Source organism: Girardinichthys multiradiatus, chromosome 22 (genome assembly GCF_021462225.1).
Source record: "Girardinichthys multiradiatus isolate DD_20200921_A chromosome 22, DD_fGirMul_XY1, whole genome shotgun sequence".
Classification (NCBI taxonomy): domain Eukaryota; kingdom Metazoa; phylum Chordata; class Actinopteri; order Cyprinodontiformes; family Goodeidae; genus Girardinichthys; species Girardinichthys multiradiatus.
In genome coordinates this window covers 18513169-18753095 of record NC_061814.1, presented here as the reverse complement: position 1 = coordinate 18753095, position 239927 = coordinate 18513169, and the positions used below count along the sequence as shown (strand labels likewise).

The window sequence follows — 239927 nt, the reverse complement described above, 5'->3', positions numbered from 1 at the left end:
TTCATTGTCCCTGCTTTTATTGTCTTTGGTGGCAAAGATGTAAGGGAGGATGGAAAGGTTATACAGACATGGTGAGATAAATAGACAGATGTTATTTTTATATACATAAACATCTGAAAAGTGTGTCATGCATTTATTTTGATTCAATACTTAGTAGAAACACCTTTTGCTCTTCTTCCTCACTCAACTCAGACTAGCTTCCCTGTTTGTGCTGTAAAGCATCCCTATACTGCATGATGCTGCCTCAGTCATGTTTCACAGTGGGCATAGTGTGTTCAAGGAGTAAAGTGTTTTCCTCTACACATTTCGCACATAGGCTAAAAAGCCTAATTTTTTGTCCCATCTAAGCAGAACACCTTCTTTCACATGTTTCCAACTTGCAAACAGGACTTCCTAATGCTTTCTTTTTGCCACTCTTCTATAAAGGCTAGATTTTTGTAATGCATAACTTGTAGTATTTGTGTAAAAAAAAATTTCCACCAGAACTGTAAATTGCTGCTGCTCCCCTTTAGCTGAGAAACACCTTCTGGCTGTTTCTCTGATTAATGCTCCCCTAGCCCTGGCTTTGAATTAAGGGGCACGGCCCTGTTTTTGTAGATTTGAATAGATTTTGGACAGAACAGTGCTCCATGACATATTCAAAGGTTGAATAAATAGTTTCATAATCTAATTCTGCTTCAAACTTCACCACAACTTTATATCAGCCCTGTCTCTTGTGTTCCTTGGTCCTTCTGACACTAATGTCTTCTAACAAACCTCTGAGGCCTTAATAACACAGCTGTATTGGTACTTGAGATAATTACACACTGACGTTTTTATGAATAGGGTGGCCTTTAAATTCAAATGGTTTCCACTTATTTTTATTTTAGGTTAACAAACTAATATTCTTATTTTGTGAATGTGGAAACTATGTATCGTTTTTCTTTCCCTGAACACTGATGTTTTTTCCTAAAATCCCAATAAAATACATTAAAGTTTGAGTTTGTAACATGAAAAAGGTTGCAAAAGCTTCTGCATAGCAAGATATCCATAGATATTTTTCTTTTTGGTAAAATCATTATTCTTAGCCAAGATGTCTGTTCTGCATAGACATATTTCATGTCTCACTTGACTTGAGACATGAAGCTCTTGATGGATTAATTAGTCAGCCCGAAGTGGTTTAACAAACAATAAACATTTTCCTCTGAAAACTGACTGGACTGTACTGACTAAGATAGAGCAATATTCAAGAAAGCAGTGAAATTTGGTTTGACTCCCACAATGAACATGGCCAGTAGGAAATAACCCTCCCTGTTTTGAAAAAGGAGGTGGGGTGCAAGGGATTCAAACTAAGGCAGGCTTTACAGTGACTCAAACTCTCCCAAAGACAGAGTGCAGACAGTCTCCACAGCACTAAGAAGTGGGCTTACTGTGACTGAACTGCAGCTTTTCTCATCAAAACCAAAAACAGTCAGAAGAAACCCTTAGACTTACTAAAGAAGACAGATGAGGTGCTGCATACCCTGGACAACTGAAAACTGAACACTTTGTGCTGCATTTAGTGTGAAAGAAAAAGAAGCGAGTACAAGCTGGAGGATACTAAAGATTATATTACCATGGAAACCAAAAGCTGGAAGCGGACACAGGGACCAGTGGAGGTGGACAATCTTCCTTGAATGCATCAACACATCGCGATCCTGCTGCACACTGTGGAGAGGTATATGGATTGTTTGTCATATTTTACTGTGGAGAACACATCTGTAAATGTAAGGGTTAGGGGTTAAAGCATGGTTACAACTAAGCATGCTGAAATGCCCCCTCCAAGGTAGTAAATATTACTAATTAAATTTCAAACTAAATAAAATTTGTATGGAATTGTTTTTAATTAAATACGTCACTGAAATTTTATTTTCCCATGAGTTGGCAACATTTCAACTATAAGCCATTTTACTAAGCATAAGAGGAAACAGCTACACCCCCCTTTAGATTAATTGAGAAAAAGGGTTCTTCAGGGAGCTCTGCTTTGACAATTCCCACATGAATGTGAGACGAGTGACTCACTGAGCCTCTGGGTGACTAAGCACAGAACCATGTAATTGGAACAGCACACATTCGGCAGTTATTCCATATTTCTGTTTTGACTCCCTCCAGAGCCACTCAGTGTAAAGAAAAAAAAGTACACCACTAAGGCACTGTAAGGTGTCCCTTGGATAAAACTGTCAACTGAATTACAATAATTAGTGGCTGGAGGTTGCAGATAATTAGTGTTATGAGTAAGAGAATTAGAGAATGATGACATCAAGTTGCTGCGTCTCTTAAAGAGATTAAAAGTATTTTCTAGTGAGCAGAATAGATGAGAATGAGATGTGATGGACATAGCAAACTTGAGTTTAGCATGTCAACCGCCCCTTCATTTTATTGCTCGTTTGAACAGGTGTATATTTACAATATGTCTGGGTCCATGTTTAACAGTCTGTGCGCTTACATGTACCCAAGCATGTGTGTGAAAATATTTCTGGGAGAATGTGTGGGTTTCTGCATGCAGTGAACAGTAGGGAGTTTGCTTTCTGATCCTGCTTACAGCTCCGGTGACTGCACCACCTTGTACAACTAGCTCTGATGTCAAAGAGGATTTAACATGCAGGCACAATGCCGTTTCTTGAGCGACAGAAAGCTTATTTTGCAAGCCTGTTTTAAATGTATGTTTGACAGAGACACCTGGATAAGGTATGAAGTTTGTGCTTAGCAAGTCAAGAGGCTCCTTCAAAACAAAAGCTAAGGCAATACATCTAAATTATCAGAGTAAATCCTAATGTCATCCACTTGTGGCAATATTTACAACATGGAGCAAATTTGGTTTTGAAGAACTAGCATAAAACTCTGGCATGCAGTGGCTTGTCGGTTCATTAGTCACTGCAAACTCATGCCTTAAGGACAAGTGTTGGTTTAAGCCGGAGGAATTTTATTTAAAATTCTGTTTGACATTTAAAAAAACTGAGATAAAAAAAGCACAGAGATTAACTGATGGTATGAAGTGATATTTCATATATGGAGGATTGCTGAGGATTCTTGACTGAAAGTTTTTATTTATTTATTTAACATTAAAAGCACAAAACAGGAAACAATAGCTAAAGGGTATATATTATTTTTACAAGTATTCCAGCTTGTGGCTAGTTGTAGTATGCTGCCTTTGTTTTGTCTTAGAAGTCATAGCTCGGACCTTGGAATGACACTGCACCGAAAACTGAGTTTTTGTAGCACTAAAACAGACAGCAAGTGTCTCATCAAAAAATAGTTGATAATGACAACTTTCCCTACATTCTATATGCACGACATCCATATTGGAGTTTTGACTTCAGGGGCATTTCATTGCTTCTATTCATTGCTTCATTTCAGCTTGGAAGTCAGAAATCTAACCTTTCTAGTACAGAAAAAAAAAAAACACACACACACAGGTATATTTATTTCCTTGTCTAAAACCAAGACATGTAAAAACAGTGAAAGAGAAAAACGCACATGGCCGCTGAGAACACAGCCAACACTTGCTAAGAGTAATGACATTATGTTTCTAGCATAAGCATTTCCATTTCTCCAAACTACTGTTGTCACAATACTTTGCTTTACAGAGCAGTGATTGTGCGAGTCTCACTTTTCTCCACATAATTAGTCTGTGCTTTACTTGTGTTGGTTTACCTGCACTGCAGTACATTTAACATTTTCTCATTAAAAAAGGTCTCTTCCTTTGTCAGAAAACCACTTATTCTATTGTTTCCATGAAAGATTTATTAGACTGTAAAGTAATAAATGCTACATCATAACCCATGGTAGTGGCTTCTTGTTTTAGTGGCTCAAAAAGCTAGGTTTTTAAAAAAGTGCATTTTAAAATTCATTATCTGTTTTGAAAACCAACAGAAAGGCCAATTCTGATTAACCTCTTGTTTCATATATCCAATACTTTTTTCTTTGTTTTTCTGGCTCTAATATTTGACAAACAAATTCCATTTAAAAGCAAATTTTCCTCATTGACTATGGGAATACCTGTACCATCATTTTCTCTCCAATTGCCTTTACTCTCCACTAAAGTATTTTATATTGCTGAGGTGAAGCAGCCAGCTTTTATACTTGCCACTACTTAACTTTGTAAACATTAGACCTGGGCTAATAGTCATTATTAAGACGGATTGTGATGACAAATGCCATCCCAGAGTGCCGCAAGCAGCCTTCTGGCAATGTTGGAATTTCACACATTTACATAGCAAGGCCCCCCAAAGGAGGCTCCAACCACCAACTGTCAAGGAGCCAACAGCCAAGTGTAGTTTGGGAAAATACAATCCGCAAACACAGATAATGACATGGTTCCCTTTTCTGTAATTGGTTCAGGGTGAAAACATTTCATTTACCTCTCTATCCTGCGTTTTCTATATTGTACATCCTGTGTAAGTGTTTAAGACTGTGTGTGAGATAGCAAGCATGTGGTTAAACATTGGTGTGTGGACCTTCGTGCATGTGTATGTGTGGCTAGCCGTGAGTGATTGAGGTTTGTGCTTCACGGTGAATTAAATGCAGTTCTACTGTAATTAACTGCACTTACCAGTCTGTGTGAGACTTTCTGACGCACCAGTAATTGAGGCATCATGTTTTGTTTGTTTTAACCTGCCTTTGAAGAAATGCTGGGAAGACGTTACACATGGTTTAGAGGAAATACATCTGTGTGTACAAATTTGAAAGAAAGCCTTTGAAAAGCTTCTCTTTACTCTATAATAAACCATTCCAATATTTAGGATATTCATACGTTAGGAGTCAAGCTGAAGTCTGCAGTACACAATTAGAAAAAAAGGAACCCATTGTTTTCCAGACAGAAACCTTCACCATGGCATTATCATGCCATTCTGAAAAATAAAAAAAACAGTGTTCCCACTCACTGAAATAGTTGTTTTCTAAAAAGGTTTGTGTGGGGCTCAACAGCCTCTCTGGTATTTGTAATTTCATTAGAGGTTAAAATTTTGGAACCAAGGTCTGTCACAGTTCAGTGAAGCAAATCCAAAGAATTTGTGGTTCTGGTAAAAGCCATGTTTGTGCACAATATTAGCATTTAGCAGACGGAAAAGGTCCAGCTCAGTTTTGTCTAAAGATTAACACTCGAAACCACAGTCTCCTTCCGTCTGAAGCACTCAAGAATGATTAGTGTCAAGGCAAAATATAATGGCAGGCCGCTTATGGCTTATGGAGAGGTGGGTTTTGCAGACAGAGAATTGTCTACCCCCCTCAATCATCTCGTCCCTCCAGTTTTTAACACTACCTCCTGCACCCCACAAAACCGCTAAACGCCTACCCATCTACCTCTGGCCTGCCAGGGATTATTGTACTCTAAATGAGTTTGGGGTAGAAAGGAAGCTGAGCTGCAAACGTCTTGTCCATCATGGTCCTTGTAGACAGTGCTGTCAACCCTCATCAGCCTTTGCTGAAATAGAATTTGGATAGTCCCAGAGTAACAGGGTACCCTTTAAGAGGACAGGAAGAGAGAAAACAGAATGCATGCAGATGCTGGTCCCTGGGCAAGGAGTTCCTGTATTTAATCTGTCATCACTTTAAAGGTTGATGGAGCTTTTGTCAAATGAGATTACAACACGGAAGGTAAATCACTGCAGGAGAAATGGAGGTCAGGACTACTTGATGTAGTAGGTGATGAAAGTTGCCAACGGTAGACCTTCCCCCTAATTATTTGAACTTCTTGACTGGTGTGATATTCTTAGAAGAAAAAAACAAAACACTGGATTCATGTAACATTTCTACAAAATGGATAAATATCTACTGTTTAGCTTATGGAATATACTACTGGGACTGTCATAGACTTCCATGCTCAGGCTGCTATTACCTGAAGATCAAGGGCAAAACAAACAGAAAATACTTAAAAACCAAAGTGGATTGTAATTTGTTCCATGTCAGACTGAGGTGCAAGTCTGACAAAGGAAGTAAGCAAGCAGGCAAATTTGCACAGCAAAGAAGAGTCTGAGTCCTTGAGGCAGTTTGGTTCCACATCAGAATTTCTGACTTGATGTCATGCAATGCTTGTCAAGAGCAACATCTGTTGAAAAGATGCTTGAGTGATGGTCAAAAATGTGCTGGCAAAAATACTGACAGCGCGCACTGAGGCATTTAGTCCATCTCGAATGGCAGAGAGATAATTTCTCCAGATCTGGCCCTAGCATGATACATAATGGCATTTATGGACACAGTGGGTCACTCTCAGTTCAGGTTTCTCCACAGTATATCACCAAAGGGTAAAAAAGTGGACTCCCATAGGGGAACTGTACAGTTCCTGAACTCTTCCCCTAATAACATGCAGATGGGCCTCTCTAATGCCTGTTTACATATCTGCGGCATAGTTCATGAGTAAAGTAAGCAAAGGCCTAATTATTTTACTCAGCAACGGGACCAATAAAATCCACTTCCCCTTCTCATTATGGGTGTTTAAGTGTATTCTTTGATGGCCGTTTTTTGTTTATTTTTGTAAGAGTTGCAGAGCCGAGAGGAAAGCAAATAGATGTAATGACACAGAGATGCCGACAAATGGGGGCCCTGGTGATGGATTCATTTTCTGATTGATGCCTGCAGGGTAGGGCTGCAAAAAGTGGTTTAACTTCAATAGGCCTCATACACATGCAAACATGTTTGGAAATGTGTGACTGCTTTATCTCATACTGTTTTAGAAAGTTAAATTACAGCTTTTAAGAAAAGTTCAGAATTTTTGATGTGAAGCTTTGTTCTAAAGTTCATAGCGGTAATATCTTACCTTGAGAAGATAACTCTTGGTTTCTTCATTTAGTATAATATCAAATTAGTCTCAGAGCCAGAAGCTAATGTTGAATGATCTAAACTTCTATAGAGCACATTTCTATAGTGCAGACTTCTAAGAGGGACATTTACTTCGTCGCACTTACAACCGTGCATCCATTCATAGACTGATGCTCAGTTTGGTGGGAAAGATAAGGGTTTAGTGACTTATCCTTGGGCACATGAACCTGTTGAGGGGAATAGGCTAGAATCAGACCACACCCTTCCTTTTGCAAGGGGTGACATCCTGCTGAGCACCACTGCTGAATAAGAGAGGGGCCAAGACTAAAGCAGAGTAATACCATCTGCCAATCTCAAAAACGTCATAGCTCTTTATGCAAACACTGTTTTATGTACCAATAAGTAGTCTTTATAATTGAACAATTATTTACACAGAACCCAATTTTTATTGACAGTAAGTGAAGGTCGGAGATGGTGCACCACCAATGATCATCTTGTGTGAAACAAGTACTCAGACTGACCATAGAAAATGTTTGCAGTTAGAGTAACTTCCTCAGACAATAGTAAGTTGTAAAAATACAATAACTTACAGGTTCATAAAACAGCATTTGTATAAACTCTGACAGTTTTAAATATTAGAGTTGTTTTAAGAAGTCCGCTTTGGTCTCGGTCCCTCCAGGATACAGGTGGTAAACATAGTTTATTTTATGGATTCTTACTCTGAGCCACTTGAGACAATTGTGATCATCACCAACCCCGCCCCTAAAAACAGGCATCACTGTTTCCTCTTCTGATTTTTCTTGGGACTCCTGTTTTTTCTTATGTGCTGTGGGGACGGCTCCTGTCTACAGGCCTATATGTGGAGTGTTTAATTTTTGTTTTGGTTTGATCACAAATAAATCAGACATAGTAACATTTGCAATAGTGCTTCAACTTGAAAAATATTCTTTTATGTCTTACCTTTAAACAGGTACCAAAGGTTTTCATGTAGACCTTATAACTGTGGAGCTATACTGGATTTATTTCAGGTATGTAATTTCAGGTGTAAATTGCTGCTAAAACCCTTAGGGCTTAACGGGTTAACACATTATTTACTGCAATATTTAACTTTTGACTTTTAATTTACTGATTGGAGTTCATTAGAACTCATATCATCAAGGTTAAAAAAAGACAAACTCATAATTCCTGATTTAGTATGAATATTTGAAAACATTAACCTGGGTAATTCAGGAATCTACCAGCACTACTCTCAGACTAGGCGTTAGCTTCAGTGTCCAAGACCAACTAAACTAGATTTATACTAAAAGACTCCAAAAGAGATTAGCATTTTATTGTCTTCAAAGTGCACTGCAAATTGCATCTTTTTCTGTTACATTCCATTGTAAAATGTCTCTCTTTTTGCAGAATGCTGTGGAGAGTCACCATCCCCATCCTCCTTGCCGGGTTCTTCTGCATCATTGCAGAGGCCAAAAAGCTTCGTCCCCAAGGCTCAATACCATCCCCACACAAGACTAAAGGAAACCTGTCTGCAGATCACCCCCACAAACTTTTGCAGCAGAAACCAGAGGTCCTGTCCTCAAGCCGAGAGGCACTAGTTGTGACTGAGCGGCGTTATCTCAGAAGAGATTGGTGCAAGACCCAACCCCTTCGTCAGACAATCAGTGAAGAGGGTTGCCGCAGTCGCACTGTGGTAAACCGCTTCTGCTATGGCCAGTGCAACTCCTTCTACATCCCGCGGCATTTGGGTCCCAGTTTGGGACATGGACAGAATCGAGGTCAAGCTTTGGGCTCTGGAAGAAAGGCCCATAATAAAGCCCAGGAGCCCTTCCAGTCCTGCTCCTTTTGCAGACCCCATCGCATTACACAGCTAACAGTGCAGTTAGACTGCCCAGATCTGCAGCCCCCCTTCCGACACCGAAAGGTGCAGAGAGTCAAACAGTGTCGCTGCATGTCTGTGGATGTAAGCGGTCATGGAAAACTGTGAAGGAATGCCATAAAATATATTTTTTTTAATGTCAGATTACTTGCCATAGTAAAGGCAGGGAACGGTTTATCATCATACTAAAAACTGGCTTTTCCAACAACTGAACATAGAAAACCTGTGTGATTAAGGCTCAACATTGAACTAATCAGAGACTTGCAGCCAAGAGGTCTCGTCATTTCAGTTCAGAAACAATTTTTGTGCAACTGTGCAAGTGATGGTAATAATACAGCAGTCTCTGTGTAGTGATGAGCATCATTCCTCTCTCAGATGTAACATATTTTAAACAAAGGAGCTATCTTTTGGAATTAAACAAACCTAAAGGACAAAGGATGATCATGCTGATCATTTTATCTTAAAATTTATATTTTCTGAACAGTGCAACTACTTCAAGTCTTTACCTTAATATGGACAATTATATTACAAATTAATTGACAGTTACTCACCTTGCCAGTTTTTCCTTGTGTTTTTCCATTATGTTTCATCATTTTGATTAAGTTGAAGCTGCCTTCAGTTGATATAGAGAAACATGAAGTGAAACAGCCCGTGGCTTCAACTTGTTCGGAGTCAAAACTTGGCTGTAGGTTGAGCAAAATATATTGCAGTATGTGTAATGGTGGTGCAATGAAATATATACAATATAATATTATGATTGTGTGTAAGTATATTTGTTTAAAATATATTAAATCTATTTCATATAAAACAAGTCACTTTAAAGTGCATGTAGTAGACCATGTTAAATAATCAGTGGCTTCAATGCAAATTTATATAATTGGTTTTATTGAATAAGTTTTATATTTTATGTTCAATGTTATTTAAAACAGTTTTGGCATTGCCCATGTAAAAAATCTTAACGTGATCCAATTGCTTGTCTAATGTAAAGGAATTCACACTTTGACACGGCAGGATAGGTAAATTACATGCATAGGATTTTGCTCAAAATAAAGCATATTAATAAAAAATACTGCTTAACAGGAAAATAGTACAACTCATCAGATCACACCATGTTGATATGTGAGTTTGTGTAAGAAAAAGGTAGTAGAAGAGGTGCTCTTTATAAAACAATTAAACCATCACCCATTTCTGACACTTGTGTGAACTAAATCCAAACCACTTTTAAAACTGATTTTTCTCTTTAACAGGCATGTTATTTACACGAAAATGTGGAAAAAAAGACATGTTCTGCATTATGCATTTGCTACCTAAGCCCTTTAATAAGGCACCATTTTTCCCATATAAAAATCGAAGATTTTGTGCTTTTCACCAAACCTAAATAAGAAAATGTTTTCCTTATAAACATATAGAATTCTTACACAGAACAGTGGAAAAACAATTATACTTAGGGTAAAAAAAAATAGATAAAATTTGGGCATAATGCTAAAAGCCCATGTTTTGTTGACATTTTCTGGCTAAAATGACTATTTAAAGACTTTAGTTTGGTTGCAGACCAACATCTTGTTTTAAGTCGACCTAGATTCAGAAACATACCAACCAGCAGTTAGGACAATCTATTTTGAAACTACTGAATTATGTCAGATTGTTCTTGTGCAACAAGAAGTTCAGATGATTATCCATTTTCCGCTTCAGATCTTCTTACCCAGCTTTGCTTTCTGTGAAATACAAAAATAGGTCTAGGTTGTTTACACTAAATAACCTTCAAATTTTATATACAGATGGAGATTTATAAGCAATGAAGTCTGTCAAGTGAGAAAATGGAAAGAAAGAGGAGAAAGGTGGAAAAAAGAAAATAGCGTACTATTCCAGTTGCGTTTTTGGTTGTCACGTTATATGTAGCTTTCTGCCTGGCCTGTTTGAAGCTCTCCTCTGCCTTTTTCACCCTGAAAGAGACAGCAGATGACTGATTTACAAAAACATCAAGGGCAGATAATTATGAGGACACACATTCACAGAGCTGATTATTCCTAGAAAACTCAGCCTCTAGTCATGTGAGATTTTAAAGTAATAAATGTGTTTTGTGAAGAGGTCATTCCTAGTCTGTTTTGATTTACTGTATTTTGTTGCATGGAGGGGGAATACAATACGTTTTGAACTGAGATTTTTAGCATGTTGGCATTGAGAAAGTACAACAGGTTTACCATCGGATATCTGGTCTTCCCTTGAGTATGTGCTGGCACTACAAACCAGCACAACACAGGTAAGGATATGTTATTCTTTGGGAATGTGAAAGGACCAGCAGAATGAGAGCTGACGAGCAAAAAGTTAATGCTTTCAATATTTTTTTACTCTTTCCTTCTGAACAAGCAGCGCCCCATGTCATTCGACTCCTTTTTCAAACATATTATCACAATTCAATCTTTATTGGAAATAATGGACCAATTTACCGTTTGTTGACATAAATAACAACATCTTTATTTTCGTCAAACCACTGGAGGCAAAATTGAATTTGCATGAGTGAATTTGTTTTGGAGTGATGACAATGATTTGGGTCATTTAAGCTCTTTTCTCCTCATGCATTTTAATGAATCTGATATGATCTTCAGTCAGCACGAGATGGGCTGCAAGTTATTGTTACCATAAAGTGAAATTAGGTAAAAAAAATTGTTGAATCTATAATGACTGTGCAAGGCCAAAAAAAAATTTTAGGATTTAAACCATTCTATTGTAGCTCTAGCTGTATGTTTAGTCAAGTCAAGTCAAGTTTATTTATATAGCACTTTTCAGCAACAAGGTACTCAAAGCCCTGTACATGAGGAAAAACATTACAATGATACAGCAAACACAGAAAAACAAATCAAATGACATTAATAATCCTTGGGGGATTGCTGGTAAGAGCTGGTTCTAATCCAATCTTTCTAAAAGAGGTAATTAGCTAATTAAGTCCTCTGTGGTAAGGAATTCATCCTGTGCTAGAAGAAAAAAGATAATATTAATCCTTGAGGTCACTGGTATGAGGCAGCTGTGGTTCCATCATTCAAATAGTAACAGTCATGGGCACTCACTGAAGTCTAAGTAGAGAAGCTGGGTCACTGGTAGGTCCAAACCTTTTAAATACTAATAATGTTTGGCTTTCACTGGTATGAAATTGTTGTAATTCAATCCTAAGAAATCTAAAATCTATGAATCCTTCTAAGAAATAAAAAATCTCTGGTCATTGGTGTACATACTAATAATAATTGGCTTTTGCTGGTAATCCTTCTGAGAAATCTGAAAATCTATGGAAAGTAATGAAATCACACATTTAGGTAAAGTAAGATAGAAGGGGAAAAAAATTCATATTTCAGACTCTATTCTTAACAGAATAGAGTCAGAATTAGTACAAAAAACCTCAGCAGGGGTAAACAACACACACATAAGTAAAGATTTATCAAGGGTACGGTGGAATCTTGAGGGTGCGAATATATATAAGTCGGAGTGTTTGCAAGAATTAGACTTTAAACACTGATAGACGCGCCATTGTTCTTGAGAAGAGAGGTGGAAGTTTTATCAATCGGCCGCATAGTCCTATCAGCACACAGCTGGTAGGGGAGTGCTGGGGAAGAGCGTCATGTTTATATAACATCCAGGAGAGATTTTGTCGATAGCCAGTTAGTAGAAGTTGCCAAGGTCACATTGGAGCGCTGGATTTATGTTGTGGTTCAGGCAGTTGTGAATTGTGAATCCAAATAGCCAAATTTCTGGTACTTTCCGCAGATCTCAAGTGTACAACTTCTCCAAGATTATATCCTTTAACCTCTGAGTCTAACCGCTGCCAAGAATCGAGTCCAGCTTGCGATTCTGCTCTCTTAACATTTCAGTCTGAGTGTTGATCGCTCTACAGACTCCATCCAACATCGCAGGCAGCTTTGGAATGCTTTGAACAGCCGCCCACGTTTTGCGAATCACTCGATAAGCCAGGTAATCACCAACTCCAAAAAGTAGAAATCCTGTTATCAAAAGTCCAAATATGTACACATTTTCTATGTCCTCGACCGACATCGTAGTCAGGCACACAGTCTTCCACTGCTGCCAAGAATCCATTGTGTATCCAGAGACAAACATCCCGTCTGGACAAGAGGGTCTCCTTTACCCTGTCTTCCCGTCTAAAAAAAATTTTGATCAATTACGTTGAGAGTCCAGCTGACCACGTCCATAATTTACAAGTTTGGAGGATATGCAAAGTGAGGCTCTCAGAAAAATACAGACAAAAAGCAGAAGCAGGGATCAGCAGTGAGGGAGGGAGAGAAAACGCGTGTGTCTTCCACCGAGAGCAAGAGAAATGTTTAAGCTTAGTTTAGGGATGCTGTCCTGTTTGAAGGTAAATCAGCCCAGTCTTAGGTCTTCTTTAGGCTCTAAATGTGTTTCTTCCAGGAATGCCAAGTATTTAGCTCCATCAGCTCTTACCAACTTTCCCGTCCCTTGCAAATTAATGCATCCTCACAGCAGGAAAGCGGCCACTACAATGTTTCACTGTGGGGATGGTGTGTTCAAGGCTATGTGACAAGTATTACTTTTCTGGCACACGCATCATTTTGTACGTAGGCCAAACATTTTGTTATGGTCTCATCTGACCAGAGCAACTTCTTCCACACATTTGCGGTGCCCCTAACAGGGATTGTAGCAAGCAGAACTTCTAATGGCTTTTTCTCAGCAAAAGGTTTTTTTGTTGCTCTTCCATTGAGGCTAGATCTGTTGATTGCATGACCAGCAATCGTACTGTCAGAAGATTTTCCCGCCTCAGCTGTAAAACTTTGCAGCTGATCCAGTGTTACCATGGGCCTCTTAGCTGCTTGTGTGACTAATGTTCCCATTGCTTGGCCAATAAGCTTAGGTGGATAGCCATGTCTTAATAGGTTTAAAGTTGGAAATATTTAGATGAACCAAAGGGCTTCCACACTGCAGGAATCTAATGGCATTGCTCAAAATGTTTGCTTGGTTCTGAAGTAGAATGTAAAGTAAATGAGCCAACATTTAAAGCCTGCAGTGTGCAAGCATTTTTCTTCATTTGGAAATTTTTCACTTCATCATGGCAGAGCACCTGCCACCTTTGTTCAAGGTGTGGATGTGCGTGTGTGCATCAGGACAATGTGTGCTCTTGGGGAACTCTTTCAAGTTTCAAATGAATTCAACATAGCTTTGTAAGATGTTGAAAACTTGGGATATTGTTTAATAACCTAGTCCAACTTCAAATCGCCTCATAATTTTAACCTTGACTTGTCAGGTTTGTTCCTTGGTCTGTCATGGGCTGTTTATTCACCAATGATCTCTAACAAAATGGCGACACCTTCATATAACTATTTACAGTAAGAAAAGTTGCATAGAGGTGTACATTTACTAATTAGATGATCTCTGAAGGCACTATGTTGAACAAGATTATATGTAGGGGCTTCAGACTAAAGGGGCTAAATACAAAACGTCACCAGACATTTCAGATTTTTTATTAGTAAATATATATTAAAAATCTGCTTCTCAAGTACGTGCTACTTTTTGTCTATCATAAAAAACAATACTTGAGGAAACAAAATATGAAAAACTTCAATTGATATGAATACTTTTGCAAGGCACTGTGCCAGCTAAAAGGTAACATTCTGAAATATTCTCACCGTTCCTGTAATAAAAGCTTATTCTGCTTCTTCCACTGTTCCTTAAAATCTGAAGAAAACTCGTGCCAAATGGAGAAGAATGTGTTTGGAGAGACTTCTTTCTCTCCCGCCTTGGGTTTTACCGAGAAGGATAGACTCAACTCCAAAAAGCTGAGGACAAAAGAGCAAAAATATCACTTCATGCCACACTATTAGAACAGCTGATTACAGGAACTTGTACTGTCTTGTGAAATCTGCCAGAGCAGCACAAATATGCAAAGCATAAAAGTTGATCTTGGAATAATGCAGTTTAACACACATTTGACATCAGAATGAGGAGAAGGTTAAAACTGATGACTGTGGATTTCATACAACAGTGAAAAGCCAATTTTTGCCAAGAAAGCCATGTGAAACACATTGACCATAACTGAAACAGAACGTGTTTACAACTGTAACAGAATTTACCTGCCTTCTGCACCAAAACCTGTTCATACGATAACTGGAAAAGTGAAAACGTATGACAAGGAGAGAAAAAAGACACATCTACCAAAAGAAAACATGTATATACAAGTGGATGACACATGTTCAAGTGTTAAATGTAGCAGCCATTTACAGCGGATCAATATAACAGACAGGTTGGTCTGTCTTTGTTTGGAGTGTGCTATAGGAACGCATTCCTCGCCAGCACAAACAGAAGCCTGGAGCCATGGCTGTCTACTCTTGCTCTGCTTAGATAAACAACGTAGACACCGCACAGGGGGGCCTCATGTCTGCTGAAGGCCCGGCGCGATGGCCTGCACCTTCTATGTAACTGAAGGAACCAGGAAGCATAAATACAGACAAAGCAGAAAGATTATATTTCTCTGATGTATTGAAGAAATTTGCATTTAAAACTGTACTGAATTGCTTTACCATTTAGTTTAGTAATTTACAGCTGTTTGACAGTTGAGAAAACAACAAATGTAAACCAATGAAATTAAAGAAGGACCTTTCTTTAAAGTTACCGTAGAAAAATGTTGAAAAAAGTGAGTCTTACATCTTCTGGGTGTCTGCTAGCTGCTTTTCCTGCATTTCCAGCTCAGTCTTGGCTGTAGAGTTTAAAAACAAGTACATTAGATATACTCAAGTCTAAAAATTAAAACAAACCGTTCAATCTTTATTCGAATTATACATAAGGAAGAATTCAAGATGTCAGCTTTCACGTTCAGGTTCAACGGGTTGCCACCAGATTGTGTAAGTGTAAGAATGTCATGACAATCGCACAACGGATGAATGGCAGATGAGAGAACAAGAGCTTCTTTGTGGAGCATTACTTCAAACGGAGACAGGTGACTGCATGTACATGCTAGGGAATGTTACAGATAATGATAAAACAGCAGCAGCTGTTAACTAATTCTTTTATAATTCAATGGTGAAGAAAATTCATGTATAACTCTTGGATCCACAGCTAAAGATCTTCTTGATGGAAATCTAGAGGTAGAGATACAAGGAATTTATTATCCTAGGAGCTAGGTTTTTGTGATGTATGAACAAGGTTTTTGGTCCTGGTCTACGGGCCAGTCTGAACAATCGTACTAGGGCCAGGCTTGGGAAAGATGCTTGCTGGAAAGCATGTGGTCAGACAGGGAACAAACCAAACAGACTGTATGGGACCACCCTCCTGTAGACACAACATCTGAAGGAGGTGTTGTAAGGATCTGTGGTTTTGTGGATTCACCAAGGGGGCCTAGAATCTGTCTGCACCAAGTGGGCTTGCTTGAAACACTGAAATGCCCGACGACGATATTTCCATAGTTTCAGAGAGGATAGTTATTCTTCTTTGAGTTGGGAAGGAATTCAACTGTTGCCTGCTCCTGAGCACCTTGTGGAATTCCAGAGTATCTCCACTTCTTACAGTCTTCCAAGGGTCTTGTAGCTGAAATACTTTTGTGTTCATCACTGACGGTACTACAATGTACATGACCTCAACTGAACTGTCAGTTGGTGGTATGTCAGATCAGATGGTCTGGTTCTACTCTAAGTACACACAGAGCATCTGAGAGTCCAATGGTAGTGTGCTTCAAATGCCTGGCAGAGCCCCCACTCCAAGAGATCTTTAACTCCCAACTCTGGCAGACCTTTTATGGTTTACTAAAGGAGACTGAGACAATAGTTCCAAGTGGGTCATGTTTATTGTTGTGGCTGTACAGTGGTTGGTGGCAGCTGCAGGCATTACCTCTGAAACCAGTGGTGGGAAGCTAGGGTGTAGAGTTCTGCTATATTTGATGAATAAAAAATGCAACCTTGTGGACCAGAAATGCAACTGACACAAAAGTGAAAAGCAAATTCATCTTTTTAACATCAATTAGAAAGTCTATGCTAGGTCTCACCAATTAATAGCTTAACTTCAGATTTCAGATGAGCAATGTGGTTTCAATTCTTATTGAAATGTTGACTGAAATGTATGCTGGAGATTTTACCAGTGTTTGTGTTTTGTGGCCTTCTAAAAGGCTTACAATTATGGCTTTGTTGGTGGCAGTGTGCTTAGGGAGTAGAGGTCTTAGGGCCACCTTGCTCTGGGATATTTGTTGCCTGATCAACAAGAATCAGAGCTTGATTTACATTTGTAACAAGGCAGATTTAAATTCTGGGCTTACACCAGGACAGCCCTTGGTTGCCATATATGTTCATACATTTCCAAACCTATATACAAGGCTAGAACAAGGGGTGGAGGGTTAAGAAAATGCCTCTGAGCAGACTTGGGACTTGCTGAAGAAAATATTTCTCACAAGAACTGACATAAGAAGCCAGGTAGAGGGAGATGGTGGCATTACTCTCAAGATTACTGCTACTCCAAGCTGGATAACTGTTGAAAACAGATGGGTTCTTAATCCCTCTATAGTTTACAATCATGTCCATGGTTCCAACCTAAGTAATAGATTCTAAGATACTGATGTAAATAAATAAATGCAGCAGGAATTTGGGTCCCTAGAACAAACATGTTTAAAAGGTTTATTAACATTGCTTGAAAGGGTATTTGCAGCCATTGAACTATTCCACATTTTGTCATCTGACAAAGATTTTGTTGGGATTTTATTTCATAGAGACCAACCAAAAAATTGTGGATTCTTGTGAAACAGAAGAAAATGATAAAGTTCTCACAACCTTTCACAGAAACAAATCCATAAAGTGCCTCAGAGGATTGTTAAAGAACATTAGTAAACAAACAGCATCATGGATACAAAGGAATACATCAGACAGGTCAGGTTATAAAACAATAGTTTGTGGTTTTGAACATTTATTTAGCAATTTTCAATCCCCACTGTAAAAATTGAAGTTTTGGCACAACTTGAAAACCACTAAGAGACCTTCCACCTAAACTGATAGGCGAGGCAAGGAGAACATTTATCAGCGAAGCAGCCAAGAGGCCATTAGTAACTCTAGAGGAGTTGCAAAGATCAACTACTCTGGTGAAATCATCTGTGGACAGGAGATGATTTATTAGTCCTCCACTCCACAAATCTGGACCTCATTGAGCAGTAGCAAGAAGAACATGATTGTTGAAATAGAGTCATTAGATGGCCTGTCTGCAGTTTTCAAAAAGCCATGCAAGAGACAGCAAACATGTGGGAGAGAGTGCCCTGATTAGATCCGCCAAAAAATAGTAGGATGGATGGAGATAAATACAGTGCTATCCTGTAAAAGGCTGTGAAAGACTGGAGACTGGGTGTAGATTCACCTGCCAGCAGGACAAGACGGCTAAAGACACAGAAACATATTTACGTGTTAGAGTGTCCCAATCAAAGACCAGATCTAAATCCAATTGGGAATTAACATAACTTACTTCTCTAGTAAACATGCTCTGCTTTTTGTCTATCACGTAAAATATCATTAAAAGATTTTGAAGTTGGTAATTGCAACATGAAAAAATGTGGAAAGGTGAGGCATGAAAACTTTTGCAAGGCACCACATACTGTAAGTCTTATATGTAGATATTATAAATTGATCAACCTTACTGTCCCCTTATATGGAATGATTCTTTGAATAATACACTCATCTACAAATCTTTTTGGATTGACAAATATTAGAATGTCTGCTACACATTTGACAGTGATAAGGTGTGAAACATTACAGTTTTGGTGTCAATTTAGGTCTACTAATCTAGTTTAAAACTGGATGAAACAGAGTGAAAGCTTTACGTCAGTCAAACTACCAGTCTTTACACTCATCAGAAACAAATTAACACATGGCTGGCACTCTCGTGCTGGTCATATTGACTCCATCAAAGACCAGCATGCATGAGAATTTGTGAAGTGAGCGGAGAAAATCATGCTAGACCAAACAACCGAGCTCCATGTCCACTCCCACTGTTATTGTGCGGTTAGTTTCATGGTCAGAAAATAAACAAAAGTGGTTTAAACTATGGAGCCAGAAACAGTTTAACCACAGGCTCTTTAGAAATTATAGAAATAACAAAAATAAGACATTTAGCCAATGTTTTTTCCCCTTCCACCACTGCAATGGAGGAACTCAAAGAATCCCGTTTGGAGGCCTCTGATACACATATCCGTGCTGTAGTGCTTACTTTCTGCTCTCAGGGAACAAAACCTCATCATTTGAATCAAAGAGATGGCTCCCATATTTGTCTCAAACATACAGCGGAGAAACACAAAAACAGACAGAATGGAGGTGAAAAAAGTGAGGGGCTTTCATTCGTAGACATCCTTTAAAAACGGACATTGAACATTACTGCCGAATAACATATGTTATGTATTATTCTCTCATTTAAATACAAAAGAAGTGGAAGAGCAGATTGTGACTTGGGGCCTTCAGGAAGACTAGCCACAGTAAGCTGATTATATGCAGGGTCAACGCGAGGACTACGTAAAGAATGTCAATTGGCCTGTTAAGTTAAATCAAGCATTAAATGTTAGGCCTTACCCATTTGATGTAGATTAAAATACCCTGACATTGTTTTACGTGTCTAATTTTTAGGATAAAAGGCTCATTCTGTCTGCTTGGCATCTAAAAGACATGACATGCAAACACTAAGGGTAAATTTCTTCTATAATATTTAGACACATAATGTACTTGTAGTCCTTGACTGTCAGTCATATCTACATCTGCTTATTAAGTTATCACAAAGCTATTTATTCCATGTTAATGCCATGTTACAATTTGGCTTTTGGGTGGAATGTCTGGATGACTGTGGCGTAGATTAAAGAGGTTTAACAGTACATCTGCTTATGAGATAAAATAACATTTTGGGTTTATGAGAACAAGAGACAAGATTTTTACAAATAATCCTTTGGGAAAACTGAAAATCCATATTTTATTGTTTTACAAAAACAGTAATGGTGTCACAGATTACAAACAGTGTTTTAAAGAATCTCTAACCAGTGTAGAATAATTAAGTCCAAGTTAACAGTAATGTGTTGTGGACAACCAAAGGTGGAACCAAAAAAGGGCTGTTTTTTGTATTATGACCACCAAATTCAAAACGTTTCCTAAATCTCAAACTGTTTTTTAAAGAAGCTATATTTAATTCAGAATTATCCAGTTCAGGTTTTATCAGTGTATATATTTTAGAGTTTGAACAACACACAATGAAATGCAATCCAGACTTTGTGAAACTGCCCTTTAGTAAAGTGTCGATAGGAAGATATGAACCACTGGTGGTTCTACCATGAGTTCTGGCCTGAGGAAACCCCTTTTTCTGTTGTACAGTACACAATAATGGGTTCAAAAGAATGTGATGAGAATAATAGAATAAAATAGAATAAAGGTTCCAATAGTCTTAAAACAAGTTTTAGTGAATATATGTCCAGTGTAGAGTTGTTAATTTTACTTTTGATCAGTCTAGGTATTTTTGATTTTGAGCTACAGCTGATCAAACAGTTATGTTTTAATCTAGCGTTGAACAGAAATCCAGAATTATATACATACATACACACATACATACATATACATATATATATATATATATATATATATATATATATATATATATATATATATATATATATACAGGGGTTGGACAATGAAACTGAAACACCTGGTTTTAGACCACAATAATTTATTAGTATGGTGTAGGGCCTCCTTTTGCGGCCAATACAGCATCAATTTGTCTTGGGAATGACATATACAAGTCCTGCACAGTGGTCAGAGGGATTTTAAGCCATTCTTCTTGCAGGATAGTGGCCAGGTCACTACGTGATACTGGTGGAGGAAAACGTTTCCTGACTCGCTCCTCCAAAACACCCCAAAGTGGCTCAATAATATTTCGATCTGGTGACTGTGCAGGCCATGGGAGATGTTCATGTTCATCAAACCAATCTTTCACCAGTCTTGCTGTGTGTATTGTTGCATTGTCATCCTGATACACGGCACCGCCTTCAGGATACAATGTTTGAACCATTGGATGCAGATGGTCCTCAAGAATGGTTCGGTAGTCCTTGGCAGTGACGCGCCCGTCTAGCACAAGTATTGGGCCAAGGGAATGCCATGATATGGCAGCCCAAACCATCACTGATCCACCCCCATGCTTCACTCTGGGCATGCAACAATCTGGGTGGTACGCTTCTTTGGGGCTTCTCCACACCGTAACTCTCCAGGATGTGGGGAAAACAGTAAAGGTGGACTCATCAGAGAACAATACATGTTTCACATTGTCCACAGCCCAAGATTTGTGCTCCTTGCACCATTGAAACCGACGTTTGGCATTGGCATGAGTGACCAAAGGTTTGGCTATAGCAGCCCGGCCGTGTATATTGACCCTGTGGAGCTCCTGACGGACAGTTCTGGTGGAAACAGGAGAGTTGAGGTGCACATTTAATTCTGCCGTGATTTGGGCAGCCGTAGTTTTATGTTTTTTGGATTCAATCCGGGTTAGCACCCGAACATCCCTTTCAGACAGCTTCCTCTTGCGTCCACAGTTAATCCTGTTGGATGTGGTTCGTCCTTCTTGGTGGTATGCTGACATTACCCTGGATACCGTGGCTCTTGATACATCACAAAGACTTGCTGTCTTGGTCACAGATGCGCCAGCAAGACGTGCACCAACAATTTGTCCTCTTTTGAACTCTGGTATGTCACCCATAATGTTGTGTGCATTTCAATATTTTGAGCTAAACTGTGCTCTTACCCTGCTAATTGAACCTTCACACTCTGCTCTTACTGGTGCAATGTGCAATCAATGAAGACTGGCTACCAGGCTGGTCCAATTTAGCCATGAAACCTCCCACACTAAAATGACAGGTGTTTCAGTTTCATTGTCCAACCCCTGTATATACATACACATGTGTGTATATATATATATATATATATATATGTGTCTATATATACATACTACCTCTATTGGTCAGGGGTGTTTTGGCTGGAAAAGGGGGACCAACACACCATTATGCAGGTGCTTATAATGGTATGCCCATTGGTGCATGTCCTCTCAGCTCAAAGGACAACACATTGTTAGATACAAATTTACTCTAAATTGATTTCAAACCTGTTTCATTTAGTTCTCTGGTTGTTGTAAATGCTCAAAGTGTCTGGAATAATTGTTCCAAAGTTAGATCTGTTTACATCTAGACCTGCAAGCATGTTATTTTTCCACATGGATCTTTTTAACACAGCTTTCTAGTTGATGTACATCTTCAAAGGTTCAATGTTTAGGTTCAGAGACGTGTTTATTTCAGGATTAATTGAATATCTTTTTTCTAAGGATTTTGGTTTACCCTTCGATTTTGACTAAACATATTAAGTTGCTTGTTTTTCTTATGTCATTTGTAGGAATGTGTATTAATGAGTATTTATATCAATCACTTATAAAAGGTTAAGGTTTTGAAACACACATGTTAGCATATTAGCCATGTTAATATTTAAAATACTACATACAGCCCCAACCTTTTTTTTATTTTAGCCAATAATGCTACATATAACATCACCAAATGTCAATTGAAGTCATCATGAGGTGGACATTTCTTGTGTTATTTCAATATAAGATTCCTATATACTGGCACTCACCCATATATTTGGGTCTCATAATGATAATAGCTTAAACAAAAACTACCAAAAAAACCAAAAAACAAACAAAACAAAACAAAACAAAAAAATATATATATATATATACATATATATATATATATGTATATACAGTAGAGACCAAAGGTTTGGACACACCTTCCCATTCAAAGAGATTTCTTTATTTTCATGACAATGAAAATTGTAGATTCACACTGAAGGCATCAAAACTATGAATTAACACATGTGGAATTATATACTGAACAAAAAAGTGTGAAACAACTGAAAATATGTCTTATATTCTAGGCTCTTCAAAGTATCCACCTTTTGCTTTGATTACTGCTCTGCACACTCTTAGCATTCTGTTGATGAGCTTCAAGAGGTAGTCGCCTGAAATGGTTTTCACTTCACAGGTGTGCCCTGTCAGGTGCCCTGGGATTTCGAGCCTTAAAAATGGGGTTGGGACCATCAGTTGAGTTGTGCAGGAGGTGGATACAGTACACAGCTGATAGTCCTACTGAAAAGACTGCTAGATAGAAAAAAGCAGCTAAGTAAAGAAAAACAAGTGGCCATCATTACTTTAAGAAATGAAGGTCAGTCAGTCCGAAGAATTAGGAAAACTTTGAAAGTGTCCCCAAGTGCAGTCGCAAAAACCATCAAGCACTACAAAGAAACTGGCTCACATGAGGACCGCTCCAGGAAAGGAAGACCAAGAGTCACCTCTGCTGCGGACGATAAGTTCATCCGAGTCACCAGCCTCAGAAATCGCAGGATAACAGCAGCTCAGATTAGAGAACAGGTCAATGCCACACAGAGTTCTAGCAGCAGATGCATCTCTAGAACAACTGTTAAGAGGAGACTGTGTGAATCAGGCCTTCATGGTAAAATAGCTGCTAGGAAACCACTGCTGAGTACAGGCAACAAGCAGAAGAGACTTGTTTGGGCTAAAGAACACAAGCAATGGACATTAGACCAGTGGAAATCTGTGCTTTGGTCTGATGAGTCCAAGTTTGAGATCTTTGGTTCCAGGATGGACTCTACATACCTGGTTCCCACCGTGAAGCATAGAGGATTAGGTGTGATGGTGTGGGGGTGCTTTGCTGGTGACACTGTTGGGGATTTAGTCAAAACTGAAGGCAAACTGAACCAGCATGGCTACCACAGCATCTTGCAATGGCATGCTATTCCATCCGGTTTGCATTTAGTTGGACCATCATTTATTTTTCAACAGGACAATGACCCCAAACACACCTCCAGGCTGTGTATGGGCTATTTGACCAAGAAGGAGAGTGATGGGGTGCCACGCCAGATGACCTGGCCTCCACAGTCACCGGACCTGAACCCAATTGAGATGGTTTGGGGTGAGCTGGACTGCAGAGTGAAGGCAAAAGGGCCAACAAGTGCTAAGCATCTCTGGGAACTCCTTCAAGACTGTTGGAAAACCATTTCAGGTGACTACCTCTTGAAGCTCATCAACAGAATGCCAAGAGTGTGCAGAGCAGTAATCAAAGCAAAAGGTGGCTACTTTGAAGAACCTAGAATATAAGGCATATTTTCAGTTGTTTCACACTTTTTTGTTCAGTATATAATTCCAAATGTACAGTGGTCAGAGGGATTTTAAGCCATTCTTCTTGCAGGATAGTGGCCAGGTCACTACGTGATACTGGTGGAGGAAAACGTTTCCTGACTCGCTCCTCCAAAACGTGACTGTGCAGGCCATGGGAGATGTTCAACTTCACTTTCATGTTCATCAAACCAATCTTTCACCAGTCTTGTGTGTATTGGTGCATTGTCATCCTGATACACGGCACTGCCTTCAGAATGCAATGTTTGAACCATTGGATGCACATGATCCTCAGGAATGGTTTGGTAGTCCTTGGCAGTGACGCGCCCATCTAGCACAAGTATTGGGCCAAGGGAATGCCATGATATAGCAGCCCAAACCATCAATGTTCCTCCCCCATGCTTCACTCTGGGCATGCAACAGTCTGGGTGGTATGCTTCTTTGGGGCTTCTCCACACCGTAACTCTCCCGGATGTGGGGAAAACAGTAATGGTGGACTCATCAGAGAACAATAAATGTTTCACATTGTCCACAGCCCAAGATTTGCCCTCCTTGCACCATTGAAACCGACGTTTGGCATTGGCATGAGTGACCAAAGGTTTGGCTATAGCAGCCCGGCCGTGTATATTGACCCTGTGGAGCTCCCAACGGACAGTTCTGGTGGAAACAGGAGAGTTGAGGTGCACATTTAATTCTGCCGTGATTTGGGCAGCCGTGGTTTTATATTTTTTGGATACAATCCGGGTCAGCACCCGAACATCCCTTTCAGACAGCTTCCTCTTGCGTCCACAGTTAATCCTGTTGGATGTGGTTCGTCCTTCTTGGTGGTATGCTGACATTACCCTGGATACCGTGGCTCTTGATACATCACAAAGACTTGCTGTCTTGGTCACAGATGCGCCAGCAAGACGTGCACCAACAATTTGTCCTCTTTTGAACTCTGGTATGTCACCCATAATGTGTGCATTTCAATATTTTGAGCAAAACTGTGCTCTTACCCTGCTAATTGAACCTTCACACTCTGCTCTTACTGGTGCAATGTGCAATCAATGAAGACTGGCTACCAGGCTGGTCCAATTTAGCCATGAAACCTCCCACACTAAAATGACAGGTGTTTCAGTTTCATTGTCCAACCCCTGTATGTACTCTGCTCAACCCCTGAAAGTATGCGGCTGTGTCTGGCCCTAAGATGTTAGCAGCATCCAAGTCCTGCAAATTGTAAAATGCAGCCATCATGAAGTCTGCCAGTCTGCTTGTTTGGCACCTTCTTTCAGACCAGGCCACCTGAGTTTTTTGCTTTGTGGTCCTGATCCACTGCTCAGGGGGCCTATGGTGTATCTTGACAGTGATCATCAGGCATCTTGACTGGTCTGTGGCTATGCAGACCCACACACAGCAAACAGGGATGCACGGTAGGTTCGGACATGTATCTTTAAGAATCAGCATTAGGTTTATTACTTTCTTTCTTGAAGGGTTTTTAATAGATCATGAGTGACCACTGCAGCCCACAAACTCACTTTTATCCTTTTCCCTTTTTTCCTGCTTCTAACGAATCATTTTAAAAAGACAACATTTTTACTTATTGCCTAATATATCCCACAGTGTCACTGTTCTAATTTGACTATGAAAGACTGACAAGTGAAAGACTCCATTATTTGGTCATAATGCCTGATTAGTGTAAACATGTAAAATATTACTCTATTTATATTTACTGACACATTATCTCAACAATCAGTACCCAGATCCTAAGGAAACAAATAGTTCCATGATTTTTTAACAAACTGTTAGCATGTCTGAAAGAAACAAAAACTCTTTGAGGTTGAAAGCATTCTTTGTTTAGCTGGTATGCCGTTGTGAAAACCAGACTTTTTCTGAACGTCTAATGTGATCCATACCCAGGTTTTATCTGCAAATGTCTGGATGTTTTTTTTAACACCCTTGAAAACACGACATTTCCATCAAACTGGATTGTTCTTGAGGCTGAAGACTTCGTCCTTTTGCCAAGTGAATCCCACATCTTTGAGTTCAAACAATTCATCTGGCCAGAAAACTGTTTACCAAAAAGCATTTTACCGCTCATGCAATCTTTTTATGAAGGGTGATTTAGTTCTTGTTTGTTTGTCCTTGTCACATAGCCCTTTCTGCTTACAAAGGAAACAATATTTTTGATGCAACATCTTCAATGCAATGTCTTCACCCTACTGTTTTTGGTCAATAATGGATAAAATGTGGTAAAATTGAGCTTCGGATTACCACATTTTTACCAATGACATGACTGTCTTGGTCTCCTTTTAATTGTTTTAAATTACAAATTAAAATACTTTTTGGTATTTGTCAACTGATGTAAAAATAGACTCACCTTGTGTCAGAAAGGCAGCCATTTTGTCTTTGAAGGGTTGCAGGTTTTCTTCAGAGGAAAGTTTGCAAACTTTCTCTGTTTCAGCCAAACATGCTGAAACAAAAAGTCATGGATGCAATAAGAAATAAATAATTATTCTGGAAAAAACACTTTCTTATCAAGCACTGGTAAGGTAACTGCAAGGTTGTATTTCAGCCCAACTGAGTTTTTCTAAATAAATCTCTGCTGAATCACTGTCCTGAAAAATCACAGTGACCCAGAATGGCTATTAGGAAACCTTTAGTAACTAGGTAGGCCTGAAACCCGCAGGGAAAGCTATTGTCACACTCCATCTGCAACAATGACAGATACTCAAATTTAGCTCTGCACTTAAGAGTCCACAAGGCAAGGGAACTGGGAAGCTGGGATTGGGAAATTTATACACCATATGTTAACTCATCCAAAAAGAACAGTGCTTTCTCTCTAGTGGATCATTTGAGAATGTCCCCAAGTCCTTCCAGATCCAATCAAAACTCCCCAATTGAAGCAGAATTTAAAGCCAATGTCTGTTTGACTACTCATCTGATTATGCTGTCTTATAAAGAAGTATACGGGTATAGTATAACATGATGTACTTTTGGATGGTCAGCATGTGCCACTGGGGTTGAAAGTCAACCTCCCCTAAGAGGAACTCCATCTATATATACTGCTGGTACTTAAACAGGTCAGAGGATCTTTATGGCAGAGGAAAAACAATATTTGGAGAAACCCTTCTAAGAAATAATTGGTATAGCAGCAAAGATATATAAAAGAGTAATAATGAAAAAGGCCAAATTTGGGGAATTGTTGATTAGACTGCAAGCAAAAAAGTACAAACTCATTCTTATAGACAAAAAAGCAGCTTTTATCACCTGCAAACTGTTTAGGCCTTGGAAATTGTTGAGCATACAGAGTTTTTTTTTCAAGCATTAAACCATTAACTTACTGTGATCTAACATGGAACACTTGGTTTGTTAGGGTTGGTATTTATGAATATCTAAGTTTCCCATAAACCTCTACCACCATTGCTTTAATTACAGAGATAGATACAAGTTTAGAATTTTATAAAAAAATATATATATACACATTACTTTTTGTTCTTTTTAAATACTTTAGTCTGTAGGTTTATTTTAAAATAATGCCAACATGTCCGAGAGTAAAAATATTGCTAATGCAATTAGAAATACATTTATATTAGTACGGGTTGAGTTACATACAAACATATTTTTGTGAAATTTGGCATTAACCTATTAAATGAAACAAATCGTTTTGGATTTTCTTTTATTCTCAGAGAAAACTGAAAACATTTCTGTGCCTAATTTAACTTTGCAAAACATCAGGTTTGTTAGACTATTTTCTCAAATTTTCCATTAAACTGCTGGAACACCAGTGTCACGTTTCACAGTTAAGAAAAGTGTGATGTTTGGATGAGGTATGTTTATATATATACCCAATATATTGGTTTTAAACCTAAGAATTCTGTCCCAACCTACTAGCATGGTAGTGCCATAATGCTTGGAGTATTGCACAAAATAGATTAAAAAATGAATCCTGAGTTGACTTTATATATTTGGTTAAAAATGGCTTTGGAATAGATAAAGCTGAGATTGAGGTTCTGAAATGACCTAAAAGTCCCAAGCTCAGTCCTGTTGAACATTTATGGACTGAAAAACAACCAACTTAGAAAAGTCAACCAATTCTGCTTAAAAAAGCAGTAAAATTTCTGGCCACAGTTATGCCAGAAGCTTGCTGATTGTACAAAAAGTGGTTTAAGAGCAACTTGTTAAAGGACATTTCACCAACTATTTGTGGGGTTGATACAGAAACCTGAGCCTACATGTATAATGTTCCCCTAATTTTGTTGTGTAAAGAAAATACACAACAAAATTAAATGTCCATCACAGTTGTATATTTGTGTAGCGTGTATTTATTGTACAATGAAAAATACCTTTTCAGATTTATAATTAAAAGTCGAAAACTAATATGAAAATCAGCCCGATGATAAGCATCTGAATTTCTCACTGGAGGGGTATTTTATATGAATAAATCATATCTTAATATCTGTCGTTTCAAAAAGTGATTTTTGATTGATAGACTGACATTCAACTGAAATAGAAGATCATCAGCATTTCTTGGTTAGTTGCTTTAGGTCTGCTGGGTTGTGACTTATGGGCTTTAATTTATTGGTCTCATTGTGGAGAATGTGGTGGATAACTATTCAGAATGGGGTCTAGAAAAATACTATAAACTATTTCAATTTTTAAACAGACTTTTATTTGTATGCCTTACATTTACCAAACAACAAGCACTAAAGGGGTAGGTGGTTGAGCCACATTCTAAAGGATTTCTAATGAGAATGCATGAGTCATCTATAAAATATACTTTTTATATATCTAGATTTGTTCATTTAGAGGACATCTAACTAATGTCACTTATGAGTGAAAGACAGACTACAGGCTTTGCTCCAAAACAACTTGGAAACTGAGTAAGACAGCCTTTGGAACAATGGTGATCACTTTCTCTTCAGAGCCACATTCAGCTCTTCTATCTCAGCTGATGAAAGAGGGTACACATGTATTGAAAGTGTCCTGGCCACAACTACAACCTTCATATATTTTCAACTTGGACTTCAGGAAGACAGTAAAGGCATGCCAGGTCTGACAGAGGTATATCTGACGAGTCACATCTGCTTCTGGTTACCTCGTCTGTACGACAAACAGATGCTATCTCTCTGTTGATCTGCCTCTTTAGTCCATGCATGACCATAGCTGGTTAAGTTTGGAAAATGATGATGTGTTTTGCAAGACATTTCCCAAATATGTGCCTCCGATGATTTAAAAAAAAAGATTTACAAGGTAATAAATCATGAGACCAATGCAATCACAACATAGGTTGATTGTTCAGTAAAACCCACGTTTGCAGTTTTGTAAACTTTCAGTAGATTTACAGTTTAAAATTGATGGATGTGTTTAAAAAAAAAGTGTAATGTAGGTTGATGCCAGTACCACTTAAGTCTTTCTTCAGCTTGCGTAGATCTCTTTCAAAATCCTCAAACTTCATTTGGGAGGCTTGAAAAAGATCCTGGGGCTCAGGCAGAGGGTAGAGGCATGTCTCTCTGCCAGCATCCTAATAAATGACAACAGACATACATGCACAAAAAACACATATGATGCAAAACACACACTACAGTGTCACAGTCAATATTCCTCAAGGTGGAGAGGGCCTCTCTATCCTGAACACGCAAAAGCAAGATTTAAATAAATGTAATCAGAGACTGACACAGACATATCAGCAGCTCAAAAATTTCAAAAAAATGGGCTAAAAGTGTTATGAAAAGTGAACATCATGCTTAATGTAGAAACTGACATGTCATTTCTCACCATCTGAGTTTCTAAAAGGCCATTATAAAAGCTACAACGATGTCACGCAGGTTGTTTTTGGCAACCTAAGTTACTGAGTTCATCTCATCTGGAGCGGCAAATTATTTATGCTAACACTTCTTTGGAAGCAGTGCCAGGGAGCCAACTGAAGATTGGAATGAAGCCAGAAGAAAGCAGAACATAAGCCAGAGATGAAAAGAGAAAAGCAAAAAAAGTTGTATGAGAATAACAAAAAGAGAGATTTGTCTCTGCTGCAAATGAGAAAAGGGAAAATAAATAATTTGATAAAGGATAAGCCATGGTATCCTCTGGCAAGAGAGGAAATGAAAAGAGAACTCTGGAAGGATTTCTAAGCAAATCAGACTAAAACACAGGAGTGATTCAAATAAACAGGAACCAAAACATACCTCATCAAAGTGCTTCAGATAGTAAGCAACAATGTAAGACAAAAGACTTGTGGAGTTATCCTAAAAAAGGAAAAAGAAAGAAAAACATCAAAATAAATAAACCAACATCTTTTATTTATTAATTCACCCATTTTGAATCAGCATGTTTTAAATTGTGTTGACATAAAAATGAACAGCGATCTAAGAAGGTGGTAATAAATTAGGACAGTGGAAGAGCAATGCAACAAAACACAATTGAGCCGGACTAGTCATCATAACTCAAGAGTTAGTGGAAAGTTTCAGGACTTGTTCGTTCCACCGCTACAAACACACACTGCACTCTTTCCTTTTATGGGATTTTTAAGGACACACTAAGCGTGTTGTGATACCGACTCAGAGTTGTAAACAGAAAGACATAAGGTCTCAATTCTTAACAGCTATTGCGCTTGTTTGGGACCTGAGGTTCTTCTGTTAAACTCAAATCTTACAATTAAAAATATGATCATACAGGCGACAAATCTAAGATTAGATTGTGGATAAATAAGAGAGCATTAAGTTAGAGTATCTTTGTGTGGATGTGAAGATTTAAAATCTGATCAATTCAATGTGCTTGTATATTTCAAATCTATACTTCGAAATTAATTTGCCTTTAGATCAGTGACACAAACACACACTCACACTGCTTTTAACATCCTTCAGTTTTGGCAGGATGTCCAAGATGAAGCCATCAGCCTGACCTCGAGACCGATTACCTCCATTCATGAAGTTGCCAAACGCCAGCACAAGGCCAAGTATCTGCAATACGACCTCACTACTCTGGAGAGTCTGTGATTATACAGAAGAAATGAGGCTCAGACAGATGAGCGATGTGTAAAACCTTCCACATTCTGTTTCATTACAGCCAGAAACTTCAATGGATTTAATTGGAATTTTATGTGATCAGCATAGTGGTGCATTATTCTAATATGATGGAAACTGATGCATGGTTTTCAATTGGTTTTTCAAAAAGTCTAAAAACTGTAGCATGCATTTGTATATCCCCTCCTGAGTCAGTGGTTAAATTTATGTGCTATAATTTTAGCCATCTTGCTGTATATCTCTATCATTGCTGCACATTTAGAGTTGTAAGATTCTGCCTTATGCTTTTCTCTAAATGGCTCCTCTAAATGTATCATTTTCCTTTAACCTTACAATTATGCAAGACTTTGTGTTGGTTTATCGCATATCATCCCAATAAAATGCATTAAAGCTTAGAGTTGTACTAGACAAAATATGAAAAAGTGCAATGGTGCAAATAGTTTTGAAATGCTCAGTGTATTAAATTAAAGAAATGAAACGGCCAACCTTGCATACTCTTTGCAGGATTACAATTTTACGCAAAATTGAGGTAATACACTCATGAAAAGATGATTGAAACAGGATGCAGAACAGCCGCTGGAAGAAATTGGGAATTTGTGATAGCTGGAATAGAAACCTAAAGAAAGGACAAAGTGAATTAAATTAACATTATGTTCAAGGACAATTAATGTGTTGAATTTCATTCCTAAAGTTTTTATTCTTACTGCTCTGGTTTGTCCAGTGGCTTTGCATCGTCCTTGTCTTGGCTGGATTTCATGTGCTTCCTAATGGAATCAATCTCATCATTCTGAGCCCTCTGTGAAGGAAAAGTAAAACTTTAGAAGCTGAATCCAAATCCAGGCAAAAATAAAGATGAAATGTAACAAGGTGTAAATGTCAAAAAAAAAAAAAAAACTGTGAAAGAATGTTTATTAAGAACACTTAACATGTTTTCAACAAAAGTCTGGATCAATCTCCTAAATGTGCTCTATTTGTTGACTGTTTTGAAGAAACTCCCCTTAGATTTAAGGATTTTATTACAAGCCTATTGTAAATCTGCCAACAACTTATCAAATCTATTCAGATTTTTTTTTCTTCTCTGTTTCACCCTCTAGCTTTTTCCTCTTGGGCCAGACAAACTAAATCTCAACCATAAAAGAAGTCTCAAACTGACTTTTTTAGATAAATCTTTCCATATATCAGTCTATGCAGTACGAGTTTCACAATTGCCAGAATTGGCTTCAGCTCAACGACATTCCTGACCATTATCATGCTGCCAGGTGGACCACAGTTTTATATAAGGTAGTCTTAAAAAAGCATCCAGAAGTGCTTCACAAGAAGCAAAGACCATAGATGTTAATGTTTTTGAAACGCATGAGCAAAACACTAAAACCATGCTGAGAAAGAAATGCAAACTTTAAGTCTCCTGAAGCTTATTGACCCCTGGTCTGAGACTCAGCACTTTGGTTTCTCCATCGCCCCTCCAGTTTTCTCCATTTTTCCCCTTCTCTGGAGTTTGGCCCCGACAGGAATCCTTGGAAAACATCAAACACCAGCATCAAACGCACTGAAAGCCTGATTAGTATTCTACACACCGCTGCCTTGTGTCGGTGAGGGCAGGCTCTTCTCGAGATGTTTTCAAGTGTAAATATATTTAACACAAAGCAGATCCTTTTCAAAGGGCAGCGGCAGAGCCCAGCAGTGTTTGGTATAATTGGGGACAAGTAGCCATTAGCGTGTGATCCTTGAATTGCTAGGGCATGTTGGAGCAGTTGTTAGCATGAGAAATACAGTCCCATGTGGAATATCCAATGCAAACTAGAGTAGTATGATATCTGTAATGCCAGAATCCGAGTGGTAGCCAACTGGTATTCATTAACTAGGTTGCTGGTGCAAGGCCTTAATCACTGTTCAAGTCACTCAATTTTCAAGATTGAGATTTATACAATTCATGAATAAGCCCTAAATGGCAAATTGCATCATGTCATAAAAACATGTTGCAGTGCTGTCATTAGAGATGGGCCCAATTCAATTTTACTCAATAATGGTGACAACTACCCAGAAAAATTGTTACAGTTATATAAAGTTTAAATATTTTTTGAACAGAGATAGAAACCTTATATTTTATTCTGCTGTTTATTACAATCTCTCTTTATTTAAACTATAATTACCTTCTGAAGTCCCTAGTTCATCCCTCCAGCTAGAAAGAATGTGAATATAGGCATCATGAGGATAGTGTGAAATGTATTCATTTTTGCTCATCCACCTTATCCGTAGGGGTTTGATTATATTAAGAACATCTGGTATGACAACAGCTGCATAGGGTTTGTCAATGTATATGGTAAGGTGTGGTTTTGAAGTATCTGGTTTGCAGTGTAGCTAAATGTCTCTTTTTTTGTCTGTCATGATGATCACACACTCAGGGACATGTCCATTCAAAGCTCAGACAAGCCCAAAAAAGCCTTCATGTTCCGTGGTTTGCGACTTCAACTTTATTCAGACAAAGCTTATATTGTGGCTTCAGCTGCTGTGTGTTTAATAGGGAGCCCACAGGAATATGGATTTGTCCTGCCATCAGTGGATTACCAACAGTTGGATCCCGCCAGACGAGGAATCAAGACAAATATAGCCGCAGAATCTAAATTTAAAGCGAGCACAGAAAACCCAGCAGGTGTGTTCCTTTTACTAGTAAACCAACTTCAACAGAAAAAACACCTCGTCACCCACATGTGTTCTACAAGAGAACATTTATTTACATGTAAATGAAAGCTGCTACTATAATTCATGCAAAACATCACATGATTGAGGAATAAGGTGGATCCAACAGAAGGACAAATAAAACATTAGATATAGGTTGAAGCGTTTTGGATACGTAGACATCAAATATTTTAATTTAGATATCTGAATTTTATGATGCTGGATCAAGCATCTCTATTACAATCATTTGTAGTCTTGTTTCATAGGATTCTAACTGTCCTGAGTGACATTTAACTTGTGTTGGCAAAATAAACTCTGAATCCACAATGATATAAGAGGAGAAACACCAGCATCCCACAGTCATTCACCTTTTTTGAACGGTGGTGGCCTTGTTCAGACAGCACAAGCGTCTATAATCAGTGGATGGCAGACTGGGCGACTCTACCCTGCCTTCGTGCATGTCTTTCTATGAGCGCAGAGTGTAATGTGTGCACATTTGTGTGGTTCAACTTGTTTGTTTGTGAGCATGTTTGTGAGAATGAGGGGAAAGAAAAGGAGTGAGGGAGAGTCGCTTGTGATCTAGCTCCTAGTGCAGCTAGTGAGGGTGTAACCATTAGGAGCCCCTCGCATTCCTCAAGACAGGCTGACTGTGCTGCCAACTGTGGTTTAGGGGGCTGGAGACCCACAGACAGGATGGAGTCTTGCAATACAAAAGAGAAACAATTTGGTTCCTCAACTCAATAACACAGCCTCAGGCCATACAGGGGGAAAGGAGAGAGGTGGTGGTGTGGGGGGGGGGGGGGGGGGGGGGGGGGTCTTGAAAGTCTCAGGGTGAACGGAGAGGTTGGAAGACTTTTGATCCTAAGTTATGACACATTGGTTCATGACTACAACTCGTCTCAAGCCACAGTCTCATTCCCATGATCAGCATTATTAATATGCCTCTGGCGGTCAAAGGTCCAGGCCTCTTCTGTGTAGTGGTGCCAAAAACTCCTTTGCAGGAATTTCACAACATCTTAAACATGCTTCTCCATTGAAATGTGGAAAATATGCTTATTTTCATGTTCCATAATTTACTGACCTGACTTTAAAGGGGTCCTGAACTATTTCATCTGGGCAGGAGAGATTGATGAATATGTACTTACTCTTTATAAAGAGACTTTTCATGTCCAATACAGAAATATATTGAGACGTACTGATGACAGCTCAGTAATTCATTGCTAATATTAGATAATCCAGAATGGTTCTCTTCGTTGCAAACTTGCTGCTTTTTTCTAACCCTTTCTTACTCTTTTCAAGCTGTGACACAAATTATTCTGCCTTAATCATTTTCCTTTCAAAGGGGTATTACAAAAGTTGAGTCATTTTTCTACAATGTGTGGAAAACATGTTTACTACGTAAAAGCACTGATTTTCTTCCAGAACAAACCTACACCTGAGTGACAGTCTAGCCAAACAGCTCACATACCAGTATGGCTTGTGGTTTGCCTGTTTGTTTTTCTGACTAATACACACTTCGTTTGTTCGCCCGTTTCAAGTTGAACATGGAGTAAGAGCTCCACTAGGGGAAATATGTTCATTGATGGGGCATCTCTGATGACGCAAATCTGATTTTATATCACAGATGTGCAATTATGAAATAAAATGTGATCTACTTCCTACATTCTAATGTTCCTGCCATCCATCCATCCATCCATGACTATTTTCTATGTGGAGGAGAAGTGAACTTGCTCCAAACGTCCCTCCATATGATGGAAATTCTTTTTCAAGGCTTATCCCTGCCACCCTACAGAGGAAGGTAATTGGAAGATGTTTGTAGGATCTGGTACTATGTTATGATCCATTTCTCTTGGTCCAAATAGGTTGTAAAAGCAACCCTGGCATTCAATGCCAACACAAAAATTCTTAAGATTCGTAAAACTTGAGGGTTGACTCAAGTCATATGTTTTGAAGTAAAAAAATGTTGAGATTTTGGACTTGACTTAATGAAATCACATAAATTTGGACTGGACTCTGACTTTTTCCAAGAGTGACTCGTGACTTGGCTCGTACCTGAGCCTGTTAATTTGAAAACACTTAAAGGGGTTCCCACTTACATTTTTGAATCAACCTACATTGAACAACTAACGACATTGAACTAATTTCCAGACATTTGACACCAACTACACAGAATCCCCGAATCTAACAAACCATACAGTGAAGTTGCAGGAGGGAAGCATGAAAACGTGAGGTCACAGATTGGGATTTCAAGAGAAGTTATATCTAAGGTAATTTTATTTGGTTTCATAAATTATAAGGTGAAAAGCAAAACCCTATTGATCTCATGTGGGTGAAAACAACATTTAATCGTACACGAAGAATGATAAATCAAGGTAAGTGATTAATGTGAGATGGTGTTAGCTTAAAGGCTATATAATTTGGGTTTTGCTTGGTATTTGAAACATGGATGCTGAAAAGTCATTTCCCATATATAATCAAGAGTGCTGCATGTTGAAAAATAAAAATAAAGTTACACATTCATTTGTTTTGTCTAACAAACACCACAAACATTGAAAATGTATTTACTGTGTTTTAGAACAAAAGGGCAATTTAAAGCAACTGTCAGAAGATGCTCTGTAATCTAATAATGAAACACACTTCAAAGAAAATTGGTCAAGAAGCCAATTATTTAAAATATGTACTTACAATCCTCCAGAAGTAACTATAAAGGTTCCTATATTCTAGACAGAATCATTTGTTTCTTTCATTTTTTTTTTCTTGCATTTAGACAACACACATGTCCACATACATTGTCATTTTAAATGAACAGTTTTACCAGATCATTTTCTTGATGAAAGCATCATCACAACCAAGAAGGGCAGGAACAAAAAGGCTTTTTATTGTTTAATCGGGTCAATCTTTTGTGAATTGCAATGTGGATTGTTCCACTTTCAGCTTGTTATACCAAAAATTAAGTTTGATAAGTTACATTCAAAGCTTAGGATTTCAAACCTGACTTGGGACTTTCATATATTTACTTGGAAGCTAAGTAGAGAGATTGAAAACTTTAATTGACAACAAAACTTCCTTGACCTTCTCATTAACTCCATGATGGTACAGACCTGATGTCTGCTTTGCCAAATCCTTTCTTATGGTTAGTGTTAGTTTTACAACAGAAAATGCTGAAACAATTCGTCATTTCATTAATATCAATCCTTTTTCTGCCTTTTAGGTTTCATTTCATAGCAAGGTGATTTATTTATCCTCTATGATATAAACGGTATAACAATATTTATTTTTGAAAACAAAAAAAAGTAGAAGATTTTCCTTTAAAGTTGTGAGAGGCGCTCACATTAGTGTGGTGTCATGTGGTTTTTTCTAGGGAGGAAAGTGCTAAACCCTATTTTTTAATCCTCTTGAGTTTTACTGAGACCATGGATCTCCCTTTAAAGAAGCTAATGTGCAGCATTGATATTTGCCATAGATCTTACCTGGATGATATTTGATAATGAAGCTCACTGAGTACTTACATTTTCATAAAGTGCTTGCAGAGTCTCCAGATCAACAACAGTGTTGTCCATATTTAGGACAGCTGTGGATAGAATGCAAGGGTGACATGGTTAGTGTTAATACTAACACTGAGGCATGTCTTGACATTTCTTTACCTTTAAAGAACACAATTAGCAAGTCAGAAATCACAGCAGCACAAACAGACCTCCTCTTTCATAAGCAGCAGATTACAACAGTATGACATAAACCACAAAAAAGACTGAATGGATCCTCAGATCTAAAATCCCTGCTTTGCTAAGGCCTTAAGGTAGCAGAGAACAAGGGTAAAATTACCCCATATCACATGCCATGCTCTGAGAGTTACCAAAGTTATCAGTTCTCATCCAGATAGCATGTGAGAAGCCACGTGCTGTACATACGAAGGACGTAGAAATCTGTCAGAGACACAAAGATCTGTTTGAACTTCTGTGTTTAAATTCCTCGTGTCGCCTTTTTGTCTCGGCGCGAGGACCTGGCGCCCACAAGCATTAATCCTTTGAAAGTAAATGTTTAAAGACAAACAGAGCTCAGAGGGTCTGTGGTGTCGAGGCTGAGGTGTTGCCATACACACAATCACCAAGTGCAGCAGTCAACACCTCGATGTGCATTTTTATCATGCGGTAGGTGTTGAAATTATTCGCATTGTTTTGACTTGTTGATATGCTGCTGAGGTACAGGAGAAGACTCGAGTGACTTGGAGTAAAAAAAAAATGATCATGACGGAGGAAACTTTTATGAGCATTTAAGCTTAGTTTTAAAAGAGAGGAAGAAAAAAAAAAGGATAAATTAGAAAATCAATAAACACAAACAATAAAAACATTGAACTGGCTGCACGACTCATTCAGTGTCCAAAAGTTTTATTCATTGTTGTTTTCTATCCTAACTCTGTTAGTTTCTTCACAAAGGCCGGATATAGGGCAATGTGGGGCCCAGGGATGGAGCCAGTTTTCTTGCTCTACCAATAGAATTTACAATAGATTAATAGTTAAATACAAATCAATTTCAAGGTTTTCAGGCCAAAACTGTGAAACAATATTTATGTTCTGTAAACAGAAAACTATACATCTGACACAGTGCTGATCCAGAATGTTTTAGTAACTGCCAGGCCTGTATGTGGCACTGTAACACAGGAAAAAAGGACAACAGAAACAAAGGACCTAAAGCAGCATGTGCTGAGCTATTAATGCAAGTTTCTTTTTCTACAGCAGAGTTATATGGAGTAGAGGACAAAAGTGCATTGTGGGAATTGTAAAGGAGCTACTCTCGGCTCGGTCTGGGTCATGTTTTTTTTTTTTTTTTAATAATTTTCAAGAGGTAAGCTTGGAGTAACTTGTTTTATCTGACAAATAACTGGCAGAAACACTAGTGTAATATTTGGATCAGAATAACTCAAATTAAAATAACCCACCAATCTGTGTTCTACTGGGATATAAGAGTTATAATTATTTTGAAATATTGATTATACGTAATAGATTTTTTTTTTTAAATCCTTGTTGATCTTGAGTTCAATGACATATTTTGTCCCACTATCCCCCTCAGACCACCGCATACTAGCCAGTCACGTAAAGGTAATGTGAATAAGATAAATTGAATCAGCCCTGTATCGCACTGTGCACCACTACTCCCCTTGTGCCTGTTCTCTGTCTCAGTGGAAGAACAAAAGACATTAGTGCATCTGTATGAAAAAAGCAAAAGAACAGCTCATAACAGTGACTCGGTTCACACTGTTTGTGTTAAAGACCCAATCCACAGATTTGATTTGCCAATTAACCTAGCAGGACAATTGAAACCCTGTTACACTGACCTGGGCTCATACATTTCCTCTAAAACGTAGTGTTTGAAAAATATTAATTTATATACCACCGATTGCCTCAGGGCCTTGTTAAGCCTTGGTGGACTCTGCCCTTCATACCAAAATGTACATATATTTTATAGACTCCTTACTTTTGCTCATTTTGACTTGTCTTATTCTTCAAAGGCAGCTACAAAAATAACATCCTCTTCTGTTACATTTACTTGTTTCTTTAAACCATTTGGTTCTCGTTACCATCTTGGTCAGAGTCTTTGTGGGTACTTTGATTTGAAGCCGTTTTTTAGAAGACGCAGGTGAAAGTCGTGCCATCGTGGTGACATGGAAGTCTTATCACCAAAAAAAAACAAAAAACAACCCAGACCCATCTGTCCACATCTATCCTATACTGCCGCATGTGACCCCAGCACAGCGCCGACAACCACAAAAAAACTGTGGCGCTCCAAAGCCTCACAGGAAGCAGACACTGCACGGAAGTGTCCTATGAAGCATGCAGCATGTCAGCCAAGTCTGAGAACAACCACCAACAGCTGTGAGGAAAGTAAGAGGAAAATGTGTTGATTCCCCACCTAGCAGCTGGGCTGCTATAAACCAACAAAACAAAAAATTTAATGATTCACAAGTTGTTTTTATTTAATTCAGGGCCGTACAAATGACAGCTTTGGTAGTCACTATTGTGGAATTCAGAGGAAATTAAACTGATTCATAATGCTGATTTGGAGCATTACAATAGTTTTATGAGTGAATCTTGTGCTTTAGTAAACAAATTGTGTCACAAAGGGACAAACAATAATTTCAGATAAATAGGATGTCTAATGTCTACAAAATGTTTAAAGACTCTTCTAATAATAAATGTTCTAGGAATTAAGCAAAAAACACTGAGAATTACACCACCAAACCACCAAGACACACACTGTGTTCTCAGACTGAGATAAACTGAAGTTTCCAATTAGTGCTAATTATAGAGTGTTTCAAAACTGTCCTAACATAGGAGATAAATGGCAGTGTTAATGGCAGTGGCCCTCTCCTGCACCTCCGGTTCTGACCAAAGATGGATGCATCAAAGACATAAAAGCTGGGATCTCAGCATTTACGCCTAGAATACTTGAAGATGCTGCACATTTAAAACTGTAATAAATGCCCTCCTGTTGGAGGATTTAAAAGAAAAAAGGGAAAATGAAGAATGTTTAGACACACGGATGAGCAAAGACTGGAGCGCAATCAGAGAGTAACTAAAACAGAAAGACTGTCTGTTCCCATCAACATCGCTGGGATGACTTCACCTCTACAAATCCGCCCAGACAAGATGGTGACAACCTCTGAGAGAGATAGAGAGCCGCAGAAAAACATGCCGTGGGTGTTAAATGCAAAGAGATTAGAAAAAATGAGAGCAGGGAAAACCATAGAAGAGGAGGGGAACAACCGGATGAATAACTTGGATGCCTTTTAGCATGATGCCATTTCAAAGTTAGTGGATACTTCACACTGTCTTCATTATGGCTTACAGACTATAAAAATCCAAAATTCAGTTTCTCGGAATATTCTAGTATTGCTCAGGATCATAATAAAAGCATTTTTGAACATAAATGTCCAGCCTCTAAATAGTATGTCCATTTCTATGCACTCAATACTTGGTTACTGAGGTGTGCTTTGACAGCTGCCTTCAGGTCATCTGCTTTGTTGGGTCTGGTGTGTTGTCTTCCTCTTGACAACAGTCCACGGATTACTATGGGGTTCAGGTCAGGCCAGCTTGTTGGCCAATCCAGTAACATCAAGGTCATTGAACTAACCTTTGGTACTTTTGACAATGTGGGCTTGTGCCGAGTCCTGTGGGAAAATGAAGTAAGCATCTCTATAAAGCTTGTCAGCAGAAGCATGAAGTGCTCTAATATTCCCTGGTAGATGGCCGTGTTGACTGTGGACTTCAGAAAACATAATGTACCAAAACCAGCAGACGACATCAGTTGTGCCTTGCCACTCTTCCTCGGGACTCTTGGACCCTTATTTTAAAATTAAATACAAACTTTACTTTCATCTAAAAAGAGGATTTTGGACCCCTGAGCAACAGTTCAGTTTTTTCTCTTTAGCCCAGGTAAGATACTTGCAGCCCATGTGTCGGATTTCTCTGTCTGTAGTGGCTCTTGATGTGCTGATTCAAGCCACAGTCCTCTCCTTGTGAAGCCCCACATAATTCCACAATGCATTATGTTTGACATTTCTCTCAAGGCTGAGCTGTCCCTGTTGTTGGTGCATCTTTTACTACCACATTTTTTCCTTTCTCTCATCATTCTATGGATATGTTTGGTTACACGACTCCAGGAACAACCACCTTCTTTAGTAAAGGCCTTTTTTGGCTTCCCCTCAGTATGGAGGGTGTAAGAAGTGGTCAAGTCAGCAGTCTTCCCCATGATTTTGTAGCCTACTGACCCAGATAGAGACCATTTAGAGGCTCACGAAACATTTGCAGGTGTTTTGAGGTAATTAGCTAATTAGGATGTGACACCATGAGTTTCCAACTTTTCACAATATTGTAACTTGGAGACACTGAATATTGGGCTTTCATTTTCTGCCAGCCATAATCATTAAAATCACTGGAAAATAAAGGACTTGTGTAATGAATCTATATAATATGAGTTTCACTTTCTGAAATGAGTGACAAGAAACATTGAACTTTTTCACCATATTCTAATTTTGGAGATGTACCTGAAAAGGTTCCAGATTCCAATTTCTATTGTTGACTTGTTTCGAGTACTTTTTATGATCAAATATTTCTTGTATTGTGTTATTTCCTTTTCTACATACATGACTATTTGTGATGAAACCATTTTGAAACTCAGATTACAACTTTTTCTGGAAGTTTTGAGCCAAACTTTGGCATTTTGTGTTTATAACATCATCATAGTTTACCACAATTGCCATTTCATTTTGTGTCCGAATGTTATGTTTGCTAATCAGCACTAAGGATTATGGGCCTTTACAAGTAAAACAAAAACTACAGCTTTAGGAGATCACAGTATTTAAGTTTATTCAGTATAACTATTTATTTCTAATGCTCCAATTTCCTTTTAAAAAAAACCCCAGCTGAATCGGTGAATAAATCATTTTGCAGGAATCCCGCCTCCTGAACAAGCATGTGGTGACAGTGAACAGTTGTTTGCATTGAGCTGCATGGTATTTACATAAAAAGTTAGATAATGTTTAATTCTTTCTATTAAAAAAGAAAGGACAATTATTCCTGCTGCTGCTTAAACAGTACAACATGTAGAATATTATAGTTTTAAATGGTATCTATACTTTAAATGTATAATTATTTAACCAAACCTTTAAAAAAAAAAGCACCTGTTGATTTAGGAGTAATTTTCAATTAAAGCTCCTTATTTGGCCAGGGTCTTTCTGCATGGAGTTTGCCTGTTCTCCCGGTGCATGCGTGGGTTCTTTCCGGGTACTCTGGCTTCTTCCCACAGACCAAAAACATGACTGTTAGGTTAATTGGTCTCTCTAAATTGCCCTTAGGTGTGACTGAGTGTGTGCATGGTTGTTTGTCTTGTGTGTGTCTGTGTTGACCTGCGATGGACTGGCAAATTGTCCAGGGTGTACACTGCTTCCTACCCATAGACTGCTGGAGATAGGCACCAGCTTCCCTGTGACCCAATTTGGAAGAAGAGGTAGAAAATGACTGAATGACTAACCAATTAGTCAGGCTATTTGCTAGGGCAGCCAGCCTGCTGTTGTGTGGTTAACAGACATGCAGCTTTTAGCTTACCAACTGAAGTTTTTAAACATAGTTAGCTTAATAAGAATACTGAGCTGCTTTCCATGACTGTGACTGTGGTTTTTGCAACCAGAAACATTTCTGTAGAGAGATTTGTCTATAGTGCGAGAAAGGGAATAGTACAGAAGCCTTCTTTTAACCAGCTGACAGGTAGTACATAGCAACAGGAGGGGGATGGGGAGCCATGTGTTACTCTATGCTCCATTCGGCTGGAGAAAACTTCGGTCACAATTCCTAAGGACTTTGAAACTTAGGAATGGTTCTGAAACTATATTTTTTTTTATAAAACTTTGCATTCCTTGATACTAGTTATTGGGATTATGGAACCTTCTGGAATCAGTTTAGAATTATGGGACAAAATTATTAGTAAAAAAATGCGAGCGGTTTAGATGGGCTATTTATTTAACCATGTACCAAATATTTAAGATAGTATCACCCATATCAATCTAAGGGATGCAAAACAGGTTTTGATCCTATATCTAGTCGAAACAAATAAGTTGCACATCAACGTACAACCTAAATGTCACGGTTAAATTTCTTTCTTAAAACCTGGAGAAAGCAAATACAGAGAAGTTTATGTACTGTGAGATTAGCCACAGATTACAGCTTTCTTCAAATGGTGAAACAGTAATCTGTCATTGACAGCTAAAGGCTTTACTGAATTAGACTGTCAAGAGTCTCGTACATGAAATGAGACTGCTTTTGTTAGGGAAGTATTAGTGGATTATTATGGGGTTTTGAAGCCTAAATAGCCATCTTGGTTCTTCTTTGGTTGATTGTACCTGCTGTCATGATAGTAATCATAATAATCTTAGTATTTCAATTTAAACTCTGTGCTCACCTATTCACAGCTATTAATTACATAGCAAAATTATTACTTACATGGCAAAATTGAGTTTATGGCGCTGAAGTGTTTAGCATTGGTGCGTTTGTTAGCACAAAAAAGATTTCACTTGGTAAATAATAGAGAAGTCAGGATTAACGTTGTTCTATAGAGCAAGACTAAAAGTGGAAACCTTGATGAATGAATGAAAATCACATCTATTCTTCTTTGTGCATTTTAAGAAAATAGCACAAAGTTCTTTTATCTTTTCCTAATAAATGTCCCTGACTTTATTTCCTGTGCTAAACAAATTCAGTAGTGGCTTATTACATTATGAGGTTTAAAATTTTCAACAACCACATGTCTAAGTTTGAGCCAAATAAAGTGAATATTCCACAGCGTCACAGTTTCGGCACAAATCCAAAATCAAGACCCGTGGAAAACACTTACCATTCTGGATGTCCTTCATGTCCAGGTGAATGCTGGACATCAGAATCCCAACAGCCTGCGAACGCTTGTTGCTCAACAATTTTACCACCTAAGAAATGACACAGAGGCAGCAGCAGAAGGGTTACAGCGTGTCAGAGAAAACATGTACACAAATAGCAAACATTTATTGTTTCAGTGTGTACAACGCTCAAGCCCATTACAATCTTTGTTTCTGTCTGTGGCTTCTGTGGCCAAGAATAATTTTTTTATGCAAGACTTTTATGAATTCAGTTACCAAAACTGATTACACCTAAAAAGTCTCATATAAAGTTTTGGATGAGGGTTTATGGAATTCTACAATGCAGTTAATAATTTTCCATGCAGAAACATGTAATTTAAAATTATATTAAGTATCTAAAAAAGTTACAATGCCCTAATTGTACACTGTGAATAACAAAAGTATACTTTTGCGATAAATCCGAGTATTTTATGAATTAATAACCACATACATAAATCATCACAGATTGCCTGAGTAAGCAAAAGTGTGAACAGGGTTAAACAGAATGAACATGAGAGGAAACCCGAAGCCCACTGTGATCCAGACAGAACCCTTTCACTAAAACCAGATCACACAGACCACAGACCTCTTAATCACACAGGATGTTGTATCACTAGGCCCCAAATGTCTGTTTTCCTGGAAATAACCACAGTTTCGATGGGCATAGACTGATGTTGACTGGGTGTCCTTTATTAGCCAATTTGGCCTACAAAGACTAGCAAAAGTATACACATCACTTAAGATTTTTCACATTTTATCATGTTATGACTAAAACCTTTAATGTAGTTTATTGGAATTTCATATAAAGAGGAAGGAAAACGATACATGGCTTTAACTTTTCTTTTTTCTTTCTAACAAAAAAATCTGAACAGTTTGGTATGCATTCAGATTTGGCCACACTCAATACTTTGTATAACCAACTTTCACTGCAATTTGACTTTTAAATTATTTGATGGAAGCCTTACCAGATTTCTGCTCAACCTCAATAATATTGGATTGAGAACATTTAAACTGCTATTGTCAAGTCTTGCCACAGATTCTTAATTGAATTTAGAGCTGAGAATGGACTTTGACTAGGCCATTCGAACACATGGATGTGGTTTGATCCAAACCATTGTATTGGAGATCTGGCTGTATGCTCTGCTGGAAGGAAAATATCCACCCCAGTTCAACGTTTCATCAACTCCAAACAGCTTTCCTTTCCCTTCTGAAAAAAAGCATTCCCACAGCATGATGCTGCCACCATGGGACTGACTTTGTCAAGGTAATGTGCAGTATTAGCTTTTTTTTTGTTTTGCCAGGTACTGTAAATACATTAACAAGTGTATCTCATATTAAAAAGCATGTATTGATTTTATCATAAATCTTAAAATCTAAATTTCCGTCAAGTCTTCCAGCAATACTTTGTTCTTCATAAAATATAGCTTGATGTAAGACTGAAGATGCTTATATATTTGTTTTTTTTAGCAGTCCCTGAAAGACTCATCTAATGCTTCAACAATCTCCAGGGAGTTGTCTGCCAGTATGGGTTGCTATAAATCCGATACAGCTCTAAATTAGTATCACAAAAAGCAACTGAAAGTCAAACATGAAACAATATAATAAGTTCAGAGGTTTGCAAAATGTAAGTATTATCCAAATATTAAAAAGTGGGAAGCACAGAACTGAACTAAATACTTTTAGCCGATTATCTGAAGCAGTGAAACCCGGAAAGGTTTTTTAAGCAGTAGAACACAATTCTGCTGTTGGACAACAGTCTCCCTTCGAACCAGATGTTCGCCATGATAATTTAAATTCATCCTGAACTCCTATTTTTTTTATATTTGATGAGAAAAAAATTAGGAAATATAATTTGTTTGGATCTATGGGGTGGAATAAAAGATCAGACTGGGAAACAGTGAGGTCATTTTTACCGTCTAACCACAGACTCGTTTAGGAGCAATGTCAAGCTTTCAGATTATGATCATTAATTGTTAGTCCTGCTGCATACCACTATTCAGACAAACTACTTTTTTCATAATACTTTCTGACTTGCTTAAAATTAAGTGATTGAGGCAAAACGTTTTGAGAGAATTAGTAATTTAATAAATGTACAGTTTGGTAAGAGTTTTAGTCCTTCTGTGAACTGAAAAACAAGCCTCTCATTTCTACTCATTTTACTGTGTACCTCAGAGTAGAAGATTACCAGCTGGACACATCTGCACTACAACACGTATTGTTTTTAAAAAAGAGGTAACCCTTGACTTTATGTGACTTTAGCAAACCTTGACATTTATTAACTATGTCAGCAGAGGCCCTTACGTTGGACAAGAAATGACTTGTGGCAGCTCAAAGGAAGATACCTATTTTTGCAAAAAACAACAACTTTAGAATTCACAGCACACATTCATAAAAGGGGAATCCTTGCATTAAAGTCACTGTCTAAATGTAACGATTGCTTGGGAGTGTCACACATTGGGAATGTCAAATATTGACCCATTTAAATTAACTTAACTGTTACCAAACAAGAGCATTCAGAATTATGTGGCAACCTGCTGAAGGCCACAAAAAACAAATGGTTTCTCTGCAACATGCTAAAGGACATTTATCCAGAAAATGCTGGTGTAGGTCTGTGTCCATAATTTTTAAATTGTGTCAATTAGAAAAAAATCTACAATAAATTCAGAAGTGTTGTTTTTAATTGTTTTTACTGAAGTTGCATGTTGTATCATTATTTAGCTCTGGAAAAAGAGGACTTCTAAGTCATCCATAAAAACCCTAAATTAAGGACAATCATGCTTATAATGTAAGTATGTAAACTTCTAATCTACACTGTATAGCTGGGTGAAAGAAAAAAGTCCACTATGAAAGAGAACAGCAATATGGGATGCTAGGTGATGGTCACTCTTCTCTGCACAGCAGAATGTCTGCAAGGCCTTCAAAATCTCAATTTCAGGCCTTGAAGTTGTTAGAATACAGCATGATTTCCAATGCTAGTTATTAATGTATATTTAATTTAAGTCTTTAACTAATAAGAAACATTAAAAAATAAGTAAAAAAATATCAATAAATTGTGCATTTAATAATTCATTTCTGGGAAAAAAACCTACAACCTCCAGGAAAGTAATGAGCCAAATAATAAGGGTGGGCATTCAGCTTTCTTCACAAAACTGCAAAATAATTCTGCCTCTAAAACTAGATTATATATTTAGGCAAACGTTCCTGACATGTTACTCAGTACTGACTTCTTCGTCAGGGGATAGTGAATATTTAACAAGATTAGGCTTGAAAACAAGGATATCAATACTTGGCTAAAGCCAGTCACTGTTTTGAAAGTTCCTGTATACTGTAGGTAAAGCATGCCAAAAACACAAATTTACATGGACAAAGTTATATTTAACTAGCTTATCTTAGAACACAAGTTACATTTAAGTGTTTTTCCCATAATATAAGTCTTATATTTAAAAGCTGGTTTTAAACAGGTCTTACGTTTTTGAACAGCAAATTGCAGAAACCCTGCGCAAACAAAGTCATATTTCTCCTTTTATTGAAGTACAGTGGAGTTAAGTTAAAGGTAAATTTCATCTGTTTGAGCTAAACTGTCATAAACTTGGCATGTTTCGAGAAAGTTTTATGTTAATTTCATGGTTCAGTTTAACGTCTCATAAACTAAAAGATTCCCTAAATGTTTATGCCTTAACACTAACATTTCATTTCAGCCATAAGTACAGAGTATCCCCCAGAGTGTCAATTAGATGGGTAACATTATTTGTGATTTAGACACATAAATTTGACCAACTGCACATCAATTTAAAGATGATGACAAGAGCAGCTTTAAACTGTAGATCAAAAGTTTGACTTGGAAATTGATGGCATAAATATAAAAGTGGCATAAAGTGTATTGGGGAGGGAAACAGTCCAACTATTAAACCAATTCATACAGAAAGCACAATGGAAGGAACCACACCATGAAATACAACTCCCAAGCTTCTCTTGCTCTCCCTTGCTAATTTCTCTTCCCGCTCTCTCTCAGCAGTCATCGTGGCCGTGAGGTTTCCTCACCGCACGCGAGTCTTTGGCTCGGTGCCACTGGATAGTCACAAGGGAGTCGGTTGGGAGCCAGAGCTCACACCACATAATAACTGTCTGGCTGCAGCAGTTCCTCCTGCCACTCAAAGTGACTCTGGGAGCGACAGCGAGGAGAAATGGAAAGAAACGACGCATGGATGGAAATGAAGATTGGGAAAGTTCCAAAGAAGGCCAGAAAAAGAAAAAAAGTAATAAAATCAGCATAGAGCGAGAGAGTACACTGTTAAACAGCCAGGAGGACACATACCTGTTTGGCCTTTGATTTGCTGATTGTGTCTGAAATTGGTTTCTTCTTCTCCTTAACAGCACTTTTGGAGAACAGATCCACAAATTCTTCAAAGTTAATAGTTGGCTCCTCAATTTTTTCCCACACCAGTGATCCAGGGTTTCTGGAGGTAGGATGACAGATTGACTATTCACTTTACAAACAGGAGAAGTTTAATCCAACATTCTGTGGTTGAAAAAGTACACTGAGTGCACTTTTGTCATCTTGAAAAATCCTAGTAATATACTTATCTAACCTATTAGTCAACAAAACCTTGTATCAAGTTTCTCACTTGTTCATTCAGCCCCATTTTTCAAGCCCTAATATGGGAAGAAAACCTGGTTAGAGTCAATTCTGCCCGGACCACAATGCCTGGACTGCATTGCTTTCATTTTCCACAAGGTTAGCATCTCCATTACCATCACAACATGTGGCTGATCTTTATCTTATGTGGACATGTTTCCTTTCAAAATCTCTACTGTTCAAATGTCTGTGTGCAAATGATCCATATCTGTTCTTACTTTTTAGCGTGCAACTGAATGCGGGTCCAGTAGAGCGGCTTCATTGGCTTGGGGGGCTCTATCATGGCTTTGGCAGGGGATGCTTCCTGAACCATCAGGGAAAGAATAGGACCTGGAGGTGGAGGGATGCAGCCTGGAGGAGGGGGTCCCATTCCTAGTGGTGGAGGTGGAGGAGGGGGTCCTATTCCTGGTAGGGGTGGTGGTCCCATTCCTGGTGGAGGAGGTGGAGGAGGGGGTCCCATTCCAGGCAGAGGAGGTGGGGGTGGAGGCCCAAAGCCTGGTGGTGGAGGCGGAGGAGGAGGAGGTGGTGGACAAGGTCCAACACCAGGGATCTGAGGAAGGGGAGGTGGTGGAGGTGGAGGGGGCATGCCTTCTGAGATTATAGGGGGAAGACAAAGACGTGGAGGTGGAGGACCTGGGATGGTGCAATTTTGCAGCCTTTCTTTGCAGGTGCACACAAAGCTTTCGGTAGACTTGAGGCTGGAAGATCTAACTGAAGATGACTTGCGGTCAATTCCTCCATTCAAAGATTCATCAAATTTAAACCCTTCATCTACAGGTGAAGTCTGAACAGACGCCTCCAGTTTTTCTTCTTTTTTCTGAAAAGCTTTGCAGCGGTCATTTCTAAGAACTCTGACATTATCCTCACTGCACTTCACCAAGGAGGGCCGATGATTCTGCAGTACAGCAATCTTACTCTGCAACTCCTCAATTTTCTTCTCCAGCTGAGGGATGAGGCAGCTTTCATCCTCTGAAGATGACTGACCTGACTTCAATCTGCTAGATTCCGTCTGTCAATGAACCACAAAAATGGGAAAGAAGAGGAAACAAATAAAAATTTTTTGTTGGTACAAAAATCCCAAATAGTAAATGACCTGTACTTATATAGCGGTTGATCAAATCTAAGGACTCCAAAGCGTTTTACACTGCAATCGGTCCTCCACCCTTTCATGTCTACATTCACACAGTGGTAGGCTGCATTGTAGCCACAGCTGCTCTGGGGCAGACTAACAGAAGTGGGGCTGCCAATTGGTGCCACTGGGCCTTCGGACCAGCAGACAAGGCGGATGAAGTGTCCTGCCCACCGACACATTGACTGAGACAGACGGAGCGGTGGTTCGAACCAGTGATCCACCTGATCCACCATTGCCCCCAAATTGAAAAACATAAAAAATAAGTATGTCTGTCAAATTTCTGTGTAAGTGCTTCTGGCTTAAGGTCAGTTTGGCTCTTTGTCACTTTGTATCCCCATTTTTCACTCAACCAGTACGATTTTGTCCCACCCTTCTTCCATATCATTTCATAGTCATGCATATAGCCATTGTATATCATCTTACTTCTTGTTAGTTATAAATTTGGTAAGTTATGGTTATATAAAAAAAAAGAAAAATGCTCAAAACTCACACATAATTTAATATTTGTTAATGAAAACATTATATTTTCTATTCAAAATAAAGCCAGCTTTTACTATTTTTACATTTATTTTCATATCTGGAAATCATCTAAAGACCCCTCATTTGGTGGCTTTAAATTTTAGATCCAATAACAATGCTGATATGAAGGTCTTTGTAAAATCTCAGAAATACCATCATAACGAACTACAGAAACAGTGAAACACCTAACTCAGAAAGCCTACAAACAAAGCTATGAGCGGAGGAAAAGTTATCAAGGTCAACATTGTCTAAACTCTGGCTCCAAAATAGTTACGGCAAGAATGAGGAGATACTGATATTTCTGACCACAGAGACAGGGAATCTTGGTGGGCCCCACATTCAAAGGACTTTGCCTATTTACAAGTCCACCAGTTGGCTCAAATTGTTGTGTCTTATAGAGACATTTTACTATTCTTGAAATCAGGGAGATTTTCTTTCATCATTTCTCTGAACAAGCCTGACCTCTGGTGGACAAAATACATTTTACAGGGCAAGGTATTAGGATGTTGCAAACAAACTAGTGATCTCAGTGAACCAAAAAAACAAAAACAAAATCAAGTTAAGTACATTCCTGAAGATTAAGATCAACACAGACAGCTAGCCTTCATATGTAAAGCCATTATAAAACGGGAACATTTACATTCCTTAATAATCTGTTATTAACTGAGAAAAAAAAGCCTTCATGGAATTTCATATGTTTTAACAACCAGTTAGGTCATCAACTGAAAACATATTTAACAGGGTGTTTCTTTTTCTCTAAAAGACGCAAAGCACTAACTTGGAGAAATTCTGTCTGTGACTATTGAGTCTGCGGAAAGTTGACATCTGTGCATGACTGGACTTATTGAATATGTGGCATCCTATCACAGCAACACTCTGGAATCCTGACAGCAATCCAGTCTTACAAATGTTTGTAGAAGCATTCTGCATGCCTAGTTGCTGGATTTTATTCTCTTATGGCCGTTTAACTTTTTAGGACATCTGATTTGAAGTATTTGAATGGGTGAGTGAATATTTTTGGCAATATAGTTTACAATTAACTTTATCTTGCAATGTGAGAAATTGTAAAAAAAAGTCTGAACACCTTTGCAAGGCTATAAATGCCCCCTAAAAGAAGCCACCTTATTTTGAAGGAAGATTCATTTAAAACTTATTTTGCTATTATTGTTACCACTCAGTTTCTTCTGAAATTCATTTTAAAAGCCAGAAATTTCTACTTGGTAGAGATGAGGACAGCATGCTGTTAAATATTGTGAAATGAACAGGGGCGGTGTAACCAACCTGAAAGTGCAGTGCACTAGATGGTTTAGATGATGAGCGATGCAAAGGGGATCTCAAACCTCTCCCATAGAGATCCCACAGGTGGGAGGACACTGGGAGGCCCACAGACGCCCAGGTATACAACTGCTCCACCTACACAGAGTTTAAAAAAGGAAAACAAAATGTATGACACTTCTACACCACATATAATTATACTCTGTGCTAGAGTTGTAGTTACTTTTCCCCCACTAATCAAAGTAACCCTAATAATTCAAATCACAATGGACCACCCTGCTAATGCAGGAGAATAATAAATCATTGAACTCTTCATATGTAGTCCAAATCTTTGTCGAAAGGTGACTACCCTGCCTGTAAGTTAATCTAGCCATCTTTTCTTTTCTATGATGAAACCCCTCCTGGCATTTGTAATGATATCACCATTACAATTTAATTAAAGATGCTACACTAGAAAGACACAAATATAAAAGCCCATAATTATAACCCATATTGTCAACTGATACAGTTCACAACTCAAAAGATGTTTGTATGCAAAGGTACCATTACATTGCAGTATATTATAGTTTGTTCAATTTTCATAGTTAGTCTTACAAAAACCTTAGGCAGATAGCAGAGGCCTGCCAGCATAAAATAATGCGTTTCCATCAAGAAGGCAGTTTTCAAAAAACTGGGAATAAAGGTATTAAACCAACTTGTAGATTATGCTGTTTTAGGGCTTGTCTGATTTTGTCAGATTTCTTTGTATTTCTTAATAAGACAAATTTAGATGATGTTTTCTGCTGTAGATGGCTTTTCAACGAGAGACCTTCTCCTGCGCTTGGGTGATTACAAGCAAGAAATAAGGAGTTATTATACTTTTGTAAAAAGTACTCCATAATCTCTTAATAAACAACTTTTTGGTCAATGTCTAAAAAAGTAAATGCATTTCTATCACTATCCATACCAAATATCAAAACTAAACTGGATGCTTTCTTGCAGGGCATAATGATTTTAAGGTTAAAACTGCTTCATCCTACACATATGCTTAAAATTCTTCATTTAGCCAATTAAAGAAAGAAAGAAATTTAATAACGCATTCAGTTGCAGGCATCTTCAGCAAAGGAAAGTTACCATTTGAAACCAGCAGCCTCAGTTTGTCTTAAATATCTCACAAGATTAAGGATTGCTACACATTTCTACGTTAAAAATGAAAAGCTCACTCTAAAACCAAATGGAAGGTATGTAAAGCAACACTCTGCACATGTGAAAGCAGAGGTAGCTGCCTTGTGTTATGGATTTGGAAAAAAACAAAACACTTTTCTTTTAAAAAGACTTTTTTGGGGTAATAGTGGTCTTCGTTTCTGTTATTTGAAATTAGGCAGACAAAAAATGGGTGAAAGAGATGGGGGAGACATGCAACACAGGTTGCCAGGATCAGGACTCGAACCAGGAACTGCTGTGTCAAAGACTGATGCCTCCATATATGGGTGGCGTGCTCTGCCTAAATGAAGTATTTTCAATTAATTTAATTAATTTTAAGTAATTACCTTTCTGTTTTCCCATCACTAACAAAAAATAGTTTGCAGATACTAACTTCGGCAGTCTGACTTGGTCTGAGAATAATAGGAAATGATGACAAATACCAGAGTTAGTTGATGCAGACTGGCACAAATTCTTTAACGTTTCTTGCATTCACATTCAAAAATAATGTAGTACATTGCTCCAAAAAATTAAAGGAACACTTTGTAAACACATCAGATCCCAATTGGCAAAATGGATATCCATTCTGATATGAAATGGTTAATGTGTTAGGAACAGAAGGATGCCACATCATTTGATTAAAATGAAAGCGATCTCTCCACAGAGGGCTTAATCCGAAGTCACAGGGAGATTTAAACTGAAAACCTGATGTGACAGGCTAGTCTTATGTCATTGTGGCCACTCAAAATGGTGCTCAGTAGTTTGTATGGCCCCCAGGTGCTTATATGTCTGACAATGTCAGAGGATGCTCCTTATAATATGACGGACACTGTCCTGGGGTATCTCCTCCAAGATCTTGACCAGGGCATCATCTGAGTTGGAAAGTCTCTGGTGCAACCTGGTACCAAAGGTGTTAAGGACCTTAAACGGCCCTGTTCAGCTCTCCTAGAGTAACTGCATGTCTCCTTGAATCTTCTCCATGCTCTTGAGACTGTGCTGGGAAACACAGCAAACCTTCTGACAACGGCACATATTAATGTGCCATTCTGGTGGAGATGGACAGTCTGTGCAACCTCTGCTGGGTCCAGGTATTGTTTAATGCTGCCCATAGTGACACTGATTCTGGTCAAATGCAAAACAACTGAAAGCAGTCAAACAAATAAGAGAAAAATGTGTGTGGACTCCACCTTTAAAATCATTCCTGTTTTTGGAGTTGTCTCATTGTTGCTCCTTTAGCGCACCTGTTGTTAATTTCATTAACACCAAAACAACTGACACTGATTAAAAACCCTCTCTACTACTTAACTGACCAGATCAACATTCCAGTCAGTTAATTGACCTGTTCTTATACAATTAAAATATATGATTAAAAATTGTTCCTTTCATCTTTTTGAGCAGTCTACTAATGTACTATGACCTCTATGATTCAAAGACACTGAGAATCCAACAATGAACTGACTTTTATGGAAAATTCTGTATTGAAAAATAAATTAAACATAGTTTTTCCCATTAAGAAAGCCGATTTAAACATTCGGTCTTAGATTTTAAACACAGGAAGAGCAAAAATATTTCCTGAATTTTGCAAATTACAATATTTTTTATTTTTATTTTTTTACAAAGTAAGCTAGCCATAATAACACAATTATCACTGATAGCTAAAATAACGATTTTTTGTTACGAGTACAATACTAGAAAATTGTGTTCTATTTATTATATATCACATAGATATTATTTTAACACAGCACATAAGCATTTTCTTCAAGATCAGTCATCATGTGGAAAAACCAGTGCTGTATTATAGAAACCCCAGTCCTACCTAAAAGATCAATAGCGGGTTCTGCAAAAAATTGTTAAGAAATGACTCTAAAGACACAATAAGGCATCAGAATGTCAACTCTCCAACACATCCGCCCAACTTACAATCAAAAGCTCACAGGGCTTACTTTGCCAGTACTCCAATTGACCCTGCACTGAGCGATCAGAATAAGTATATTTGGCAGGTGGTCATGGTCCAGTTTAGTCTGTACTTTTGATGGTAACAGTAAAGGTTATTCATGGTTGAGGTGAATAATGCAGAACTCCCAGACACAGCCAGAGCAGGGACAACTCTGTCCAATCTTGTCATGGTGAGCAATTTGTAGGGAAGAACAGCCTGAGCCCAAGGCACGTGGAGTCGTTACATAACGTGGTCAGCAGATGGTCTACGCAAGCACACATGTATGTTTGTGTGTGAGGGCGCGAGACTTCATGAGCATTAGAGGGAATCCGGTTAATCCGGTACTGCCAGGCGCTGCCACTATCAGTGTTTCAGGCCAGCCTTTTGTATTAGAATATCTCTAATGCACTCCCGCATGTACCCTCTGGCAGAATTTACAATAAAAAGCAGAGTTTAATAATGACAGTCCTAGATGCAACAACATACTGATGTATATAGGAGCTTTGAAAGAAAAACAACCTAAGAGACTGTACTGTTTGGAGAATAATCTGGAATGTCATTAACAATCCATGTAAGTAAACCTGCACTGGAAATTAATTAGTAGGGATATATATTAGGTCCTTGACTCAAACCTAGAACACACAAAAACAATGTTCAGTTAGATTAATCAGCTTCCTGAATGAAGTACCTTGACAAAAAAAAAAACACTGACAAACTCAATAAGTAAATTAGATGCCTCAGTGATAACATCTCTGCAGAGTATTGCTGGAACAGAAAAGGAAAACAAGATTCATGAAGTCAGCTCACATGACGGTCCATTCTGCATCCCTCTCTGCTCTTTTGCTAATAAAATTAAATCTGTCTGACAGGAGTCACAGTTATGCAAACCATATTATATCTGCACTACATGTTGCACCTAAAAAAGAAAAAGAAAACTGTTATATTGGTGAGGATGTTTCATCAGAATCATGTGCTCTTTTAGCCACATTACCTCACACTAATTTAGTTTTACATGCAAAAATTTTATTTCGATATGAATATAAAAGAAAGTACATGAAATCGTTGCCCTCTTACAAAGAAAATGTGAAGCAGATCTATCCATTTCTATTGTCAAACAGTCAAACATTTTAAATGGTTTAATTATACAGTTGCATGAATATGCATGGACTCTAAGAATGTCACCTGCTTTCTTAGTTTTATAACCTAAGCAGAATAGTTTCTGAAAAATAGCATGATGGCAGAACTTGAGAGTGGGCTCACACTGAAGACTGCAGAGACAGTCCCATCACTGCGGTGTTCTGTGTTGCTGTCACTAAAGGGTTGCAGCAGACCATGGACCAGCATTCGGTGACACAGTTCCTTCGCCTCATCATCTGCAGCCCCATCTCCATAGTGCATGCAAAGCTTTTCCAATAGAGTCTGACCTGACAACAAAAGAGAGGAGAATGAAACTGAACACAATCTGAACTGTCATCCTGAACTATGCAGTTTATTTTAGTATGGGATAGGGTAGGAATTGAGAAGAGAAGACAAGTTTTAGATTTAGATGTGATAATGAAACACCTTTATGTGCAAACCTTGCTCACACATTCTGATTCAAGGCACTAGAGATGTGAATTCTTACTGAACGTGTTAACTTCTATAAACAGATAATGAACAAAATATTTAAGACCTACTGCAACTGACATCTTTGTGGTTAAAATATTGGTTAACTTTAGCACATGGTTATGCAGCTTTTATTCAACATTTCAATAATGCAACAACCATGACTAGGATACTCTCCCTGTTCGTAAGCATAATGCATTTCTATGACAGGGTAAAAAAAAAAAAACTTGTATGTGATATAAATCTATTTTAGAATAAAATTATTGTTTAAGTTTCAATCAGATGAGAATTCACCCCTTTTCTTGTTGCAGGGGGGTAGAACGTTTTTAGGTATTGGAATAAATATTCACTATGACATTGTGAATATAAACAAAGTTATATGGTTGACACAGAAATCATGTTTAACCTTGCCTCAGTTTTTCCAACAATACAAGGTTGACATTTTTTGTCAACCATTTGGTGTAAAATCAGGGAAAAGCATAAACTTAAATCAACAAGGCAACTACTAATCTAGCCCAACAAGATTAAGAATAAATTGAGGAGAAACCTCAGAGCTATTACAACGAACTTGAAATTTTCTTTTCAGTTTTCAACCTTTAACTGCAATGACATGTAGGATTAAGACAAGTTGACAACTGTTGGAAAACTCTTAAGAAATACACAGTCTGGTTATGGATTGCAATTACTGCTGGCAATGTTAAAAAAGTGCTGCCATCATATGAATTATCACTTTTAAAAATGGTAAAACCCCTGTCAAAATGATCTCATCTTGCTTTCCTAAGCGGGCCCAGGTTGTATGAGATTCAAAGCAAAATTTTATTTTATGGAGTCATAAGCTGAGATTTTGCTGCCACTAACTTTATATTATCTTTGTATAGAGGATGCAGTTGCCCAAGTAACTGTGTCTTCAACCTTGCCTCATGGACTGGACACTGCTGTGGCTGTCTACACAAAAAGTTAGGAATATTCAGCTTTTGGGTGAAATTTCAGGAGAAACCTAAAATGCACTATGACCTTTACATATAATTTAATGTGACATTTTCTAAACTTTTGAATGCACATGTACAACTGTTTAATGTTTTTGCACAACTAGTAGTCCTCTAAAAATGAGCTTAACGCCAAAGTTTGTAACAGGTGTGTGATCCATAAATTGACCAACACAATTTCCCTAGTTCAATCAGAACTGGTATTTAAGTATTCCTCATCATCCTGCTGTTCACATCTTGACCTCATGAGCCAAAGACAACACCTAACAATTGATCAACAGTACCTCACCTATCGAGGCTTCAAACAGGATGTTCTCAGATGGAAGTGACCACTGAGCTAAGAGTGTCACAGAGTGTCATCAGCAAGTTGCAACAGAGATACAGAGAGACAAAAAGGCATAGAAGTTGACATCCTTTGGCGAAATCTCACACTGATGACCGCTTATTGTGAACACAGCCCTGTGTACATGTATAATGAATGCCATTCAACTCCTTGCACGTTTAAGGGTGGTGAGAGGCTGACCTCAGTGCTGTTCTCTAATGAAAGTCAATTCATTTTACGCAGGAATGATGTCCACTAATGATGTTGTGACGTCAAACAGGGCGATTTCCATTAGGCACTGTTGTCATCAAATAAGCCTTTGGTGGTAACAGCTCTGCAGTTTGTGAATGGGACAGTGAAAAGCCCATGCTACCTGAATAACAAGAATCCAGTCATTGTGTCCCTGCATAAATTACACAGGCTTTATTTCATTTTCATTAATGGATGACAAAACCTCAAGCGTATCAAGGTCGCATCATTCAAGAACGGCTGCTGGAGACTGGGGTACCTCGAATGGAGTTGCCTGCACTTTCTCCTGACCTGAATCTGCTGTGTCACTGTCTAGAGGTTAGTAACTCAATGATCTGAGGGCTGCCCATGAAGAAGAGTGGGATGCCATGCCTCAGCAGCCAATTAGTTCACTTGTTATCAGCATGAGACATTGTTGTCAAGCTGTAATTGATGCATGACAGTATGACACGTTGAGACATTGACAATTTTTGCTGTGGTATACGCACCAATGTTGTTGGCTTTTGTTTCAACAAATGGTTTGAGATGAGGAAATCATCATTACATGCTTCTACTTACAGGCGTTGGACAATGAAACTGAAACACCTGTCATTTTAGTGTGGGAGGTTTCAAGGCTAAATTGGACCAGCCTGGTAGCCAGTCTTCATTGATTGGACATTGCACCAGTAAGAGCAGAGTGTTAAGGTTCAATTAGCAGGGTAAGAGCACAGTTTTGCTCAAAATATTGAAATGCACACAACATTATGGGTGACATACCAGAGTTCAAAAGAGGACAAATTGTTGGTGCACGTCTTGCTGGCGCATCTGTGACCAAGACAGCAAGTCTTTGTGATGTATCAAGAGCCACGGTATTCAGGGTAATGTCAGCATACCACCAAGAAGGATGAACCACATCCAACAGGATTAACTGTGGACACAAGAAGAAGCTGTCTGAAAGGGATGTTCGGGTGCTAACCCGGATTGTATCCAAAAAACATAAAACCACGGCCGCCCAAATCACGGCAGAATTAAATGTGCACCTCAACTCTCCTGTTTCCACCAGAACTGTCCGTCGGGAGCTCCACAGGGTCAATATACACGGCCGGGCTGCTATAGCCAAACCTTTGGTCACTCATGCCAATGCCAAACGTCGGTTTCAATGGTGCAAGGAGCGCAAATCTTGGGCTGTGGACAATGTGAAACATGTATTGTTCTCTGATGAGTCCACCTTTACTGTTTTACCCACATCCAGGAGAGATACGGTGTGGAGAAGCCCCAAAGAAGCGTACCACCCAGACTGTTGCATGCCCAGAGTGAAGCATGGGGGTGGATCAGGGATGGTTTGGGCTGCCATATCATGGCATTCCCTTGGCCCAATACTTGTGCTAGATGGGCGCGTCACTGCCAAGGACTACCGAACCATTCTTGAGGACCATGTGCATCCAATGGTTCAAACATTGTATCCTGAAGGCGGTGCCGTGTATCAGGATGACAATGCACCAATACACACAGCAAGACTGGTGAAAGATTGGTTTGATGAACATGAAAGTGAAGTTGAACATCTCCCATGGCCTGCACAGTCACCAGATCTAAATATTATTGAGCCACTTTGGGGTGTTTTGGAGGAGCGAGTCAGGAAACGTTTTCCTCCACCAGTATCACGTAGTGACCTGGCCACTATCCTGCAAGAAGAATGGGTTAAAATCCCTCTGACCACTGTGCAGGACTTGTATATGTCATTCCCAAGACGAATTGATGCTGTATTGGCCGCACCATACTAATAAATTATTGTGGTCTAAAACCAGGTGTTTCAGTTTCATTGTCCAACCCCTGTATATGCCCTACTCTTATGATATATTACTGTAGTGTGAAATCTTTTAATTTTTCACCCGAAAAATGTAAAAATACACCCGAAAGCCAAATATTCCTAACCTTTCACAAGTAGTGTATGTGTTCTCACTTTTTTCATCAAGTAGATCTAGTGGCCAAGCAATTCTCTGTTCAACAGTTTGTCTTTCCTAGACAGGGCCACTAATTGCACAACAGCTATTGAAAACCAGATATTTGTATACCATAGAAAGTTTTTTTTCTTTTTATTCGCTCTCTGTCTTCTCAAACTCCCGGTGGGTCGTGGCAGATGCCCGCTCAGACTCACCTGGGTTCTGCTGGAGGTTTCTTCTTGTTATTTTTCAGTATTGGCACTTGCTTTCTCAGGAGGGATTTGGGCCAAATAAATGGCTCAAGGCTGTGCTTCCTTACATGGATATTGTTTAGTATGCCTGCATATATAAATTCAATTGGACTCTGTTATATTTTTTAATTTCAGATAGGATTGCATCCTCCTATGCAATTTGTATAAATTGTTGGATTGAATTTGTATAAATTTCATTTAGTTCTATAATTAGAAATGAAATGAATCTGAGATCCAAGGTTCTGGATTTATACAACCTATATACAATCCGCTTTGGTTGACTAAATCCTTCCATGTTGCCAAGCCCATCTAAACACTGTTATTTGTTAAACAAAATTTGTGTGACAATTTGTTACATGGGCCTGCCTGAGCGATATTTTCCTGTGGCATTTTGCGACCCGACATTGAAATGACTGATATTATGAATGGAGTATTGAACTATAGCTTTGTTGAGGGGTTTCTTTCATCAATCTTTTACATACACACATGGTATAATATTGCCACTGATCATAAATATTTAATATTCAAGTGCTGAATGTAGCTTTTCAGACCATTTTACCATGGTCCAACCTCCCAAACATCCATTGTATCTCTAACCCTATCATTTATATGTACATACGCTGTGTCCGATGTGGCAGCTGGGAAGTATCCACATATAGGTAGGATCATTATGATGTTTATTATCCATTCATCTTGTAAATATCAATATGACTAACGACGGGTGCAAAAATAACGGCATTAATATAGGTTCATTCAACATCATGACCAAGATGAACTATTGATTGGTTGGGTAAAAAAGTATTCTAGGGCATCTTAAAATACTGAAATCAACAGATTTTTAAATTAAGATGTGGAACCCAAAAACCTAGATGTTGGCATCTCTAGAACTCATATTGTTCAACTGCAAGTTCCACTGACAAACTACATATCAGTCTCCCACCAAGACTAGTTTTTGTCTTGCAGACAAACTGTCAAATGTGTTTAACATCCACAAGTGCACATTGATGAGTTCATGAGAGGCCATGCGTGTTCATGTCTAAGCCAGTAGAATCAGAGGATTTCATTGCCATAGGTGGGGAGGCTGCAGCTTTGCATGCCTAATGCATTAGGACAAAAACAGATAAACAGCTGAGCTACTGAAAGACCCCACAGCCCAGAGAAGGACTGGGTAACATGTATGTGGAATGAAACATTTACTCTGCCAATATGTTTCAATGAAGAAATGTACTTGGTTTACTGCACTTTTTATAAACTATTGCACATTATGAGTCAATTATAAGTAAATACAACTTCAAACAGAAGGCATTTTCCCAGGGTAAAGAACAATTTGACTCTAGATTATGTTATGGACAAGGTTGGTCCTTTGGTGCTTTTTAGCAAGTGTAGGAATAACTGAGTAAACATCTAAAATATTTTAACAATAGGTTCCTTAATAATAACCTGAAAATGAGAAGATAAATAAGGATGTCATAATACACCAAAGAAAATGTTTTATTGGCAGTAATGATTGTCAGCAAACAAAAGAAAATGTACACCTCAGAGCGATTATGAAGACTGTCTTTGTCTTGATGTCAAAAACCTTGCTCTCAAAGTAGTTCTAGTACCACTGTTGTTACTTGGGCTGCCTTCAGTAATAGAAGACATTTTTGTATTATATAAAGAAAATTTACCATTATAACCTGAACTGCAAAGTAAAGGTAATAGGCAGAAGCAAGGAAAAAGAAGCTACTTCAAAGAGAGTGCAAAATCTTTTAAGAAGTGAAGTGAATGGTGAACAGGAATAAGTACTGGTGGCCACTCATGCAATTTTCCATTTACCAAATAAACTATTACTGCATTTCTCACAATGTTTTATACCTGTGACAACCATATTTGATTTTGAGATGAGGGACTATGAGAAACCTGTAAATTTGCTATCAGAGTTCAGGTTGTCCCCCCACCCATCCCCGAACTTAAAAAAAAGACTTGTGAGTACAATGGAACACACAAACCACATCCTTCAACTTAATCTACAACGCCAATGAATAAGGATGGTCCTGTTGTACTGCTGATTAAAATGTTGGTTGTAATCGGGAAACTTGCCATTTAATGAAGTTGGAGAAAGTTAGAGAAACACTACTTTAAAAATGACAATAACTTGGTTTGCCAAGTTAACACACAAAGCGTATAGGAACTTTGTTGAATGATTCATTTGTAATAAATCTAGACATCCAATCTTTTAACAAATGATGATCAATTGAAACAATCCATTAAAACACAGAATGGTAACATTTTACTTTGAGTCTTAATGTGTTATGTTCTTGTTTTTAGTCACAAAACATTATTTCTACTGGTCATTGCACATTTGCTAATATTGAATGACTATTACAGCATGCGACTCACCAGAGAAGACATCTAGGTATGGTGTTGTGGAGGTTCTCTTTCCAAATTGTGCTCTCTTGGAGCCAAGGGTCCAATAAGTCCCTACTGTGTGACATTTCTCTGTGGTCTCCTGCTCTGGAGGTTTTGCCACACCAGTCTGACTTTCTACCAAGTCTAACTCTGCTGACCAGTCTCCAGAGACTCTATAAGGTCCAGTAATAGAGCTTGACCTCTGCTTGGGCTTTTCAAGCCCCTCAGGCCTACTGGATTCCAAAGAAGCATTGGTGGCCTCCCTTTTCCTTGGCACATTGGGACTAGTAAGGGGGGATCCAACTGGAGAGGTGAGCTGCCTGGTGGTGGTCTTGACATATGATGGGTGGACTGGAGGGTAGAGTTTTACAGTAGAGGGGGAGGTGGCGGATGTTCGTCTAGTCTGAGATACAGGGAGGCCATCAGCCATCAGGTGACTGATAGATATGCTGCTTTTCCTCCTTTCGAGTGGCAGAAAGTCTGGTCTAACCTTTTCCTCGTCATCCCTCACAAGCGAGAGATCCAGACTGCTTGCACTCTTGTGAGTCCCAGCTGGTCTTCTTCCAGGAGATACTGGATCTAAATGGATACATGGCACACATGTGTTTCTATTTTGTGTAGCATGATGACCTTGACTTTGCTGTGGAGGTACATCAGGGCTCTCTAGATCATCCTGGGGCTCCTCAGCACTCTCAAATGAAGTAGTTGCTGTAGTATCCTGGAAGCTGTAGTCGCTGTTAGTTTTTGGTAGGATGCTGCTGCTGCTACTTTTTTCTATGTCAACAACACAGGATGGGGCTCCACTTTCACTTGATGAGTTTGTACTTTTATTCTCAAGTTTTTTATGAAGTTCTTGAGCTACACTTTCAGATGAAGACAATTTGTCCTTTTCCAGAGTGAATAGTTTTGGAGATACATTTGTGTCTGAGACTTCACTCACCTTACAAGTTAATCCTTCAGATGTAGGTCTAGGCACTGTTTCTAAAACCCTGGAGCTAGCTATACATTTTTCTTGAATAGCCTGCTGGATATCCGAAAGAAGATCATCAGTTTCAGCTGCAGCTGAGTGAAAACTGTAAAGGTCACTGTCCGACTCCGAGCTCGTCTTGCGTCCAAAGTCCTCCACAGACTGGCAACTGTCTGCGATCAAATGGCTAAGATCTCCCTCGATATCTAACACCATTCCCATCTCATCAGGCAAGAAGCTTGCCTCTGTGCCAGGCTTGAGCTCATCTGCTGATTTCCCAGCTCCCAACACGTCATCCTTAGACAAACCTTTCACTTTGGATAAAGTTTTCCTAATCTTCATGCCAGAAAACACAGAACCTTTCGACTCTGGCTTTATTTTGTTCTTAGCACTGTGTTCTCCTCCTTTACATACCTTATTATTTGCCTTTTTAGATTGTTTGTCCACCTCTCTTTCATTAGCTTCACAATCACAGCTGACATCCCCTGCAGCTCCACCACTTCCTCCTCCTTTCTTCTGCTTTGTCTCCTGGTTTCCCATATTTCTAATTAAGCGAACACCCTTAGCTAGCAAGCCATGGTGCTGGGCCTGAGGTTGGGGATTCTGGGGTTCCCCTTGGACTACCACTGATGCCGGTCCTTTTTTGGTCCAAGTTCTTCCAGAGCCAGTAAATCCCTGCTGTCTGCCCACCACTGCTGACAGCAGATGTGAGGATGATGCTGGCTGCCCCAGCACTGCTGCTCCTGATGACGACGATGAAAGGAGGAGGAGACTGGCACTGTCAGTCACAGGCTCCCCCCTCCTCCTCCCATGCAAAGCCTCTTTTATTCTCTGACCCCTTCTCTCCTTTTGCCCCTCCTTCCTGTCCCCATCTGCTTGTGCAGGCTCGAGCATCTTGCATAACGGGTTGCTGATCGAGCGAGCAAGCCGCTGATGCTTGGGGGTCTGCTGCCCCGTTACATTTTCAACCGAACTGGGAGGAGGCTGCTTAGGAGTTTGCTGCTGGTGTTCTAAAATGCACTGCTGTTGATCTAAGAAGGACTGCTGTTTGTGGAGGATGTGGGTCACACTACTCTTCCTCCTGCCTTTAAAGGTGGAAGTAAAGAAACTCTCCTTAAGAAAGGGAACCTGGGTTTCCACTGTCTTAATAGTGTGCATTATGGCCACTTTGACTTCATCCAGAAGGAAGGAGATCTGCACACGTTGCTGTAAATGGAGAAGTAAAAGATAACATTGACTTAATGTAAATTAGCATATGTTCAGGCTGAGAGGAGAAAAAAAAGAGGCGGTGACATACTTGTTTATATTGAATGACTAAGTGTCCAAACTTTTGACTTGTACTGTCATCTTAGAATAGTATTGCATGGAACTCTTAACAATCCCTTACAATAGGTATGCATTTTCCTAAATAGTATTGGTAGGTAACATGAAATATTACCCTCTAAAATGTATTTTTTCTATAGCAAAATTTGGTCTTCAATGCAAAAGCAACATTAATGCAGAGATGTATGACACTCCTGGTGGCAAAAGAAACCAAGTGACGTTACATTTGTTTACACTATTGAACATTTTTGAAAACTGAACAAAATTCTGACAAATTCTGACTAAGTCTTTGGTGAATGTCACAAACCTTCAGAAATGTATGTTTAGCTGGTTTGTTTTTTAGTTTAACTCCTGAACTTATTTTTAAGTCCCAGTTGTACTATGCTGAATGCTGAGTTATGTTAGCATGACACACATGGGCTACTTACTTAGGCTCCAAGTTAATCTTCCCATTAGGAATAAATAGGGGGTGATAAAGAGTAGTATTAGCAGTAGACAGTAGTCAGAACAATCCCAGTTTAGAGAATCAAAGCAAATTTCAGAGAAGGGGGAGCAAAGCCACTTTAACAAGATGGTCAAGATACTTAAAGCTTGTTCAGATCTGGTGTTAAACATGCATCCTGTCTCACACCAGACATTAAATTCCATCTTGATTGATCTGATCTTTGTTACCCACTTTACATGCAAATAAACATGCAGTCACGTCAGAGTGGGCTGTCAGCTGAGCAAACATGTCTGTTAAAGTAATGTTAAAAATACTTTTAATCACTTGAACTAAATCATTATTCAGACACCAACACAGCTGAAATGCATCTGAAACACATTTCTTAAGTGGTTTTAACAGATGTGAAATGAGGAAGGAAACATAACAAATAATCCTCAAAGCTCATCATTGGCTCACAGATTTTTACCCAGTCAAACAGTTGTCAATTCATGACTCCAGGTTTATGGACACTGTGCTGCTTAGAAGTGACTAGGCATTAAAGATTATGGAATCTGCAAGACTTATTTGAGAATTTCAAAAACAGTGGGCTGCTTAAAAAATATGAGAATTTCATTCACCTTTACAAAATCCTGATATAAGCCAATCAAAATCCTTAAATCAAAATAAAAAATAAAAAAAACGTTTACACTTGTAGTTGTAACACCCTGAAAATATGTTCAGAATGTAATAATGCCTAAGTCATGGTGTATTGATGTCATGGGTCAAGCACTCATTTAATTTAGTAGTGGTCTGAACAGTTTGTTTAGTTTATGTTTAAATATACACTTAAGTTACCTTATTCTATTTCATATATTTTGATATATGGTACTATTTCTTTAAGAGCGACATGACGTAGAAAGTTCATGACCAGTTTTGTTGGATAATTAAAAAAAACTACACACGCTGTACGCTCGAACCGTGGGTTTTGTTCTAATAAAGTTGCACAAAAATGAAGATCTGCGTGGAATCTCCTTAAGTTGTTTTAAGGGTGCAACATAGTGCCAGGATGCATGTCAATGCCAGGTGTGAATGGGCCCAAAGAGCCGAGCCTGTATCAATATAGAAATGGCAGGGAAACCTTAGTAAGCTTCCTTAACGTATTAAGGAAGCTAAGAGGGGACAGAGCCTTTAATGTTGTCACTTCCAGTTAATGGAACGACCTCTCTATAATGTTCCATATCAGAAGTGCCCCTTTCTGTCAACTTTTAAAACACCTTTTTTTATTCCTCTGCTTTTGGCGCAACCTGACACCTTTTTTTTTTTACTCTGTCATTGATTTATTGTTGTCTTTAACTGGTTGTTCTTATTGTGCTTTCCTTGTTTTATGTTTTAAATGGTTCTTGATTTGAAATATGCAACACTTTGCTGCAGCTTTGGCTGTTTTACAGGACTTTATAAATTAATGAAGTAAATAAGTAATGGCCAGGTTACTAGATGTTCGGATGATTTTCTTAAAAGTCAGCTTTGGCTGGGTAGAACTAATCAAGTAGTAAGGCAGATGTTTTCTTGGAAGATGGATTTATTTGGGGATAACACGTCTGAGTCATCTGGATTTATTTTCAAAGCACAGACAATGTAAATCAGCAGTGTAAACATTTCAAGTATAACGGATCTCTTGTTCATTATATTCTGCAGATTTTGCCTGAGTTTATTCAGCACTGAAAGCAACATTTTCCTCTTGGTTTAAAGTAGTTTGGACACTAAAACACATCTATTTTTTTATGTCATTTGCATATTCTAATAGCGTTTTCAGCACACTTGCCAGTGTACCTGGATGGGCTACCTGGGTGGATGCCCAGGCTCATATGGAGTCTAAACCCCACCTACCCGCTGTGTCATTCTGCTCACCAGCTGCTAAATGAAACTAAATCTTTCAGGACAATGACCTTATATAAAAGCGGTTCCCAAACCAGCTCGAACAGAAGATGAGCAAAAAAACTTTCCAAACAATTTGACCCAAAACAATATTAGTCATTTCTGAATCTCATGACGTCCCAGCCTCCACCTGTCAGTGGATCAACAGCTTCCTGATGGATCAACAGCAACAGGTGAGACTAGGGAGCATCTTCTCCCGAACCAGATCAATAAGTACTGGTGCCCCCCAGGGGTGTGTTCTATACCCACTCCTCTTCTCTCTGTACACAAATGATTGCACCTCATCGGACTCGTCCGTGAAACTCCTGAAGTTTGCAGACGACACCACTGTCATTGGTCTGATCCAGGACGGTGATGAGTCTGCATACAGACAGGAGGTGGATCGGCTGGTACACTGGTGTGGTCAGAATTACCTTGAACTCAACCCACTCAAGACTGTGGAAATGGTGGTGGACTTTAGGAGAACACCACCCCCATACACCCCCCTCACCATCCTCAGCAACACTGTGTTGGCTGTGGACCACTTCAGGTTCTTAGGAACCACCACCCCTGAGGACCTGAGATGGTCTTCACACATAGACACTGTTCGGAAGAAGGCCCAGCAGAGACTGTACTTCCTGAGGCAACTCAAGAAGTTCAACCTTCCACAGGAGCTGCTGGTCATCTTCTACACTGCCATCATTCAGTCTGTCCTGTCTTCATCCATCTCAGTGTGGTTTGGCTCATCCACAAAACAGGACAGGTCCAGACTGCAACGAATAATCAGGTTTGCAGAGAGAATAATCAGGGCTGACCTTCCCTCCATCCAGGACTTATACAGGTCTAGGGTCAGGAAAAGAGCTGGTAAAATCTCTGCAGACCCCACACACCCTGCACATAAACTGTTCAGAGCTTTACCTTCAGGCCGTCACTACAGAGCACTGTTCACTAAAACCAGCCGCCACAGAGACAGTTTCTTCCCCCAGGCTGTTTCTCTGTTGGCTCTGTTCTGGGGACTCCTCTAGAACCTCTGGAGATCACCTCCTGCCATAAGACTTGAATTCCACAGCAAGTGGTCCACACCCATTAAAAATAATAAGCTATTGTAAAAAAGGAACAATATTCATATTTCTGGGGAACCTGTATTAATATTATTATTCAGATAAAATCTGCTGACTAAAGAAACAGAAAACAGTCTGTCTGAGCGATTGTATAGTGTAGCTGCATATCAGATATAGCGACATATTGTCCAGTTTTTAAAAATAAATTCTAGATGTAGAGGAAACGAGATTTAAAGAATGGTCAGAGTTTGTTCAAGCAGCAAATAAACTGAGTTTGTTTGCCCTTGTTTGGCTTCTTCCTGATTCTCTAAACCCATCGATACCAGCTGCTGCAGGTAGAAAGAAAGTAAACTGTATTTACTGGCCAATACATGAAGACGAAATCCTACTACTGTTTCCATGAGCCAGTGCATCTGCTGAATGTCTTGCACAAATTTATCAATGATAGCTGTGTATGTCTTTCTTTAAGCATATCACATCATATGGCTGAAAAAAAACCAAACAAACAAACATATATGCTTCAAAGCCTACACCAAAAAAAAAAATTTTATCATGTGAATTTTTTTAAAGAAATGTTTTTGTATCCAAAGGATTTCACCATTTCTACAAGCAAATCATTTTTTTTGTATTTTTTAAAATAATTTTTTTATTGCATGTTGCATCGCTGTAAACATTGATGACACTTTGTTTAAGCAGCCAGATCGTCATTGTTTCAAGAACAGCTCTCTTCTTAGTTTGAAAAATTCTCCCTCCATTTTCCAGATAAACTCCTCCTGTGTGATTTCACCATTCCTAACTGGGTAGTGTGCAATGGAACCACAAAGGACTGGACCCACCAACTCATCTCAACTCCCTAACACTAAGCAATTATACTTACAAACATAGCAAACTCTCGATTCAAATGTTTGACAACTAACATATGAACTAAAATCTCAATTTATGACAATGTAGTTTCTTTTTTGAAATTTTACACCTCTTTCATAAACAAAAAAAGGAAAAATTAAAAATAAATACAATAAAAACTTCTCAAACTGATGTTTAATAACAATTGCAACTTTTAAAACTTTATTTGTAAAAACCTTCAGCCATCTCAAGGGTTTGTTGACCCAAAACACAATATATTTAATCTTTATCTCTTGGAATACCATGAAGAATAATCCAGGTCCTTGATTAAGACAAAGACATACATAAATAATACTTCCCTTTTCAAACAAGTAAGGAAAACTATATAATTTAAGGTATAAAGTTTAAAAAAAATTACCTTTAAATTCAACAGTAAAGTATGATAAGATTTTCCAATATGAGAACTGTTGTATACTTGCCTGACTGCTGGATTCTTGTCGCTGGTTTAGTGCTGACTGAAGAAAATAACACAAATGGGTGTCTGTCTTCGTCTCTGGGCTGCTCCTTAGCAATGGGTCACATGAAGTTGGTATTTTGCTCATCACATGTTTAAACTCCATGGCCGTCTTCCATTTAGCAGTGTCTGACTCCCTTCACTAACTTGATCAGGGCTCAAAATGGAGCCATACAAGTGTATAAAAAGTCAAAGCCAACTGCAGTATTTATTCAGTGAACATTTAGCAGAGGAGCTAGGATGCTGAACAGTGACATAAAAAACATGTGAAAAAAGTGATTTCACCTTACAAAACTGTCAAAACTCAAGTTATTCTTTCCACTTTTGCCTTGTTGCCACTTTTAAGCCATTTGTTCAATCATCTAACAAGTTTCAGCTGTGCCCTCCCAGAAATAGCAACTTACAGACCTAAGTATCAAGATGACATGAGTATAGCTGATTCAATTTTAACAAAAATACACAAACACGTTTACTTTTGCCTGGAGAGAATACAAAAAAATAAAACATTAAATACCAGATTTTGTGCAGAACTAAAACTTTCAGCAATACAGACAGCATTTTATCTGAATTAACTGTATCTGTGTTACAATTAAAACTAGAATTAGTTGTTTTCTCCTGAAATCTTCATATTTTTTCTGGATTGATGTAGAATTCTGAGATTAAGTTTATGTTAAAATCCAAAATAAAATAAAAAAATTTACCTTGATGTGAAGTGAAAGGTGTCAGACATTAGTCAATCCCCTACAACGAACCAGTACAAGTCACAACAATTAAGAAACTGCTGATAGTCTCAATATCCTGATTACACCAATTAAATGACATTAGTTAGATGAGTACTAACAAATGTTCTGAGAAGCAAATGATAATACCTCACAAAAGCAAAAACAAATTTAAAAAAACAACAAAAAAAACAACAGACAGTAGATGCTATGCAGTTAGTGTAAAATTTAATGACATCAATTGGCTAGAGCTAAAGAACTAAAACTACTTTCATTTTTAATGGTCTATAGAATTGAACTCTATGTTTCAGAGCTAACCATGAAATCATAACAATCACAAACTCATGCTATATGTTTGAGGCCAAGGCATATTCAGTGGTAATTTAATGTGCATTGTGCAATTAAAGGTGAAAGCAAAATCAAAATATTAAGGAAAATCACACAAACATGAACACAAAAACATTTGTTTATTTACTTAATATATGACTGGCATACTTGAACATAAATAGATTTAAAAGAGTAAAAAATATGTTTGAATGATGACACATTCAAAGCAGGCTAAAATATCTACTGTTGGCAGAGGGATTTTTTTATTTGGACATCCAATTTGCACATAATTCAAAAACATAGGGATGAACACTACATTCACCATTTAAATTTTTCTTCATGTGACACCTGTTATATTACAGATCATCTCTTGCCTTCAGTTTTTTGCACATTATTAGAAATATTTTGCCAAACACATTTACTTAAGATGAAAAAAATGTAAAGGCCATTACAAAAACACCAAATTCCTTTTTCAAATACATGACTGCTTTTAGTTTTTGTGTTGCTTGTTAGTTCTCTGTATATTGTAAAGAGGTTTCAACTTTTTATTCAAATGTGGCATGACTTTATAATAATTTTAAGAAACTCCACACAAGAAAGTAGGATCACAGATATAATACTTATGTTTATGGCAAGTCTATTTGGATGCTGAAATTATTCAAGGTTTGGACATATGTTTTTCTTTATTCAGAATTTTGACATTAAAATGTGTAAATGTTAAAAAAGACACAGTTGGTAACATATTTTTTCTATGCCTCAAGAGGGCGCAATTGTTAATTTGATAAATTTGTAGAAATTTCAAAGGGAGAAACCAACCCAGAATAAACCTGTCTTGTAAAAATGTACATCTATGTGTGCAATTAGTCTCAGTATACTAGGTCAGAAATACACGCAAAACCTTTTCATCATTGTACAGTCATTGCTTTTGACAGGAAACTGCAAGCACAGAAAACACAACCAATGTACCTATTGTGTTCACCATAGAAAACCACAACAATCACATTGAACACAACAGCAGATCACTGACTGTGGTGCTGCACAGAATATTCACAACGCATTTCATCAAATGTATCATTTTCAAACTGGCTCGAAATCTCTGGAGTACCTAGAAAACCAAAGATGAAAATCACAGAAATAACAGTTCTCTGAGTGAGAGTAAGGACATGTTTTAAGAACGTTTTAGATTCCATAATACAGAGAAAAGCTATATAGATGAAGAAAGATAATCCACAGAAGTTCTGCTAAAAACACATGCCAGTCAAAAAGTCACTGCAAACTAGTAAAATGTAGAAGCCAGTGAACACAAGTCTCCTTTTTAGCTTGGCTCATTGGAACATATTACACATATACAGTTCTGTGTGAAATGCAAAACCACTTTGCACATTACCAATCTAGCTACCCACAGAGGGAAGGGGTAAGAAATGTAAACCCCCCACCGTGACATGGACATGCTTAGTATTTGTCAATTGCACTTCCATATTTCTCCTGCAATGCATTTTCAAAAGCCCTTTACAATTATTTCATCATCTTCTTCTCTCAGCAGCACTAGAGTGAAATGGTAAAGAATTCTTTCGGGAGAAAGACAAAGCCTTCATCTGGATTTCATCTTAGGCAAACCCTCCCATGTGTACTCACTTGCCAAAGTACATAGATGATCCGACATAAACACATATCACAAGACCACCATGAAGTGTTGCTGTGTTTTTACATAACAGCAGACATGGACAGTATGGATTTTTAGGCCAAGAAACCTTTATTTCCATTGTCCTGTGTTGAATGTTGAAAATCAGTCAACTGACTGAATATATAGTAATTTTACGTAGACTCTCTGGGAATGCCTCTGTGGAAGACCACTGATTGCCTTTGTTGAAACTGCTGCTTTCGTCTTTTCTTCTGGTCCCAGTGGCAAAGCAATATCATCTTAAAGGTTGTTCGGAAAGCCTTGTTGCACAGCGCGTAGCACATGGGGTTAACTGTGCTATTAACATAGCACAGCCAGTACCCCACCGCCCACAGGGTCTTTGGGATGCAAACTTCACAAAAGGTTGTGATCAGTACCATGATGTTATACGGTGTCCAGGTGATGATGAAAGCTAAGAGGATGGCACTGAGTGTTTGAGCAGCCTTCTTCTCCTTCACTAAAGACATTTGTTTCCTCTTAGTTATCTGAGTCCGAGTTCGGGTGGCAAAGCGCTTTGCCATTGCAGCTTCTTTAAATGACAGTGGGACAGAGGAGGACTTTGTGGCTGTGCATGTGGTAGAGACGTCAATGGCAGTGGTTGAAGAGGTGCCATCCAGAAGCCCTTGATTGGACTTTGCTTGAATGGTGGACATTGACTGTGTCTTGCGTGAGCTAAATCGTTGGTGGTAGCTATTTTCTGTATTGTTTGTTTCCTCAGGTGTAATTGGAGGAGTGGCGTTAGTAGTGAATGTTGACAGGCTGTCTCGGCTGAACTCAGCCCCCCTCAGTGGATCCTCTTCTGAGGCTACATCCAGATCCTCACATGAGGTGAGCTGAGAGTTGACAGCAGCCTTAATGCCAGGAAGGCTGAGGACAATAGAAAAAATAGCATGACTTTGAGAAATCATCTCTCTTCCCCCACAGTCCTCCTCCTCTGAGGACCCAGAATGGTCCAAAGAGGCAGCTGCATCATTGTTGTTCCAGCTGTCACTGCTGCTCTGATCCGGATCACCATCCCCCTGCCTGATACTACCAGGTCTCCAAGAACGAACCCCTGGCCAGCAGTGGAATCGTCCAACCAGTTCCTGACATGTGCTCCTTTTCTTAGGCATTCTGTTCAACTCATAGCTACCACAGCTCCTAGAACTTCCAGTCTGATGTACAAAACGAGCTCTCTTACCCCTCATATTATTTGCAACCCTTCCCCCTATCCCTCCACGGGGTTCTGAACCTTGAAGCCCAGCTAACTCTTTTGAACGGTTCTGGGTTTCCTTATAGATGCGCCAGTAGAGAATGCTCATTATTGTCACAGGCAGGTAGAAAGCTGCCATTGCTGTGCAGAAGGTTGTTATTGGCTCTGTTAGGAACTGAATCTGGCACTCATTGTGGGGTACTGTCCTTTTACCTACAAAATACTGCCACAGCAGTATGGCTGGGGCCCACAGAACAAGAGAAACAAGCCAGGCTAGGCCAATCATGATTCCAGCTCTTTTTGTGGTCCGTTTAGCCCGGTAGGTCAAAGGTCTGGTTATTGAAAAGTAGCGATCAAAGCTAATGACCAAAAGGTTCATAACTGAAGCATTGCTAGCAACATAGTCAATAGTCAACCAAAGGTCACAGGCCCATGTGCCCAGGGCCCAGTAGCCCATTATAAGGTAAGCTGTGTAGAGATTCATGGAAATTACTCCTATAATGAGGTCAGCTACAGCCAAGCTCAGTAGAAAATAATTGTTGACTGTCTTCAGCTGGCGATTAACCTTGAAAGACACCATTACCAGTATGTTGCCAACAATGGTGACCAATGACAGCGTGCCTGTCAGTAAAACAATGAGGACAACTTGCCACACAGGGTGGCCACCAAGCGGGTCAAGGGCTGCTGTTTCATTCCCAGGCTGAGGAGTTAAGTTAACGGGTTTGTTGGTGAAAGATGAATTCATCCATGAGACTACTTCAATCTCTCCTCGATGAAGTGCACTGGATTGAGAATAGGATCCGGCCACTCGTGGTGATGAGTTGGCTGTCAAGAGGAGACCAGGGTCTGTGATGTTGGAGCTCATTGTTATGTTCTGGCATATTCTGAATAAAGAGACAGAAAATGAGGCAAAAAAGGGAAGGAGAGGGAGGGAAGAAGATATGGGATATAATAATAAAGGAGAAAAGGATAGAGGACAAAGAGGGTAAAATGGAGAGTGCATGAGTATGAGACAATCCTATTAACGTCCAGCAGGTGAGGCTGTAGGCCTACTCTAAAAATCTGGGCAAAGTATGTTTGAAAAAGAAACTTTTCTCTAATTTATCTCTTTCTTTAAAGATTGATCTGCATTTTTTGACAAGCTGTATGCATGCTGTAAATGTATTTCTTTATATCATTGTCAAACTTGACATGTGAATCATCAAGATTTTACAGCAGTAAAAAGGACAGAGAGAGTGCATTCATCGCTTGTTTTTTTCATGACATCAGGCAAATTCACCTATTCACAAGTTTGATATACAAGTTTTCTATTTCAACAAAACCGTACCTCATATAACATTGAGTGTATGGACACCATAGGGATCTTTATTTACCACTGAAAAATGGCTCTGTCTGATGTCTTTCTAGAGAGCAAAAACAGTTTTCTAGTAAAAATACCATACTAACAGTTTTCCAAGAAAACTGTACCATCACAAGTTTTACAGCATTTTTCTTGCACAACTTAAAAGGCATTAGTTGTAACTTTAAAAGTACTTTAAGCCAAAACAAGATGTAAATTTGGTAGACTATACTTAGCAATGCAACAAAAACAGGCAAAAGAAGAGATGGAAACAAAACTGAACACTGAGGTCATACTAAGGATTGTTTTCCTTTTTTAAAATTCAGTTTCACTGCACAAATGCAGAACTAAAATGCAGAACCTGTTGTTATTTGTAAAAGCAAGTCTTGACAAATGGAAAACAAGATGAGAAACAATTTTTTTTTACCTGGTTACTTCGAGTTATGCATTGGAATAATTTATTACTACTTCTATTCGGATGAACAGGATCTGAAAAGGCTTGAAGTACTCTAATTATTGGCATACACTGATTAAACATACCATGATGAAACCCTGCCATTTATTGAGTGGGTCCTCTGTTACCACAGAAACAGCTCTAACTAGTAAGGCCTTGGAAAAATAAGAACTGTTGGTATGTGAGACTGTTTGGCACCAGCAACAGATACTTATTTGACCCCTTTAATTGTTAGGTATGGTCTCTGAGGATTAGGCTTCCCTCCCACAAATGGAGCTTGGAGGCAACAAGAAAACCTTATCATTTGTTTTAAGACTTTTTTTTAGCAGGCGTACTTCTGTCCAGAGAATGGCTAACAGAGGTGCGCGGCTATGGTTACAGTGATTTTCATGTGAAAGCATGTATTGCACATTTACTGGCACCCCTTGCAAAGATGTCAAAAAAGTGTTAATAAGAATAAATTAATTAAGAATTCATCTTTTACTGCTGTCATGTAATCTCACTCTGAATTATTATCTTTTTTCATCCAACCTTTGATCTGAATAAACGTATTAAATGTGCAAAAAACCTCACGAGGAAAAAAATTTATTTACAGTACCTAAAGGAACTACATCCATTAACATTTACTTTTCCTTCCCATAGAAAGGACTCCTGGATCAGTGTTTCTTTGTTCTTTTTGTGTCTCTGCTCTGTTCTCTCAAACCCCCAGTCGGTCGTGGCAGATGGCCGCTCACACTGTGCCTCGTTCTGCTGGAGGTTGCTTCCTGTTAAAAGGGAGTTTTTCCTCTCCACTGTCGCTACATGCATGCTCAGTATGAGGGATTGCTGCAAAGTCAACGCCAGTGACTGTCCACTGTCTCTACATGCTCATCCGGGAGGAGGGAATGCTGCAAATCACTGACTGGATGCAATCTGCTGGGTTTCCTTAGACAGAAAAACTTTTTATCCAATTTGAATAAATAACCGAATCTGAGTGCACTCTTCAATGGTTAGGATTAATTGGAATGTATGAACCTGACTTTGTGATGTGCCTTGAGATGACATGTGTTGTGAATTGGCGCTATATACATAAACTGAATTGAATTGAATTAATTATTGTAATTTATCTGTTTGCTATTATGCTTATTTTTTATTTAATTTCTTCTTATTATTTTGTTGCATTTAATGACATTCTAATTTATGTCTTGCTACTACTTGGCCCAGTACTTATTGCATGGAGTCATTTATGTTGTTCTGTATGTATTCTTAATAATGGCAGTCAACTTATCGTTGTTGCACCACATATCGAGGAGCATGGTAAGGGACACATTTACAAACTGTCTTGACATGTTAGTAAAGGACAAGAACTATACCCATGGAGATAACGCCAATCACTCTGGCATTCCATTTTGATTTAAATGAAAATGGCTCTCACAGAGGATTTCGTCCTACAGACAGGCATTTGAAGCTAAGGGCAGCACCTGTGCCTAAAGCCTCAGACCTCCCATGTATGTATTAGATAACCATAGTAGCCAGCAGCGTCTCAGAACCCTTTGGGACACGGAACGCACACTGCTACAATTATTATCAAGGGCCCCCCTGCTGGAAACACATACCACCTCATGATTCATACACAAATACAGACAGAATGCTCTGACATTTCAGATGTACCATTTACTGTACTGTACACCAGCAGGTTCAGAGGCATCCCGTATTGTTAGCAGCATATCTGCACAGAAAAACAAATGGCATGCATTCACCGAAGCACAGGACTAAATAAAAGCGTTAAAACCAAAAGAAAAATGGTTGAAGTGAGAAAAACAACGTAGATAAAAGAATGCAACATTAAGGACAGATGCCAAACTTAAAAGCCTCTTAATAGAACAAATGCTACTTTAAACTTCTACAAAGCAAATGTTGTGGAGGATATGATAAAGCAACATGCTATTAGTGAATGCTGAACATCTTCTAATTGGCTTAGATAGGCAAAATGTGCCTGTGTAAAGATAAGCTTAAAAAGCTCTAAACGTTTCAACTTGGTATGTTAAAGGAGTAGAGAAATTACAAATAAAGGAACATTTAATTAACAGCAAAACAAAATTTTAGATTGAACATTAACCCTGACATATTTATATTTTTTTCTGCATATTTAATACAAACGTCTTCCTACAGCAGAAGGTCAAATTGCAATGTCATTACAATTTGACTATACTGGCAAAGAAATAAGGAAATGTTCCTTGTATACATATTGACCTATCTTTGTGTAACTTTTTATTCTAACAGAAAATCGAACTAAAGCGATAAAAATTTCACATCTTCAGAGCTCAGGAAACGAAATAAAACTGACTGCTCAACAGAAATAAAATATGGAGAAGCATTTTCAGGAAAAAATAAATAAAGTGCCCAGTGGCAATCTACATTTCAATCATGTGGGTGACCAGCTACTAGCGATGTGACATCATTGTGGTGTCAGCATTGGCTGGACATTATACAGAAAGTTTAACTCCCAATCATGTGCAGGTGTAACACTCATTTACTGTGCTGCAACACAATGTAATCCCTTTTTTCAGGCACTATGTCCCAGCATGGTTGGACTGCACAGCCCAAGCCAGGTCCAAAGATCTATCTAAATTTGGTGACTAGGCCAGGTGGTGAGAGCTAGGCAGATTGGTATTCTATCAAGTTTCTATTTTCAGCAATCTAATTTAACAGAGCAGGGATACAAACATATGAGGTACAAAATTGACATGTTGGTCTCCATTTTCTCATTTATGTAATGTGCAACTTTTCAGCTGTATGCAAAAGGACATCTGCAAGACAAGAAGGACTTTGCAATTACCATAATCAGGCGTCTTAAAAACAACCTTAGCATAGTAGCTCGAACAGAAGCAATTGCACTGTCAAAGTAGGCTTAACTGCTCTAAACCACTGAAAGTCAAAACAAAACTGTTACCATACATGCAGGTGAAAAAAAGATCTTGTTTAGATTCAAATTTCACACATAGTAAAGTTTAACACTAGGCTGAATGTATGCACATTCAGACGACCCTTCAGCACTGGTTCTGTACAGACTGGCTAAGCAGGTCTGAGATAATAATGATGATTTGTGGCAATGAATGGCTTTTGTTTATCATTGTGCTTAGGACAAATAAAATGCATGTGTTATTTACACTCAGGCGTCAGAATTCATCACTTTTGATTTGAGTGTGAGACACACTCAAATTACACAGATCGTGTATTTATGTTTATGTCAATGTGGACTTGCAGTGGACCAGATAAACAAAGTCTATGTCAGGGAATCATTAGTCCATTCTACTGCGAGATTTTAGGTGATATTGTTGTTGGGGTTCATGTGTGATCAAAGATATTTCTTCAGGAAAGAGGCTGATCGCATAAATGTCTCATAGTTTATGCTAAATTGTGTCACTACAGTAGCCTTGAAATTATGGGAGGTTTAGACAGAAAATATGAAAATTGTACAATTGCTTACTGATGTGACAGAATGAAGGGGAAAAACTCCTTTAACTTCTGATATAGAAAATATCTAAAGACAGAAGTGACCGACCTTAGGATTTCTCAGGAAGACGGATATTGCACAGAGTTACTGTATGAATCTGGACTGCTTGTGTCTAATTGCTGGCCATTTTCAATAATTCAATAACACAACAGTTCTATTAAATTCAGTTTGTTATATGGCTCAAATTAGAAACAATCATCATCTCGAGGCACTTTATAAGGCAAACATAAGTCTGATACAGAAATAAATACTCAAAGCGCTTCAGTTCTATATAGACAGATCCACTTACCGGTACATACATTACAACATACCATCCCTAGTTATAAAAAAAGCAGTCAAATTTGGTTTATAAGGCCAACTGGTTAATTAAAAAATTTAGTACTAAAAGATCATGACCAGCAAGGGTTATCTGGATCTAACAAACAAGTTATGAGTGGCTGTTAATTTTATTTCGTCTTTGAAGGCAAGTGATGATGAAGTTATGCCAGAATATAGAAAGAGGAGGGAAATATGACTGTAAACCCTTAAGAGTGCGGGTGCTTTCTACACTGGGGCTTTGTGGCAGTAGGACCTTTAAGTGGAAGCTTGTGGATGTGCACATTTAAAAAAGGCCATGGTTGAGCCCAGGTTCTGGAGTATTAAGTACACGATGGGGTTCGCCTTGGGACAGCTGGATTACTTTCTTTGGCTTGGTTTGTACATGCTTGAGAAAGTGTGTGACATCATTTTAAACAGTGCATTTTAGCACAATATTACACTAGACATTTGATTTTAATTTTGTGTACTGCAGTGAAATGAAACAAAATGGATTGGACGGCAGTCAAATAGAGACAGGACTTCACCCAGTAGTTCTAAAACTTGGCAGTTAAGTACTTATGATACTAAGTACTGATCTTAATCGTAGGTTATAATGATACTTTTAATCTGAGAGGTTTTTTTTAATTATCTTTTGTTAATAAATTTAGAAAATCCTGAAAGCAAGGCCACTAAAAGTATACACACAGTATACACACAGTTTCATAAATCACGAGTGGAACTTGTCCTATGATCATTTCTGCACCAAGGTCTATGCTCCCTTCTAATATATGAAGCCAAGTGAGTTTGGGAGAGTAGAAGCACTGAAATAGTTTTATTGGCAAAACTGATTAATTGTTTTATTCCTTATTAATTGATGTTTTCTAAGTAAAACCTTTTGCTGTCTTTCAGAGTTCGATGATGTGCTGTTGCACATTATCAGACAGGCAATGAAATATATACCATTTCTACTACAGTTCATATTGGTTAAATGAGGCGACTGTGTAGGTTTAATAATGAAACATGATCAAGCAATGAGTGCCATATAACTGTAGAGGTATTGATTTTGTCCACACAGTATGAAGAAAAAGACTTGCTGGAAACACAAACTATAGTACTCTGAGCCAAGCATGTTACCTCAGATTTACAAACAGCAGATTGGCTAATGACGTAATGTAGAACGGCAATTGCTAAATTGTACTTAAGGAATGAGGTGGCCCTGAATTTATACCCCTTGGGATGAAGCAGCTGCCTGACATATACTGGATTTTGACCGCACATTCATTTTCATTCCACAGTTAATTAATAGATCGGGACAATGTAATCTATAAAACAAATCTATTTTGCTAAGGAAAGGAAACACGTACTGTGGTACTGTGCTTCTCTGCAGTTAGAAGTAGAATAATAATAATTATTAGTTGTATTGGTAATAGTGGTAGCAGTTATGCTAGTATTGGTAACAGGTAACAAATAGCAATAATAGTACTGGTAGTAGCACTAGTAGTAATGTTTTTCATCATTTCATTACATATCATTACTCACTATATTATATCTGTATAAAAAAATACAGTCAGCAGCTTAATTACACCCAACACTTAGACTTTTTTTTATGAGCAGAGAGGATGCTGAAAGCTGTTTAAAAAAACTTTAAAATATATTCTTTAAAGTTTAGAGTGGAGTATGTATGCTTAGGGTTCTTGTTGAAGGTTTGACGGAAGTTGTGTGATATTTGCTGTCTTGACACTGGTAGTTCAAGAAATCTAACAACAACTAAAAGAGACCTAGCAGAGACCTATTAAGACCTAAGTATAAAGTGGTTATTGGAGGAAGAGGACTACTTGAGTTGTATCCTTTTTCATGGTATAACAACAAAAATATCTTCAAGACTATTCCCTGCACAGGATACAGCTAGATTTGAGACTTGGTTCGTTTTGGTGGTTAAAACCTCCCTGCTTTACTTTCACTGCCTTCTGCTTCTATAGAGATGCTGTGTTTCATAAACAGAGTTTTAAAAGGTAATACTAGCTAAATACTAATGGTAAATATATAAACTACATATTTTTACTAAATGGTACAATGTTAATCATTAGCAACTAGTAACTGTTTAGTTCTTACCACACAATACCTAGCTTAGGTGGCTAAGCTAAAGGCAAAGGTGAAAATTAAAATAGATGCATCTGGAAAAGAGCATAGAATTGCAATGGACAGGATGTGCCTTACAGATATTCCCCTTTTCTGCTTCTATACGTTTTAATTCTTTATGATATAATATCTGTATGTCATCCACGGCAAATGTTGGCACAAGTTTTTGTATTGGTATCGATTTTTGAAAAAAGATCATGAGAATAAATATCCTTCAGTAATAAGAATACAATTATATATCCCCTCATCTTAAAACAAACCAGAAAGGAGCTAAAGTGAAAACAAAATCACTTTCTAATGCTACCAGTTGCCTCAGATTAGTGTGGATCTTCGTCCTATTTACTATGTAAATATATAACATTTTAGCCCTGTATCCTCACCACAAATATACATACTGTGTGTGAAAAGTGCATAGACTGAGAAAACTGCACCCTTGTCGTATTTAGTATAGTATACCACAATCATACAAACATATTATGAGACATTCTACAAACATTATTATAAGTGTTTAAAAGTACTGTGATGTTTTCATTATTATCAGGAATATTGCCAAAGTATATAATAACCATTAAACTCCTAAGAGCTATAATAGATTTATAATTGCATTGAATTTGTTTACCAGAGAAATACATATGGACCACATGCACATTTACTCAGATTACGTAACAAAATACAAAACAATCAGAAAACAGAATACCAGAGACCTTCATAATTGTTAACAGGACATATTTGGGATATTTCATGTGTTTTCTACAGAAAAGAACATGTTTTCTTCTTTTACAAAATTGCACCTAATACCTTACCAGAATGCAGCAAATGATGTGTTTACAACCCTGGTGGTGGATCACTGAGTTAAAGCAGAATGTTCACATTCACATAAAAAGGCTGAAGAAGGCCATTAACTAGCACATCTGGCAGCTTGCAGTATGAGAGAAATTACACATCCAAGCTTCTCACTCAGCTATATCCTCGTCAGTCGTAGCAAAACGTGTTCAGCTTACAATTTTATTTTGATACAAAGAATGCAAATACAAATAAACTTAATTAACTAAATATCAATGAATAATTGTACTGTTTAATTCAATGGGAAATGTGTTGAAGAGCAGAGGAAAGACATTCTTTGTAGTTGCTCAGGTTGAGTTTAATCTATCACAAGCTGGTGATGATGTGGTGTTGCTGCCAGATGATGGTAGAAAGGCTTGTGAAACAGCCTGAGGCCATCTGTCAGGTGCTCTGTGCTGACAAGAACAAGCATTTAGTGCTTTTTTTGGCAAGGGAATTGCCTGAGTACATGAGGGATGCGTTAAGTCAGCTTTTAAAGTTCACAGCTTCTCAGTTTAGCCAATTTTAATAGGAGAAAGTTTGATGTGAAGCCTCTGGAGCTCCTAATCTAAATAAGGTAGAAAAGTGTGTGTGATGGAGAGGAACTATCATACTCTGTAATCGTCAAAAGCAGTCACATAGTCTCACAGCTGAGAAGAAGAAAGAAGAATCTAACTATTTTGTTTCTATATTGTGAGTCAAGCGGTTTCTGCTTTTGTAAATATAAAACATGGTTCTCTTCAAATGCTCAGGACTGACCGAAAATACTTTTCCAGGTCTGACAAGGATGCTTTCAACTTTACATACAGCCCCTCCACCCTCTTTACTGGGGCCCTTGGTAAAGATGTTGTATAGCCTTAGAAAATGTCTTATCTTCTTCACTTTATATGGTTGTAAAATAAATTTCTCCTGATTCCTGAGTCCTGATTCAGCCATGTTTGACACATTCCCAGCTGCTTTACACTTTATTTGACTTTCAATATGTAAAAGGTTAGGAGAGTGAATCATTTCATGTTGCCATTTTCTGACTTATGACAGTCAACACACTGCGGATTGCCTACATGTTTTCTTGTCTTTCCCGTTTTCAGGGGAAATTACCATTTTTGTCACACCAATAATTTGTAAATTATGAATTACTAATTAAAAGTTCTGAAACATTCTGGTCAACTTAGAGAAATTCAAAGTTAGACTCCATTACAAAAGCTTTTTTGTGTGTGAGATTAGACTCCTGCAAAACCATCTTAATTTATGTTAAGGCTATTTACACAAGGGGTGCAAATTATGTCACTTTATCAAATTAGTAAGATTGCTGCCAGTCTTTGTCCGATTTTCTAAAAAAAGTAATTACCATTTGTGATTACTTAGTGTTCTCAAACACACCAGGGATGACCCATTACCTTCAAGGACTGCTTTTCTTCAAGTACCTTGACAATATTATTTTTATTAGTCATAACAACCTTGTATTTCATGCTGATAGTGTGCTGAATGTTCAGTGCATCATTGTTTTTATGACCCTTAAGTGGTGAGCTTAAATGAAAGCCTGTGTGTCACAGTATTTCTTTTATGAATCATCCTATTAAGTCAGTTTAGAAACCTTGAATGTGACCCAGCTATAACCAGTAGTTTTTGTCTATAATGATAGTTTGATTATGGGTCTTTGAATATTTGGTAGACAAAAATAATAGATTTCAATTTCTGGTAAGTGTGGTGTGGCCACATTTTGTCCACTTCTGATTGACTGATTAGGTCTTCAAGACAACTCCATTCCCCTTATTTTCTTCCAGCTACTATTAACCATAGGACAGCAGTGGATTTCTGAGACTTACACAGGAAGAGCTTAAATCCATCCAAGTCATAGCCAAGCCTGATCAATTACTAACATTCTCCAGAGTCCAGAGTGTAATAAAGTGGGAAACTATCCAAGATATAAAACAAGCTGAACCAGAACAGAAAGTTTCCATCCAAAGTGACCTCCCCAGGCAGACAGAACCTCTGTTGGAGTCGCAGCTGGCTATACCTCCAGCTGAGACCCAAAAAGTCAACACATTTACGTTTTATTCTATTGTGGTGGTTCTGACACGAGAAACTAATGTGTCTGGATGGCTCAATTATGGTGGCCGACAGCTGCAAATGCGCAGTAAATTGCTAAATGCACTGTAAACACATAAAGGAATGCGAACTCCAAAACACACTATTATATGATATAGAACAGCAAACAACAAATGAAAGATAGGAAAATGTTACTTAGCTGTCTGTTTGATTTTATTAGCATAATACTAAAGGATTTGAAATGTAAGGTAGGTTTTAAATTGAGCTACATGAAAGTGTGGTGAGTTATATTTATATTGGTAAGGTAATTATTAGTGTAATGTTTTAGCTCTGTCAGAAAACAGTCGAATAACACAGTGTTTTTCAAGCCTGGTCCTCAAGACACACACTGCCCTGCAGGTTTTAGATGTTTCCCTGCTTCAGCACACCTGATTTCAATTGATGGCTGATTAACAGGCTTTTGCTGAACTGCAATCATCTGAATCAGGTGCAGGGCAGTGTGCCTTGAGGATCAGGGTTGAAAAACACTGGAATAATGTATACTGTGTTCTCACCTGATTCAGTGGGTCTCTTCTGATAACAAATAGCAAAACACTGCTTTATTTCATTTACAAATTTTGCAGTAGAATGCCAAGAAAAGGCTATAAAAGCATAACTATATAATGCTTTTTTCATTTTCATTTTATAAATAAATTTGGCAATGGATGCCCTTATTTTGTTCTTGAGCACCTGCTTCCAAAAATGTCTGTGCACCAGCAGCATGTTCTTTAAAATCATGCTGTTGCTTTGAGATTTGTGTATTACAACGAGCTTTGGAGTCATCCTCTGAGAAAGGGGCAATCAACGATTTTAGCTTTCTGGATATTTTTTTGTATTCTCCCCCTTCAGCTTAATGCTGTCTCTCAACATCAAGACAAAGCTTAACAAAGTAAAGACCATACCTGAGTGTATATTAGATGAACTCTTAACAGCATTGTGGGTGTTTACAATTGACCAATATGATTTCACAGTGACAGTTGATTAACCATTGACCATCACTGATTGATGATGTTAAGTTCGACAGATTTAACAAACCCAAAGCTATTTGTTTCTAGCACAAGGAGTTCAAAAGAAGCCCAATTAGGGGGAAACCACTTCAGTCTGGCAAAGTGCACAGCACTAGTTTACCCAAATCCCATAAAGAAAACACTAATCAACAACAGCAATAAACATGCCAGAGCATAATGTGTACGTACGCATGTCGATGCCCCCTTCACATTTCTGATTGCCCCCCCATATGCATGCCTAGAACCGGCACTGAGCTCAACATGCAGTCAATGGCTAAATGCACTTGCCATAAATGATGCAAACTCCTGAAAAATACTGCAAAAGAAAATGAGAGAGAATCAAAAATCTATAAACAAACCAACAAAACAAATGCAAAGAAACAATGCTGCAAATAGAAAAAACAGCAGCAAGTTTGGAAAAGCTCCAAACTCCCTCCAAGAAATAGAAGTGCGCCAGATCACTAGGGAGAGTCGACTCCTAATATTATCAAAGTAAATATGCTTATAATAATGTAAAATATTATGTTCACTAGTTCCCTCTCTTCCCTTCAAGTTTCTTCTCTTCAAAACTGTGGAGTTTTAATGGTATCAGTTATTTAATCGAGATATTGTTGTGTGAAATGTGTTTGGACCGCAGAATTAAACTAGCTATCCTCTTCCATCCAAGAAACCGAGTTATTGTAGAAAAACAGATTCTCTGAAAAAGAAAGTGCAGCACAGAAACATATTTAAAGGTAGCTGCAATAATTCAAATCGACTCATATCTAGTATTTATAAATTCAAACAGGACTGATTTGCTCATTGTAAAGTGCAATTAGTACGTAAACAAAAATAGCAACATTTTATGTGACAAGTGTGCTAAACACTAAATGGGATCACTATAAACTCTTCCTCCTGGTGATTCAGAAAAACAGGAGTGCTTGCACAATGGAAGAAGTTCCGTCATTCACTTAATACCAGGAAGCAGCTCGGCATAATTATTCTGCCCTAACCTTGTTTATTCTCCTTTATGACTGTGGGCAGCCAGGAGATCTGCTTTTATTGAGGTGTCCTTTTTTACAGCTATCCAGATTACTGTGCTGCAGTCCTGACTCCTGCTTACACTGGCACCATGAGCCATAAACAGACTGTGGCCTGATAGGAGCTTAGTCTGATGATAAAATAAAATAAAATAAAAGGGAGGAAGTAAAATAATAATCAGAGTGAAAGGTTACACACAGTACCAAGGAGGCTGTGCTTGAACTCCAGCCAAAAACTGACAGTTGGAAAGACCACTGTTGAATTAAGACCAGGTAGGCAAAGTACATGAGCAACAAACTGCTGTCCTAGATTTAGTAGCACACTTCTGTTCAGTGTCCTCTTGTTTAATTTTTAAAGAACAGACAATTTTGATCTAACAGTCTGAAGCTATATTTTGTGACTCTGTTTTTAATATTTTCCGAAAAAACTCAATCTGTCATGATCTACAGTCTTCAGGATATTTTTTACAGTGTAGCAACGAAAAGATTGAAGGAGATAAATGGTTGTAAAAAGTTTAATTTTGCCAAAAAATGACAAGGTCATGCATGAATTGTTTTTGCTTTAGCAAACAATCTTTTTATACAAGGACTGGAACTTTAACACTTTCTTTGCTCCTGGCTCAGAAGCTGTTCTTTTTTGTTATATGGGAGGGAGCAATATAAGGTTCAAATAGGGTTTGGGTCAAAATTGTCATTAGAATGTGTATGTGTGAGTTTTGCAATATTTTGAAGCAGGAAAGTGGAACAAGATAAAAAGAAAATAAATAAGATGGGGTCACATGATTAGATTAGGTCCTATTTATTTATTAAGATGTTATATGTTTTAATGCAGGCATTGTTCTGACACCAAATTCAGTAACATATTCCATCACCTTTTCTATTCTCCTATTTAGGCTTTTTCACAATACAGGTGCTTTTCAATAAATTAGAATGTCATTCATTTATAAACATCACACAAAGAGTGACATTGTTACAGTTTATTTCTATTAATTTTGATTATAATAGCTTATGAATATTAGTAGCAATATTCTACTAATATTCAGAAGCTATTATAATAAAAAGTTCTATTTAATACAGAAATGTCATCCTACTGAAAAACAGGCTTTGCTTCACAATCCTCTGAAGACCTTTATTTATCAAACTTTTTCCTTTGACTCAACTTTCCATCAATATATGCTTGAATATAGCTGAGTAAGCAAAATATGCATTGCCTTTTTAAGAATGGAACCTGATATGTCTGCATGCTGAAATTTGTTGTAATAAAAAAAATACGGTTTTAAATCCAACAAATTCGAGCTCAACCGGAGTTTTGTTTCACTGCCTGTTACCCCCACCTGTAGCTGCACACCACCAGTAAGGTAGCTAACAAAACATTGTTACACATTTGCTTACAACAACTGCAGCTGTTTTCTGTAATAAATAACACATACAGCAACGGTGTGGAGATCACCGGAGGGCCACTCTGATAAAGGTAACACTGATGTTAAACTACAACTGACAAGCTACAAACAGCATGTCTGTTAAGCATCCAATGGCTGGCCCCTCAAGCAGAAAGCCCAAATTATTAATCAGCTATTATCAGTTATTTTGTTACTCTATAAATAGCAGAAGAACAAAAATAAAATAGAATAGAAATATCTTCTATTATCCCCCTGTGAGGAAATTCAAGTGTTACGGCAGCAAAATCCCAGGAAAGTAAAAGTAGACAGAGATAAACAATAATAATGAAAAAAATACAAAATAGACTGTATGGTAAGGTCATATATACAACCTAAGAAAAAAACTGTACAGTTATATTTGTTTAAACTGGGCTTTATATGTTTGTGCAAGTAAAACAAGAAAAACAATTGGCTATTTACAAGAATATGGAAAACTGCAAAATAATAGCAGGGATGTAAACAATTTGTAGTAGTATTAGTGGGGTTTCTAGACTCTTACAGCAACTGGGAGGAAGGACCTACGATAAGGCCCCTTTGGGCACCTAGGATGCAGCAGCGGGTCACTGAAGGAGGTCCTTAGTTCTGCACCAGTGTCATGCTTGGGGTTGAGAAACATTGTCCAAGAGTGATGTCATTTTTGCTAGAGGTCTTCTGTCTCCCACCACCTGTGCTAGATCAGTGAGGGTATCGTAAGACAGAGCTGGCCTTCCTGATGTACATATCCAACCGCTTCTGGTTGGTCAATGTTCTTTGCAATAAGTACCAGTTGGTTGTTGTATAATTTGGCTTAGGGTAATGTATTAAAATAAAAACAAATAAATGTTAAAGAAAACCTTATTACTTAACAATCAAGGTTCAAGGTTACTTTATTTATACCTGTAGGTAGATTTGTTTTCCAGTGGTTTAAAACACACGCATACCCACAAACACTGTAAAAAGTAAAAACATCAACATACCCAGAACCATTTGCACATAGGAATGCTCAAAGTGCTTGAGGCTCCACAAGTTAAAACACAGCAGGACACATAAGACAGCGAGACCTTAAAATTAAAAACTGGACTGTAAAAATGAATAAAAGAACAAATAAAAACACAACTGAAGTAAACACACTGGGTTGTGATTAACGTTTTCTTAAAAATAAATACAAAATCCATCAGAATCCATTGATATCCAAAAAAAAAACAAAAATCATAGAAGTCCATTAAAATCTTTTGAGAGTGTCAGCATCATTTCAGCTTGTTCACTGCAGTAACAGCAGTAGGAACAGAGCTGTTTTTAAAACGTCTTGTTTTCCATTTAGGGACCAAAAACCTCCGTCCGGAAGAAGCTGGAACTTCTTGTAAAGGGGATGAAAGTCATCTTTTAAAATAGAAGCGGCTATCCGTTGTACCTGCTTGATGTACAGTGATGCAACTGACTGTTGGGATTCTCCAATCAGTCTAGACGACAGTTTAACAATCTGCTGCAGGGAACTCCTGTCTTTCAAAGTTGCATGACACTAAAGAAAAAGATAAAACCGATTTGATAGAAGCACAGTAAAACATGGTCATTATGGTTCTGTCAATGTTAAAACAGCTGAGTTTCCTTAAGTAGAAAAGGCGCTCGTGGTCCTTTTACACACAGTTTCACAGTTAGCTTCAAAGTTTAATTTTTCATCTAAATTAGTTCCAAGATATTTATATGTCTCCACACACTTAATGACATGGCCTTTAATTAAAGTGACTTTGTGCTTGTGAGGTTTCCTCCTGAAATCAATGATTATATCTTTTGGTCTTACCAGTGTTAAGCTGGAGGTAAGACTCCTCACACCATGGTGAAAGCAGTCACCGGGCAGTGGCTGCTTTCACTCTCTTTAAGAAGGCTAACAATAACAGAATCGTCTGCATACTTTATGATGAACATATTGTCATGTCTGCTCTGACACCCATTTGTGTATGGAATAAAAAGTAGAGGTACGCAGCCTTGAGGTGACCCAGTGGAAGTATGTTTAATCTGAGAGACACTTGTTTACTCTCACTCTCTGTGTCCTGTTAATTAAAAAATCTGAAACCCAACAGCCATATTCTTACTTATTCTCATACATCTGCATCATTAAAAATGTACAAAGAAAATACATATTTGGCATTGAGGACATGACTCAAAAGGCTTTTTGTGTCAGAAAAATGCTTTTGAATTCACTTATCCACTTTGAAATCCAGTGGAATGGCAGATTCTAATTTATCAGCTTTATAATGTACTTGGAATATTTTGGGGTTTTTTGGCTATACAATTTATTATTTAGCCTCTACTGCTTGACTGGATGCTTACAATATGTTGACATTGTGAACATTATTTTGAGATACTTACAATATAATTGCATTGTTTTACACATACTTTGTAAAACAAATGTTTATTAGGGTTGTTCCTGCACTGAAAGTAATTTTAGATACTATATAGAAATTCATTGTTGTGTTAAAGCTGCACTGTGAAGAAACCGAAAATCTCCATGTGGAAACGGCAGCTAAAGGCTCACGGGATTTAACACACATCCTCACCTCTGCGGTGGGTCTCTGTGCTTTTTGACAGCCTCTGTAACAAGCTGCTGGAACTCTTTAGACATGGCACTCTGAGACACTTAGACATGCCTGTGTAGTATATGTGTACATGAAAGCAAGAGACAGGAAGAAAAACAGAGGCAAAATAGAGACGGTGGGAGAAGGCTCAGGAATATGTCAAGGTGAAAGTCTGTGGCCTCTTCGAGGTGACTACAGGGAGAAACACAGACCGTTAACGTTTCCTTCACTCCAGCAGTAAATCTAAATCTGGATAAGGTCCACTGCATACCTTTTGTGTGTTTTTTAAAACAAAAGCAAAAGGTGCTCTCATTGAAATTGGCCTGGGTTTTATGGTGAGTGTTGCCTAGGAGCACATAGCTGGAGAGAAGTAGTTTGAGCATTAAATTAAAACTGCAGTGACAGCTAGTTCCTAACAATTCCCACAATCCAAACTATGAAATACCACACTTTGAAAAACAATGTTGTTTTGTGCAAGTCTAATTCCAGCCCTGACCCTCTGTGTTCCTCTTCATGCCTGAGCTGGAATACAGCCCTGCACAGATGCTATACACATGTAATAGGCGCAATAGGCTATTGTGATCAATCCTTAAAAGGAAGCACAACCATCTGCCTATTGAACAGGCGCTCAAAAGAGAAGCAGAAAGAGAAAAAGCACACACTCTCTTCTATGTAAACATGCTTGAGCAGAAGAAGAGAGGTCTCTAAATGAAAAAAGTCAGGGGAGGAGGTGAAGGGATTCGGGACTTGAAATGTGTAAGAAGATGGAAGTGGTTACACCTGCTTGGTGAATGTAACTTGGGATATTATTTGTTTATTTGAAAAAACGAAAAAGGTGAAATAAAACAGATGTCTGAATTAAGGTCAAAAGACTGTGAGGTGATAAAGATCATGTCTGCCAACATTACATATTACACATGCACTTACATAAGGCTGACATGCACAAAAAATAACATCCTTTACCAATGTTGACTCAAATACTGTCTCTCTTTAACACACATCATCCGCTGTCAAAGCTCAAACTCTTGAAGGAGCAGTGAGTCAACAAGGTGATAACAATATAGTCTTGAAAATGATCCAAGTTCTGCATTGCCACAAAGAAAGGTGCTGCTGACAAGACTGGCAATAATGCAGTCCAAACACTTGTCCTGGTGGATGTAGACAGGCTTGCGCAGACGGCTAACAAACCACTAAATGTATTACAAACATGGGTGCTCACAGGCATGTGGAAACACACACAATCGTACGTCTCTGTCTGCCCTTCTACCTCATTCTCTCAAACAATGCTGACCCAGTCTCCTCTTCTCTTTCAATATCTGTACACACACACACACACATGCACACATGCACACATGCACACACACACAGCCTAAAACAAACTTGGCAATGAGAGTATCCTATTTCATCCAATAATATCAACCCAGGTGACGTGACTCCACCTTGCATTGGAGCTAAAAATAGCTTTTAAATTTGATTCCTTAAATTCTCTGGGGAAGTCATGGCGGTCTCATCTGTCTGTCTCAATACTACAAGCCTGTTTTCTATTTAGCAGCTGCACAGAAACCCAAACACGATGACCAGATCTGTCCAAGTAAGTTGGAATAAAGGCAAGAATGCAAAGTTAAAATTGACTGGTTTAATGTTAATGCATAATCATAAATGTTTACAAAATTACCCAAAAATATTACCCCTGCCAACATCAATGATAATAACAATAATTATTATAAGTTATTAGTATTACTATTTCTAGTAAGAAAAAACATGTTTGTTAAATGTAAAGATTATTTTTCACCTATATTTGCCAGAGGTATGAATGACCTGCAGCTGTAGAGAAATTGGTTACAGCGTCACATACAATGTTTTGTCAGAGCATAAACACCCCTTCAACGTTTGCACCAACTTCTGTCAAATTACACCCACAAGCATTAATGTATTTTATTGGCATTGTGTAATAGATTAACACAATGTAGCACATAATTGTGAGGTGAAAAGAACAGGAAACACGGTTTTCAAAAACATTTACAAAGTTGGTGTGAATTTGTATTCTGCCAACGTTACCCTGATGCCACTAAATAAAAAGTGTAAGCAACTGAAAATAAAGCAACACCCCAATATTTGAACATTTCATTAAGTGATGAAATGTTGCTTTTTGGCATAATTGCAAAATAATATGTGTGGCAGAAAACTCATTGCACGTCATGCTAAACAAACCATCCATGCTGTGAAACATGATGGCAGTAACATCATGTTGGGGAATGCTTTACTTCAGCAGGGACAGTGAAGACAGTCATAGTTCATTGGAAGATGGAGGAAGCTAAACAGATGAAAATCCAGGAAGAAATCCTGTTTGAGGCTAGAAGAGACCTGATCCTGGGGCAGATGTTCCCTTTCCAACCCTAAAAATATAAACCAACAAAACAATTGAATGGTCTAGATCAAAGCAAATGCATGTGTTAGAATGGCCTAGTTAAACTCCAGACCTAAATCCAATTGTGAATCTTGCACTTTGCTTTTCACAAAGACTCTCCAACAAATCTAATGGAGCTTGAGTTGGTATGCAAGATGCCAAACTTAGCATTACTGTAGCAAAAAGGGGTTCTACAAAATTTTTTACGTGGGAGCTGGTGTAGAGGTACAAAAACACATCCCACTTTTCAGATAAACAAATTTAAATATATATATTGAAAACTATGCATCCCTTTCATTTTACTTCAGATATTTGTTGCCCATTACATGGAAATACATGGTGGTTTGTGGTTGCAATATGACAAAATGTGAAGAGGGTTAAGGAATTGAATACAAATAGGAAAACAATAGATTTAACCTGATAAAATGTTTTAATTTGTCTGTCCTTAAACCCACAATCTTCAACTCATTAAGCTTCATGAACCTTTAGGCAAACCAAGTTAAGTGAAATCAAAATGAAAGTGTATTTTGATTACATGGAATAATGTCATTTCTTCTCTAGGGCTCAGGCTTTTTTAAAACATTTATTCAAAATTGGGACAAGCTGCAAGACAAGATTAAGAGGGAAATTTAATTCAAATAAGTACAAGTTTTGTACATTATGAGATTCCTTGCAGGTTTAACCCTAAAGCTCTAGACAGTGGGAGTAGATCAGTATGTTTTAAATGGACAGGACAGTGGACAGTTTTTACCGGCCCTAATGCCTTAAGACACTGGTTTACAAACATGCAACGTAACACAAAGGAAGGAGTGAAACAGTACAAAAACAACAAGTTGGAGTTATGATTTATGAAATGAATGTAACAGTGTATCAGTGTAAATGTACTTGAAAGCAATGCATGTTATATCAGGAAAGGTGTGTAAAACAAATCTTAATGACTGCATTTACATGTCCTTTTGGTACCAGGAGTATCTTACATTTTGAGGTATCTCTGTGTGTGTGTGCATGTAAACATCCCATTCACAAGGTCTTATCGTGGTTTGGAGGAACGCAGATATGCTACCAGGAGTGCTCTGAAAGAGACCAGGACACTGTGTCATGTAAACATGATTCTAATGTTCTCTGTGAACAAAGATTGTTTTAAATTAGATGGTTTGAAAATTGCCATCGCTGTGTAAGACTAGGTATGAGGCAGTTAAACATATATCAAAGTTTGAAACATTTATGGTTTCAAAACCCCAAAATTGTTCTGTCACTTTTTTCTAATGTTTAAAGTCATTTTAATGCCACATAAACTGATGGAGAGACTGGTGTTTACTCTGACTGCTTAGAGTAAGGCAGCGCTTCCCCTTCCCCACCTGTTGTGAAGCACTGCTGGTTGGCTGCCTGTTTGGAAATATTTTCTTGAAAACATGGCAGTAATCTCATGAATGATACTATCCTTATCACACTGTTGCACATCTGCCTTGAAATAAATGGTGTTGGATGATATGCAGTATTAGTTAAACAATACCTGACCATCTTCATTCAACGCATCTGATTTTGTAGCATACAAAATGTAATCATCCAACAGCCACATATTTTTGGGACACGTTGAAAAATGACTTGCCACGAGTGTCACCACTCACGTGAATAAAATGTACCACTGCAATAGAATTAACACAAGTATTACTCAAATGTCACATCAATGACCCAACAATAGAATTGCTTAATCTCATACTGTGCAATGCAGACACTCTTTCTGTGCTGATCATGATTCACTCTCCCTTACATGACAAAGGCTCAGAGTCCCTCCAAAACAGTGGTATATATTTTTGGTAAATACAGAGATAACATAAAACTGTAGGATTTTTACTCAAGGTACCCATTACATGAGAATCTAATACCAGGTTATTCCAATTCCTGTACCGGAAACCAGAATTTTTAAATAACCTTGTGTATAGAAAACATTCCTGACCAAGTATCTAATGGTACCTGTAAGGACCAACTTCCGAACATACTGTGACCACATCTGAAAAAGACACAAAATCCTTATAAATGTTCAGGCAAATGCATTCTGTCTAACATATTGGTTTTATTTTTGGTATGGATCCCTGGGGTCATCGTCCCAGTTCTTCTTGAATGCTCCAGCAACTAAATATAAACATCAGGGCGATCAGGCTTTCTCAGCAGCGGCGGCGGCAAGACTGTGGAACCAGCTCCCTCTGGATCTACGATCAATCCTGGCTTGGGCCTTTTTAATTACAAACTAAAGACCTTTTTATACAGGAAGGATTTTAATACTCAGTAGAACTGTGGCATTTTAAGCCAGATTTTTTACTTTTGTCTGTTTTGTTTGTTTTATCGGTGTTTGTTTTATCTGTTGAATTATTTTTATGATTTTATTGTAAAGCATATTGGCTGTCTGGTTGGCTATTTTAAATGGCTTTAGAAAAAACAAATAAATGAATGAATAAATTGGCCCAAGTGGCTGGGGAGAAGGACGTCTGGGTCTCTCTGCTTAGGCTGCTGCCCCCACAACCTGACCCAGGATAAGCAGAAGACAATGGATGGATGGATGGATGAATAATTTAGTAAATTAATTAATGTTTTAATGAGCTTATACACAACACTAAAAGCGATTTAATGACATCAATAATATAATATGAAAAATCATTAGCCCACATATTGTGAACAGAATTACACAGAAAGCCCAAGTAATAAAAAAATCCTCATTGGGAACTTATGGTTGAGTTCTACAACAAACGCTATGGCCTCCAATTAAAATTTTATATTAGGTACTTGATGGCTAATGGACCATAAATGCTAATGGTTGCAGATGAGTGATGACACACTGGCCTTTTGCCACAGAGATTGGCTGGGAGAAACATCAAGAATGAACCAAATCACAAGGGTTTAGATAAGCAAACTGTTGAGAAAACAAGACAATGATACACAATAACAAGTTATTTACATGTCACTCTTGTTGTTTTTTTGCCAACCTTAAATAAAAACATGAAAACCTGAGATAATCTCTGAAATTAGCCTAACGAGGCAAGCCCCTGTGCTAACACACCAACTGACTAATATGTTGTGCAATAAAACAGACAACATCCATGTGAGACCGCATCTTGTGAACGATGATCAGCGGAATGTAATGGTTCCCATCCGGCACACTGACAGAAACATTACGAGGATGGAGAGTGATGTGATCCTCATAAGCCTCTAACACTGCATGCTGTGGGCACTTGCACATGCAACAATGCTAATGTCAAAGAAAGCCCTCGATGAAAGAGAGATAACTGACCAAAACACAATATTAATGAGTGCTTCTGTAATAAATATATATATATAAAAGAATAACACAACTTAGGTATTTTCTGGAGCAAAATTGTTTCAGATTTACTGGTCTTTGTTTTACTTACTTACATCTTTCTCCCCAAAAGACTCGGAGAATACATTTAGTGTCTTGAAAAAGTATCCATTGTCTTTTAACTTTTTCACATTTTGTCACGTTACAAACATAAGTCACAAAGTGTTTCATTGGTATTTTATGTGACAGACCAACCTTAGTCAGATTACATAAAGAATATCTGAGAACATGCATTTTTTTAAGTCTTGTCACAGATTCTCTGTTGGATTTAGGTCTGGACTTTGACTAGGTCATTGTTGCACATGAACATGCTTTGATCTAAACCAATCCATGGTAGCTCTGGTTGTATGTTTAGTGTTGCCTTTAATCCAGTTCCACGTCTTTTGCAGCCTCTAAAAAATTGCCTCCAGGTATGCCTTGAATATAAGTCAATTCATCTTGGATTTGTCTTCGGGACCTGTTATCCCTGTGAGCCAATCTCAGATAAGTGAGCGGCAATTGCCGGATGGATCTTCCCATCAGCTTTGACCAGCTTCCCTGCTCCTGCTGTATCCCCACAGCATTGCTGTTGCCAACACCATGATTCCATGTGGGGATGAGCTCTTCAAAGGTATGTGCTGTGTTAGTTTTCCACTTCATGTAGTGTTTTGCATCTAGGCACAACAGTTGGGTTTTTGTCTTATCTGAGCAGGTAACCTTCTTCCACACATTTCCTATGTCCTCTACACAGCTTATGGCAAACTGAATAGGGGACTTCTAAAAATGTCTTTTCAACAAAGGCTTTCTTTTTGACACTCTTGTACTAAGACCAGATTTGTGGCATCTAAGACTAATGTTTTCAGCAGACCCTCCCACCTGAGCTGTGGAGCTCTATAGCTCCTCCAGAGTTACCGTAGGCCTCTTGTTTGCTTTTTGATTACAGCTCCTCTTGCCTAGCTTCTCAGTTAAGGTTTGACAGCCATGTCGTGTTAGTTTTGCAATTTAACTTTCAAATAAACTATTAAAAAAGGGGTCTTTCAAGCTTTGAATATTACTATTTAACCTAACCTGCTTTAAACGTCTTTACAACTTACTCCCTGACTTGATGTTTGTGATGTTGTTTTTTTCTCTAATGTTCTCTGAGATCTTCACAGAACAGCAGTATTTATACTGAAATTAAATCACACATAGGTGGATTTCTTTGCTAATTAGATGACTTCTTCAGACAACTGGTTGATTGTATTTATGGGTATCAGAGTAAAGAGGGCTGAGGACAGATACAAGCCACCTTCTCCGATTTTATAATTGTCTTTAATATGCAGTCAATTGAAACTATGCCACAGCTACAGAAAATCAGATTTTAAAACAAGTTATAACAGCTTTCTGTGCAGGGCAGCAAGAAACTTAATTGTTTAAACTTATAAAATTAAAATGGTATTACTTCTAAGAAGCAAAGCCCTTGTTTCCTGTTCATATCCTGCCAAAAATACTATTCATTATGTTATCACTTGTAGCAGTAGAAATTCATTTTTTGGAGTTTTATACTTGGAACTACCTCTTTTTTAATAAACTGGAACATTTTCTCCCTTCAGGCACTACTGGGTCTCCCTCTTCAGATGTCAGAATCATTGAAGGAGACTTTGAGCCTCTTCAACTTATTTAAACAGAGGCAAGCGTGAGTATGTAACTCATTGCTGAGGTTAACGGCTGAAGACAAATCACATAACCACTCAAGGGTCACAGTAATTCTTTAAGTCGATATGATAGAAATATTTTCAAATTTAGCATTAAAAACTCTACACACTCAACATAAGATATATCAGTCAGAAAAGCTTCTTACTTTATATCATCCAACATGCAGATGTTCCACCCCTTTGGGCTAATGGCTTTATTTCATGCATTTCAATGACTTCATTTACAACGAGAAATGGACGTGCTGGAGACTAAGGCAAGTGCCTGTCAGGCAGTGGAAAGTATAGCATAAGTTAAAATGCAAGCATGAAAATCCCAAAGTGTCCAGGATTTATTTAATAAATGTCCATTACTCATTCTTCTCTAAAATTTTAAACACAAGTTGTTGCAAGTCAAACAATAACTGGTATGATCCTTAGGTGTTTGGGTTACTTTTGTGTCTTTGTTTTCATCATTTCCCTTTTGTTTATGTTCTCTAGGGGTTGCCATATTAGTTCATTCTGTTGTGTTTTTCTTGTTCCTGGCTGTAAGTTTTTGTCTTTGTCATTAATAACCATTTACTTACCATGCTGCTCTTGAGTTCCTGTCTGCACTTGGTCCTACTGCAAACTCACAGTCCATGACAATAGCATAAATTAAGCATACATCACACTTCTATTCTTAGTTTGAGTGCTTGACTATCAAAGCTGGAAGTCGTGCTTTTCATGATGTTTTTCATGACAGTAACTTAAGGAAAAGGCTTCTGGTCTGGATCCCCGTCAAACAAAAGGTGAAATTCCATAAGGTTGGCCTGAAACTTTATACCCCTTAGCTTAATAACCCTGAACCCTAAATTGTTTTCTCAGTTGTTTGTGTTAATGCTGACAGGGTTGTCAGGTGCACTGCTCCAAAGTTTGCCAATTGTTTAAAAGTTATTGAGTGTGGATAAAAGAAAACTGGCTCCCATCACAAAGAAACAAACAAACTGATTTTCATTAATAAAATTTTAACCAATGGTTCTCTCTCAGCAGCTTCACTCTAAATCTTATGTAAATATAACTCCTAGAAAAAGATGAAGCTGCTGTCACATTGTTTCCTGTCTGGCCACATCTACTGGCATATTGAAAATCATGTTATGTGGGTCTAAAGTTTAGGAAATGAGAAGGCATTCTGTGGAACATCAGGTCACCTTTGGTCATAAAAGGCCATTGAAAGATAAGGCAGATGAGCAAAAAGTGTTACGGGGCTATCAGTGTACTTTAATATATAAAAACAGCTGTGTTTCTCAGTGTTTTTTCTTTGTGACTTCTTAACCCCCAGTGGATTTTGGCAGATGGCTGCTTGTACCGAGGATGATTTTGGTGGTGGTTTCTTCCTGTTAAAAGGCATGCCTGGTCATAAGAAGGGATTGCTGCAAAGTCAATGACTTGATGCAATTGGATGGCTACCTAAGGCTACGTTCACACTGTAGGTCTTGATGCTCAATTCCAATGTTTTGCTGAAATCCGATTGTTTTTAATGGTCACTCAAACTTCTAATTACGGTAAATGTGACCGGCATCACACGGTCACATCAAGATTTGGATCAAATGCAGTTTTAAAAAAAATTGTTTGTAAAATGCTTTCAGATGACATCCATTGTATTTAGGTGCTATATGAATGATTTCTATTGAATTAATCCAAAGCAGTTGATCTTTAATTTTTAATGCATCTTTACTGAGTAAACTTTGCTGCAGTAATTTGAACTGAGTTTTTGGCAGGTTACACATGTCAGGTTGAAATCCAAAGCAAAAAGAAAATGAATAGATAACCCTGTGGAAAAAAACTGAAAAACAAAGCAGACATGTCATTATAGGAGACTTCTAAACTCTGAGACACCAGCTGAGGAAGAGAGAATGCTTTTAAATAAACCTGAAATACCTGTGTGACTCTAAGCCACAGCCTCAGATACACACAGAAAGCAATAAATCTCACTTGGAAGATGCAACTGGTAAAATAAACATTGCTATTTTCTTTGATTATCGATTATTGTTATTGCGATAATGATGAATCATAGGAGCCCAAAGTAAAGAATTTAAAATCAATCTATGTTTGATTATGTTAATTTTAAATTTAAAGACAAACCTGCTTTACATGTTAATATATTTGTGGTGAATATTGATTTGTTTCAGAAAAATCTGGTTTATTCAAATTAAATTTATTTTAAAGGATTAGTCATGAAAAATTATTTTGTGATCTTCACATTATGCATGTTAACTTGTAAACAGTTGATGCATTCTTTGTATTCTTTTCTTGTTTGAAGTTTTTTCAACCTGAATTCGTCTTCAACAAAACTAAAGATAAGAAGGAAAGACATAGAGTCCATCCCATGCGTCCATCCAGGTTAAGCTTTTTTCTAGTTTGGGAAGGAGAGAGAGAGAACTTTACAGTGAAACTAACAACCATAAACAGTGTTTAGGGCTTACAGCATGAAAACCTAGAAATGATTACTGATGTGTAACCTACAATGGGTTAAACAAAGTATAAGATCAACATTTTGCCATTGTCATGGATTGCAAATTTCAAGAGTCCAAAAGATGTGTTTTTGAAGATAAAGTTATTTGCGCAGAGGGATAAAAGATAGTAGGAAAAGCACACATCTAGATGATGCAAGTGTTGTTTGCACATTTAGATGGGTTATTTTTTTATACGCTCACTCTCTGTCTCTTTCACCTTCGGTGATCCAATAGCAAAATGGGGGTCGGCAAAGTGAGCTGTTGGAATTTGTTGAGTAATGCGCTTAACACGCAGCATTAAGACCAAGCTAAAGTCTCTGGAGAAGAGAGGAATTAAAGGATTTAGTGTAAAACCATGTTTACTGCATCAGCTAACCTGTTAGCCTGGGTGGCAATCCGAAGATGATCCAGCAGGGGGCCTGAGTATTTACTTGTCTTTCACAGAATATAAAGACTATATTTAATTGTTTAGTGTAGTTTCTGAAGCAGTTGGGTATGTTGCACAGATTAAATGAAAATATCAGTAGCAACAGTTTATAGTTCTAACTTTAGTTTTTTTTTTTTTTTTTTTTTTTTTTTTTTTTTTACACAACTTTGCCTTTCAGTGCTACTGCTGCAATGGTTCTAGAACATCTACACCTATTTTATTATCAGCTTGAGCAGACAGCTTCCTTCCTTTGAATTCCATAATGTGATTCATGACTCATCTGACAAGCAGCTGCAAGGTGCACATGACTTAGTACATATCCTGCCTGAACAAACACAATGCTTCATTAGCTTGTTTTATCTATTCTTCTTTCAAGTCCCAAAATGGCAAGAAAAAAGTCATACATTTCCCAACTCAAAGTAACATTGAGGTGCTGATATCTACTCATGTGCTAAATCCCAGGGAAACACTGATATATGAAATACCTTCAACAAAGCCTGAGGTGAGGTGTGTGCCATTTTTGGTAAATAAATCCTCAGAGCAAGAAAGAAATTGCTGTTTTCTTCCCCGTTTGAGCAAAATGTGAAACTGGAGACCTTTTAAGAAACCTGACACTCCTATTTAGAACTGGAAAATATGACTTTTTTCATTGCTGTCTAATGAATGAATCACTAAGATCAATCAAAAGATCAGCTGCACATAAAGAGTTTGGACCAGGTAGCCTGGGAATAATCCACATCCGGGACCTGTCATTTTAATGGATTCATTGCAGCCTACAAAGTTTTTCTTTGAGGCCTGATGCTGGTCATACTGTGAGGGCAGGCTCCTCTGTAAACACCACTCAAATTCATGGATCATATTTCAAAATCTTACAATACAAATGATGCCTCTTCCTCCATTAGAAAACATGTTAAACTAGGCTCGCCTGGTCTGGAAAACAGAAGTAACCCTTCCTTTATTTCATCAGTTCTGGACTATTGCACCCCAATAATGTCTTTCTCCTGCTAAAGATCTGTCAGCAGGAGCCAAACCAGAACAAATAAATAACACTAGTTTCCCTGCACAGATTCCCCTTAAATATGGTGCTGAATATAAATTCTATCAGGTTTGTGTAGCTTAATGAAGCCTTTACTCAAGTTACATCATTGTCTTTGTGACCTCCCACTCACTTGTGTGGCAGTTATTTAATCTAAAATAAACTAAAAGTTCCCTGCAAAACAGTTTTTTGCGGGCAGAAATCTTGAGGCAGCATTTTAAATCATTCATCCACCACAAATACCAAAGAGTGCTCACAGGGTCTAGGCAATTAACTTGAAAAGAAGGTGACACATGGTGGAGTTATTGGGAAATTGAAGATGTATAAAATGACCACCTATCACCCTTGGTATGAAGCTCTTTGTAGGATATGGCTTTGAGAAGAAGCCCACAGGTACACAGCAGGAGCTTGTAAATAGCCCGAAGGCAGGACCACCATTGGAACCCCCACTGCACCATAAGGAATATAAATCTACAACATGGTCTCTGTGCTCAAGAAGACATGTATCAGTCTGTCTAGGGTTTGCCATTGATCATCATAATTCAGAGCAGGCCTGAGAGTCAGTCCGCTGGTTAAATGAGATTGTAATCAAACTTTGATGAAAATATGCAGCTGAAAGAAATAGGTTTAATAAAATGCTAAATGTAAAAAAAAAGCAAAACAACAAACAGAAGAAATTAATTTTACACATTTATTAATATATTAGTGTATTTATTAAGCAGTTGAATATTTTTTTTATTTATTTTTGACTTTGTCAATTTTTGCCTTCTATACCTTGTGATGGTTGAAACACAACACCAAAATGGGACGACAGTGAAGAGGCACAAAGAAAAACTGGGGGTTGAAATAAGTGAAGACATGCATCAAAGGTCAATGGGCTGGGACTATGACGGCTGCGCCAAGGACTCTAGCCTCCGTACATGGATCAGGCACCCCTGCGCCAGCGCCGGGCAGATAATTTATCTATTTAAGCAACTCTGGCACAAGAATTTTGTAACGTTTCTATCGTATCATATCTTATTTGCAAAAGAGGTGTCCAGTTATTTACACCTCATCTTTTTCTTTTCAGGTTCGTTACAAACTGATGTTTCTATATAATATTCAATACTATTATGTGTCGCTCAAAAGATCAGTTAAAGGATATGAAGTGTTTCTTTCATACCTGTCACTTTTCATTTGTCAAGTTACAATTCAGGATCTGTCAGTTCTGTAGTAGAGATGTGTCAAAACAAACCAGAACTTAGATGAAGCAAGTTGGCAAATTGGCTGAGACTTTAGATTTTTCTAAATGTCAGTATCATTTACTTAATTTAGTTGTCAACATGAGCACAGATGGGCGAACTCTGGGTGGAATACGATGACAGGCTGCCTTGGTGGACAACAAAAGAAACGTAGGCTGGTGTGAAATGACAGTAATGTTGTTTTTTTGCACTTTCTCACTTCTCCTCTTAACACGGACATACATATTGTTATTATTAGAGTTAGCATGGGTGCTTTGTTAAATCCATTTGTCTTGATATTTGACAAACATTTAAAATCTGTAATTATCTTCTAAATAGACGATCTGACCTTTTGTGGATTTTGTGCTGTTGGGGGTGTAAGTAAGCAGAAGTCAATGCAGTTAAGTTTTGTATAAATAATCTATGGAAAAGCTACAAAGGAAGTCGTAGCAGCCTTTCCTTACATAAATCCCTTTTTCTGGTTGTTTAAATCACAGCCTGGAATAGTTAATCACTACTGGTATTTCTTCATTTCACTTGGTTTTCACAAAACTATGGTCAATGATCACTAAAGACATAATTTTGACAATGCAGGCAGTAGCAGTTTTTGAAATGGGCAATATGGCTCCCCAAGCAGGGTGCCATTCTGTTAGGGGCACTATGAGCACTAAGGAAACAAAGCCTGCTGGTTGAGTATGGAGTTTTCTACTGCTTATCTGCTTTTGAAGTCAGTATAAAGTGGTCTCCCCTGTGTGCATATTAAAAGCACTGCCAGAAAAGATGGCAGTATATACCACAATTGCTTAATGACATTAAAGTTGGTATCTGCCAAGGTTTTTAGTGTAATAGAATCAAATACAGACAGACCAAAAGCAGCACAAACACAAGACATAAGTAAGAAACCACACACAAAAAATAACCAAATATGACAAGACCTAATATAAAATAAAGAACAACACAGGGATATTAACTGCATAAGGAAGGACATAAATAACAACAACCAATAACCAAAACACAAACACATGTGGATCATAAGTTTCTGATTGGCATATTTATATTTGGCACTAATTAAATTAAAAGACTATTACACAGTTCATTTAAGTAATATTTAGTGCATTTTAACATCTCTAGTTAAATCCTAATGTTGTTATTTGGATCTAGTCTAAACTGATTTTCTCTACACTGAACAAAGGTTTTTTAAAACACTGCTTGGGAAGTATGTTCAAAAATGGACAAATAACTGTTTTAAGACACTTTCGGTTTGAAACAAGTCTGAAAACTACATTATATTGATGGGTTGAACCTTGAGGTGAATTCTTTCTTTACTTGTAAAACTCAAAAAATAGAGGTTATAGGTTTACTTAAAACATAATTCCAACATATATGATATTTCCTTTATATGTTTACATTTAAAAAATAAATCTCAAATTGTTGCAGTCAATCAATTTTTGTGTAAAAGTAAATGTAATATATCTAATAGTTTTATAACTGAGCCTTGGACCTACTAGCAGATTTTGCTTTGAGGATCTGAGGGTTCAAGTTGGAGAATGTGGCTTCTCAGGAGCAAATGAAAAAGAGTATCCCTTTTATTTGCATTTAACAAAAAAAAATGACATGTCAAAATGAATCATACTCTTCACCCTTTTTCCACTGGTATTTTGACGATTTGTCTTTGGGGATGAGCTTGCAGTCTTTGAGTTTGGACAGCCTCCTTACCATCACCCTAATCTTAAGCTCCCTCCACAAATTCACTTTCAGATTCAAGTCAAGCATCTGGCGAGGCCACCTTTGATGATTATGGCACGAGCCTTTAAATTATTGAGTTTAAAGCGAAGAGGAAGGGTTTTGTGAAGTTTAAAGTAGGAGAGAGGCATACATTATCCATACCAATATCCATATTATTAACAGCAGTCACAAACCTCTCCCTTTGAGGATAGATTGCAGCTCTTTTCTACATAAACCAACCAAATTGCAGTTTGCATTTTTGAATTACCGCCAAATAGAGCGTAGCTTAATGATGCCAGGATGAACAATGCTCTATTCAAGTTTGGCATGTAAAAAACAGTATCATTTGAAGGTTCTCCACATAGTTAATGCCACTAATTTGGATGCATTTGTGCACAGCATTGTAATTTGCTGGGTTTGTTTTCTACTGTTGACCAAGCTTTGTGACAGAATCCCTATGAAACAGGGAAGACAATACAATTGTTAAAAAAATTGAGTTCAGTGTGTTGCCCCAAGCTTAATAAAGTATCTTGCAGAAGAAGCTGTTATCGAATCTGGAACCGCTTTACTGAGTCATCATCACAATGTATGGCCCCATACAACTTGTTGCCCCAGATAAACTCTTCTGTAGAAAATGGACAAAGCATTGTCTGAAAACTTTGTGTATAAAAAGTTTTGTCTGTAAAAGATATTTAAAATAAAATCTGCTTTGATCTGTGTGTCTATTAATCATTATTAACTATGTTAATAATAGTATGCAAGCTTTGTCAAATCATGTTTGTACACTTGATTTGGACATATTTTTAATCTAACTTTACAAATGTGAGTATTATTGTGCCCCTCTGCTCAACGATCTTCAGCTTATTGTTTCAGTGATAACTTACAAGCTCTTAGGTTAGAAAAGAGTTTAAATACCTTTAGTGTTGAATTTGGTTTAACAAATTCATCACCAGAGGTGGCAGCCAAGGGTCCTACTCTGGCTGCTACTCTGGAGGAGCAGCAGAGATCACGTGGGAGAATCGGTTGGAAAGGCCAATATTAGTTGTGCACTTTACAAATTTGGTCTTTATAGAAGAGTTACAAGAAAAGCACAAGAAGAACCACTAGAAGTATATTTTGCAGTTAGCCCCAAACCATGTAAAGGATACAGCATCCATATGAAAGAAGGTACTTTGGTCAAATGAGATTAAAATTAAGGAGAGGCTGCAAAAGACTGGGAGCCCTCACCTTCCACAAGGAAAATTACCCTATAAAGCAAGAGCTACAATGGGCTGGTTTAGACCAAAGCATACAGGGTCCTGTCAAAGTCCAGATTTAAATCCAATTGAGAATCTGCAGAAAGACTTGAAAATTGATATTGACAGAGGCTCTCTATCCAATCTGACTAAACTTGATCTACACTGCTCAAAAAAATAAAGGGAACACTCAAATAACATCCTAGATCTGAATGAATGAAATATTCTCACTGAATACATTGTTCTGTACAAAGTTGAATGTGCTGACAACAAAATCACACAAAAATCATCAATAGAAATAAAATTTATTCACCAATGGAGGCCTGGATTTAGAGTCACACACAAAATTAAAGTGGAAAAACACACTACAGGCTGATCCAACTTTGATGTAATGTCCTTAAAACAAGTCAAAATGAGGCTCAGTATTGTGTGTGGCTTCTACGTGCCTGTATGACCTCCCTACAATGCCTGGGCATGCTCCTGATGAGACGGCAGATGGTCTCCTGAGGGATCTCCTCCCAGACCTGGACTAAAGCATCCGCCAACTCCTGGACAGTCTGTGGTGCAATGTGACGTTGGTGGATGGAGCGAGACATGATGTCCCAGATGTGCTCAATCTAATTCATGTCTGGGGACAGGGCGTCATCTTGCAGGAACTGCAGACACACTCCAGCCACATGAGGTCTAGCATTGTCCTGCATTAGGAGGAACCCAGGGCAAACCGTACCAGCATATGGTCTCACAAGGGGTCTGAGGAGCTCATCTCGGTACCTAATGGCAGTCAGGCTGCCATGCGGCCCTCCAAAGAAATGCCATCCCACACCATTACTGACCCACTGCCAAACCGGTCGTGCTGAAGGATGTTGCAGGCAGCAGATCGCTCTCCACGGTGTCTCCAGACTCTGTCACGTCTGTCACATATGCTCAGTGTGAACCTGGTTTCATCTGTGAAGAGCACAGGGCGCCAGTGGCGAATTTGCCAATCCTGGTGCTCTGTGGCAAATGCCAAGCATCCTGCACGGTGTTGGGCTGTGAGCACAACCCCCCTTTGTGGACGTCGGGCCCTGATACCATCCTCATGGAGTCTGCTTCTAACCGTTTGTGCAGACACATGCACATTTGTGGCCTGCTGGAGGTTATTTTGCAGGGCTCTGGCAGTGCTCCTCCTGTTCCTCCTTGCACAAAGGTGGAGGTAGCGGTCCTGCTGCTGAGTTGTTGCCCTCCTATGGCCTCCACCACATCTGCTGGCGTACTGGCCTGTCTCCTGGTAGTGCCTCCAGGCTCTGGACACTACACTGACAGACACAGCAAACCTTCTTGCCACAGCTCGCATTGATGTGCCATCCTGGATGAGCTGCACTACCTGAGCCACTTGTGTGGGTTGTAGAGTCTGTCTCATGCTACCACCATTCAAAAGTGACCAAAACATCAGCCAGAAAGCATAGGTACTGAGAAGTGGTCTGTGGTCCCCACCTGCAGAACCACTCCTTTATTGAGTGTGTCTTGCTAATCTCCAAAAGATTTCCCCCTGTCTATTTCATTTGCACAAAATCATGTGAAATCAGTGTTGCTTCCTAAGTGGACAGTTTGATTTCACAGAAGTTTGATGTACTTGGAGTTATATTGTGTTGTTTAAGTGTTCCCTTCATTTTTTTGAGCAGTGTATTTTACAAAGAGAAATGGGCAAAGTCTCAGTGAGTAGATGTGCAAAGCAGATAAGAGACATAATCTAAAAGATCGAAATCTGTAATTGCAGAGAAAATTGATTCTGCAACGTATTGACTCTGTGAGAACTGAATACACCTGAATGCCACACTTTATAGATTTTTGTTTGAATAATTTTATAAGGCCCTATAAATGCCAGTTGTTTGGGTTAATGAAGTATTATTTTCAAGTGACTCGAACTCATTAAAAAGTCTGAGTTAAAAATGCATATCAGATTTAACTAATAAACGTTGAGATTTGACCCCGCGGATATTCTGTTTTGACACTAATGTGTCGATAAATGACACTGGATGGCATTAGAACCTGAAAAGGTATTATCTGCATAATCCACCTCTCAATGTGTCTGACTGGCAGTGATAATGTGAAGGGAAATTAATTAACGTTCACTGATAAAGTCTGAGCTTTGAGTGAGAAAAGTAAAGAAAAGCACAGTTCCCATGTTTGCTCTGAGCTCGATCACACTTATCATTATCTTGTTAATCTCGTCAATCTGTACATGTTGGTTTTATTGTAAAGGATTTTGCCATGGATGATGGAGCAGTTTTTAATGGACCTCACCCTTCCATCCTCCCCATTATCAGCTACTGGGTTAGTGTTGGACCACTTGTTTGCTGAATATTGGACCATTTGCACGTTGCTGGACGCCACTATGCCTTTCCAACGTCATCTGCCATTTTGTACCGCAGGATAGTCTGTCCTACAAAACCCAGCAGCCACTGCGGCTGATATGACGGGGCCGTCCCAGGTCTGATGTCACAGGAGGCAATATAGGAAGGAACATTTGAAAGAAGCTTTGCTTTTCACACTGGAAGCCGGACCAGCAACTGAAGCGCATCCATTTCTGGAGAACAGTCCCAAGTGGATTTCATTTATTCTCCTTCGTTGGCCAACAAAAAATTCATGAACGAGGTTTCTGGAAGGCCAGAAATTTCACTTTGCCGATCGAAGACGTGAGTTTGACACATAACCAAAACCACGGAGTTTCAAGGAGATGCAACTTTCCCTCCTTGATTGGTTCTAGTCGACTGCTGACGGTCAGATCATAATTTTCCTTTTTGCCAAGGAGGACAAAGGACGAAGATTTACTGCTCTTCCCGAAGTTAACTGTGGACGCACATTAACTTCCAACTTTCCCCGTCCTCCTCTCTCCTTCTGCTCAGAAGGAAGACTCCAACAAAGTAAAACCTATCTTTTTTTATTTTTTTATTTTTTAACCCTTTCGGAGACTGCCATGTCTCGCAAGTGTGTCTTTACCGTGCAAACACCTGCGCGCAGGTGTGCTGTAAAACTGAACTGTTATTATAACCTCATGGGAAAATTCACCATTTTCTTTGTCTTCAACTTTACTGCTCACTAGCTTGCCGCCAAAAGTTTTATAACTCTTTGTGTGCTCACCCCCGCCCAGAGTTGGGGGATGTTTTATGACTGTGCATTTCACTGAGCTACACGTTCTGGCGGGCTGTGCTCCCAAAGCTTCGTTCAACACCATATTCCCTTGTCATATTATCACTTTGGCCATAACTCCTGGTTGATTCCATACGCACTCACTGCTGTTTTGCTTTATTGTGTTTAGTTAGATATTTTACCCCCTTTTTGTGTAGAACTTTGCATGTTTGAGTAGGTGAAGATTATTAAATCGGAAAAGCGGATTGTATCAGGCTGTGATTTAATAAATATTCGCATAGATAAAGAGAAGGCGTTTTGTGTTTATTTTGTGCAAGAGTGATTCGTCAGTCAAAATAAGGTTAAACGTTCCCCACGTTTTGGTAGAAACGGTTGATTAAACAGTGACATCTCTGGTAATAGTTATCAATTATTACCGAGTATTTAACAGTTGTAATTATCAAAGGCGTTGAGTCACAATTACAACACCAGAAGACATCCCTGGTCTTCGATTCATAAATGAGGATTTTGGTTAAGAAATTAATTTAGCCAAATTATGATTGTTAATTATAATTCTTGATAAATATTAATTAATCGATACTCATAATTCCAACAGTTAGTATATGTGCTCTGTTGGAAACCAGATAATTGTAGCTCAAAATCCAATCCTATGTGCTTTGTTCACACTTGTCTGTACAAGAACAGATGCTGAAAGGAACATGTGAGGTTTTTGCATGCTTCTTGCCTAATTCTTCTTAAGAAAAGAAGTTGAAAGTCAGTCTTCTTATTTTTTTTAATAATACAAGTATTTTATGCAGACTAATGTCTGAGGGATACGCATTATTGATTTCATCAAGACCATAAAAATATTGTTACACAATAGGAGTAATTTGTTTTCCTCTATTTCCCTACAGTATGTCATAACTGCATTAGATGCTTTCCATTAGCCCTCAGGCATGAAGCCAAATCATCTTACAGCATTTGCAGTAACTCTAATGGATGGTGCACTTTATGCTTAAAGTAACATTTTCACTTAAAAAGACAGCATAAATGTGCCACTTTGGTTCTCTCCTCCATGCATTTGTCACATTTTAATACAGACACAAACATTTGCAGAAGTCCAACATTTGCAGATTAAATATGCTAAATGCAGAAGTACAGCAATGTATTAACCAGAAGCTAAATAACTGATCCAATTCTCTGATATTGATTTTGTTATTTACATAAGAATTGTATAGATAAAGAGAAAATGTTCTTTAAGCTTAATAAAAATATCTACCTGCAAACACATGCAAGCATTTTATGTGGTTATAATACAAAGAACTTTGTTTAACTATCTTTACCTTAATCTTAATGTAAAGCCTTAATGAGGCAGACGGCATGGCCACCAGTTAAAACAATGATTTCCAAAGTTAAAATAATTCTTCTTGGAGGGCAACATAAATGTGTGAACCAAATTGTCCAAATGGTCAATAATTTGTGTGGTTATACAGACTCACTTGGTCCCAACAAACCAGCCTTAGAGACCAATAGCCACTGCATTTTCACAAAATTTCAAAGATGTTAACTCGCCCTAATAAAGTCAATCTAGATAAAAGATGTTTGTAAAAATGGTCACGTGGTCCTGCTTAAACAATTTTGTTTCTTTATTGAACTTTGTTTCTTAAGAAGAAATTGAGTTGCTACTTTTGAAATCTGTTGAGTTGTAGAAGTAGGGAATGGCCTTGTGATTTCACACCACAACAAATGTACAAAAATAAATAAATAAATAATCTCATAACTTCACTGGCTTTCGCCAGTAATCTTCTCAGACAAATTGTCACAATATTTTGCTTTTCTTTTAGGTAAATAAACATTTTAAAACTAAAATATGTTGTGTCTTTGTGGATCATGTGCACAGAGATTAAGACTTTCTCTGCAAGTGTTGTAAAAATACAAAAAAGATGCAGTGATTGCTATAATACTGCCAAATGTTGCAATGATCATATTAATTGCAACATAACCCAACTTCCCTGACTTTCCATCACCACTTCTCTCCATAAGTCCTAGCTCCCAAGTCACTGAAAGCATACGTCAAGTATGTATGTTTCATTGTTATTGATATTTTCATATTCTTGTGGATTTAATATATGATGATCAATCATAATGAAGAAGCAGAAATGGCAAATGTGTGATTTATTAGGCTTATCAATTGTATAAGCTTACCATTAAAAATAAATTAGATCCTAACTTTAGCAATGATTTTAGCAACTCAAGTTTAAGTCAAGTGTAATGAATGTTGTAATTCAGAACAGGTAACTTTTTTATTTTTTTATTTTAATGGTACTCAGGTCACTGACTGGTTGAGAGGGGGTCATTTCACATGTGCTGGTTTACATCATGCCCAAGGCATAACTACCAGGCTATGTGCTACTACTATGAAAGATACAAGAATGCAGTACACTGCAGGAGTTCATCATTACCCGTTCAACCCTCGACACTGCTGATATTTATAGCACCGTTTTATTTTTTTGAAGATTTTTGTAGTTTGGTTTAGGATTGAATTCCTTGTTTTTTGGGTGGTTTCTGTCTGACTGTAGCATGCTGATTGTTTTCTTGTGTCAGTCCATGCCATTAGGGCCTCTCAGTAGTCCTAGTTTCCAGTACACCCATGAGTTAATCAAGCAATCAATATCCCCTGCACTTATACTTCCAGCTTTTCTTTTTTGTTCAGGGATTACTTTGCTCATTTTCATTTTAACTGACAATCCCCTTCTTTCCTCTGATAAGTTTGCTGACCTTAGGACTTTTATTGGTTTATATCCTAGGCTGCATGGTGGCAGAGTTTTTAGCTGAGTTGCCTTGCAGCAAGAAGGGCCTGGGTTAGGATCTCAGCCTGGAGTGTTTCTGCATAGAGTTTGTATGTTCTCCCTGAGTGGCATGTGCGGCTTCCTTTTACAGTCCAAACACATGTATGTTTGGGAAACTGTTCTAAATTGCCTTTAGGAGTGAGTGTGTGTCCATGGTTGCTCGTTCTATGTGTCTCTGTGCTGTCCTGCAATGAACTGGTGGTCTATCCAGGATTTACCCTGCCTTTTGCCAAATGGCCGTGATAGACATTACTATCAGCCTCCAACATAAAAACAATTGTTTACCATTTAGATAAATAGATTAATTAATTAGTTAAAAATAAATAACTGTAGCCATTTTGTTCAAACCCTCCAACAGGTCACAGCTTTATGCTGATAGCTGTCTGATACATGTAGACATGATATTTGGAAAACAACTTAGAAGGCTTATTTTCTACTTTCCACTGTTTTGAAGGTTTGTGTCAGGGAAAAAATTCTGCTGTTGACTAAACAAGAGTAAATAAGCAGCCCGTGTCAAATTTAAACCTTGAAAGACATTCAGAAAGCCTTGTGAAACCTTTTTTTTCTAAAAATTACAAGAATATTGACCTTCATGGAAGCAAAGGATTTGGAAATCAAGGAAGCGCACACTTGAATTATACCATCCCCACAAAACAAAAATGTCACAGTAATTATTATTAGTTATACCATTCGCAGACAGATCCATCCAAATCATTTTACATTTTCTCAAAATTTATGATAACCAAGCATTTCATGACAGGGGAGACAACTATTTTCAACAAAACAAAACCGTTCTTCTTCCAGTTCAGTATGGACTAAACTAATAGAAATGAAAGAAGATAAACTAATAGAAAAAACGTATAAAGAATAAAGTTCCAGGGCATTCACATATCCTATGACCTTTCCTGAGAACACCTCCAACCTGGTAAAAAAGGCTCAACAATGGCTCTTCTTTCTCAGAAAGCTGAAATGGACTGGACTCTCTAACAGGCTGCTCACAGACTTTTATAGGGCCACAACAGTGTAGTACAGGAGCTGCACGGCACAGGAGAGAAAGGACTTAGCACTATTGAGGACCGCACATGGGATTGTGTGATGTCGTCTGTCGGATCTGGACTCAATGCTGCATGAGTCCAGAAAAGTGCCAGACACATTGCTACAGACTACACCCACCCAGGACATGCACTGTTTGTCCCACTTTCAGGAACATCAGAAAAACGATTCAGGAACATCACATCAAAAGCAAATAGACTCAGAAACAGTTTCTTTCCCAAAGCAGTGAAGACAATTGTCCCCCTACAGGCAGACACTAAACATCGCTGCTGACAATCAAACAAACCACCAGCACATCTCAGACTGTTTCAGCACAAGCTGCACTTTATGTAATTACTAATTACTAAATACTACATGCCACAATCCATGTTCATATGTTCTATTTTTCTATAAGTGTTTTTACATTTTGTAAGTGTCTATAACCTACATGTGGATCTTCTGAGCCGGATCTCAGCTAAATTTCATTATGGTGACATAATGACAGTAAAAATCTTGAATTTTGAAAAGAAGATAAAGGGAGAAGACCAAGAATTATTGAGCCCACATTAATGGGAAATCCAAACCCTATTCTTTTCCTTCAGCATACATTGGTGAGTTTGTGTTTTAATGTCTGTCATACAATGCAGTGTACCATAACTAAACACTGCAAATGTGAATCTATTTACTTACAGACTTAGAAAGAAGGGACCAGTTTCGCCTTTAGTTGTTCTAACCTGCTCTAAACTATGACAGAATCTTAAGATGAAATTTCTTACTATTTGCACTCACTTGTAAATGTAGTGTCATTGCCTTGGAAATAAATGAAAATCTGAAATGGAAAAAATATGTGACTTTTCTGGGATTTTGCACTTTAGAACATGAGTTTCCCATCCTTTCACAACATATTTTAATTCTCACAACAGTGTAAGCTAACAAAAAATACCTGCTCAACCAAATGAAAACACAACAAATGTGATTTTAAACGTGATTGTGGATTGCATAATACGTTGCAAAAGTACTCCCACTCCTTAAACATTTTCACATTTGGTCACATTACAGCAACAAATGTCAATGTGTTTTATTGGGATTTTATGTGAAGAACCAGCAAAAAGTAGCAACCAACTGTCAAGTAGAACAAAAAGGATAGATGTTTTAAATTTTATTTTTTCCAAATACAAAATCTGAAAAGTGTGAAATCCATTTTTATTTAGACCCACAATGTCAGTGCTTTGTAGAGCATACTTTCTCTGCATTTAGAGCTACAAGTCATTTGGGTGTTGTCCTTACCAGTCAGTTTAGGTAGAGATTATATATGCACTTCTATTTTATTGGACTTTTAACACAAGAATATGTGATGAAAGTCTTTTGGAGCCTCAAACAGATTTTCTCCCAATTCTGACCAGCTTCCTTGTCCCTGCTAAAGACAAACATTCCCACAGTATGATGATGCAAAATTGTACCATGGAAAGTAAGTTCAGTGTGATGTGCGGTGTTAATTTTCCATGACAAATAGTATTTTACATGTAGGCCAAGAGTTCTACCAAAGTTCTCCCATTTGAGCTATGGATCTCTGCAGCTTTTCCAGGTCTCTATGAGATATTGAAACCTTGAGATAGTGTTTTTTTTGCAACCTAATCTAGGTTCTCCACAACTTTTTCCATTTTACTTTTTAGTATACTTTACTGTTTAGCTTTATATAATGTACTTTTATTGCTGAACCTCTAAAGTTGCAAATCAGGGATTTAGACACCCCTTAGTGAAGGGGTAAGGCGGTTAGCTGGTTACTGAGTGGAAATCCCATAGGCTGTCATTTTCAGTATTTAACTCCAAATAAATGTTAATTTTAAAGAAAGTATTACCATAAAGTTGCTGAAGTGGGTTTTCAGAACGTCATATGAAGAAAGAAATGGGATAACAATATATTAACACCTACAAGATGATGCAACTTCCATGCAATCCATAAAATCTACAAATGATACTAATGAGACAAAAGTAACATGCATATGTACAGGAAATTACCCAAGAGAAAGACCAGTGAAGCAGGCTATATTAAATACCAGCTTTAATCTGGCCAGAGTAGCGAAAAACATTGCTGGTCTCCATTTCTCTTCCCAGAATTTCCAAGTTAGGCTGTTTTCCTTTTAACCAAACAACAACATCCGCAAGGCAATTTCCAGTGGGATAATAAATCACCGGTACCTCCGAGACATTCAAACACACATTCATGATGGATAGCTGGGCTGTTAAAATTTGAAAAGGCAGAGTTAAGACAGGGAGAATTCAGCGTCATAGTGCCAATAGGCCTGTTGCCAAAATGAAAGTACTAACTATCTTGAAAAATAATCTTTAGTGTAATGGGTAATATAAAACTCTGTTGCTTAAGGTAACAACAATGATGGCATGAAGAGATCATAGACAAAAACTGTTTTTACAGAATGTAGCAAGGGAAAGAAAATGCAAAGCATAAACAGGCTGCTACAGCAGAGGACTGAAATATAAGGAAACAGAAAGATGCCGGAGAAAACAAAAGCAATGATGCATGACATTAGAACGTGAGCAGCAAGAAAAATGGCATGTCAAGAAGAGGGGTAAAATATAAGCACATAGAAAGTGGTTATGACCTATTATGGAGTGAGGTGATTATGTGGTTGTAACATCTGAGTGGGCTAGACGAGTATTGGGAGCTGCAGAGTAGGATGGGGAGGGGGTGTTGGACCGGAAAAGCAGGGAATGTATCTTCTCTTCTGGGGTAAATTGTCTGTGACCAGTTTGCATGTCCATCAACTCTCTCCGCGGTCTAATTACTGCCGGTTCCACCTGGCTACACAGCTCTCTCCTCCTCCGTGCACAGCAGCAGTGACATATGGCCACAATAAGATTCATAGAGAACAAGTTATAACTGGAAAGGCAATGGTGAAATATATATATATTTTTTTCATTTAATAAATTTAGACACATCATTTCGCAGCATCTCTTTGAAACAGAAGTCCTTGCCTTTGTTACCGGCTGGACTACTGCAAGGTTCTGTATGCCGGATTAAGTCATTCTGCTGTCGCTCGTTTGCAGATGGTGCAAAATGCTGCAGCACATCTGCTAACCGCCACATTACACCTGCTTTAAAATCTCTGCATTGGTTGCCAATCCATTTTAGAATCCGTTTTATAATTCTTCTTTTTTTAAATCTTTAAATAGTCTTGCCCCCCCTTACCTCTCTGGACCAGCTCCAGGACCAGTTCTAGGCTCTGAGAGGATCGGGGCTTTGCTGTGTTGGGGCCTAAGGTTTGGAATAACCTCCCGTTACACATCAAACAGGCCTCTTCATTAGTTGCTTTTAGAAATTCTCTCAAGACCCATTTATGCACTATGGCTTTTGCTACCTTTTAATTTGTTGACTTTATATTCTTCTTTCCATTTTATCTTAAAGCTGCAGTAGGAAGTTCTGAGAAAACCATGGACTTAGCCTGAAAATTTCAACAAGCACACCCTACAGATTTCTCCCCCTTGCTCTCTGCTGTGCTACCATATCCCTTCACTGCTCCAACCCCACAGCGGAGCCTGCCATGAACGTGCAGCTTGCTTTTCATCATAGGTCTTCTTCTGTTTGCCTGTCTTTGTTTTCTGAACAGGTGCCACTCGAGAAATTGGCAGTTTTCCTTTAGGTTAGGTTGTCTCTCCGTCATTGCATTGAATACGTGTTCCATATTAAACTTTTGTTTCACTTTATTTCTTTTTTACCTCCTACTGTTGTTTTTACTATTATATTTACTATTTATACTACTATTTTTATATTACTATTTTGTCTGGCTGATTGTTTTGGACTGAACAGCAAGTTGCTCCCTTTGACTTTTTTTTGATGGCTTTAAAAATAAAATTGGATTGGAATAACTGTTTCTTTGTAATGTATTTTTCTTATGTTAGATTCATGCTAAGATGCATATGGTAAATAAGTTACAATGCCAATATTCAGCTATTGTAAAATCCACCAGAGTTTTAGAGGTTTTAAGGTAACCTCAAAAGCAAGATTTTAAATTGGATCATAGGTCAGTGATAATTATAGCTAATGCTTTCAATCACATCACTGGGTATCTGCCTGGCTTTTAACTAATGTAGAAAGATGCACTGCTTAAGCTAAATAATGTTTCAAACCTGGCTTTCTATATCTGCTACTCTAGCATACATAACTGAATCTCCAGATAAGACAGACTACCACAGACTTACTTTGGACATGTTGAAAACATCCATGGCATGAGCATTGTACCATGGAGGTGTCATATTTGCTGAAGCACTGAACTGATGATGACTTTACTTTTGCTCATGCTACACTATGAAAAAAGTTAATGCCCCTCTTGGCATGCCGAGGTGAGTAAAACTTTATGACTGCAGACACAGTGTCTGTCGGCATGCCAAATGCCTGAAGTGGCTCCAACGGCAGGGATCATTCAGTTAATATTCATTTGACCACTTGACAGTTCTCATTGACTGAATACAAAGGTATTGAACCTTTCTCCGCAGAAGGAGAGGTAATCATAACAAATTTTTTTTATAATATGGTTACGTCGTGGCAAAAGTAACTTAATTGGTCTTGATGTAATGACAGCGTGTGCATTTTACACTCTTGCACATGTAGAATAAAAATGCACATGTATTATACAAAACAAGGGTGCATAATCAGCATGAATACTTCATGTACCCGACAGGACTTGAAAACTCAAAAAATGTACTTTATTTGTTTATTTTTAGAACTTCATAAAATGTTTGGCCTACTGTGCATATTACATAGTTCGACCCAACATTTTATTCTCAGAGGAAGATGGACAATTGACATAGGTTGTATTGTTATTCACGGACTAATAAGACAAAACAGAATGAAGAATGAAAAATAGATCTTAAAAGACAGAAGTAATAAAAAAAAAAAGGTCAAATAACACAGGAAACACACTGCAGGTGAGCAAAGAAACATACATACATTGATAACCAAAAAAGAACAAGGGAAAACTTTGAAAAAAAAATTATGAGGGTGAAAATAAGTAATGACAAGTTTGGTAATAACATATTTTGCCAATTAGCAACACTTGTTTTCTACAAAATTCTGCCATTTTACAATTTGACATGTTTTGAGGAAACCAAGTTATTTTTACAATTATTAGCTAAACGTTTTTTCCATTCTCATGCAGGTTTAATTATAAAAAATGACAGGCCATCAAGTTATTTGTTATAAAACAAGCCAGCCAGAAATATAAAGAATAATATCACAAATTCACTGCAACCTGGAAATATGTCTTGATTTTTGGAGGTACGTTTTTCAGCTGCAAATTTAAACCAATTGATGATGGAGTATCAAAACTGACACAATTTGAAAAATGTCTAAACAATTAAATCAATATTTAGAAATGTAAATGGTATATGGACTTAATTTATATAGTGCTTTTCTAGTCATACCGACCAATAAAAGCACTTTGCACTGGAGACATATTCACCCAATCGGACTCACTCAATTGTTCACCAATATGCAGATTGGCTGGCAACATGGGGTTAAGTGCCCTGCCCGAGTGGACATCAACATGTGTACGGAGGAAGCTAACATTTAGCTAAAATTAAATACATTATAAATATAATAAATAAAAAATCACTAATTTTTGACATGCGTTAATAATGTAATAATTAACTAGGCACTGTGATGTAGGTATCGCAGGATTAGCAATGCACCTTAGAAAACTGTCAATTCCACATCCTTTCACCACCTATTTCTTTTAACAATTTCTTTTAAAAAAATGGATTATCAGCTTGGGCGCAGAAACAGCCTCTCCATGCACATACTGTTTCGAACACTCAGAAAAAAAACACACTGAGATCTTGCAGTAATGCTCCTACGATATGTCATAATGAAAAGCCCTTGTCTTACTATCTAATAAAAGTGACACTCCCCTCTCCTGCTGCAGAAAACTAAATAATAGAAATGTGAGTCTCTCTTCATCAGGCAACACATTTCATCTCTTGCTTTGTGTTAGTTTCAACCCCGCAACTGATTTTAATGCTATCTGCCAGAATACTTCAAACTAAATTCTAAAAAGAAAATAAGGAGAAATATGATTGCTCTGACTTGCGAAGTCTTTGAAGTGCTGAGGCTAAGCATAAGAACAAAAAAGATAATTACAAATGCTGCTTTAATATGTTATGACCCATATGGTAACATATTCAGGAAGTTGGGGCAGATTCTCCCACATACCAACTTTCACCTACTCTCACATATAATTAAGATAATAAACAATAGGTCATTACAATAGCTTTTAAAACTTGAAGCCTAATTGCACAATACGGGATAATACTCAGAGTAACAGTGTCCTTAGTGAGCTCATTACTAAGGAGAAGGTAATCATGTTAGCAGTCTACCAAACCCCTGACACTTCAGATGAATGACAAGTGGTCCACATTGAAATGCACGCCGAGCCTTCACTTGACATTAGAGGATTTGGCACTTGCACTTCAAAATAATCACCTAATTACAAAAGCTGACAGCTTTGATTGAGTGTGTTTATTAAAACAGAATAAAAATCCTTGTAAAATTAGATGATAGCAATAATTTAATAAAATAAGAGCATGTGTGTTTTAAACTTCATTTGGTCAAAAAGCTTTTTCAGATAGGAAGATTCTTGAAATGATCTTAGGATTACTTAACAAAAGGCAGAAACTGAAGAAGTCTATCTTGGCATCAATCTGGAGAAGCAAAAGTAGATAAATTTAGTATCTGCTTTAAGTCACATCAGGTTAATGAATAAGCAGACAGGTTTCCCAACAGCTCGGAGTTACACCCATCGAACTGCAGAAACATCAGCGACAAGAACCTTTTCGGCTACTTTAACAATTGCTCATCCAGAGTCTCTCACAGGGAGCGACTCTCTACAGCATGGTGTCACTTCAAATACAAACTGAGACCATTCCAAAACAGAGGGGATTGAAAGCTGCTTTTAAGAGGAGGGAATCCATTAAGAAAGCTATAGCGATGACACAGCAGTCATTCTAGCCAAAGCTACTTAAAGTAAAGAGTTTATAAACATTGTGTTTAGAAGCATTGCATTTAATAGTGCTACTGTCAGGTTATGTGCTAGTAAGCACAGCTATTGCAATTCATTTTGTCAGATGATGACAGCTGCATTACAGAGCACTGCAAAAGTATTTACACGCCTTAAACCATTTCACATTTTGTGACATAAAAGCTAAACTTGCAACAGATTCTTATTTGGACTTAGGTCTGGACTTTGATTTGGCCAAACATTCCAAAACATGGACAAATTTTGAGCTACACAATTCATTTCTTTTCCTTTAGGTCATGTTGTCTGTTTACAGTTGATGCCAAGCTGGAAGGTAAACCCCTCCCCACTCTTAGGTGTACAAGAGCTCCCTAACCAGCTTGTCCTGCAGAAGCGTCCCCAAAGTATGAGGCTGCCACCACACCACCATGTCACTACACTGTAGGAATTGTGTATTCAGGTTGATGTAATGTACTGTTTTATAGTATAAATAGTAGAGTATGAATACTGTTTTATAGTGTAAATAATAGTAATAAAGTATTTTTGAATTTGAATTTTATACTACATATAGGGCTTTGCATGCAGAACAAGACTTTCAGTTTTGGACACAGCTGAGCACAGAAATTCCTTGTTTGTTATGTCCCTTTTATGGCTTCTGATAAACTGTAAAAAAAAAAGGACCCCTGCTTTCTTTCAAAAATTGTATTCTTCTTGTCATTCTTCCATAAAGCCCAGATTTGTAGAGTGCACAACTAATTGTTGTCTTGGTAACAGATTCTCCTAACTGAGATGTGGCTCTTTGCAGCTCCTCCAAATCTACCATAGATCTCTTGGCTACTTCTCTTATTAATGCTCTTGTTGCTTGGCTTGTCACTTTAGTAGGGTGGCCATGGTGTTCTGATATGTGCAAAGGTTGGGATATTTTTAAGGTTTTATAACCTTATCCTGCCTTAAATGTCTCCACAACCTTTTTTTTTTTTTTTTTGGTGTGTTATTTTGTCTTCTTTGTTCACTAATATTCTCTAACATACCTCTGCTGCCTTCACAGAAGAGTTGGAGTTATACTGTAATGAAATTACATCCAACTCTGAATTTTAAGTGACTGACTTCTGAAGACAATTAGCTGCACTGGATTCCATTTATGTGTAAATTTAGAAATTTTACTGATTTTTGTTTGTTAAAAATAACACACACCCAAATGACACTGAAGTGTATAGTTGTAAAGTAACAAAATGTGGAAAAACATAAATTTGCAGATCCCTTATAATAAAATCAGTGAGAGCTGGCTATGCATTTAAGACACCGAGGACAGGCCTAGATAATGTTTCATGTGAGGGATGAGATAGTTCCTAGAGTGGGAGGTGAGACAACAGCTATGTGAGGCATTTATTGCTTCTTACCTTAAATTATCTATGCAACCATTTTGAAATCAGGTTTTCGGCCTGTGCGAGTAGGAACATATTTTATGACCTTCAACTACTCACTTGAGGATTAGGTTTGATCATATTATACAATCCATGGAACTTGTATTAAGTCTCTGGGTAATCACATTATGTATAAAAACACTATTTTTAGTTACTAGGTTAGATGTCAATTATATTATTGTCCAGGTAATGTAATTGTACTACCACAGAGCGAATTTGCAATGCACCACATCAATGTACGCACAAGGCAACTGGCCACTGCTGATTATTACAAACCTCATTTTGTAATAAAACATGTTGTAGCCAAGGAATGTTTGAGTAACTCCACGTAGTGTTTAAGTACTGTTGCTTTTAAAAGCTAACTTAAAGTGTAGTCATCAGATTACATAGCATTCTAAAACCCTTTTTCCATTTTGACTTTTAAACCTCTAACCACAATTGAGTTAATTAAGTTTTTTTTAGATAGCCCAACACTAAAATGTACATAACAGTAACAGGGAAGAAACATTATATGCAATCAACTCTGGTCAGCTTCCTTGTCCCTGTTGAACAAAAACATCCCCACCACATGATTCTGCTTCCACAATGATTTATAGTGGGGTGGTTGATATGTAGTGTAAGGTTTCCTGCCACAAAAACACATAGTCTTTTGCATAAAGACAAAAGTGTTCAATTCTGGTGTCTGATTCTTTCACCTGAGCTGTGCATCTCTGCAACTCATCCAAAGTTAGCATGGTCCTCTTGGCTGCTTCTCTAACTATTGCTATCAGTTTAGGTTGATGGCCATATCCTAGTAGGTTTCTTCATTAATGTTCTCAAACAAGCTTATGAGACCTTCAGAGAACAGCTGTATTTATACTACAATTATATGACGCCCTGACAAACTCTGTTTGAGTTATTAGAAACAATTTGGTGCAATAAAAAAATGTACAAAACACTTGCCCAATTAATGTTTCTAAAAATTGTGAAAAGCCTGCATCATTCTCCTTCTACTTTGCAATAATGCACTACTTTGTGTTGGTCTATCACAAAAAATTCCAACAAAACACACTCAGGTTTGTGGTTGTAACATGACAAAATGTGGAAAAATTCAAAGGGTGTGAATAATTTTGAAGACACAGCACTACAGCCTGCTGGTTTTGAACAATCATAAATACCAAGCAAAATGACAGCATACACAATGGTCTTATTCCTGCCTGTCTCAATCCCATTTTAATACTATGTAAAATGTTGAAGAAAGGACCTCAGTGCAGTGGGGAGAAAACAAACCTGTCAGGCATGTCATGGTGCAGTTTTGTCAAGCTGTGACTCAAATTAATTTCAGCAGATGTGCATTGGTTAAGTAAGATTCTGTTGTTGGTGTCATCTACCATGCTCTGTCACAAAAAGACTAAAACTTGCAGACAAAAAGCTGTCCATTTTTACATGCATGCTTTCTAATTTAGTTTGCAACATAGAGCTTGATACAGCAGACATATTCTACAGCATGGCTCTGATTTCACACTTGTCCTCTTAGCTCTTTTCTTTTTAACCTTAAAACATTTCCCAAAGATTTTAATTCAGTATTTCCCTCACATGTAAAAAAAATTTTGAATTTGGAGAAAAAAAAAAAAAAACACCTGACTTTAGAGAGGAATTTTTGGTTGCAGTTATAATGAAAGATCTCTCAGCATCAGTAACTTAACAAATCTTCACTACCTCACTCCATCACAGAGAAATGTAGTTTTTTTTCCCATGCCCATCCCTCCTTTGTCTTCACAAGGACACTTTCATAAGCATGGTTTATTTAGTGCCCCGAGGTACAGTTTTTGCATTATTTCTTTTCAGAGGTGGTCATCAGAATCCACATCAGATCAAAGCTCAATGCTCATTGTCTCTGCTTTTTTCTCCTCCGGTAGCAGGTGCACCTGCAAAATCGACCAGACACCATTCACTGCAGCAGGTCACGATGAAAAAGTGATTTTCTATTTTGTGAAGGGGACCCTAAAGCAAAGAAGAGCTGAATGCAGCAACAGACATTTACAGCCTTAGCAGGGTATATCTAAAGAAAACAAAAGGAGGAATGAGTTGTTTCATTCACAGTAACCTGAAGGGAATGGAATGTGTGAGCGAATGTGTTTAGCTGCAGCAGGCTTTATTAGGGGGAACACGCGTTTGGAGGGAAAATTCATGGTTTGCAACCAATCACTGCAATGCCTATCACAGGCCTGATCATTAACAGAAAATTTCCAAGAGGTCAGAAATTACAAAAATGATGTCAAACTCTATCCTTTCAGCACAGAAAGCAACATGATTAAACACACATTTATTTTCTATGGTCTGGAAAAACATGCAGATGTTTCTGCAATGAAATGTGAATCATTACTCCTCTAATTAGCAGTGCAAACGTTTTTCTCTCTGAGTTTCTGAGTTTTACAGAACTTCTCTAATAATGTGTTCAATTTGCAATTGGAAGTAGAAACAGGACAAAACATCCGACTTTGAAACTTTGAGGTACCAAAGTCACCACGAGTTCAAATCCCAGTATGGCTGGCTCATAAAACAATAGTTAAAGTTGATTTTATAAACTTGCACAATCTACAAAAACACAGTATAACAAGATCTCATGGCACAAGGTTTTGAGATATTAAGACTGAGCTATGTTTCTTGTTATTAGTAAACATTTAGCTGCTAGTAACACTAAAATTAGCATCAGATGATGAATAGTGAACTGAATGTTTTTACACTGAGCAGAGTTTCTTTAACTTGAGATTCATAAAACCTTTATTCTATTTGTAAAAACACAAAAATAACTTTTTTGGCATTAGGGTCAAATTGAGACATGCATGAAAACCAGGTAAACTGGTCAAACCTGGGCTGAATAATTCAAAACTAATTGTTTTTAACATTTTTTAACGATTGTTTGAGACATTGTGTAAATCTTTTATTAAAGGCAACCCAGAGTAAGGGTAAAAAAATATCTGTACAGCCATACTGTTATCGTTTACTCCCTACTTTTTATAGCTGCATGAGATTTATAGAACCATATCTTCTCAGAGTAAGCACAGCTAAACAATCACAGAGGTTATGCAGTTGAGGAAAATGTATTTAGGGTTTATTCAGGACAAATCTTTTATGCCTCATGCCATAATTTCAGGAAGTTAGCTGTTTTTAAAATAAACCACAAGCCATTCACAAGTTCAATTTTCCTGCTGCTATGTCACCTGCTCTCTATCCAGATGGTTTACTTCCTATCAGTGGCATTCTCCTCTGCCTCGTATGGCTGGATTCTGTGTCCCTTATTACTGGATTGAGACCAGTAATACACTCCCTGGTCCTATAATGCTGATAGAAGGTTTTTTGTGCCATCTGCCAGACAAGAATATTGTAACGTATCTGTACATCTATTTCTTGCTGATCTGGGCATACAATATGTATATAAAGGGAGGAGGAAGACGGCCTGAGGAACAATAACTGGCAGAGGTAGGGAGACTGAGAACAGGTACAGGATAACAATCTTTCTACCTGCTGCCATTTCTCGAAGTAACAGACAGGGACAAATATCATAGAAATGTCAGAGACTGGTCTCAGTCTTCCTTTTGAAATCTACTGGGATAAGGAATAATCCACAGAATTGCAGTAATCTTGAATGTTAATTCAAGCCATAATCATACCAGTTGAATTTCCCTTTTTAAAACGATTTGTTTAAATCCCAAAAGTACCCTGAACTCATCATGAATATTCAGGCCTCAATAAACTTGAGCTGATCTCAGTCTCTTTGGGCAAAGAAAAAACTAAAAAGTAGATGTGTTTGACTAGGCATAGCAATCCACTTTAACACAACGTTAACTTTAGCAAATAAAGCAGACAGATGTTGCTCGAACATTAATGATCAGGTGGACTTGATTTGGAGTCTATTTAGTTTAATATACGGTGGACGCTCTAATGATTAAGACCCCTGAGAAAAGTTTTCACTAAAAGCATTAGCTTAAAAAAACATGACAAACAGAAGATCCTGAGGGAAGCACAACCCTGCAGAGAGGTCAGAGTGGAACACGCTGAATTGACAGAGAGACATTAATTGTAGGGCCGGGTGGTGTTCCTGGCACCAATATTTCACTGAGGGAATGACCGTGAGCATTATTGCACTCCACAAATCACTATGGCACAGACAAGTGGCAGCACTTGAAAATCCCCATGACATAAACAATGAATTAAACAGCACAAGAAAAGGTCCACTAAAAATTACATTATTGGAATCTGACCAAAATGCTAGCCATGCAAAGTACCAAAATAAAATAATTATAAGTAGCATGACCGAAACCAAATATTTGGGAACATGTAATGTTTGGAAAACAAACCTGATACTACAAATTTAGCCTTAATAAAAAAAAAACATTCAAAATGTACATTTGGTTAGTCTTATTTGCTCAGTCCTTACAACTTTTCAACCTTATTGTAGATGTTTTGTTTTTTTTTTTTTTCACTTCAGTCAACCACATTTTCATGTTGTTTAGACCTTAGGTAATGGTGTCTTTTCAATGAGATTTCCTGTATCTGTTGAATAACACTGCATTCAGCTTTTCCAAAAAATTTGTTTAATCAAAATTAATTCATGATTTTACAAAGGCACAGATTCATTTTTGACGTAGGGCCAGATTGGTTTGTATAGCATGTTTTCCCTTAATAAATGAAATCTTCATTTGAAAACTGCTTCTTGTTCTTATTCAATTTATATTTGTTTGACATCAAAATTCCCTTGAAAAGTTGAAATATTTAAGTGTGACAAAACAGCAGAAATAGAAGAAATCTGCACTCTAGCTGACAGTAACTATGGTTTATTCATATTAGCTTACACAACACAGAAAAAAACTAGGAAATTCTCCCCCTGTGCGCTTTATCAATGATTGGAAGTATGAGAGATCCTCAGCATGTAGCATCAGTCAAGCACCCACACTCATAGCAGGTACCTGAAAGCAGCAGAGCGAGCCTACAGTGTCACAGCCGACAGTCTCATGTAACATTTAGAAGAGACGCAAGCTGAATTACTTTGCCAAAAGAAGGAGCTCTTTTTTCTGCTAAATAACAGAATAATAGAATAATCTGTATAATTTCTAAAACTCCTTCTTCTTTTCTGGAAAGGAACAAAATTGCATCTGTGACACCCTTTTGCCATTAAGAAAATTTTTTATTATTGTGCTTATTAAAAGTTGCAATAAAGTGGTTTTAATCAAGTGTAATTTGGTGCTGCGCTTGAATTCAAACTGGAGGACCACCCCCAATATTTTACCCTTTAATCAATTCGCTGTTTAAAAGAGCTCTAAGTTTTGCTGTAAAATATGTGAAAAAGCCTCTTATCAAACAACAGTGACACACATACAGAATATAAATAATTCCTGTAGATTAAACCACTGGAATTAATGGAACACTAAACATGTAAAACAAACAAACAAACAAAAAAAAAACAGTGCAATGATTAATAGACAACACCAATTTACAGTACAGCAATCATAATCCAAAATAAATCATTAAAAAAACACAAGTGGGAACAATTTTTATTTAGGTACCATTTCCAGAAAAATCATTTTGAATTTATATTTTAAGAACAGCACTGTTTGGTAAGACTGCTTGAGAAAAGAATGTGAAATTCCTTTTACAGAACTGACAATTATGCAGAAAAATAGAACATCATTTCCTCTGATGAGACAATTGAGGAGACAAAAGATTGTCAGGGATAGAAGCCTGACTGTGGAACAGCTACTTGGTAGCAATAACTTTACAAGGTACAAGTTGATGCAAAGAGTAGTAATGTGATACTTGATTTTCTGTACAGTGGAAAGCTACATTAGTGTCTTAAACATAGTTAAACATAATGGATGGAATCTTAAACATCTAAGTTATAAGCTGTTAGACACATAGACAGGCTATTCATCAACATAAATGTAGATACAATGGCACAGTAGGCTACTGACTAATTTACTAAAATTAATCACCCAGATTCTTCAGCGCACAGCAGATTTCAGAGAGATGGAGAGACTGAAGAACCTAATCATTTTCCTTGCTAAACTCCATAATAACTAATGGCGAATTACTTAAAACATTAAGCTTTTTAGTTTGTACATTAGAGAAATTCTGAGGGGGATCATGTTAATGAGAGTGCATTTACTCCCCCAGCTGCTTCAAAGTGAAGCCCACACAGGTGGGTTGATATTCCTGCTCAAAGTCAAACAAAGCAAAGGGGGCTTGAGGGTTAGTGCAAGGCGAGTAGAAGTCTGGCTGTGTGTGTGTGTGTGTGTGTGTGTGTGTGTGTGTGTGTGTATGTGTGAGAATGAACGTGTGCCTGTGGGTGTGCACTTTTGCAGGGTCTGATCAGAGTGCCTCCAGATGCTGCCGCCATTTACTCCCCTGCCAATCACAGGCCGCAGCAGAATGGCAGTTCCTCAGCGCCCCCGTTTACAGCTGTTCTGCCCGCTTGTCAGTGTGGCTCGAATCCTCTGCCCTTTTGGCAGATGAAGCATGTTAGCCATAAAAAGAGCACTGAATAATGTCAAATCTGACGCTTTGAAAAAACTGTCTGTATTGGATAGGTGGTTTTACTGTAGTCAAAACAGATCCCGTGTCCCTTCGTACATTTTGGATTTTACACTTTGGATTACAGAATACTGACAATGGCCAGCTGCATAGTTCTTGATTTTTAAGATTGCAATTTAGCATTAAAATAACTGTATATATAAGTATATAGGTTTTTTCTACCAAACAGAAATATTCCGTGCAAAAACTCAAGTGCAATAATTGAATAAAATGTAGAGATTTGATTAATAACACATAAGTATGTGAAATTATATTTAACATCTGAAAGTAATTAAGCCATTATATCAAAATTGCCACAAATTATTCATTTCTAGAAGAGCAATGATGTTTTTATCTTACACTTCATTGTATTGGTACCTGATTTCAAGTTGCTGTTTATTTACACACTCAGGTTTTACTTTCACTTTGTATATTTGATTTGCTCGGTTTGACCACCTAATTCCATGGCACGACATTATACTGCCAGTTATTCTGAGGTGCTGCGGGGTAATTAGGGCCACGGGATAGGCTCACTGAATGAGGAAGTCAATATATCACCATTTATTCTACATTGTCTTTGTTTGACATGAGCTACATTGTTGGAGGGTATTAAATATTAGCAATGGCCTATTTATTTGCATCAAGCATACTGGTTTGTAAATCTCAAATTCAATAATGGCAAAATTCTAAGAGCATTAGCTACTGTTTCGGAAATCAATACTCTGCAAACATTTTGATTAGAATGTAAGGAAGATTGTTTCAATTTACAGTTATTCTGATTCTGTTGTGCATTGTCCAGCTTTGAACTGTAAGATTATCTGCTCTGATGGGTTGTGATATGAAAAAATATAACAACTTAGTGGCCTTTTAATAGATGCAAAACTAAAACAAAATACCTATTTGGAATAATAAATATTGAAACTAAAAAATCAATTATAAGAATATGATTAATACCAGATGTCCAACTATTAAACTTTGGTTTTATGTTGTGTATAGCATTTCTGTCATGGAAAGAATAACATTCTCACTGAGATTACAAGAAGTAAAACTTGAAGAAATTTGGAACCAAAATGGGAACATGACCTGGTTTTGTTATTTAAGTGCGCTATTCTCCAGTTTTGATTCAATGATTTATATTATTTATTTATTCACTTGTTTCTGTGGTTTGTTTTATTTTATTTTTATCATTCACTTGTCTTTCAAGTATTTCTTGTTCTTTATATAAACAAAAAATGGTAACAGAACTTTTTAATTATTTGTCAAAATTGTCAATACTGGACATGTGGTTCAAAACAGATACATTTAGCAAAAAAAAAAAAAAGTGAATGCAATTTGTCTTTTATATTCTTTAAGTAGCCATTTAATATACCTTACACAAATTCCTTGAATTGTGTATGAAACACATCAACCCTAGAGCAGGAGTCTCCATCTCCTGTCCTAGAAAGCACCTGTCCTGCAACTTTAAAGCCTTCCTGCTTCAACAAAGCCGGATGAAATGGCTGAATTACATCCTCAACATTTCAGCAAGTTCTGCAGAGGCCTGATAACAAACCATTTGCTTGATTCAAGTTTGTTGGAACACACATCCATCTAACAGGTCTAGAAAAATTGCTCTCCAGTACGGGAGTCGTAAGACTGTCCTCGTATGTAAAGATAAATAAATTAATTTAGAAAACACAAACAAACAAATAAACAAACAAACAAACAAACAAATAAATAAATAAATGTGACCATCCACAAAAAAAGATTTTCTTTTTGTGACTGTTTTATGTCTGGCACATAGACCATGTTGGCATTAATCATTTATTATTACATAGGTCAAATGAGCTACAGTAGCCTTTTCTTTTAAGGATTGGCACTCTTTAAATCAAGTGCCTTTCAGGTTATGACCTCTTACATACCGGGTTAATTGGAAAAGGTCCCATAAAAACATAATAGCTGCTAAGGATCCAGTGTTGTCTGTAATGTTTCAAACTGATGATCCATATTTCCAATGATGAATTTGAGATACTGACTTCATTACTAACATTTAAACTAAGAAAGTATTTGCAGAACAATCCCGGCAAAGGCCACCTAAATGGATCCCATAAAACATATAGGCCACCTGGTATTTTCCCATAATTACAGATTATTGTTTCAACAGCAGAAACACACCAGGACAAGGGGTCATTACTAGTAACCATCCATCTTTGTGTCTAATATATATTTATATATATATATATATCTATATATATATATATATAGAAATATATATCTATATATATATAGAAATATATATCTATATATATATATATATAGATACATATAGATGTATATATAGATACAGATATAAATGTCAAAGCTTTAACAAAGCATTGAATATTAAAAGGTGTTGGGTTTGGTTGGCTAGATGACAGCAGTGCCAGAAAACTGGCTCAGTTCACATCATGGAGAAATGTATCCATCCCAATTGCATTGCTGATTCTGGCACAGATTAGCATAGCCTGTAAAGAATTGCTGATATCACTAAAACAGGCTATACTAATTAAAGCCAGAATCATCAATTTAGATCTTCAGACAGCATGACTCCTAAAACAGAAAGGTTTGGTTCCAAGTGAGGTTAAAATTACAAACAAATCAACATTAGCAACAGAAGTAAAGTAGTAATGTTTAGAAGGTTAAAGAAAACATATGATGAAATGGCTGATTTCTGAAATTATGAGGACAAAAAAGCTAAAACCTTGAAAGCATTTTCATTTTAAGCACTGTAAAGGGGAATGCATGCTTCTACAGGTCCTTCTCAAAATATTAGCATATTGTGATAAAGTTCATTATTTTCCATAATGTCATGATGAAAATTTAACATTCATATATTTTAGATTCATTGCACACTAACTGAAATATTTCAGGTCTTTTATTGTCTTAATACGGATGATTTTGGCATACAGCTCATGAAAACCCAAAATTCCTATCTCACAAAATTAGCATATTTCATCCGACCAATAAAAGAAAAGTGTTTTTAATACAAAAAACGTCAACCTTCAAATGATCATGTACAGTTATGCACTCAATACTTGGTCAGGAATCCTTTTGCAGAAATGACTGCTTCAATGCAGCGTGGCATGGAGGCAATCAGCCTGTGGCACTGCTGAGGTCTTATGGAGGCCCAGGATGCTTCGATAGCGGCCTTTAGCTCATCCAGAGTGTTGGGTCTTGAGTCTCTCAACGTTCTCTTCACAATATCCCACAGATTCTCTATGGGGTTCAGGTCAGGAGAGTTGGCAGGCCAATTGAGCACAGTGATACCATGGTCAGTAAACCATTTACCAGTGGTTTTGGCACTGTGAGCAGGTGCCAGGTCGGGCTGAAAAATGAAATCTTCATCTCCATAAAGCTTTTCAGCAGATGGAAGCATGAAGTGCTCCAAAATCTCCTGATAGCTAGCTGCATTGACCCTGCCCTTGATAAAACACAGTGGACCAACACCAGCAGCTGACACGGCACCCCAGACCATCACTGACTGTGGGTACTTGACACTGGACTTCTGGCATTTTGGCATTTCCTTCTCCCCAGTCTTCCTCCAGACTCTGGCACCTTGATTTCCGAATGACATGCAGAATTTGCTTTCATCTGAAAAAAGTACTTTGGACCACTGAGCAACAGTCCAGTGCTGCTTCTCTGTAACCCAGGTCAGGCGCTTCTGCCGCTGTTTCTGGTTCAAAAGTGGCTTGACCTGGGGAATGTGGCAACTGTATCCCATTTCCTGCACACGCCTGTGCACGGTGGCTCTGGATGTTTCTACTCCAGACTCAGTCCACTGCTTCCGCAGGTCCCCCAAGGTCTGGAATCGGCCCTTCTCCACAATCTTCCTCAGGGTCCGGTCACCTCTTCTCGTTGTGCAGCGTTTTCTGCCACACTTTTTCCTTCCCACAGACTTCCCACTGAGGTGCCTTGATACAGCACTCTGGGAACAGCCTATTCGTTCAGAAATTTCTTTCTGTGTCTTACCCTCTTGCTTGAGGGTGTCAATAGTGGCCTTCTGGACAGCAATCAGGTCGGCAGTCTTACCCATGATTGGGGTTTTGAGTGATGAACCAGGCTGGGAGTTTTAAAGGCCTCAGGAATCTTTTGCAGGTGTTTAGAGTTAACTCGTTGATTCAGATGATTAGGTTCATAGCTCATTTAGAGACCCTTTTAATGATATGCTAATTTTGTGAGATAGGAATTTTGGGTTTTCATGAGCTGTATGCCAAAATCATCCATATTAAGACAATAAAAGACCTGAAATATTTCAGTTAGTGTGCAATGAATCTAAAATATATGAATATTAAATTTTCATCATTACATTATGGAAAATAATGAACTTTATCACAATATGCTAATATTTTGAGAAGGACCTGTATAATGTTTTAAATGAGGTAATAATTTGTGTTTGTTAAATTCATCTTTTAAATTAAACACATGGTTAATTTCAGCTCATAGAACACAGGGAAAGAAATAAAGCCTTGTAGGACAGATGCCGCCATGTTTCATACGTAGTCTTATCAAACAGAAACTAAATCTGGGAATTATGCTTTGTACAATGCATCACATCAGGATGGCTTCTCAATGACACCCTGCACACAATGAATGGCCTGGTGAAAGAGAAATGAAGCGAGCAGAACAGGGAAAGGGGTAGGATTAGAGCGGGTTTCCAGATAGGACAGAAAATGAACAGAGAATTAGAAATGTGCAGTGTGACAGAAAAAAATAAAAGTGTCATCTGTGTTTTGAGATAAAGAAAATATTCTCCATATTCTAATTCAGGCTCCCAGCTCAATAACAGTATCCTTGTTGGACAAACAAAGCACACCAGAATGTCCTATATTATTGACCTGAGCAAGGACTAAAAGTACAGGTGAGCTAAAAAGCATTATTATTAAGTTACTTTACTGACTTTGAGTCTCAGATTTAGATGTCAAACTGATGATGCTCCCTTTGTTTGGCTTGGCTGGCTCATTGAATAAAACACCTGAGAGCTTGCCTGCAGTTCGTCAGAGTTAAAAAACGTGACGCTTGACTCCCTTTCAGAGGTTTAGCAAATGTGGAAACTGTAATAATATATCATCATAATGGTTCACATCCCAGATACAACATTCAGGAGATACAGTTTGGTGATTCTTCACTGCGCCATTATGACGCATGCCTTGATCTCTATCACCGACTTAACGAAGGAAAATTCCTGTACAGTTGTGTAAACAAAATAACTAAACTGATTAGACAGAAGTTCAAAGGACAAAATGAAGAAGGTATGCCCATTAATTTTCAAGCTTCTGTTTCATTTAGTAACATGGTAGAAGGTGTAAGTTATGCTGCACAGTTTTACATAGTTTGGCACAACTGCAGAAGTAGACCGCTGTCTTTTACTCGAAAGACTCAGTGATATACAATTGTGACATTTCCTCAGAAAATACTAAGTGCCTACCAACATGCCGTCATGATTGAGGGGCTTTGTTGACCTTATCCTGACTCCTGAGGGGAACACAAATACTTGAAATGTTTTTGGCAAAACCAGATGGGATTTTACACCTATCTGGAGGACATGGACATCATGGTTCTTTACTTTCGCTAGCTTTTAGTTTTTGTTCTTGCTCATATGTGCCCCTCTCTCTCTCTCTAACATACCTTCAACATAGAAACAGGCCACAATGTGATTGGCTCATGCCATGGTAAGCTTTGATTGCTGCAATTCTTTCCTAGCTGCACTCAACAGCATCTATTGTAAAAATGTTTAGAAATGATCCCAATACTTCAACATGTTTGATGTTTGATCAGCAGAAAACAATCTTCATTGGTCATTGAACTCCACTGGCAAACCACAGCTGCCTGCCAGTCAGTTTAAACTCATACAGGCACATATTCCCTCTTGTTCTCATTTGTGATTCACCAAGAGTGGAAACCTTCACAGGTATTGTGAGAGATGGGGACTCCTCCTCTTTCAATCTATTGAAGATTGCTTTGAGATGTTTACAATGACTATTCCTTGATTAAATCTAATTTTAATAAGAAAAATATTCACAATAAAACAAAGATAATGTTAAGATTTTTTTCCTACAGTCCTTGTAAAATAATAATTTGGCATGTTACAATCATAAGAGTTAAATCATTTTAAATGACAGATCAATGTAAAGTAGGGCATAATTTTGGACTTAAAGGAAAATAATATAAGTAAAAATCTGAAAAGTGTGGCATGACTTTGTATTCATCTGCTCTGAGTCAATAGGTTGCAGGATCACCCTTCACTGTGATTAAAGCTGCAGATCATTAGGGAGATGTGTCTATCAGCTTTGCCAATCTACAGACTCACATTTTTTCCCATTATGTTTTGCAAAATAGCTCAGACTGAGGGTGATTGTCTGGAGGGGGAAGGTTTGTACCTACGTCACCACAGCATGATGCTGCCACCACCATGTTTCACAGTGTGAAGATGTGCTCATGTGTTTCGAAGTGTTGCTTTTTTTCTTTTGGTCTTCTTCAATTTGGCTGTGCAATTTTAACACATGAATATGTATATTTATGGTCATTCCTCTGGTCTAAGGTGAACCTCTACTGCTGTCTCAAGTTGTTTGCAGCCTCTGGAAAGTTTTCTTCCAGGATCACCCTGTTTTTAGGTCCAGCCATTTTCTGATCAGCTCTGATCAGTTTCCCTCTCATCGCACGTTCTTCCACATGTTTGCTGGGTCTAAGACATGGCTTTTTAAAAGCTTTGTATGACATATGCTTAGAGCTCTTAGCCCTACCCTGTAACTGAAAAGTACAACTTCTTTCTTTATGTTCAAAAAAGACTTCATAAACTCACAATATGTTGCCAAAGGTATTGTGTCACATCACCAAATCAATACATTCTGGTGTTCCAATCATTGTTATGGCTGCAGGTGTATAAAGTCTGGTGTGGAGAAACTTGACTGACCTGCACAGGGTCCTAACCTTCTTGAACACTTTTGGGTGTTAGAGTAGAGTAGTAATTAGGGTTAGTATAGGCTGTAATCCTAAACCTTGTGGAAGATGTTTACAGCATAGTTAAAGTTGCTATTGCTGGCAACGGTGAGTCCATTAACAAGTTGGACCTTATAGATTAAAAATAGGATGATGTACATGTAAAAGTAGGCACACCGAAAGTAGACAGACAAATACTTTAGAATATTGTATCTTAGTAAAGGCCTCAGCTAATGTCCCAAACAGAGGACAGACCAAACTGACAGATCAAAAAGGATTTCCCTCCTGGACCACTTTTGCTCATATATTGAAACCTGGCTACTTATGTTACTGCAGTACTTAAATGCACTTTTTTGTCAAATCCTCTAGCTCAAAACATGATGCCTGCATCAACTTCTTCTACAGGTATAGATTGTGTATGTAATCTCCCTCCTTTTATAGTGTCTTATCTTTTTTCTGAGCATCAGATCCAAAACTACATCCTGGTTGATCCTCAGCTTCTCAGTTTGCCACAACGCTCCACCGAACTTGTCACACTTTCACCCCTGCGGCATTCACCCACTCACTCTGCCTACCACTCCGTCCTCTCCATTGAACCGATGCAGCCCTCCTCCACGGCCATGCCTTCAAGCTATACCAAATCCAGTTCTTTCAATTTAAAATACTCATTGTACAACGTGAAACACGTGCTTTTTTTTTTGCTTTGCTAAATAATGCTTGTGTGATATCATTGTTCAACTCAAAGTGATTGTTTAGATATATAGTCCAAATCATGATTCACAATTTGCTGCTTATTACACTTACATTTTCTTAACAGTTTTGTGTATTTGGAATCAATGCAATTCTCAACAAGCTGTCTGTTATGCACTGTGCATGAATTAGAATGTAACAACCATCCCACACGAGGCTATATAAGTATACTGCCTCGTACTAAAAGTAAAAACTAAAATCACTGAATAAACTTTTTCTCAAGCTGGCAGTGTACAGTGACAACTTTTACCGCCTTATTGCATTTGATAACTTTTAGTGCTAAAATAACTCTAGTGTGACTGAGTCATCCACAGCTGATAAAATGAAAATGTCCAGATTATAATGGAGAACATAATTATGAATAATCCCTGAAACTGGTGGTTTACTGTTAAATTTCAAGTATGCTGTTGTGTATAAATCACCAGTATAGTAAGGGTAGTGTTGATACAGATTGTAATTGCAGCATATTTTGCCCCTTCCAGTTTCCATATTACAAAGCCAATAAATATTTATTGTTGTTCATGTATAACCTATAATAACTTTATTGTTTTTTTATTTTTTATTTTTTTATCGCAGCCCCATCCAACACAGTGTATAGTAGGTGTCCATTAAGATGCCTGAAGTGCCAAGACAAAGGTGAAGATCTATAGGATTTTCTTAGAAAGGAGCACAGGTTGGCATGTTGTTTTTGTTTTTCAACTAAACCTTTCTGTGCCACACAGGAACAAAAAAAAAAGATGGCAACAAGCTTACAGAAGAACTGCAAAAATCAAAAACACTCATAAAAATATATATTTATGCCACATGAGAAAAAATGGAAAGGTCCATATGGACAGTGTCTGTAGAAGGTACTGTGTGCTCTAGCAGCTGAAATGGAAAGAATAATAAAAGCAGGGAATTTTGTGGGTTGGAGGGAGAGAAAGAAAGAAGCAGAAATGCATTTTACTGAAAAACAAAAAAGGATTTTCTGACTAAAGTTAACAAGTTAACATCTCTGGGGAGCAAACACAGGGACACATAGCAGCACAAATATAAGCCAATGCTACTTTCAGATTAAGTGGTCAGAGGATGAACAGGTTAGATTGACTGAAGACTTTGACTGAAGAACAATTAAACCAACTACATACAACATACCACGTGCTATCAACCACTGAAATCTTAGATACTGAGTTATAATAAAACTGCATTACACTTACTTATGCTATTCATGCAGATTAAGAATAGCAAAAGAACACACTTCTAAAAATTCAATCCATTGGTTCTATATTACATATAACTAATAACTACTACTGTTAAGGGAAAGACCCAACATTAAAGTTTCAATAGCTTACATTCATGACAAAAAGAAAAAAACAACCTCAATTCTAATGAAGTTGAAAACAATGATTTGCAAATCCTATTTAACCTACATACAATAAAATACACTACAAAGGCAAGATATTTAATGGTAAAACTGATTAACTATATTGTTTTTTGGCAAATATTCACCAATTTGGAATTTGATGCTTGCAACACGTTCCATTAAAGCTGGGACAGGGTCATGTTTACCACTGTGCTGCCTCACCTTTTCATTTAACACTCAATAAGTGTTTGGGAACTGATGTCACTAAAGGTTGAAGCTTTGAAGGAGGAATTCTTTTCCATTCTTGCTTGATGCACAACTTCAGTTGCTCAACAGTCTGTGTCCCTGTTGTCATATTTGGCACTTCATAATATGCTGCACATTTTCAATAGGAGACAGGTCTGGACTTTACGCAGGCCAGTCTAGTACCTGCACTCTTTTACTACGAAGCCACACTGTTGTAACCAGTGCATAATGTGGCTTCATTGTCTTGCTGAAATAAGCAGAGATGCTCCTAAAAGATATTCCAGTTAACCTGTTCACCTGTGCAATGTTCTAAACAGGTGTTATTGAGCATTCATCATTTTCCCCAAGCCTTTCCCATCTGTCCCAGCCTTTTTGGACCATGTTGCAAGTATCACATTCAAAATTAGTGAATATTTGCAAATACAAACAAAAAAAAAAAACAATGAAGTTTATCAGTTTAATAATTAAATAACTTGTCTTTGTTGTGTATTTAATTGCATAACAGTTGAATAGGATTTGCAAATCACTGTATTCTGTTTTTATATACGGCCCAACTTCATTAGAATTGGGGTTATTGTTTCTTTTAGTCATGAGTTACAGTTTCATTGGAATTGGGCCTGTACATCCTTTTTAAATTCTAGTTTGTTCATATCTGGCTTTTGTGGCGTACTTAGATTTTCCAGAAATATATTAATGCTTCTTTAAAAAAAACTATTTAATAAATAGCTACAATGTTGAACTTGCACTTAAATTGAGGTTCAAGTATTTTACAAACCTGGTAAGGACCAAATAATTTGACCATTAAAACCCTACACTTGAAAGTGGGTGTACTTTCTTTTCACCACAGATGTTCATAGTGGGAGTGAGACAGCTTTCATTCTTTACATGACAACAGCTATGACTCCAGCATAAAAGTCATCAGACACAATGTCACGGCTGTGGTTCTGCACCATCCCAGCTGTGATACTTCTCCTTTCTTTAATATCCATGACTTCTTCAATCTGTGCACAGAGGCTTCACTTCATACCCGCAGGGCCGCATCTCGGCAACCATACTGTGTGGTTTTGAAGCTCACCAGCGTCCCCGAAAGCCGCAGACACACATGGCACAAAAACATTTATAAGCAAAAAAATATTGAATATGAGCATAGAGAATATTTAGTAATATGCTGTCGTCTTGTTTAACCTTTTCTGAGTACTTCTGAATACTAAGACTACTACATTGGATGTAACGTGATGTTTTTAGTATCTCTTGCAACATTAGTGGTGATGTAAGTTAGCGTAAGTAAATCCAGTTTACTTACTTCTCACTTTGGTCTGGTGATGCAACATTTTTAGATTTCGTCTTCTCCTGAGTTTTAAATCTATAGATTCTAAAGGTTGTCCAGGTTGGCTGAATTATTATTGACTAGACTTTTGGAAAATTTGTGAACTGAAGCTTTAGAAAACGTGGTCTGAGGTGTTAAAAAATTCTAGGCATAACAACACAAACTAAATTTTATTTTCCACATCATTGTTATCAGATATGATTTAAAACAAATAGAACATCCTTCATAGAACAGAGTTTTTTCTATAAAGCAATATAAATTTTACACTAAGCTGGGTTCCAACAACAAAACACACAATCACTCCTAATCCACAATCAACCGAACATGCAGCATCACACAGCAGCAAGAATAATAGGCATTTTCCAATAAATATTGAGAGCTAAACACAGCGTTCTGCAACACAGGACAAGGTAGTGAAATAAAGTACCGACAATTCTCTGCTCCTGTGTAGTGCGTTCAGTGTGACCTTCCGGGCTTGCAGTTGTAATATTATAAAAGCCAAAAATCCTAATAATTACACCTTATCTGCTCTGAGCAGTGCTGTTAATTCTTTACAGAGGCAAACATTTTTTCTCTGGGTATCTGATTTCAGCCCAAACACAACATGGATTTTTTGTCAAAAGTGAAGAGATAACTCCTAATCTGAGCAACAGTTTGACAGGATTAATAATAATGTAAAGCATTGTTTTGTTTAAAAAAAATCTAAACACAAGCTTAAAAACAGTTGAGGTCATGTCACTAAAAGGGTTAAAATTCTGACTATTTGCTTAAAGACTTAATTCATAATTTGTCATTCGTCTTGATAAGAAAGCCATTTCCTACAACCAATATCTAGTGCTGCAAGGACATGGATCAGTTAGCCTGTTTAATCTTAGATCTTAGATTGTTGAATATTAAAAGCATTTCATATTGTATTTTTAGTAAGTTGGAACATCCATTTGCAACTACAGTTAAATGGCTGCTGAGTGGACACTTAGCCCATGACTGTACCAATACTCAAGCAACTGTACCAATACTCTTGCAACATTTGGAGATTCATATGCATAATGAAGATATTCATTATGCACGTGTGTGTATATAAAAGTGTCTAAAAAGAGAGCAGAGCTCTAAAACAGTGATGGTGCAAGGCTTAGCAGAGGTGCAACACTTTGCAAGGGAGGAAGTCGTGTTTAATCTTCGGGGTAAAACGTTTTTACTAAATATTTCTGTCCTAACATAGTAAACTGCATTTAATGGTCATTTTGAAAATGGGAAAAATACAGGAAACTGACCATTAACACTAGTGAAGCTGAGCAGCAGTGCCATTGTGCTGCTGTGCTCCTGTACAAAGAAATGTCAAGTTACACAGAGTGCATTTCAAATGACATAAATCATGGTTTAGGCCATAAATTATGATTGATATGCCTCTAAAAAATGCTTTCAGAGGAATTCAAACTGAGATAGCAATTTGTTAAAATTTCTTTTGGTGGGAGGGATTGAGAAAAAACTGGCATGTTTTAAAAACACTTGAGCTTGTTATGTTTTTATTTGCATTAGGTTGACTCAGTGTAAACAACCGTGTTTATTTATGTGTTTATTAAAGGACTAAGATTAGTCATTAATTGTTAGTTTGAGTCTCTTTGAGAACTGCAGCTGAATACCAAATAGGGCTTTATAATGTCTTAAGTATTATAATACAGAGCCCCGACAAGCTAATGAAATCCCTGTGGACTGGATCCCTCACCATAATTCACCTTATATTCACACAATCCCTTCATTAAGTTCTTCTTAGACAGATTTCCAGCTTAAAATGGAGAGGAATGATGATAGAGACTTAGCGAGATTCTTTTAAGTTAATGCAAAAACTTTCTAAGTACTTGGACATATTTATTAACCTGTAGAAATTACTTTCCTTCCTGTGTCAAAATAATAATATGTTAAAAACATGAATTTATAAGTTCAGAATATTCAGTCATTAAGAAATAGACACAGCATCTGATGTTACATTAACGCTCAGCTTGGACTCCTGCTTTACTTGCACTGCCATACTTGCACACTGATCATCTGCACTGTTGTATTGCTCTTGCATCTTATACTGCTCTATACTTACTCTCACTCACTTAAAACTGTGCACATATATTTATATTATATTGTAGATATGTTTATACTGTTTAATTTGTATTGTATTGCACTGACTACGCCAAAACAAATTCCTTGTATGTCCGAAAACGTACTTGGCAATAAAGCTTTTCTGATTCTGATTCTGAATCTGATTCTTTTCAGAGCTTATGATTGGCTGGTCAAGTCAGGTGACTATTAACTCAGGGAGTTGCGCATTATTTTCTTTTTTTTGTTGTTGTGGGCTGCCAAGAGTGTGTGCTCAATAAAGCTGCAAAATGACAATTATCTAGTTTCCATCTTGCTTTTTCTTGCATTATGAGTGAGTCAAACCACCAGCTATCAAACCCTCACGTTACAGTAGTGCTGAACCAATGATTTAGCCTACAGACTTCAATTTTATTATTTTACATGAGATTGTCTTTCATAAAATGTAGCTCAGCGCAATTTATCCAAAAATGTGTTTATTAGTTTATGTGGAATAGTGGCTGGGTTGAATGGCACAGGGCTGATTTAGACAAACGGAGACCATCATGGAGTGGAAATAAAAGCAACAATATCACCAGTTTAAGGGTAACATTGGATTAAGATTACTTTGTCAGTCATGTAGCTGACTGCAGGCTCTTTTGGAGCAGACAGCCAACAGCCTAACTAACTGGCCAACGAATATCAGCTTGCTAGACACCCAGTGTTACTTTATAAATAGCACAAATACAAAATTGTATCACTTTCTGCAAAATAATAATTGAAAATCACACATCTTCACCATATACAGTGAATCTTAAATAAAATCCAATAATTATCCTAACCATAAGATAAAACAGCTCTGGAGAACCAGAAAGATGGTTAATGTGTCCTGTCACACTCACACACAGTTGTATTTGTTATTATCTCTTGTATAACCATGTCTGGGCCTCCTGCTACCACAAACCCAAATTAAATGTGCACTGAGGGAAGTCTGTCTGATGCTTGAGTGCTTTTAACTACTCTTGCTGGTCTACTCTCATTCAGGGAAAATGCTGGGTGACAAACCGTAAACCCACTGATATCAACAAAGTGGCAGCATTTACTGTGTACCCCTTACTTCAATAATAGATGATCTTCCCATTTTGTCTAGACTGATTTAACATGTCTGTATGTGTTTGACTGCAATGGTAATAACCTGACGTTCTCTGCTTTTAAAAATAATACCTGACATCAATCAATAGCTCAATACAAGACATATGGTGTTCTAAGAAAAGAAGCCCTCTCACCAGAGGAACTTTTATAATTTACTTTATGTAATGTTGGAGATATTATAATGTATCTCATTATATGATTATTGGATTTGGATTGTGTTAAGGGTTATTGTTTTAGGAATAATATCTTTAAAATAAATCTTTGACATACATATTTGATCAGTATCTTTTTTTTTCCCTGGGGTATATATTAAATGTGGCACAGAAGCCAGTGTCCTATTTCCAGTTTTAAAAATACGAAAAACATGAGAAGATATAATACCTTTCACATGCAACAGGCGTGTGTTAATCTTTTTACTCATACTCATGGTCTTATGCTTTATCCGGAACCGGGTCGCGGGGGCAGCATACTCAGAAAAGACGCCCAGACTTCCCTCTCTTCAGACCCCTCCTCCAAGTCCTATGGGGGGAGGCCAAGGTGTTCCCAGGTCAGCCAAGAGACATAGTCCCTCCAGCGTGTCCTGGGAGGTCCCCTGGGCCTCCTCCCGGTGGGACGTGGCTGGAACATGAACCGAGGGGGGGTGTCCAGGAGCCATCCGATACAGATGCCCGAGCCACCTCAAATGACTCCTCTCGATGTGGAGAAGCAGTGGCTCTACTCCAGGCTTCTCCCGGATGGCCGAGCTCCTCACCTTATCTTTAAGGGAGTCCCCGGACACCCTGCAGAGGAAGCTCATTTTAGCCGCTTGTATCCGGTTTTTGTTCTTTCGGTCATGACCCAAAGTTCATGCCCATAGGTGAGGGTAAGAATGTAGACCGAACGGTAAATCGAGAGCTTCGCTTTTCGGCTCATCTCTCTCTTCACCGCATACACAGCATACCCATTACTGCTGCAGCCACACCAATCCGTCTGATGATCTCCTCCCACTCGTGAACAAGACCCCGAGATACAGGAACTCCTCCATTTGAGGCAGGAACTCCCTTCCAACCTGAAGAGGGCAAGCCACTCTTTTCCGATCGAGAACCATGACCTCGGACTTGGAGGAGCTGATACTCATCCCATCCGCTTCACACTTAGCTGCAAACCGCTCCAGCGCATGCTGTAGGTCTTGGCTAGAGGGGCCCAGAGATGAAATCCTGAAATTAAATCCACTTGTCCCCAAACCAGACCCCCTCCGGCCCTTGGCAGTGCCTAAAACTCCTATCCATGAAAGTTATGAACTGGGCCGATGACAAAGGTCAATCTGGCCGGGTTACTCCTCGCAGGACCCGGCCGGGCCAAGTCCAAATGGGAAATGCGAGGCAATCCCCCAGTGGGCCCACCACCTGCAGGGAGAACCATGAGGGTCCAGTGCAAAGAGGACCCGATCTCTGGATGCCTAAACTGGCTCTAGGGACGTGGAATGTCACCTTGCAGGTGGGGAAGGATTGTGAGCTTGTGCGGGAGGTCAAGAGATATCGGCTAGAAATAGTCAGGCTCACCTCAACGCATAGCGTGGGTTCTGGAACCCAACTCCTCGAGAGAGGTTGGAGCAGTGTGGTTTTCGTCCCGGCTGTGGAAAACTGGACAAGCTCTACATCCTCTACAGGGTACTCGAAGGATCATGGGAGTTTGCCCAACCGTTCCATGTGTGTTTTGTGGACTTGGAGAAGGCATTTGACCTTGTCCCTCGGGGTGCCCTGTTGGGGGTCGCTCCAGGAGTACGGAGTCAGGGGCCCTTTATTAGGAGCCATCCGGTCTTTGTACAAGCAGAGTAGGAGTTTGTTCCGCATTGCTGGTACTCCGTCAGACCCGTTCCCCGTGCATTTTGGCTCTGGCAGGGCTGTCCTTTGTGTTGATATTTTTAAGCCAGGAAATGGCTTGAAGAAAATGGATGCTGACCTAAACCTGTTCATATCTACAGAGTAATAATTAAAGTTTAAACTAACTGGAACTTTAGTAGCAAGGCAGGGTGAAGACCCAAGTTTATCTTGCTGCTGTGTACACTGAGATGGACTGCAAGCAACGTAGAAAAAATCTCCAAAGTCCACTGTTAGACTGAACTGTTTTTTCAGTGTCAGACTGCATTAAAAGGTTTATTGAGTTTAAGTCTTCTGACACACTTTCTCAGATGTGCCAATAAATGTGAACAGTCGTATAGATGAGAGAAATGTTAGGTTAAAGAAATAAAATAAAGGTACCCTGCAAAACAAATTACAAAAAAGCTCTGGAATTACTACATAACAGTACAATTTCTTACATTCTGGTCCACACCGGCTCCAACTAGACAATGGGTGTTATTATCAACAATGTTACACCAGCTAATCAGTCACAGAAATAATTGAATACTTTTGTAAGTTTAATGTCCAAAACTTTGGCTTCTTCACTTTTGTTTTCAGCCCAAGTATTAATTCAGTTGCTAAGGAACTGCCCACAAAACATTAACAACATTTCTAGCTTTCTCTCTTCAAATTAAGCCATTTGCTTTAATCAAACTACACATACATTGCTTTCCCCACCTCTACAACCCGCTGGTTGCCCCATCACAGTGTGCATTGTGGTATATCCCACCTATGACTATACAGAAAAGGAAGGCTTGTAGAATTACTTCTGTGATTGTTGCTGAGACTGTAATTATCATCATTGTTATTATTAGCCTGTTTATTTGCTAAATCCCTCAAAAATCGCTTCAGTACATGAAGATTTGTTTAATTTGTTTAACTACGGGAATGTACTTCTGAGTGAAGATGAAACAGTTTTCTCCAACATTTTCACATAGATATCTGCATACATGAACAAAAAAAACAAACTATCTACTGTATTTATTTACTAAGAGAGAAAAGAGGATGTTTTTGAGGGTGAGTTTGTTTCACTTTGATAAGGAAGTAACAGCAGGAGTAAATTGGACATGTCACTAAGTGCAAACAAGGCAAGCGACAAGTGAAGTCTTTAACAACTGATTGCTTCCCATGGCCATTTACTTTTTTTAGCCACAGACACATTTTCTGGGTGCTTTTTATATAAAAGTAGAAAATCCAGTGATGGAATTACATGTATGGTTGAAGTCCAGAGCAATCTTGTTTTTCTTCATCCTTAGTTAGGGAGTCAAACACAAGTTGTATTGTTCACAAAGTATTGTCTTGTTCAGAGTTGCTTTAGGACTGAAGTGGTATTATCAAAGAAGAAAAATGGTACCTCCAAGACACATTTCAGAAAAACACAGGACAATAAAGCATGCATAAACTCTTTCTTTAGGTCAATTTACAATATGAAATGCATGGTTTTGGACTTTGGAAGGACACTGGGGCAACATAAAAAAGATTTTAAACACATGGAGAACATCCCAACTAAAACTGGTAACCTTCTAGCTGTGAAGAGACATCTAAAAGATCACAATATCAAAGTGATAGCCCAGTTAATGACATTTAAGACAAAAAAGCAGGCATTTTGAGTAGTACTTAAAGGAATTCATGGTACTGTATTATATATGTTTACTTATTTTAATCACTGAGCATAGCTTTTTATGCAGATTCCACAAACCTTTATTATCTGGTTCAATAGAGCCAATTTTCATGTCTGGACTAATTTTGTCATGACAAAAATATGTTTAATAGAGAACATAAAGGTGTGTTACAATTCTGTTTTAAAAACAGAAATGATATAGGCGGCACTGATTAAGCAAAAAAGTACTGGATTCCGTCATCAATCTTGGAATCTATTCACCAATCAAGGCTCCATGCTCATGTTATATTTTGGCAGGGAAGTTTAGGGTTACAACCCAAAAGCTGTTGCATACACACATTAATAAATACATGGCTATTTTATCAATTGTAAATAACACGATGTTCCATATACAGTGGTGTAAAAAAATGTTCACCCCTTTACAGATTTCATTTGTCTTTGTTTTTTTTTTGGCACACTTGCAGGTTTCAGAAATAATTAAGTAATTAAGTAAGTAAACTGAAAAGGTTATTTTCAACTTAAGATTTCATTCAACAGCCAGCCTGACTAATGGCAGACCTGTGAAATCAAGTTATTATTTAAACTGAACCTCTATTTAGGTTGAAAGATCTACAAAAGCAACTCATCATGTCCAAATATAAAGAAATTGAATAAGAGATGAGTCATTGATATCTATCAGTGTGGATAGTGTTATAAAGCAATTTCTAAGTAGTTGGAATTCCAGTGAACCACAATAAGAGCCATTATCCTTAAATGGAGAATGAAATTGCAATGCTATTTCTGCATATTGTGATGGCATTATCGATCATGCCAAACCCATATTTTCTGACCATTGATATTGCAATCACAATTGTGATTGGATATATTATGCAGCTCACAAAAAGCCATACATTTCCAAAAAAACATAATAATGTGTTTTTGCTCAATTTTTGAGCAGTTCAAATTGTATGAGTTTGTAAAAGTCATAAAATATTAGGGAAGAACTCCATGCAGCAACTCACTATAGTTTACAAAAGAACAACAAGTACAGTAAGTGTCTCTACAATGTCTGCAAAGGGTTTATGGATCCTCTTTAGTACATTGTCACAAGTTTTTTCAGCTGGGTGATTTGCAAATTGTCTTACAAGTCGAGCTGTTCAGATAGAAAAGCCTTCTCTGAAACATTGCAGGTGAAAAAGGATGTCCCTCAAGGTTCTGTGCATTTCCCATTATTATTCACTATTTACACAATTCAACTTTTTATTTCTATGCAGATGATACTGCTATATATTGGACAGCTCCCCCTTTTGCTGAGGCATTTAAGCATTTAGAACTTGTATTTCGTGGACTACAATAACAACTTTGTTATCTGAAACTTGCTCTAAATCAAGACAAAACAAGACGTACGTTCTTTATGACCTCAGAAACTAACAGATCAGCACTGATGAAAAGAATCCTAACAATACTGTAAGGATCTGTTGACTCTGAGCCTGTTTAAAGATTTTGCTTCTTTTATAAATTTTTATGTTTCAATGTATTCCTAGATTTTTTTTTTTTTGGTACTAGTGTGCCTCTGTTTTCTGGTTTGTAACAGTTGCTTCTCATCTGTTGATTCACTCACCTGTGTAGCATTTAGTAATCAAACTCCTCAGCATAAATACTCCTTGGTTTAGTTTCTCCGTGTCAGATCTCTGTTGTGCCCATCCTGCTGTTTCTGGTCTGTTCTGTTCAATAAAATTGTCTTTACTCACCATGCTCCTATCACATCATCTCTGCATTTGGATCCTCAACAAAACCGAATCATGACAAAGACATGGGTTGAGAAAAAACTAATTTGGTATCTAATTTTAAATATCTTGTATTTTTAAGTGATCACCACTTGTCTTTCAAGGAGCACATCCAGCATCTTGTAAAAGAACCTGAAACAGTCATTTTCTACTGCTTCTTCCATAGTGGGTGGAGGGGAAGCTGGTGCCCATCTCCAGCAGTCTATGGGCGGGAGGCGGGGTACACCCTGGACAGGTCTCCAGTCCACCGCTGGGCAACACAGACACACACAGTACAAACAACCATGTACACACTCACTCATGCCTAAGGGCAATTAAGAGAAACCAATTAACCTAACAGTCATGTTTTTGGACTATGGGAGAAAGCCGGAGTACTCGGAGAGAATCCATGCATGCAAGGGGAGAACATGCAAACTCCATGCAGAAAGACCACCGGCCGGCAAGGCAACAATGCTACCAACTGTGCCACCATGCAGCCAGAACTTGAAACATTTACTAGAATTTTAACAAGTCTTGCTTATCTCTCAGTGTGGAGCAGCAATTAGTGGAAACAGCCTTTTCATTAACTGTATGAATGCTTCTGATCTTTGTCTTCACATGAGACACTGAACCTTTTTACCAACTGTGGCCTCCTTACTTACCATGGAGTACTGTCTTGTAATGTTAATTGTACGTTTTTATGTGCCTGACCACTAAGTCATTGGTTTGTGTTGATATACAAAACCATTTTGGGTGTCATCCCTTCCTGTTTGAGCTGTCTTTTAACAAATAAAGATGGAAGTTGTAATGTATTATCCTTTCGCGATCCACAATTTAACATCCCTGATGTAAGAACTGAGCTTGACAAAAACACATCTAGGTTTTTTAGCCCCTATGAAATCAATTTTGAATTTAACTTTGGCTTTAGGCTTTCGTTGCTTTGAATGAGGTGAATACTATGATAAAACCACCACAATCCACATCATGTTTTTAATAGTTTAAACAACTATTATTTGTGGTGATATCATGTCTATAATTTTAATGTTTGTACAGGTCTCCCTTTTAAAAACGATTTTTGATCTCAGTGGAACTAAGCTGGTTAAATAAAGGTTATAAATAAAACAATGTCTTTTTGCTTTCAGATTTTAAACAGAACGATGAGTGTGGATGTCTCCACAGCCAGTAGAATCCTCCCACACTAAGATGACAAGTGTTTCAGTTTCATTGTCCAACTCCTGTAGATTCAGCAGCAACAGGAATCCTAACTGGATTACAGAAAACTGCATTAAAGCTCTATCTGTTAAGGGACATGTAGGATTATAAAAAATTAAGCAACCTAAAAGAAGTTTGTCACAAGGTACGATTGGTTTACAATCTAGAAAATATATGGATAGACTGGTGTAACAGTTAGAAAAACTAACTGTGTTAACAGTGTTTGACACTTTTCACTTTTTTCACCATCATTTTGTTTCACTAAAACAGTAAACTGAGCTCTGTGGTGCGACTTCTCTTTAGATTTTGACATCGGATCAGAAACCCAAAAAAACTAAATGTGACCATCTGTAGTAAACAGATTAACCCATCTTAAACCAAGTAATTGATATTTGAAAATATTTACATCATGTAGCTACTTCTGTGCATCCATCAGCAGCTTTCCCCCTGGAAAAGGCTCTGTGAGACCAAATGACAGATTGTGATAGAATCCTGATAGATCCGGACTGATTATCATGAGAACTGTTCATCTAAGTCTTCTTTTGAAGATAATTGACGTGTTCATCTTTCACTTCTGTAAACATTTCGATTGATATATCAATTGAAATATGGGATATGGTTGATAATATGCATGTTTTTATACCTTTCAAATTTGCACCTGAAAATCTTTTGCATACATCTATTTTGTCTAGTGTTTAATTCATTGTTAGGGAGAGATGCATTCTCAGATCATCACAATTCTCATTAACATTGCATTCATGTGTAGAGAATGTATACAATACACTAAGCAGCAACAAATGTCAACATTATACAATGGCCTCTGTTTTTGACAGTTTAATTTAAAACACGGGAAACATAAACATTACACAAATGCCCTGAAGATGCAGACAGTTGACAGAAGAAGAGACAGAATCATTCGTGAATGTAAGGGGTTCTCTCGCTGGTAACTCACCAAACGCTGCCGGGAGGTGAAGAGTCTGGAGGTCACCTTTCAGCAGAGTGCCTTTTGGTGTCTATGCTGTCAACTCGGGGTGCACGATTATCCTCCTTAGGCCGGATCATAGCATCTTGGATGCAGACAGGTAGCAAGCAAGAAAGGAGACGAAAACAGCGAGTGTGTTAAAAAGAATGTGTCCAATTTAGGATGTGGGATACTTATAGCATTGCTGCATTTGAAAATAAAGTCAAACATCAACAGGAGGGAAAAACTGTGCCACTTAAAACGTTTGCCTTGAGCCAAAATGGCTGCTCTATCTCACCAGGCATTATACATTTTTCAAAAAAAGCAAATAAGACTTCTATTTGCAATATTAAATGTAATTTTTTTGTTTCCATAATTAGCTTTTCTTGCTCTCTGCAATATACGTTTACAGTGCAGAAATGATGAAATCTTTATTCTTTGTTTGTCCAATGCATTTTGATCAAAGATCTGCTCGAGGTATGTGACTACCATCTGTCAAAGGGAAGAATGGCATGTCTTCATGTCTAGGAAAGTGTTCATGCCTTATATAGTCTGGGTCTAGTAGAGTTGCCTGCTGCACATAGCTGGATGTAGCCAGGGGCTAAGGAAGGCGACCTTTTGAGAGCTCATTAAAACAGTCTTCAAGTCTTAAGAGACAAAAATGAATGCACTACAAAAGAATGAGCTTGCCATTAAAAATAATCAGAAGTAATGGAGATGTTCCCAGACTGAAAGTACACTTAATAAAAACTGGAAGCTGGTTTAAATGAAAAAAAGGCCATAAAGTGTAAGATGTTGAAGGTTGGGGTTTGATAATAATATTTAATAATTCACACACCTTTAGTAACATTAAGCAAATGAACATCGTAGTTTTTGTGTTGCAAATAGAAATTATATCCTAAAGGTCACTGGGTAAAATATTTTTTGTAAAGGACATCCACATGACATTTATTAGCAAATACAATTCTCTTTCCATCTTTTATTTTCATTGCTGACATTTACACTAGCTCCACAGAGACAAAAATAAAACTGTGTAGAATTTTAATAGATCCTTAGCTGTATCCTATTTTTGGGGCATCCTAACAGGATGGAGTGCTTCATCTTAATGCTAACAACCTCACTTGGCCTATCTGCTTTAGAGTTAAGCTGGGTCGGCAGGGGCGTTCTCGAGTGAGCCATGAGGCGGACTGAGCAAGACAATTACTGTTTTGAAGTTTCCACTTTAAATCTGCAGCAAGACTTGATCTGATCCTCAAATGACATGACGTACCCAAATAATGATGAGGACATTCTCATAATGTTATGAAACGGTAACTACCCAGATAGAGACAGCAGTAACTTGTCTTACAGTAGGCCCATATATGAAGGACTCCTGTGTTTTATGTTTATGTTTATTATTTGATAGGGACACATACATTTAACATGTAATATAGCATATGTAGCCATAGCTAATTTGCAATGCTCATCCCTGGAAGAGCCTTTACAACAAAAAAACAATTAAACACACAGTTAAGATATTCAATAAAAAGCATAAAACATTACACAATGAGTTAATGGTGATCACATGACTGACGTCTTTTTGAGGCTCATTTAAGATCATACCTAAAATGTCACCACTGTGAATTCAATTTGAGTTCAGGGGTCAAAAAGTTCCATAGATGTGGTTGTCAAGATTCAGATCAGGGTCCGTGATCACCCAGGATTTCTGGCTTTCTGGTCAGGGCTAATTTAAACCAATGGATTGAAGGTGGGCACTGACTTGCAATCAATGCTCTTTTGGTCCAAAAACCTAACACTTCAGGTTTATCCTAATTTACTCGAAGAACATTTTAACACATGCAACAGTTAATCTGTTAAAAACAATAAGTGTATTGGACTATAGTCACCTGGTAAAAGACTAATACAATTGCCTTTCATCTGCATCATTGTGGTACTTTTATCGTTAGAAAAACCTGACCAAGTGGAAGGATGTAAATATTGAAGAGAAGAGGACCAAGGATGGAACCTTGAGGAACTCTGCAAATAATTTCGTTTAGCACCAAAAAGGTTATATTGTGAAGATAGGATGTAGGCAGGGGTGAAAGTGAGCCGATACGGTCCGGTACTGCGTACCACTAAAAGATTCTGCACCGGTACGCAGAGCCAGCCAGTTTCTGCTGGAGCCTCAATGCTCTTGCTTTGCTTCTCTCCCCTCGGAGCTCGATGCTTTTATGAACGGCCAGCCTTTAAAACGAGCACCGCTACATTTAATGTCTGTCTGCTCGCTGCTAAATGCCCCAGTTAAAAGCAAAGGGAGAGTAACTAGTTGTGGTTCATGTTATTTTGCTGAATTATAACAACACAGTACAGCTCGAAAACACAGCTTATGACCAGAGATTTCACATTCACTACACAAGAGCGCATGCGCGCTTATTTCCAAAACAGAGTGGTTGCCAAGGAGATCGGTGCGTTCGATTTAATGGACTGGGAGATTTTACACAGGTGGTGCACAGACATAAAAAAACCAGTACTTGTATTAGGACAGGACGAACAATAAATCACTTACCATCTACAGACTTACATAAAAACTGCAAAAAAACCCGAAATTTCAAATTTTTTATTTAAATGAAATCACAACTTGGCCACAATGCAGAGAACAATTACTTATTTGTTCAAAAGAAAAGACAAAAACTTAAGATGAAAAGTTATGCATCAGAAAATGGTTTATTGTTGTTTCATACATGGCAGTTCTTTAACAATTGAAATATACATATATATATATATATTCTACATTGTCAAGTGATTCTAATTTCTGCCTTATACAGACACCCTACATTAAACTAAAATATTGATACGTTTTAATTTGTTTGAGTTTGGACTTTGCTGAGAGAGAGAGATCTCAAGGGGGCCACAGATGAGAGTAACAACACACAAACACACACATTATACAGTACAGACCAAAGATTGGACACACCTTCTCATTCAAAGAGTTGTCTTTATTTTTATGACTATGAATATTGTAGCTTCACAATGAAGGCATCAAAACTATGAATTAACACATGTGGAATTATATACTGAACAAAAAAGTGTGAAACAACTGAAAATATGTCTTATATTCTAGGTTCTTCAAAGTAGCCACCTTTTGCTTTGATTACTGCTCCGCACACTCTTGGCATTCTGTTGATGAGCTTCAAGAGGTAGTCGCCTGAGCCCTGTCAGGTTTAATAAGTGGGATTTCAAGCCTTATAAATGAGGTTGGGACCATCAGTTGTGTTGTGCAGGAGGTGGATACAGTACACAGCTGATAGTCCTACTGAATAGACTGTTGGAATTTGTATTATGGCAAAAAAAAAGCAGCTAAGTAAAGAAAAACGAGTGGCCATCATTACTTTAAGAAATGAAGGTCAGTCAGTCCGAACAATTGGGAAAACTTTGAAAGTGTCCCCAAGTGCAGTCGTAAAAACCATCAAGCGCTACAAAGAAACTGGCTCACATGAGGACCGCCCCAGGAAAGGAAGACCAAGAGTCACCTCTGCTGCGGACGATAAGTTCATCTGAGTCACCAACCTCAGAAATCGCAGGTTAACAGCAGCTCAGATTAGAGAACAGGTCAATGCCACACAGAGTTCTAGCAGCAAACACATCTCTAGAACAACTGTTAAGAGGAGACTGTGTGAATCAGGCCTTCATGGTAAAATAGCTGCTAGGAAACCACTGCTGAGGACAGGCAACAAGCAGAAGAGACTTGTTTGGGCTAAAGAACACAAGCAATGGACATTAGACCAGTGGAAATCTGTGCTTTGGTCTGATGAGTCCAAGTTTGAGATCTTTGGTTCCAACCACTGTGTCTTTGTGCGGTGCAGAAGAGGTGAACAAATGGACTCTACATGCCTGGTTCCCACCGTGAAGCATGGAGGAGGAGGTGTGATGGTGTGGGAGTGCTTTGCTGGTGACACTGTTGGGGATTTATTCAAAATTGAAGGCATACTGAACCAGCATGGCTACCACAGCATCTTGCAACGGCATGCTATTCCATCCGGTTTGCGTTTAGTTGAACCATCATTTATTTTTCAACAGGACAATGACCCCAAACACACCTCCAGGCTGTGTAAGGGCTATTTGACCAAGAAAGAGAGTGATGGGACCTGGCCTCCACAGTCACCGGACCTAAACCCAATTGAGATGGTTTGGGGTGAGCTGGACCGCAGAGTGAAGGCAAAAGGGCCAACAAGTGCTAAGCATCTCTGGGAACTCCTTCAAGACTGTTGGAAAACCATTTCAGGTGACTACCTCTTGAAGCTCATCAATAGAATGCCAAGAGTGTGCGGAGCAGTAATCAAAGCAAAAGGTGGCTACTTTGAAGTACCTAGAATATAATTCAAATTCAAATTCAAAAATACTTTATTAATCCTAAAGGGAAATTAAATGTTGTTGTAGCTCATTATGAAGGTTTCTTCAAAGAGCCGTTGTAGATACTGATGGTTGTGGGCAGGAAGGATCTCCTGTAGCGCTCCGTCTTATAGCAGATCTGAAGAAGCCTCTGACTGAAGACACTCTTGTTGTAGGACAGTCTCATGAAGAGGATGCTCAGGGTTCTCCATAATGTTCTTCATTTTATGAAGAATCCTTCTTCCCACAATGATCTCCAGAGGTTCCAGAGGAGTCCCTAGAACAGAGCCAGCCTTCTTTATCAGCTTGTTGAGCTTTTTTAAGTCTCTGGCTCTGATGCTGCTTCCCCAGCAGATGATGGCAGAAGAGATCACACTCTCCACAACAGACTTATAGAAGATATGCAGCATCTTGCTGCAAACACCAAAGGACCTAAGCTTCCTCAAGAAGTACAGTCTGCTCTGCTCTAAGACATATTTTCAGTTGTTTCACACTGTTTTGTTCAGCATATAATTCCACATGTGTTAATTCATAGTTTTGATGCCTTCAGTGTGAAGCTACAATATTCCCCCTGGATATAGGTCAGCTGAGCGCTGTGCCAAAATATCAACTAAAATTTTTAGTCGGGACAAAAAAATATGGAAAAAACATTGTCAATAAAACCTTGTTTTTGAGATGAAATCTGGAGTCTACGTTTACTATAAACGCAAAGCAGAAAGACATGAACAATGTTCCACCTATCGCAAGTCATAATTAGTTTGTGATATTGTGTGTTATTTGGACCACCCAGCATGAATGGATACTGTATGGATATTTCTAACTGTATTCAAATTATCCCATATAGCAAAGTATTTTATAACTTCATAATTTCTGTCATTGTTAGCCTTCTATGGTGGGAATATCAACTGTTATAAGAAAAAACAAAACTAAAAAATCATAAGCATAGAGCAGACAGAATGAGGAAGAAGAGAAGAGGAGAGCAACAGATAAGATGGAAGAAGGAAAGAGACAGAAGGCACTATCAACCATGTGTTTAAACTTTAAATATCTTTTTATTTTCTACTAGTCACAGAATGGATGAAGGCCAATCTAAGATGATTGTGTCCCAGTCAGGGCTGTAAGGTGACCTGCTTATGTCATTAACAATCTTGTAAATATAAACAGCTAAAGATATGACCACAACATGTGGCAGTATGACTGTGTGGTTTATTCATCTAAACTTATACAACAGAAAGAAACTGATAATAATGTACCGTATTTTCCGCACTATAAGGCGCACTTAAAAACCTTTACTTTTTTCAAAAAATGACAGTGCGCCTTGTAATCCGGTGCGCCTTGTATATGGATCAATTGGTTAATTGGTTGATCCATACTGGTTGTACACGGCGCTCTGTCAAAATGTTTCAGTACGACTGGTAAACTACAAAGCCGCACCGCTTGCAGCATTACGGCTACCGTAGTCAGGGGCGTCGCCGAACTAATAGCGGTAAACACCTGTACTGTCCTTACTCCTAGTCCAACACCACTTGTGTGTGTATAACGTTTGAATGTACTGTTGCAGGAATTGCCTGAACTATATGTGATTAGAAGCTCAGTGTGTGGGGTGTATGTTTCGTGTGTGTGTATGGAAGATGTTGACATTACTCCTCCGGACAGAGGTGGCGCTGTGTGCTGCTGTAGCTGAGAATCAAGAGTGAAGGAGTGACGTCGGTATTGGTGTGTGTGTGGGGTGGGTAGAGACGGCGACCGGAGCAGCGGTGTATGAGTCTGTAAGCCCTGTGTTTTTACGTGCTGCAAAGTCATTAAAAAAAAAAACGAATCTCGTCAACAACACAGTGTTTTGATGCTGTTTCTTCATGCTCAACTCAGCAACGTATGAGTGAGGGAGTTAACCCCGAGGAAACTAGTAACTTCGGCCCTGGAGAAAGCGTCTCCCCTGTGTCATCAGACTACGGTCAGGGGACAGAAACAGGAAAGGTTAACAGTACTAACGTTTGATTTAGTGCATCAAACTGTTTATTTTACGTGTTTACTGAATCAGGGAAAAGTTCCCTTTCACGTTTTAACTAACGTTTGATTTCAACTTCAACTTCATAGACTCCAATGCATTCCTAACATGCGGTTGGCTCTATTCAATAGAATTCTATGTAGAGGAGACCTTACCATGAGAGTGAATGGAGTTATCAGAACGCTGGTTTGTAGTGTATTAATAAAGTTTGACTGACTGACTTATCTGACTGTTTTGTTGACATTCTCTTTAGCACAGCTCCATCTAGTGGATGCATAACGCAACCCCAGTCAAACGTTTGACTGCAGTAGCTTCTATTCTATGCGCCTTATAATCCGGTGCGCCCTATATATGAAAAAAGTTCTAAAATAGGCCATTCATTGAAGGTGCGCCTTATAATCCGGTGCGCCTTATAGTGCGGAAAATACGGTAAGTAAAAGCCTTCTGTATTGGAAAATATTGGAGGAGCCTTAACATCAGAATTAAGGGATTGGATTGTAAACCAAAATAACTGGATTGAAGCAAATCTTTAAAAAACATGTGTAAAGTTAAGGACATGTATCAGATGTAAATATGATGGATTTCTGGCCCAGTGTCAATATTATTAGCCAGAATAAATTCTTTTTGATTTTTTTCTACATAAATACAATTTAGAGACAAAGTGTTACCCTAAAAAATATTAAGCTCTGCTATAATTGAGGGACTACAAGGGTCCATGTTATACCACATGGACCCTTGTAGCCCCTAATGCTCTATTATAAAGTATTAAGGCTCATGTCTGAAAATGTACAAATGCTCCTGTTCTTTTTTTAAAAAGTCAGCAGAGGAAACCAACCATTACTGCACATTATTGCAGTAAGAAAAAAAAAAAACCTGATAGAAACTACAGCAGCAGCAACTAAAACATGTCAGCCTGTACTGTGCATATTAAACAAAACAAGTGCAAAGGTCATGACACCTTCATATTTTTCTACTTCCTAAATAGGGCCCCTTATCTCATCCAGCTTAAGTACAATATAAATCTACCAGGAAAGCTCGTAGAACATATTAACTGGAAAACCCATTGATATCCTGTTTCACTCAGTGTTTATTTGACTTTCTAAGAAGAACAGATCCTCTAAAACCTGCCTTTGATTAATGTGTTTTTTGTGGAACAACATTGAATCACTCCGTGCAAGTTCTGTTGAGGCATTGTTATTAAAAGGACTGAAATTTTGGACTTTAAGTAATTTTAATAATCAACAAAAACAATCCTATTCTTGAAGGAACAGCCTAAACCCATTGTAGTAAAAACTACAAATGACTCTGTGTCCAATCACCTGCTTGTAGAGGCTTTGGAAGAGTCTTTGCGCCTCAGTTTGACAAAGTAGAGGAGTGTATTTTGACTCTTTCCACAAACTGTTCATGTAGGAACATGTAGGAGCAAGAAGTTAGAATGTGTATGTTTGTCAGAGTAGGCAAAAACACTGACACGAACGGAAAGACAGGAGGAAAAGGACCGAACCAGAATGTTTCTTACAGCTGAACTGTAGCTGATACCCAGCCAAGGTCATCTTCTTCCTTATGACATACATGGAGCCAGACTGAGCCTCTCACTTGGAAGCTCTCCATCTGCTCCCACTGATAAGGCTGGCTTCTCCATGAGCAGCATGCAGCTCTATGTGGTGAATAATATACTGCAATTACACTAAATCAATATAAATTCTTTCCTAAATGTTTTCCAGGATTTTGGTTTAGATCTAGGTCATTGTGCACTAACAAAAAAGTTTTTACATGCTAATGCAAAGGAAGCAGAAGAAAGATTTATAGCCACAAAGATGAAAAAGAGATATTCTGCTAATTGGTTTATGTATATCAACCAGACATTTCAACTGCATGCAGTCAGGGGCCAACACAGCTTAACTCAAATGATAGGACCTTAACTAGGCTATGTGGCTTGTCGAGAGTCCAGCAGATTTTCCACAGCGTCTCCTCCAGCTGATATAAAATGGGAGAGGTTAATAATGTGTGCAGCTGGCTTACCAGCAGAGTTGCTCCGTCTCCTCCTGTTCAACACTCCACACTGTGAGCTAAAGCTCACGTTAAAATGCATGAAAGCAAAAACTATGTCTAGCTGTCACTCCAGTGAGGACGCAGAAGATTGTTCTATAAACCCTCTGCCGTGTTGCACTGCATGAATTGTAGATAGGGCTCGAATAAGGACAGAAGCTCTAACAGCAGGAGATATATGGATGAAAAATACTACACGGGTATGAGATTGCTCCTTAAAGAGAACAGGGAGGCAACATGCTTGTGGTAGTTTTGAACAAATGTGAGCTGATGATAAAATCTTAGTGTTTAAGAGAGTGGCAATAAAATAATAAAGAAACCATATTTAGAATACTGGGAGGTTTGCCTGTTTTACATTGACTGTAAAAGGTGCACACGTCCCTGTTAAAATGTAAAAACGAGACTTGATAAATAATTTCACAACCTTTTACACATAATCTTATGAACATAATGTACAATTCAAGTGTAAAACAAACAGATTTATGAGAGAAAAACAAATATAAAAAAAATTACAATAACCTGGATAAATAAATGAAGACCCTTGAACTGAAAAAAATTAATTGTGGACTTTTTGCTCAAAATTCCTAAATTATGGCACAGAAACTACCTGGCACATCACCAAAAGAACACCATAGCCACAGTAAAATATGGTGGCAGCTTCCCTCTAGGGGCTACTTTTCTACTTTTTCAAATGCCACTTAGCTCTGACCCAAAATCTTTAGGTGTCTGCCAAAAATGCTCAGGATAAGTATCCAAGTACACATCCAAATCAACAAAACAATGGCGTCACCAGCTTTTCAAGTGGTGGGATCACCTGAAGAGGGGTGTGGACATAAAACATCCTCAAAATCTGGAGAACCTTTGTAGAGAAGAGGAGGCAAATATTTGCAACTTACGCTGTGGCAATATCAAGGAGGACTAAATGCCAAAATCAAATAAAAAAATCTTTCAACACAGTATTAGTTTAAGTTTGTGTACACTTATTGAATTGTTGTCATATGTTTTCTGGAAACAGATTGTTTTGTTTTTCAGTTGAATTGCACACGGAAATTGTCACAATATACGAATATGAAGCAATGTTTGACACCTTCATATCAAAAACCTGACTTTTTAACAGAGCTGCATAGAGTTTCGAGAGCCACTGTACATTTGATTTAGTACACTATCTATATTTGTTTATCAAGATTTTATGTGATAAAAAAGCATGACTGGATGATGAAAAAAAAAAAAAAACTACAGAAACTGAGCAGGTTCCTGAACTGATCACCATAGCTACAGCCAATGATCTCAACATGCAATGGTTCCTATTAATTGAGCCCTAACTCATGGAGGTGCACCAATTGGCAGGAAATGACTCCCAATTGATTGGGAAACAGATGCAAGCAAAGACGCCATCATAAAGCTCCTGAGGCTTAGGGGAAGCAAGGGTAAAGATGAAAACGAGACAGAGACAGAGAGCAGACAGCATGAAATCAAGGACAGATTGGATGAACTATGGGGCTTAATTTTTCAAAGCTTAAAGGAGGATAAAATAACTCATCTTTTAAAATCATAATGCTTAAAACAAGGTCTTTGAACAATGTTTTGGACTGCTGCTTCCACGTTTATCCAGAAAACAAATATTCTGCCTGTCACAAAACTCACAAAGGGGGAAAATAATCTGCCACGCTGTCAGTTGCCGGGTATTTTTCTGTAATCTTTCCAGGAAAAAAGGACAAGACAGCAGAACAGCAAGGCCTTAAAACTTTGCCAAAAGTAAACCACTGTCAGCCTTGCAATAATTGAAAGGCATCAAGAGAAAAAGATGGAGATAATATCTCTGCTTTTTGCAGGCAATTTAAAACTGGATAAAGTGCCAGTATACCTAAATGCTCTTAGGTCACAATAATTAGAAGTCATTTTGTTTTAGGGTGAAAAATGTTTTGCAGTTGTGAAACAGTCGACAAGGTAGCTATTGTATGTTTTTAAGTTAATTGTTCATTCAATTCAATTCAAAAATACTTTATTAATCCCAAAGGGAAATTAAATGTTGATGTAGCTCATTATGAAGGTTTCTTCAAAGAGCGGTTAGATGTTGATGGCTGTGGGCAGGAAGGGTCTCCTGTAGCGCTCTGTCTTACAGCACATCTGAAGAAGCCTCTGACTGAAGACAGTCTGTTGTTGTAGGACAGCCTCATGAGGAGGATGCTCAGGGTTCTCCATAATGCTCTTCATTTTATGAAGAATACTTCTTTCCACAATGATCTCCAGAGGTTCCAGAGGAGTCCCCAGAACAGAGCCAGCCTTCTTTATACGCTTGTGGAGCTTTTTTAAGTCTCTGGCTCTGATGCTGCTTCCCCAGCAGATGATGGCAGAAGAGATCACACTTTCCACAACAGACTTATAGAAGATATGCAGCATCTTGCTGCAAACACCAAAGGACCTAAGCTTCCTCAAGAAGTACAGTCTGCTCTGTCCCTTCTTGTAGATGGCTTCACAGTTTCATCTCCACTCTAGTCTGTTGTCCAGGTGAACACCGAGGTATTTATACTCCTCCACCATCTCCACTTCTTCTCCCATGAGGAAATAGTGTTTGACTTATTCCTGTTTCTCTTAAAATCTACAATCATCTCCTTTGTTTTATTCACGTTCAAGATAAGATGATTGTTTCCACATCATGCCACAAAGCGGTCCACCACCGTCCTGTACTCAGCTTCTTGTCCATCTCTGTTCCACCCCACGACTGCAGAATCATCCGGGTATTTCTGCAGATGACAGGAGTCTGTCTTGTACTGGAAGTCTGAGGTGTACAGAGTGAAGACAAATGGTGAGAGTACAGTCCCCTGTGGTGCTCCTGTGCTGCTGACTACCTGGTTAGACTCACAACCCTTCAGTCTCACAAACTGTGGTCTGTTTGTCAGGTAGTCTTTAATCCAGGAGATTGTTGAGGCCTCCACCTGAGTCTTCTGGAGTTTCTGACAAAGCAAATCAGGTTGAATTGTATTAAATGCACTGGAGAAATCAAAGAACATTATCCTCACAGTGCTGCTGGCTTCGTCCAGATGACAGTGGGTTTGTTGAAGCAGGTGTATGATGGCATCTTCAACTCCAACTCCACAGTGATAAGCAAACTGAAGGGGGTCCTGATAGTTTATTGTTTGCTTACTCAGGTGGGCCAACAGGAGTCTCTCTAGGACCTTCATGATGTGGGACGTCAGGGCAACAGGTCTATAGTCATTGAGGACTGATGGGTGAGTTTTCTTTGGTACCGGAACAAGACAGGAGGTCTTCCACAACACCGGATCCTTCTTCTGGGCCAGGCTAAGGTTGAAGAGGTGCTGCAGAATCCCACAGAGCTGCTCTGAACAGCCCTTCAGGACTCTAGGGCTGACATGATCTGGACCTGCAGCCTTATTCCTATTCAGTCTCTCCAGTTGTCTCTTCACCTGACTTCTTGAGACACACAGGTGGAAGGGGGTGGCAAAGGAAGCATCCGCATCTTCTGATTTGGTTGAAGGCAAACATGTAGAAGCAGAAGGGTCTAGGGCTGAGGTGGAAGATAAAAAATTTGAGGTGTTACTGGACAGCTGTGGGTGATGTGGGTCAAAGGAGGGTGGAATGTCAGGAGAGGAGGATGCTGAGCTTGTTTCTGAACTGAACCTATTGAAGAATGTGTTCAGTTCATTGGTTCTGTTCAGACCTCCATCAGTCTGATCATCCTTCTGCTTGAAACCTGTGATCTTCTTCAACCCTGACCACAAATCTCTGATATTGTTTTGCTGGAGCTTGCTCTCCAGCTTCTTCTTGTACACCTCCTTGCGATCTCTTATCTTGACTTTAAGTTGCTTCTGTATACTCTATAATTCTCTGTCTCCCTCTCTGAAGGCTCTTTTTTTCTTGTTAAGCAGGTCCTTCAGGTCACTAGTGATTCAGGATTTGTTATTGGGGAAGCATCTCACGGTTCTGGTGGGGATGATGTTATCCTCACAGACGTTTATATAGTCGGTGACACACTCAGTCATGGCATTGATGTCCTCTCCTTGTGGCTGGCACAGTGCGTCCCAATCTGTAGCCTCAAAGCAACCTTGCAGAGCTTCTTCAGCTTCCTGTGACCATTTTCTCACAGTCCTCTTTATTACAGGTTGCCTCTGAATAAAGGGCTTATATTTTGAGCAGAGAAAAACACATACACTTAAATTTAACTTGTTGAGGTTCTCTTGGAATACATACTGACAGTAGGTACATTACACAAATGTTGGTTTCAAGGTTTTAAAAAGTTAATAAGTTCAAAACCACTAACATTTACCGTCGTACTGCTCCTACCTATTAATGTCTTTTGTATGGGATTCCAGAGAAAGTGCCAGGGTTACCCGAGTTTTCTCTGCTTATATGGAGCACAGAGACATGCAGTCTGCCAATCGCTCACTCGCTGCTACTGCTCCTTGTCAGTTTGCTGACTTATAAAAGACTGTTTACACTTTCACTCACAATAAATTGCAGTTTTACAGGACAAAAATTATACATTACACATTTTTGTTAAATTTGTTTGCTAATACCATGAAACCATATAGCATTTTTAAATTAAGTTATAATTCCAAGACTAATCTTATTCCACCCCATGTGAAGTCTTTATTTTCCTTACGTATAACTCATATAGATATTTTATGTCAGAACATACAATAAGTGATTACTTTCATACTTTACATCAGTGTAAAAAGAACATGAAACATGAAACTTAAGGTGTATTCAAACCAGGAAAGTCCTTTGGCCCACTTGTTTGGTCCGAACAAAAGCAGACTTTTTTTTTGCTTGGTGCTCTTTGCTTTAACATTGTACTCTTTGCAAGTGAACTATAGTGTAAATGTCATGATGGGGTTTAGGGTCGGACCAAAGTGCAGACAAGAGCTTGGGAGGCGTATCTGAATTTATCCTTGTTTTATTTAGAGGTTGCAAGGTGAGAGCAAAAACGTAGCAAAACACACTGCAGGTACGAAGCAAGAGTACAGTCCAAACTTACATGAACTCTGCAGGTTACTCAAGGCAAAAACGGAGCATAGTTTCCAAATGAAGCATAGACAAAGCATAGACATGGTAGGGAACGGGGTAGTGACAAACAGGAACCAGCCACAAACAATGACACAAAACCAACTAATATACTGAGGCATAACAAAGGACAGGTAATCAAAAAAACAGGGAACAGGTGTGAGAAGGAGGCAGGGAGGCAGAATGGAACAGGTGAAACAAATACAAAGGCTGAGCATGGGCAAAGTAACTAATAAACAATAAACAGAAACACAGACCAAGCAAACCTATAGACAAAGATAAATAATCAAATGGGGAATAAGACAACTACAATAATCATGAACTAAAGTAAACAGAGAAACTAGGGGGAACATAGGAACAACAATAACAACCTGAGAACAAACAAAGATCCCATAAAGAAAACCTCAATACAAAAGTAAACAAACCTAACCACACTGACTGAATTAACTGGAAAGGAAGCAGAAAATAAACTAGTAAACAAGAGTGCAAAAGAACAATTTACCAAAACATAATAAAACACACAGATACTAAAAGAGAGATTAAACTAGACAATACAAGGACGACACTGAACTATAATAATTACCATAACAATAATACTAATAATGAACCATACTAGGCCATAAGAAAAACATAAAGAAACCTAAGAGGAAAAACACTAGGAGGCAGTAGAGGGAGCAAAGGAACTAAACAAACATGACTACAAAAACCCAAATAGAAACATCTAGGCAATTAAACAAAGTCCAAAATGTCACACCGTGACAGTAAATAAAGCCACACGTATGACAATTGTGGCTCCCATTGGATGGAAATGACTGAGCACAAGACTGGAAATGGAGTGAAACTATAGAAGTACTGCTTGCAGCATTTCTGTTCTGCATATTTGGGCAGTTATTACAACTGCAAAATCACTGTGAATGTCAAGAGCAGCTCCATTCAACACAGGTTTCGCAAGCTTCTATTTCTAATTTTGGAACGGTGTTGACAAATGAGTGCCACAAGGCAAAGGAGACAATGTGCTCTGCGTGCCCTGACCCACAGCATGCTGGCAGCAGTGTTGCTAAGCATTTAATACGGCGGCTCGATAAGTCCAGAAAGGCCTTTGTTTCCTGCAGTTGGGTCAGATCGAGACTGGTTTGTATTACCACCAGAAGCGAACCACACCAGAGTTCGTATGGAACCTCAAAAGGTGGGTCTCGGTCTGGTTCTTTGGTCCGGATCAGGGTTCATATGAGTGTATTGCACAAAAGGTCCGGACCAAGGGAGGGAACGAATTCTGGTCAGTTTAAAGCAGACCAAACATGACAGGTGTGAATGTACCCTTAAATACAACAATAGTGTACAAATTAAATTCAACAGTACTGTAGAAGCAACATTACAAACAATGTCTGTATTCAGCAATGTATCTCTGAACCTATCTCTGCTCTTTATATACAGAACACCTTGGTTGACTTTCAAGGTCAAGTTGATGAGAAACATGTGGTGTGTGCATCAAACTGATTTTCCAGAGTTTGCACTTGGAGACGTCAACTTCCATATTCAAAAAGAATCCATTGCATCGGCCAAAACACAGACCAGAGACATGAACATAAGACTGATGATTTTACACTGGTTGTAAAAGAGAGTGTACGGGTGTTGTTATTCGTCTTGTGCATTTCTGTGTTAGCCCTGCACCGGACTCAAGATCTATTCCAGCTGAAACCTACTTTTTACCTGATGACTTCACTCCCTAAAACTCCCTCTCATGACCCTGAATATGAATGTGAGGCAATAAAAAATAAATGAGCTCCTTGCGAGAAGAAAGAATTCATTGGATTGTCTAATGAGGAAAACAGCCTCTATGTTTTTTTTTTTTTTAATACAAACAGATTTTTGCATTTTCACACAACAATTGTTAAGGCTTTGAGCAACGGGACCCCAGAATGCAAACGAGCAGGCAGCGTAATGGTAAGTAAAAAAAAAAAGATTTGATCAACAAAAATTCACCCACAGATGAGGCAGGAACAAAACAGAAACAGGCCGGGTAGACAGGCATGGCATGGTCCAAAAACCAAGACATGAGCATGATCTGTAAACAAGACATGATTTGAGAATGTTTCCGCAAGGAATAACCAGGGACCAGGTGAAGCAAGACAGATTAACTAGGTGCAGGTGAACTGAATAAAATTAATTGATAGGAGAGAACAAACGTGATTGAGCAAAACAGGAATTCAAGAATACAAACTAATAGAAATCAAACTAGAAAAACATGAAACCAAAGCATAACCAGAAGCCCATCCAAGAAAACAACTTAGCAAAACATGAATACAAAAACTAAAGCATGACCAGGAAAACAAACAGAAACAAGATTCAAAAATCTAGCAAGAATAATAATAATAATAATAATAAACAGAAGAACGATTCAAAACTTCAACTGTGAAAAACATATAAAGAAAAAACCCGAAACCAAAAACCAAATAACCCCAAATCATAACAACAATAAACCCTCTGTATACCTGGCTTACACTAAACAAGTACTTTATGACAAATATTTTCACACCAGTTTTACATTATTGAACTGACTTGCAGTGGGTGGTAATGCCAGGCAAAGGAAAAGGCAACAATGCAACAATACAAATAGGGAGAAACCCAGATCCAAGAAACAAAGGCACTTAAATATTTAATTACATAGGTTCACAAGAAAAATGATTACTGATATCCACAAGCTCACTGATTTCAATTTTGATGAGAAACAATATATTTCCATGAATTGGTTTGAATCAGGGTCAGATCTGGGGGCAGCGAGATGATTAATAGGTTTAGAATGCAACGAACAGCTCCTGGAAGGCTTAGAAAACTTGCTGAATTCATACAACTTTTACACTGAATGGAAAGTTAGAAGAGAGCCTTTTGAGATGTAAATGACTCGTGATCATTTAAATAAAAAACACACTCCTTCCAGCAAACAAATTCCTAACTTAATTTAGCTGAGTCAATGGATTCCTAGGTTGTGGCTGACATGAAGTTTCCTATAAATCTCTAAAAAGTATAAAGCTCCAGCAAAATATCTAATGTAACTTACCATGAAACACAGCGATGCAACAAATACACTCTTGTCAGAGGCCTCCTAAATAAATGCCTGTGTCACATTCAAAAAAATGTATGTTCTAAAGGAAATTGCCCTTTTTTATGATTTGTCATGATTTGTAGGTGTTTGTGCTTTGTTCTGGGGTTTTTTCTATGATCATGATCATGTTATCCAGGTGGTACTTTAGTTTTTTCCTCAGGTTTAGTTCCTTAATAATTATTGTATTCTGTTTATGATGAATTTTAGTTTACGTTCTGTTACACCTGTGAGAGCTTCCTTTGATTAGATTGTTTTCTTACATCTCCATTCAGTTCATTCATGTCCCTGTTACCACCCCTTGCCACAGTCAGCTTATAAGCAGTTTTATTCAGTCCACCTGCACCATGCCAATCAGTCTTCCTGTTTCACCTGTGCCATGCACTAGATATAGTCCTCTGTTCTGTGTGCTCTTTGCTGGTTTAGACTGCATTACTCTGCCTTTGCTTTAGTCCACATCATATGTTCTTGTCCATGATCCATGCCTTATTTGCTTTATGCCTGCCTGAGAGTTTTTGACTTTTACTTTATTAAACTTTTCAACTCACCTTCTGCCTGCCTTTCTGGATTTGAGTCTGACTCCGAATCCGCAACTTTGACACTTTACTTTAAAGTTCTTTTTAAATCAGGTTAGACTTAATTACACAAAAGATTACAAGCTATGACACTGTTTAGAACGTTCGCCTGCCGCATGTTTGTTGCTATTTATCCTGATTAAATTAGCAGTATGAAACACTGGCTTTTCTGTGTCAAGCCAAGTGAAATTCCAGTCAAATATATTGATGCTAAATGTTTTAAAGAAACAGGTTGTTTGGCAAAGTGCATGAGTCATACGCAGAGGGATATGCCACAGGTCGAGGGTAGTTATAAGCCCAGGGAGTGAAAAAAAAAATCCAAGCATGGTCTCCACATCATTAACCCTTCAGAGCTCCACTGACCTCAGATGCTCACTTGATCTCATTATGTTTTTGTGAGTGTGGAACAGGAATGGTGTGAAGATGTGTGCGAGGGGGACAGCACCACTTTGATGTTGTAATGCGAAATTTCTTCTATCTCTCACGGAGTGTTTGAAACTCCTCTGGCTGCCCAAAACTCAATTAGAGACAGTCTGAATGTGAACCCGACTGCACATGAAGACGCGTGAGGTGCTGAGGTGTGAACAAAATGGGGCAAAAGACATGCAATGAGGCACTACAGACTGAGCAATACAAACAATTAGCACAGCCTTTTCAGCTGAAATGTCATTGTGAGGGTGTGGGGGGGGGTTACTGAAACATCCATCTATCAATTTTCTTCCATAATGGGTTGCAGGGGAGCTGGTCTGCAGCAGTCTATGGGTGAGAGGCTGGGTGTAACTAAAACAAAAAATACCAAATTATATCAGCTCCTTATTTCAGAAATTACAAACAAAAAACAAGTTTTGTGTTTAAAGGATCCCTTCATATTTTTTTATGTCAAAAGTCCACAATTTTCTAGACTGAAATTTCGAAACTCTTATTGTTAATTTCAATGTCATACATTTGAACCTGCAAAATCCAGTGTGAAAAGTGAATGAAATAAATAAAAAGGGAAGGACAGACGGAAAAAACACAAGATGCATGGATGGATGGATGGATAGATGGATGGATGGACAACAAGGTGTAATTAACCATAGTTTTTGGAAAGCTTAGGTCAATATCAAGAGCAACATGCAAAGCTGATTACTGTCTGGAGTCGTCAGTCTACCAAAATTACTCCAAGAGCACACTGACGACTCATCCAGACATCACAACATAGCTCAAAACGAAATCTAAAACACTGCAGACCTCAGATGCCTCAGTTAAGTTCAGTGCTCATGATTTAATAATAGGAAAGAACCTGGACACAAATCAGCTTCTAGAGTTTTTTCCAGACTGCATAGCATCCCTGTGTTTTATATATGGGAGTCTAAAGTGTAACATTACACTAGTATAAAAATAACTGACGTTTATTTGGTTATCATTATCTTTATTAATATTTACGGACAGCTTGCTTAATAAATCATGTGCATCCTGGCTGCACATAAAGATTTCTTAGCTTATTTAGTCCAGCAGTCACCCAAAGTTTCATCATCAAAACAACAATGAAGCCTAAAATAATTAGGCATCCAATAAGCCCAATGCCTCTGGTATGTTCCCCTCAGCCAAACCTGGCTTTGCTTTTAGTCCGTTAGTTCCTTGGTAAGTATCCTGGTGGAAAAAATAAGGGGGAAACAGGGTGATGTGAACAGATTGAAGAAAAGAAAGATGGAAGAGGTTGCATTTATTTTCAGTGTACATAAACTGGACTGGGTGACCCCCTCCCCTGCATTCTTTGATGACAGTAGAAAGATGAACTGCCACTAGGTGAGGAGGACGAAAGGAGAGGAGAGGAAAGGGGGGAAAAAAGACGCAGAGGTACAGCTTTTTACACCAGGCCCCTCATCTCTCTCCTACCATCAGTCATCAGAAATGGGAGAACACTGACTCCCGAACACGGTGCCTCATTCTATTTCCATTTAGCAAGCGGAAACAGGGCTTTATTGCAATGTCCCAAAAGGCACAAAAATAATTATAAATGCACAGAGAAATCTAACTGCAATGTCAGAGTTCCAATACAAACAAATAAATATTCTTAGTTTTCACCTAAGGATGGTCTTCTGTCTGACTAAAGCTATTTCTAACCTTTGTTTCACACTATTAAAATGCTTCATACCCCATAAGAAGCAGAAACATACCTGTGACATTAACAAAATCCTTAGAAAAATGTCATTCTCAAACTAACCCCCTTTTTTTCCCTAACCAGAGAACAATTTACTTCATGTCTCAACAGAAACATGCATCAGTTAGACTTGGGGGAACTTTTATATGTCGAGACCATTATTAAACATAGATATATTAATATTATCCCAAATGTTTGTCATTTCTAAGAATCTACTTAGAGAACCATGGGAACAACATTCTGCATCATTTGTTTGCTACACAAGTTGCTTGTTTAGTTTGACCTTTGGATACTTCACAAACAACAGGTCATAGATACTTAGATGCAGACCAAGAGAACCCCACTTGCATTGTATACTGAGAAGTATCCAGACAGAGCAACCAATGTGAGAAGAGAAAAACAACTTGATCAGATAAAAAATGGGATCAGAACTTTACCTTAATCAGCTGTGATCATCAGCAGTGAAAACAAATGTATATATATTTGATCTTTCGAAGAGTGTATTGAAACCAAGGACCCACAGCCATGAGTTACAACAGGAAATGCGGTACAGACTTTTCTGGAACTTTCAAAATAAACTGCATTAACCTACTTCCGGCATAACTTAGGAATTGGGGGTAACAGTGAACTTCCCACGATGCCACTGTCCACATAAAACCCCCACTTCCCCCAACAAGTCTTTCTCTACCATCCGGACTCTGTGTGAGGCTGGCCGGTGAGGCAGCGCGCTAATGTCTTTTTGCTGGCAAACAGACATAAACTCTTCAAACAGGATCTAAGGGTGTCATAAGATCACGCGATCATATGCACAAGTTAAGTACTGATGAATTACTGTTGAAAGAATCCGGGGTTAGGGTTAGGGTTAGGGGTTAGAACCCTATTTATTCATAAAAGGTGGATTAAGGTATAAGCATTGCTTTACTTTCTCTCTGAGGCCTGCAAAAGCAAACTGTGTTCCAGAGTTCCCTGCAGAGACGCGGTCTCTACGAAGCCGAGTCTGAAGGAAGGACAACAGGAGCCTCATCCTGTGGTAACGTTCAGTGTGGTCAGTGGACAGAACGAGCCGTCTTCCGGCCACTGCTCCAGAGGTTTGCTGAAAGCTAACCCTTTGTTCACAGAGTGGCCGCACCTTCATTTGGCTCTTTTCCAAAATATTCCCTTAATAATATTTCTTTAAATATTATTTTAATAAATAAAGGCAGCTAATGAGATCCCGTTGAGAATTAGTCATCCAGAAGGTTGGTTTTATTCAGCAGATCATTCTTTAAAACATTATTTTATTAAAATAATTTATCTGATCTTGCAATGTGATTGGTTGTCTAAACGTTTGCTAATTATTGCCTAAGTTAGTTCCAAGACGAACTTAACTTCACTTCCAGATTCTTCAAGATAATCCTTGGTTCTCAAACATAAACATTGCATGGTAATGTTGCATCACTCTTTTTGGTCATGATTTTCAACCATCTTTAATCAACTTGTTTATATTGTACATAGCCCATTAGTCTTCCCTATTCTTTAATTCTGCTTGGTACTTTAGTTGGATTGTTTTAGCATAGTAAAGGGTTTGTTGATTGAAATATGTTTGACTTTGAGTTGACTTATTTTTGTTAATAAATTATTGTATTTTAAGAAATTGTGTGAATTCATTCCATGTGTGTGCAGGGTTTTGCTGTTCAATAATGTCACACCTTTCTATTGTGTCCTAATACCATCGCTTTACTGGGCTGGTATTTACAGGATAACCCTTAACAGACCGAAATATTATTTGATAAAATATTAAAATATTAATATTAAATATTAAATAATATTCTCAGATTCATAATCACAACATGTGGGAAACATCCTGTTTCTGTTCAAAACTGCAACCCTCCATCAGAAAGCTTGCAGAAGATTTGTCTTTTCATTTGTATGTTACAGCATTTAGGCAAATAAAAATCAATAAGACCTATGGAAATGGTAAAAGTGTCTTAATTCCACTGACAGACTCCTCCATATTCATCCATACTTTATGGTGCTGGGAAACCCCTGCTGCTGTCCACCTGTAGTTTTGACATGTAGTTTATCTTGTCTAGTATAAAAGTATTGGAATGTTGCCAACAAACTGGAACTACAGCTGATGTTTCTGCTCTGTAGCATCAGTGTCTGACGTACATTTCTGTGGCAAAATAAAAGAAAGAAATTGAAGACAAAACAGTGAATCAAAGAAGATGTAAACATGAAGAAAAGGTTGAAATAAGTTCTTTGAAAATGAACACCAGTGGTAATTTGATTTACACAGGCTGAACATGCTGATTTCTTTTTTATCATCTTTAGAAACATTCTCAGTTTTAAAAACATGTCAAAAAATGAAAGCAACATTAAATTAAGAACCCTACACTAAGAGAGGGTAGCAGAGGGTCTTCAAAACACAATATTTTTTTAAACCATCAGCAGTGAGCTGGAAGCATTCCTTTGGTGTTTAACAGGATTACAAGGGGTGCCTTTCAAGCAGAAATTAAATGTAAGGTTGTGGTGCTCGATACTTTCTATGTGGAACATAGTTCATTATTCTGCAAAAAAATGCACATAATTATCTGCACCACGGTTTTTAACTGGGCTTAAATGAGGAAATTGGGGTTAAGAAAGAGAATTATTTCAAATTTAGAGTTATTTCAGGTTACGTGTTCTAAATTTCTATGTGTATATTATCAACTGGCTGCGTTGACTCTTGAATATGTAACAGTGAATTACAAAAGCAACTTCAAAACTCTCAATGTTTACCAGCTGTACATTGTTTTCATCTACAGTACTTCAGCCATACAATCATAACCTTTTTACTTTTCTATGCAACTACAAATCAATATGTTTAATTAGAATTTCCTGATCCTCCAACCACCACCTGACAACTAACGAAGTTTTTCTTTCAAATACCAAAATGTAAAGTTCAATTGGGTGCTTCATCTACAAAAATAAAAAGGAAAATCATTTGTTCCAAGTCTGAAAATACCTGAAGCACAGATGTAAGTAAGAGAGTAAGGTTTATAAAACTGCAAACCAAAATCAAAACAACTTTCAACAGTGAGAGCAGAAAAACAGCTTTATTAATTCAGCTCATAAACAGATTCCGGGTTTGCAGTATGGACCGAAACAAAATGCAGAGAAGTTTGCGCTCCCCCATTTCTGTGGTGCTTCCCCTCTGATCTGGACCGAGAGGTAATTCTGTTCACCGTGACTGTGGGCTGCAAAGTGATAGCAGTGAATTAATGATTCATTATGCCTAGTATAAGCAAACAGTGAGCCGGTGATTGAGCAAAATGAATTTATACACAGCGCCAAACCGTGGCATTTCTTCATCTATTAAAAATATTCAGACACCCAGGTGGAAAAAATATAAAAGCAGCACTGGTTTGTAAAAGCCACGGGATTTAAAAAAAAATGTTCTGGTTAGATTCATCTTCTGACAAGTCTGAAACTCGAAAAGTCAAATTCTCGTAATTATTCATTATAAATGAGATATATGAAACCCTATACCTGAGGCTAAAAGAATTTTCCATTTTCCTCTCATTAGGGCAGGTCACTTGAGCCATTGCTACAGTTCAGTCTTGCCATATGTTTGGAAGTACAAGATCAAGTAAAAATGTAAAAAAAAAAAATCTGTAGAGTCTGTGGGATGCTTGATGCTGAAGAGGACTTCATACAATTTTGATGGAGCATGTCAAAATTAATCCTACATTGAGGGATTAATATGAAGAACTGCATAACTGCAGAACACGGTGTACATGCAGATTTCATTTGTGGAGATTTTACTCAAGATGTGGTTTTGAAGGAGCTTTTGCCTGACAAAAGAAAGAATTTTCTTTAGTTCAGAACTCCTCAGAAACAAAACAAAAAAAATACAACAGATTTTCTAAGGTCTAACTGTACGAGGCAGCAAACCTCATAATCTCCTGTGTTAACGAATCCCCTAAAACCTGCCAAGTGCAGCCAAGCATAACAGATCCACTGATTAAAGTCTTCTTGTTTTTTATTTAAAGGGGACTGCTCCGGTTCACACATCATCTGCTCCTCTTGTGTTGTTTTGAGTTTACCTTCTCAACCCATTTTTCATACTAATCAAAGGCATGTGTCAATCATTACAATATACAAACTAAAAAAAGATGATGGGATCTTGTGAATTTTTTTAAATCTAAACATTTACATAAAAAGTGCTTGGGGTGTATCGACATCCCCCAATATTGAAAACATGATGGTATTTCTCATTAAAGTGAATCAATAGCTCTTCAGATGCTGCAGCTTATTGTATCTAGTGAAATCAGTGTAACTTGTAACTATGAGCCCACAATTTGAAAATTTGAGGCTTTGCACCCTCAACTTTTAAAGTAAGAATGAAACCACTTTGAAGTTGTCCTGTTGTGAGGATAGAGTAACTAAAGAATGTTTGTCAGGCTGGCTGACAATACTCAGTTATGAAATCCTTGAAGAAGGATTAAAACCAGAAGCAGTAACAGAAAAATACAGGTCAATTGTCATGGCCCTTTAGATCATCAGATATTCCCTGATCAATTTAAAAAGGTTTTTTTTAAAGAAACTTTAATATTTTGTTATATTAATTATTTTCTAAAGAAACAATTAAACTGAAACTAACCACCTTGTAAGTGTTGGAATTTCTAGTTTTATTGGGAAGCAGCAGTTTTTAACTATGAGAATTCATCTAGCTCTGTTGCTAGGTAGACAAAGCATCTATCAGGTCTGTGATTGGAAGTCCCTGTGTAAAAGCATACAGGGCCATCACAAGAGTAATATTACTAGTGATTTATGACCAACTGCATCCTTCCAACAAGTAGGTGGCTTTGTAATCATAACGATCATAAATAAAAGTTCTTTTAGGGACAGCCAATCGCTGGTGTCTGTATGCTTTTAATTGTAGAGTTAGAGTCCACTCTGTTATAGTAATAGGTACTCCAGGCCTTAGAAGAGCCAGCTCATCTATCTCTTTATTTTAAATCAGTCAGACACTTCTATTGTAGGCAAGTTTAACCATTATCACTGACTTGTGTGTTGGTAAGTAGTTTGTAGTCATTATTGTTCTGCATTTTAATTACAAAAATGCACAGTTTAACATTTAAACAAACTTTCAAATGAACAATTTAAATATTTGATTATAAAACAAGAGTGACTACAAACCTAAGACCAAAATTGACAAAAAACAACTGTATTAAGAATGTATTGCTGTGCCTATTAAAATAAAGTCAGGTGAAATAAATGTCATCAAATTGTAAGTAAATTGTTTACAAATTGTAAAGTAAACTGTTTTGGTTTTACACCACCCCTGCACATGTGTCTTAGATTTTATTGCACCATTTAGTTGGGACAATTTATATGCTCTCACAACTTACAAAGTTTCTGGTAGATAGAAGTTCAGTTGATGGGCCAACCTTAATGGGCCAACTTTAAGTGGACTTCAGAACAAACTGTGGTTTACATTTGTTAGGTTGTTGTTTTAAACACTGATCAATTTTATGACCAAGTGTTGGCTTTCTGGTATTTGTTAATTTTCTGCAGACTTAGCTTTATGTGTTTGTTAATTTTAATACATTTTGGTTTAGTATTTTCTCAACCTATTGAACCTGTCTGTTTTCTTTTTCCTTATGAAGTATTGGAATTGCATATAGAAGGAAGGGCTAAGAGGGCCTGGATCACTGATCTTCAGTTTGCTACTGCTAGATGCAAGCAATTTGTAATCACAGCGGGAATACCGAGAGTGGCTCACTGTCAGCTGCCAACAACTCTAGGGTTGTTATCATCTTCAGCGAGTAAAAATATGAAACCTTTATTTTATTCAGGAAAACCCAAAATGGGAGCATTTTTAAATGCTTTTTTGGCATCTGGCCTATCTTAGAAATAGACAAGCAAAAGAACAGATTAATTGAATGTAGACTGGAATATTCTCATTGATTACACATTGTTCAAAAAAATTTGTGTGAAACAGTGAAAACAAAAACAAAAGAGAATTCTTAGTTTAAAAAAATAAAATAAAAACTTGTCTCGTCTTGTGAACCCAACATCGTGTATCCGCTTGTGTGCATAATGTATGGTTACACACTAGAGGTTAAGATAAATACTATTAAAAAACTCATAATGGAATATTTCACCTTCACAGTAACGTTGTAATTGTAAAGTATTATTTATACAGGCGACCTAGAGGGTGTCTGGATGTACAGCAAGCAGCAGATGTCTTATTGATGGATGAAAAATAAGCAAAGATTGAATGACCTCAGTATTTAGACAAGTGCTGTGGAAGGTTGAGCTACGTCCTGTCACTTCCACTGAGTGATTGCAGCGAATGTGAAAACAGCCAAGATAATCACGACGAGGCTCTGTTAATGGCAGCAAAGGTCTAAGAGGGGTGAGCAGGGGTCTAATCAATGTGAAACCTGCCAGAAAGACAAATTAGAAGTGAAAAGAATCTCTGTCTGTGTACTGCTGATTTAAAAATAAAAACTGCGGAAAAGACAGCACCTAGTGGGCAAATCAATCTAGTGAATGTTAAGATGCAAATTATTTCTTTATTTGCCAGAATAGCTAGTATTGTGGATTGAAATAAATGATTTAATACCAGATAAATTATTTTTTTCCATTTGAATAAAAATGTCTTAAATAAATGTGAATAAAATAAGCATGGGGTAGATTTATTGAATACATGTCCAGATATTGACACTGAGGAACAATGTGAAATACTTAACTTACTCTCTGTATACAAGCCACACACTATGTCTGGTAAACATGGAATTGTGTTAAATAAAAAATTTAAAACAACATATCTGCAGTGACAGAAAGGGTAACTGTTTTCTTCAAGGTGATGAGTTATTGCAGCTGGAATGGTGTGAAAGTATTGTAAACATAGTCTTCTGTTTTGGCAGCAGTTAAGTTTTCAACTTAACAGGGGCCTATGCTCCAGATAAATTATGTCTCCCTTGGACACAAACTGCACAATATTTTCTTATTTTATTTTGTCCATAGCTGTTCAAAGCATTCAACAAAAAAGGAAAACAATTCTGGAAAAGCTCCCAGCCTACAAAACACACAGTCAACAGGTTTGTTTAGTTAAGGCCTTTTATAAAGCTACTGTACTGCAAAACATGTAGTTGAACAAATTAGAAGTGCTCTGTGTAGATACAAGCACCCTCAAAGGCTGATCCTATTTTGGAATGGTAAAAATGATGATGCTCTCAAAACATTAAACCGCAGAAGGTTCAAAGGATGCACAACAAACTGACTCGGAAGTTACAAACAAATGTATCTGAAACATCTGTTCAGATAATCCTTTCTTCTTACTAATCATATTAATGTAGAATATCATCAGAAAGTTATTTATTTCAGTAATTACATTTGATAACAGAAACTCATATATAGACTCATTACACATGGGGTGACATATTTCAAGCATTTATTTCATACAATTATGGTTGATGAAAACCCAAACCTCTCTGTCTCCGAAAAGAATGGTGGTCCAGTTGGTAACACTTTTGCCTTGCAGTAAGAAGGTCCTGGGTTCAACTCCCGGCCGGGTGTCTTTCTGCATGGAGTTCTCCCCGTGTTCTGTGCATGGGATCTCACCATGCACGGGGATGTCCAAAACTCAATTAACCTTTTAGGCTAATTGGTCTCTCTAAATTGGCCTTAGGTGTGAATGAGTGTGTGCAGGGTTGTTTGTCCTGTATGTCTCTGTGTTGCCCTGCGATGGATTGGCGACCTGCCCCGGGTTTATGGAACACACAGGGTGATGTAGCCTGTTTCAAATGTTTTCAGGATTTTGGTTTATATTTAATGAAAACCCAAAAAGATATTTATTGACAAAATAGAATATTAAAAAAGACCAATGAAACCAAAACAGACATTTTATTTCAAAGCCTTCACATTCACGGAGAAGACTGCTGACTAAACACAGAAGACGGTAACAGACCCCAAATATATTTATGGAAAGATTAGCGGAAGGAAAAAGTGCGAACAAGGGATAACCACAGATGGAGTCATTGCTTTGTCACCTCGCACAGACAAAACTTGGACTTTTGAACCTGTAACAACATTAGAACTAGGCTAAGGAGGAAAGGGGGCTTTACTGTTTCTAATTGATCAAAAGTATTTCTTTATATATAAAAGTAAATTTTGCATTTAATTTGGAAATCAAAATCTGGAAGAAGAGCAGAGAGCTACACAATCCAAGTTGTGAAGTTCCCACAGTGACTGATGATTTGTAGAGTCATGTCATCTACTGCCGTTGGTTCAAAGTTCAGAGTCAGTGTAGCCATTTACCATAACATTTTACAGTACTTCATGCTTCCCTCTGCTGACAGGCTTCAAGGAAATACTGATTTCATTCTCCAAAACATCTTGGCACCTGCCCACTCTGCCAAAAGTACCAATGCCTGCTTTAATGGCAATGACATTACTATGCAAACCTGCCTGGCCTGATACAGATTATATTGTCAAGAGGAAAATAAGAGACACCAGACAATGCAAACAAGCTGAAGAATATTGCTTTTAAAGCTACCTGGGTTTCCTTTACTCCTCTGCAGAAGCCACAGGCTGATGCCCTCCATCACTCCTCACTGATGCAGTAATTCATGCAAAAGCTTGTACCGTACATGGACATACTTTTCAGTAGGCCAACACTTCCTTTGTCTTTGAAATATTCTAATTTCCTCGGACAATGGATTTCAGGTTCACATTAGCTGTGTCACAATCATCAACAATAACTGGAAAAAAACATTCCAGTCAGTCTATAATGAATTCATGATATGTGAGTTTCACTTTTTAAATTAAATTTTTAAAATAAATGTATTTTTTAATAATCTTGCAATTTGTTGAGATACACCTGTATTAGAAATTAACTATCTTAAGCCTTTTGGCAGATGTCTCATTTTACTCCTCATCTGCTTTCAGACACATTCAGGAGAAGGAAAATTAAACCCTGGCTTAGAAACCAAAGAGTCAATTGAACACAACTGTCTGCAATCTCCTTTTCCCTTAGTCTGCTTGCCTTGTTAATGTTTCTGGTCACTGCTGAAGCATTTTATCCAGCAGCCAAACTGTCTGAACCCTAACTCCACCAGGTCACTGACAATTAAAACACATGGACGTGGCACTAATGTGATTAAGGTTCTCGACATTAGCACAAGATAGTGTTTGGGAACTAACCACGGAATTAAGAAGTCCAAACAGTGGATTGAGAACAGTATAAATAACATCTGTCACATCCTGATTATGATATATGGAGAGCAAATTATTGTGCTTAAACCTGCTGCCAAAGCGGAGATACAATAAAAGAGGTAATTACTGAACCAGGGAAATGACTCATACAGTGTTGTTCTCAAAAGAACCGTTGATCGTTGTTAACTTGTTATATCACACTATCCTGATACTCAGTGCTTAAATAATAAACAGAGGCAGGTCACAAGGTTACTCCTCTCCACTGGTGGTTCTCACCAAACTAAGGATCAAATGGGATCTGACTGCGGTAATGAAAGGAGCATAAGAAATATTAAGCGGACAATTATGAACTTTGGCAAAAATGAAATCTAACAAGATTACTTTAAAGAGCTTTACTGGGTTTAATCTGGCTGAAACAGAGTAGTTAAATAAACAAGGACAGAACATAAACAGGTGGCTAAGATAGATTTAGAAGATTAGTAGAGTTTGTCAAAAACATGTTGCTTTTTATTTTGAACTATAAATACTTTAATCCAAACCAGAGACATATGTAGACAAATATATGTCACCCCCTACAGGGAGGAGGTGAAACACCTGGTGGACTGGTGCAAAACCAGCAACCTTGTCCTGAATGTTACAAAGACCAAGGACATCATTATTAATTCAGGAGGAGCCAGCCCACTCACACACCTCTAATCATCAACAATACAGCAGTGGAGAGGGTCAGCACCACTAAGTTCCTGGGGGTGTAGGTAACAGACAGGACAGGACAGAACAGGGGAACTGCTGAGAGATCCTGACCGGCTGGATCTCTGTCTGGTTAGGACCCAGTCATGTCTCTGCCTTATGCTTCTGGTCCTGCAGAGGATGGTGAGGACAGTTTAAAAAACGATCAGGACACCACTTCCTCTGATTAAAGATGCCTGACCAGAGCCCAAAATATCATGAAGGACCGATAACTGTTCTTGCTTCTGGGTTCTGTGAATAGGCCATGCAGCCAGCAGAGCAGAACAGCCAGGTTCTACAGCAGCTTCTTTCCCTGTGACATAATACTGTTGAATTCCTCCTTTTCAACCACTCACTCAAGTCCGATTATTAGTTTGCTACAGGATGTGTAACACACCAGTCTTTCTTTCTATATGCAATATACATTCATTATTTTACAATGTGCAGTACACAGTATGTGTACAGGGGTTGGACAATGAAACTGAAACACCTGTCATTTTAGTGTGGGAGGTTTCATGGGTAAATTGGACCAGCCTGGTAGCCAGTCTTCATTGATTGCACATTGCACCAGTAAGAGCAGAGTGTGAAGGTTCAACTAGCAGGGTAAGAGCACAGTTTTGCTCAAAATATTGAATTGCACACAACATTATGGGTGACATAACAGAGTTCAAAAGAGGACAAATTGTTGGTGCACGTCTTGCTGGTGCATCTGTGACCAATACAGAAAGTCTTTGTGATGTATCAAGAGCCACGGTATCCAGGGTAATGTCAGCATACCACCAAGAAGGACAAACCACATCCAACAGGATTAACTGTGGATGCAAGAGGAAGCTGTCTGAAAGGGATGTTCGGGTGCTAACCCGGATTGTATCCAAAAAACATAAAACCACGGCTGCCCAAATCACGGCAGAATTAAATGTGCACCTCAACTTTCCTGTTTCCACCAGAACTGTCCATCAGGAGCTCCACAGGGTCAATATACACGGCCGGGCTGCTATAGCCAAACCTTTGGTCACTCATGCCAATGACAAACGTCGGTTTCAATGGTGCAAGGAGCACAAATCTTGGGCTGTGGACAATGTGAAACATGTATTGTTCTCTGATGAGTCCACCTTTACTGTTTTCCCCACATCCGGGAGAGTTACGGTGTGGAGAAGCCCCAAAGAAGCGTACCACCCAGACTGTTGCATGACCAGAGTGAAGCATGGGGGTGGATCAGTGATGGTTTGGGCTGCCATATCATGGCATTCCCTTGGCCCAATACTTGTGCTAGACGGGCGCGTCACTGCCAAGGACTACCGAACTATTCTTGAGGACCATGTGCATCCAATGGTTCAAACATTGTATCCTGAAGGCGGTGCCGTGTATCAGGATGACAAGATAAGACAAGGCTGGTGAAAGATTGGTTTGCTGAACATGAAAGTGAAGTTGAACATCTCCCATGGCCTGCACAGTCACCAGATCTAAATATTATTGAGCCACTTTGGGGTATTTTGGAGGAGCAAGTCAGGAAACGTTTTCCTCCACCAGTATCACGTAGTGACCTGGCCACTATCCTGCAAGAAGAATGGCTTAAAATCCCTCTGACCACTGTGCAGGACTTGTATATGTCATTCCAAAGACGAATTTACACTGTATTGGCCGCAAAAGGAGGCCTTACACCATACTAATAAATTATTGTGGTCTAAAACCAGGTGTTTCAGTTTCATTGTCCAACCCCTTTATATTTCTTAGTATTTTTAACAATATTTATCTTTTTTATACATATTTTTCTTTTATCAGTTTTAAGGTTAATTTTTGCTGCAATTTTGTTAATTTTACTATAAATCAATGCTGCTGTTTTGTTTATGCATTTTTCCTGAGCCATTGCAATGAAATATCATCCAAATGTGTAACTGGTGATGCAAATCTGAATGACAATAAAAATAAGTCAAAGTCTATATGATTTTATTGTATTTTTTACAATAGAAACCAGTTGCTATAAAGGTCTAATGTATATAATAATAAAACTTATGTATTGTGTTTAACAATTTCTTTCTGGTGCCATCTACCTTTGCTTACTATATACTTACTATACAGGTCCTTCTCAAAATATTAGCATATTGTGATAAAGTTCATTATTTTCCATAATGTCATGATGAAAATTTAACATTCATATATTTTAGATTCATTGCACACTAACTGAAATATTTCAGGTCTTTTATTGTCTTAATACGGATGATTTTGGCATACAGCTCATGAAAACCCGATTCCAGACCTTGGGGGACCTGCGGAAGCAGTGGACTGAGTCTGGAGTAGAAACATCCAGAGCCACCGTGCACAGGCGTGCGCAGGAAATGGGCTACAGGTGCCGCATTCCCCAGGTCAAGCCACTTTTGAACCAGAAACAGCGGCAGAAGCGCCTGACCTGGGCTACAGAGAAGCAGCACTGGACTGTTGCTCAGTGGTCCAAAGTACTTTTTTCGGATGAAAGCAAATTCTGCATGTCATTCGGAAATCAAGGTGCCAGAGTCTGGAGGAAGACTGGGGAGAAGGAAATGCCAAAATGCCAGAAGTCCAGTGTCAAGTACCCACAGTCAGTGATGGTCTGGGGTGCCGTGTCAGCTGCTGGTGTTGGTCCACTGTGTTTTATCAAGGGCAGGGTCAATGCAGCTAGCTATCAGGAGATTTTGGAGCACTTCATGCTTCCATCTGCTGAAAAGCTTTATGGAGATGAAGATTTCATTTTTCAGCATGACCTGGCACCTGCTCACAGTGCCAAAACCACTGGTAAATGGTTTACTGACCATGGTATAACTGTGCTCAATTGGCCTGCCAACTCTCCTGACCTGAACCCCATAGAGAATCTGTGGGATATTGTGAAGAGAACGTTGAGAGACTCAAGACCCAACACTCTGGATGAGCTAAAGGCCGCTATCGAAGCATCCTGGGCCTCCATAAGACCTCAGCAGTGCCACAGGTTGATTGCCTCCATGCCACGCCGCATTGAAGCAGTCATTTCTGCCAAAGGATTCCCGACCAAGTATTGAGTGCATAACTGTACATGATTATTTGAAGGTTGACGTTTTTTGTATTAAAAACACTTTTCTTTTTTTGGTCGGATGAAATATGCTAATTTTGTGAGATAGGAATTTTGGGTTTTCATGAGCTGTATGCCAAAATCATCCGTATTAAGACAATAAAAGACCTGAAATATTTCAGTTAGTGTGCAACGAATCTAAAATATATGAATGTTACATTTTCATCATGACATTATGGAAAATAATGAACTTTATCACAATATGCTAATATTTTGAGAAGGACCTGTATATATATATATATATATATATATATATATATATATATATATATATATATATATATATATATATATATATATATATATATATGAGTAAGTAAATATGTATATATATATAACTTTTATTTATTTATTATTACTATTATTATTTTTTTTTTGCTTCATAAACATTGAAAACCCCTTAGCGCAATGATGAGGAGATAAGCAGTAATCACCAAAGACTCAATAAGAGCCCCCCACAAGTCTGCAATGATTGTAGCTGCTATGCATTCTTTTCAATCTGGGTTCCTCACTTTTATGAGTATGTGAGCCCTTTCCCTTGATCACGTCTCCTTTAGTCTAACTATGGAAAAAAAGCACAATAAATTTGATAAAGACATTTGTGCCCACAACAGAAATATTCAAACCCAGACATCTGAATTATGGTAAAATGATAAAATTATTAAAGATCTCAAAGTTCAAATGTACAGATATGTTGACACCTATTAAGGGCAACAAATGTTAAAGAATCTGCTATGCACCTCTTAATTTATACAAACTCCGATCCAAACGTGTTCCATGATCCATCAGAGTGAGCAGGTTTGTTTGAAGCCACTGAAACCTGAAGCTCCTTAGGCTCCTGCCAGCTCTTCTACAACTGAACAGTGAGACACTGTCGAATCCTCTATCTTTCTTGTTTGCCACTTTCATTTGGATGGATCTACACTGAGCTCATGCCAGGGATCCAGACAGATAAATCAAGCGGATTTAGCCACTGTATTTTCATGTTTACGTCATATTTTTAGTTGACTAAATAGTAATAAATAATAGTGTCCAGTAACCTCTTTGTGTTGCCTGTATATGCAATAAATAAGCCTAGCTCAGGTTTATGATTACATTTCACAGAAACTTAGAGGGTACCAAGCCAATAAACAGTCTCTCTAACATTAGCCATGCCAAAAATCTTAGTACAGAGAGATGCCAGGCATTGTCATCCATTCTCTTCTGCTTCTGGGCTGCAGACACCACTATAGCATACATATTCTCCCTTTATAGAAAATATTTCAATTACATTCTTGGATAATAGTTTTAAAACGGGTTTGGACAAACACAAGACAAATGACCAGTCATAAAAAGTAGCTCACTGACTCATGTCATTGCAATTCTCCAACAAAGGTGTCATATCATGCCAAGTTACTCACATTCCTGAAATGATCTTCAGTCTTATCTCTGAGTTAGGAGGAGGTAATCCTAGGAGATGTGTTAAAGGTTTGCAAATCTAAATCCACAATCCTGGATGTGTGGAAAAAGCAGCAGCATCAAACTGGCATTCACTTAATAAGTCAAAGATATTTAACTCCAGAAACTGAATCAAAACAGTGGCTCTGAATACAATTATTTAAGTCCTCTTTCCTTAATAAAAGGTTTAAGAGTTGCTAATTACACTGCACTCTCCCTGGCTTTTTGTTGCTGTGGTTAAGAAGGCTCTTTTTCTCCATGGCAGCTTGTTGTCAAGCTGGCATGTTGAGTGCATGGCAAATTAGTCACATTATAGCTGTATTTTTGGTTAACCCCTCTCTCCCCAAGAGTATTCCCCAATCCTCGACCTGAAAAACATCCTCCAATTCAGTTAGCAGCAGCTTCATGCCTTCGAAACCAACCTGAACAGTTTGTGGGTGTTGGCAGTGCTCAGTGGAATTCTTATTAACCCTACCGTCATGCTAGAGAAAGAAACTAAAACACCTTAGAAAACAGACCTTTTTTATTGGTGCTTTAGAACAGCCTGAAATGAATGTGTAAATTCATTTGTCATATAGTAATAAGTCAATGGCTCTAATTCCATTGAACCAGTTATTTATTTTCTTAATTGGCATTTCTGCCATTATTCTGTCATTAAATCTACCTGAATCTTCTGAAGGTTTAATGTTTTAAAATAAAAAAAACAAACTCGGTTTTTATGTATGGTTATGACTTTCAAAGTATTAAGTCTTACTCTTCCCAGCTGTGATCATATATTGTTTTCTTGTCACTATTCTGAAAAAGACACATTAAACCCCCAAAGGAGCACTGTGCACATCTGTGTCCCTTTTGCCTAATTTCGCTCTTAGTTTTCAACTTGTCCAACAGAAGTAACCAATTGTGCTGCTAAAGATAACAAAATATTGACCCAAGGACCTCTTTCGGCATTGCCTGACAAGACAAAAAATAGGACAAAAATTATTTCTACCCCCTTGTGTTGCTGTAGACTTTAGGCTGAGGGTCTAGCTGGCTTAGATTATTTTACTCCACAGAGTTTAGCCAGAGGGTTTTCTCTACATCTTGCCTGGCATAACTTCCAAAACTCCCTTTTCCTTTCCTAAATGTCAGTCAAACAGAGGAAATATGAACAATCAAAGGCAGATGCTGGGTCAGACCCTCATTAAGAACACAACAAATTGTCATGCTTACACCTCCTTCGGGGGGAGAAAAAAATCAAGCGGCTCATTTCAGTTTGCTTTGAAACCACCGCTCAAACTTTGCTGCTTGGTGGGAAGCTGATGTTGCTGTGACAAGCATTAAGCTACACCAAAGGCAATCTTCAAGCCTCATCGAGCATGCAGGCAGAACAAACCAGCCTGGGATGGATTAATCAGGTGAATAGCTGCAATAAAAAAACTCAGGCAAAGTAAATAGCTTATCAGATACTAACTCTAACGTTAAAAATCAATATGTGATCCCAAAAGCATGAGTAAAACATCTGCTGTAGTTGTTAATTTTGCTATTCAGTGACCAAGAAGAACAGACGCTGTTCCCTAAAAGGCAGATAAGCACAACTAAAGTGCTTAGATGTGCTTAGCTAAACATTTGTGTCACAAGGCATTTAAAGTTCTTAATACTTTTAGAACCATATATTAGTGGTCACAAAATGAAAAACATAACAAACCAACCATAGTGGAATTACTATAGAGCAGGATTTTAAACCACAGGACACAGTGTGGTTTGTGTACTATGCTGAATTTCTGCAAAAGAATCACAGCCAATTCTAAGATCTTATTAAACGCAGCTGGCAACAACTCCACATAGCTGAAACAAGTTGGCAGAGACTCCTATCTGCAAGTTCAAATCTCTCTAAAAATGTTCCTGCTCATCCTTAGAAAACTGTATGGCATTGTGAGGGAGCTTTACAAATGTCCTTGTTTTACATCCACAATTATGATCATACCATAGCAGAGCGTTCAGTCTCTGTTATACTACATACTGCTCCCCAAGAAGGTTTTAATTAGTTCTTGAAAATCTGATCACTTACTTTGCTTAATGGCATAACAAGTGTTAGATAAAACAAAATGTATTTCACTATGTAAATCAAGTGGGACATACAAAAGTAAACAGATGTAATCATCTAAATTTGTCCTTTGTATGAGGAGCATCAGAACATTTTAGAAAGAAAAACAAAACAGTTGATTATATACAACCTTACGAAACAGACACATCCCAACATCTTGAGAATTTTAGTTTCCTGTCCCTGTTTCCCACCAAGCAGCAAAGTTGTTCTGTTTTAAGATATTTTGATGTATTTTTGGCTTTTTTAAGTTTTTTGACAAAAGGTTTTCCAAAGTGTTTCCATAGGGAAAGAAGAAGGATTTTTGTTAGACATACACCAAGAAATAAAATTGGGCCTGGAATCACATGGTATTTGGACGTGACTAATGACATGCAGAGTAAACTTAAAGTTCTGATATTCCGACCAATGAACCTATTATGTATAAACACTACTGATTTGTGGTGATAACAGAAATCCTAGGTTTGGACACAGTTATTGAGAGAAAAAAATATATATATTTTTTTCAATGAGAGCATATGTAATTATAAAAAAAGTTAAATATTATTGAATGCCAATATTGCAATAGATTTATAGCCAAAAATTTAAGAAAAACTGAAAGGTTCAATTACTTTGGAGTTGTTTTGATATTTAGACAATCCAGTATACGAGATATCATTGAATACACCATAAAAGTGCAGCAGTTGGTTCTGGTCAGGGAGACTTGTCACGACAACACCAGAGCGTTGTCGCATGCCGTGCAGTGTTTTGGACTGGATGAACGTTCCAAGCAGCTGGATTTAGACTTTAGCAGATTTTTCTCCAGCGTTAGAATCAGTTTAAATTTAGTTTGACCTTGTTTCAGGTGAGTAAGTCAGTTAAGTGCAGAGCAGCTATGTATCTTATTGATGTTTAAAAATGACATGTAGTTTTGGTTCAGTCCACCTTTCTTTCTCCACTGTAACTGCATAAGAGAATTAAAAGTTCCTAAATGGCAGAGTTGAGTGAGGGCTGGGAGTCCTCTCTGTTTTGTTTTGGATTTTTGTGCTACAGGACGTTGCATTCAGCTCATGGTTCTGCACATAAACATTATGCATGTGTTCAGGCATAAAACACATTTTATTTGTGTGGTGCATGTGCGTGCCAAACCCATCAATCAATGTTCTATACCCGCTTCTTCTGTAGAGGGTTGCAGGAGAGCTAGTGCCTATCTCCAGTGGTTTACGGGCAACAGGCGGGGTACACCACTGGACTGGCCGCCAGTCCATCGCAAGGCAACATAGAGACACATAGAAGAAACAACCATGCAAAATGTTATGTACCTCTGACATTCTATCGCTGTTAAGCTATCTGCATTATTATTGGGATACTTCCAGCTAAAACTAGCACGCTAAAGACTTACTGTTCCATTGATTCAGAATTTCAACATTCATTAAGTTACTTACTAAACCTTGCCTCGCTCATTCTGTTGTAATTTGTAGCTTAAATTTGAAGATTTTTACTAATTAGAATTGAGAACAATGAAGGTAAATGTGGATTTAGCAAATAGTTTTCCAATATTATAAAAATTTCTCCAGCGCTAGGTGACAAGAAAACCCCAGAAGCCTTATTTAGCACAACATATAACGAATGAGTGAACAATATCACAACAGTGATAAACAGTTGTTATCGTAGTCATTACAAAGACAAAAAGTACTTTGTTTGATTGATCCAGAAATTGAACATTAATCATTTAATCTCTTTCAATTATTTTTTCAGGATGGTGAATTAAATATTAAAAGATAATTATTAAATCTTGATGTAATAATTTACAGCTAAAGACAAACAGTACAGGTTTGAAATCTTAACCTACAGCAATGAAGCGTTGGAGGTAACCTAGATCTCATGGACTTGATGAGAAAATGTTTATTTCAGTCGTTAAGAGACTAGAGACTTGACTCTGACATGTGGCAAAATACTTGAGACTAGACTTGAACTTTTAAAATTACTTTTAAACATCTCTGTCTGGGGTTGCAGCTACACCAACAAAGAAGTATTAAAAAGGTGTATTGTCAAGGATCTGATTATGACCATTTAAATAAGCCTCTGCATATCGATATTAAATATAGAGATTCCTATTTTGAGACCATATAGATTCCAAAGGTTTAGCGTTACTTTTCTGAATTGTTGTTGGCTTACAATCAATATGATTTTCCTTCTGAAAATATATATTTTTTTCCAGTAGTTCATCTTTATATTTTTTTTCAATGTTATTGCCTAATGAAATGTAGCATTTTTTGACATGCTGTCATTTTGTCTCAAGTTGATTCTGTTGGGACCCACAGGCATGGTTAAAACATGAAAACTCCGGTACAGACTTTACTGGAACTTTCAAAATAAATTGCATTTAACCGACTTCCAGCAACTGAGGAAGGGACGGGGTAACAGCGGACTTCCCATGATGGCACTGCCCGTATAAAACCCCCACTTCTCCCACAATTCTTTCTCTTCTACGCGGGTCACACAGGGACCTGGACAGAGAGACCCAGCGCGCTAATGTCTCTTTGCTGGCAAACAGACATAACTCTTCAACTGGATCCGAGAGTGTCATAAGATCACGCGATCATATGCACAAGTTAAGTACGAATGAATCACTGTTTGTGTACCCGGTATTCATTCATAAAAGGGGGAAATTAAGGTATAAGCATTGCTTGACTTTCTCTCTGAGTCCTGCAGAAACAAACTGTGTTCCAGAGAATTCCCTGTAGAAATGTTGTCTCTACGAAGACGAGTGGAGCGGTTTTCCGGTCTGCATCACCGTGGTTACGGTAACGTGCAGTTTGGTGGCCTGACAGAATAGCCGCCACTCTCCGCAGCTAAGGAGGTTAACCCTTTTGTTCACAGAGCTTTCTTAAAACTTCGTCATCGCCGGACAACTCCTCAGCACGGTTCATACGAGGTTAGGTGTTTGGGCAGAGTAATAGAGAGAGATTTAGGATGAAATGATCTAAACGTTTTTCATTTTATGAAGTTTGGTTTTGTTTGTGTTGAACTCTGCTATCTTGGTACTAGCAGGCTATCTGGAGCACACGTGCTCAGTTTTGTGTTCTGTGATTGTGTGTTTTTAAAGTTAAGACAAACTTTACTTGTAGAGTGATTTTAAACACAGAAGATTGATCATAACGCGCCGTCCGCACTTATGCATTTTAACCCTTTTTATTAACAGTATTTTAAAGGTGTGTGTTTGATTCTGGTGCTAAGCTATCAGCTTCTTTTGTTAGCTTTAATTGCTAACAGCTAATGAAACACCATTAAGCCCCATTTCTCCAGAAAGATTAGGCTCTTTTCCAAAATATTCCCTTAATAATATTCCTTTAAATATTATTTTAATCAATAAAGGCAGCTAATGAGACACCGTTGAGAATTAGCCATCCAGAAGGTTGGTTTTATTCAGCAGATCATTCTTTAAAACATTATTTTAATAAAATAATATTTTATCTGATCTTGCACTGTGAATGGTTGTCTAAAGGTATGCTGATTGTTGCCTAAGTTAGTTCCAAGACTAATTGAACTTCATTTCCAGATTCTTCAAGATAATCCTTGGTTCTCAAACATAAACATTGCATGGTAATGTTGCATCACTCTTTTGGTCATGGTTTTAACCACCTTTAATTAACTTGTTTATATTGTACATAGCCCATTACTCTTCGTTATCCTTTAATTCTGCTTGGTAGTTTAGTTGGATTGTTTTAGCATAGTAAAGAGTTTAGTGATTGAAATATGTTTGACTTTGAGTTGACTTATTTTTGTTAATAAATTCTTGTATTTTAAGAAATTGTGTGAATTCATTCCATGTATGTGCAGAGTTTTGCATTCATTGGTAATTACAGGTCCTTCTCAAAATATTAGCATATTGTGATAAAGTTCATTATTTTCCATAAGGTCATGATGAAAATTTTACATTCATATATTTTAGATTCATTGCACACTAACTGAAATATTTCAGGTCTTTTATTGTCTTAATATGGATGATTTTGGCATACAGCTCATGAAAACCCAAAATTCCTATCTCACAAAATTAGCATATCATTAAAAGGGTCTCTAAACGTGCTATGAACCTAATCATCTGAATCAACAAGTTAACTCTAAACACCTGCAAAAGATTCCTGAGGCCTTTAAAACTCCCAGCCTGGTTCATCACTCAAAACCCCAATCATGGGTAAGACTGCCGACCTGACTGCTGTCCAGAAGACCACTATTGACACCCTCAAACAAGAGGGTAAGACACAGAAAGAAATTTCTGAACGAATAGGCTGTTCCCAGAGTGCTGTATCAAGGCACCTCAGTGGAAAATCTGTTGGGAAGGAAAAAGTGTGGCAGAAAACGCTGCACAACGAGAAGAGGTGACCGGACCCTGAGGAAGATTGTGGAGAAGGGCCGATTCCAGACCTTGGGGGACCTGCGGAAGCAGTGGACTGAGTCTGGAGTAGAAACATCCAGAGCCACCATGCACAGGCGTGTGCAGGAAATGGGCTACAGGTGCCGCATTCCCCAGGTCAAGCCACTTTTGAACCAGAAACAGCGGCAGAAGCGCCTGACCTGGGCTACAGAGAAGCAGCACTGGACTGTTGCTCAGTGGTCCAAAGTACTTTTTTCGGATGAAAGCAAATTCTGCATGTCATTCGGAAATCAAGGTGCCAGAGTCTGGAGGAAGACTGGGGAGAAGGAAATACCAAAATGCCAGAAGTCCAGTGTCAAGTACCCACAGTCAGTGATGGTCTGGGGTGCCGTGTCAGCTGCTGGTGTTGGTCCACTGTGTTTTATCAAGGGCAGTGTCAATGCAGCTAGCTATCAGGAGGTTTTGGAGCACTTCATGCTTCCATCTGCTGAAAAGCTTTATGGAAATGAAGATTTCATTTTTCAGCACGACCTGGCACCTGCTCACAGTGCCAAAACCACTGGTAAATGGTTTACTGACCATGGTATCACTGTGCTCAATTGGCCTGCCAACTCTCCTGACCTGAACCCCATAGAGAATCTGTGGGATATTGTGAAGAGAACGTTGAGAGACTCAAGACCCAACACTCTGGATGAGCTAAAGGCCGCTATCGAAGCATCCTGGGCCTCCATAAGACCTCAGCAGTGCCACAGGCTGATTGCCTCCATGCCACGCCGCATTGAAGCAGTCATTTCTGCCAAAGGATTCCCGACCAAGTATTGAGTGCATAACTGTACATGATTATTTGAAGGTTGACGTTTTTTGTATTAAAAACACTTTTCTTTTATTGGTCGGATGAAATATGCTAATTTTGTGAGATAGGAATTTTGGGTTTTCATGAGCTGTATGCCAAAATCATCCGTATTAAGACAATAAAAGACCTGAAATATTTCAGTTAGTGTGCAATGAATCTAAAATATATGAATGTTAAATTTTCATCATGACATTATGGAAAATAATTAACTTTATCACAATATGCTAATATTTTGAGAAGGACCTGTACTCACTCCATGCTCGTTCATTTCCTTCACTGTTGAAAAGCATGAAAAGGGTGTAAAATAAAGAAAGTTGAAATGATAAAATCATTAATGTACACACTGCATTCCTGCCTCTGCAACAATTTAAAATGTGATTTAGTCAGGATATGCTTTGATGCCTAGTGCCTGCCTGCAATTCACCTTGGTTGAAATGTGCTTGATGAACTGTATTACAAAAAGCGAGTAAGGGTTTGACAGAAACAAACAAATGGAGGTAAAAAAAAGTGCAGCAGATATTTTTCACATCTAATGTGGAAAACATTTTATGACAGAACCCTACAAAAACGTTGCACACTGATACATGCTGAAAAACCCATTTTGACAGGAACCTAATGATATAGCAGGGTGTAATCTTATTTTATGCTGGAACAATTTGAATTCAAACACTTTCAATTTAGTTTTAAATAACAAGACTCTTGTTTTGACATTACTTGGGTTCATCTTCTATCATCTCATGCTGACCATGAAAATGTATCAATACTGTTACAGTAAATGTCTGATTCAACATGTTTTAATCACATTGATAAACTTGTGAGTTCAAAATGTTTCAGATGTGTTTAGAAGGAGTTTTGTAGTGCCAGTGTCTTTAAATGATCCAACTTATTTGGGATGTATAGTATGCGGGTAAAAGTGTTGAAGCAGACCACTCTGGATTACAATGATCACTCAGAACCACTCTATCGATTTGCAGTGACCTTTCCAACTGGAAGGACAATAAAGCTCAAACAATGCCAAGGGACAGACCCCATACTATCACAAAATCCTCAAGTTCCTTTTCCATTTCCCAATGACAGCATGGGGAAGAATTACTCATTTGAGCATTTCTCAATTTTTACTCAGATCAATGTATATCAGTGCCACTTAGATGTATTATTAACATTATACCAATTATTGTAATTTATGGTTTGCTGCAGAAAACATCACTATAACATCAGCCCTTTACCATCAGGGGATTAAATATGCCTCATCGACCAAAACGTCAAATCCAAGGGCTTAATGTTAACTGACACCAAAATCAGTCTTCATGACTAATTGTTTTATATTTATTTCTTGAACCACACCATCTTTTAATTGACACATGTCAACTAGGCCATCTGAAGGTTTAATATAAGCCACATAAAGCTTTCATGAATAGTTTAATGGCACCATCCCGGGCAACTTCAAGGAGGCCTCTCCATGAGCAGCATTCTGCTGCTATTATATTGTAGTTCTTATTTTAGATGATCAATTACATGTGAAAAATGTATTGTGGGCTTAGCGAGCAGTACCTGTCAGAAGCAAAGAAGCTCATTGTCCGCAGTGTTAAATGTAAATTTTTGATTTTTCTCACACAAATGTAATTTTTATGCACATTTAAAATCCTGAGATATGGCAGTATAAAATTACAAAATCATTATCTAGACTTAGAACTGCTCTGGCATAAAGGCTAGTATTGGTAAAAAAAAATCATCAGTAAAGTATCAAGCTGAAATGCATTTTTGCTGCTTAACATTTATAACCCTTTTCATGAAATTCAGCTGTTTATGTTACCTTTTTCGTGTGTCACATTATGCATGACTACCTCAGGCTTATTGTAGTTGCACTGGCATAAAGTAAAACTGCACAGTAAATCAAATCGCAGTCATAGTCACAACATAAACATGAATAATATTACAATTGCAAAGGGCTTCACTGATGCAATAATAGGCAGACTATTAAATTTCAGATTCCCTGGATTCACACTTCATTCACAGTGAATTCCAACAGCATATCAGCGGTGCAAGGAATCTTACTGCCCTTGATGCCCACAACTTGTAAACTTTAGCGGCCAAGATGTTAATGCTTACAGGGAGTGCTGGAAACATAGGCCAAAAGAAAAGACACAGAAGAGTTTAGAAAATGGGGGTCAATCACAATATTCATTAATAATATCACAATGTCATGTTTCCTAACTTATGCAAGCTCATTGAGAAGCAATGGCTTCTTCGCTCAGGCACTCAACTCAAAATGCACCCTTGCCGCTTTGTACGTGATCTGCCCTACACTCCAAATAGAATATCAAACATTCCTTTCAATATGGTCAGGAGGTCTATTTAGACTACAAAACATCTTGCCTCCTGTGCACATGGTACCACTTCTCCTGGCACTGCCTGCTCCTTTAGTCCATTCACTAGCCCAGCTTCTACCTGCTGGTTCCCAAGTCTCTGTGACCCTCTCATTACTCCATGACTAGATGAAAATTAATCTTATGGAAAGTTGCTTAGACCTTATGATCAGAGAGTCACGGGATAGAAGAGAAGATCCCGAACACAAAAATATTTAATTGGGATGTACTTCACATTTTGAATTTTTTTGTCACTCAGAGTTTACCTTTGTCCCCAGCAGCATTTAACCTATACCTTCATTGCGCTTTACCTGTCATCAGCCAGCTGTTTTCAAGGTTATTAGCTGAAGAGTAATTTGGAAGGAAAACTAATAACACACACCATCCCAACAATAACTAAAACCACATCAACCTTCTCTTATTTTAAAATAAAAGTAATCTGCCCACCACAAACTTTATCAAATACTGCCAGCAATAGCCAAGAATTCTGAATTAAAAGTCTGTTAGTTTTGCACGGAACCTTAATTTTCTACAGAGCCACAGTGAAAACTGTTGTTAAGTTAGTTTGGGGTTGAGGCAAGGATAGCACAATTTACATTAGATAGCTAAAGATTTTTCATGAAATTGCTGTGATGAGAAACCTAACTTCAGAGTAATAAATTAGCTATAAACAGGGGTGTAAAAAGATCTTGTGGTATCAGTTCTTGCGATTTTAAAACACTACAATACAATATGTCTTATAGAAGTGAAGTCTGTCTTGTGAAGCGGATCAGGTTGCTGTCAATATGCGACTCGGTCTGGGGAGGTAATTGTAAACTAGTATTGTGGACCCACATATGAAGGTGTGTGTTTTGGTTTCGACACTTATTTTGACGTAGGAAACGTGGCAGTCCTTGAGTTGCTTAGCTGTGTTGAGTCAGCTATTAAAGACAAATTGAGACTACTAGTTGGGCTGCCTGATGACATTTGAAGAAGCCATCTGCAAGTTTAGGGTGCTTGTGTGGCAGCAATTTGGGAACTTGTTGGAGAAAAGAAACAGTGACAGACTAGATAGAATTACCATGACCAACTACCTGTTAGCTGCTGACAACACAAGTTGGCACCTGCTTCATAGCTTCCTATTGCACACAAATCAAAATGGTTATTTTAAAGCTTAGTAATGAGTTTGTACTGCATTCGATAATCTCTACTTTAAAATGTAACATACTTCAATGGACCACATGCACAATGGAAGCACCAATTGAAGTGCATCAATTGACACTAACTTTTAACACACATTGTATGCAAACTGCGCTAAAACAGAACATATTACTGGACTTCAACCATGGGTCGTTTTATTATAGGAATCGACACTGTTGACCAGACCACGCCAAGGTGGCTTAACAAAAATAATTATGAATCTTGTATACAAACATTAGACCTTAGTTAGATTAATGTGCACAGAACACAGGCTGTGTAAATTACAATTTGAGATTTATGCAGGCTTTTTCTATTTGTGAAATCAAAAAAGACATTTTAGTGGGGTTATTTCGTCAGTAGAACCAGCTTAAAATTAGAGATGCAACAGTGAAGCCTTTCCTAACCGATACCAATTTCCAGTTTACTTCACGATCTGAACTGCTAAATATATTTTTTTAAAACACAAAATAAAGGAACTACAAGATTTTTCCACATTCACGCTTCAGATAGAAAGTTCTGAATCATTGTCTGACTTTTATAAAACATGCTTCAAAGTACATGTTGCAGTTCATTAATAGACCAAAAACTGATAGTCAAACCTGGAGGGGATTATCTATTTTGCACTCATTACAGACATTGTTATTCCTTTTTTTATTCCAAATTTTTAAAAAGATATTAAAATCATGTTTTATTTCGTTCTTGTGAGTCAAATACCGTATTTGGTCTCGTCTTGTTAAGAGGATGTATTTTTACACCCCTATCTGTTAATGACGTTAAAATTGAGTTTTGAGATTGGTTCAGACTGCCAAAATCATCTATCTACTTCAAAATGTCTTCCTTTTTCTCTATATGCAATGTTCTCATTGCAAATTTTTTTTAGTATGTTTCTGACCCACAGTATATTAGTGCACCCCTGCAAACTTTTTCATGTTTGTGTACAGCTCTCTTTCTACTTTAAATTCCTCCCAGTGGACCTCCACTAAAAACAACTACGCGTAACTTGTTATCGATTTATTTTCTGAGAACAGACAATGAACAGACACACTGTTAGCAGTCATACATTCAGCATAAACGCGTTTGTTTTCATCGAGGGAGAAGCAGAGTGAAACAATGTGAGAAAACCAATGGCACATAACAGAGGGGGGTAAATGAAAGCAAAAAGGCTAACTACAGACTCAGAGGAAAGAAAGGGAATAAACACAGGTCACGACTGACAATGCTGGAGGAGCCTAAAAAGGGAGCAAGGATTGCAGTGGGGTGCAACAAGGTTTGGTATACATAGTCAATTTAAATGCAAACAGTGGTATCTGCTTTAGAAATGTGGGCTGTTTGTTCAAGCAAAATTTATGGTTACAGTTGAGAAATTCAAACATGCATGCTATGAGATGTACTGCACACAAAGCTTTGTTGGCCACTTCATTTTTTCATTTCCTGCTCAGTGCACGACTCTTGAACTGTAACCGACTTGCATTGTCTTAATCTGTGTGTGAATTATTGTTTGCTCAACATGCACAATATCTTAAAGTAAATACAAAGCACCTGTGTTATTAGCAGCCCTAAAGTGACTACCTTATTGCGCCCAATAAGTGGCTGAAGTTATGACAACCTGCAAAGGTCAGGGAGTGATAAATGTCCCTTTAGTTTGCATGTGATATTAGTTGTAAAAGACTCAACTGCAACCCCAAGGCACAATATTTGCCATAAAATAATGAAACTACAAAAAGTAAAATAAAAATTTAAGTCAATATTTTATTTGAATTTGGTGCTGGGAAAATTATGCTCAAACTTCTCAGTAATGGTCTAGATCACCATTCAAATTAAATATGCAGCCTTTCTGTCTAAGACATCTAAAATGTTAAGCTCAAGTCTCCTTGTGTCTTTCTAGCACTGAGTCGCTGAGGCAAAGCAGGCGCCATAAATGTGGGACAACAACAGTAGCTGCCCAGAAAGTGGAGACAAAGAAATGGAGGCAAAGCACTCACCTCATAAGGCTTTACTGTAATCACACCCTCCGGCAGCACGTCTGCTCAGCGAAGAACAACAGGAGATGGCAGAGGGAGGCTGCATAAACACAGCTGTTTATAGGAAACTTAATTGAGCGGACAGTGATTGACAGCCTTCTATCTAAAGCTAAAAAAAACACAAAAAAAACACACCTTCTACCTTCAGCTCTGGTGGAGATAACTAGTGGCATAAAGTTAGCCAAAAACGCTTCCCTAGCTGAAACATTTAACGGCCAGCAGTCCGGATTTTTTTGTGCAGTTGTTTTAATAATTGAGCTGGAGATGGAAAAGTTTGAGCCCATGTGCTGTCTAAAGATAGACTTTGTGCTTTGCTTTGTTTTGTTCTGCATGGCTGTGAAAGTGGATTAAATAGGCTTTAACATCAAGACGAGCTCTAATGAAACCCAATGGGGGGAGTTACCCTGTCTGTTTGGCCAGCTGACTCCTCTAAAATACCCATCACTGTCTCATACTGCATGCTCTTGAAGAAGCCTGTTGGTGCCAGAGAGCAAACAGCCTGATGGCCATATTGTTACAGTGCTTTGTGAGTAATCAAACATTTTTTTTCAGGTTTCAATGTGTTTTATTAGGATTCTAGATGACAAAATGAGAATTGGAAAATTTAGCATACATATCTATTTTGCAAATAAATATGTTGCAAACATGTTGCACATCTAGAAACAAATTTTTTGTGCCCATTTTTCTTTGCAAAACAACTAAAACTACGTTTGACTGCACGGTAACCTTCTGTGGTCATCGGTTTTCAAGTCTTGCCACAGATTCTCAAATAGATTAAGGTCTAAATTTTGACTGGACCACTCTAATACAAAAATATGCTTTAACAAAAATCATTATACCTGTGATTAAATTTAGTGTCATTGCCCTGCTGTAAGGTGAACCTTTGCCCCACTCTTAGGTCTTTTGAGATTGCAGGAGATTTTTCTCCTAGATTGTCTTCATTTAGTTCCATCTATGCTGAGAAGCTTTTCTGTTGCTAAAGAAAAATAATCTCTATAGAATAATGCTGCTGCCACCATGCTTCACCATGGAGATGATGTATTCAAGGTGATGTTTAGTAGTTTTCTACCATATGTAGAATTCTATATGTAATTTTTTTATTTCTGTGTCATCTCACATAGAACCTTCTTCCACATGTTTACTGTGTCCCTTTTATGGCATGTGAAACACTTTGAGATTGTTGGTTTTCTAATGGTCTTCTGATGGTTTCCAATGGATTTCTTTCGACAGTGGCTTGTTTTTGCCACTCTTCTATAAAGTCCAGATTGTTGGACTTATTCATAGTCCTGTGAAGAGATTCCCTATCCTGAGATGTAGACATCTCTAACATCTTCAGAGTTACCAGGAACCTCTTTGCTGCTTCTCTTAAAAATACTCATCTTGCCCATCCTCTAAGTGTTGGTGGACGACCATGTCTCGGTAGGGTTGTAGTTGTGCAATACTTCTTACACTTCTTCATACAATAATTATTTTCGCAGATGACTAACTGAACAGTGCTCTGCGAGATGTTCAAAGCATGGCATATTGTTTTACAACCTAAAGGCCAAGACATACTTTGCAAGAACAAAGAAATCTGTGTTCTCAGCCAAAAAGATATCACTTGGTCATGGCAGCACAGGTTTTGACATGGGGCGGACCTTTTTTTGTGTGTGGTGTCTGACAAAAATTATAAACAAATGCAACAGTAGGAAGGACCTATGAGGACTTCCCAATAGTTCTACACTTGAGTTCTTGTCGAGCATGGCCATCTAGAACTTTGTTCTTGCCACCTTGATTAAACAAAGACATTTCTCTGTTCTTAGTATGTATTGGCCTTTATCATGCCTTAAACTTCTCCACAGCCTTGTTCACTAACCTTCCCAAACAAATCTCTTAGGCCTTGACAGAACAGCTGTATTTATACTGAGATTAAATGGCACACAGTTTGGTTCTTTTTCTAATTAAGTGACTTCTGAAGGCAATAGGTTGCAGTTGATTTCATTAAAGGGGTATCAGAGTAAAGGAGACTGAATAAAGATGCATGCAGCACAAACCATTTTTAATTCTCAACAATTCCAGTAAACAAACTCTTCACACCTTTTTGACACTCTTTACACTGGCTCCCAATAGATTTTATAAAGCATTTTAGAGTATTTGTGCTCCCCTACAGAGCTTTAAGTGGACTGGCTCCTGATTATCGGTGGCAGTCTTTGATTCCAGGGTCAGAATCTGTTGATTGTTCTTTGTACTAAAAGGCTAAAAACTAAGGCAGGCAGGACATTTCAGCTTGTGGCTCCAAAGCTGTTTGTTAGTTTGCCTCTAAGACATGGTTTTTCTGACTCTGTGGACATGTTTAAAACCATTCTGTTTTGTAAGGCTTTTGTACTAAAATTTCATTGTCATTTTTTAAATTTGGTTTATATTGTTTGTAATTTAATTTTACTTTTCTTGTAAAGCACTGTGTGACCCTATGTCTGGGAAGGAAGCTTTTAAAAATATCTTTGCTTATTTACCAATTTCCCTTCTACTTCACAATTATATGAGGTTGAAATTTGTGTTTGTAAAATGACAAAAGATGAAAAAGTTTAAGGGTAGCGAATACTTTTGCAAGACATTGTATACTAAGTCATTTGGCTGTTTTTTACATGACTTTTATTATGTAAAGTTAAATCTTGTGTTGTTTTCTTTCTTATCAGATGTAGTTTGAAGAAACTGCGCAGACCTCTGTTGCACTTTGGTTTGCCTTCACAACAAAATAATTTTTAGAAGACAAACTGGAAATTATCTTGCTGGAACAGTGAAACATTTTTGCACATGTTATTTACTAAACAGCAACAGTTTCATACAAGCTTGATACCAGAATTGCTAAAAACAGAAAAAAAGAGCACGCCTAAAAAGCTATAAATTAATTTTAATCCCATTTGTTAATCCCATTAAAAAGAATGCATGCAAAACCTGCAATTTTAAGATCTAAAGTCTGTGAAACCTTAATCATCAGTGCAATCTGCTAAAGCAGAACCCATGCAGAACAACACATACAGCAGCAAGAAAAAGCAAAACGGCATTCGTATCCAGCACTGAGCCATCCAGACCTCTGTCACAAAGGTCGGTGCTCTCAGCGTCCTATCCACCACCCACACCCCATCTGCAAAAGTCATCACCGTGATCAATACAATGGCTGAGGCTCCCCTTCAAGCACAACAAAACTATCTATCAAAACAAGAAAGCCAAAAAATATATATTATTGACTATGGCTTAATCAATATATCACTCCTTGAAAGCTCTATAGTAATTTCTCCTTCATATGTATCTTTTTTGGGGCTCCTCTGCAACATTTCTCCCTGGAAAAGGCAGAGCAAAAAGTCATAATCACCTTTTTTTTCTGTTTTCACCTTAACAGGCCTCATTCACAGCTTCACAAGCACAGATTTGTTGACTTTTAATGGGAATATGCCTCAATTTTGTGTGTTCATATATGCAACAGACTCAAATGCAGAAACGTAGAGCTTCAGTCATGGTGCATGCTTTATGATTTATACACAACTACTGGAGATGTCAAACTCACACTCTGGCTTCTGTTGTGATGAATAACGGCTGGCCAGAAGGAAAATATTTGTACCATGGCACAGATGCCATTCGTTATGCAGCACAATGTCAAAATTATACCCCCCCCCCCCACCACCACCACCACCACCACCACCACCCTCTCACATTCCTTCACATTGCCATCTACGGCATTTATAAATAAGCATTAGAAGTAATACATGAAATCTTTCCACTTGCCATGTAAGGACAATAAATTTTGTGCACAGTTCGAAGCAAAGCAGAGAAAAGGTATTAGGAGAAAGCGCAACTTTTCAAGACATTTTTCATAACAAGGGTAACTTTCACTTTTATAAATTCAAAGTAGAAAACCTTTTTTTATATATATATTTTGTGTTTGTAATTATCTTCACAAGAGAATATGCTTTACGTCGTATTTTGGGAGAAGCAACACAGCGCTCAGGGATGGGCAGTGATGGATGCACCGAGGGGGGATACAGCAGCAGCACTTGTTTGTCAAACTTGTACTCAAATAAAAGCGCATTTTGGTTTGGTTTGCTAAACTGTGCGAAGCTCTTTCGCTTAAGAGATATACAAACATTGTTAGAATGTGACCTTTCTCAGTAAGTTTCAAGTGCGTCTAGGAAAATGTGGCACATTTACGCAGCTTTTAAAATGGGTTCTGGGCTATCTGTCAAAACGGACTACTTTCAGTCAACAATTACTACCTGTCAGGCTCTGTATCATTACTTACCTCATATTAGTCAGTAAAGGCAGCGGTCACATTCAGCAGAAGCAAAAGAGAAAATGAAAATCCACAGAAACTGCTCAGTCTACGTTTTGGCTCCGCAGCTTCACTGGCATTCCAGTCCCGTCCCGTCCGGTCCCACACGAAGCGCTATCGGCATCTAACTGACCTGGTTCTCCACCTTCCGCTGTTGCCGAGCCGTGGCTTAGGCGGGGATGAGAGGAGAACAGCACATCGGGATCTCCATGGGCGCACGGGAGAGTCACTACGTGAGGATTGGCCAGAAGGAGCTGTGACGCATCGGCAGGTGGCACACCCGTCGAATAAAAGGAGCTCAGATTCATTCACGGGCAATGGCTCTAGGGAGGCGAACACCTTCAGTCACACAAGCACCGCCATCCTTCGTTTAGCAATCTGTAAAAGAAAAACTTAAGATATGACAGTGCCATAGAGAGAGTTTTTAATTAAAGCCCTGTGTTATATCTTTTGGTTAGAGTTTACATTGAGAAGCGTAGTATTTTCTAACAAGGCCGTTTACTGTGGAACGCCAAAGTGTTCAAAATTAAATAAATAAATGAAACATGAAATAAGTACCTAAATTTATAAATAATAAACATATAATGTGACAATGAAATTGTGAAATAATTGAATGCATATAAAATTCTCTGCTCATTAATATGAAATATATTAATTTTCCATTGAAAAAAAGTGTTATAATATAAAATAATTTTCATATAACATTTTTACCTAATAATTGAAATTATTGCCAAGGCTATTTTTATGTAATTGCGCAGGGTTTTTTATTTCAAAATGTCAGTCAGTCATTTTCTACCGCTTATTCCATAGTGGGTCACGGGGGAGCTGGTGCCTATCTCCAGCAGTCTATGGGCGAGAGGCAGGGTACACCCTGGACAGGTCGCCAGTCCATCGCAGGGCAACTATTTCAAAATGTCCTTTTTTAAAACTTACCTTTTATCTAAAAAAGCCAGCTTTTATTTATATGGGTTTTACCCCATGATTATTTCATAATGTCATTTTACAAGTGAATGACTGTGGGCCAATCAGCATCAACGGGCTGGACCTGCATCCTCATTGGTTGATCCTTACATCGTGTTTAGTTTCCTGGGTACCGCGTCCCTGAGCAGGTACTGCGCCAGCTCAAGGTTTAGGAAGGATGGTGGAGTTTCATGAACTTCATTCAGCTCTGGTTACCTTACCAGATCAAATTGAGGGGAATAATTTATCATATGATGCCATTTTGAGTTGTTTGGATGACATCTTTCAAATGATCGGGATGATAATTGCTCACCCGAATGTTAATACTGACGCCGCCGTTGTGGATACCATTTGAGCACTCTACAGTAAAATTATAAAATATTTATTCTGGTTGTAGTATAGGTGACCTTTAACATAATCTGAAGAGTGTGTCACCACTCATCGGCTCTGCATCTTACATGTGGACACATTGCTCAATGGCACTTAGGGTATCCAGAATGGCGTTGTCGATGCTATAAATAAATAGGCCATGGGGAAAAATCACCCTTGTAAAATAAAAGCTGGCTTCTTGAAATAAAAGCTGACTTTTAAAAAATGACATTTTGAAATAAAAAAAAAACTGCTAGGTAAAAATGTTATATGAAAATTATTTTATATTATAAAGCTGATTTGTAATGGAAAATAAAATATATTCCATAACAATGAGCTGAAAATGTAGTATGCATTAAATTATTTCATTGTCACATTATATGTTTATTGATTATTTATTAATGTAGATACTTATTTCATAATGTTTAATTTATTATTTAATTTTGAACACTTTGGCATTCCACAGTTTCCATGCACAATTTGCAGTTTTTCCGAAAATAAAATAAATAGTGTCTTTGCAGACAACTAACATATTAAAAAGGGAAAAGGGAAGCAGTGCATAGGTGCAAATGATACAGGGCTAAATAAATTTACCCATTAAAAGTGGTGTAACAGTCTGACTACATTCCATTGGGATAGCCTTTAGTCAATATTTCTAAATAGAAATTAAGTATGTTTAACATTTTTAAAAAGTCTTAAATTTGTTCAAATGTAATCATTTTCTAAAATACAATAATTCAAATAAATATGTCCAAAAATATATATATATTTTAATAATTGTTATACTCAAACCTTTACAATTGAATTCAGTTAATTTCTGTTTATCTAAATAGTGGCAGTTCACAAGGTGCCATCTCAAAGGAGAATTATCTTATCATGGAAAAAAACCTCCAGCCTAATGTAGCTTAGTGTTTGTGACCATCAGTTGCAACCATATGGGGGGTTAAGAAGACAGAGTGGACACTCAAAAAACATGCCAGCATGGTTCCAGGAGTACTTTCTATCTTAATGAAAAAGTGAAGGCAGTAGTAGCTCTTTCAATAATTTCTCCTAGGAGAGAAACATATAAGTTCTGAGCCAATAGTGAAATCTATGACATAAATATGGACTATAGTGGCAATAATAGCTCCTTCAGTGGCTTTGTCTGGGAGAGAGAAGCAGAGTCAATGACAAGGTAAATTGTAATAAACTTTGTTAGATTCTAAGTTTGATTACAAATGGTATTATTTTATGTTCACTTCAGATCCAACTGCTCTTTAAACCATAAAAATAATGTAGAATCTATTGAGTCAATGAGTCAATGTATACTTAGCACAAAGAGTAAGGAAAATGTTAGGTTAAATATTTCTTTGTGACAGTGCATCTTGGAAATTAGTATTTTAAACTTAGGAAGCCATTCCTTTCCCTTTAAATGGTGCCACATTCAAAAAGAAAGTCAATTTGTGTGTTGAGCAGCAGAATTGAGTTTGTCAGTTGCATAAAAAACTTCCCAAATCATCTCTGCCAATGCCAAGCAGCTTATTTTGCTATTGACTCTTGTTTGGTGTCATTTATAAGAGTGGATAATTGAAGTTTGAACAAACAAGACATATTGGTCATTTGACAATTTAGTCATTTAACAAAGAGGGGCCCAGTAGTGCATTCAGGAACCCATACACAACCAGAATAACCTGGCACCTTCTCCCTATGGTGACCAGCTTGATCACACACCGATGTGGGATGGCCTCCCTTCTTTAACCAACACCTGTTGCAGGTCAGGCTGCACAGTGGCACAGTTGGTAGCACTGTTGCCTTGCAGCAAGAAGGTCCTGGGTTCAATTCCCGGCTGGTGGTCTTTCTGCATGGAGTTTGCATGTTCTCCCCGTGCATACGTGGGTTCTCACCGGGTACTCTGGCTTCCTCCCACAGTCCAAATACATGCCAGTTAGGTTAATAGGTCTCTCTAAATTGCCCTTAGGTGTGTGCTTGGTTGTTTGTGTGTTGCCCTGTGATGGACTGGCAACCTGTCCAGGGTGTACCCTGCCTCTTGCCCATAGGCTGCTGGAGATAGGCACCAGCTCCCCCATGACCCACTATGGAATAAGCAGTAAAAAACAACTGACTGTTGCAGGTCAGCCAATGTGGTTAGTTGGACACTCTGCCACCAACAGCACACCTAAACTGATCCTACAAGTGTTCAGTGGGATTAAGGTCAGGAAGGCAGGTTGGCAGTTTTATTCTGTTAACTTCCAAATTCTGTAGGTAGTCTCTGATGGCGAGCATTGACATCTTGGGGAATAGTGTTCGGAACCTGAGAATGTACATAAAGGATTGCCACTGGTTGCTGAAAGGTGAACTTCTACCCTACTCTCAAGTACTCTTTTCTTCCAAAAATGTCCTGTATTTAGCTCAATTCATTCATCCAATGGACACCCTCATGAGGACTAAATAAACGAGGCACGTGACGTCGCCTGGTACGGCGGAGCCGGGGTCCCACCCTGGAGCCAGGTCTGGGGTCGGGACCCATCAGAGAGTGCCTGGTGGCTGGGTTGCTCCTCGCGAGTCCCGGCCGGGCCAAGCCCGAAGGAGACATGCAAGGCCATCCCCCAGTGGGCCCACCACCTGCAAGGGGAACCGTGAGAGACCAGTGCAAAGAGGATTGGGCGCCAGACGAAGGTGGGGACCTCAACAGCCCAATCCCCGGATGCTTAGGCTGGCTCTAGGGACGTGGAATGTCACCTCAGTGGGGGGGAAGGAGCCTGAGCTTGTGCAGGAGGTTGAGAGATATTGACTAGAAATAGTCGGGCTCACCTCCACGCACAGCGTGGGCTTTGGAACCCATCTCCTCGAGAGGGGCAGTGGATGAGAGGGTCGCATCCCTGCGCCTTCGGGTTGGGGACAGGTCTCTGACTGTGTTTTCAGCCTACGGGCTGGGCGGTAGTGCGGAGTACCCGGCCTTCTTGGCGTCCCTGTCGGGGATGCTGGATAGTGCCCCTCCCGGGGACTCCATTATTCTACTGGGGGACTTCAACGCCCACGTGGGAAACGACAGTGACACCTGGAGATGCATGATCAGGAGGAATGGCACCCCCAATCTGAATCCGTGGTGTTTCGTTACTGGACTTCTGTGCTAGTCCCGGATTGTCCATAATGAACACCATGTTCAAGCATAAGGATGTCCATCAGTGCACTTGACACCAGGACACCCTAGGCAGGAGGTCGATGATCGACTTGTTGTCTTATCATCAGACCTTCGGCCGCATGTTTTGGACACTCGAGTGAAGAGAGGGGCTGAGCTGTCCACAGATCACCACCTGGTGGTGAGTTGGATCCGCTGGAAGAGGAGAAAGCCGGACAGAGTTGGCAGGCCCAAGCGCATAATGAGGGTCTGCTGGGAACGTCTGGCAGAGGCCTTGGATAAGGACGTATTCAACTCCCACCTCCGGGAGAGCTTTGACCAGATTCCGGGGGCATCTATTGTCGATGCTGCTGCCCGTAGCTGCGGCCATAAAGTCTGTGGTGCCTGTCACCGCAGCAATCCCCGAACCCGGTGGTGGACACCGGCAGTAAGGGACGTTGTCAAGCTGAGGAAGGAGTCCTATCGGCTGTGGTTGGCTTGTGGGACTCCTGAGGCGGCAGATGGGTATCATGAGGCCAAGCGTGTCGTGAACCTACAGGGTACTCAAGGGTTCACGGGAGTTTGCCCAACTGGTCCACATGTGTTTTGTGGACCTGGAGAAAGCATTTGACTGTGTCCCTCATGGTGCCCTGTGTGGGGTGCTCCAGGAGTATGGAATCGGGGGCCCTTTATTAGGGGCCATCCGGTCTCTGTACAAGCGGAGCAGGAATTTGGGCTGCATTGCTGGCACTAAGTCGGACCTGTTCCGTGTGCATGTTGGACTCCGGCCGGGCTGCCCCTTGTCACCGGCCCTGTTCATAACTTTTATGGACAGGATTTCAAGGCGCAGCCAAGGGCCGGAGGGGTTCTGGTTTGAGGACCAGTGGATTTCGTCTCTTCTTTTTGCGGAAGACGGGTCTTGCTGGCCCTCTGTAGCCAAGACCTACAGCATGTGCTGGGGCGGTTCACAGCTGAGTGTGAAGCGGCTGGAATGAAGATCAGCTCCTCCAAGTCCGAGGCCATGGTTCTCGACCAGAAAAGGGTGGCTTGCCCTCTTCAGGTTGGAGGGGAGTTCCTGCCTCAAGTAGAGGAGTTCAAGTATCTCAACGTCTTGTTCATGAGTGAGAGAAGAATGGAGCGGGAGATCGACAGACGGATCGGTGCGGCTGCCGCAGTAATGGGGTCACTGTGCCGGTCCGTTGTGGTGAAGACAGAGCTGAGCTGAAAAGTGAAACTCTCGATTTACCGGTCGGTCTACGTTCCTACCCTCACCTATGGCCGTGAACTTTGGGTCATGACCAAAAGAACGAGATCCCAGATACAAGCGGCTGAAATGAGCTTCCTCCGTAGGGTTGCCGGGCACTCCCTTAGAGATAGGGTGAGGAGCTCGGCCATCTGGGAGGGGCTCGGAGTAGAGCCGCTGCTCATCCACATCGAGAGGAGCCAGTTAAGGTGGCTCGGGCATCTATATTGGATGCCTCCTGGACGCCTTCCTCAGGAGGTGTTCCCCGCACGTCCCACCGGAAGGAGGTCCAGGGGATGGCCCAGGACATGCTGGAGGGACTGTGTCTCGGCCGGCCTGGGAACTCCTTGGGCTCCCCCCGGAGGAGCTGGAGGAGGTTTCTGGGGAGAGGGATGTCTGGGTGTCTCTGCCGAGTCTGCTGCCCCCGCGACCCGGTCCCGGATAAAGCGGAAGATGACGAGTACGAGCATTCATCCAATGCTTTCCATCAACTGTAGCTTCCCCGTGCCTGTTAAAGAAAGCTTCTCAATTGTATGCTGCCACCACCATGTTTATTGCTGGGAATTGAGTCCACAGGCTTAATTTTCTACCACACCATTTTGCAATGGCCAAAAGTTTAAACTTTTGTTTTATCTGAAGAGAGCATCTTCTTCCATATGTTTGCTGTAGCTTTTTTCTTGCCAGATTTGTGGAGTACATAACTAATTGTTGTCTCATCTATGTTTTTGCAAAAGCAGTTTCAAACTATAAATTGTTTTCTTCCACTTGACAATAAGGCACCACTCTGTGTTGGTCTATCACAAAAGAATCCTATTAAAATGTTTTCAAGTTGGCAGTTGTAATGTGAAAAAGTGTGAAAAAGTTCTATATTTATGAACATTTTTCAAGACACTGTACATCCGCTGTATGCAGGGATGTGGGAAACAAACCCTCAAATAAAGCTTTCTACTTTGTGTCACTGCAGCCCCCTGGACTACATTTCCTGTCCCACTGCATGAAGAAGCAGAATTGTAAAAGGTACTGAGCCAACTTCTACTAAAATATGCAATACTCCCATCATCCTAATGCCGTGCAGACTGGTTGACACTCTATGAGCCCATTTTCCCATCGGCAGTTGTTTTGCATCCTGTGAGGGGAGAGACATTTCTTTCCATCTGGATGGTGTTGCAGCACTGTGGATGCTTTCATAAAACCATGTATGTCGTAAATATATGGGGGGATAGAAAGTTGCTGATTTAAGGAAGGTAATGTTATGGAGCTCAAATTAGGGTTGATGTTGACTCAGGCATTAATATAATTTTTGTAGGAATATTGACATGAAATGCAATTTATCTTATTTTATTGTACCTACAGCCAGACAGAAAACACTGCAAGAAGACTGCAAGAAACATCTAAGATTATGGAAAAAAAATTAATGTCCATTAAATTCAAATATGTTTATGTAATTTGCTTTAAAAAACTCATTAAAAAACCTAAAATGACATGTCGAACAAATCCAGATAAGGTTAAAGGTTGTAAATACTAAAACGGTAAAGCAAACCTGACTCCAGGCAAGAACACCTCCTCCAATTTCACTCTGTCTGACTCCTGAAGTTCTGCATGAACAGTTTGATAACAGAGTAATTGTCAACCACTGCAGAAGGAGATCACTCTCAATTCAATATATCCCATTGAAAGTACCTCCCCTTCTGAAAGGTGTAAACAAAAACTAAAAACGTAAAATATGAAACTTATGAATAAATATGTGTACTTGCTCGGTATCTGTACAAATCAGCTGAAGCGTTTCTACTGGCAGTCAGAGATTCCGACAGTTTAACTAAAAAGATAAATCCTTTCTCAGATACATGCTTGTCCTATTCTATTATCCCCCACAGACATTCAGATTCAGTGAAAAATAGTAAAGAGCATTTCTATGAGAAGCACTGCAGGGTAAATATAAAATCTGGGAATAAAACACAAAATGTTTCTGATACTGACTGCACACTAAAACCCCCTTAACAATATGATAAATGCAAAATCTAAAAGGTCACCACAGGGGACACTTTTTTTATACACGTGCTATAAATAAATCTACCTTTTCATTGCACATAAATTACTTGCAAGACCCTTCTTCACTTTAGCTTTCCTATTTTAAAAAAGCTAACTGAATCTTCTTTCTCAAGAAAGTGTCCTTTTTACAATATGAAGGACACACTGAAAACAACATAAAGGAGCTACATTAATAAAATAGTACCCGCATGCATTGAAACAAACATGGTCGAGAACCATGGCCTCGGACTTGGAGGAGCTGATCTTCATCCCAGCCGCTTCACACTCAGCTGCGAACCGCCCCAGTGCGTGCTGTAGGTCTTGGCTAGAGGAGGCCAGCAGGACCACGTCATCTGCAAAAAGAAGAGACGAAATCTTCTGGTCCCCAAACCAGACCTCCTCCGGCCCTTGGGTGCACCTAGAAATCCTGTCCATAAAAGTTATGAACAGGACCGGCGACAAAGGGCAGCCCTGCCGGAGTCCAACATGCACTGGGAACAGGTCCGACTTAGTGCCGGCAATGCAGACCAAACTCCTGCTCCGCTCGTACAGGGACCGGATGGCCCCTAATAAAGGGCCCCCGATTCCATACTCCTGGAGCACCCCCCACAGGGCATCACGAGGGACACAGTCAAATGCCTTCTCCAGGTCCACAAAACACATGTGAACCGGTTGGGCAAACTCCCATGAACCCTCGAGCACCCTGTAGAGGGTATAGAGCTGGTCCAGTGTTCCACGGCTGGGACGAAAACCACACTGTTCCTCCTGAAGCCGAGGTTCGACTATCGGTCGGACTCTCCTCTCCAATACCCTGGCGTAGGCCTTACCAGGGAGGCTGAGGAGTGTGATCCCCCTGTAGTTGGAACACACCCTCCGGTCCCCCTTCTTATAAAGGGGGACCACCACCCCAGTCTGCCAGTCCAGAGGCACTGTCCCCGACCGCCACGCAATGTTGAAGAGGCGTGTCAACCATGACAGCCCTACAACATCCAGACACTTGAGGTACTCAGGGCGGACCTCATCCACCCCCGAAGCCTTGCCACCGCGGAGCTTTTTAACCACCTCGGTGACTTCAGCCTGGGTGATGAAAGAGTCCAACCCCGAGTCCCCAGCCTCTGTTTCCACCACGGAATGCGTGATGGCAGGATTGAGGAGATCCTCGAAGTACTCCTTCCACCGCCCGATAATGTCCTCAGTCGAGGTCAGCAGTCTCCCGCCCCCACTATAAACAGTGTTGGCAAAGCACTGCTTCCCCCTCCTGAGGCGCCGGACGGTTTGCCAGAATCGCTTCGAGGCCAACCGGTAGTCCTTCTCCATGGCCTCACCGAACTCTTCCCAGGCCCGAGTTTTTGCCTCTGCCACAGCCCGGGCCGCAGCACGCTTGGCCTCACGGTACCCGTCAGCCGCCTCAGGAGTCCCACAAGCCAACCACAGCCGATAGGACTCCTTCTTCAGCTTAACAGCATCCCTTACTGCCGGTGTCCACCACCGGGTTCTGGGATTGCCGCCACGACAGGCACCGCAGACCTTACGGCCACAGCTATGGGCAGCAGCATCGACAATAGATGCAGAGAACATGGTCCACTCGGACTCTATGTCTCCAACATCCCCCGGGATCTGGTCGAAGCTCTCCCGGAGGTGGGAGATGAATACATCCCTGGCCGAGGGCTCCGCCAGGCGTTCCCAGCAGACCCTCACTATGCGCTTGGGCCTGCCGAGTCTGTCCGGCTTTCTCCTCCTCCAGCGGATCCAACTCACCACCATGTGATGATCAGTGGACAGCTCAGCCCCTCTCTTCACCCGAGTGTCCAAAACATGCGGCCGAAGGTCTGATGATACGACAACAAAGTCGATCATCGACCTCCTGCCTAGGGTGTCCTGGTGCCAAGTGCACTGATGGACACCCTTATGTTTGAACATGGTGTTCGTTATGGACAATCCGTGACTAGCACAGAAGTCCAATAACAAAACACCACTCGGATTCAGATCGGGGAGGCCATTCCTCCCGATCACGCCTCTCCAGGTGTCACTGTCGTTCCCCACGTGGGCGTTGAAGTCCCCCAGCAGAATAATGGAGTCCCCGGGAGGGGCACTATCCAGCACCCCCGACAGGGACGCCAAGAAGTCAGGGTACTCTGCACTACCACTCGGCCCGTAGGCTGAAATGATAGTCAGAGACCTCTCCCCAACCCGAAGGCGCAGGGATACAACCCTCTCATCCACTGGGGTAAACCCCAACACGAGACGGCTGAGCTGGGGGGCAACAAGCAAACCCACACCAGCCCGCCGCCTCTCCCCGTGGGCCACTCCAGAGTAGAAGAGAGTCCAACCCCTCTCAAGGAGATGGGTTCCAGAGCCCACGCTGTGCGTGGAGGCGAGCCCGACTATTTCTAGTCGATATCTCTCGACCTCCCGCACAAGCTCAGGCTCCTTCCCCCCCAGCGAGGTGACATTCCACGTCCCTAGAGCCAGCCTAAGCATCTGGGGATCGGGCCGTTGAGGTCTCCACCTTCGTCCGCCACCCAATCCTCTTTGCACCGGTCCCTCACGGTTCCCCCTGCAGGTGGTGGGCCCACTGGGGGATGGCCTCGCGTCTCTCGTTCGGGCTTGGCCCGGCCGGGTCCCGCGAGGAGCAACCCGGCCACCAGGCGCTCTCCGACGAGTCCAGACCTGGCTCCAGGCCTGGCTCCAGGGTGGGACCCCGGCTCCGCCGTACCGGGCGACGTCACTTGCCTCGATATTGTGTTCTTCATGAGGGGTTCTTGAACCATTCTTTGTCTGACCCATCACCTAGAACCTGTTTGCCATGGGAGACCCTACCAGGGGCATTTAGGCCCCAGACAACATAGCCTCTAGGATCATTTGAGCACTCAAACCCCTCCACCACGTTAAGGTGACGGTTCAAGGAGTGTTGCATTGTTTTTTCTTTATTTGAATGCTTTGTAGGAGCTAATGAAGAGGGTGTTTTCTTATGTTACCTCAGTAAATATTTCAGCTGCTCACCATATCCATTGTTAGCCTCCGTAGTTCCTTTGTGTCATAATGTGAGAGACAAATGCACCTTTATTGTTGGAAACACACAACTACATTGAGTTTTAACAGTATACAAAATTGCTCAAGTCATCTCAAGCAGTTGCCATACAGCTGATTGGAACATCAACACGTCCGCCTTATATGAATGGCATGTTCTCTTGTCTTTTTCATTTTGAAGAGGGGCTAATAGTAATGGGCTTGTACATCATATTATATTAATACCCCAGGTAAAGGTACTATAATTTCTGGTTGGGTTGTCTAAAACCCTTAGTGTGAGATTCTGAAATAGAAAAAAAACAAAAAAACGAATACGTATTAAAGGTTTTACACACATCTTCACCAGAAGAGCCACCAGGTGCATATAGCAAAAAAGCAAGACAAGGGTTGCAATCTAGTTAAACATATATTAATATAAAGTATATATTTGATTATATAATATTTGCTATAATTTCAGCACTTAACATATTATTTATTTGATTGAATTACTATTTAGGTTTTTGCTTTTTTAATATTTGTGTAATTTAATGTTTCTGGAAATTCTGTGTTTTTATAGGACATTTTTTCTTAATTGATCTCAATTATTTCTTTACTGAACTACATCATGGAATTTCCTCAGTTTATTTTAAGTTGTATGGTTTATTTATTTTGTTTTTTGTGTGTGTTTTGTTTATTAAGTTTGATCTTTTCTATGGCGTTTGCTATATTTGCTCTGTATGTGTTTTGGACCTCTAAAGAACTTTATATAAAATTTGTCTGCATGAAACATGCGGTAAAAATAAAGTTTAATTTGATTAGATAAAAATCTCACAAATGAGAAAGCTATATAAAAGAAAGTAATCAATTCTTATGGTTAATGCAATTAATCTTACTGAGTTTATACATTGGTTGACTGAACTGAAAAAAGCAGAAACGAACAGTGACTTAGTTTGAGCAGATAAAACAGCTTTTGGACAAATAACAAAATCCGCAGCATGCAAACATCACGCATCACTGCTTTAATTATAAAGGATTTTCTTTTTGCTGAGAAATTATTCTTGTACAGCATTGTACAGTAGATGTGAGTAATATCCAATCACTTCTTCAGCTCAAACTTTAAAACCTCATATTGGCAAAGTTTGTGCTGATTAGCAAATTGCAAGCACTAAAAGCAAAGCATTTTTTGTACTAAACCTGTAATACAGTATGAACAGAAGCAGTGATTATAAAAAGTAAATAATGTCACACATATTTTGATTCTGAGCTTCAGCAGTGATGGTACAATAAATGCAATTTCTCTTTGAACATCTAGTGGAAGGGAAATTAGAATCAAATGCGTGCTTTTATGAAAACATATTTGTGAATGTTAGTGCTTCAAAAAATTAGAAGCCATTAGCCTAGGGACAATTTCACTGTGTCTGTGTTGTTTTTGTCTCAATGTGACTCCGTGCGCCTTTTCTGACAGAAGCAATATTCGCATATGAATACCAATAATGAGGTGAATTTTGAGGCAGTCCCCCAGTCTGTTTTGCCGCTCCTCCTTTATCCTTTAATTTTGTTTGGTTTTTTGACATGCACTGCTTATATTATGTCCAATATTGTTTTTACAAGCCACCTCTCAGCTCTCCCAGACCATAAATAAAAAAGTTAATCTTATCACTATTCCCAAAGAGCTTCACATAAATATATTTTTTGACATTTCATCACTGATCTTGATCACAGCCTGACATATCATTGCCACCATCATCCCACTCCTTCCGAAGTTGTTAGAAGAATATACAAGTTAGCCCATTCTCCTTCAGTCCCCTTGTGGAGCTCATTTGCCACACATCCTGTCAGTCAGATTCTCGGCCCATCACCATGAAAGCTCTTCAAAGTAAGTCTTGTTGCAACATTTTTCTCAGAAATGTACGATGCGTGAGTCAGAATTGCTCACATAATGTGGAAATCCTCCAAACCCAACCAAGGGATGGCACCGCATACAAATATTATTGCACGAGTCACAGTTATTTATTTACATGGAAACCACAACCAGGGCAATCTGTCTGTGACACCTGAGAGGTCAACATCCTGCTTTCAGACTTCGTGCCTCGTCATGACTAAGGTGAATCACAATCCAACAGAGCTAAGTGACAAGACTCAGTTGTTATAAATGCATAAAGATGTCCAAGTCAAGTGCAGGACGGCAATGGTGTAAACGTGATCAAATAAGCAGTTTCGCCAACTAAAGAAAATGCCTTTTAATCTTTTCTTTAAAATGATAAAACGCAATTTCTGGTGTAGCCTAAATTAGGACACTCCTGCATTTATCTCATCACCTCCATATAATTACGACATCATTCTCAAGGTGACTCATTTCGGTTAAACCTCAGAGAGCTCCTATCCTAGCCTAAAATTCCTGCCAAGTAGTCCCAGTTTAAGAGTGATTCTGTTCTCTGCTGATAGTGAGGAGATGACAGAAATTCCTATCTCAGTGAATAGGTGTGGTTAACCCCATTGCTAGGTGTGACGTTGTCTTCTAAGAGCTGTGATTGGTTGTTACAAGATTGTCATTATTTTGATTTGCTTATTATTATGAGGACTCGCCATACTGGCCGTTTTATTACTGCATCTATTCCATATTGATAAATTTAATATTAATATTAAAATTCACCATTTTACTGTGATTGCCTTATTGTATAATGAGGTTTAGTTTGGTAAAATGACCAAAACAAAAGACAGGAAAAAAGGTGGAGAAAACCGAACTGAACAGAACTGACCTAATACAATAAGTTTTGTTTAGTGACAAGGTTAAAGCATACACTCTTTCTCACCACATATAAAAGCCACCTTAAAATGGTGATTTTTCATCTGCTAAGAAGTGATTTTAGCATCCAGGAAATTATGTCTGCTTTATAATGACTTTGTTTCACTATTAATTATATTATCAACATCACAGTGCAGTAGGTCCTTCACATGATGTGCAATTACAGTTAATAGGATGTGCGTGCTTTATCCGTTATGTGCGCACTTTGCCATAATCAGGTTTGTACGCATTCGGCAGCGGATCTCGCTGACAGCGATGGTGCACTGGAATGATCCAGATGCAAGAAAAAAGGATTGCAAGGAGTTTTTTTTTTAAATCATTTTTTTGAAGCACTAGAGGCCTTTATTTTTTCAACAGTAGGTAGACAGGAAATAGGTCAAAGAGAGTTTTGTTTATAGAATGAGTTTTGTCATAGAAGATATGTCATCGCTTTTGTTTGCGATTGGCTGCAAATCAGACCTTAGATGGTCCTACATAGAATATTCTCAAATCTGGGGCTGTACGGTGGCAAAGTTGGTAGCACTGTTGCCTTGCAACAAGAAGGTCCTGAGTTTGATTCCCAGCCAGGGGTCGTTCTGCATGGAGTTTGCATGTTCTCCCTGTGCATGCGTGGGTTCTCACCGGGTACTTTGGCTTCCTCCCACAGTCAAAAGACATGCCTATTAGGTTAATTGGGCTCTGTAAATCACCCTTAGGTGTGTGCATGGGGGCACCAGCTTCTCTGTGACCCATTATGGAATAAGCGGTAGAAAATGACTGACTGACAATCCAAATCTGTTGACACTTGTACAGAAGATTCTCTGTCATCTGTCAGTTTATCTGTGCTTACTTCTAGTGACAGCAGACATTTTTGCTTCCCAGTTTGTAGCTGCATTTCAAACGTGCTAAATCTAGATGCAAAAACAGCAATCACGATCCTTTTCCTGTTTGATCAATAACATTGCAGGTGGTAAGAGATTATATTTGTATATTCCCTTCTTTGCTCATCATGCAATTGATGTTCTGACTGATGTCCACTATTTACAATATACAAGATGCATTAAAATTACATTTCCAGACTTGTTTTCCAGTGCTTTTAAAAAGCTCCCAAAGACTACAAAGGATATTACATGAAAACATTCACCAGTTGAGTTGAGTTTAATTCTTGAAACAACTGATCTAATCCTCAAGTATTACTTTATATTCTCTTTAAAGTGAAAGCAACAAAGGGATTGTATTTATTAAATAAATCATGATTCAGAGCTACCATATACGTTTAAGACTTAACAGCAGTTTGTTTGGTCAGCTTACTGTTGTCAAAGGTAAAGAAAGACAGTACACTGTTTCAGTGTGATCACTGTAAAATAGTTTCCTTGAAACAACATGCTTTCTGAATACAGTCAGTTAAAACTAAATGACTGTTAGTATGAACTCTGCTTTAATAGGCCTCAGTGTGAGAAGGCATGTTGAACTGTGTAAGCAATGTATTTTCCTGAACTATTTGGGCTGAGTTGATTCTTCTGTGTCTCATTTGCCACTATATTCCAAAGCTCTTCGGTCAGAACAAAACTCAGATTATCATGGGTTTTAATTAAAACCGGAGGAATAAGCTAATTAATTATCACTATGTGTGGAACATCCCTTCAGATAAAGAACATGAATCTAATCATCTTATGACCTCTCTCTCTTCTCTCAGTAAGCTTTTCAACGAGTCTGGCATCAACACACTTCAATAATTAATCCCAAATTTCACTGCCAGATATTTTCATCAAATCATGTCCTCTGTCAACCTCCACCTTACAAGCTCACACAGGGATAGACGGAGGCTGTGTCATGCTTCAGATAACTTAGAGCTTGGACCGACAAGCCACGAAATCAGGGTTTTCCCCCACAACCAGCAACACAACACCAAACAGTACAAATCACCTTTTTATATCGGTGTGTCATAGAACAAAGACTTGATCACCATATGTTGCTTTGTCTCTCTCTTCCCCTAGTCCCTGCTCTATTCTTCTCCTAATGTTATCCCAGCTGCGCCTTTGGTTACTCAAATACTCAAATGCTCACCCCACATTTTCATAAAATAAAGACACCCACAGGAGGTTTTACTGGGTGTAACTCAAAATCCAAGCTCTAATGGGGTGTGTGCGATAAGGAATGAGGGTGTGACAGTAGAAAAAACAAGCAATGTAAAAATAAGAAGTGAATGGATGGAGTGTAATGGAGCCCTATTTCTGCAGCTCCAACCCTTATATGTGCTGGATAAAAGCTGAACTAAAGATGAAAATAAAGTTCATCCTTTTTGCCTCCAAAACAGATTCTTGGCTTCAGTGCACATAACAAGCACGTGTGCATGTCCACCTTTAAGCACCTACTTTTCCTCTGTTTATCTGTCTGCACTTCATCATATTAAGTACTGGTAAATGTACCCCTCCTCTTCAGCTCCTCGGCCATCTGAATAAAGCCCACATCTGGTCTGAATTGTTGGACTCATATTTTCTCCTCATTCAGTGCTAATCATAGCCATCCCAGGTGGGTTTAGAGGATAATGCTGGATCTTACTGCTTTGATGGACAGAGAAGCAAAGTTCTGCCACTAATTCATCATGTCTCTTCAAATTTAACATTATGAAATCTGCTCTGGCTGTTATTCAAAGCTGGATTAACACATTGAGGTACAAATAATGTAACTGCTGCAGTGTGTGACTGTAAACTAAAATGCTTCTGTAAAGTCAGCTTTATCAAGAAATCTTATCAAGTAAGATTCATCAATAAAACTTGAAAACAATTACTTCAAAATCCTAACTTGCAGTCCTATACACCCTTGTTAAAGGATTCATTACTCCTGAACCTCAGCATGACTTGTCTTGTTGCAACCACAAAACTAGCATATTTAGTTTTGTATTTTTGTGATAGACCAAAACAAGATTAAGCATAAATGTGCATTGGAATGAAAAATGATACATGGTTTACAACATTTTTATAATAATAAATCAGAGAAGATACCACGAGACCCATGTGGGACAATCTTTCAATAGGTAAACTTTCAATTGTGCACTCCACACGAAACATAGTGGTAGGAGTATCATAATAGTGGGATGTATTCCTTGTAGAAGGGACAAAGGGAATTGATACGATTAGAAGATAGGTGGAGATAAATACAGGGCAATTCTGGGAAAAAAAGGCAAAATGCTTGGGTCTGGAATGGAAGATCACCTTCCAGCAGGAGAACAACTCTAAATATACAGCCAGGGGTACAATGAAATTGTTTACATCAGTTATGTCCAAAGTCTTAGCCATGCGGGCCAAAATCATCAAGTTAAAAGTACTCACAGACTACAAATATTAACTATTAACTAGAACACTTTTTTATAATAAAAACATTAAAATAATTTTATTGTGCTTTTTTTCCCCTCAACAATAAACAAAATCCATAATATTTTAATAAAATGCACAAAGTAGTCTGAGTTTTATAGAACATGGATGTGTAAATCATTGTAAATTTAAAACAAAGGACAGAGTCTACCCTTTCTTCCATGTTAAAAGAAATGGCTTATAATGTTCTACACTTTTGGGTCAATATTTTTGGTCCATTGTATGTTTCTAATATTCTTTATGAATTATGAGGTGTCTCTCTATTAACTAACAGTTTTTGTTGTATTTAATATTTCAATGTGTTAATATTTTGTTCTAAATCTGTAAACATTTTACCCCAAAAAAAGGGTGAGCTTGCCCTTCGCATCCTGCCTTATTGGACTCTGTCCCCCCAGAAGGAAACTATTTGCTGATCAACGGAGTTCTGCTTCTCTGGGATGAAATCCAGACATTGTTTGCAAAACATATCAAGCCATGGACGGATCTTCCAGCACTTATCCTCTGCATGTCTGTTTGACAAATCTGTTTTGTCAATGAACTGTAGAGATGCCAGCAGGGTCTGAAATTGGTTGCATGACATGTTATCTGCCACTGTTGGACCCCTTGTATCATTTTCCCAATATGCTGAATTTCCTGGCATTTGGCAAAGACCCATGCACAGGTAGAGGCCAATCAGTATTTCAAATTATTTAACAGTGGTATTAACATTTCTGTAACTGTTAGATTTTTGTACACTGTATACATTTGTTTGTTCCATTAGCAACTGCAGCATCTCTTTTGTAATGTACTTTTTCAAGTACTCGACTGGAGTATGGATCTGACCCTTGAATGTGAACTCAGAGGTTTGAAAAATTTTCTTTCTCCAAAAAAGCTTGTGTCCTTTGATGACTGCATTTTGCTGCCCAGGATTCATTTGGCTTATTTGTGTCTCTGCATCTAAATCACTGGAATCACAGCCATCTGGATCACTGGAACCACTTGATTCTTCACTTTCCATGTTTTTGCTGAAGATGTTATTAGTGTGTTTAGGATCTTCATCTGAGCTACTTTCGCATCCCTCATACTCACTCTTCAGTGATGAACTCCAGTGCATCTTAAACTATGTATTTTTTCTTTTTATCCATTCTACAAAAATGTCATTATAATAAAATACGAGGTAACTGGAAAGTGACTAGGCTAAAGCAGAAACAGAAAACAAGGTTTCTAAGAATTTCCTTAGTGGTTACACAAGGTGCACGTTGGAAATGGTATCCAGAGTCCCTCACTAGTCACATGACTGAATCAGCATGTTAAGTAGATGTCACATAGGGACTTCATGAGTTAAAAATCAATATCAAACCTTAAAATGAAACTGTCCTCTATATTCAAACTAACAGTGACACCATTGTCACTGTGGGTCTATATGGGTTAAAACAGAATGATACAGAGAACATCTGCTGTGAAACCCAGGTCATCCTCCTGTGCACAGCATGTCTCACAACAACAACAAGCAAAACTTTCCCAAATGTGTTTTTCACCTCATAAAAAGGAAATAAAAGGGAATCCGGTCAGATTAAAGTGCTGATTTCCATTGTAGGAGTCCTTCTGCATATGGCATAGCCTTTGGTTATGACATTTGCATTGTTTATCATCAAAATGTACAGTGGCAAACATAACTGGAAGCTAACGGAGTAGCAAGCTGGTGGACAGCAACCAACAGACAGTAATGTGCAAGCAAATTACATTACTAGAGAAGGTGCTAGAATGACAACTTATGCCCTGTTAGAAGGTGAGTGTCTCTAGTTTGTTATGATATGAGGCATGTGGGGGTGCTGCAAAGAGAAACATGCTTTTTGTACCGTTTTGTTTACAGTCAGCAATGTCTGATGGACCTTAAATTGTCATCGCCTGTGTTTAAGTTGCTGCAAAACTAATTTGGGAGTTGTTTTGTAAAGATTAAAGCCTCCACTTGCGATATATTTAAGAAAAAAAAATTGGTGGAGTTTTACGTGGTTTTATGGACCGCCAAAAAGTGATGTTGTCTAGCGGACCTGCCAGCAGGCCTGTCAGGCTAAAGAGTAAACATACTTTTGCAATGCTCTGGTGTTCAGATCTAAATGCTAGGCTATTAGGTGAATTTACTGGGGAATTTTCACTTAATGAAATGTTCCACAGTTACTATCTAATTTGGCAAAAAATCTTTAAGCAAAATGCGGCAGTTTTCTGAAAAACAAAAAAAGCAAAATTCGAATTCTGAAAGGAAAATAACTGCTGCATTTCATCAGTAATACCAGAAAATTTTAGCCACATTCTGTTACGATCCTCCTGTGTGCATGTATTGTTAAGGATCAGTGAGGTAAGTGTTCACTCTTTAGAGGATCTCTGTTGGAGGCCGTTTTCCCCACTGACTGCAGTTTCACACTCCTGTCAGCAATTTCGCTCATCAAGCTGCTGAAGATATGTACTGCTGGTGGAGGACCAACCTTTACCCAATGCTCAGCCTTCTCAGTAGACACAAGGCAACATGTATCTCTCTGAAAAACATTTTTGTATTTACTTTCTTGAGCTCAGGTCTTTTCAGTTTCTCTGGTTGTGCCCCCTCGAGTTGTTTCCTCACCACAACAGGCCACCATTTGACACATCATGTTGGAAAATCAACCAAGGGCAGCAAGTGTCCTCAGCCACTGACTGCCTGCCTGCTTTCCAACCACCTAACTCACATCACAAACCTTCATCAGTTACCTTGATGCCAGAACTCTTCTCAGCATAACCCCACTCAAAGACGCTACCATTACGGGGTTTCCACCAGGATCTCAACTACCTCCTGAGGCCATTCACATTTGACCAAATCAGTAAGCCTTTTTTCTTGCAATCAGAATTCACAATTACTGCTTTGCTTAGCAACATCTGATTGCCTTTCTCTCTTCCAGACACCACCAAAGAACATTATTGAAGTTCCTCAATCACAACTTTCTCTTTTTCTTGATTGAAAGAATAAATATTTAAAGAAAGGTTTGTCTTAGAGTTTTGATTCAGGAAATTGCCTACAATCATGACACATCCAGTAAAAACTACCTTAAACCAATATGACCAAAAACAAGGCGAAATACTACAATCATCAGAAATGTCTCTAACCTATTTGCAATTTTCTGAACAAATATACATGCTATAATTACTATATGACTGCTGTTTGATAGAGAATAAATGGATGTTATACTGCTAAACCTGTAATGCTGCCATGCAAAAAATTATTTTGACAAGATTTATTGAACAAACTACATTAATTATATGTAATATATTTTGCCACTGCCCTCACAGAGGAAGCTAGGGAGTCCAATCTTACTTTGTTAAATAGGATTGTGGATATCCAGAGCAAGAATATGCACTAGATAAGCTAAATCCTCACATAGAACAACTCATCTCTTTAAAATAATTTTGGCAAATAGTTTCCTCCTCACACAATTAGCAGCTTTCAGCATTATCTCAAATAGGATGGGTTAACAGAACTAAGAGCTTTTTGACTCAGATCAAACTCAGCTAAAGGCACTATGCCAAAAAGAAAAAAGTACATAAACAAGTTCAGCTCAAGTTACATAAAATTCAGTGTGTATGTACTGTAAATTAATACAGTGCCGCAATGTTCACAAATTCAAGACCCAAAGTAAGGAAGCAGGTAAGGAAGAAATTGAAGATTTAATACATGATCAATGAGTTTTAGTCTTTTGGGAAACGTCCTAATTAAATGACTGATAAAGTTGAGCCACAGACGTATGCACACACACCCCAAGGGATTTATTTGGTCTCTACCAAGATCTTCATCAGAACCAAATGTTGCCCTACTAGGGGGATAAAAAAAATGTTTTTTTCCAACTATATAATAGCAAACAGTTCAAACCAGATATTTGCATAGACTGTAAAAAAATACATGTAACCCTTGCTGTCTGACATTACATCAGACAAAACAATTCCTGTTTTATTTCAGTTAGGATTACCAAAATTATGCATATTTGCTAAATGCCAGAATTGTCAGGGTTTGGACTTTGTTTGTGTTTAGTCACTTTTTATGTTTATATTTAGTATTTTGGTAGTTGTGGTTGTTTTGGTTACTTCCTCTCACTCCTGATTGTTTATTTCCTCCTAGTGTTGGCACCCTCCTTGTTCATTGCTCCTTTTGTTATTGTTGCTTTCTTAGTTTTGACTTAGTATAGTTTTCTCTGTGTTATTGTTATTATTTATTATTGTAGTGCTCTGGTTTCCTTGTATTTCCTAGTTCAGTTTCCCGTTTAGTATCTTTGTGTTTATTTATGGTTTGGTAATTGTTCTCTTTTATATTCTACTAGGTTACTAGTCTTATTTTCTGTGTTAGTTTTAGCTTTATTCTCCAGCCACCTGGATAGGTTGTGTTTACTTATTCTTTACATTTTGTTTGTTTACATTCTAGTCCTCATGTTCTCTGCTTCCCTTCCAGTCTATTCAGTCAGTGGTTTAGGTTTGTTTCATGTTTATTCTTGATTCTTAAGCTTTATTTGTCTTGTTCTATAGTTTCATGTAGGTCTGCTCACTATCTTGTTAATTAGTCCCTTTCCTCATGCTTTAGTTTTATTAGGTTCACCTGCTCTCTCTGCCTTCCTGCCTCCTTGCCTCACCTGTTCTTAGTTCCTTTGATTACCTGCTTTTGTTCTCCCTCAGTATATTAGTTGGTTTTGTTTCATTGTCCTTTGCTGGTTCCTTCGTTCACAACTCTCTGCACTACCCTCGTCCATGCTATGAGTTCCTGCAGTGTCTAATGTAAGTTTTTGGATCTGACTCTGGTTAGTACCTGCAGTGTTTTTGTTTTGGTATTTTTTGAATAAAGCTGAAGACCATTCGAAATGCTGTTGCCAAGCTCTTGTCTGCGCTTTGGTCCACCCACAAACCCCACCGTGACAAGAAAAAGGAATGAGGATTCTTTTGAGATACTTGTCTTTCAAAGTTCATTAACACCTGAGGTTTATATAAAATTCTTTAGTAATTGGTAGAGCTTATTTTTAAACTTTATCAATTTTTGGTTTTGGGTATCTTTCCACAAAGGTTGCTGGAATTTTGGCCTGTCCCTCCTGACAGAACTGTTGTCTCTGAATCAGGTTTTTAGGCTGCCCATAATTTTGTTATGGAATTGAGTTCAGTGCTTGGTGGCGGTTCCTGCAAAACCTTGTCTTTGTTGTCCTTAAGCCATTTTAGAACTGTTTCAGCAGTGTGCTTAGGCCATTGATCATTTGGAAGACCCACCCAAATGACTAATTTCTTTAGATATTCCTTTACCAACATTATATTGACATATAATGTTCTTCCCTCCTGTTGCCAAAAAGGGCACCTGTCCCTCCACAATGCAAAAGACCCCCACAATATGATGTTACCACCCTAAATCAGTAAATCAGTTGTGAGGATTTTCTCAAGGCTTGCAAGTTCCATCTTATTCATCCAAATATAACAAGAATCATTATGGCCAAATATTTCAGTTTTATTCAGACCACAGGATGTGTTTCAAAAAATGAAGGTCTTTGAGTCCATTTGCAAACTCAAATCTGGGCTTGTATTCACAAAGACTTTCAGAGTCCTCTCAGAGAGCTCCCATCTTAACCTAAAAATCCCTGCCAAGGACTCCTAGCTTAAGGGTGATTCAGTTCGCTGCTGAGAGGGACTCTGAGCTTGGAGAGGACAGAAATTCCTATCTTAGTGGGGAGGTGTGGTTCACCCCACTGCTGGGTGTGACGCTGTCTTGTGAAAGGTGTTAATTGGTTGTTAAAAGAAACAAACAAAAAAATGTGCTCCTAGTAATCAATGGAGAGAAATTAACTGATGATAGTATTTAGACTGGATTCAGAAATGTAAATCATGATGATAAAACCTAGCAAAATTAAATTAATTGTCACACAGCCTCAAAATGTTTGAATGTACCTTATTTTCATGCTCATTATTATTTTGATTTGCTGATTATTATGTTTACTGGCCCTGCTGGTTATTTACATACTTCATCTATGTCATATTAATTTAATACAAATATTAAAATTCAGCATTTTATTGTAATTGCCTTATTGTGTAATGAGGTTTAATTTGGTAAAAGGACCAAAACAAAAAAGGTGGAGAAAATTGAACTGAATAGATTAGTAGAGCCTGCTGGTGGGGATAGTGTTGAAAGGTAGACTTGGTCCTGGGATCATGATGCGAACAAGCAGGCATTCCCGAGCAGATTAATGCATCTTTCCATCTGCTTTCAGCACCAGCCTGGAATGCGAGCAGCTCTGGTACCTGCCGCAATCAGAAGCTAGAGAGGAGATAGCAGCACACCAGACGGGGAGCGTTATAGTAGAACATTTAGGCTTAGGCTACTGACATCATCATGTACAATACAGCAAACACTTATTTACCTCATTTACTGTATTTTGTCTAGAGTTTGTATACAGGTCCTTCTCAAAATATTAGCATATTGTGATAAAGTTCATTATTTTCCATAATGTCATGATGAAAATTTAACAATCATATATTTTAGATTCATTGCACACTAACTGAAATATTTCCGGTCTTTTATTGTCTTAATACGGATGATTTTGGCATACAGCTCATGAAAACCCAAAATTCCTATCTCACAAAATTAGCATATTTCATCCGACCAATAAAAGAAAAGTGTTTTTAATACAAAAAACGTCAACCTTCAAATAATCATGTACAGTTATGCACTCAATACTTGGTCGGGAATCCTTTGGCAGAAATGACTGCTTCATTGCGGCGTGGCATGGAGGCAATCATTCTGTGGCACTGCTGAGGTCTTATGGAGGCCCAGAATGCTTTGATAGCAGCCTTTAGCTCATCCAGAGTGTTGGGTCTTGAGTCTCTCAACGTTCTCTTCACAATATCCCACAGATTCTCTATGGGGTTCAGGTCAGGAGAGTTGGCAGGCCAATTGAGCACAGTGATACCATGGTCAGTAAACCATTTACCAGTGGTTTTGGCACTGCGAGCAGGTGCCAGGTCGTGCTGAAAAATGAAATCTTCATCTCCATAAAGCTTTTCAGCAGATGGAAGCATGAAGTGCTCCAAAATCTCCTGATAGCTAGCTGCATTGACCCTGCCCTTGATAAAACACAGTGGACCAACACCAGCAGCTGACACGGCACCCCAGACCATCACTGACTGTGGGTACTTGACACTGGACTTCTGGCATTTTGGGATTTCCTTCTCCCCAGTCTTCCTCCAGACTCTGGCACCTTGATTTCTGAATGACATGCAGAATTTGCTTTCATCCGAAAAAAGTACTTTGGACCACTGAGCAACAGTCCAGTGCTGCTTCTCTGTAGCCCAGGTCTGGGGAATGCAGCACCTGTAGCCCATTTCCTGCACACGCCTGTGCACGGTGGCTCTGGATGTTTCTACTCCAGACTCAGTCCACTGCTTCCGCAGGTCCCCCAAGGTCTGGAATCGGCCCTTCTCCACAATCTTCCTCAGGGTCCGGTCACCTCTTTTCGTTGTGCAGCGTTTACTGCCACACTTTTTCCTTCCCACAGACTTCCCACTGAGGTGCCTTGATACAGCACTCTGGGAACAGCCTATTCGTTCAGAAATTTCTTTCTGTGTCTTACCCTCTTGCTTGAGGGTGTCAATAGTGTCCTTCTGGACAGCAGTCAGGTCGGCAGTCTTACCCATGATTGGGGTTTTGAGTGATGAACCAGGCTGGGAGTTTTAAAGGCCTCAGGAATCTTTTGCAGGTGTTTAGAGTTAACTCGTTGATTCAGATGATTAGGTTCATAGCTCGTTTAGAGACCCTTTTAATGATATGCTAATTTTGTGAGATAGGAATTTTGGGTTTTCATGAGCTGTATGCCAAAATCATCCGTATTAAGACAATAAAAGACCTGAAATATTTCAGTTAGTGTGCAATGAATCTAAAATATATGAATGTTAAATTTTCATCATGACATTATGGAAAATAATGAACTTTATCACAATATGCTAATATTTTGAGAAGGACCAGTATATGTTTAAGAGTTTTTCCAGTTTTTCCAATTTTATTTGTTAAAAGCATTTTACAGTCTGTAATTATTTAAATAATTCTTAACCATATTGTTTGCAATTATGTTCACTTTTTATTCATGGTTATTTATTATTGTTTCTATTTATTTACTCTTCCTAATCTTACTTTACTAGAGGTGCACCTTTAATCTGTCTTGCCACTAAAACTATTTAATTTCGCCCTAGGGGGATGATAAAGTTTATCTTATCTCTACATTAATAATTGTATGATTGTATTAGATGTTTACGTGTTCATTTACACAACTATAAAGGGGTTGAATCCCTGCGTGGTCGAGACTGTAGCATTTTATTAACTTGCTGTTATTCATTGTACGTAGAATATATTTCCTTTTGTTCTGTCTGTCAGGTTTAAACAACCTACAATACTTATAACATCACAAAAAGAAGAGAAAGACAAATAATTAGTTATTTACTGGCTGCGAGGAGAACGAACAGAGATGTGCTTTCAGTTACAAATCTCCTACCGCTCTGAAAAACATCTCTCCGTTCCACTCTTTTTATTATCTTTCGGGGGTCCCTAGTTACAAAAAACGTTGCTCTCTAAGGATGGGAAAAACAGCTTCATCGTAAACACGTCATAAACACCAATATCTTGTAACAACACATTTCCACAGTCTCCCCCATCTTAAGATCAGTGTGTGTTCTGTTCAGCGCAATCAGCCTTCATCTTTATGACCTCATCAACTGTGACTGCTTCCTTCCTAGCTCCACCTTTGATCTTTGCCTGCAGACACACTCATCACATCTTACTCACACAAACATCATGAAAGGTTATAAAATCAAATAGTCAATTTAAAGAAAAGGAAAAAATATAAGATAAAAGATAAAAACTATATACAATTATTCCAACACTGTCTTTCTGCCATCTTGCCTGCTTAAGACAATCTTATAAGCTATATAGCCTAACTAGGAGCATTTATATGATCCAGCATCTCACAGTGGGTTCCTAGAGACTAAACCGGGCAACCTTTGACGTAAACTGCAACAAGAAAAAAGGTGCCACAGGAAACGAAAAGTGACCATTGACCAAGGGGAAGTACACACATTCATTGCTACTGAAACTGAAAATGACAACACCACAAATGAGTGGGTCACTTTGATCAAAAGGTTGCGGCCCTCTTCCGAAAACCTTTCAGCAGGCAGTCAGGCATGGAGAAAACATTCACCCTGCGCAGAGCCTGGCTTACGAGGGAATCACCCACGCTCGCAGAAATATTGAGTAAATATCCATGGTTTCTGGACATGCCAAGTCTGGTAGGTTTGCTTATTTTCCTCCTTTAAGTTTATTACTGAACCAACAATGCTCTACTATTAGTTTTCCAAAACAGTATTTTGATTTTCCTTGTTTTAGCAGGACTCAGAGTTTGGAAGGCTCACAGGTAAAAAGGCAGACCTATTCCTTCGTGTATGGGAGGCCAACATCATGCCAAAACTCAAAGCCGTGGCTGCTATGGAAACAAGACTGCGCACTCTTTTGAAAGGGATTGAAGACATGACCAATGGTATTTATGTGAAACCAGGAATTAGGGAACTTTGTAAATAATTCAGGTTGTAATATTTAAAAAGGAGAAAAGTTTACAAAACCACTTTTGTTGAAAAAACAAACAAAAATAAAAAGTCCTATATTTCTTAAAGGGGAATTCTTTTGAAATGCCAAGTTTTTTTTATGTATAATGCCAGCCACTGGCAGGACGGTATATTGGTTATTATAGAAAATGGTGGATGATGTGTACAGGTCCTTCTCAAAATATTAGCATATTGTGATAAAGTTAATTATTTTCCATAATGTCATGATGAAAATTTAACATTCATATATTTTAGATTCATTGCACACTAACTGAAATATTTCAGGTCTTTTATTGTCTTAATATGGATGACTTTGGCATACAGCTCATGAAAACCCAAAATTCCTATCTCACAAAATTAGCATATTTCATCCGACCAATAAAAGAAAAGTGTTTTTAATACAAAAAACATCAACCTTCAAATAATCATGTACAGTTATGCACTCAATACTTGGTCGGGAATCCTTTGGCAGAAATGACTGCTTCAATGCGGCGTGGCATGGAGGCAATCAGCCTGTGGCACTGCTGAGGTCTTATGGAGGCCCAGGATGCTTCGATAGTGGCCTTTAGCTCATCCAGAGTGTTGGGTCTTGAGTCTCTCAACATTCTCTTCACAATATCCCACAGATTCTCTATGGGGTTCAGGTCAGGAGAGTTGGCAGGCCAATTGAGCACAGTGATACCATGGTCAGTAAACCATTTACCAGTGATTTTGGCACTGTGAGCAGGTGCCAGGTCGTGCTGAAAAATGAAATCTTCATCTCCATAAAGCTTTTCACCAGATGGAAGCATGAAGTGCTCCAAAATCTCCTGATAGCTAGCTGTATTGACCCTGCCCTTGATAAAACACAGTGGACCAACACCAGCAGTTGACACGGCACCCCAGACCATCACTGACTGTGGGTACTTGACACTGGACTTCTGGCATTTTGGCATTTCCTTCTCCCCAGTCTTCCTCCAGACTCTGGCACCTTGATTTCCGAATGACATGCAGAATTTGCTTTCATCCGAAAAAAGTACTTTGGACCACTGAGCAACAGTCCAGTGCTGCTTCTCTGTAGCCCAGGTCAGGCGCTTCTGCCGCTGTTTCTGGTTCAAAAGTGGCTTGACCTGGGGAATGCGGCACGATGGCTCTGGATGTTTCTACTCCAGACTCAGTCCACTGCTTCCGCAGGTCCCCCAAGGTCTGGAATCGGCCCTTCTCCACAATCTTCCTCAGGGTCCGGTCACCTCTTCTCGTTGTGCAGCATTTTCTGCCACACTTTTTCCTTCCCACAGATTTCCCACTACGGTGCCTTGATACAGCACTCTGGGAACAGCCTATTCGTTCAGAAATTTATTTCTGTGTCTTACCCTCTTGCTTGAGGGTGTCAACAGTGGCCTTCTGGACAGCAGTCAGGTCGGCAGTCTTACCCATGATTGGGGTTTTGAGTGATGAACCAGGCTGGGAGTTTTAAAGGCCTCAGGAATCTTTTGCAGGTGTTTAGAGTTAACTTGTTGATTCAGATGATTAGGTTCATAGCTCGTTTAGAGACCCTTTTAATGATATGCTAATTTTGTGAGATAGGAATTTTGGGTTTTCATGAGCTGTATGCCAAAATCATCCGTATTAAGACAATAAAAGACGTAAAATATTTCAGTTAGTGTGCAATGAATCTAAAATATATGAATGTTAAATTTTCATCATTACATTATGGAAAATAATGAACTTTATCACAATATGCTAATATTTTGAGAAGGACCTGTATTTACAGTGGCCCACAGCATAAAGTACACATTTGAGTTTTGCTTTTTTTTTTCACTTTCAGATGAGGCTTGTTACACAAGGCTTGTGTTGTTAACACATCTACTGCCCCCCCGTTGGTGTCAGTCGTTGTAGCGCAGAGACAACAATAACGTACCTTCTGGATATTGTGCCGGTATATATATATTTTTTACCTTGGTAACAGTTCTGTTACATATAAAATCTGTCAGAGACCATGATCATTTCATATCGCTGTGCAGTGATTCCTCTACTTCATCACCGAATCATCAGTCCCAGCTGATCCGCATCGGTGACCTGCGGTCATTGAAGCAGTATGTCATCATTGCTAAAAATGGCAAAGTCACCATCCCTCTAGATGATAGTCTCATGTGTGGTGTGGACAAGCTTTTCAAACTGTACTGGGTGTGTAACTTGTCTCATCCTCCACAACTCTGCCCAGTCTTTACATTCTTTGAATACATCTACAATCTATTGTTCTCCACACAAAGAAAGGCAAAAGTGCACATTTTGAGACGCGTACAAAAAATATCACTGTTGTCCAATCCTTGTACCCAGGGGTGAAAGTAGTTTTAAGTTCTTGCCGGTACTTAGGGGCGAAGCTAGAGAGGGGGGCTGCGGAGGCAATGGGGGCATGTCTGTCTGTCTGTCTGTATGTTTTTACTCTTATCTGTGGCCCCCTCGATATCACTGTCAGCAAAGTCCAAACTCATTAAACTAATCAAACTAATTAAAACTTAATATTTTACTTTACTGTAGGCTCTCTGTATAAGGCAGAAATTAGAATCACTTGACAATGTAGAATATAGATATATAGATATATATCTATATATAGATATATATATCTATCAATTGTTAAATAACTGCCATGTATGACACAATGATATACCATTTTCTGATGTAAAAAGTAATTTATTGAAGTGTACTATGAGTACACTTATTTTATACTTAAAATGAGGCTGCATACTTGAAGTTTACTTTTTATAATCTAAATTTCATATACTTAAGAATAGTATAGGGAAGTATACTTGGCTTTTACTGAAACGTATAATGAGAAGTCTATGACTAAGTACTGTAAATAATAAGACTTAAACTTATAATAATGAAGCTTGTACTTTAGTATAACTTTTATTTCTGCCACAAAGGACCGATACTTGGAATATCTTGATCCAAGTACAGAATAAGGTGAAGTCAGACTCATGTTTACATTTACATTTTTCACTACACAAGTTTGCTTTGAGGTATTACCCCTGTTATAAACTTACATGTTCAACCCTTTCTATGGCTATAATTTTCAGAGATGACACAATGGCATTTGCCATTTATTATTTCAAGGACAAGACTGTGGAAGTTGGGAAAACTTCGTGGATAAGTACTGATGACCAGCAGTGATGTCCAAAATTAATCACCAGTGCCCTAATCTGGAAGAAGATGGATGGATAAAGGTAAAGTGGGAGATTAAAGGCAGAAAAAAGTCAGACGGTCCAACCTTTTTCCCAGCAAAGGTCTTAATGTTTGGTGGTAAGTTGTTAAGTTTTTGCTTCCCAGTTACCTTGAAATCATTAATTTAACCAGTCGCTCATAGCCAGTTATACCGTACAGATTTGAAAAAAGCTAATCTACAACCTAGCATGCGTGATGCAAGTTTGACTATGTTTTTTTAAGGTTAGTCCTTTTCAAAATGAGATAACAAAATGGGTATTAAAATTAGCTGAATATTATATCATGTAATTAATATTACAATTTTAAACTCCATTTCAACAATGGCTGACCTACAAGCTTAAGGGCCGAGCATATTCGGGCATACTGTCAGCAGCAGGGACGTTTGAGGTTTCATTGTCGAGCATACAATTTCGGGTGACAGATTGCTTCATTACCCACACTTTTTGCCATGGCGTCATTGGACAGGGAGACAGAGCTAATTTGCCATGTATCTATGGAAAAACAAAAATAAGAGGGTGGAGTTAAAGGCCATTATAGGCCATTTTCTGATGCAACTTTTCATCTTCAGTTTCCGTCTTTTCTTTTGAACAAATAAGTTATTGTTCTCTGCATTGTGGTCAAGTTTTGATTTCATTTAAATAAAAAATTTGAAAGTTCAGTTGTTTTCGCGTTTTTTATTTAAAAGTCTGTTGATGGTAAGTGATTTATTGTTCGTCCTGTCCTGTTTTTTATGTCTGTGCACCACCTGTGTAAAATCTCCCAGTCCATTAAATCGAACGCACCTATCTCCTTGGCAACCTCTCTGTTTTGGGGGTAAGCGCGCATACGCTCTCGTGTAGTGAATGTGAAATCTCTGGTCATAAGCGGTGTTTTCGAGCTGTACTGTGTTGCTGTAATTCAGCAAAATAACATGAAACACAACTAGTTTCTCTCCCTTTGCTTTTAACTGGAGTATTTAGCAGCGAGCAGACAGATATTAAACGTAGCGATGCTCGTTTTAAACGCTGGCCGTTGATTAAAGCTTTGAGCTCCGAGGGGAGAGAAGCAAAGCAAGAACACTGAGGCTCCAGCTTAGCAGAACAGTTCAGAAAATATTTGTAATGAGGGGAAAATAACAATATTTATAAACAAATTACGTCGTGTTTTAGTCTGCCTATGGGTAGCGGATCTGATCTTCTTTGTGTGCTCGTGAATTTTTGCAGCCGTAACTGGTTCTGGATGACGGCTTCATAGCAGACAGCCGTTCTTCCCTCTTGCCGGTACTGCATACCAGTGCAGAATATTTTAGTGGTACACAGTACCGGACCGTACCGGCTCACTTTCACCCCTGCTCTGATAATTTGTGTATACCCAATGTCAGTGATGACATGGTTGCAACTTCACAATCTGAAAATTGCGTTGACCTTAGCAATTGTGCAGCGTCTTTTGTGGCCCAGATGTATTCATCTTCAAATGTGACTGTTTCTGATGTTATGAAAAGTGTGAACAGTGCAAAAGAGCTGATTAATAGAAATGTAGACAGTTTGCAGCAGTCAACTACTACCTTGTTGAAAGGTTTGCAGGTACCTAGTGACAGTGATGCTACTAAAGCTTTGATAAAAGAGTTTGAAGATGCCAAGCACATATTTGATGATCTTGACACACAATATAAAATGAACAAATATTTTATGGAGAAGTTTTCACTTGTCAAACCAAAATAAATATTTTTAGGTCACAGATACTGATACAGCAAGAAAAAACGGTCAGATAAAACAAATTTTAGTTGCGGACACATGCCAGAGCATATTGATAATTGAAACCTTAATGTTTTTATTTGAACATGAGGAAATGCAGAACCTTTTCCTTTTGAAAAACAAGAGCAAGGACAATAAATTGCATGACTATTGTGATGGTTCACATTTCTCTGCACATTAATTGTTTCAAAAGTTGCCCAATACTTTGCACTTTAATGACCTGGAGACAGCAAGCCCCTTGGGTCCAAAAGAAAAATACATAAGTTAGGAGCTATGTATTTTACCATCAGGAATTTGCCAACCAGCTGCAATTCAACAATATTAATCTGTCTTCTGCTCAACTCAATTGACAGAGAGGTATATGGATTTGACAAGATTTTGCAGCTACTTGTGGAGGACCTAAAACTTCTTGAAGATGTTGGTATGGCATTAAAATTAAAATGTCAAAACCATCATCTGTATGGTACAGTCAGCTTGTTAACAGCAGATAACCTTACACTGCATACTCTTATTGGTTATCTGGATAGTTTTTCTGCAAATAAATTGTGACACTTTTGCATGATTGACAAAGCAGATGCACAGGTGATATATGATTAAGATGAAGTGGAGCTGCATACAAAAAAAAAAAAAATTACCAGTACCATGTTGAACTAAACAAGCCAAGCAAAACAGGTGTCAAACGAGACTCTTGTTTGAATAAGCTACAGTATTTTCATGCCACAGAAAACTCAAGTGTTGATGTCATACATGATGTTCTTGAAGGTGTAGCTCCGCTAGAGGTTAAACTATTGCTGCAACATTTCATTTATGTAGAAAAGGTGATTACATTGGAAGAACTGAATGACAGAACTTCAGGTTTTCACTATGGAAGTGGAAATGTCAAAAACAAGCCAAGTGGCATATTGAACTTGAAAGCTGGTGAGAATCATGTAAAACAGACGGCTTCCCAAATGTGGTGACTTTTACTATCCTAGCCTTTTTTATTTGGAGATCTTGTAAACAGAAAGAGTCAACACTGGTTTCGTTGTCCGATGAGCTAACCCCTCCCTCCTTCTTCCCTATGTCTAAAGGGATTGCTCAAACCAGCTCTCCATCCAACGGGTCCAGACTTCCCTAAACCTGAAAGATCTTACTAAGCAGGTTTACTGAAAGTTCTGTTTAAGCTGGTGTCGGGAAATGACTCGCCTAGCCTCTGACAGCCTTCATACAAAAGTCTCGCCCTTCTTCAACTGGAGGTCTGGACGACTGAGTAGCCCATCGCAGTCATCCACACTTTCAACAGTCACTTTTGTTCACGGCTGCTCATTCCCTAATTTTACAACTGGCTCTTGGTATATGGGCTAGGTTGATTATAGTGGCTCGGTACGAGCCCCAAGGGCGCTGTTTTTAACAAACTTGGCTAAGGCAACCTATAAAAACCTCCTAAAATATCTTGGAACCAGGCAACAAGACTTTTTACCAAAAAATACGGTGACTCAAATAATTGAATGTCCACAATTTAACTAGATTTTTATATGCTTTCTTTAATTAGTAACGTTTTTGCAGGGGTCAATCAACTCAACCTGTCTTTCCCTGATGCTGAAACTAGTGATGCTGAAACTAGTGAGTTTGGAGAGGCTTTGAAGACGGAGGCTCATCCTTGCACCTGATGGAGAAGATTCTTCTGGTAACAAGTGGTTTCTTGAAGGGAATACGACTTAATCTTCAGTTTTCTTCCTTTAAGTGGCAGGCACTGATGCTCCAGGTTTTGATGGTTTGTGGTTATATGTCTCCGAAGACAGTAGTTTCCAGAGCCTGAAGAGTTGAAGGAAACCTGGAGACATAAATGAAGTTGATTCAGGACTTCCAGAAGCCTGAATATTAGAGCAATCAGCTGTTCACCAATCAAGTTCACTTCTGTTGTCTGGATAAAAAGGCTTTAGATGAAATCAGATCCTTAATCTTGAGGCACAGTCCTTTCTGGGCCCACGGGTTGATCCTCTTTTTTAATGCAGTCGATCAGTGGGGCTGTGTCTCTGTTCCTTTTCCATCCAAGCTTCGCTTCTCCGTCCGATCTTGTTCGCTGGTCTTCTGCGAGGAAACAACCCTGTTCCCTCCTTCAGCATTACTTTTATGGTGCTTGATGCTTTCGCCAGTCAGCCCCTTATTAGGCTTCTCAGTGATTGCGCAACCTATTCAGCTCAGCTTCTTGATTATTGCTCAATACTTTAGTCATGGTCACTGTGACCTACTGATTCTGTTTCTCAGCTTTAGAGATGCCGTTCTGTAGTCGCATCCTCCCTTCCTCCCGTCGCTGTCAGCATGCAGCTGGCTCTCGTCACTTCTAGTCATCCTACAGTTCTTTCCCTAATCTGCTCTGTTTTAAACTTTACACAGTATTACACATTTCATTCTTCAGCTTTCTGCATTTACTTTAAAACACAGTTGCAAAACCATCACTTCATTCTTTTTATTCATGCTTCACAAGTGATTAATGTTATATTTATTTCATATATAGCTGATTGAGAATGTCCAACCTTAATGTTTTTTACTCTAATTTTCAGTTCTTAACCACATTTCAATCATACATCTTTTAACTTGTTAATCAAAGATTACTAATTTCATTTAATACATGTGAAATAATGTAAATTCATCATACACTATTTCTTTGGATATACTTGTTTATATTTTTGCAAAAGATAAGACAGATAACATGTGGCAGATAATATGTGGCTCCACACAGGCCTCTCCAGTCTCTCAGCTCCAGGATATGAGAACATGCTTGTTTCACTCCCTACTGCTTCAACTGTGTTTTTTAATAATTATTGCATGGATTACACATAAGGATATTTATTGTAACTTTTATGGAGTTAACTGTGAGCAGTTACTAAATGTTGCATGGATTACATGGAAAGATCTCACCTTATTTTGATACTGGAGATTACTAGTTTTATTAAATAAAATCTGCAGCATTAGTTTTGCACCAGTTGTAACCAAAGGGCTTGCTGTGTTTCTAAAACAATTGATAATAGAGCATCATACTCTTTTCAAGCAGCTGTACGAGAGAAAACTCAGATCAAAACATCATTTCATGATTACCTACGGATAATGGTTCGTTTGGACATCTGTCCAAACTTTGGTACATGTGATTTGAAGCAAAGCACAATCAGTCCAAACGACTTGCACAGGTTATGTGTAACTTCAAAAATGTTTCAAAGACATTGGCTTTCAAACACCGGGTACAACAAATGTATCATTTTAAGCATAGCTCTATCATCTCCAAGAAAATCAGTGTGACCAATGCCTATCTGGTTAGTGTGGGGTCACTGAAAAAACCCGATGTCTTGTTGAGCGACTTGAGGTTGGCTCTAGAAACTGGCATTTCTTTAACCACTACCATCTATCTGTATCACAGTGTTGATATGTATAGCAAAGTCTGCACAGCTGGTTCCATACTGCCCTTGAGAACAGATCACAGGAAGGAGCCTTTATTTGGTGAAGTTGTTCATATTTTGGTGCATAATGACTCCATTCTCATGTTTGTTCAAATACTAAATGTACTGTACTTTGAACATTTTTATGCTTATGCGGTACAAAAAACAAGCGGATACAAGTTGATCACACTTGCAGAAGTTTCTGATTTGCATCCTTTAGATGTTATGAGGAGTTTAGGCACCAAAGAGTTGTATTTGTCCCCAAAATACAAATTATTGTACCTCGGTTGATGACTGCACTGGACTGTAAATACATGTTGCCATTTGAGTGCAATTGGAAAAACTGATTATTGTTGGAAGGGGCAGGGATTCTTTTTCATTATTTCTTTTATGAATTTTATTGCCATGTTTTTTCATACATGTTCAATGAATGTTACAAAACATATTTTATTATATAGACATTTAGGGATTTTCTTAAAAGGTTTGGCGTTAATACCTTAGAAAAATGAGTATTTTGTTTGCTTGACTTTGTGATTTGAATTTAATTTAAAACTTTTGTTTTTAAATTTGAGCTGCCCTAGCATTATAGTTGTAATGTACATAACTGTAATAAAAGTATTTCTAATATCCTCAAATGGAAATGTCCATTTTTATTTGACCTTATCTATGAAAACACATTTTATACGTATGTGCCTGTTGGGGTTTTGGGTTTAGTGTGTGTGTTTGTGTTTTGTCTGCACTTTGTTTTCAGTTTCCAGATGGTGCTGGAGTTTCTCAGGTGTGCTGGGTGACAGGTGCAACTGATCTGCTGATTGCATTGGAGGAGTATTTAAGCAGGAGGCTGCCAGAACTTCAATGCCAATAAGTTCAATGTTGCCTTTGCCAGTAGTGCCACTGTGGTTGTTACCAGAAGCAGTGGTGGATATGGCATTGATGGAAAAGAAAAAGGATACGAAATGTAGTTTAGATTCAAGTATAATACAAGAATATATAAACAATTACTATCATTATGTCCAGATTTACACAGACGCATCAAAAACAGATGAAAAAATAGGAGTAGCATTTATAATACCAGCATTTAAAATAAAAGTAGGAAAAATAATTACAGATGGATTATCAGTATATTCAGGAGAATTATTAGCCATATTGTTAGCAGTGCAGTGGGTGGAGGATATAAAACCATTAAAAACAATCATTTGTTCAGACTCAAGTTCAGCATTATTAAGTTTAAAACATAATCATTTAGAGGGTAGACCAGACATTTTGTTGGAAATAAAACATACTTTATTTAGAATACAAAGAATGGGATTAATATTAGTGTTGGGTACCAGCACATGTAGGAGTTGGAGGGAATGAGAAGGCGGACAGAATAGCAAAGAAGGCAACACAAAACATTAGCTTTATAATAAATATTAGTAGGTCAGAGGCAAGAAATATAATTAAACAGAGAATCAGGAAAGAGTGGCAAAAAAGGTGGGATGAAGAAAAGAAAGGAAGATGGTTTTACAGAATCAACAAGATAGTAGGAGAAGTAAGAACAGGAAGAAGGAGTAGAAAAGAGGAAAGATTAATTACAAGATTAAGAATAGGACATACAGGACTTAATTCTACATTGTTCAAAATAAAGAAACATAATACAGGAAAATTTGATCATTGTGGAGAGGAGGAAACAATAGAACATGTAATATTGAAGTGTCAGAAATATGAACCAGAAAGAACAATTTTAAGGAGAGAATATGAAGGTATTAAAGAACATTTTATTTTGAGAGATACATTGCAAAGAAGTTTAGGTAGTAAGCATATTCAAATTATAATCAGATTTTTCAAAAGCACTAAATTAATAAATAGAATTTGATTGTTGTAACAGTAAATAAGATTTAAAACCATGAAGAACCACACTCCATACCAGTCGATGGCGGTAATGCACATCATAACGTTATTTGCCAACTGCCAAAAAATAACACAGAAGAGGAAGAAGAAGAAGAACTTCAATGCCAGAGTGTTTGCCTTCTGTGGTAACAAGCTCAGCCACTTCTAAGCTATGCTTCGTTCTTTGTCTCTAAGCTGATGTTGTTTATGTTCCTTCGCTGGCAGAAACCTGAACCTTCTGATCATTCTTCGTTGAACTTTGACTTTGGTCCCAGAAGTTTCTGGACGATCAAGATTACCTATGTTTGGTTGATTTCGTTCCAAGTACCAAGCTGGCAGCTTCCTGTTATCCTCCGTCTCCTGAACCAAGGCAGAAGCGTACCCTGTCCACCTTCCAATGCAAGTACCTGAACATTGAATTAACTCCTGAGCTCACCAGAACTCACTCTACAGCTCAAGTAAAACCATCTGGATTTCTCCACTTCGCACACCTGGGTCCTGACTCCCTCTACCCGTGGCGACCTGACTACACTCACCTAGTAAGCCGTTCAACTGTTAATCATAGTTACTTCTCGTTTTATTCCGCAACATTATAGTTCTTGTATTCACCAGTTCTCTTCCCCCTCTTTTAATACAGTTGGTGATTCTACCATTCCAGTTTCACTTCTTGTAAATAAAACACCTTTTACTGATTCAGTTGTTGTTCTGAGTGTTCTTTTGTATGTGGGTCAGATCTATCTAGAAGAAAATGACAGTGTCAAAGTAACACATTTTGACAAACATTCATTGATTTGATTGACAGAATAGTTGTGTTAAAATGACCTGTTAAAATTGAAGATATTATGTGTTGTTTTTGACACATCTGTTTTAAGAGTGTAGGCTCACCTTAAGTCCTCACTACCCTTAACATTTTTTCATGTTAGCAGCTCTCTTAAGACCTAAAATGCTTTGTGAATAACTTTTATCTTATTGAGGGATAATTCTAAGAAAAATCTCTTCCTGAGAATGACGTCACTAGGAGAAAATTGTGAATACTGGCCCTGGCTTTTATGTTCTTTCTGGAGTAATGGCTTCTTTCCTGTGATTAGCCTCTCAGCCAATCTAGATACAGGACTTGTTTCACTGTGGACAATAATACTCTCTTACCAGCTTTAGTCAGTCAGTTCTGCTGTTGATACACACTTTATTCCAAAACCCGTTCGTTCAGCTGTGGGATGAATGGTTATTTTTATACTTTGTATCTAATTAAACCTACTGATTAAGTTTGTGCATAAGACCATTTTTGTTTCTCACTTTCTGGCATTAAATTAGAGCAAAGCTTTCCTTTTTAGATCAGGATTCTCAAAACTAGTCTGTTTAATGTCACACAGTGAGAAAAAAAGATTGTGTTTTGCATTAGTGCATATAAGACATACAGGAAATAAATCACCTATTGGAATACTAAAGTTTTACTGGACTTCATAAAACTCACACATTAAATTTTGGTTTTCCTGCACAAACAGGATGACTCATTGTTATCTGTATGTTCCACAATGTGCTCAAGACAGTTGATACAAGTGTGAAGCAACTTTGAGGTTACAAGCATTGATAGACAGGAAAGTAACAATGGTTTTGTAAATCACAATTTGAAATTCCATGCTTAATCTGTTTTATCATGTTTTACCTGTTTGATAAATCGCTGAGTGCTACACATTGATGCTCCCAGAATAAATTTCATTGTGTATGCACTGCCTTGTGACTCAGTTAAAAGGTATCTCACAGCCCTGCAGTCTTTTCACAGAAAGCATAACAAAAATATGTTTGATCTGAGGTTAACACGGTATAAATAATCCAGTTGAGTTCATTTTACTACACATGGGAAAAAACTTCTGGTTTGGCTGCCTAGAGTTATTTGGTGAATATGTTAAGAATTCTGTTATCTGTTTTAGGATTAAACCTCCTTGTATTTGCTTCAACCATCGATAACCGCCAAGAGATACCACCAGGAGGACAGACACAGCATGTGCTGCAGGTGCAAACAACATCTGGGAAGAGAATGCTCACAAAAACAGGCACAGACAAAAGCATAAAGATAGAGCCAGTCATCCCTACCCAGGGATACATTTTCCCCTGGTCTTATCTTTGTCATGTAAGCCTTTTGTTTAATACAATAAACAGGAAGTACTTGGAAAGACAGTGGGGTAATTTATTTGGATAATCCAATCCAACTCAATTTTATTTATAAAGCCCTTTATAAACCCTCAAAAGGAGCAATGTACTGTACAGTGCAAAACAATCAGCCAGTCAAAACTAGTAAATATAATACTAAACAACAACAGTAGCAGCTAAAAAGGAAATACAATTAAACATACATTTAATATAAAACACATAGTATAAGATAAAATGGAAACAACAATTATAAAGTCAACAAATTAAAAGGGAGAAGAAGCCATAGTGTAAGAGAGGAAGAGAGAGATGTTTCAAAAGCAGCTAATAAAGAACCCTATCTGGTGTGTAATGGGACGTCATTCCAAATCTTAGGCTCCAGCACAGCAAAGGGCCAATCCCCTCTGAGCTCAGACCTGGTTCTGGGTACACTCAGAATCAGCTGATTCTGATTCTGATCTGAGAGGCTGGAAATATGTGTAAGGGTGTAGCTGCTTACAGAGGTATGGAGGGGCAAGACTCTTTAAGAATTTAAAAACAAATAGAAGAATTCTAAAACGGATTGTCAAAAAATGCAGGGATTTTAAAACTGGTGTTATGTGGTCAGATTTTCTTGTGCCTGTTAGAAGACATGCTGCAGCATTTTGTACCATCTGCAAACGCATAACAGCAGAATCACTAATTCCGGCATGTATTAGTCCAGCCGAGTGGTAACAAAGGCATGGATGACTGTTTAACGATTGCCAAGCCCGAACCTCATCAAGGCAATCCAGTAAGTGTTGGATCGAAGAGGCCTTCTTTCTGCTGAGAAGCAGGTACATCTTTATATCATCTATTCAACTTCCTGAGCATAGAGCTGAGGGGAAGCAGGTAAAGAGAAAATTAAGGGGGGCATAAAATAGAGTCCTGAGGAACTCCACCAAAAAGGGGGGCAGGTGAGGATAAAGATCTACAGGGGCTGGTGCAGAATGTATACACTGACAAATAAGACCTGAACCACTCCAGGTCTATCCTCCTTACACCCACTCTAAAGGAGAGATTTAAACATCATTGTCCACTGTATCAAATGTGGCTGTTAAATCTAAAAGCACAAAATGGACACAGTTACCAGAATCGGAAGCTAATAAATGTCATAAGAAAATCCTCAAAAGGGCAGACTTGGTGCTGTGCAAGGTTTTGTAACCTAACTGAAAACCTGAAGAATGTTGTGTTCTAGAAAGTCCATCAGTTGACTGTAGACCATTTTCTGCAGAATTTTGGACATAAAAAGCAGTGTCTGAAATTACCAAACACTGTGGGATCCAAATTAAGCTTTTTAATAAGTGGCTGCACCACAGCCTTTTAGATTTTGCAGGGAAGACACCAGAAGTTAAGCTACTGTTCAAAACTGCCAGGACAGATTACCCCAGTGAGGATAAAACCTCTTTAAAGAGATGTGGAGGAACAAGATCAGTAGGAGAATCTGAGGGTTTCATCTGGCCAAAATTC

At 38.4% G+C, this 239927-nt stretch overlaps 3 protein-coding genes across 6 annotated transcripts; 1 reads left to right on the top strand and 2 right to left on the bottom strand.

Moving 5' to 3' along the window:
* Nucleotides 1-1333: 1333 nt before the first annotated feature.
* On the top strand, nt 1334-9404 carry grem2a (gremlin 2, DAN family BMP antagonist a). Of its 2 annotated transcripts, XM_047350796.1 has the most exons (3): nt 1334-1696; nt 7745-7802; nt 8179-9404. In XM_047350796.1, the coding sequence occupies exon 3, from the start codon at nt 8180-8182 to the stop codon at nt 8756-8758; it is 579 nt and encodes a 192-aa protein (XP_047206752.1). In that variant the 5' UTR covers nt 1334-1696; nt 7745-7802; nt 8179; the 3' UTR covers nt 8759-9404. The 2 variants fall into 2 exon arrangements, with proteins under 2 accessions (XP_047206752.1, XP_047206751.1); XM_047350795.1 differs by lacking the exon at nt 7745-7802 and having other exon boundaries at nt 1338-1696.
* Nucleotides 9405-9514: 110 nt separating this feature from the next.
* Nucleotides 9515-70198, bottom strand: fmn2a (formin 2a). 3 transcript variants are annotated; one of them, XM_047350792.1, is made up of 18 exons: nt 69345-70196; nt 62325-64506; nt 55871-56034; nt 51499-51630; nt 48785-49575; nt 48246-48387; nt 43894-43981; nt 37020-37081; nt 31539-31630; nt 31321-31450; nt 30655-30801; nt 29998-30057; nt 29216-29336; nt 26193-26285; nt 15311-15362; nt 14296-14445; nt 10512-10593; nt 9515-10365 (listed from the first exon to the last, which is right to left on the bottom strand). In XM_047350792.1, exons 1-18 carry the CDS (start codon nt 69483-69485, stop codon nt 10339-10341), a joined length of 4656 nt encoding a protein of 1551 aa, XP_047206748.1. In that variant the 5' UTR covers nt 69486-70196; the 3' UTR covers nt 9515-10338. The 3 variants fall into 3 exon arrangements, 2 of the variants coding, with proteins under 2 accessions (XP_047206748.1, XP_047206747.1); XM_047350791.1 differs by having other exon boundaries at nt 9515-10593; nt 69345-70197; XR_007035899.1 differs by lacking the exons at nt 9515-10365; nt 10512-10593; nt 14296-14445; nt 15311-15362; nt 26193-26285 and adding an exon at nt 29591-29735 and having other exon boundaries at nt 69345-70198.
* Nucleotides 70199-70309: 111 nt separating this feature from the next.
* Nucleotides 70310-199957, bottom strand: chrm3a (cholinergic receptor, muscarinic 3a). Its single transcript, XM_047350794.1, has 3 exons — nt 199569-199957; nt 148732-148846; nt 70310-74182 (listed from the first exon to the last, which is right to left on the bottom strand). Exon 3 carries the CDS (start codon nt 74161-74163, stop codon nt 72241-72243), a length of 1923 nt encoding a protein of 640 aa, XP_047206750.1. The 5' UTR covers nt 74164-74182; nt 148732-148846; nt 199569-199957; the 3' UTR covers nt 70310-72240.
* Nucleotides 199958-239927: the final 39970 nt, after the last annotated feature.

Excerpts from the sequence above, each read along its gene's own strand:
- grem2a (XM_047350795.1), top strand. The coding sequence starts at position 1,656 with ATGCATCAACACATCGCGATCCTGCTGCACACTGTGGAGAG. Across the intron at positions 1,697-8,178 it reads CTGCTGCACACTGTGGAGAG|AATGCTGTGGAGAGTCACCA; the intron begins GTATATGGATTG and ends CTCTTTTTGCAG.
- fmn2a (XM_047350791.1), bottom strand. The coding sequence starts at position 69,485 with ATGGAGTTTAAACATGTGATGAGCAAAATACCAACTTCATGTGACCCA. Across the intron at positions 26,286-29,215 it reads GCTGAAGAAAGACTTAAGTG|CATGTTTGGCTGAAACAGAG; the intron begins GTACTGGCATCA and ends TTTTTGTTTCAG. Across the intron at positions 14,446-15,310 it reads CTAGCAGACACCCAGAAGAT|CTTTTTGGAGTTGAGTCTAT; the intron begins GTAAGACTCACT and ends TTTTGTCCTCAG.
- chrm3a (XM_047350794.1), bottom strand. The coding sequence starts at position 74,163 with ATGAGCTCCAACATCACAGACCCTGGTCTCCTCTTGACAGCCAACTCA.